Source organism: Myxocyprinus asiaticus, chromosome 33 (assembly GCF_019703515.2).
Source record: "Myxocyprinus asiaticus isolate MX2 ecotype Aquarium Trade chromosome 33, UBuf_Myxa_2, whole genome shotgun sequence".
NCBI lineage: Eukaryota > Metazoa > Chordata > Actinopteri > Cypriniformes > Catostomidae > Myxocyprinus > Myxocyprinus asiaticus.
Genome location: NC_059376.1, coordinates 12,042,009 through 12,330,366, shown reverse-complemented (window position 1 = coordinate 12,330,366; position 288,358 = coordinate 12,042,009). Strand labels below are relative to the sequence as shown.

General features: G+C 38.4%; 6 protein-coding genes across 15 annotated transcripts; 4 read left to right on the top strand and 2 right to left on the bottom strand.

The window, feature by feature from the left end:
- The first annotated feature begins 56,723 nt into the window (after positions 1–56,723).
- LOC127424309 (nuclear receptor subfamily 6 group A member 1-A) lies at positions 56,724–92,080 on the top strand. The gene is made up of 9 exons (XM_051669374.1): positions 56,724–56,859; positions 72,369–72,599; positions 75,932–75,987; positions 78,310–78,476; positions 78,838–79,047; positions 81,457–81,711; positions 85,049–85,170; positions 87,258–87,410; positions 87,497–92,080. The coding sequence occupies exons 1-9, from the start codon at positions 56,844–56,846 to the stop codon at positions 87,634–87,636; spliced, it is 1,350 nt and encodes a 449-aa protein (XP_051525334.1). The 5' UTR covers positions 56,724–56,843; the 3' UTR covers positions 87,637–92,080.
- A 17,431-nt stretch (positions 92,081–109,511) lies between these two features.
- Positions 109,512–130,964, top strand: LOC127424305 (steroidogenic factor 1-like). 3 transcript variants are annotated; one of them, XM_051669366.1, is made up of 8 exons: positions 109,512–109,706; positions 111,124–111,251; positions 111,770–111,911; positions 112,658–113,139; positions 113,395–113,553; positions 127,408–127,527; positions 128,032–128,179; positions 130,200–130,964. In XM_051669366.1, exons 1-8 carry the CDS (start codon positions 109,622–109,624, stop codon positions 130,454–130,456), a joined length of 1,521 nt encoding a protein of 506 aa, XP_051525326.1. In that variant the 5' UTR covers positions 109,512–109,621; the 3' UTR covers positions 130,457–130,964. The 3 variants fall into 3 exon arrangements, with proteins under 3 accessions (XP_051525326.1, XP_051525327.1, XP_051525328.1); XM_051669367.1 differs by lacking the exon at positions 109,512–109,706 and adding an exon at positions 110,655–110,721; XM_051669368.1 differs by lacking the exon at positions 109,512–109,706 and adding an exon at positions 110,663–110,772 and having other exon boundaries at positions 130,200–130,963.
- LOC127424302 (adhesion G-protein coupled receptor D2-like) lies at positions 130,725–174,006 on the bottom strand. Of its 7 annotated transcripts, none has more exons than XR_007894446.1 (25): positions 173,127–173,207; positions 172,914–172,974; positions 166,012–166,257; positions 165,264–165,911; positions 164,551–164,679; positions 164,332–164,417; positions 162,306–162,584; positions 159,651–159,762; positions 159,435–159,569; positions 158,849–158,957; positions 158,628–158,733; positions 158,273–158,325; positions 158,050–158,173; positions 157,033–157,136; positions 156,743–156,845; positions 155,270–155,423; positions 154,932–155,065; positions 153,565–153,680; positions 152,689–152,809; positions 137,095–137,136; positions 136,905–136,958; positions 136,648–136,798; positions 135,639–135,697; positions 134,507–134,682; positions 130,725–132,868 (listed from the first exon to the last, which is right to left on the bottom strand). XR_007894446.1 is itself a non-coding variant. In XM_051669350.1 (25 exons), exons 2-25 carry the CDS (start codon positions 173,166–173,168, stop codon positions 134,626–134,628), a joined length of 3,225 nt encoding a protein of 1,074 aa, XP_051525310.1. In that variant the 5' UTR covers positions 173,169–173,196; positions 173,666–174,006; the 3' UTR covers positions 132,880–134,625. The 7 variants fall into 7 exon arrangements, 5 of the variants coding, with proteins under 5 accessions (XP_051525310.1, XP_051525312.1, XP_051525311.1 ...); XR_007894447.1 differs by having other exon boundaries at positions 130,725–132,863; XM_051669350.1 differs by lacking the exon at positions 130,725–132,868 and adding an exon at positions 173,666–174,006 and having other exon boundaries at positions 132,880–134,682; positions 173,127–173,196.
- Positions 174,007–191,854: 17,848 nt separating this feature from the next.
- LOC127424319 (fibroblast growth factor 17-like) lies at positions 191,855–249,438 on the top strand. Of its 2 annotated transcripts, none has more exons than XM_051669389.1 (6): positions 191,855–192,052; positions 240,587–241,206; positions 241,359–241,395; positions 242,142–242,322; positions 243,021–243,127; positions 246,850–249,438. In XM_051669389.1, the coding sequence occupies exons 2-6, from the start codon at positions 241,175–241,177 to the stop codon at positions 247,138–247,140; spliced, it is 648 nt and encodes a 215-aa protein (XP_051525349.1). In that variant the 5' UTR covers positions 191,855–192,052; positions 240,587–241,174; the 3' UTR covers positions 247,141–249,438. The 2 variants fall into 2 exon arrangements, with proteins under 2 accessions (XP_051525349.1, XP_051525350.1); XM_051669390.1 differs by lacking the exon at positions 191,855–192,052 and adding an exon at positions 215,733–215,799.
- Positions 249,439–260,122: 10,684 nt separating this feature from the next.
- LOC127424289 (tubulin beta-1 chain) lies at positions 260,123–262,999 on the top strand. The gene is made up of 4 exons (XM_051669324.1): positions 260,123–260,279; positions 261,369–261,477; positions 261,575–261,685; positions 261,773–262,999. Exons 1-4 carry the CDS (start codon positions 260,223–260,225, stop codon positions 262,831–262,833), a joined length of 1,338 nt encoding a protein of 445 aa, XP_051525284.1. The 5' UTR covers positions 260,123–260,222; the 3' UTR covers positions 262,834–262,999.
- Positions 263,000–263,151: 152 nt separating this feature from the next.
- LOC127424290 (bcl-2-like protein 2) lies at positions 263,152–268,017 on the bottom strand. The gene is made up of 3 exons (XM_051669325.1): positions 267,879–268,017; positions 266,850–267,498; positions 263,152–264,397 (listed from the first exon to the last, which is right to left on the bottom strand). Exons 2-3 carry the CDS (start codon positions 267,315–267,317, stop codon positions 264,266–264,268), a joined length of 600 nt encoding a protein of 199 aa, XP_051525285.1. The 5' UTR covers positions 267,318–267,498; positions 267,879–268,017; the 3' UTR covers positions 263,152–264,265.
- Between the last annotated feature and the right edge of the window lie 20,341 nt (positions 268,018–288,358).

Sequence of the window (288,358 nt, the reverse complement as noted above, 5' to 3'; positions counted from 1 at the left end):
GGGATATGAAGCCCGAGGTTGAGACAGGTTATATTTTATAAACTGAACCCTTACCCAAACCAGACTTAACCATCAGTGGAGTAAAAATGTAATGTTATAAGGAAAAATGAAACCTCCGGATCATGCTCATCACCGATTATGCAAAGGAAATTACTTCCTGGTTTCAACACCCGAAAAGATCAAATATTTCCATGGCCTGTTTTCGCATGTTTGAGTTCTAAACTGAAATGGGTAGATCGCGTTGAAATAGTAAAAAAGAAAAAAGTTGGGAACACCTGGAATAGCCATTGTGTGTCAGCTGGAATGATATGCATTTTTATATTATAGATCTGATTTGGGTGTCTGTTGGCTTTAAATATTGTTTGCACAATCGTTTTGTTGTTGTTGTTCAATCGTAGAGTATATCAAACACATTTTATCCAAACGTGACTTCACCATTATGCATACTGAGTTATTAAATAATTTTCCAGATTATTAGATTAATCATCAGAATAAACGTTTGATTACCCAATTACAAACATATTTGATAGTGACAGCCCTAGTAAGATGCATAATTGTTGAAGCATGCATGTAATAGTTTGCATTTAATTGAAATTTTTTTCTCCCTCCTTTTGATCAATATATAGTAATTACCAGCTTAATTTTAAGATACTTTTAATTGGTATACCATACCATCTACATCTGTGTGTACTGTAAGCATATTGTGGTCATATACTGTACTATATTATGGTCTCGCTCTTTGATTATAACCGTATATTTGATGTGCCAGTTTCGTCTGATCTAGCCTCATATATGGGCTGCTGATTTAACCATAAATCCAGTGCAGTATTTACAATGCAGCATTTTTTGTATAGTAACTATGTAGATCATTGAGCTTGAAAATGCGGGCCAGAACAATAGGGTATATTTACAGTGCAACGGTATGCTAGTGCTCCTGTAAACATATGGATTTAGCACACATTCCCTTATTATTGTATTTTTTCAGTGCTTTCTCCTTCAATCCAATTCCTTGGTGACTCATTACCGACTTCTAAAAAGCAGGCCAATGAACAAAATGGCAGCCGTTTCCTTTTTTCTACATCTCTTTGATATGTTAATGAAGCAGTGGCTCCGTGATTAAGTCGAGATGGCTATCTGAGCTGGCGTACAGCACCTCGTGTTATGTGTGAAAGCGTGATAACATGGCCACAATGTTAAACGAGAAACTGGCTCCCTCTTTCTCCCCCTCTTCTTGTGGTGGCTAAATTATTTTTCTGGTTTGGGGAAGCCCAACTCGCTGAACAGGAAAAGAGTATTTTTAGCCTGAAGTCTGGGGTGTGGAGGTCTGAGAGAGAAAGACTTCCTCCCAGGACGCTTCCTCTCCTCTCCTCGTTCTTCTCTTCTGCCCCTTTCCTCACTCACTTTCTTACGTGAGAAAGATCTGAGTAATGATTGGAAACTGTGTTACTGGGTTACCCAGTTCTGTCACTTAGCGTGGGGATGCTGCTGCCTTGAGAACTTCTAAAATGTTGTGTCATTGGCTTTCGTTGGACATTTTGTCTACGACTGGACTTTCAGGGCCTCACTTTTAATGACCTTGTTTCATTCTCACATTTTAAAACAAAGTTGCGAGGCTTTAAGCAAGCTGGGCTAGTTAGCGTTTTTCTAAATCTCTGTTTTGAAATTCCATTCTCTTTGATTTCTGCTGTCATATGAACATTGCATTTTTTCATAGTTTAGTTGTTGGGTCTCTGAGACCCAAAACATCAGTAATGTAACTTTGTTTAGTGAAGGACAGTTGGTTATCAAATTTAGTTAATAATTAGATTAGGAAAAGTCATTGTGTCAACCCTACACTTAAATGTTAAGTATGTTTTTCAAGCTATTAAAAATAGCCATGGAGTCTCTAAAAATACAAACAGAACATAAGGGTTAAAGGAATAGTTCACCCAAAAATGAAGGTATGTCATTATTTGCTCAATCTCATGTTGTTCCAAACCCTTCACCACCCCTTTCACTGCAGTTGTAAGTGCCTCACTGTAACCTCAATTTCAGCGTTTTTTTTATTTTTATTTTTATTTTTTTTTATAATTATTTCTAAAAAGGAGGGATGAGTCAAAATAAATTTTTGTGGTAATCAATATTGACACAAATGCTGTCACTTGAGCCTGATTTGTATTGAACCCGGAATATTTCTTTAAGAAAGCTTTGTGTGATAAACAGACAGAATTTATGTTTTTCACTGAATTTATGTTTTTTACATTCAAACCTGCTGTGTTTGGTTACGACACTGGAGAATCAATGGCATTTGAAGCGACGTCAAACCTGGCACGGCCTGACACATTATTTGAATTGAATATGAGCATGAATAAGATGTGAGTTCTGGTGGAGGGGAATATATTCAGTGTTAAAACCACCATATATATATATATATATATATATATATATATATATACACACACACACACACACACACACACACACACACACACACACACAGTACTGTGCAAAAGTCTTATACATCATAAGATGTTTCACACAAGCGTTTGTTTTAAGATGGTTATTTATATCTTCAGCTTTAGTGTGTCAATAGGAAATATAAACGTTAGACTCCCAAACATTACTTTTGTAAGTAGAAAAGATTAGAATAGAAGAACAGGGAGCCCTGCAACAGATGTCATGGCCCCCACAAAACCCCCCACTGAACATTGTGTCAGTCTGAGATTACATAAAGAGACAGAAGCAATTGAGACAACCTAAATAGATTGAAGAACTGTGGCGAATTCTCCAAGAAGCTTGGAACATCCCATCTGCCAACAACCAAGAAAAACTGTGTCCAGATGTATCTAGGAGAATTGGTGCTGTTTTAAAGGCAAAGGTGGTCACACCGAATATTGATTTAGCTTTTTTATGTTTACTGGACTTTGTATGACTTTAAGTGATAAATGAAAACTATAAATGTCATTATATTTGAAGATATCCTCACTATGCAACATTTTTCACAAGTGCCTATAACTTTTGCACAGTGCTCAGTGTATGTGTGTGTGTGTGTGTGTGTGTGTGTGTGTGTGTGTGTGTGTGTGTGTGTTATATATATATATATATATATATATATATATATATATATATATATATATATATATATATATATATATATATAGAACTGGATTGCTCATGACATCATATAAGTGAAGCCTCTGCGTGGCTATATTGCTATGCACAAACATTCCTATGTCCCTATTGACTTAATAGGTAATCATCTCATTTCAGCGAGTAAACATTAGTCATTCAATCACCGATTTTATATCTGAAATCTGCATGTACATCCCTTGACCTGATAGGCTGAACACCAGGGCAGGTGAATGCTCTGACATGGCGTATTTGTTCTCCCTCATAACGAATATTATCTATAAGCTTGATTGTCACTAGAGGGCAAATGCAACTGCCGTATCTGCAGGTCGGAGACAGTGAAATGGGGGTGTTTTTACCTGTCAGTCATTGATGCTCTATGGCAGTTTGGGCATACTAAGATGGCCGCTCTAACACTTCCGGTGACTTCACCTCCTGCTGGCAGTTTAACGTTGCATCAGCGATCCAGTTCTATATATGTATCAGTGGATAAAACAAATTATTTCTGTTCCTGACAATGCTATCAGATGACCTGTTGTTGTATGGAAAATATGTGTGTACACATTCTTCATAAAGCATGACAGTGAGTAAATAGTGACAGAATGTTCATTTTTGGGTAAACTGTCCCTTTAAAAGCCACCAAAAGCAAATGGCCCCTTGAGCCCACAGAAACAAAAACTTTTTGCCGTGGTCATGTCACTTTGTATGATTAGCCATTAAGGTTATATATCACGATAGCTGCTGTAAGTCATCCTAACTGATGTTGACGTTATGTTTGAGCACTTGAGACATAGGAAAACATGCTCAGTGCAATAGAGTATATGGCGACTTACTTTAAAAGGGTATGTTGGCTTGGATGAAAAATTCAACTGCCTTTCGACAAAGATCTTTTTACTTTATTTTGAAGAAAATGAAAGTGCTTGCCTGTATAAAATTCATGATGGTGTTCTAGGTGGTTGATCTCTGGCCTAAGAGTTTGTTAGGGTTTTCAAATTCCTCAAATAAGATCAATAGTAATAGTGATTTTTGCCTTACCAAGCACCACTAAATAAGTATAAACCCTGACCCAGGTTCTGGCCAAAGGTGAATGCTTGTCACTATTAAAGCAACCACTCAATCGAAAAGATGTAATTTTGTAAAAAATAAAAATAATAAAATAATATATTATTATTATTGCAGTTCTAAGATATTGTTTGCCTGTTATGCTGAAGTATGTCTGTTTACAGCAAAGGACGAAAACATGATTATAATGCACATTGATTCCTCGATTACAATAAAACATCAAACACTCTCTCTTCTTCATATCAATAAGCCAGGCTAACGGAGCATGTTGTGTGCATGTGTTGGCATGCATTTTTAATCCCTCTTTTCCCATAACTCTGTCATTCCAACTCCAATCATATCTTTTCTTTCCAATTAGCATAAAAACAGAGGTGCACAGATTAAGGAAGAAAGAGGACATGCAAACAAACACAGAAAGGGCTGTGAGAGTGGCACTGCTGCGACCTACATGCATATCACCACAAAGTGGCCGGCCCTTTATTTGATGTAATATTCTTTGACATATTGAGACTAATTTTTTGCCTACAGACCTAAACAGATGTGGCCTAATTCTGTTTTATACAACCCCCCCCCCCCACTTAACATTTTGCCTTGTAAGGCTGAGTTATTCCTGGCATATGAGCTTTGACAGTGTGCTGCGTTGTCATAGGCTATGTGACCACACAGTGGACAAGACAGTAGCCCTGGGATTAATATATGGAAAGGGGTCAAGCCGTGCCCAGAGGCTGGGTTCTGATGACTGTGAGGGGAAGTGGAATGGAATGGGGGGTGTGGTGATCCAACTGTGTTTACATATCCCCTCTCTCCCATGCTGCCCCGCGTGCTAATCACTGTGCCAAGTTAAATGAGCATTCGCCTATAAAATCTGTGTATATTCATATTTCTCTGGGGAACGAATAATGGGGTCAGCGTTAGGGGTCAGAATGCAAACATGTTATGCACAACTAATGACTGTCGTAGCGATATTTTGAGTTTGTCGTACTTATAGTTGTTGACATTTGTGATCCGATTAAGTAGCTGTTACATGTGTTTGCTTATAATATCTCTCACTTGAGATGTGTGTGTATATATATATATGTGTGTGTGTGTGTGTATATATATATATGTGTATATATATGTGTGTGTGTGTCTATATATATATATATATATATATATATATATATATATATATATATATATATATATATATATATATATATATATATAGACACACACACACACACAACCGGTCAAAAGTTTTGAAACACTCATTCTTTATTATAATTTTTTTTTTTTTTTTTTTCACATTTTAGAATAATAGTAAAGTCATCAAAACTATGGAATAATATAAGTGGAACTATGGGAATTATGTTGTGACTAAACAAAATCCAAAATAAATCAAAACTGTGTTATATTTGAGCATTTTCAAAGTAGTCACCCTTTGCCTAGAATTTGCAGACATGTACTCTTGACATTTTCTCAACCAACTTCTTGAGGTATCACCCTGGGATGATTTTTAAACAGTATTGAAGGAGTTCCCATCTATATGTTGGGCACTTAGTGGCTGCTTTTCTTTATTATTTGGTCCAAGTCATCGATTTAAATTTTTTTTATTTTTTTATTTATTTTTATTTTTTATTAAATTTTAGTTTTATAATGAAATAAATTAATATGGTGGCACAATTACATTTTTGTCTACAAAACTAATTTCAAACATTTAAGCATACGGCTTCAGATCAAAAGGTTTTTAAGATCACGTATGGTGAGAAAAGCTCAAATAATATTTCAAAAACATTACATTATTTTAGAAGTCAGTATGTTTTATTTCCATACCATTACACTTAAGCCTATGACTGGCCTAGAGTATGCGGCATTCAATTTTGGCATGGAGTTCATCCATCTGTTTGAGGCGGAGTGATCAGCAGGGTCCCTGCGCGTCCTGGAAAACCTGGAATTTTGCAATGCAGTTTTCCAGTCATAGAAAGGTCATGGAAATTAAGAAAAATAACTAAATGTCCTGGGGAAAAAAAATTGGTCCTGGAAAATATTTTAGTGAATGAATCCCTGTCACATACATTCTCTGCTCATCTGCTGTCATCTCTGTTTCGCTCTGACAAAATAGTATTGATGTAGTACGAATGTTTTTCTTTTTTTTTTTTTTACATTGCTGCTAACCAAAAAAATATTTGAGTTATAAACATTAGACAACGATGACGGTCGGACCACTGATTCTTTAGAAATTGTGTTCACCTCCTGTGTTTGTAGTGTGGTTATTCAGCCTTAATACCACAGGATTTGAATTCATTTTCAATAATTCAATGATCGGAGTCAGCTTACACCACAGTTATCACATATATATTATGCAGAAAACACGGACAGAATCACGGAATCTAGTCATAAAAATGGCATTAGCTGTAAAAAGTCATGTCATGTAATATGGCGTATTTGGACAAAAATGAATGTTTGAATGCACAAATAATCAAAAAATGTTATATGTCCTTGAGTGATTAAACTGCAAAAGTATGTGATTGACTTAAATAAATATATGATCTGGCAGTGATGCAAGCTTCAAAATGAATGTGTGAAGTTGGGCACTCATACACTGAAAACGCCTCATAATGATCATCACACACGCTCTTGTGTGTATGAGATGACAGTGAGCAGAGCACTCTGAAGTGCACAGAACATACAGACTATGTATTTATTTAATTAAATCACAGCTTTACGGGCATTAATAATCACACTGGGCCATGTAGGGAACTGCTTATCTGGAGGTGAGAAACTAATGTCAAAAACACAAAATGCCAAAATATAAGCTAGATTTAAATGGACGCAAGTGTTTTTTTTTTCTTTTTTTTTTTTTTTTGCTTAAATATTTCATATGTTGGACACATAAAATGTCCTGGAAAATTGTGCCTTGAAAAGAGTGGAAACCCTGGATCAGGCTAGTTATTCCTAAAAATTCCCATCCCGACCAGCCAGTGCAGGTAGCATGGAATGAGTACAGGGCCGTTCACACAGAACACATTCTCTCATTCTATCTGTACTATTTTTTTATTGTTGCTTTATATACACATGCATCAGACTGCTGTATTTGGCTGTTGCATCACATTTCTTTACATTTACATGAACAGTTATAATCAAGCTGCAACGGGTTTTTGCATAGTCCAGCTACAGTCTTAATCTGTCTGTCCAAGTACACTGTACATGACACAATGCGTAATCGAATATTTGAAGGAAGGACATAAAACACCAGGTTAAATACACGTTGCAATTTTATTATTATTTTTTTATTTATTTTTTGCGTTCGCTTTATTAATGGGACATTTTAAAATGCTTAACATGAAAAATGCTTAACGTGACCGGGTGTACGAATACAACGACCTGGCAAAAACACATTTCTCTCAATCTCACTTTCCTTTTGCCAAAAGAATGAAACCCCAATTCATGGAGAAAGACAACATGTCTTGTTCAGTTAAGTATTTTCTTTCATATGATTTGCATATTAAGCCATTTCCAATTATAGATTTTTTTTTTAAATGCCCTTTTGTTGTTAAATGTTTTTTATTGTACTAAAAAAGACTAAAAACACATTGTGTTCCTAGGCCACTGTCACTGTACATTAAGCAAACGTGCCTTATAATGATTTTTTTAGGAGAGAAAATAACACTTAGCTTATTTATTATAGTGTTTTTCACCTTGGATTACAGTGTCATCATTTGAATAGAGCAGCGGTTCCCAGATGTTTTAAACTACAGCACCCCTTTATAGTGTTTTGAAAAAAAAAAAAAAAAAAAGTAAATAAACAAATATGCATTTGAAAAAATCCTCTATTTAAAAAGTTTAATATCGATGTGAATTTTAACAAATTAAATTAAAATAATGTAGCCTTCAAGTGTTTCTCCTAAACGATGCTTCAAGTTTAAGTAATTATTCAAGAGCCAGTAATAAAATAGAGAACAGAATACACCTTGCTTAACAGCAGCAATTAAATGTTGAAAACTTTTGATATCAAAACATTAAAAAGTAATTTAATAAAACATAGAACTTAAATTATTGACATACTCTTTACTGTGTGGTTGTTATATATACATTAATACAGATTCAATACAGTCAGAGTTTACCCTGAAAGGCTGTCTTTGAAATTAATTGGGCTTACAGCTACTAAAGTTATTCAGCTAAGGACGGTGAGGGCATTTCTCTTTATTGTCAATATTGTTGTTTGTTTGATATTATGCATAGGCTTATAACAGTTGCAGCAGGTCTGTTAGGCTGCATTTACACATCACACAGATCGGATATTTAGGGAAAGAAGTTTTTTGTCCTGTCTGCATCACGTAATACATCATCAACTGTATTTATTTTAATATCGCGTCAAGACGGTGTCCGTTTACACTCTCGTAACACATTACCGCCTATTTTTACATTCATATCGTTTCAAGAGGGACATTTTGACTATTAAACACATTTGACTGTTCACACAGCATTCACCACGAGACACGAACACTCTATAGAGCATGCATAGACAAATGCATTTGAGCTTTTGAAAGCTGCCGGTGTCATAGTCAAACAGCTCGCGGTTATGGATTTGAGTCAGTACTCTCTACTGCCTGTACTTTTAACAGGTGGCTATTACAAAATTAAACCCTAGTGCTTGACGCATGTGCAGAGTGCAAGATGTCGCTATAGTAAGTGTAATCGAGCTTGTAATTATGATCGCCAAGCTGACTGCTGTCAAGATGTACAGTGAAAAAGAGGTTACATTTTAGTCTGTTCTCACCCAAAACCGATTGGATCACCTCAGAGGACATGGATTTAACCACTGGAGTTTGATGGATTATGTTTATGCTGACTTGATCTGCTTTTTGGAGCTTTAAAGTTCTGGCCACCATTCATTTGCATTGTATGCACCTACACAGCTGAAGTGTTCTTCTAAAAATCTTTGTTTGTGTTCTGCAGAAGAAAGATATTACACAGATGGCATGAGGGTGAGTAAATGATGAGAGAATGTTCATTTTGGGTGAAATATCCCTTTAAGACAGCGTGTCAAGTTCGAAGTAGTTAAACGTTGAAAAATGTATCTTAAGACCCCTACATCCTGTTCCATTCTGTTGTAATCCATCTATATATACTATAAGAAAGAATGCGTCCCTTTGTGAACAGCACCTTACTCAATCCAAGCTGCCTACTATGCCTGGTAGGGATGGGAATCATAAGGAATTTAACAATCCTAGTTTAGTTTCCAATAAACCTAAACAATTCCTTCAGAATACCATTAAAAATTCGTTTGATACTTCTGAAGAAGAAATATTTGTAGCATTATCAAAAGTCATCCGCTTCCAGTGTATAAGTATACTTTTTTTAATTTATTTTTTTATTCTCAATTCCCAACCCTACTGGCTGAGCTGACTGTTGACACTTCAAGCTTGAATTGCTCCAATGGTAGGAAAATTCATATCATGCCCCCTGACCCGCACATAAATTCCAGAATGTGTTCATTTTGTGTGTGTGCATGTGTGTGTTTGTGTTTTATATAGGTACATTTTAATTTAATTGTACTAAACTAACATTTTAATTAGCTGCCCTAGTTATATCATATAAAAAAAAAAAATGGCAGATGCTATTTGCACCCTTGTGCAATTTACACCCCAGTGCAAATTGTGGCAGATATTATTTGCACCCCAACTCTGGTGCAAATAATGGTAGATACTAATTGCACCCTGGTGCAAATAGTTTCAGAGACTATTTGCACCCATATTTAAATACACATCTTAGATGGCATGAGTATATAGGCATCACTGCAGTGTGTTTATTGTGTTTATTTAGAGTCCGACAGACACACTACATCAGGGGTTTTCAATTAAAATTTCAAGAGGTCTGGTCTCTACATTTCCTTCCCAGCAAAGGTCCGGAAAATAATAACTTGCACGGTGTCAGTAGTCAGTATGGCTTTGAAATTGTTAGTGTATGGGGGTTCAGGGGTAACCCCTGAGAGAAAATTTAGAAAATGTAAAAGTTTGAATGGACCATTTTATATTTTCCTAAAGTAAGAATCTAATAACAATAAACTAACAATTTACATTTTAAAAATACTGTTTGCTTAAGTTAAGTATAAATGGGCTGACAATGAAGTAATGGGAACTTTCTCATCAGAAGCAGAGAACTCTAGCCAGGCTAACTAATAATTTCTGTTAATTATAACTAATAATCAGAGATGATGACAATTTTCACAAAATTGAAACAAAAAACTGTTTGTCATGAAAAGCACGTAACATGCCGATTAATAAATCTAAATTTAGACGGAAAAAGATGTTAGTCTAAAAAGGTGACACGTGAACTTGTCCTGTCACAAACCTGCTTTAGCTGAACCATCCTAATCATTTGTCAGACAGATGAAGATAGTTTCACTTTGCTTTATTCTCATTTTCAGCAGTGTGTTTTAGCAAAAGATGCCAGTCTCCATATACATTACTGCTCACCGTGTCTCCGCTGCTGTTGTTAAAATAACCGCGCCTGGAACGCTAAGTAGCCTAATCAGGTTTTATCCTTGTGTATCTCGCGAGGGAGAGAGGCAACACGCATGGAGCAGGAACGGAGCATGTTTGGCGCTTGAGAAAAAGATGATATAGCGATGATCGCCCCTGAGAGATCGTGGTGTGTAAAGCTCCATTGTTTTGACGCACTGCTCACTAAAACTGTAGAAACATTAAGGTAGGACAACCGTTGTCATTATCTCGTGGTCCATATGGAACTACTAATTCCACAACTAACGGTCCACTAGTTGGTGACTGCTGCACTACATCAACCTCTACCCCTTAACCTTACCTTAGAAAAACTAAAATTGGTTTTACTACACTAACCATGGTTTCACGTGGGAACGAGTGCGTTCGACACCACCGGATCAAAACCTTCTTTGCACTCTCCGACCTTAACAGTGAACAATCACTGTGGTGAAATCAACATTTATATTTTTATCTATTATTTTAAGTAGTATTAAATGAAGTATTAAGAGTGGAAATAGGAAATCAGATGGGAAAAAGAGTGGGACAAAACGCAGATTCGAAATGTGGTCGCTAGGACAATAGTACACATTCACACCGTCTTTACTCCTCACGCCACTGCAGCGAAACCTATTGTTTAGTTTGTCGTATATTTCTGTGGTTTCACCAGACTATTGGGGTGCAAATACCTCCACTGTGTGGTAGAAGCTATTTACACCAGGGTGCAAATAGACACTCTATTACAAAAATTGGGGCCAGAATGCCAAAACAATTATATATTTACTTAACATTTTCTTTTCCATGTTATTTTATGTCTTGGCCAAATATAAGTGTCCTTACGTTCACACTTTATTACAAAGTCATCACCTAGTGTTTGCTTACGTTGGTTCTGGCTCTGTCTGGTATCATTAGCGGATACAGTTATTTAGTTTTTTTATTCCAATGGTGCTCTCCCCTTGTCTCCAGAGGATCATGTATACCTGTTCAGTACAAAAACCTGTGTGGAGGGCTGCATACCAGCGCTATCACATCCAACAGGCTACAGCATGTCTGGTGAATCGCACCGAGGACAGCCGAGCATGTCATCAGTATATTGATCGAGAACACACTGAATAGAGCCTGAAAGATAGGGACTAGTTTGATACCCACATGAACAACAAAGTGCTATACTAGCTTGAATATGGTTCTTTAATTTACTGGGCTACAGTTCTGTTATAATACAGATGTATTTCAGCCTACTTTTTTAGGCAGCCATCCTAACCATTATGAAACCTAATAAGTGACTGATTTGAAACATCAAAGAAACTTGGAGATGGGCTCTTTTGACATGGGTCAGTAAGCAACCACCTAGCAATACTCTAGCAACTGCATAGCAACATACTAAAAACCACTCTGTGACGAGGAGGAGGGAATGGCGCTGAATTGTAGTAATCAGCTGGGAGGGGGATAAAGACGAGCCGAGAGAGAGAGAGAGCACACGCGGCTGCTGTGTGTCTGTGTTTATGTTCGTTTAAGTTCATTTATGTAATTAAAATTTTGTTGACTGTTCTGCCGGTTCCCGCCGCCTCCTTGCCCATCCTGTAGCCGTTACACACTCAAAACACTTTAGCAACTGCATAGAAATCCACAGTGTCACTGCAAGGAACATAGATGTTGATCTTTCAGGTGGGTCTTTCTGTTGCGTAGCTATTACCTCAGTTATGAAAAAAAAAAAAAACAGACATAAGAGAGACGCAGAATCCGTTCTGTTGCGTAAAATGGTTGTGGTAATTCTTTGGAAAGGAGAGGCTGATTTTAGCAAGCCCAAAAAATGACTTTAAATGCACAGGTAATACAGGATGTTACATCACACCAGGTGTGCCTCTCAATTAATGGTGGCATACACTCCTTGATCCAGACAGGCAAGAATAATGCAGTGAGCTGCATTATTAGCAACATGGTTTCATGCTCGAGCCGTTGAGAATGAAGGTTCAGCTGCATTCCTTGTAGTCTAAGTGCTATGCTGAGGAATGAGAGATTAAGCTTGCCAGACTTACACTGAGTGTGTCAGCATTGCTGCCATTCAACGCCCCAGTGACTATCACTCAACACAAAACTCTTCAAAATCAAATACACCTCAAATACAAATCTTGATCTGCCTCTTTTTAATCTCTATAGGTTAGACTGCACAGTGAGCATGAGCAGAAGTTTATTGTTTTTAAAGGAATCATTTACCCAAAAATGACAATTCTGTTTTTTACTCACTCCCACGTCATTCCGAACTCTGTGACTTACTTTCTTCTGCAGAAAACAAAAGAAGAATTTTTAAAGAGTGCAATTACTAGGGCTGCAAGGATCATTTTGACACCGGTGCTGATGTGCACGTAAATGTACCAACTTGTATAAGACCTTGCGAAAACCTGAAATAAACAGGACTGTCACGATTATGAAATTTGGCTGACGACTAATTGTCAAACAAATAATTGTTATTATGGTTATTTAATTGCCTGTTTTAGGGCTTTTGCGATTATGAAGATTATTTGTCATGCAAACTGTCATATTTTTGTCATAGGTGCATGCGTTTCATAAACCTTAAGAAGTAATTTATTCATAAGTACTATTTACATGATTTCTTTTAAGGCTTTAAATATATATGAATCACAATAAAATTGTATTTTTTTTAAATATCAAAATATTTCAAAATACAGAAAATATCTGTCTCTTTTTGTGGTCAGCTTTAGTCTTGGTCCATTTTGCATTTACACTGTTGTGGTTGAAACCTAGCCAACCTGATAATATATTATCAGAATCAGAATTGACTTTATTGCCAAGTAAGTTTTCACATACAAGGAATTTGCCTTGGTTTTTGATGCATATAATAACAATAAACATAGTAAGATGAATAATAAACTATATTTAAGATACAATATATATAGAAAAAGTAAACTGACTGGATTTAATAAAGGAGCAGTACAGTTGTGCAAAATATGTGCAGAATAGGAACCATAGAATGTGCAAATGTTCACTGTTCACAGTTGTTCACAGTTCACAGAAAAGGTCACAGTTTGAGTATAATAAAAAGTGCAATAGACCAGATAAATTTTCTTTAAGTTGACGCAAGACAGATGTGGAAACTATGTTAATGTAACTTGTAGTGTCTATGGAGGTGGGATAAGAGACAGTGTCAGGGGGGTCCTAGGCCTTGTTTATGAGGCCAGCTGCAGATGGGAAGAAACTGTTCCTGTGGCGTGAGGTTTATATTATGTTATATTATATTATATTATAGGCCTATTATATTAAAGTATGCATAATATTACTGTCCAAAATATTCACTTTCACACGTTACTTTAAGGCCCTCTGATTAAACCCACAAGCCCTTATTTCACATGAAGAAAAACCTTTGAGATTCTGTATTTCTTCATTTTATCATCTCCTAGAAGCGTGACACAGGGTTCCTCTGTGTCACTGCATGTCATTAACACTGCGAGTATAAACCCACAACAACAAATAACATTTGCAATTACAAAATTGTTAAATTAAAGTGAAAACTCCACAGAAGTCTGGTTCAGAAGCGGTTAATCTTCACGCGCTCTTCAGAAGCTGCACTCCGGTCCGTGGTGTGGCTCAGTGAGACGGTCGAAGTTCACGACACTCAAACGTGCCGTTCATTCCCTTATTTGGACATTAAAATGCGATTTGAAATTTAATGTGCACAATAAACGTGGTTATCTTAAATTACCACGGTTAGATCAAATAACCGCGATCAGACGATGATTTAATAATCGCGACAGGCCTACCAGTATTGTATTTAAGTGATCCTCAATTGGCAGCAGCCAATGAGCTTCAATCGTTAATCAATCATTCAATTAATCACAAAAGGGAGTATATTCACATCCACATAAGACAAAATACCACTCGAAAGAAGTAAACAATCACATCATACAGTATACATACAAAACACTCATCATATCGTAAAAGTTGTCCTTATTGTGCGCCATATTCCAAATTTTCCGAAGCTATGTAATAGTTTACGATAACAGACCAAAATTTAACTCATTGATAAACTTTATAATCTTGATCAGTGAGAACCAGATTAGTATGATTCATGAACAAATCATTAAGAAAATCAACGATTGATTGAAAGATCTGACTCCAAAGATTGATTCATTAACAAATCAGACATCGCTACTTCTTCCATGAACTCATCAAGGAAAGCTAAAGCAGAAGTTAATAATAACTTAAATTTTAGTCTGTTCCTCCCAAAAAGCTATTGTAAATACTAACGTGAAAATATTTTTTGCTTTTTTAATTCCACCTTCATTTACAAGCTTGTTAAAAAAAACATGATTAAATTGCGCAGTAGCTCAACTGATAGAGCGTTGCGACGCGAGAGACTGGGGAACAAGTACTGAAGGGTCATGTGAGCTAAAAGTGTCATAGAAGCACCACAAAATGACATGGTTGCTTCAGCAATTGCATTTTTCTTGTCACTTCTTGCTTTATATGACACTATCGGTTAGGTTTAGGTTTAGGGTACGGAGATAGGTTTTGTTGATTTAAAACTCAATAGAGCATTACACTTAAAAACCTCATCTGTTTGGGAGAAGATTTTACTTGATTTTAGCACCACACAATGGACATTTCACCTCGGAACTGCAGCGATTCATCCTATGAATAGGGCTGGGTATTGATACAGATTTCCCCATTCAATTCAATTCCGATTCACAAGCTCTCGATTTGATTCTGATTTCGATTAGATTCGATTCAGTATTGATTCATATGGATTTATTTCAGTTATAATGTCCCTTTTGCTTACATATAAAAGAAATTCTCTCCCAGCTAATGCTGTTAATTATACAGGGGACCTTTTAACTAGGTACATTATGATGATATTAATTTTACTAATTACATTTTATTACTTTTTCATCATCTTGGTCACATTTTGGCTTTGTAAATATGAACAAATAAATGTATTCAATCAATAAATAAGATATTGTATTTTATATATTGTTTTTGTTACATATTTATTGTTAAATTGCATACTTTTTACAAGTATTTACATTGATTTGCTGAACACGTGCTAAAACCGGTACTGTCTCTTTAATAAAATAAACGGCATTTCTGTAATCAACGCCTTTAAATGAGCGCATGTTAACTAGAAAGGACTCGAATGGCTTTACCTCATCTGTGCGATGCATAATTAGAATTAAATGTTTTTTTGTAGTTATTTTTGATCAACAACTTACTAGTGTTGGGTTCGAGTCCACCTTAGTCAAGTCTGAGTCTTTAAACAATCGAGTCGAGTCCGAGTCTGAATGAATCTCTTAATGAATCTGAATTCAAATTGTAACCGTAAACTCAACATCAATATTTTAAGCTTATTTTAACAACTAAGAAAACACAATTGACAATATAAATGTAACAAAAACAGCTCTATATTTTATGATTAGTTTCCTGCTGAACACGGGAGTGGTGGTGGTGTAGTGGACTAAAGCACTGAACTGGTAAGTAGAAGGTTGTTGGTCCAATCCCCACAGCCACCGCCATTGTGTCCTTGAGCAAGACACTTAACTCCAGGTTGCTCTGGGGGGATTGTCCCTGTAATCAGGGCACTGTAAGTTGCTTTGGATAAAAGTGTCTGCCAAATGCATAAATGTAAATGTAACTTCAAAGTGGTTTCAGAATGAAAGCATATGCTTTAGGTGTATGAAGACAAAACTGTCCTTCAACACAATTCTTATTGCATTCTGTTGACATTTCAGTTATTTGTTGCTTTTCCCCTCCACTCAAACATAGACTAAAGAAAGTGAAAGCTGCATTAGTTATTAAAACCAGAGTTATTATTGTTTTGAATTTTAATTGTGTTTAAATTATTAAATCATTTTCGATTTGTCCTTTCAATTTTGTTTAGTTTTATCTAAAATGATCCCTATCTAAAGAAATAATATATACTGAGATTGTTTTTTTTTTTTTTTTTGTCTCTATCTGCCGACTGGTTTGGGAAAATAATGAGCTAACACAGTAGTAATTAGCACACGCTGTGAAGTTACATCTCACGAGCAAATGCTACATCCGAAAACACTGGTAAAGCCCACTGCTAATTTTAGGGCCATTTAACACGGACGTGTTTGTCAATTCGCGGAAAATGTGGGGCAGTTCTACGCACTGCTTCTGCTGTGTGTCCGTGTTATAGTTTAAAAAATAAATTAGAGGTATCATAAAAATTTATTTAGTACTACCTTGAAGAAGCTATTTTACAACAGATACTCTCATATATTCCACAAGACAAAAATAGTAAATTAATTTAAACAAATAATCCAGTTCAAAAGATTACATTCCCTTGGTTCTAAAAGGATTAGTTCCCCCAAAAATGAAAATTCAGACATGGTTTACTCACCCCTGTGTTGTTATAACTCCATATGATTTGTATTCTATTTCTTAGCACAAAGGGAGAAATTGTGAAGAAAAAAAATAAATTGCTCAGTGATGTCACACAAAGGCAGTTTATGGTGACCACTTCTTCAAGCTTCAGAAGAGTGCAAAAGTATAATTCAGGAGTCTAACAAATTATTGTATGCAACTCATGTCTTGTTCTGAAGGAATACGATAAGGTTTAGTCGAAATCTGATTAAGTGAAACTCTTCACTGACCGTTGATCTCCTGTGCGCGTTCATGACAGACTGCACGCAAGCTTTAGAGCTACTGGCACGAGAGCAAACCCTTTAATATGGTGTGTTGCTATCTCTATGATTAATGACTGTTTGTGTAATAATTCTTAGCTGTGAAGCTGCCAACTTTTCTTAAGAAAAATACTGTACATTCTTTGGTTTCCCAGCATCTTCTGCACATTTGAGTTCTTCCCAACAGTGACTAAATGATATAGACATCCAGCTTTTGACACTTAGGACAATTGATGGACACATACACAACTATTACAAAAGGTCCAAACATTCACTGATGCTCAGAAAGGCAACTCAAGAACCAAGAGTATGCAAACTTTTGAACAGGATGATTTGTGTAAATTACAGTACATTTTGTGTAATGTAACTTTTGAAGGGAAGTACTACATAAAATATAGGTAATCTCTTATCTCTTATATTTGCATACACTCTGAAAGGGGTGTGAAAAAATATAGGCCTAAAACAAAAGGGGTATGCAAACTTCTGCAATATATAGTTTGCGAAAATGTTTTGTTTTTCACTATATAACCACATTTTAGCTTTTTTTTTTTTTTTTATTCCATGTATCCTATTCTATCCATATAATTTCATATGGTATGTGTAATTGTGAGTAGACTTGTCATGTCAGGTACACATTTTAACACACAATTCACAACATTGGAACCTAAAATTCAAAATACAGTCACCACATCTCAACATATAAAGGAATATTCTGGATTCAATACAAGTTAAGCTCAAATCAACAGCATTTGTTGTTCTCTCCTTTTGTTTAAAAAAGCAAAATCGAGGTTACAGTGAGGCACTTACAATGGAAGTGAATGTGGCCCATTTTTGGAGGGTTTAAACAAAGAAATGTGAAGCTTATAATTTTATAAAAGCACTTGCATTAATTATTCTGTTAGAACTCATGTATTATTTGAGCTGTAAAGATGTTTAAATAGTCATTTTTACAGTCATTTTAGGGTTTTAAGGTTTGTTGACATTATATCATAATGGCAAAGAAGTTGTAAAACTGGATATAACTTTACACAGAAAAGGTTAGTAAGTGATTTTATCACACCAAAATCGTGTTTACACGCATATCCTTTGTCTTGTGGCTATACTTTTGAATCATTCACTTCCATTTTAAGTGCCTCACTGTAACCCAGATTTTTTTTTTTTTAAGAAAAGGCGAGACAAGTCGAAATTAATTTTTGTGATAATCAACATTATGCCACAAATGCTATCGACTGAGCTTGACTTGTATTGAATCCGGAAAATTCCTTTAAGTGCTTGTACTATGTAAAAAGTGCAGTGTAGCTGTCTGAATGTAACACTTGTCTGATTTACCTCCATGCTCGTAGGGAAAATGAACATTCAGAAAACACCCCGCTTACATTTTCACGTGTTGCGCAAAGACATGGATCGGCTTCTTTCAGCTCATTGAAAATGCATTTTTGCATTATTTTGGCCATTTGCGCTGACTGACTGGATGATATGACGTCATTGCCATGGTAACCAGCCACATTTCAGCTGATTTGCTGAAGACTAGAATGAATGTATTGTCAAATCAACGTGCAACGCAACAAAATAGATTTTCTTCTCTGCAAACGATACCAGAGACAATAGCGAGAAGGACAATGAGGAGATTTAATTTAAGAAGAAAAAAAATCAGTGACCCTACCAAAAACCGGGACTGTCCTGTGTAATAAACCGGGACGTCTGGTCACCCAATCTATAATTAAATTATAAACAAAATATTTTGCTGCCCATTTTTATTGTGGAAAAATACTGTAAAGCAGCTCGTCAATGCTTTTTAAAATAGAAAAACAATACATAGGTGCTGTTTATCTGTTTTTCAGAGTTGAAGTCTGCTTTAGCAATAAAAAAAATTTCCCCGACTATTTAAAAAGTTAGTTAATTCATCAAGGACCAGTTTAATTTAACAACACTGCGTGGACCACAAGAGACTACAGATGCCTACATGTGTGGATACATTACGCCTAAAGACTTAATACCCCAATATTAAAAATATGTTTCTGACTTTATGCTGTTTTAGTAAATTGTGAGATATATGATGTGGGTGACTTGACTTAATGAAGTCCTTAACCATGACAAAACCACGATGCGAGCACCGTCTTGGCTGTACAAATGCTGCATGCAATTTTACCAGTTGTCAGGTCCTGTGCCGTGCGAAACTGCCTTGTAGTTTCTAGTTCATTGGCTACATATCCCGTCTTTATGTGTTCGTTGTGTCAGCCACCTCAGTAATCAATGTTCTACAGTAGTCTCTGTAGTAACATTCAAGCATATTGGTTGACTGAGTGTGCCGCTCTGCAGGTGTGTTTGCTCAACACGATGAAACATACTCTGGTTACATCTATGACATCAGGGGGTTTTACAACTGCTTGCAGACTGAGTGTCCATTTATTTCTGTTTCGTTATTTTTATTTATTTATTTTGTTCATTGCATCACAAATCAAATGCCAGGGTACTCGAATCCAAGTCTGAACTTGAGTACCCCGACTCTACAACTGACTGTAGAGAACAGAAGGGGTATTAAAAAAGACAGTATTCAATGACAAATGGGTTGTGTGGATCTCGTCCTTGAACACACATTACACGGAACAACTTTTACTCTCAACATGCTGTGAAAAGATCTCGCTGCTGAACACTACATGACTAAACTACACAATTTCTGGTGAGTGAAATGTAAACATTTACCAGCCAGTTGCCAAATATATTCACTTTAGACGCATAGCACAAAATTTGGTTGCAAACGCAAGTGAATTCCTCTCATTGTAGTAGAGGGATGCGCATTGAGTGAAAGATCGATCTTGAGATTTAAGAATCAAGATCGCGATTTAATTGGAAAAAAAATATTTTTACCCAAAGTGTCGCCAAAGTCAGTAATTTGTACAATATCAAAAAAGCAAGTCAAGCGGGTTTGCAACAGCGTGAAGGTTGATGACAAAATTTTAATCTTTGGGTGAACAATCCCTTGAACTAAGTGCTTGAGTCTTGATGACTCAAGAAAACTGATCTTGGTCATTTTCAGTTAACACGACTTTCATTTTTCTGGGTTGTTTAAGATAACAGCATCTGATCTGGGGTCTGCTGTAAAGTAGCACACCTAACAGACAACTCGGTGACCAACCCAGTTCTGATTACAGGACGTCCCAGAGCTAATAACAGGCTTGGCCTCCCCTCAGTTCCTGCAGTCGAAGAGTGCTAATGTTCACGTTAGATGCACACACAGTGTTATTACACTCCACCCTGAGCCTCACAGAGGCACCCAGCCTGTCATTTAAGAAGCCAGATTACAGGGAGGGGAGCGGGGGTCTTACACCACAACTCGTACCACTCCTCTGTCAACAACTGGATGAAAGCATGGAGTAGGAGGAGAGATGAAAAGAGAGAGATCGGCTGGGGCCATTTGTGTCAAGAAACAGTCATAAGCCCCAAATAAAATTAAAAAAATGGGAATTTGGTGTGGGAAAAATACGGTTCACGAATTTTAACAGAATAAGGTGACTAAATATGTTCAGAGAGGATTCTCTTTTTTTTGTTCTTTTTTTTTTTTTTTTGGTGTTTGAAAGGCATGCTTCGCAACTACTGTTGCTCATATTTAGGGTTAGGGATTTAACCAAACCTAAAAAAAACCTAGAAACCACCCATAAAACCTTAGCAACCGCATAGTAATGCTTTAAAATAGGGATGGACCTATATGAAATTATTGGCCGATTTAATACAGGTTAAATATATATATATATACATTGTATATATACACTGGCAGCCAAAAGTTTGGAATAATGAACAAATTTTGCTGTTTCGGAAGGAAATTGGTACTTTAATTCACAAAGTATAGTCAGGACATTACTGATGTAAAAAAAACATCACTATTTGAAAAAAAGTCATTTTTGATCAAATCTAGACAGGCCCCATTTCCAGCAGCCATCACTCCAACACTTTATTCTTGAGTAATCATGCTAAATTGTTAATTTAGTATTAGAAAATATCTTGCCATTATATCAAGCACTGCTCAAAGCAGTCTGGTTCATTAAAATGAAGCTTAACATTGTCTTTGTGTTTGTTTTTGAGTTGCCACAGTATGCAATAGACTGGTCAATATTAGGTCAAAAATGGCAAAAAAGAAACGGCTTTCTCTAGAAACTTGTTAGTCAATCATTGTTTTGAGGAATGAAGACTATACAATGAAGTTTTCATACAAAGGTTACACAAGTCTTCAAAGACAAAGGACAACTGGCTCTAACAAGGACAGAAAGAGATGTGGAAGGCCAGATGTACAACTAAACAAGAAGATAAGTACATCAGAGTCTCTAGTGTGAGAAATAAACGCCTTTTTGTCCTCAGCTGACAGCTTCATTGAATTCTACACGCTCAACACCAATTTCATGTACAGCAGTAAAGAGAAGAATCAGGGTTGCAGACCTTATGGGAAGAATTGCAAAGAAAAAGCCACTTTTGAAACAGAAAAACAAAAAGAAAAGGTTAGAGTAGGCAAAGAAACACAGACATTGGAAAAAGAGTGTTATGGATCTTAACCCCATTGAGATTTTGTGGGATCAGCTAGACTGTAAGGTGCTTGAGAAGTGCCCGACAAGACAGCCACATCTATGGCAAGTGCTACAGGAAGCATGGGGTGAAATGTCACCTGAGTATCAGGACAAACTGACAGCTAGAATGCCAAGGATCTGCAGAGCTGTCATTGCTGCACGTGGAGGATTTTTTGACGAGAACTCTTTGAAGTAGTTTAAGAAGTTCTGAAAAACAAATTTTTTTTTTCATTTTTTTTTTTTTTTTTCAAATTGTAATAGTAATTTTTCACGTTATTAATGTCCTGACTATACATTGTGATCAGTTGAATGCCACTTTGGTGAATAAAAGTGCAAATTTCTTTCCATAAGAGCAAAATCTGTACATTATTCCAAACTTTTGGCCACTAGTGTACATATATACAGTTGAAGTCAGAGGTTTACATACACTTAGGTTGAAGTCATTAAACTTCATTTTTTAACCACTCCACAGATTTAATATTAGCAACTGTAGTTTTGGCAAGTCGTTTAGGACATCTACTTTGTGCTTGACACGAGTAATTTTTCCAACAGTTGTTTACTGACAGGTTTTCACTTTTAATTGACTATTTCACAATTCCAGTGGGTCAGAAGTTTACATACACTAAGTTAACTGTGCCTTTAAGCACCCCAGAAAATGATGTCAAGCCTTTAGACAATTAGCCAATTAGCTTCTGATAGGAGGTGTACTGTATTGGAAGTGTACCTGTGGATGTATTTTAAGGCCTACCTTCAAACTCAGTGCCTCTTTGATTGACATCATGGGAAAATCAAAAGAAATTAGCCAAGACCTCAGAAAAAAAAAACAAAAATTGTGGACCACCACAAGTCTGGTTCATCCTTTGGAGCAATTTGCAAATGCCTGAAGGTACCACGTTCATCTGTACAAACAATAGTATGCACGTATAAACACCATGCGACCACGCAGCCATCATACCGCTCAGCTCAACATCTCAAGACATCAGCCAGGAAGTTAAAGCTCGGTCGCAAATGGGTCTTCCAAATGGACAATGACCCCAAGCATACCTCCAAAGTTGTGGCAAAATGGCTTAAGGACAACAAAATCAAGGTATTGGAGTGGACATCACAAAGCCCTGACCTCAATCCGATAGAAAATGTGTGGGCAGAACTGAAAAAGCGTGTGCGATCAAGGAGGACTAAAAACCTGATTCAGTTACACCAGTTCTGTCTGGAGGAATGGGCCAAAATTCCAGAAACTTATTGTGAGAAGCTTGTGGAAGCCTACCCAAAACATTTGACCCAAGTTAAACAATTTAAAGGCAATGCCACCAAATACTAACAAAGTGTATGTAAACTTCTGACCCACTGGGAATGTGATGAAAGAAATAAAAACTGAAATAAATCATTCTCTCTACTATTATTCTGACATTTCACATTCTTAAAATAAAATGGTGATCCTAACTGACCTACGACAGGGAATGTATTCTACGATAAATGTCAGGAAGTTTAAAGAGTTTAAATGTATTTGGCTAAGGTGTATGTAAATTTCTGACTTCAACTGTATATATATATATATATATATATATATATATATATATATATATATATATATATATATATATATATAGGCCAATACCAATTATTTTTTTTTCCACTTCCACATTTTTTCCACTCCTGGTCTAACAATAAATAGTTTACACTGAACATGGATTGGATCTGTTGAACATATGACATGCCAAAATTTTAAGAGAGTCACAATGAAAGCTGAACACATAAAAATAGTAAAAGAAAAAAAGATTTTAAAAATATGATAACATGACGATTGATGTGAGGAAATAACATTTTATTTATTTTTGTAGGTATCTTTATATTACACACAAGAAAAATTCTTATAAACTTTATACAATGAAGTAAATTTACATACAGCGCAATGATGGTTAATTAATTACAAATTAACCATCAGTTTTTCTTTTCTTTTTTTCATATCAACACTTTATTGGTTTTAATTTGGTCAGTAATTGGCCGGTGACCAATACATCGTTGCACCACATAAAAATGCACTAGCAACCACCCACAACACCCAAGCACTGGCAAGCACCACTCACATTTTATTAAAGAGCACATATTATGGTTTTTAAACGTGCCTAATTTTGTTTTAAAGGTCTCATACAATAGATTTACATGCATCCAAGGTCAAAAAACACTTTAATTTGCTCATAATTTAAATTGCAGCATTACCTTTTTTTCCCATTGTCAAAAACGACTCGTTCAATGATCCATTCTAAAGGATTCATTCTAAACTCCTTTCAGAGAGCCTACTCTGCTCTGATTGGTCAGATGTCCCAGTCTGTTGTGATTGGTCTACCGCTTAGTGTAGTGTTTGAGGGCGGGTCAAAGCTGTTAGCAAGCAGCCAATAAAGACCAGAAGCGGATTTTTTGTTACCAAATTTCATAGGTTAGTACAGGAAGTAAGTCTGGAATTACTAACGACTTCTTTAAGGTGCTCAGAATCGGTTCTTTTCAGAGTCATTAACTCCATTTGTCATGCATTTAGATTTTTGAAACTTTGCAGATTTTTTTTTACATTCACAAACAGCTATATAACACACTACATGAAAGGTAATATTTGAAAAACCATAATAGGTGCTCTTTAAGAAAGTAAAAATCAAGTTTCTACATATCAAATTGAACACACGGGAACTAGAGGTCGACCGATAGTGGATTTTGCCAATATGATAACTAAGGTGGTGGGAAAGGCTGATAACCAATTAATCGACCGATAGTTTTTAAAATCGATTTTTAGATTGTCAAAAAAATGAAAATCTTATTCTTTCCTTACTATGATGGGCACAGACAACGAGTCCTTAATTAATAAAATCTCAGATGCAGTTTATTGTTCAACCAAAATTCCAAAACCAGAAAAAATGGAGATTGGGTGCATAACTGAGGACTTTTAAGTAAAAACAAGGGGAATCTTATTATGAAATAAAGAAATGATGGAAAACTATCGGCACACATTTTTGCCAATAACGATAGTTCCAAAAAGCAACTATTGGCACCGATTAATCTGTAAAACTGATATATCGCTCTACCTCTAATATAATCAATGTTTTGTGATAATTACATCCTGATCCTACACATTATTATTTTGTCTTCCAGATGCTTGAGCGAATAAGTATGAATATAATGGATAGGGCTGCAGATAATAACTAATCGATAATTAAAATAGTCGACAATGATTGATTAGTCAGATTTTTGCATTGTGCATGGAAAAATCGGACAGAGAAAGGGAGTGCAGTCATTTTGATCAATCTGTATTTGTTGCCTACATCAGATATACTTCAGTCATTTGAAGGAGAGCACTGGGCTATTAGTGGAATATCCAATTAATCGATTAATCAAATAAATTATCAAAAGATTGATAGATTGTTATCAAAATAGTTATTAGCTGCAGCCTTGAATGAATGTAAGTTTTCATTCTTAAAATTTGACACATTACTTATTTTTTTCAGACAGATCATTCCACAAGCAAATTCACAGAACCAGGGAAAATTTGAAGACATCACTTTGAGTTGCTGATGTCGTGTTTCAGAAATAAAGATCATAGAGCAGCTTAGGGATGAGCAGAGGGTTCGACCAGATATAATTACATGCCTGCATCCTCAGCATCCTTCACATTAGTTTGTGTGCAGCACTGTGGCCTTTAGTGGGGCGATGTTAGCTTTGTGTGGGCCTCATCATGAATAAAATAATGTTGGTATTTTAGTGGCGTTGAGTGCAGGGAGGGAACTGGAGCAGGAGAATCGCGGCGAGGTTCACGGCTGTTTTTTCCGCAGGCGTGGAGCGTGAAATGCACTAATGTGATCTGACAGTTCTGGAGCAAGTAGAGGAGGGACAGACAGAAAAAGGAGGAGAGAAAGCGAGAGGGAATGAGGAGAAAAGAGAGGGGGAGGAAAGACAGAGAGATGGGGGATGTTGTGGATGAGTGTTATGGATTGAGGTCATGAATGCAGAAGTCCTGATCTTTTGTGACCTCAAGGAGTCCCGGTATTTTTCTTTAAATGATTAACTCTTTGTTTACACAGTGATGAGGTGACAGTGAAAACGAGTGTGTCCAAATATTACCATAGGACAATATGGCACTTGCATTCTTGCAAGATATATATCACTCATTCATTCTGGGCTCTTTGTTCTTTGTTGAAATGTCAATGGTGGCATCGAACCATGAATAAAAGTGCAACATCATCTGACATTTTAAACTTCATTTGACATAGTGATGGACACAGTTATCTGACAGAAGAAGACATCCTTGTCTCCTTGGTTTAATAACTTGAACGTTAAGGGGATAGTTCACTCAAAAATGAAAAGTTTGTCATAATTTACCATCATGTCATTACAAACCCCTGGCTTGATTGCTTTTGTGGAACACAAAAGGAGAATTAGGCAGCATTTCAGGGACTAGTAGCCTCAGTTACTGCAATGCATGTTTGTTTGTTTTTTCCAAAACAATAAAAGTGAATGGTGACTGAACATTTTGCCTAACATCTTATGTGAGAACATTTTGGCAGAATGCATTTTTTTGGGTGAACAGTCCCTTTAAGACCTGGTCAGAAAATGTGAGAGTAATGTAATAAATTAAAGTAATAAGCCATGAGAGGCCGTGTGTCATGAAATGCTGAAAACCCCCATTATTCGCAGTAAAATCACTGTAGTGCATGGCCTCTAGAGTGGCCTATTTCTCTTATAAATCTGCAGCAACAGCTCAATCATAAAAGACACCAATGTTAAATGGGTCAAATTTATTATTACTAATTATTGGAATAAGCATTTCTTCTGTTAAGTTGTTATCTTGATTGTAGTCGAGCAATATGGCAACTTAGCACATTAATATAGAATATGCGGTCACAGGTGTGTGTTTATCATCATGTTAGGTTGCTTGTTTTTTATTTTAGTCATAATTTTTGTATTTTGACAAAAATATCCTTAAAGTTTGTCAATATTTCATGATGTCATATTGAGTAACTTGGACTAAAATGGTATATTTTTAGTAAACAAAACAAAACAAACAGACATAACAGACCAAATTTGAACTAAATATTCAAACATGTATTTAAAATATATATAGTATAAACATTTAATTATTTAACAATGTATCAAACATGTGATTTATCAACATAACATAAGAAAATTATCCGTAAACCTTGTCCTAAATAGATTATAATGAAAATAGGATACTGAAGTACAGTATTGTGTTAGCTAATTTTAAAAGTTTCTGTGCTTTAGAGACTATTCAGTGTTTTAGACAATTTAGGATATTGGTACTTTTAGCATATTTTTATGGAAAAAAACATATTCTCAAGTGTGTAACTTAGTTTAAGTTTACCTATTTAATCACTTTGTTGTCTGTGCAGATGTACTGTAGGGTGCAATTATACATTTATGTTGTTGATGTATCTGATTACTTTCAAATAGGATGCATTTGAGTGAGGTAATTAACCAGTTTGTGAATCTGGGAAATGCCCAACATTTGAGTGGATTATTTTAATAATTTTTTTCAGCATTTTTCATCATAAAGAAAAAAGAAAGAGAGAGAAAGAAAGGCAAAACATTATTTGTTCCGAAAGATATCCTCACTGTTCAGGGCACTACTTTTATATCACGTACACTACGTGAGCTGTACGAATTATATACTGTATATATACAGTACATTCAGAAACTATTCAGACCCCTTCATTTTTTTCACATTGTTTTTTTTTTGCAGCCTTGTGCTAAAATGCTTTAAAAAAACATTTACATCAATACACTCCTTACACCATAATGACAAAGCAAAAATCAGATTTTTTGATAACTATGCAAATTTATAAAAAAGAAAAAACTGAAATATCACATTGACATAAGTGTTCAGATCCTTTGCAGTGACACTTGAAATTTAGCTCAAGTGCATCCCATTTCTCTGGATCATCTTTGATATATTTCTACACTTTGATTGGAGTCCACCTGTGGCAAATTCAGTTGACTGGACATTATTTGGTAAGGCACACACCTGTCTATATAAGGTATCACAGCTGAAAATGCATATCAGAGCAAAAACCAAACCATGAGGTCAAAGGAACTGCCTGCAGAGCTCAGAGACAGGATTGTGTTGAGGCACAGATCTGGGGAAGGCTACAAAAAAAATTCAGCTGCATTGAAGGTTCCCAAGAGCACAGTCACCTGCATAATTCTTAAATGGAAGAAGTTTGGAACTACCAGTACTCTTCCTAGAGCTGGCTTTCTGGCCAAACTGAGCAATTGGGGGAGAAGGGCCTTGGTAAGAGAGGTGACCAAGAACCCAATGTTCACTCTGGTTGAGCTCCAAAGATCATGTGTGGAGATGGGAGAAACTTGCAGAAGGACAACCATAACTGCAACACTCCACCGATCTCGGCTTTATGGCAGAGTTGCCAGACGGAAGCCTCTCCTCAGTATAAGACACAAAAAAGCACCTAAAGGACTCTCAGACTGTGAGAAACAAGATTCTCTGGTCTGATGAAACGAAGATTGAACTGTCTGGCCTCTGTTCCAAGTGTCATGTCTGGAGGAAACCAGGCACCGCTCATCACTAGCGCAATACCATCCCAAAGGTGAAGCATGGTGGTGGCATCATGCTGTGGGGGTGTTTTTCAGTGGCAGAGTCTGGGGGACTGGTTAGGGTTGAAGGAAAGCTGAACAGAGCAAAATACAGAGATATCCTTAATGAAAACCTGGTCCAGAGCGCTCAGGACCTCAGACTGGGCCAAAGGTTCACCTTCCAACAGGACAATGACCCTAAGCACACAGCCAAGACAACACAAGAGTGGCTTAGGGACAACTCTGTGAATGTCCTTGATTGGCCCAGCCAGAGTCCAGATTTGAACCCAGTCAGACATCTCTGGAGAGACCTGAAAATGGCTGTCCACCGATGGTCCCCATCCAACCTGACAGAGCTTGAGAGGTATGTTCGTAGTGAGAGACAGGGGAGATAAAAGGTGCCCAGTCCATAGAGTGCGGAAGAGAAAAACAGACGCCGCAAAGATTGTGTGCGCGCGTGTGAATGGGGGAGACACCTGAAGTTATTTGTTTGTTGGCCATTGCTGTTTTGAAGCTTCACCATTGTGCCTTACGTGAATATGTTTTTTTTTATGAGAATAAAGAGTGACATATCTGAGTTGGAATCACCGTCTCCTGCTTCCTCATTTACTGAACCTTGTGACCCTGGTGCTGAAACCCGGGAATCGAGGAAGAAGTATACGCTGTCATGGAGTCGTCGCCGCTGGAGTAAGTCTTTCGCTAGCATCCATCAGGGACAACACCAGGCCCTCATGGATATTCAGAGAGAGCAGCAACAGCGTTTCTAGGTGCTCCTTTGGGCCCAGGAGGATCGGCAGGTGCTGCGGAGCTTAGTACACCAGGAGGGGGCAGCCGCCGCGTCCCCGGCAGCAGCGCATCCCCACATGTTGCTCACTAAGATGGGGCCTCAAGATGATCTGGGGGAATACCTTGAGCTCTTCGAGCACACCGCCGAAGCTCTGAAGTGGCCTTCGGAACAGTGGCCGGTGCACCTTCTGCCGCTGCTGACCGGGGAAGCCCAGATCACGGCACAACAGCTTCCGGTCGCCAACCTCCTGGACTACTTGGTGCTGAAAAAGTTGATCTTGCAACGGGTCAGCCGCAGCCCAGAAGAACACCGCCAGCGCTTCCGCTCCTTGATGCTGAGCCACCCATTTGCCTTTGGCCAGCAGCTCCGTGACGCCTGTCATCAGTGGGTGCTGGCTAAGGAGGACAGTGAGGCCGATGACGTCATAAACCTGGTGGTGCTGGAGCAGTTCGTCTCCCGGTTTCTGAAGGGGACGGCCGAGTGGGTCCAGTGCCACCGAACGGTGTCGCTGGATGAAGCGATCCAGCTGGCAGAAGACCATCTGGCAGCGTATCCGGCACACCCCATGCCCTTTCTGACTAATGTCTCTTCCCCTGTTCTGTCTCCCCCCACCTCCTTATCGGGTGAGGTGTGTGCACAGGGATATTCATGATTATCATGTAGTGATGGTCACAGTAATGTTCCGGGGACAAAACCATAATATTGAGGTGATGGTTAGTCCTCGCCTCACCCATCCGCTAATTTTGGGAACTAATTAGGTGACTTTTCTATCATTATTGAAGAGGTTGTGTGTGGATGGGTCCTGTGAGAAAGTGAATCAGTGTGGGATGTGCGAAGCGCTGGCTGGGGAGGCGTGGCCTGGGTCATCTGCGGCTGCTCCATGTCAGGCTGATGCTGGGGAAGGAGAGATGTCATCCTCATCTGCCTTAGGGAATTCCGGTAATGGATTTCCCTCTAGAGCAGTCACGAGACGAAACCCTGAGGCACGCGTTTGACCAAGTGATAGTGATTGATGGTCAACATCTTCAGCCGGGCATCACACACACATATCCACATTTTTCAATTATAAAAGATCGGTTGTATAGAGTGGCACAGGACACTTTGACAAATGAAAATACAACCTAGTTGTTGATACCAAAGAGCCGTTGGGAAATGATATACCAGGCGGCTCATCATAATCCGATGGCAGGTCACTTGGGACAGGGGAAAACACTAAGCCATCTCATGGCCCGTTTCTATTGGCCGGGGTATTCAGGGGGATTTTTGCCAGTGGTGTGCGGCATGCCGTTAATGTCAGCTGGTGAGTCCGCCGGCCACACCAAAAGCCCCATTGCATCCCCTTCCGTTGATTGAGATTCCTTTCGAACGAATTGGCATGGTCCTCGTCGGGCCATTAGAACGGACAGCATGCGGGCATCGCTTTACGTTAGTCCTGGTGGATTACATTATTGGGTATTAAATTGATTTGGACCAGTGTTTACCACCCACAAACGGACCACTTGGTCGAACGATTTAATCAGACCTTAAAAAATATGATTCGTAAGTTCGTGCACGAAGATGCTTGGAATTGGGATAAGTGGCTCAAACCTCTGTTATTTGCAGTACGAGAGGTCCCGCAAGCCTCCACGGAATTTTCCCCACTTGAATTGTTGTATGGGCATAAGTCCTGTGGCGTTTTAGACGTCATGAAAGAAATTGGGAGGAGGGACCTTCACAGAGTAAAAACTAAATTCAATACGTTCTTGACCTGAGAGCAAAACTCCACACCTTGGGGTGTCTATCACAGGAGAATACAGGCACAAGAACGTCAGTCCCGGTTGTGTAACGGGAGCTCGGTTACGGGATTTTGCACCAGGAGATAAGTCCTTGTATTGCTGCCCACATCGAGCTCGAAATTACTCACGAAGTGGCAATGGACCTTTGAGGACACATAGAAATTGACTATGAGGTGGTCCGTACGGATAGGGGCAGGGCCCATCAGATTTACCACCTCAGCCTCCTAAAACCATGGAGAGAGGCAGTCTCTGTGACCCTGTTCTCGCCTCTCCCTGGCCGCACAGATCTCATAAAACACCACATCGAGACAACCCCCTGGGTAGTGGTACATAGTCGTCCCTACCGCTTACAGCACAAGAAGCAGTGGCTTCTGTTTGGCATGGCTCGCTTTTATTCGACACTGGATTTGACAAAGCGATATTGGCAGATCCCCTTAACGCCGATGTCCTGTGAAAAAAAAAACTGCTTTCTCCACACCGTTTGGTTTACACCAATTTGTGACCCTTCCGTTTGGTTTGTTTGGGGCCTCGGGTACGTTTCGGCATCTTATAGACAGGGTCCTCAGACCGCACGCTGCGTATGCCGCTGGCTATTTGGATGACATCATTATTTATAGTAATGATTGGCAGTGGCACATGCAGCATCTGGGGGCCATTCTGAGGTCGCTGCAACAAGCGGGGCTCACCGCAAACCCGAAGAAGTGCGCAACTGGGCGAGTGGAGGTACAGTATCTGGGGTTCCACTTAGGTCATGGTCAGGTGCGGCCCCAAATTGATAAAACCGCAGCGATTGTGACCTGCTTGAGACCCAAGACCAAAAAGGAGGTAAGACAGTTCCCGGGGCTGGCTGGCTATTATTGAAGATTTGTGCCTAATTATTCTAATAATGCCTAATAATAATATATGGTGGAGGGGGAGGAGCACCCTGTGCTGTACATTAGTCGGAAACTCTCTATGAGAATGACGAAGTACAGCACCATAGAGAAGGAGTGCTTGGCCATCAAGTGGGCAGTCCTCACTCTCTGCTACTATTTTTTGGGATGAGCATTCACTGTTCAGACCATGCCCCACTCTAATGGCTCCACAGCACGAAGGATGCAAATGCCCGGATCACCTGTTGGTATCTTGCACTTCAGCTGTTTAAGTTCGAGGTGGTCCACAGGCCGGGGGCGCAGATGGTTTTCGCGGGGGGGGTAGGCAGACAGGACGAAAGTCGGGTGGTGGGGGTATGTGAAGGAGAGGGCATGGTCGAGTGTTCGTCTGGGGAGAGAGGAAGTGGTAAGGGTTTTCACCTGAGATGAATTGCTGGTAATTCCTGTTTCTAGAGGGGGAGATAAGAGGTGCCCAGTCCATAGAGTGCGGAAGAGAGAAACAGATGCCGCATAGACTCTGTGTGTGCGTGTGCGTGTGCGTGTGCGTGTGTGTGTGTGTGTGTGTGTGTGTGTGTGTGTGTGTGTGTGTGTGTGTGTGTGACTATGGGAGACACCTGAAGCTTTTTGCGTGCTGGCCATTGCCGTTTTGATGCTTCACCGTTGCGACTTATGCGAACATGTTTTTGTTGATGAGAATAAAGAGTGACATACCCGAGTTGGAATCACCGTCTCCTGCTTCCTCGTTTATTGAACCTTGTGACTATATATATATATATATATATATATATATATATGTATACACAGTATAACATCTTACACATTAAATACTGAAATCATTTTTTTCACTGGTTTATCATAGTTTAAAAAAAATTATATTTTTATTGAAGGTTTGTATTTTTAAGATTTTAAGTCTAGGTCTATGACAAGGGTCAAACAATAAAATCTATATATAAAAGCATATGAAACATAGAATAAATTATAAAGGCAATAAAACATTTCCAAGACCTTCACATAACAAAAACTTAAAAGCTGGGGCATATAAGTGCATTTAGTTAAACACACCGCAATTGAACATAAGGCTTTCTGCCTTGCAAATCTCGGCACTAAATTATTTAAAATTAACCAAAAGGTTTTTTAAAAAAAATTGGTAGAATATGCCTAATACACGCATAACAAGATTTGAAGAGTTGAAATCAACATGCTCTGATATCCACAGTGCCAGCTGCAATATTTTCAATCATAATCATACCAGTATACTGTTTAATGTTCATTCAGAGAAGATGCTTTCACTATTAGAGAAAGAGAGGCTTATTAAATATATGATTCACTGTTTTAATTATTCATCAGAGTTGTCATCAAGGCATTAGCTGTCTGTATGAATCCGAGAAGTTGAAACGAATCCCAAAATCCTGCAGGCTTGGCAGCTACACAGCACTTCTGCTGGCCCGTGCCAGAAAGAGAAACACCTGCAAAATTCAAACCTCTCATTATCGTGTTTGTGTTATAAGAATAATTTAAACATAAGGCCTCAGGCTGCCACGCTAGAACAGGGAAAACTTTGCTTCATGTTCATGGACAAGATGAGGTATGTTTTTGGAACTTTGGGGGAGTATATAGTTGGCATCTTTATTCAGTGTCTGATTATACCTGGTGGTGAAGGTTGCTGGTTCGATTCCCACAAAGAGTGAACCATGATCCATTATCATTGTGCCTCTAAGCAAAACACTTAAAGGGATAGTTCACTCAATAAAAAGGCATTATTTACTCAACCTCTTGTCCTTCCAAAACCATATGCTGATTTATTTATTTTTCTTATCTGTGAAACACAAAAGGAAAAATTATGAAGAATCTTTACACAGCTCTTTTCCATACAAGAGTTTACATACACAGTTTATAGTGGCCACAGCTGTCAAGTTCCAACAAGAACAAAATGAACACCAAATAAGCACCTTAAAAATACTCCATACCACTCATGCTGTTTATTCCATGTCTTCTGGGGCTAACGATTCCGTTGTGTGATGAACAGACCAAAATTAGTCAGTAGTCACTGAGTGTGTTTACATGAACACGAAAATGCTGATAACTTCAAAAATTAATTTACATGTGTCTTGAAATCATCGAGTTATTCTCTGCTTTTGACAACAAAAAATAAATAAGCATGCTCATAACACTTGCGCACATTTGATAAACCGGTAAGGACGTGGGTAAAGGTGCTCTTAAATGCAAAGCTAAATTCGAGAAATTAGTAAAAATATACATGTCAATCGGTTTATGCTTAAACCATTTATGACCTTACCCTGATAAAGGAACATTTACATGACCTCACATGTTGCCAGTTTAAGCATTACTGGCATTCAGAATAAAAAATGGTGCCTTGGGGGCCTGGATAGCTCAGCAAGTAAAGACGCTGACTACCACCCCTGGAGTCGCGAGTTCGAATCCAGGGCGTGCTGAGTGACTCTAGCCAGGTCTTCTAAGCAACAAAAGTGGCCCGGTTGCTAGGGAGGGTAGAGTCACATGGGGCAACCTCCTCGTGGTCACTATAATGTGGTTCTCGCTCTCGGTGGGGCATGTGGTAAGTTGTGCATGGATGCCGCGGAGACATAGCACATGTGGAGGCAACTGAGATTTGTCCTCCACAACCTGCATTGAGGCGAGTCACTACGCCACCACAAGGACCTAGAGCGCATTGGGAATTGGGCATTCCAAATTGGGGAGAATAAAAGCAATATAATGTAAAAATAAAATGTAAAAAATAATAATAATAATAATTTATTTTTTTAAATGGTGCCTTAAAGTGCCACACCAAGTTTGACGTCACAAATACCTAAACACCATTGGTTTTCAGGTTTGCGAATGTGATACACTAGTTCAAAAAAGCAGAACAAATAATGAGATTTTAGAGCTGGAGTGAAAGGTATGATTTTCAATTAGTAACGACATAAATTTTGGTCTGTGCATCACACTAAAGCCTTATTTATACAATGGAAGAAGGCAAACTTTTTTCTCCTGAACAAATTAACACACTTAGGTCAATGAAGTCTGTGTTCAAGCTACATAGGCGTTGTTTTAAAAGTAGTTTGTTGTGGGTGACGTAACAAAGCGTCAAACGTCTTGGCAGGTGACACATTTGTAGGTAAGCTAATCATCAACTGAGTTTTCTTATGTCAAGAATTTCAGGGATGTGCGCAAACAGGAGAAATATCACCAAATGAACACTTTAGCAGAGCAAAAATTGTCAGTAGATTTCATAATAATTTTAGGCGAACTAAAAGAAGCCTATTTGGCCCGTAAGTATAGATTAGCGTTAAAGGAATAGTTCACCCAAAAATGAAATATCTCTCATTTAGTCACCCTCATGCCATCCCAGATTTGTATGACTTTCTTCTGCTGAACAAAATGATTTTAAGAAGAATGTCTCAGCTCTGTAGGTCCATACAATGCAAGTGAATGGTGACCAGAACTCTGAAGATCCAAAAAGCACATAAAAGAAACATAAAAGTAATCTATATGACTCCAGTGGTTAAATCCATATTCTCAGAAGCGATATGACAGGCGGAGGTGAGAAACAAATATGTAAGTCTTTTTTTTTTTCTTTTTCTTTTTTTTTTGCCAATTCCCATTCTTTGTGCATATCACTACCTACCGGGCAGGGAGGTGAATATATATTAAAAAAGGACTTAAATATTGATCTGTCATATCGCCACACCTATCATATCACTTTAGAAGACATGGATTAATCCGCTGGATTATTATGCTGCCTTATGTACTTTTTGGAGCTTTAAAGATTTGGTCATCATTCACTTGCATTGTGAGCACCTACAGAGATGGCATATTCTTTTAAAAATCTTAATTTGTTTTCTGCAGAAGAAAGAAAGTCATAAATATCTGGAATGGCATGAGGGTGAGTAAATGATGAGAATTTTCATTTTTGGGTGAACTAACCCTTTAATCTATTATATAACTCTTCAGAAGAGATGATATAGCGCACGAGTCGTATGGACCACTTTTATGGTTCTTTTCTTTTTTGGAGCTTGCCATGATCACTTTAAACTGTCTATAAAGACCTACATTAAGATTCTTCAAAATTCCCCTTTTGTGAGTAAGTCATGTCAGAATTTTTGTTTTTGAGTGATTCTTTTAAATCCAGGTTGTCCAGGGGCTTGTCTGCATTATAGGTGTACTGGTAGTTCCTTTGGAAATGGACAGACCAATTCACAGTGCAGTGCAAGTGGTTTTCCATTTGAGTCAGTCAGTTCAGCTGTGTGATGCGTTGTTAATGGATCTATGCTTCAGGAATTCTGACTGAGGTGATTTATTGGAATGCATCCTGGGGCTGTTCCTGTGCTTGGGTTGGAGAGGTTAACCGCGCACCACCTCAGTCAACAGCATTTCTGTCCGAAAATCAACCCTAGTGACTTTTCCCTTTATTTAAGCAATTACAAACCACTGCTCTAACACTCTCTGTACAGGCTAATTGTTGTTTTATATTTTTGTATATAGTTTTATTTTATTCTAATTTATTTTTATGTTGTCCTTTCATATTGCTTGAGTTTCACTTTATGACCGTTTTAGTTTTGTTTTCTAGTTTTATTTTTCAGGATATTTAGTTTTTATGACTGTGTTAACTGAAGAAACTGACATGAGAGAGATGTTAAAAAAAAGAAAAAAAAAAAAGTGCTGTTACAGACCCAGTTCTGTGCCAACAATCCAAATGCATGATTCATATAGTTGTTTCGGTGATTCAGTTGTGTTTTGTTCTGTTGTGTCGTCTTTATGGTGAGTCATGGTTTTGGTGGCTACATTGAGGTTTAATTTTCTTAATGTTCCCTCAGGCAAATCACCTGATTTCCTAACACCTGATTACAATATTAATGGTAATGTTTTCTTCCGTTGTGAATCCCAACCTAGCTAAAATTAAGCTGCATGTGTTATCTCTGAATTTAACTTATTTTTCCTCATGTTTTTGGCAAAAAAAACCCTTCAGCGAAACTCATACAGCATACAGTACTGTTTGGGTGGGTCACCTAGCAGGCACTCAGTGCTCAACACATCCCTATGCAATTTGGTGCTGCTCTCTGCTGGTTAAATTGTCACACTGCTGATTTTTTTATTTATTATTATTTTTATTTTTTCATTTTTTTTGCATGAAATGGTGAAGGATAGTCCTTATTCAGTGCCTTCCAAACTTATCAGACCGTGCACCTAAGGCATAATCATAATAATAATGAAATGCAACTTGGTGCATGAAAATGTTCACATTGTCTGTCAGGAAATAGATAATTTATTTATAAATGACAATTATTATTTTAATGAGATTGATGCTTGCTAAAAATGCTTCCAGGAATTTCATAGAAAGTTTAAGCACTCTGTGACACAAAGCCTCTCGTGGCATATTACTTTAACATGTTTCTCTCATTTTCTGATCAGCTCTTAAAAGAATAGTTCACCCATAAGTAATCAATTCTGTGATAATTAACTCTTCATCTTGCTCTAAACTCATACGGGGTATACTCTTAAATGTGTGTGTGTGGTGCTTTTATTGAAGATCTTCATCGATTCACTGGTTAAATCTAAAAGGGCTGACTGATTATGGTCTAGAATGTTTACTCCAAAGGGTCATGGTTTGACTGGTTTGTATGGTCTAAGCCATCTTTACACTGCAAAGGTGCCACAGATGCTGCATCTAAAGTGTAATTTAGGTGTATTCACACAGACTGTTTAATGCTGCTCAGAAGTGGCATGAATGCATTTCCACAACAATGACAACTGCAAAAATAATGTTATGAGATTAATGTTTTAAATATGCAATTATGAATATAAAAATATGAAATGAATGAATATATGAAAATATACTTTTAAATATGAAACTAAATTGCGAAATATATGCTCTATCATGACAACAACAAAGTTTAAGGTTGCTCGGAAACTGCATTTCATTTACGCAGAACAAAAGCAACATCAGAACTGCCTTTAATACTAGGAGCTGAGGTAGGTCAGAGCAGGCATAATTTTGTCTGGCTTTTATGCAGCATTGTATCTTTATGCAGTATTTTGAGCAGGCACAGAGCAGTCTTAACTCAGCTGTGTAAAGATGCCTCTAGTTAGCCCCTGCTGGTAGATTCCATAACTACACCATTCTGGGGGGGGGGGGTGGGGGGGGAACAAAGTCTTTCTAGTATGTTAGTCCATTGTCAGCCATCTTTGCAATGCTCTCAGGAGGCTATTTCCAGTCATGACTGTGCAGCTTCTATCTACTTGAATGGGGGAACACAGAAATCTCAAAAATGGTTGGTCAATATTACGATCAAAGAACATATTTTAAATCAGCAATAAAATCTGATAATATTGGAATCATAAATTATGATTCTCAGAATGAGCTTTGTGAGCTTTATTGCCAAGTATTTTTACACATACAAGGAATTTGTCTTGGTGACCAAAAGCTTCCAGTGAACAAACAATACAACAAGACAGAGATAATAATAAATAAATAGAATACAAATAAAAATTGAATAGAAAATATAAGTATATATAGAAATACACAATAAGACAAATATATATATATATATAAACTCAGCAAAAAGAAACGTCCTCTCACTTTCAAATGCTTTTATTTTCAGCAAACTTAACATGTGTAAATATTTGTATGACATAAAAAGATTCAACAACTAAGACATAAACTGACCAACTTTCACAGACATGTGACTAACAGAAATGGAATAATGTGTCCCTGAACAAAGAGGGGGTCAAAATCAAAAGTAACGGTCGGTATCTGGTGTGGCCATCAGCTGCATTAAGTACTGCAGTGCATCTCCTCCTCATGGACTGCACCAGATTTGCCAGTTCTTGCTGTGAGGTGTTACCCCACTCTTCCACCAAGGCACTTGCAAGTTCCTGGACATTTCTGGGGGGAATGGCCCTAGCCCTCACCCTCACCCTCCGATCCAATAGGTCCCAGACATGCTCAATTGGATTGAAATCCGGGCTTGTCGCTGGCCATGGCAGAACACTGACATTCCTGTCTTGCAGGAAATCATGCACAGAACGAGCAGTATGGCTGGTGGCATTGTCATGCTGGAGGGTCATGTCAGGATGAGACTGCTGGAAGAGTACCACATGAGGGAGGAGGATGTCTTCCCTGTAATGCACAGTGTTGAGATTGCCTGCAATGACAACAAGCTCAGTCCGTTGATGCTGTGACACACTGCCCCAGACCATGACGGACCCTCCACCTCCAAATCGATCCCGCTCCAGAGTACAGGTCTTGGTGTAACGCTAATTCCTTCGACGATAAACACGAGTCCGACCATCACCCCTGGTGAGACAAAACCGCAACTCGTCAGTGAAGAGCACTTTTTGCCAGTCCTGTCTGATCCAGCGAAGGTGGGTTTGTGCCCATAGGTGACATTGTTGCCAGTGATGTCTGTTACAATTGGCCTACAAGCCCTCAGTCCAGCCTCTCTCAGCCTATTGCGGACAGTCTGAGCACTGATGGAGGGATTGTGCGTTTCTGGTGTAACTCGGGCAGTTGTTGTTGCCATCCTGTACCTGTCCCGCAGGTGTGATATTTGGATGTACCACGTGTGATGATGTTACACGTGGTCTGCCACTGCGAGGACGATCAACCATCCTTCCTGTCTCCCTGTAGCGCTGTCTTAGGCGTCTCACAGTACGGACATTGCAATTTATTGCAATTTATCTGCAGTTCTCATGCCTCCATGCAGCTTGCCTAAGGCACGTTCACACAGATGAGCAAGGACCCTGGGCATCTTTCTTTTGGTGTATTTCAAAGTCAGTAGAAAGGTCTCTTTAGTGTCCTAAGTTTTTATAACTGTGACCTTAATTGCCTACCGTCTGTAAGCTGTTAGTATCTTAACGACTGTTCCACAGGTGCATGTTCATTAATTGTTTGTGGTTCATTGAACAAGCATGGAAAACATTGTTTAATCCCTTTACAATAAAGATCTGTAAAGTTATTTGTATTTTTACAAAATTATCTTTAAAATACAGTGTCCTGAAAAAGGGACGTTTCTTTTTTTGCTGAGTTTATATATATATATATATATATATATATATATATATATATATATATATATATATACACACACACACACACACACACACAACAGTTAGTTCTGGTCCTCGAATCTGATTGGATGAGAGACTCTTCATGAGTACTGATGGTCTTATACCATCAGCACTCGGATGCTTCACTGTGTGCATCACTCTGCTTGTGTTCGTGCTGTTCTAAAATAATGTGTAAGAGCAGTGCAGATGTGTTAAGAGCTATCTGTCTCTATACATTTAATTTTGTGACATTTACATATTTTAGCCAACAGGTGGAGGCAAAATAAAAGTTTTGTGTGTAATATGAGCCATTTGGTGAAATGAAGTGAGTCAGCGTCACTCAGTGTTTATATTCAACAGCACTCTGTGATCGCTCATATTACTACTACGCTACTAAAGCTAGGAAATAGCTTTAAACAGCTTTAAACTAACAACTTCAGCATTAAGGCTCATCACAGCTGAGAGACGCAACAGACTGATTACACAAACTCAAGGTGCTTACCTCTTTCCGGACTTTCCACATTGGAGAGGACAAAATGGCAGAGGAGATTGCTGTTTCTATAGTGAAAGACTCTTGCGCAGCAGCTACCGTGAAATAGGGAGGAATACCCCCGCTTGGATTTCACTAAAATTACATTATCTTCAGAAAGCTGATTAACAGACTACAGCATCATCAACAGGTGATCGCACATGCTCCATCTCTCTCTCTCTCTCACACACACACACACACACACACACACACACCCTTGTTTCTCCAATAACTTGTTACAAACAACCCAAGCCGTGATTTTAGTTCTAAAGTGAAATTTTGGAATTACTAACGAAGGCTTGGACGCATCATTTGGTTTGAACCAGCAATGGCAGATTCTGAAAGTAGTTCCATGCACAAATGCGTTTTTGTGACCGTACTCAGTTTTTTCTAATTTTTTTAAATGTACTTGTTCATTGAACTGTTGTATATAAGCAATATCACACACGCAATCGTCTATATGGCCCTAAATCAGCACTGCTGTGATTACCTACAGCCGAATCACAGCAGAGCTGATCTATGGCCACATCGCACTCTTGCACGTGTGATATTGCTTAAATTATATATATACTACTGTTCAAAAGTTTAGGGTCACTAACTCATTCTTTCTTTATTTATTTTTCCACATTTTAGAATAATACTAAAGTTATCACAACTATGGAATAATACAAATGGAAATATGGGAATTGTTTTGACTAAAAAAATCCAAAATAAATCAAATCTATATTATATTTTAGCATCTTCAAAGTGGCCACACTTTGCCTAGATTTTGCAGAATTGTACTCTTGGCATTTTCTCAACGAACTTCTTGAGGTATCACCTTGGGATGCTTTTTAAACAGTATTGAAGGAGTTCCCATCTATATGCTGGGCACTTAGTGACTGCTTTTCTTAATCATTCGGTCCAAGTCATCCATTTCAAAAACTTTTGTTTTTAAATACAATTTTAATTTTGTAATTAAATAAATTAATATGTTGGCACAATTATATTTTTGTCTACAAAACTAATTTCAAACATTTAAGCATACGCCTTCAGATCGAAAGGTTTTTAAGATCATGAGAAACATTTCAGGCAAGTGACCCCAAACTTTTGAACGGTAGTGTATACAGTTGTGCTCAAAAGTTTGCATACCCTTGGAGAATTGGTAATAAAGAAAACATGAGTGAGCAGGCAAAACACATTTCTTTTATTTCTTATGGGATTCATATTCAGCTGTAGGTTATAACAGAATGGCACAATCATAAAACAAAACATGGCAACAAAGAAAAAAATGAAATGACCCCTGTTCAAAAATTTGCATACCCTTAGTTCTTAATACTGTGTATTGCCCCCTTTAGCATCAATGACAGCGTGAAGTCTTTTGTAATAGTTGTCTATGAGGCCCCAAATTCTTGCTGGGGGTATAGCTGCCCATTCGTCTTGGCAAAAAGCCTCCAGGTCATGCAAAGTCTTTGGTCGTCTTGCATGAACCGCACGTTTGAGATCTCCCCAGAGTGGCTTGATGATATTAAGGTCAGGAGACTGTGATTGCCACTCCAGAACCTTCACCTTTTTCTGCTGTAACCACAGGAGGGTCAACTTGGCCTTGTGCTTAGGGTCATTGTCGTGCTGGAAAGTCCAAGAGCATCCCATGTGCAGCTTTCGTGCAGAAGAATGCAAATTGTCTGCCAGTATTTTCTGATAACATGCTGCATTCATCTTGCCATCAATTTTCACAAGATTCCCCATGACTTTAGAGCTCACACACCCCAAAAACATCAGTGAGCCACCACCATGCTTCACAGTGGGGATGGTATTCTTTTCACTATAAGCCTTATTGACCATTCTCCAAACATAGTGCTTATGGTTGTGAAGATAAAGCTCTGTTTTGGTCTCGTCACTCCAAATTACAGTGTGCCAGAAGCTGTGAGGCGTGTCAAGGTGTTGTCATTTGTGGCATTGGCACAGTAAAGGCTTCTTTCTGGCAACTCAAACATGCAGCTCATTTTTGTTCAAGTATCGTCGTATTGTGCTCCTTGAAACAACCACACCGTCTTTTTCCAGAGCAGCCTGTATTTCTCTTGAGGTTACCTTTAGGTTTTCCTTTGTATCCCAAACAATTCTTCTGGCAGTTGTGACTGAAATCTTTCTTGGTCTACCTGACCTTGGCTTGGTATCAACAGATCCCTGAATTTGCCACTTATTAATAAGTGATTGAACAGTACTGACTGGCATTTTCAAGGCTTTGGATATCTTTTTATATCCTTTTCCATCTTTATAAAGTTCCATTATCTTATTACGCAGGTCTTTTGACAGTTCTTTTCTGCTCCCCATGGCTCAGTATCTAGCCTGCTCAGTGCATCCACGTGAGAGCTAACAAACTCATTGACTATTTATACACAGACACTAATTGCAATTTAAAAAGCCACAGGTGTGGGAAATTAACCTTTAATTGCCATTTAAACCTGTGTGTGATACATTGTGTGTCTGTCACAAGGCCAAACATTCAAGGGTATGTAAACTTTTGATCAGGGCCATTTGGGTGATTTCTGTTATCATTATGATTTAAAAAGGAGCCAAACAACTATGTGATGATAAATGGCTTCATATGATCACTATCTTTAAATAAAAGACAGTTTTTTTTGCATGATCAGTCATATTTTCAAAATCAATGCCAAAATGTCACAACTTTGAGCACAACTGTAAGTATATATATATATATATATATATATATATATATGGGCAAGATATATATACGTATGTACAAATATGTTATATACAGATGCAAGGGAATGTATGGCAGAAGAGGTAAGATATGTTGGATAATTATAAATAGACTAAGCTGTGTATTGCACATAATTATTGCTCAATGGGGCAGTTTTAACTGTTCATGAGATGGATAGCCTGTGGGGAAAAACAGTTCTTATGCCTGACGGTTCTGGTGCTCAGTGCTCTGTAGCGCCGTCCAGAAGGCAACTGTTCAAAAAGGTAGTGGACTGGGTGAGTGGGGTCCAGAGTGATTTTTCCAGCCCTTTCCTCACTCTGGAAGTGTACAGATCTTGAAGGGAGGCCAGGGGGCAAACAATAATCCTCTCAGCAGTATAAGCTGTCCTTTGAAGTCTTCTGATGTCCGATTCCGGGTCCTTGGCGGTGCAGTCATTGGTACACAGAGAGAAGAGAAGTGGGGAGAGCACACATCCCAGGGGGGGCCCCAGTGCTGATTGTACATGTGCTGGAAGTGAATTTCCCCTGTCTCTCTGCTGCCTGTCCATCAGAAAGCTGGTGATCCACTGACAGATAGACGTGGGAACAGAGAGTTGGTGTAATGTAGTCCGGAGAATAGTTGGGATGATGGTGTTGATAGCCGAACTGAAGTCCACAAAAAGGGTCCTTGCATATGTCCCTGGTCTGTCCAGATGTTGCAGGATATGATGCAATCCCATGTTGACTGCATCATCCACAGACCTGTTTTCTCAATAAGCAAATTGAAGGGGATCTAGAAAGGGTCAAGTGATGTCCTTCAGTTGGGCCAACACCGGTCTCTCAAATTATTTCATGATCACAGACGTCAGAGCGATGGGTCTGTAGTCATTAAGTCCTTCTTTACAAAGTCCATTCTTTACCTCATATTACGCTAAAACACTCAGTTTTCCCGGCTTGTATAGCTAATGCACATGTGCATTAGCGAGATGATTGACAGACAATGTCTGTATCTAAAAGGTGATTGGCTCTTTTACCTGTAAGGCAGGACTTCCTTTCTACATCCGTTGACCATTGGGTGCTAGAGCTCATTGGCTGGGCTTTCCAATTTCTCCCATTCATTTAAATAGAAGTGACATGTGTCTGCTAAATAGTCTCTGGCAAAAAGCATCTTTCTCCAATGACAATCATTCAAAAGTAGTCATGTATTCTGACTAGGTCTGTCGATTTAACATGATTAATTATATAAAAAGAATGTGTTAAAAAATTTTTTTACACAGTCATGTCCCCTGGCGCGTACGGACATTCCATAATAATGTAAGGATGACTTAATGACAAATGATTTAAGCTTGAAGTACATCTGTTTCTACGAGCCGCGTCAATAGGTGGCAGCACGCCTTAAAGGGAAATTATCTTATTTACTCACCCTTATGATATTCCAGGTGTGCATGGCTTTCTTTCGTCACCAGAACACATTTGAAGTAAAATAGAAAAATATCTTAGCTCAGTAGGTCGGGTAAAATGCAAGTGAATGGCGATTTCTCTTTTGAAGCTCCAAAAATCACAGACAGTCAGCATAAACATCATCCATACAACACCAGCTGTTAAATTAATATCTTCTAAAGTGACACGATCACTTTTGGTGTGAAAAAGATAAATATTTAAGTACTTTTTTTTTTATTCTAAATCATGCTTCTAGTCAGCAGTGTTATGCGTGTGACTTAATCGCATTGGCATTTGAAACAGGCAAAAACTGATGCACGTGCGACACAGCCGGAAAAGCAGTGCTGTTTACAAGTGAGGAGGAACACTGTACAGTAGCTTGGTTGGTTTTGGTTTAGATCTGTATTTATTTACTCACAGTGGTGCATTTGTGTGTTTATCCTGCATGTCTCAACTGAGAGGAGAACGTGAGATTACATCTGTATCCATGGCAACGTGAATATGTCACACGAGAGACTGCTTGGACTTCTCCCTCTCCTGAAACATTGGATTATAGTTAAAAAGTACTTAATATTGATATTTTTTTGCACCTAAAGTGATCGTATTGCTTTAGAAGACATTAATTTAACAGCTAGTGTCATATGGATGACGTTTATGCTGACTGTCTGTGATTTTTGGAGCTTCAAAAGAGAAATCGCCATTCACTTGCATTTTAAGGACCTACTGAGCTAAGATATTTTTCTTCAAATGTGTTCTGGTGAAGAAAGAGAGAGAATTGTCATTTTTGGGTGAACTATCCCTTTAACAAACCTCACAAGCAGCGCAGCCACAGAATGAGAACTGCTTGCAGGAGAAAGCACAGAATACAAGAATCTTAAGACATGATTTTCAAAGTTTCCACTACATTTAACTTAACACAGCATCCTAAAAATGTGATGGAACGCAAGAACGCATACTGTGAGAACTGGACACATTGACGAACTCAGTTGAACTTGTTGTCTTGTTCAGTGATATGAACACCCTCTTGTTGTTCCAACCTGTATGACTTTCTTTCCTCTGTTGAAAATAAAAGGAGAAGTTTAGCAGAATTTCCGAGCTGCTCTTTTTAAAAAAAAATGACATGGGAATTTTCATTTTGGGTGAACCATATAAAACATTTTGTTTGACTCGGCGTGCGAATTCAATTTTTTTCCCCTTGATCTATTCTTCAAGTAATCCATCCACAAAAGATTATATCCAGAATGGATTCTTGTTATCATAAACCCCAGCAGCCAATAGAGAACAATAGTGTCTGTAGTGACCACCATTACAATGTAATGAGGCCCAGTGATCGATCAGTAACCAGCCTTGAAACAAGAAAAGAAAGGATCAGTCGTAATGTAATCTACTGCATCCTAAATCCAATCTAGACTAGAGTGGCCATGACCCCACATAACTCAAGTCATCTCATTCATCATGCGCATCACAGCTTATTGAATAATTAGCAGTATTTTGAAAACAGAAATTTCTGTTTGCTGTCCTTTGTTTTCACATTTGTTCTTTGGTGACTATTTTATATTTATTTGGTGGTTTAACAGTGCACGTCTTTTGCTGTCAAGTGGTTGTTTTTTCAAGCCACTTTTATTGATGAGTAGTATAGAGAGGAAATTATGGGGGAAGAGGGGCATTGTGTCAGTAAATGATACAAGCCAAACTCGAACCCACGGCTTGTCTAGAAACATGTGTTAGAGCATGTGCCCCTAGTGCTAGGGCAATATATCAGCCATGGCGGTTTTTTTATTTATTTTTTGTTCCTTTTTGAGATTATCAGCATTGACAAATTAACAGAAGTGTTAGCTCTCCCTTGGGTCAGTTTCACTTTCAGTTATTATTATTATCATTTTTATTATTGTTATAAGCAATTATACATAACACATGTTTGTGTACGTTTCATTTACCATCATTAAATTGTATTATATACAGTTGGGTCCAAAAGCTGGCTTGGACTCCACAAGTTTGTGCAAAAGCTGATGATCCATGTTATCCAGCAAGGTTTGAGAACGTTCCAAAGAGCATTTTGTGATGTTACTGAATGCTTTCCTTTGCTGACCTTTTATATAAAGAAGTTAACATGGTACATGGCTCCAGACTGTGACTAAAATGATCACAAATGCTACATAAAATAAATAATTGTGACAGTAATTGAAAATCTAGTCGCCATTGGCGACAATCAGGAGCCAGTGTTCATATGTGGTTTCGTCAGATATCGTCTTGTGAGTTATTGAATTACATCTTTAGACTGCACTGTTTGACAGCTCAGATTAGCTCCTATTAGCTGATTCAGATAAGTTTAAATCAGAGTCACTTTTTTTAGCAAATCAGCCGTCACAATCAGTGAGTTCACAACTGACTAACTGAAAAACAGACATTAATTTGAACATACGATCACCGATGATCTACTGTCTCTTTGTAGTGTTAAATATTTAAATTCATAATACATTTTAAATTATTGTAAAATGTTATATTTTTTACCTTATCTGTTTGTTTTTTTTCTGGTTATTATTGGTATTTTGTTAGTGCAATAAACTGCATCTTGGATTTCATTCAGTTTAGCCTCTGTGGCTGCCCCATCACAGTAAAGGCTGATTTATACTTCTGTGTCATACCTATGGCGTAGGCTCTGCGTAGTGGCCAACGCGTTGCTTTGCATTTATAGTTCTGTATTTATGTGTCTATGTCATTCTGTGTGTAAAAAATGTGAACTATATGTTTCATAAATAAACAAAAGCAACGCAAGCAATGTAATTTCTGGATTCAGTATGTATTCAGTTATTGTTTAACATCAAAAATGAGTTCAAAGAATGTGAACATGTTGAAACTTAGATGTATATTATTTATTATGCATGTTGCCAGCATTGCAGACAGAAAATAAATAAGGAAATTACTGTATGCTTGCTCTTGAGTCGCTTAAATAATAATACATAAATATTTTTGCATACTTTTGATGTTCCGTGCTGAAAAAGAAATCATCAAATTAATTAACTACTCACATGAATAACAAAAAATGGGTGTCATTTTAAAGACTTTACAATGAATATAGGCAATATAACCAACTCTAACCGGGTGCTTTTTAATTTGCTGACAGATTAGAAGTGCTCTGTTTCCATAACTTATGAAATGATTATTTACTCTACTGTCAAACATATGGCCAAATCATTGTGCTGATCGGACGTGATGTGACGCTACCTCAGACATCCTTGTTATCATCCTCGGGGGGGGGCGTCTCTGGTTAAAGTGGACCTACGCGTAAGATTTGACGCAGATGTATAAATCGGCCTTAAGGAAAGACAAAGAACATTCTTTTAGCACATTTTATATATGTGGAATATTGATTTTTAAAACTACCGACCAATTAATCTGTTATCAGTTGTCTTTTTTTTTTTTTTTTTTTTGGCTTTCTATGTGGCTTCTGAACAACCGTCTAAATCGAGCACCTCTGTAATTTGGCAATTTAAATCAGTCATTTGGCACCTAAATGTTTCAGTTTATGTGTTTAAATGTTTCATTTTTTAGTCTGGAGCCCTGTGGTTAAATGACACAAATTTACTTGCATTTGTTGAGTGATCTAGAAATAGTGCAAACAATTAAATATACTCTATTTAGTGTATGTAATCATTTTACTTTATTTATCCTACAACTTAGTTTATTTCCAGGTTTAAATGGAATTTTAAATCCCAGATTTTCAATTCTGCCATTTAAAAGAGCGGTCGACCACTAGCTCTAACTGCAGTGACAACCACTATCCTCCAACTGTCTTCAAGTATAACACAAAAGAATGCGCTTTGTTTTGACTCATGTTATAGCCTCATGGTTTACCATATATTAATGTGCTTTTGAAATAAATATACCCCTAGCTGAAACACATTTGGTCTCATTCACTAATAATTGTGCAAGTGTTCTTACTTAAGTGGACAGAAAAGGTATGTAAGGTTAGCGTACCAGAAAAAAAAAAAAAAAAAACATAAGTTTTGCTGGTGAACAACATAGCAATTCTGTCCCACCAGCTACACCATCACCAAACCAGCTCTAACCAGCATAAAGCTGCCAAGACCAGCATGAGAATTTAACTGGTTAAGCTGATCTTTTCAGCAGAGCTGACATACTGTTGAAGCATAAACATACTGCCAATAAACCTGTTTTAATTATTACTACCTGATGTGAGCTGCTGTTACAGTTGTTACCAGGTAAGAAACATAAGTTGGGTTATGCCAACAGCCCAATAGTGACCTTACCCTCAGGCCCACTCGTAGCCCATGCTAGTACTTCTTTCAGCACGCCACCTAACAGGAAATGCAACATACCTCTGTCAACTCTGACCTCAGGGTCAAACCAGCTGATTATGCCATTCATCCCGCGCCTACTAAGTAGAAGGGTCAGGAAGGATACGACAAGGTCAAGGGTGACATATGGTCTCTTCCCATTGGCTAATCTACTGTTCATCAAGTTTGATCACCTATTAAAAATGACAAGGCAAGGTCAAACCCTTGTATAGCTCAAAACAGCAGATCTGACGGGCTGAAGTGTGTGTGTGTGTGTGTGTGTGTGTGTGTGTGTGTGCGCTATATTAATCCTTGCTTTTATGATGGCTCACACAAACACAGACAGACAAAATGCCGTTTCTACCCCCTATTCCCTTGTTAACTGTGTGCACAGTCTCACAAGTTTAATATTTTAATAAGATTAATTACTCCAGCTAGGCTAATTAGATTTAAACTCAGGAGAGAAGAGAAATTCTCTATCGTTAAACACACGACTGAATATTTATAGCGTTTTATTACGTTCTGGGGTGGAAAGTGCTTTTGTTTTAGCAGTGCAGCTCATATGGGGAATTTAACGGTTTCAGTTTAACTTTACACACTAGGGAGTTTGGAAAAAATGCATCAAGGTCATATTGTAGAAACAATGTTTTGCTTTGATTGGTTCCATTACAATCACCATCAAATTTCAAAACATAAGCCCATAAAGGTATTGATGGGTTAAATCCACATTGATTCCCCCAGGTTTTTGAATCCCACAAATGCTTTGAGAATCAGCTGGCCTTGTGTGAAATAATGTGTTGGCATATTGGAAATTCAGGATATGTGTAGCCTTCATTAGATATCATTAGCACATCATTAACTAGTATTTTATCTCTCTACACTACCAGTTAAAATTTGGGCACAATTAACTGAATTTCTGTTTCATGATCTTATAAGACCTTTCGATGTAAAGACTTATTCTGCATTGCTTGAAATTCGTTTTGTAGACATATTACAGTTAATTGTGCCTAGATATGAATTCTTTACAAAAACTAAAACTGTATATTATTTTTAGTGCTCTCCGTCGATTAAAATAAATATTTTTTATAAAACAAGCACATGATTTTTCATAATCGTTATTAATCGCAATTTTTGAAAGTGCTTAAATTATTCTATATATATATATATTTTCCTGAAAAGAAAACAATATGTAACAATAATGTTTTATTAACATTTACCAAAAAATAATTTCACAATATAAAGTCAGAAATGTAATAAAATTGCATAAAAGTAACATTAAATGTTTCCAAATTCTAAGTGGGAGGTTGACTAATTGACAGAACTATTCCCCATACATTGAGTATATGTTGCAATGGGTATTAAATCTCTTCAACTCTCATCCTTCACTATATTAATCATGACTATTCACTTTTCTTTAGCAATTGTGGAGTCACAGTTGATTCACGTCAAAATTCCATATGAAAAGCTCTTGCGGAGAATGTCTTGTGTTGTTTTAGCCCTGGCACTGCGCACGTAAATGATACGTTATCCAAATTGTCCAGGAAGATTGAAGCGCATTCATGTGAATGCAGCTTTTCACAGGTCCCATGTGGGTTTGTTTTGTACAAAACAAAATATGGTTTAGAGCTCCTTTCTCCATCACTTGATCATTGACATGGAATCAGCATGTGTAATGACCCCGGACACAACGCAAAAGTTCCGTCATATTCCAACCAGTGTTTAGAACTCATACGGAGCTGAATGAAATGTCCGAATCTAACGGTAAATGCGTTAAACGCAATCAAGAAAAAATTATACATTAAACATTTAAATTTAATCGCATGTGTCAATTCGTTAATTTCAACAATTCTAATATTTTTTAAATGGGTGAGTTAGACAGTAAGAAGTGAAGAAAAAGCAGCCAACAAGCGCCCAGCATAGAGGTAACTCCTTCCATAGAAGACAGGGCAGTTCTAACACTAAGGTTATTCAATTCTAAATAAGCTGATGGCACTTAATTAGAATATTTTATAAGAGTGATTGCTTCACATAATGAGACATTTTTAGCAAAAAAAGTTTTGAGAGATAAAGAATATTTGACGTCTTTGAATTGTTTCATACGCTTGATGCCCAGAGTGTGCAGAAATACAGAGGTACTGTATATTATGTAAGATTTTATTTGTTTAACATTTTGGTCACTAAATAATTCCCATATTTCTGTTTATGGTATTTCATTGGCTAAATGTGGAAAATTTTAATTAAAGAGAATGAGTAGATGTGTTAAAATGTTTGACTGGTAGTATACTTTCAAAAAGTGCTGCAATTTAAGATCTGAGAATTGGTCACAGAAATATTCTGTTATTGGTTACTGTGTGCTTAATATGGATAGTTTTAGTTCAGTTAAATTCAGATAAGCCCCATGCTGAAAATAAACTGGCTTGAAACTCATGTGGGTGCCTAATGCTGTTATGTTGTAGTAATTACTGACTTCTTGATGGCGAAGGATGCTGGAGAGTGCTCCATTTTAGTGTTGCTTGAATTGAGATGGGTGGGAATATCTGGGGTGGCTTTAGACTGGTTTGTTTCCTACTAATCGGAGAGAAAATGTGTAGTGTCTGTTGGATATGAGATGTCCTCCTCTTCAAAAATCGTGGTGTTCCGCAAGGATCCATGTTAGGGCCAATATTGTTTTCACTAAACAGTATATGTTACTGCTTGGTTCTGTGATTTGAAAATGCAACATTAATTTTCATTGCTGTGCAGATGACCTGCAGTTGTATTTGTCGTTGAATTCCAACGATCTTACTAATTGAAATGTTCCTCAAGCATGTATATAAGATATAAAAAATTGGATGCCGTGTAATTTTCTTCAGTTAAATACTGATTAAAACAGAGGCTTTTGTAATCAGTCATGATTTTTATTTATTTTTTCAGTAAAAAGTCAGCACTTATTCAGGTGGCCCCAAATATTCAGCAGGTAGTGAAAAATTTGTGCATCTATTTCGATACAAATGTAAATTTTTTATATCACATCAGGAGGTTAGTTCAGTCTCGTTTTTATCAGTTGAGGAACATTTCCAAGGTTAGACATATCTTGAGTTTTAGGGATACAGAGAAGCTCATAAATGCTTTTATTTCTTCTCACCTTGATTATTGAAATGCCCTGTTTTCAACTTTAAATCAATGCACTTTAGCACGGCTACAGTCAGTGCAAAATGCTGCAGCTAGACTTTTGACACAAACTAGGTCTTTTAATGGTTACCAATTCATTTTAGGGTTGATTTTAAGATTTTATTAATTAAATATAAAACATTACATGGTTGGCGGCAGAATATTTAGCAGAACTTTTAAAACCCTATGAAACAATTAGACTTTTTAGATATTTTTGTTGTGAACTGTTGGCTGTTCCGAGATCCAGATACAAAACTAAAGGTGACAGAGCTGTTGTAGTGAAGGCCCCACAATTATAGAACAGCCTGCCCTGGGATTTTAGATCTTGTTTAAAAACCCATTTGTATAGACTTGCTTTTATTATTATAAAGGGACTAAATGTCTCAAATCTTTTACTTTAAATGTGTTTTTTGTAGGAATTATATTTATCCCTGCATAATCTTGATCAAGTAGTTTGATACAGATTTTTGTTTTTTAAATGATACTCCGTTGTAATCACACTTCAGACAGAATGTTTGCTTAGGAGTTTACTAAAGTTAGCAGTTTTATCCTCGCTAGATGATGAAATCAGTGCGGTCAAAGCCGATGAGAAAAGCTTATTGAGATATCTGAAATGTTCTGCAATTCCTCGACAGGGATTTTTTTTTTTTTTTTTTTTTTTTTAGGTCATGTAGTAGCTGAGAGCATATGGTGAAGACCCTCTTAGAGAGGTATTACTGCATGGTAATCTGTGAAATGACACTTTGTGGAATAGCAGTGTTTTGTGTGCTGAGAACATTTGTTGTGCTATAATATCACCTCCTTTATTCTTCCCTTCACACGAAACATGTTTTTCTTATCAATGTCAACAACAAAACGCCTGTTTATATCACATTGTATCTTCCTGTAGCGTAATTACCATGGCAAACATAGTTTACACCAAAAGAAAGTTATCACAGTCATTGTTGCTACTGTAAAACCTTAAACAGAAAAATAAAAGTTCATCATGACAAACTTTGAATAGTGGCTTGACAAAGCATTGCCTGAAAGTTTTTTTTTTTTTTTTTTTAAGCCTTAAAGCCTACTAAGTCAGAACAGCCTGAAGGACTATGCTGAGTTTTGTGGCTGTAGCTTAAAAGCTCTAGGTGGAGTTATAGTCAGAATGGTTGGTCTTGGTTTAGGGATTTTGGGGTGGGGGAACAACTTTGTATAATAAATAAGTTTGTCAAGCTATCATAATAAATCAATATGTTATCGCCTTCAAAAAATGAAAAGAATTACCAAAGTTTTATTGTAATTAATAAAAGGTCATGGAAAACCTGGAAATATCAGCGAATTTTAAAATTGTGTTTTTTAGGCTTGGAAATGTAATTGAAATTGATACAATCTCAAAATTATTTTAAAAGCCATGGAATTTTCTATAGAGAATATATATTTATACGTTTTTCTTGTCTTTAAAATATTTCATGAGCTATATATTTATTTTGTGTAGGATTAAACTTGCTTGCAAGCCTTAGTTATGTCCAATCTATGAGTGAATTGCTCTTTTGAGTCAGTTCTTTCCAGTGAATTGAAAATGTTTCACAAACTGTCTAAATTATCCATTATCAAATCGTTCTGAATCAAAATGATTTTTAAAAATATGTTGTCAGTAATCTTAAATGCTTGGAAAGATCATGGAAATGTCATTGAAATTTGTTGTGGGAACCTTGGTAATAGCAATAACCATATGTGTTGCATTTTGGCAGAAACTTTGGTTATCATGGACCATTTTTGTAAGAGTTGTCTCTTAGCATGTTTTTATCCATTTCCACAAAACATATATTTTTGTCAACTGCTTGACAACTGACAAAATGACTTAAAAGTTCACATTTATTCTCAGTCAGTCAATAAGTACACTCAAAAAAAATATTTTAAGATTTACACATTTCGTTTTCATAACAAAATTCAAAATTGAATTGAGTAATCTTCAGTAAAATACAAATAAAAACTGAATATATTATACATGCCGCATGATACATCAAAAACTAGTTTCTAAAACAGTTGTTTACTTGTTTGAGGCCAGTCCCTCAGTCAGTATTTAGTGTTTGGGTGTAACTGAAATTTTTGGAGTCAATGTTTGGATTTGGCGAAGATGCAAAGCCATTTTGAAACAAAAGACATTGTGTTATTTTGAGCTCGCCTGGAGCTAATGAAATGCATTTAGCTTATGTGTCAGCAGTAGCCTGAGGGTCAAACCCATCCGTGCGGCGACAGCTGCACCAGAAACTTGAACCTCCTCCGACTTCATACTCGACTACACACGCCCCTCCTCACCTCTACATGACAAAGTCCAGCACAGCTCCACTGTTCCTCCCTCTCGCCCCTTCCTGACTCTCCTGTTGCATTTGAATGTGAAAAGCCTCTTATGTGTGGTTCGAGGAGGGGGCGTCATTAGCCTTAGCAGAGGGCTAATGCTATCATATGGACTTGAAATGGATTGGGGTGAGCTGGGTACAGGTCTTGGGACCTGGAAACACACATATGTATGTTCCTTTAAAATCAGTAAGCATTGAATAAAAACATGACTCGGGCAAATTGGCTTTCTCTAGAGGAGGTGACTGTGGGAGTGGGATTTAAAATGGATTTTAGGATTTTTATTTTTATTTATTTTTTCCACAAATTTCAAAATTTTCTATAGTAATACAATTCAATTATATTGCACATTTCAAACAATAAAGCAGTCCCTTATATAACCATACTGTAACATTACCGTGGTTCAGTGGTGTTATTAATTGGTAATATGGTGTTTTGATATATACAGTGGGGTGCAAAAGTCTGAGACTAATGATAATGCTTTATTTATTTTAGAATATTTGGTATATCACCCTTTTTGGTTTAATAACAGAATGCACACGAGCTGGCATGAAATCCACAAGTTTGTATAAAACCCGATGATCTGCGTTATCCATCTTGATTTGGGAATGTTGCAAAGAGCATCTTGTGTGCTTCAGTGGAAGCAAGAAAATCTGACGTTTTGTACAAAGATTTAACATGGTCAGTGTCACATATTTGTTTGCATTTGATTAGCAACCCAGTAGTAGTGCCGAATCTTAAATATTTCTTATTCATGTTAAAATATAACTTTTCTTTGTTTTTATTTTTTTCCAATATCCTTTAAAAAAATATATATTTTCAGGCTTAAAGCGTTAATTCACCCAAAAATGAAAATTCTCTCATCATTTATTAACACTTATGCCATCCCAGAAGTGTATGACTTTCTTTCATCTGCTGAACACAAACGAAGATTTTTAGAAGAATATCTCAGCTCTGTTGGTCCTTGCAATGCAAGTGAATGGGTGGCAACATTTTTAAGCTCCAAAATCCACATAAAGGCAACATAAAAGTATTCTGGATGACTCTCGTGGGATAAATCCATGTGTTCTGAAGCAATATGATATTTGTGGGTGAGAAACCCAATATTTAAGTCATTTTTCCTTCACTTTCACATTTTCCTCCTCCTGTTTTTGGTGATTCACATTCTTTGTGCATATCACCCGCTACTGGGCAGGGAGGATAATTTATGATAAAATATTACTTAAATATTTATCTGTTTCTCACCCACATCTATTATATCGTGTCTGAACACATGGATTTAACCACTGGATTCGTATGGATTACTTTTATGCTCCCTTTGTGTGGATTTTGGAGCTTCAAAATTGTGGCACCCATTCACTTGCATTGTAAGGACCAACAGAGCTGAGATATTCTTCTAAAAATAATAATTTGTGTTCTGCAGAAGAAAGAAAGTCATACACATCTGGGTTGCCAGGAGGGTGAGTAAGTGATGAGAGAATTTTCAATTTTGGGTTAACTATACCTTTAAGTGAAAATACTGCATTTTCAATGTGGTCTCAGTCTTTTGCATCCCACTGTACTTTTTATAAACCATGTTGTTCTAATGGTAAATGTATTACCATCATGATAGTCCCCAAAAAAACATGGTAGTGCCATTTGGTTTTCCATGGTGTATTTTAATGTAAAAATGTTGCTTTAAAATTGTGTAAACTTTGTAAAGCAGATACAATAGTAAAAAAAAAAAAAAAAAATACATCAATTAAAAAATTATTTAACCAAAACTAGAGCATAAATTGCATGCTAAAACATTAAACAAGTCATTAGCAAAGCAGTATTTGTTTATTGCTAAAGGCAAGTTTTTAAACTGTACTGGCTTCTGTTCTTCAGTTTTTAAATGGACAAATATAGAGATGTATGCACATTACTAGTGTAACAGAATCTCAGTTAGGCATGTGGCTGTATATAATTTGAAAATAGAGAATGTATAATGCACACAAAAGAAGATTATCTGCTGTTTCTGTTCAAACTTAGCATTCTTTGACAACAAAACAGTTCAGTGTAATGTGTCCGTGCATTTGTGTTTGCAGCCTCAGTCTCTGACCGTGCATGCACTTCTGCTGACTTTGAAAGAAGCGAACGATAGAAAAGTAGAGCGAGAAAGAGAGTGGGAGGGGGCTTGCATTGTTCAGCAGGAGGCTAAAATAAGGCTATCAATTCCACTCAGATAACCCCCGCATTTGCCATTGGCCCTCCGGCCACACCGTGACCCCTGGGGCCTGAACTCAGCGGTCATGTGACCAGGCTGAAACTGACCAGCAGGGCTGAAGCTGTGAGGGTGATCAGTAAGAGACAGAACAGGGAGGAGGAAGGAGAGAGACAGAGAAGAGGAGGAAGAGAAAGAGTCATGAGGCCTACAATTTTCCTGAGAAGGATATGAGGATGAATGGATGACAGGGAGACCAGGAGAGACATGCAATGGATTCGTGGGAAGGTAAGGACAGACGGAAGGCTGGAATGGTGGTTTTACGAGCTGATCAGAGACCACATTTAATGCTGGTGTGTGATTGTAGGCAGGGCTGTTTAAATGAGAGACCCAGTATTCATGAGAAAAGCCCTTTTATAAAAGGTTAATTGTGTATCCAATGTGTAGCCAATGGAAATATAGGTCCTAACCTAATATTTTTGATAAATGAAGATCCTGCATTGGTTGTGTTGATTTCAGAGACCAGTTCTGAAAGGTAGATTGTATACCTGCTAAAGCTAACAGCTGTTGGGAAGGTTTGACCAGAGATTTTGTCTTCTATCATGGTATCTGGGATATTTTGCCTCTTGGAACCCTGAAATCCTCTATACCATTGTATACACAGTTTTTTAAAGCCAAAAGACTGAGGAGCATTGATGGTGCAACATCATAAATATTTCATTCAGCTATCAAAAGGCACAATATTTTTATTTTTTTTTTTATCATTCTCGAAATAGTTTACTCCGTTTTTTAATTCAATATTAGTCTTTTTCTTTGGAGAGGACACTGAATTTGTTGCACTCTTTAATAGGGTGCAGTTTGTATTACTGTAGATGCACCAATAATTTTATTAAATATCGCATTTAAGGTCCATTTATTTGTTTATGCTTTTAACCTCTTTGTAAACAATGTTTTCCTTATTGTCTATATGTGGTTTGTTAATGTAGTTTCTGTATATACTGAATTTTGTGGCCAGTGACTTGCTTTTTGACTGCGACTGCTCAATCATAAATAATTTATTTATGGATTACCTGTTTTTTTGTATTGCGCAAAGTGTTTATTTTAGTTTGCATCGCAACAAACTTAGATTGTGTCAGTTTAGTTTACATCACAAAAGATTTTGTTAAGACACCGGATTCAGTTTGTGTGTGTGTGTGTGTGTGTGTGTGTCACTGTTTAGTGAGTCATGAATGTGTTTAGTTAGTTTATGGTGATAGTGTGCATACTGTGGTATGCGGGCTGTGGCCCATCTGGAAAAGGTTTTCTGGGCTGAATGGGCAGCTGTCTTCATCTGATGCAGAGCGGTGATCTGCATGGCTCCATGCTCATCTGGTTAAACCCCCGATACACACACACACACACACACACACACACACACACACACACACAACCCCCACGCCCCTTACATGGTTTTATCACTGTAGCCCAAACTTCACCCCTCAGTGCACTAGATTTTATCAGTTTGGTCACATAATTGTATCTCAGGTGGCTTTGTATTAATGAGAGACCTTTTTTTGGTGCAATACCTATCCTTTTGATTTCACTCAATTAAGAAAACACTTGGAAATATAAAATAACTTTCTTTAAGACACATTTTTTATATATGCTTTTTATCGTAAGTGGTCATTAGGTGTCCTTGGACCTTAACACCAAACCCTTCAGCAAACTTCATAACAAAACTAGTATTTTTAAATCAATAGCTTATCTTTCAGCATTTGTCCTCACAAAATGGCAGTATGCATCTCTGCCAAGCAAGATGCATTCAGCTTTCTTTCTGATGTTGTTGACGTTTCATTTCTTGAACAAAAAAAAGAGTCGTGAAGTGTGGACTGGAGTGTGGCATTAAACACAGACGTGCTTTCTACTGTGTAAATGTGATATTAGCTCTGTCTGCTGCGTGTTATTTTTAAGCTGATTTTTAGCCAACCAATTAGCTTTCTCAAAAGCTGGTGTGAAAATGCGCTCGCTTGATGATGAACTTTCAGCCTCTGCCTCATTTACTTATTTCATCTGCTTTCACTGAATCACCTTTTGATAAGTGAATGCCATTCAGTAAGAACATGCATCAAATGTTTCAAATAGTTGAACACATAAAGGATTCCGACAGTTACTGTAAAATACCTCTTAGGCCACATGTCTCACATTTTAAATAAAATTTCAGCTTGATTATACAGCTTAGCTAAAAAAGAATCTTTACTCCTGTAGTCCAAATACACAAAATAACACACATTGGTATATAGAGAGATGTGCAGTGATGAGTTATAGACTTTTATTGGTCAGGCAGATTAATTAACAGGTATTGGTAAATTTTATGCTATGAATAGACCGATAATCATGTCAGCTTGGTAGATTACATTTCCAGATGTTAGTTCCTCCTTGTATCAGTTCCAAACTCTTCTGACAGCCTGGTCACTGGATAATGAACATTTTCTGTTTTCAATGTTTTAGTGTATTGTAAGTAAAAATTGTGTAAAATGTTTTTTTTTTATTCCAGTAGTTTTGTGCGACATCTTATGAATCTTTTCATAAGGTACTGCCATTATATCAGCCATTATAAGAGTGCACTTGCTAAATTGTCATGAAAATTATATTGCAAAAACAAATAAAAAATGTCTTGTGCATATTACGATAATGAGAATTTGGGGAGTAAACTTGCTAAATTATGAAAATAATGTCACAATGCAAAAAATAAATAGCTGCATATTACAGTAAAGAAAATTTGGGGATTACACTTGCTAAATTTTATGAAAATAATGTCATAATGCAAAAAAATAAATGTCTGTGCACATTACAGTAATGAGAATTTGGGGGGTACACTGGCTTAATTGTCATGAAAATATCGCAATTTAAAAAATAAATAACTGTGCGTGTTACAATAATGAAAATTAGGGGAGTACACTTGCTAAATTGTTATAAAAATATTGTCACAATGCAAACAATAAATGTCTGTGCGCATTACGGTAATGAGAATTTGGGGAGTGCACTTGCTAAATTGTTATGAAAATAATGTCACAATGCAAAAAATAAATAGCTGCACATTACAGTTAAGAAAATTTGGGGATTACACTTGCTAAGTTTTTATGAAAATAATGTCATAATGCAAAAAGTAAATGTATGTGTGCATTACGGTAATGAGAATTTGCATTTGCTAAATTGCTTTTTAAAATAATGTCTCGATGCAAGCAATAAATGTCTGTGAGCATTACGGTAGTGAGAATTTGGGCAATAAGCTTGCTAAATTGTCATCAGAATAATATCATAATGAAAAAAATTAATGTGTGTGCATATTACGGTAATGAGAATTTGGGAAGTGCACTTGATTAGATGTCTTCAAAATAATATCTATAAAAAAAAAATCTAGACCACTCTGTTATATAAAGAGAGATACAGTAAATCACTATTGTGATGTATTCTAAACAAGCGATTTTGACAAAAGGCTTTCGGTGCCTCTGGGCAGCACGTGGAGAGAACTGTAGCTTTGTGAATGAATTTGAATGTCACTTGATTGGAAAATGCCACAGTATTGTGCTCGAGGGTGAATATGTTCAAGGGTGGTATGTGAAAACACCATTGTGTATGTGAGTGTGTGTGGGGGTGCTGAAAAGCCAGTGTACATGACTCCACCTTCTCCTAATCCCATTCTCCTGCTGCCCATCTCCTCTGTTTTTGTTTCCGACCGAAGGGTGTAAGCTCTGAGGGTCTTCACTCATCCCTCTGTCTCTTTTCCTCATACCTTCTGTCTCTTCTTCCTCTTCCCTTTTCTCCTCTCTGCTGCTCTGTTTTTTCATGCATTTTTCTCTTCAGCTACATTAGTCACTCTTCCAGGCAGGAAGTCACCTCTATAGCGTGGTGAGGAGGGAGGGGGGTAGGGAAGGGTCAGTCAGAGCTTAGGAGTGTTTGTGTGTGTGTTTGTTTGCACATACACATAGGGGAGGGGACTTTAAGCTATGTGTAGATCAAAAGCAGTAGAGGACGTCAAGGAGCAGAGGTTCAGCAATTCTGGTCTAAATTTTGTCTCAACTTAAGCCTGTTTAAGAAGTGGTGTTTCCACCCACCAGCAAAATTGAAAATTGGGCTCTATTTTCATGGCCACGCTCAGCGCAGCTCAACCTGCAACGACCATGTGCAAGGCCGTATCTAATTTTTATAAGAGTGCTAATTCTAAGCGCAATTTTTTGCCAGCGCAAAGTGCGAGTGGGCGTGGGTGGGAGTGTTTGCGCTATCTGTGTGTGTGTGCACAAACTGTGGATGTATTGAATGTTAATGGAGTGGGATTTTTTTTGACCACTTCGTTATTTTAATTATATTTTTCTTTAGTTTGAAATGTAATTTGAATTTAGACATATTTTTTTATTGTAGTTTTTCATGTTTCAATAAATGATCAAAACATTTTGAAGTGAAATGTCCAGTATTCATCCAGTGAAGTGCGTGCAAAAATCCAAAACCTAACCTGAAAGGCAGATACAATAACTGTTAATACTAGCCATGACTTGTGTGTCACTTGATCGATATCATTAATAATACTTACATTCTCTATCATTGATTGGAGCCTACATCCAATTCCTGAACCACATTTTCCAAGCGTATAAAAGGAGTGTGTCATTGTCATAGAAATATGTCTGACGTTCAACAAGGACGCTGTTAATGCACAAAAGAACGCAAGTCCATATTTCTATTCTTCTAATTAATTGCATACTGTCCATTTACACTACCAACTTCTTATGAATGTGCCGTCTTTGGTTATATCACTGGTGCTTGACAGGGAATTGACTATATATTAGGATGCAGATGGTGCAATAACCAGAGAAAAACCTCAGAATTAAATTACACTTGACCCAGCCCATTAGTGCTTTGCATGCGCAATTTCACCAAACTCACTTGCGCCTAGACTTAGTGCATGCTTGCACGAAAATACAAAAACTTCTTGGCCATGCTCACTGACTTTGCGCATATGAATTATCGTATAGCGCTGCGCTAATCCTGTATCTATATGTACTTCTCTGAACCACCCTGTGCTAAGGTCAGCTAGGAGACCATGAAGCGGATTCAACATAAAAAAAAATATTATTTCATTGGTTTTTTTTGTAAACAATTACGAAACTTGTCATTGCTGATTTCTTCCTTGATTTATCATCTTATTCTCAAATGAGGGCTGTACAATAGCTGAAAACCTTCATTAAGGTCTTTTCTGGTATGAGAATTTCCCTGTTGAAAAAATATATATATATTATATTAGGGGATATCCCTAAAATGAAACCAGCTTTGCTTTTAATGATTTGTTGAAATCTCAGTTTAAAAACAAAACATGCCAAATTTCGGAGCCTTTGACAGTATCAGTTTGTTTTAATATAATGAGATGTTTGCAGAAATGGGGACTGTTTGGATCTCTGATCTGGTGAACTAAGAAAAACATCTGCCCATGAGAGATCAATAGGGCTCGGTGTCTTGTGTAATGTTTGCAAATATTTCAGTTTTTGATGTGCTTTATCTGCTGATGGCCTTTATTGATTTTGTTAAGCTAGCTATAGACGCTACTGAGAGGCCAACAATGCCGTGGATGTTGAAATCCAGTGATGTGGATGAACGAGTCAATATTCTGATGTAACTTCGTTCCTCTGCGCCTGTCTAATGCTGTTTTGCTGCAAGGTCCCAAGTTTCACTCTTTGTTTCATCAGCGTATCAGATAATTGGCCCTCTGGTGTTTTCAAGGAGCTTCATGTAGCCACAATTAGGTCAGTTATTTTTATTGGTTGTGCAATTAGTGCAATTTTGGTTGCACTAATAAAATCAGTAAAAAAAAAAAAAAAAAATGTCAAATTGTAAAAATTAAACGTTATGATGTTTAGGGAGACATATTTAACCTTGTGCACTATTTCTAGGTTGCTAATCAAAGAAGCAAATTTTCAAACTGTTATGCTGATCATATAATTTTTATTAGAACAAATATATTGCATCAGAAAAGGGGACTAAGACTTTTGAACCCCACTGTAATTAAATTAAAAATGCTATATAAAAGGGGCCTCTGACTTTTGGATCCCAATGTATAATGACTTTGCACATTTTGGTGGCAAGTGTTTGGTTAGACCAGGTTAAAAACTTTGAATGGGCAGTTGTTAAACATTTCGAGATGCATTTACATGAAGCACAAAGCTTTTTTTTTTTTTTTTTTTTTTTTTTTTTTTTTAGAGCTGTAGGATTAATTTGTTCCAAGTAAGCGGAATCATTTGCTTTACATTAAGACTGAGCCTCAGTGTAATTACTAAATGCTAATTCCTGGGCTCTTGTAATGGTTATAAGATTACTACAGTGTACAGGTCAAAGGGGGAGGGGAGAGTGTATTCTCATTCATTCGCTCTTTCATGTTTTGGCTTTGCGAAAAGCCGAGCTAGCCATGACTCTGAAAGCGTGGAGCTCAGAGTATTAGCATTACACTGTCCTTGCTACGGAGGTGGTCAGCGCAATGGAACCGATCAGAATAGTATCGGTGGGTACTTGAAATCAATCCGGATAAAGAACAACTTCCGGTTTAACTGGCATGTTTGTGATCTGCCCCAGAACATGAACATGCATCATAACTAGGCTTGTAAAGCGTTTCATTCACACTATTCGTAATTGAAGCAGCAGCCACATTCCACGAAGAGAGTGTGCACTTTTTGAAGTAATAAAAGCATAAAGGCCCTATTGCTTTTACTTTTTTGCAGTGATAACTATTAGATCTGTGGGTGAATTAAGGATTATAACATAAAATTATCATAGCATGACAAGTAGGTTGTTTTGACCACATCAAATGTCAGCATTGCAGCAATACAAGTAAATAATCACATTCCATTATCTAATTTTATACACAAATTGTGTTGACAGCATTAATCAAGCTCAACCATTCAACTCCGTTACCAAAGTTATTGTGAAAATAATCTTTCTTTGATTTATAGGAAGTAACCTACTACTTAATATAACTACAAACCTTACACCCCTGCTGAGTGGTAGTTTAATTTAGGCTGTAACCCTTGTAGTGCACCTTCTTGTTACTTATTTTCATGTAGTGTTTGCATTATATTTTATTCATTTTTTATTATAATTATTTGATGTTTATTTAATGTTTTTCTTTTAAAAAATGGCAAAAGCACACAAAACAGGCTTTAAAACTGTGCACATCCTTTCACTGACCATTTGCTTAAAAAATAGGAAAAAAAAAAATGTATGACCCTATTTTGTACAATATTCATGAAAAGTGGCAGGAATTTTCCAATACATTTGAATAATGACCTTGATTTAATGAGATTTGACTGGTGACAAGTTAAACACATGTAAACATGACAAAGAAAGGAATGCATACTGATATAATTTTTTAGAGAATATATGGAGAGAAAAGAGGAATCCAGTGAAAGCAAGTGCTAAAAGAGTGGAAAAGTACAACAGAGCCCCCACCTGCTCGGCTGCGATTGATTGTAATGGAAATGAAAGACAAAGCCCTCGAAGAGAGAAGTAGTCCTCTGTCTTTCTCTCTCTTACTCCCCATCCTCCGCCATCATCTGTCCTGTCCTCCCATCCTCCACTGCTTAACCACACACCTGCCCGGACAAATGGTGACTCTCATCCCAAACATGTTTTATATAAGAAATATATGCCCTTATAAAAATATACCATGATATTCAAAGTTTCTGGCCAAAAAAATAAAATTATATAAAAATAAATTAATAATATGTAATGAATTATATTTTATTTCTTTATTTTTTAACCCCGGTGGAGACTATGAGGATTCCAGTCTTGTAGTTACAGTAACTGTAGTAACCATGTTACATTTTCATTTTCATGTATATAATATTATTTACAATATTTTATATCTCACGTATATAAAATGTTGAAATGCAGAAATTAATAACATCAAATATGCAATATCACATACACATTCAGCACTTGAGCTGTTCTATTTGTTTGGCCGGTCCAATTTTTTTTTTTTTTTTTTTTTTTAAGTCTAATGATAGATAAATTGAGCATTCAGTTCAGTTTTTGACTTCTTTTATTTTTGTCTTCATTCACATTCAACTGTACTTTTCAGTTGCCTTTGAATAGTCATAAAAGTCTTGGTGCTGGTTTTCATGGTGGAGATTGGAAACATTTCATTAACATGCTGATATCAGTGGCAGTGTTCAAAACCACACGCTCTGCATTTCTTGCTTGTGGTAAAGTTTGGAATGAAACTAGGCCTGATCTCAGGGTAACAATGCAGGTTTTAATAGGTCCAGTGGGGAGTCTCAGCACATTATGTGTGTGTGTGTGTGTGTGTGAGTGAGGTTGGGGAACACATAGCCCAAGGCAAGAGGAAGGGCTCAAATCAAGGGTAAAATCAGTCTTCTTATTCCACTAAACACATCACAATTTCCTCTCAGATTTGCCCAGATATCTCTTGGGGAAAACAATTACGTAAGGGGGCTGAATTTCACAAAACTTTAAGAACATACCCGGGTCACATTTCCCAACAAAACCAAAAGAAAGATATAATAAACAGTAATACGAAGATATAGTATGTATATATATATTAAGGTATATTAATAGTTAAGTATTTATCATCGTGGTATTTGTTGTACTGTCTTTAATTTATGCTAATTTCAATAAAATTATTGGGTAACACTTAACAATAAGGTTCCATTTGTTAACATTAGTTAATGCACTATGAACTAACATGAACTAACAAGGAACAATCGTATTTTTATTAACTAACATTAACAAAGATGTATAAATGCTGTAAAAATATACTGTTAATTGTTTGTTCATGATACCTAATGTATTATTTAATGTTAACAAATGGAACCTTATTGTAGTGTTACCAATTATTGTATTACAGTGATTTTTTTATTGTAATACCATAAAAATGACAGTATTGCCATGAGGAGAATCACCATTGAGAATAACGGAAATTATAAACAAAAAATATAAATGTCTAGATGCATTATGAAAATTAAAATTGGCTGGAAATGTGCTCAATTGACATAAAAAAGTATCTGAATTTAATCTTAATGATCCTAAAACATGCTTCATTTTCGTGCAAAATCTAATTTCATGTGTGTGTGGGAGGGAGAGATTCACCCAAAGAGTAGCAACAAAGCAAACATATAAAGCTGTTTCTGAGAGCAATTTTAAAATAATTTCAAAACTTGACAGTGATCACTCTTACAGTTTTCCACGGTGAAAACGGGGCAGTTGGTCCTGCTAACTGATTGGCAGGGCAGAATGAGACAGAGGCGGGCCGGTGAGAAGTGACACTATGGGATCAAGTGTGTGAAGGTGTGAGAGAACTGCAGGTTTATAGGGTGGCCATGCACTTGAAAGAGAGGGTGACAAATTTAACTAATCAAAGAAGGCTGGGGTGTGAATAAAGGAAGCTAACTTTGGAAGCAGTGTTTTCTCATTAAAGGAAGTCAGTCATTTCACATACACTGGTCAATAATTTATGGTTTCAAATGCATCCTGCATAACACAACATTTGTCTGGAATTCCAGGCAAATGGCTTAAAGAGACAAGGAAAGGTCAGTGTTACAGTACTGCATATGGGTGTCCTCGCCATTTGAGAAATATGCCACCAGGGTATGAAGTCATAACCAAAGTGTATTGAGAATGCAAATACAAATGCATTTGATTTTTTATGATCAATATATCTCAGGTTTGTGTAGTCCATCACTGAAATCTGAGATTCCTTTCTAATCTAATTTAAATGAATGCCATTTTCATTAGCAAGCTTAAAGCTTTAATTAGCTTCTGCCATTAATAGATCCATTGCTATGAAGTGGACCATTGCAGACTGGGAGGCCTATTTGCTTAACGACTTGCTGCTAAATCTGAGCTTGGGTTAGTTGAACCAGCTTTGGGCTTAGTTAAATCAGGCTTAATGGATGTGAATTGGATGTGGATGGATGTGTCTCTCAATTGTCTGTACTCTGGGTTGAATGTAAGAGAAGGTTTCATGTAGAACATTAGCTTTGTGGAGTAAAATGTATTACAGAGCTACATTTTTTTTTATTGCTGACTACATGAATTTTGTTTTCGGATTTATTTCATGGTTACATTATTATATGTTGAATGATGAACATAAATCAACCAAGCTTATTAATTTGGGTCTGTGTTCATTGCATTCATTATTATTATTATTATTATTTTATTTATTATTTTAAACTAAAAAACAAAAAAACAATTATCATTTTAACATTGTTTTTTATTTCAACAATGGGGGGGGGTCACCCTTTGCCTAGAATTTGCAGACATGTACTCTTGACATTTTCTCAACCAACTTCTTGAGGTATCACCCTGGGATGCTTTTTAAACAGTATTGAAGGAGTTCCCATCTATGTTGGGCACTTATTGGCTGTTTTTCTTTATTATTTGGTCCAAGTCATCAATTTCAAAAACTTTTATTTTTTTTATTACATTTTTGTTTTATAATGAAATAAATTAATATGGTGGCACAATTATATTTTTGTCTACAAAACTAATTTCAAACATTTAAGCATATGCCTTCAGATCAAAAGATTTGACATTTCAGTCAAGTGTTTCAAAAGTTTGAAACTTTAGGTAGTGTATGTGTATGTGTGTGTGTGTGTGTGTGTGTGTGTGTGTGTGTGTGTGTGTGTGTGTATATATATATATATATATATATATATATATATATTCACTAAAGCTTAAAAAAAAACAAAAAACATAGTCTCGTGTAATGAATTCAGCCTAATCTCACAGTGAAATCGAAAAGAGTAGGTCGACTTTTCTTTAGCAAAATTCAGTATATGCTTACCGAAATATGAAACACTGCCCTCAGTGGCCAAAACAGTAAGTGTTGTAGAGCATATAGCCACATGGGAAGGTAAGCATACTGAAACCAATGCAAACGTGTGTGGTGGGAAATGTCGCATGTCAGTGAGTTGGTATACTGTCGCCGATTCTAGGTTATCGGAAATTTCAGAAAAAACATGCCAGCTTCCTTTGTGATCATGTTGATTGAATTTGTGTATGCACTCAATGGATCTGACTTTGCTTCTATGTATTACGCATGAGCAGTCTATATACTGGTAATGCATCTGTTATAGTGATGGTAAACCATAGAAATGTGACTATTAGCTAGTTTGCTGTGTAGACTAAGGCTTATCTGATGATAAGATGTTCTCTGTGTGACTCCTGCGGTACAGTATAGTAAAGCTCTCAGTATGTAGTTCTCTGCAGGTATCTCAATGCCAATGCCATTCAGATGGTAATACCCCAAAGCTTTTAGAAGTCTTGTGTTCTGTATTTAACAGATCATTAAGAGCCTGTCCGCATGTTCCCTCCCAGTGTCTCTGAAAGACAGAGAGAGAGAGAGAGACAGGGAGTGATGGACAGGAAGGGACTCAAGAGACCCACAGGGTTGAAACTGGTATTTTTAGTGCCGCTTGCTAAGGCAAGCATCATTACTACTATTGCTCATGCTTAGGATTAAGGATTTCAATAAACCCCTAACCCTAAGGCCTTGTGTCCACCAAGTGTTTTTGCCAGCTGAAAATACCAGGTGCTCTTCTGAAAACATCCAGCTGGGAGTGCTTGAGAGCACTTTGGAGGCACAGTGTTTTTTCAGCTGAGATGCTTTGGTTGCTATGATACGGAATATCCATGGAAGCAATGTGTTGCAAGTACCTAATTTCGAAGATAGTTTGTGTTATCAGCAAGTACTGAATGTAAAAATGTAGGCACAAGGAGGAGTACTTGCTCTGGCCCTTGCTCTGGATGAGGGGAAGGCTGAAGCATTATTTTTTCATATTATTCATATTATTCATATTAATATTGTGGTAGTCCGGGAATGTCATCTGGTACAGACATGAATACTCGGAGACCAGCAAACTTCTCCACCATTGTTGTTCAGTCGTTGTACAAGTAGGATGTGATGGTTAGTCAATGTGGTATTTGTCCCACCCTTCCTCCACTGTGATTGGACGGCTAGGTAAAAAGTGACAGTGACTACGCTGCGTTTTACCCAAAAACGCCAACCACGCAGCACTCAGCGCCTCATCACGCTGATGGCTTTTTTAAATACGCAGTGATCCCATTGCAAACAATTGAAAAAAATACGCTGGCCTCAGGAAAAAACACTTTGGTGGACACACGGCCTAAGTGTTACACTTCGGCACGTAACTTGTCTTACAACGTGCCCCGGACATGAATGTAGCATCGCAATGGTGACTTTTGCGCAAAACAAAAACTCCGTTTTTCCCAGCATTCATCTGTATGAAATCAGTCAAAACTTTTGTAAGCCATTTAAAATGTTTTAAGCACACCTTCTGCTTCAAGTTAAAATTTGAACCTTTCAGCTCCGTATCGGACTAAACATTGTCTGGAAAATTGTTGTTGAAAATCTTATAGACCTTATTCAGAGCAGCGCCATCTTTGATAACGAGGCTGTGAGGGACGGATATACAGTCTCTTTAATGGGCTGTACTGCAGTTTAAAGTGTATTTGGATCGTTCCATTGACAAAACATTGAAAAAATATCTTTCCAAGAAAATTCAGTTGACAAAAAAGTGTTGCGAAAAATCAGGTACGGTTTTGTTCCATGCGAGCCATTGAAGAGATGGTAAGTCGATCCCTCATAGCCTCGTTTTCATTCACGTCAAATATCAAAAATGGCGCTACTGTGAATAAGGTCTATTCTTAACACCCCTAAAACCCTCAACTGTATCCGTTAACTGTTGACCCCTTCTTAGTACAGAAGATCCATCTGCTCCACAGAAAATATTGAAGCATTAGTGCTTTGAAAGCTCTACAGAAAGGTGGCAGAAAAAAAAGGCAGCATTTGCACTGTAATCATACTGTCCTATAGAGGAGTATAAGGCATGTCAGATGGTATGAATGGCCTGTTCTTGACTCTGCTGTAATGATGGGCCTGTGGAACTCCCTCTCATATTGAGAATGAAAAGGTGCTGGGCCATGACCCTGCTTTTATGACTTGAACTCTCTGTTAATGTTCCACAGTCCCGGCAGTTGACCCCACCACATTCTCTGCTAGCAGCAGTTTGTTTGTTTTCACACAGCACACAGATCCTTGTTTATGTTTATCAGTTTGATTTTCGATGTACCGGCAGCCATATCCTGATATTTCTACATTTACAACCTGCTCATTTTATATGGATAGATCTTTTACCTGACTGTCTATCTTCTTTACACAAACTGGAAGATTTGACATCTTGATGGCACTGAGAAGTCAGAATAATTTTAGTGACTCGCTTTGTGTGGATGGTTCATTTCTATGAATTCAACGAATCACTGACTCATCACTCAAGCCGGAGTGGTGGTGGCGTAGTGGACTAAAGCACTGAACTGGTAAGCAAAAGGTTGTTGGTCAATCCCCACAGCCACCACCATTGTGTCCTTGAGCAAGGCACTTAACTCTAGGTTGCTCCAGGGGGATTGTCCCTGTAATAAGGGCACTATAAGTCACTTTGGATAAAAGCGTCTGCCAAATGCATAAATGTAAATGTAAATATATATAGAGAGAGAGAGAGAGAGCATTGTATTTATTGGGTTTTTCCATTTGCACATTTTGTCCTCAACTAGAATGTACGTTTGAATTTGTCTGTAACAAAAACACGAAACAATACCTAAATTAAAAAATAATAAAAATCCTTAAAAAAAATATTGCTGTTTTACTTTTTTATTTTTTATTTGGCCTATTCATTCAAATAAATTCACAGATTAGTTGAGTCATCACTAAAAATAAATAAATATTTTGCTAAATAATTGCTGTTTGTCATTCAGTTCCTTCAGTTTGTATAAATGAATTGACCAGCTCAATGAGTCTTCACTTAAGTGAAATAGACATTTAGTGACTTGGCATTTTATTGCTATAATTAAGGTCTATAGATTGTATGAAATATTGCGTTATGGTTGATCCTCATAGTTTTATTTCCAAGCAAACTTCTTGCAGTTTAGTTATTTACAAACTCACGGTGAATCAGGTCAACCGAATGATTATACAGAATTTTAAGCAAGGATGATTTGTTTGCGAATAGGACATCACAACATCTTGATGACCATGTTCTTTATGATTTCTCATCGTTATACTTTCAAACAAAGTTCTTAAAGTGAGTGAATTTCAGACTCTTCGTGAATCGGTTTTGCCGAATTGTTAATACTAATTGTTTAAAATATTGAAAAGATCCCTGAAGTTTGGTATGTTTTATGTTTTCTTGATAGCAATTTCACTAATGAAACACACACATTAAAATACTTTACTCAAATATTTTTTTCAGCATTTTGATTGAAATCAGACAAATTGTCAAATTCAAAATACGAACCTTTCAACTCTGGATTGGACTAAACATCATCTGGAAAAAAATGTGACAACCCTACTCTTAACACCCCTATATCCCTCAACTGTATCCAAACAAAAGTGTCCAAACTATAAGAACAAAGTTCTTATAGTTGAGTGATTTTTCAAATGTTTTAAGGTTTAACCTAATCATAAAAAAATAATTGTGTAAAAGATTGATTCTTTTGCGAAACAGAGATTGATCTCAACATCTTGATGACCGTGTTCTGTCACAGATTCTTCACCCTGAATTCATTCTTGGCCTCTTTTTTCAGTCCTCTCTGTGGGGTTTAGTTAGTCTTCTAAAAGCAGTAGTGTTGTCTGTATTGGTTCATTAGACAGCCAAGGGGGTGGGTGGCTGTGGGCGGTGGCTTCAATGTTAGCTGATATCATAATTCTGACAGCGGGCGAGCAGGACAGAGAGGTGAGGGTGGAGGTAGGGAGGGTTAGTGTTTCCGATGCTTTTGGTTTGAACGCTTTCTTCGCTAAGTCAGTCGTTCTCATGGCCACATCATTCACGGTTACCATGGTGCCCACCCATCTGGTCAAGGATTCTGGTTTGGGAATGGGGGAGGGTGTGTATATGGGTGTTACAGTGTTTGTTTCTCTTAGTGTTGTGGGAATTAGGTCCTTCATTCTTTTTTTTCTTTTTTTATTATTATACTTTTTCTGTCATTTAACATCAAGAATTAAACCCTAGAGTTTCTGTAAACCTTTGAATTTCCAAAGCACAAAATGGAACAACATTCGCAAGGCATTTAACTTGCGTAATTACATCAATTCGTATGTCATATTTCTGGCTGAAACTTAATATTCTGCAGGAAATAATGTAGGGTGGCTTAATTTTATCTATTGGAATTTGATTGTATCATGAAAAATAGTCTATTATTGTATTTTTGGTTAATAATTTCCCCGATCACATAGCCTTTGTAACATCAACAAAAAAGAGCTAGTTTGTTAAGAGAGAAAAAAAAATACATTTGAAAAAGTTGTGCACAATAAAACCAAGGACATTTATTAAGAAAGGAAACAGACAACATATAATGACATTTGCAGTGCACTTAACTTTACATAATATTCAGCGAGAAATAATTGAAGACTTATCCATCAAGTTTTGATTGGAAGGTGAATGATATTATGATGAATATTTTTCCTCGCCAATATGGCCTTAGTCACATCAGCTGGAAAGAAAACCAATATCCGAGGCGGAAGAAAAATGTATTACAATTGTAAAAGTTGTGCGTAATAAGACCAAGGACATTTATTAAGAAAGCCATGTTGTCTTTCTGGTTCCCTGAAGTGTGGCATTTTTATTATGTTTCCTCATAGCAATAAAATGAACATTCAGTAAATAGGTAACTAATTGTATAAATCGTACAAAATATTTTGTTTTATGGCATTATTTCCTTTCTTTATACCTGTCTGTTTCTCTCAGATGACCAGGCTGAGCAGCGCTCCTGTCTCATTTGTGGAGACCGCGCCACAGGACTGCACTATGGCATTATTTCCTGCGAGGGCTGCAAGGGCTTTTTCAAGCGCAGCATCTGCAACAAGCGCGTCTACCGATGCAGCCGCGACAAGAACTGCGAGATGTCGCGCAAGCAACGCAACCGCTGCCAGTACTGCAGGCTTCTCAAGTGCCTGCAAATGGGAATGAACCGCAAAGGTGAGAGAACGAACTGGGAAACCTGATTGAGAAGATACCAGCCGATACTTTCTAGAAGAGTATCCATTATGTGTAATAAATGTAAATTAATAAATAAATAAATAAAAATGAGCAGTTTCTTATTCTTCTTGTTTCCCAGTAAGAATATGTTTTTAAAAATCCTTAAAAGAAGATACAAAATATTAAGAAGCAGAATATTAAGACTTATTGTCAGAGAAATGGTCTTGAATTAAATGTAGATTTTTCATTCCATTGGCAAATAATTTGGGGTATAAAAAATGGGGTAAGAATACAATGTAATTTGGCTTCACAAGTAATTGCATCTTTTTTATAAGGAATTTTAGATATCTTTATTGGAAAACAACAATACTGATTAAGAAAATTATTCTTGCAGTGGGTTTTTATCCCAGCTGAAATATTCTGCCAAAATCATATCTAGAATATAGCAGGTTTTATACGATTCTAGTGGCTTCAATCGGTTTAGGTTGTTGATCAGCTTGACTACCAGCTGTTGGGGCCGAAGTCAACCTGGTAGGCCAATTTGTCGGAGACCTGGTTGAGCAGGTTAACCACGTTCCAAAAGACAGTTTGTCTAGCTTGACCACCTTAAACTGGTATGACCTGTTTTTTCCTGCAGGGAAAACATCAGCTTGACTAGTCACCAACATATGATGTGTTTTTTAATGCTGGTATGTGCTGGTTTGACCCCTTCAGCCTACTTAAACACGAACAACTGACCTGCTCAAAATTTGAATTAAGCAAGACCACATTAGCTGAACATTATTGCCAGCAAAACCGCATTGGTCAATCATCCACTGGTCCACTAGCAAGACCTGCACCAAACCAGCACTAACCAGTATAAAGAAATTCATAGAAATTAAAGCTGGTCTTTTCAGCAGGGTCTTTTGATTGGGTTGGGGTTGATCAGCCACTCGGTTTGCTTTTCATCGATTTGTTCAATTTAGGATTCTGAACAGTTATTTTTGATTCGAATACTTTAGTAACTGTTTTAGAATAGAGAAAAATCAGCTCTAATAAATAAAGTATAGCAAAATTTGATTGATAACACGGAGTAGTATCTAAAACCAAAATGTCTTTTTCCACAACCACTTTTCACTAATATCTTAGATAAGGAAATCAAGTAAAATAGGTACTTAGAGGAGCAGAGCAGAAATTGGGAGGAAAGTGTGGAACTACTTCAAAGACTGGTGGCCTTTAGGTGAATTGCCTTCCTAACTACAATACACCAATGACTCCTTAAAACTCTGATTATCAGCCCTGCCATTGTAATAGGTAAAACGCACTCAAGAATTGACATAAAACTCATGACAATAGGTTCAAATACAGCTGGTAGAAATATATTTTAAAATAATCACCACTGCCCTCTAGTGGCCATTGCATTCATTCACAATTGCAAATGGTTGAGGTAAAGCACTCTAGTATTGCAGTAATTTGAATATACAAATGAAAAATACTACTGGTAAGAACAAGTCTGGGATGGATGTAATTGTGCATTTGTTCCCCACTTGTACAGGGAACAAGCTACCATTTAAGCACAAGCTGCAATTTTCCTGTCTTCATTTCCCTGAGAAACATAAAAGATGCTATTAAGAGTTGGATGCTTATTTAGTCATTGATAAACTATAATCAATACAATGTCTAAAAGTCTTCATAGGAGAGAGAGGTTAGCACATCAGTATACAAAAATGTTCTTTAAACACTTCTATATAATTAGGTCTGGCTCTACAATCTGACTGGGTGATCCACATTCAAAGCCATTGTAAAATTACTGATACAGGCACACCTGTGACTACACATAAATTAAATTAAGTATTTATTATATATGTATGCTTGGCAATTTAAACCACTTAAAATTAGGTTAATAAACTGTATACTTTTGCAGAAGAATTGTTTATTTTGATTATTGATATTAGCAAACACATTTATTAATTAGTCTTTTAGCATATTACTGTTATACCTTGTAGTAGTAATAACCTCTACTGTTATTAATGTATACCTTGAATGCACAGTAAGTTGCTTTGGATAAAAGCATCTGCCAAATACATACTGTTGTCACTATTTTATTAAAGCAATAAGCCACTCAAAGCTGTGTCGTAGAGTGATTTTTACCATGGTTAAACGGGTTATAGACGCTTTGCTTCACAGTGTGCATAAAAACACCCCTATAGTGTGAACAAAAAAACAAAAAAACTGGTAAAGGAATAGTTCACCCAAAAATTTAAATTCTTTCATCATTTGCTCACCCTCATACCATGCCAGATGTGTATGACTTTCTTTATTCAGCTCTGTAGGTCCATACAATGCAAGTGAATGGTGATCAGACCTTTGTAGCTCTGAAAATCACATAAAGGAAGCAGAAGTAATCCATAAGACTCCATTGGTTAAATCCAGATTTTCAGAAGTGATATAATAGATCTGTGCGAAAAACGGATACAAATTTAAGTCATTTTTTACTCTAAATCTCCACTTTCACTTACACTTTTACATCTGAAAGTCACATGTGGTGCCTGTTTAGTTTCACTTTTACATCTGAAAATGAAAGTTAAAATAGAGATTTGGAGTAAAAAATGAATTCAATATTGATCTGTTTCTCACCCACACCTATCATATCACTTCTGAAGACATGGATTTACACACAGGGATCATATGGATTACTTTTATATTTCCTTTGTGATTTTTGAAGCTTCAAAGTTTTGGTCACCATTCACATGCATTGTATGGAACTACAGAGCTGAGATATTCTTCTAAAAATCTTCATTTGTGTTCTGCTGAAGAAAGATCAGTCATACACATCTGGGATGGCATGAGGGTGAGTAAATTATTTTTTCATTTTTGGATGAACTATACCTTTAAGGGTGATTTATTTCTTTAATGTAGCATATGAAGAATTTTAGACATGTCAGAATGTTAATGAAAACATTAATGTTTGAAAACTCATGTAATACTCTTGAATGCATACTAAACATTAATTTTGTGGTCACAGAAGTAGAAGTACCAAACCAAGTCCAGCTCTTTCCTTGTGCTTAGATTTTAACTACAATACACCAATGTGTATCTTTTGAAACACAAGTTGCCATGTCTGTCTTTCTCCCCCAAACCTTTATTTTTGTTGAAAACATGCTTGTATTGTTGTTCTGTGGTTAACATCTAAATCCTCTTGATGAGAAATACACAATCCTCTTTGTCTTTCATTTCCATTCGTATGTCGAAAAGAGGCAAAGCATTTCAGAGGCCAACAGAAATTCTCATTTTGAAGGTAAAATTATTTTTGAATTGACTCGCAGCTCATTATTTGGTTTTGTGTTTCACAGCAATCAGAGAGGATGGCATGCCAGGAGGACGAAACAAAAGCATCGGTCCCGTACAGGTTAGCATAACGCTTCCCTCATTCACAGTAATTACATCGACACGCTTCTTTCAGAACGAACTTTCGCATGTGCAGACATGCCATGCCCTGATCTTTCTGCTCTCTAAATCTTTTCCATACTTTGCTTTTGATCTTTGCTTCATTAAGACTTTTTAAAGTCATTAATTAATTACTCTGTCTCTGCCCTACCATTGATTGAGTGTTTTTCGTCTCTTTTAATTTTCTTGTGTTCACCTTCTTTTAAAGCATATGTAGCGTTTGCGTCCGTGCCCCCTTAAGGTGTGAATAAAGGAAATAGAGCTGATTAGTTTTGGTGCAAATTAAGACAAGTGGAATTGAGGTTTGGGATAAATAGACTGGCTTGCCGATAAAGGGCCTTGTGACCTCAGCACAATTTAAAGATGTTAATTTCATTAGTGGAGTCGCTGTTCTCAAGGCCAGTGTTCTAGTGAATAGATTGCCTTGTCATTCTTCTCATTCATCATCAGCCGACCTCATCAAGTCATTTTGTTTGGCTGCTTTTCTACATTTGTGTGAATATGGAGGTGAATGGCAGTGTTAGTGAAATGTATTTAATTCTCATTTTAGAAATCATGTCTAATAATCTGGCATTTGTTATGGTGGCTCTTGTTGTTTTAGATATGTGCATATGCTAGCACGTACTTCTGTACTTCGCAGTTTTCTGTATTTTATATTTCGTAATATATTTCTCTTGTTTTCAAGTTTCACAAAAAAAAAAAATAAATAAATAAATAAAAAAAAAATCTAAACATCCTTAAGGAATAGTTCACTCAAAAATGAAAATTCTGTCATCATTTACTCACCCTGCTGTTGTTCTGAACCTGTATGAGTTTTTGTTCTTCCATGAAACACAAAAGGATATGTTTGGAAGTATGTTCACATCAGTCACCATTCACTTTCAGTGTATGGAAAAAGATACAATGATAGTGAATGGTGACTGAGGCTAACTTTCTGCCTAACATCTCTTTTTGTGTTCAATGGGAGAACAAAAACTCATACAGGTTTGGAACAATGGCATAGCCAAGGATGGGCCTGGGTCCACCCAAATTAGACGCAAGGCCACCCAAAATATTATAAATTATTGTATGACTTCAAATATATATTTACAAAATAGTTTTTAAAAAATGCATAAATTCAGATATCTGAAAGTGTGAAAGAAACGTTTGAATGCGCAACCTCTCTGTTGTTAAGGTCAATTTGGTTCAAAACAATTTGGGTGAAGATTTGGCCTATCCATTTTTATTGAGGCCCACCCAAAAGTAATTTCCTGGCTAAGCATTTGGTTTGGAACAACATGTGGGTGAAGAAATGATGACAGAATGTTCATTATTAGGTTAATTATTTCTTTAAACAAGTTAAATTTCCCATGGAAGCAAAATTGTATAAGATATTAAGACTTGTTCTAAAAGAATTTATCTGGAATTATTTTAGGTTTATTTTTCTTACCCCAAGGGCAAATTGTTTTGCTTGTTTAAAAGCATTAATCTAACAACATTAATTGAGATGTATTCTTTAAACAAGAAAAAAATATTGCCATACAAATTTGCTTTTATACACTTATGTAATACAAACACTTATGTACAATTTTAATTATAAATAATAATGAATATTAATTAATAATTATTATAATTAAAAATAACAATAAAATTAATAATTAAAAATATTATCTAAAATAAAATAATAATAATAGTAAAATGTTGAAAATATTTTTTTGCAGTGTAGTGCACTGACAAATATGTAATATTAGTATCTGGAACCATTTTCCCTGGTAAGCCATGTTTACTATTTTTATTTGAAAAGGCAATACAGGTATAAAAGCTTAGCTTTGTTACTCCATATAGCGCTCTTGTTTGCACCTGATCCCAGCCTCTACGGGCACTAGAGACCGGTGTCTTATTGACACCCTAATTGCCTCTGGAACGCACAATAGCTGGTTGCTTCACCTTATGCCAAATAAAACACTTTTAGGAAGGTTAAAGATGGCTTGAAATCATCGATTGAATTTTAGTGCCTGGCCTTGACAAACTCTGGTTTGTTTATTTCTATCGTTTTTGTATTAAGAGCGAAAATGAGTCTCATGCAGTTGCTTTTTGTGTGCAGTCACTACTACAAAACTTCTCTCTTCATCTGCCTCTCCCCTCATTTAAATCGATTTGGAGATGATGGGCTTTGCAGACTCTTTTACATTTATAAATATTTTCTCTAGTGCCTCTGAATAACTTGTATTATAGTTTCACAGCTTTGAAATTTATATTTAAAAAATGTAAAAAGGAAATAATCTTTTCCTCTATCTCTGTTCAGATTTCCGATGAGGAGATCGAACGGATTATGTCCGGACAGGAGTTTAAAGATGAAGCTAGCATGCCAGAACACACATGGGGAAACAACGGCGACAGTGACCATAGTTCCCCTGGCAACGGTGTCTCCGATGGGAACCAGCCCTCACCTGTCTCCACACTTTCTTCCAAGTCAGTATTCCCTCCTTCACAGCAAAAACAACAGGAATCTGGAAGTCCATCTGGGAATAATTCACAAAACACAAAAGGACAAATTTACTCCGATTACAGTCCTTGGCTGCTATAGACTTGAATTGAGTGTATGAAATAAATAAGAAAATGTTTTCTTCTTCAACAAAGTATTCTGAGATATTTTATAAGAACATCAGGTCACAACAGCTGATTTTGAGAACATTGTAATAGACGTAAAATGGGATTGGCTAAGATTTAGCATTTAAAATCTTAGGCAAACTTGTCCAATCAATTCACAACCTCAACTTGAACATGCCAAAATGGCCAAAAATTATCTTTCCTTCCTTCTCTTTCGGTACAGTCGCTCCGTGGAGCTGAATGGCTACACAGCTGCTTTGAGGGAACAGTACATTGGCAACGCTATGGCCCAGCACTACCAGTTCTTGCCCCATCTGTTTGGATACGCTGCCCAGCCACGGAGTCTGTACCCTCAGAGTCATACCCTCATCAGCCAGCTGGTGGCAGCAGAGGAGCTGGCCCCTCTTGGCACGCCCATGCTTATAGAGGACGGGTAAAGAACACTTCATTCAGTCATCAGTCGAGTAGTCCATCTGTCATTTTGAAACAAGGTTAGAGACGAATGGGGGCTCATTTTTATTTTTTAACGAGGGGCCAGTCGAAATTATGTTTCGTGGTAATCAACATTATGCCACAAATGCTGTCGATTGATCTTAACTTGTTTTGAACCTGGAAAATTCCTTTAAATGATTTTACATAAAAGGATGACAGTATGTTTTAATTGATAAATATATGCCCTCGCAGAGGTAAAAATACACCTGAAGATCAAATATTGCTAAAAATTATCTAGTATAATCATTGTTTAATATAAAAAAAAATATAGTAATGACAACTTAAAGGGCGGTCACACTAGGCTTTGAGAACACAATTTTTTTTCGGACAACTACAAATCAGGATATGATGTCACGTGGGAGGGCTTCTGGTGTAAGTAAATAATGAATAAAACAAATAAACAAATAATATTTAATTAAATATGTTAAAATATATTGTCTTCTCACTTTCCTGCAACAATAAATCTCGCAGCTTTGAAATATGTATCCTTTGAATTGAGACAAGACAACCCGATCTCATGAAAAGTCATACATAATTTAGGAGTTTTGCTATTTCGTTTGGTCTCGCACGATGTTGTTCGCATAAACTCGTACGACTTCATCACATGCAAATTCCCGAATGTCTAATGTGGAAGTAAGTGCGAGTGCTGCACACGAGGCATTAAGGACATGCTTATTAATATTATGGCCTTACCCAAACCCCATTTAAACATGATAGGAAGCTGTTGTGTGTGACAGAAGCAAGTAATTGTCACGTATTAGATGGAAACAATGTCCAGCGATGTAACTGGCTGTAGGAATTGTCGTGAAAGTCGAATGAATTCAAACGAGTGCAGCTGCACTATATCATACGAATAAGCCAAATTTAGAAAAGTCATACGAATCCTGATGATTTCGTCGTGAGTGTGTTGGACAAGAGGTCAGCGTGTGATGTTTTAGTCTCCTATTGGCCACACGTCCTCTTGTCGAACGAATTCACTGTTCAGAGCTTACCAAGCTTGAACTTTGGTACACAAGCGTTGTACAAATTTTTTTCGCGTGAGCTTGCGTTTCCGCTCTGCTGCATTCAGATGCATTTGAATGGGAGTGAATGGAGCGTGAAGTGTAGTGTGACCGTCATTTTAGGGGCCATGGTGCTCTGAATACAAGGTATTTATTTATTTATTTATTTATGTGTAATATTGTGACTAGATTGTGCATTGTAAAGAATGTCCGAAATTTTAAGGGTAAAAAATGCAACAGTAAAAAAAACTTTAATTGGTTAACAGGTTAACAGTTACCTTAACATTTACGGTAAAAAATTATAATATATTTAACAAGACAATACATGTAATTTTATGGTAAAATATTGTACAGATTTAGTTTTTTAGATGTAAAAAGTATGATTTTACTGTATAATTAATGGTTAAAATGTATATTATATTGAACAAGAGAATACATGTACTATTTTTGGTAAACTGTTGTGAAAAACAATAATCGGGCGTTCCCAGAAGTCTCTGCGTTACCCTTCACACTTCATTATATTTTATGGTTAAAGTTATGTTTCTTTTTATTTTTAATATTGGTTATGTACATTGTGGTATTCTGCGATTTATGTTGTTTAGTTCATGTTATTGCATTATTTTAGTCTCACATGTGTGAGTGACACTGTACACTGTCTCTAAATGTGTATTAAAGGGTTTGTTCACCCAACAATTTAAATTCTCTCATCATTTACTCACCCTCCTGTCATCTAAGATGTGTATGACTTTCTTTCATCTGCTGAACACAAACAAAGATTTTTAGAAGAATATCTCAGCTCTGTTGGTCCATACAATGTAAGTGAATGGGTGCCAAAATTTTGAAGCTCCAAAATCCACACAAGGGCAACATAAAAGTACTACGGACTCTCGTGGTTAAATCCATATCTTCAGAAGTGATATGATAGGTGTGGATGAGAAACAGATCAATATTGATGTCCTTCTTCCCTCACTTTCACATTCTCCTTCTTCTGTTTTTAGTGATTAACATCCTTCATGCGTATCACCCCCTACTGGGCAGTGAGGAGAATTTATTATAAAAAAATGACATAAAAATGTATCTGTTTCTCACCCACACCTATTATATTGTGTCTGAATAAATAGATTTAACCACGAGTCATATGGATTACTTTTATGCTTCCTTTATTTGGATTATGGAGCTTCAAAATTTTGTACTTTATACTTGGACCAATAAGTAACCGCTAGCAGCAACTTAGAACACCTTAGCAACTGCATAGCAACCACCCAGCATCATGGAGCAAGTTTTGCATGGTCAAGCATCAGTAGTAAAAATCTAGTGACATGAATCATCTCTTTTTCTCTCTTGTGTAGGTATCGGGTCACTCAGGTGGAGCTCTTTGCCCTGTTGTGTCGGTTAGCAGACGAGCTGCTCTTCAGACAGATCTCCTGGATCAAGAAGCTTCCTTTTTTCTGTGAGCTGTCCATCGAGGACTATACTCGGCTCCTGAGCGCCACCTGGCAGGAGCTTATCCTGCTGGCCTGTCTGACAGTCTACAGCGCACAGGTGCTGGGCGACCTCGCCAACGTCACAGACAAATACACTCCGTCCGATGACGAGCTGCAGAGGTGAGGAATCGTGTGCTTTATGGACTAATATTTCTCCAACATCATGATGATAATATAATGACATATTTGTCATTAATTCAGTATTTGCTGTGGTTTAATGGGATAGTTCACCCAAAAATGACAATTCTGGCATCATTTACTCACCCTCATGTCATCCCAGATGTGTATGACTTTCTTTCATCTACTGAACACAAAGATTTTTTATAAGAATATTTCAGCTCTGTAGGTCCATACAATGCAAGTGTATGGTGACCAGAACTTTGTAGCTCCTAAAATCACATAAAGGAAACATAGAAGTAATCGTAAGACTCCATATCTTCAGAAGCAATATAATAGATTATTTAAGTCCTTTTTTAAAGCTGAATCTTCACTTTCACATCTGAAAGTGAAAGTTAAAGTGGAGATTTAGGGTAAAAAAAGGACTTAAAAATTGTCTGACCAAATCATTAATAAGAACCAGTTTGTTTATGAATATGACATTACTAATAAGAACTCACTTGTCCTAAACTCAGTAGTTGTGCTCAGTGTAGATGTGCCTGAAATAAAGAAATACCTGTCTGCATGAAAGGGTCTTTTTGCAGTATCTACTGCAGCAGTTTTAAATCATGACAGACTGTTCTCCATGCTTCAGGTATTCTTTGGCATCTCTGGATGGAGGTGGAGGGTGTGTGTGTGTGGGAGAAAGGCAACTAGAGAGACTGTTTGTCTCTCTGTCTCTCCTTGTTCTTTCTCCATCTTCTTGGAATGCTCAGGTTTTTGTGGCTTCTCTGGTGTGTATGAGTGTGTGATTTGTGTAGAGCCACCAAATCTAAGATTACTTTTTCCCATCTTTTTTCAATATAAGCGTAGTTAATAAACGTGGACTTTGAAGATTTTAGGTAAAAAAATAAATACAAAAAAAATACAAAAAAAAAATACAAATATATATATATATATATATATATATATATTTTATTATTTAATTTTTAAATCTGCTCTATGGAACTTTGGGCTCTATAGCGACATTTGTACTTTAAACCTAAAATTGCAAGCAACTTGCAGAGGAACATTTTACATCAGTTGTGTTTCAGGACTGCTCTCCTGCTCTGATGAATCTCATGGTTTAAGTTTACCTGGACTTTGCTCTGAGATATTCACCTGATTTTATGTTATTCGATTAAATATATTATATTCCATATATTAATCGTCTTGAGGAATACTCTTATTTACATATTTTGATACGATTATTTAAGTGTTTTATCCACCACACTGTAATGTTTGTATTATTTTACACATATCCCAAATTTTAGATCTTAAATTATTTTTATATTACAGTCTACAGCCTCGGTGTACAATACCAGTAAACCCTAATTCTACAATAGTAGGCCTGTGCACCGCACACAATAAAACTAAAAACATGAGGATTCAATAATGATGAATATGAAATATACTTTATTAAACATGAAAATAATATAGAATAATATTAAATTACAATAATAACAAACGGTTTCCCTAATCATTTCTTTGGCAGTAAAGTTAAAATAGAGAGATGATTACACACTAAACAAATTAATATGTATATTACTGTGCTGTGACATCACTAATATAAACGACTTGAGATGACATTGCTGCAGTTTTAATGTTCAGAAAGTGAAAAAAAAACAAAACAACTTGTGCATTTCTGCGACTGGGGTAAAAGAAAAGAAAACAGTGGCACGCACACACTTAAGGGAACTTCGAAACTGCAGCAATGTTATGAAATACTCATGAATATTAGAAAACATGTTACAGTAACTTCACCGAAAATACAACCTATTAAACACATGATCGGTGAACACAATATCCCCCATGTAATATTTGATTCATTAAAGCATGACCACCAATATAAGCTTAAACAACCCTACAAGAAAACATATCCAAGCATTATAGTAAGTAAACACTAAGTAAGCAATTTTTGTAGTGATTTCTTTAGTAAAATTGTGTAAAATGTGTGTTCATTTCATTTTTGTCTACTTCTGATTTGCCATCATTAAATTGCATTATGTATCGCCACCAGCAACCCTGCTGTCTAAATATTTGCATTAAACATTGAAAAGGTCAAATCGATTTACTATTTAAATACGGCTGGCACTGTTTGACATGTCATGTGAACTACTCACAACTCTTATATCTATATAGAGGTCAAAGCAAAACATCACTAATAGAAGCTTGGAGGAAATTTGTTATACATTTTGACCCTGGCTGTTGGTTTTGGCTTAATTCCAGCCACTCAATCACATTTTAAAGCCATGTTTCCTAGGTGTGTAGCATGTAACTGTGTGAAATACTAGTGCTTACGTGGAGGGGGGAGTGTGTGTAGTGTGTGTAAATTAGTCTGGAATTACCTGACCTCTGAACCGTCTCCTCTCGATCTCATGGCGAGATTTACTGCTGCATTTTGGGTACAAATGCAGGGCATCAGTTCTCAGGTTGTGAAACATCCTCTTTACTGGGCAGGTACACACTGTAGGTTGCGACCTACCTTTAGGGGTAGAGTTCAAAGAGACTGTTGTAATTAAAGGAGAGTGGCAGATATACAGGATGTAGAGAGCAAAAAAGTAAAAAAAAAAAAAAAACAAAAAAAAAAAGCATGAAGGCACAATAGCTGTGTAAAAATAAAACAAGGAAAACCAGCCTAAGGTGGCTTGATGGTCTTAGTTAGTTTAGTTGGTTGGCTAGCTGGTGTCCCAGCCTGACCAGCTAACAAGTGCCCAAAACCGCTCTAAAACCAGCAAAACAGACTAGCCTGACCTGCTTGGACAGGCTGGGAAACCAGCTAACCACCTTAGGCTGGTTTAAGCTGTTGTTTTTTTTTTTTTTTTTGCTTTTATTTTTTTGTGCAGGGATGGCTGGAGATTTAAAGGTTGTGGTACTGGGTATCTTTTGGCACTAGTTGGCTGTTTTTTGATGGCTTTATTAAGTAATTTAGCACCAAAGCATGTCTCATATGATTTGCTTCATCACTAAAACATTATTAAGACAGCTCATGAGTTCTCCCACTTGCCAATATTCTTATTAACTCATTAGTGCTTTACATAAATTAAGCTTGTCAGAATCTCTGCTTTACTGGCTTACAGGATGAACACATATGTAACTGCATAGTGCACATGCATGGTGGTGCATCACTAATGCTGGAGATGCATGTTCAAGTTCGCCTTCTACCTGTCACGTTCTGTCATCTCTCTGCTATTCATAAAAATGGCCAAAAATGACCAAAACAATTCTAAGACAACCTCCCCCTTTACCCTTCCTTGTGATGTAATTGCAAGTTCAACTTACTATTTGAAATCTGTAGTTGGTTGATGAATTGTGTGTGTAGTTTCAGTGAGGATGGCATGGAGTTGATGGAGAAGCTGATCTATCTGTTCCGTAAGTTCCATCAGTTGAAGGTCAGCAATGAAGAGTATGCCTGCATGAAGGCCATTAACTTCCTCAACCAAGGTAAAACAACACTCAACCACAAGCTAGACTTTAGTCATTTGTATTTCTATGACATCTATGACCTCTCGGCTCTGCTGATTATACATTTCTGATTTATCTTCTAGCTTTAGTATTTTGTATGAAAAAATTTCCATTGATTGCATGTTTGAGCACTCAAATAGCACAAAATCTTTACTTGCAGTTTTTATATCTTAGCTCTTAAAAAACATAGTATACTATTGTTGTGAATGGATTTGTTGAAGAAGGTTCAAAACAAGATAAAAATGTCATACTGTTTGTTTTAGATATTTTCAGATATTTCAGATATTGCCCTTCAGATATTATCCTTTAAAAAAAATGAAAATATTGCCCTTTTTAAAAAATAAATAAAAAGGGCAAATGCGACTGTATATCTTGCAGTTGCGACCAGTGTTGTCACGATACTAAAATTTAAAGTGTTTTTAAAGTGTTTTTAAGTAGGGCCCTACTGAAATCTGTTTTATTGTTCCCCAAATCATGTCTTTTCCAATTTTATTTATTTTTTATAAGTCCTTGTTTTAAAGTTTAATTTCATCATCAAAATAGTTTAATCAAATGAATTCCTAAAACTTTCAACAAATGAACATATAACAATTACTTTTCAACATACCATTGTATTTTTACCAAACTTTTATTCAGTACAGCAGCACTCTTGCTTGTGATATGTTGCTTACTTTTTATTATTATTATTTAAAAAATAATATTATTATGAATATTATTATTGTTTATTAATCATTATTATTTATTATTATTATTATTTCTACAGTGAATATTACATTTTACTATACAGTTATAGTATATTTCTGTCACAATTTCTTCAATTTCAGGTGTCTGGCTTTTATTTTGTCTGGGGCTTTTGACAGAAGCTTCACAAGTCTGGATAAAAAGTTCGCTACATGGCCCAGTGTGATAATGAAAGCGCTATTGCTGTGATTTAATTATATAAATATACTATATTGTTTGCATGTGCTGCATGCTTCACAGTGAATGAGTGCTCTGCTTTGTCACCTCATATAACACACAGCGCGCAAGAAACTGTGGCATTTGGAGTTATGAGAGTTCTGCTTCACATGTTCAATTTAAAGCACGCAGCTCATGCAGACTAAGATTGCAGTCTTTCTCGGTTTAATAATCACACTAGGACATGTCACTATTTTAATTTGATTAAGTGTGCATTTATTTTTTCCCCAGGTTTGTCAAATTTTTATGTGAGCATTTGGAAGCAGTCGTGTGTCAGTCAGACAGCGTGCGGTTATCGAATAAAGTCAGTGCTCGGTACTACCGGTACTGTTTTTATTTTAGTACCAACTTGGTATGGAAGTACCGGTACTTTTGATACCCTAATTGCGACTTTATTTCTCGCAATTACGGCTTTTTTTAACAATTGATATGAAATCGCAATTGCGATAAAAAGATAAGTCATAATTCAGAGATAAAAAGTTAGAATTAACTTTATTTTTTATTTCTAGGTGGGATCCGGCTTACATAGTATTGCATAGAGGCGGAACAAAATATAGGTTACCATATAGTGCATGTCAGAGAATAGTGCGTAATGTATAGCAATATAACACATCATCCCAACTAGGTGCAACACAACAAGTTTCTAGAAACAAGTTATTTTTTTATTATTGAAAGCAATAATACTGCTTGAAGTGGCAAAATGTCAGGCAATCAAAACAGTTTTGATGTTTAATATACAGTTATAGGGAGCAGGATTTTCAACCAATGAGATTCCACTTTAGGTGGAGCTAGTTAGTGCGACACAACAAAAATAGAAAAAAAGTGGCCGGTGTCTGCATCATGGCTGGTTAAGACACATAAGAGATTTTCTCACTTGCTTGGTTTCTGTTTTTGTTGCGTCGCTCTGGGTAGCTCCACCCATAGTTAAATCTCACTGGTCCAAAATCCTGCTCCAGTTCAAGGAGTGAATTTGTATGCAGACAAGTTGAGTGTATAATATATTTGTAATTTGTACTCTGCATGGCAACAGGATTGAAATTGCTCAATAATTGAGGGTTGAGGGGCACATGAAGGTTTTTTTAGGAAGATATTTCTTTCTGTTTGTCTAGATATTCGTGGTCTGACTAATGTGACACAGTTGGAGCAGCTGAACAAGCGTTATTGGTACGTTTGTCAAGACTACACCGAGTACAAGTACCCTCACCAACCCAAACGCTTTCCAGAGATCATGATGTGTCTGCCAGAAATCCGCTGCATTGCAGGTAAGCCTTTTACTGTATAATTCAGTTTCTTCAGGTTTGTAAAGGATCTATTCATTGGTCACACCTGTTCTCCCCTCATATTTCAGGGAAGCTGGTCAATATTCCTTTGGAGCAGCTCCCCCTGCTGTTTAAGGCAGTATTGCACTCCTGTAAGTCCAGTCTGAATAACTACAGGACAGGTTCTTCCCCCTGTGTGGCCGCAAAGGGTACCGCCCCTGCCAACTAGCCCCGCCCCTTGACAACACCCTCCCCATCTATTGCACGGGGGTGGGGTGTTTTATGGGGTGGGACACCTGGTGCCCGACTCCTCCTCTCATGAATGTGACAAGAAACTATTTTCTACATTTAGTTTAGTTTAGTTTCGTTTTTTTCTCTATTTATTACCAGACAGAGCTGAATGTATGTTGATCCACACTGTGCACATGCTTCTTTTTCAAATGGAAATACACAATAAGCACAGTGGATTTCACACACTTCAGTCCAACTGCGATATGTGACAAGTGTAACCACTGATCAGATGAGATCTACTACTAGCTTTTTAATTTTTTACGTTTATTCACTTCTCTTTTGGATGCTGATAGGAGACAGATATGTATGAAATGAATTCTGCTTTATTGAATGACTACCTCAGGAAGAAACTGTTACACGTAACTCGGTTCTCAGTGCTCTGGGCTGGTCGGGAAGTTAACATTGACACTACGCCTTTTGAGTGTTTTTTTTTTTTTTTTTTAGACCGTCTTGTCTTATGCATTTGTGTGTGCTGCACACAATATGCATTTGCATTGCACAGCAGTTCTCAAAGACAGTAGTCATGGAGAGCGTGATTTTTTTCATATAAGAGATGTGTACGGATAAGTTTCACAATCATAAACTGGGGACAAAATGAGGATTCTACTTAACGACAGAGTATGTCTGTTAATATTAATATTAAAAAATTAAATTTTTTGACCAAAGAGTTATGCAAAGTTGGAGGGAAGTGAGCAATGCTTTGCTCACAAAAATACCAGACAGTGGACTCAGTTCTGGGGAAAATAGCGGCTTCCAACATCAAACGCTACACTCTGCACAGTTTGCACTCAGTTCAGTGGTTTACATTTTAAGGTATCAGTTTTAAATAGTATTTTTCCTTGATTTCCAGTAAAAAAATAAATATCTAAGCATCTTTAAAACAAGACAAATCTACTGTAGCAATTTTGAAAGATAATATGCAACTTGTTTTCAGAAAATGTATCTTTGATTTGATTTATTTATGTATTTATTTTGCCTTTTGCCGTTTGTTTTTGTTTTTTTTGCCATTCAATACATTTTGTTAGATTTGTGCTTGAAACAAGAAATACCAATATGGTAAGAAAAATTTACTAAATTCAAGATATATTCTTTGAAAACAAGTCTTATTTATTTTGTTTTAAGGATGTTTTGATATGTTTACTGGAAAGACAAAAATACAGATTAAGTATTTTATTTTTGTGCAATTTACCTTAGGAAAATTTCCCACAGACACTCAGTATCCTCATTCGAAGCATTCATTCGGATGCGGTAGCATCTTGAGGTATTTTAGTAACTGTGAAGTTGTGATTTTGATATTTATTAGCTCATGTTTGGCCTTCAAGTGATGAAGTACAATCGCATCCTGAAAGGACCTAACTTTCAAATGGGAAATTTTCAAAAGCAAATACTGGACTGGCCTTTTACCGTAAGTTGTAAAATTATGATTCTTTTTTCGCCAAATGGTTTCAAACTGTCCCAAAGGCCATTTATTTGACTGAGTTCCGATGTTATGTGTGAAAAATTGGATTTCCTCAAAGTGTCGTCTGAGCAAGCAGCCAGTGTGCCTAGTTCAGGCCTAGTTTGTTGCTGGTTCCTTCCCTCACGTTTTAAACAGGGTAAAGTTACCATTTTTATAGTTCACTCCCATCTCTCTCCGTTTTCACAGTGCTGATGTACTTGTAGGTTTAGTAGTTTGTAGTATTCTGGACATTGTAGGTCCTTTTAGAAGTTATTGTTGTTGTTGGTTTTTTTTTCTTTTGTTTCTGAACCGGGAGGGGAAGTGTTGTTTTGAAGGGTATTTTGTTCGGTTTTGAGTATCAAATGCAATGAGTTTTACTTTAAACCCAATTCGAAAGAAAATATGACTGAGATGTTAGCTAGTCCGGCAACGAAAAGCTATCCGATGCCCTGGGGATTTCGTTAAGTTTTTTTTTTCTCTCCTTTTGTTTTTCATCTGTACCAAGGCATCGCTGGATGCGCTCTTTGTAACTCATTTCAAACATTCCAAAAATGTTAGATATGCGTCGAGTAATGTTTACATATTTGCACCAGACAATGACAAGGGGTCCATACCAAAGATGCATGCTCATCCTGGCAATTACCCCATCTCAAGCCTAAAAAGTGCAGCTAAACCTGAGTGGCAACACTTGACATCTCTGTCAGAGCCTTTGTAAATGCTACTAAAGGGGTCACGTTGTTTATCATCCGTTAACATTTCTAAGGCCAAATGTTACCACTCTGTCCACATGCCACTTTGCGTGTCCTTAATCTTTAAACACTGCCTGTTACATGGTTTCATTGTTTCATCCATCCCATAATATGTTCATTTGGATCTCTTCACATTTGTCGTGTTTGTACGTTGTTTACACTTGTAGATATCGTGAGTGTTTTCTTTTCTGGCGGGGGTTGTTTTGGAGTGTGAGTGAGCTAAATGTTGACTCTCCTCGCGAAACTTCAGACTAAACTCCCGATACGGTAGAAGTGTTTGTTACAGGTAAAAACTCCAAAACACACTGGCTTGGAGTGCGGTAGCACACGTTTAACATGCCATCACCCACGTAAGAAGAGACTCGTAGGTGCCTGGAACAACCGCAGAGAGCTTTTGTCGCATATGAAGCTGCTATATACACCAGTCTTCACGAATGTGGCCGCTGTGTACTGAGTTTCTCTTTGATTCTGTTTAAAAACGGAAGACAGATGTGCTGTATTTGATGTAACACTTCTTATATCTGGGCTTTCGGTGTCTTGAAGTGTTTTGGTTGTAAAAATTATGTCTGGCCTAGTTATCAGGCAGGAACATTAGTTTTCCTTACTTGCTTTTTTTATTTTTTAAATAGGTCCATGTGAAGTCATGCTGCGATATCTATAAACAGTTTCGTTTCTGGCATTTTGGTCTGAACCTTGAATGATATTTTTCTTGAGGGAAGCTTTTGGATCTTGTACTCTTGCATTTGGAAAAATCCACTCCACAGTATAGATGTGATAACTGATGGTGAAGGTCTGTTTGTTGTGTTTTTCCTTCATATTTTACAATGTGTCCTCATTTGTTCTTTTTATTCATTTTTCTTTTGAAATTTCTACATTGAAACTACCTCTTTTGTGTGTCATCATGTTGCGTGCTTTCATGGAAAAGTATTAATCGTTATTTATTGGTTTCATAGCACCAGTGACCCTGTTTCTTTGTACGTCCCATATGCCATTCTAGAAACTTCAGAGATTGTGATAAGAAAATAGTTTCCACCTGTTCATATTCAGTCATTGCCTCACAGAATACATTTACCTTAGGTCCAGCTGAAGCTTCCTATTATCCTTCATTCATAGACGTAGTATGTTATGTGTGATCGACTACTCCGCCATCAAATGCTGCATTGGACGTTTACCTCACTTTTCAATGAAGACCTTTTCTCAGTGCAATTATAACGTTGTTCTCTCAGTGTGAAATGAACAGTATTATATTCCTAGTTGTAAACACTGTTTGTGAATTGTTTTCATGAAGAATGTATTTTTGTCGATTTGACTTATTATTTCTCGACTGTTTACAATTTTTATTGTCAATCCTGTGTAATCATTTTAATGCTTTGACACTTTTCAGCCAATCAGATTTCTTTCACTTGAATGGTTACGGGTATGCTGATTGGTTATTGAAAGACTATCAAAGTGCTGTCAAATTTACATAAAGACTCCATAGTCAGGGAACTAATTTCAATCTTCTAAAAATTCCCTTTGGAATTCTTCATTAGCCAGTGGGAATTTTAAAGGGATGGTTCACCCCAAATAAAAAAAATAATAATAATTTTAGTTCTTCTGGAACATGAAAGGAGATGTTTGGCAGAATGTTAGAGATGGACAACCTTACCTACTGCCTAACATCTCCTTTTGTATACCAAGAATGAACAAAAGCCATACGGGTTTGGAACAACACGAGGGTGATCATTTACCCTGAATTTTCATTTTTGGGTGAACTATAGCCTTTTAAAAAAAGAAACAATGGCGAATGTTGGGACTTGAGCAAACCATACGGAGTCAGATGAGAGGTTTGGCGATATCTCAGGGAATAGACACGCTCCTAAAAACCCACAAATACTCACTATGTTAACAACACTGTTCCATTTTTTTTTACCAAGGTAAATCAGAGACGTTTGTAGGTCTTTGGACTGCCCCTAGTTTAGTTGAAGGAAATCTGGCACGACGTTCAGTGGCGATTAATCCAGCCATGTAACATGTTTGTGTGGTTTTGGGAGGGTTGTCTGGGGTGCTTTTCCTAACCCTTGTCACAAACCTCTTTCTCGGCTCCTCTGACTTTTACTACCTGTGAAGAATGTGACCCATACGTGTTATAAAAGCATGTTTAGAATGTTTAGGACTTGAAACCAAATAAATGTGAATCTTATGCAACTGTGAAAGCGGGTCTTGTCATTTGTACACATTTCGATGTTGACCACTGCATCTGTGAAGCGATATGAATATTGAGGAATGCTGCATGAACTATAAAGAACAAAAATGTATATAGAAACATACATGAAATATGCATTTTATGCCATTTTATTATAAAGCACCTTTCCATACAGTGCAACCCTGTTTTATATTATAAATCACAAGCGTTTGGGGATCACAGACATGCTGGCTGTGACATCACAAAATGGCGACGCTCATGAGTATTAAAGTAATTCTGTACAAACAAATTAAATAAAGCTTTTGCCGTTTTGATAAATAAATAGTCAATGTCGACTGGTTTTTTGCTTCTGCGTTCTAATCTGCCATGCTATAACTTCTTATTTTATTAAACCAAGATTGCAAATGTACTTTAGTGGATGTAAAATGTGAGCAGGGGCATATTTGTTTGCATTTTGTTTTGTGAGCAAAAGTAAGCAATGGAACAGTGGAGCAAGTAGAGCATGTGTATATGTGCATTAGTATGGCAAGCCGTTTTGACATGTAATCACATGCAGGATATGTATTATGGACATCAAGTCAGTTTTCACCTGTTTCGATGCTAATTATTGAATCACGAATGGTTGTTACTAGTGAAAGTGCTAATTTTTTATATCTGTAATTACATTTGCACTCGTAAAATGATAATTCTTGATGATAAAAAAAAAAAAAAAAATACATCATTACTCTTGGGAGTACCCAATCTTGACATCAAAAATTAAATTCAACTGGTAAAATTTTTTCCCTGGTATCTGTAAATGCATTTTCACTAGTAGAATTTCACAGTTATCCATCATTCACTATATTCCAAACAATCAAATATATTAAAATATAATATAATCAAATATAACAACCAAAATATATTTTTGATATCAACAATTAAATTATTAGTATAACTGCTAATTTTTATATCTGTTACATTTTTTTTAATTAATTAACTTTATTAATTTCAGATATCTGTAATTTAATTGTAACTAGTAAGAAAGCCTTTTAAGATATCTTTAATTACTTAATAATAATTTAATAAATTAATTTATTGTTATCTGAAACTTCCAGATATCTGAAATTTCCATTTCCAGTTACTCCCATTTACAGATTTCAGTAGTTCGTATGTTAATGTAATCTTGTGTTGAAGCAGTAAACGTATTTGGCTTGCTGTCTGTATACTGGAGGGCTCGGAGCTCAAGACTCAACTCGAGTCCTGATTACCCCACCCACCCGGACTTTACTTATTTAGATAATGAATCTAGAGAATATGTGTAGGTGGGATGTCAGGAGAGTTGTCACAGGAAGCAGTTAAGCAGTGGCTTATATACTCCTGCTCGTGGGCTGTGATTTGTCAGATTCAAATTAACATGCTCCTCCCGAACCTCTGTTAATTAACTCCATATCATAAATTTGCATATTCACTAGTTGTTATTCAATTGTTGATATCAGGAATGGATATTTGTACTAGTAACAATGTATTTATTGATATAAAAAATAATTGTTTTTACTAGTAAGAAGGATTTAACTGATGTTTGTATTTGAAATTTCAACTAGTAAGAACATTAATTATAGATGTCTGTAAATGCAATTACAGATAACAAAAACGATGGTTTTTACTACATGTAATTCCATTTTTTAATATCAGGAATGGGTATTTTTCCATGAGTGACTACATAATTTTTTTTATATCAAGAATGGACGTTTTTGATTGTTCAAACGAAATTACTGATATCAAGAATTAGCATTTTCACAAGTGAAAATTGAATTATAGATCTCTGTGACTCATATCCTACACATGATAAAAAGTCAATTTGGCTTGCCATATGTGGTGTATCTACATACTGTATACATTGAATTCTAACATTATCTTTTTTTGTGAAATGTTTGCTTGATAAGTGTGTGCCATATTTCTTTAAAATAATTGGATTGATGTATTTTTATATAATGCAAAAATATTCATACGGTAAGTGTGGCTAAAATGTCCAAATATTGAGAGCCATTAAATGCGAATCCCCTGTATTTTTCTAATCTCTTCCTTTTAAGATTGAACTGATATTATTTTGACCTGTCCTTTCAAGTCAGCAAATTCTGTGCTTACTAATAGAGGTGAGCTTGACCTCACCCAGTAACCAGTTTCCCAGTCTGATTTTGCCAAAAACACTGGAGTCTTATCAGATAAACATAAACACCAAATGGCAGCTCCACGAAAGGTTCTCATTAATCCAGCCCAAACTAAACCCTCAGTGTATTGCACAGAGAGTCCATCATTGCCGAATGAACAATATTTATTCACTGATAGTGCCGCTTCACTGAACTCAGGCCTGTCCAAGTCGTGTAAACACATATTTGACAGAGAGAGACGACTACGTGGGCCTCACTGCCTGACTCAGATGATTCTTAAGGCTGCGAATAATACAGATCTTTCAAACAGTAAACACACAGAACATACTTTTGTTGGTTATTATTGGGGAAATAATATGTAAGATTAATATATAAGATTTTTTTTTTTTTTTTTTTTGCCATTTTAAAGGGGAAAGTGAAGTGTATAAAGGAAAGTAGGTGTTAGAGAATGGGATATGACCCAGATCAGACTCCTATGAGCTAATGGCTCTTAAAAATCCTGAGCATGTTCACAATCCACTGCACCACAGCTCTAAACTGGAATGGGCCATGTTGCTGTTTTCTTTTATGGAGACAACACACTCAAATGAGTTTGTTTACAAGTCATACATGACCTGGCTTTGATATGAGTGTTTTTTAATTTTTTTTTTTTTTTCTTATCGTTTGAGTAGTGACGTGACACTACAGTCATCCTGCCCCAAAGACAAAACAAACTTAATGTCCCAACAGATCTTCATTCATACAGACTAGATGAAAACCACTTTCATTTTCTCAGTAGCTCTGACTTGTCTGGTGAACTCTTTATTAAAATGTATTTAAAGGAAAAGATGGATTCAGAACACAAGTGTCTCATGATGCTTTTTTAAAAGTCGAAGTTCTTTTAACGTGACACCGCATCTTTATGCGCAAAACTCATGCGCAAGACGCTGAAAAAAAACCCACTAAAAAAATATTACAATTGTCACAGGTGTCCATGTAGCACGTTTACATAGAAAACCCATTTTAAAAGTGCAGACAGATAAAAAAATAAAATAAAAAAACACAGGGTGTGTGAACGGACCCTAATCGTGACATTATTTACTTTCATTAACCTGGATGATTTTTTCCTTTTGTGTAACCAAAACTATATATTTTTCAGAAAGTACAGAGTGCTCTTTTTCATAATGGGCACTGGTTCCGTCAAGCTCCAAACAAATGACAAATTAAGCACCATGAAGTCCATTCAGCTAGTGCGCTATATTCTAAGTCTTCTGAAACCACACAACTTAAGTTGTTATTAGGTGAAAATTGTCCCCTTCGCCACAGCTTTCAAATCGTATTTGTTTAAATATGACAAGACAAGATGCGTTTTGCCAGGTTTGAAGTTTATGATGAGGCCAATTGTATATGAGAACCAATTGAGTTTAATATCATTGATATCAAACCAGGCCCAAATTTCTTGATATAACATATTTGAATTGAATGAGAGGTGAATGAGATTTGAGAGCTACAGCAGAGGGGAAGATTTTGAGTAAATAATTACTTAAATTTTGGTCAGTCCGTCACACAAGTTATCATTTGGCTTCAGAATATTCGGAATGAAGCACACAAGCCATATGGACTACTTTTATGGTACCTATGGGTACATTTATGAGGAAAATTTTTTTTTTATTTTTTTTTTTTTTTTTTTGGAGATCAACAGCCTCTGCCCATACATTTTCATTATATGGAAAGGAGCACTCCTATCATTTTGTAAAATATCTTCATTTCTGTTGCACGGAAAAAAAAAAATTATGTCGCATGAGTTTGGAACATCATGTGAGGAACTTATGACAGAAATGTCATGTTTGGGTGAAATATTCTTTTGAATATACAATGGAGAGCACTGAAAAAAAAATTTGTAAAAAATTAATTAATAATAAACCATTTAAAATGTATTACAAGCATAACAGTTAAAAACGTTTTTGAAAAATGTACATGAAAATATTTTTATTAGTGAACTAGAAGTAGTACAAAATCAAAAAATTTTTTTTTACATCATAATGTTTCTTTGTTGTACATTTTTCAAAATCCTAAAATCCTAATTCCAGGTTTAAATCAGACTTTGAATCCCTGATTTTCAATGTCTGTGACTTTTGTCATCACTGTAGTGTAATGGTATCAATCCATGTCTGCATCTGTTAACGTGCTGTTTCTATTCTTGACAAGGACAGTTGTGGCAATAACCAGAGGAATAAAGAGCATTTTCACTTCTGACCTCTTTGACCATGTTCAGTTTGGGTTATCATGGGCCTGGATGTTGGTTGTCAGTGTTTGCATCACTGTTCTTCTCGTGGTCGGGGGTGAAGGCATGTAACACACTTCTCAAGGCCAATTTACAAGCTGCGGCCAAACGACAGGCCCCTCCCCTCTTCCTCACTCCCCTCCTCCTCTCTTTTTTAAGTCTCCTGTGTAGATGAGCCCCTCTCATATCTGACCTTCACTCGTGCACCCCTTACTCAAGGCTGAGGATGTGCGGCCCGCTTTCAGATCCAGCTCCTACACAAAACAGAATACTCTATCACTGCCAGGTTTGTGTGTCCAGTTATCCACATGCAATTATAACCATAGTGTGTGTATGACTATGTGGAACACTGCAAAAATATATATATATATATATATATATATATATATATATATATATATATATATATATATATATATATATATATATATATATACAGTATAATATATACAGTGGTGCTTGAAAGTTTGTGAACTCTTTAGAATTTTCTATATTTCTGCATAAATATGACCTAAAACATCATCAGATTTTCACACAAGTCCTAAAAGTAGATAAAGAGAATCCAATTAAACAAATGAGACAAGTATTATACTTGGTCATTTATTTGAGGAAAATGATCCAATATTACATATCTGTGAGTGGCAAAAGTGTGTGAACCTTGACTTTGAGGCCCCCTTGTGCAGCAATAACTGCAACTAAACGTTCCTTGTAACTGCTGATCAAGTACTGCTCATCGGCTTGGAGGAATTTTAGCTCATTCCTCCATACAGAACAGCTTCAATTCTGGGATGATGGTGGGTTTCTTCACATGAACTGCTTGCTACAGGTCCTTTCACAACATTTCTATTGGATTAAGGTTTGACTTTGATTTGGCCATTCCCAAACATTAACTTTATTCTCCTTTAACCATTCATTGGTAGAACGACTTGTGTGCTTAGGATCGTTAACTTGCTGCATGACCCACTTTCTCTTGAGATTCAGTTCACGGACAGATGTCCTGACATTTTCCTTTAGAAAATGGTATAATTCAGAATTCAATGTTCCATCAATGATGGCAAGCTGTCCTTGCCCAGATGAAGCAAAACAGGCCCAAACCCTGATACTACAACCGCCATGTTTCACAAATGGAATGCTGGAATGCAGCATTTTCCTTTCTCAAAACATTACGCCAAAAAGTTTTTAAACCAAAAAGTTATATTTTGGTCTCATCTGTCCACAAAACATTTTTCCAATACCCTTCTGGCTTGTCCACGTGATCTTTAGCAAACTGCAGACGGGCAGCAATGTTGTTTTTGGAGAGCAGTGGCTTTCTCCTGGTAACCCTACCATGCACACCATTGTTGTTCAGTGTTTTCCTGATGGTGGACTCATGAACATTAACATTAGCCATGTGAGAGAGGCCTTTAGTTGCTTAAAAGTTACCCTGGGTTCCTTTGTGACCCTGCAGAGTATTATGCACCTTGCTCTTGGAGTGATCTTTGTTGGTCGACCACTCCTGGGGAGTGTAGCAGTGGTATTGAATTTCCTCCATTTGTACACAGTCTGTCTGACTGTGGATTGGTGAAGTCCAAACTCTTTAGAGGTGGTTTTGTAAACTTTTTCTTTTTCTGAGGTCCACAGAAATCTCCTTTGTTCGTGCAATGATACACTTCCACAAACAGGTGTTGTGAAGATCAGACTTTGAGAGATCCCTGTTCTTTAAATAAAACAGGGCACCCACTCACACCTGATTGTCATCCCATTGTTTGAAAACACCTGACTCTAATTCACCTTCAAATTAACTGCTAATCCTAGAGGTTCACATACTTTTGCCACTCACAGATATGTAATATTGGATCATTTTCTTCAATAAATAAATAACCAAGTATAATATTTTTTTCTCATTTGTTTAATTGGGTTCTCTTTATCTACTTTTAGGACTTGTGTGAAAATCTGAAGATGTTTTAGGTCATATTTATGCCGAAATATAGAAAATTCTAAAGGGTTCACAAACTTTCAAGCAGCACTGCATATATATATATATATATATATATATTTTTTTAATCAGTATTTTATTTTGTTTTCCAGTTAAAATATCAAACCATCCTTAAAACATATTAAATCTACTTGAGAAGAAAAAACTATTATACTGATAATAAGTTTTCAGAGAATATTAAAGGAAATATTTTTTCTAGATTATAAAATTTGCCCTTTCTCAAATTGTTTTTATTTTATTTTATTATTATTTTTAATATTAAAACGAGAAAGAACAATTTGCCAAAGGGGTAAAAAAAAAAAAAAAAAATCCTAAAATATTTTCTATTTTTTGAGCTTTAAAATAGTCTATAAAGCATATAAATCATCATTTTTCAATGAACTTCATAAAATTAAGGAAAACTTTTGCATACTATTAAATTGAATAAACAGTTTTCATTTGTTTGATTGAATTTAACCTTAACCTTGTTTTGCGAACTAACTGTAAATAACATCCAACACATAAACCACAATGACGGTGACACTCAAAAATCTAATTTTGGAAATATATGCACTCACATGGCACAAAACCCAAAAGGACAATAAACACAACACTACCAGTGCAAATACTGCAAAAAAAAAAAAAAAAAAAGAGCAAATATTAAGACATTCATTTGCAGTTTTTACTCATGCCACGGTGCATGCTGTGATCCTGACATCACATGTACATTTGGTTATGACCAACTAAAATGATTTAAGTTTTTCCAGTGGTAATGGATAAAGTAAACTTTCATTTGACAAATTTATATTAATTGCACAGAATAAAATTAAGTTGTGACAAAAAGTTCGAGAATTGTGTTACATTGACTTATTTTAACTTTAAATTAATAAGTAATTAAGTAAGGAGCAAAAATTCATTTTATGAGTGTAGGGTTTTAGGGTTTATAGCGTTACATCGTCATGGCAGCGAAGTTGTAAAATTGGATATAACATTACAAAAAAAAGGTTAGTAAGGGTTTTATCACACTAAAATCATGTTAAAACGCTGTAATATTTAAAGGATAGGCAAGGAGGAGGTAGAAACCGGCTAAACTGTCAACATAAAGTTTAATGATATAAATATAAATGAACCTAAAACAACATAAAACATAAACGAACAGACACACATGTAGCGCGGCCGCCTGTGTCTCTCTCTCTCTCGAACTGGCGCCTCCAGCTCCCCTTTATCTCGTTCTCCCGCTGATCAGCTGATTCAGCGCTGGCTGTGCATCATCACAGCCCAGCCACGCCCTCCTCCTTGTCACACTCCTCCCCCATCCGATGCTGGCCGGGGCACCACCGGTCTGACCAACTCCCCCCCCCCCATCTCTGGAGGGGAGACGCTACCCCTCCGGCCATTCTGTCAGCCGGTGGTCCACCCCACCTCCTGTGAACCTGGGGGAGAGATGAGGGGAGGCGTAGGGAGAGGGAAAGGGCAAGTGGAGACACACAGAGATAGGAGAGAGAGAGAAGAACTTGCTCGCCGGCTCCCAGACGCGCTGTCGCCCCATCCTCAACCGCTCCTCTGCCCTCTGGCAGACGCCAGCTTGCTCCTCCCCAGCGACCCCTCTGTTCCCAAGCAGGCGGCTGCTCCCCTGGTGGATGGCAGCGGTGAGGACTCCGCAACAGTGCATCCCTCCTCCCTCCTGGGTTTTGGCACCACTGTAACAGTTAAAGGATGGGCAAGGAGGAGGCTGGAAACGGCTGAACAGTCACTATAAATGTTTAATGATATAAATGAACTTAAAACAACATAGAGCATAAGGACACAGACACATGCAACGTGGCCGCATGCATCTCTCTCTCTCTCTCTCTCTCTATCTTGCGCCTCCGGTTCCCCTTTATCTCGCTTTCCCGCTGATCAGCTAATTCAGCGACAACCGTGCATCATCACGGCCCGGCCACACCTTCCTCATCGTCACAAACACAAACTGTTTAAATCTTGTGGCTATACTTTTTAAATGTTTAACTTTCACGGATTGGCCAAATTCACTTCCATTGTAAGTGCCTCACTGTGAGAGTTTTTTTGTGCCAGACTCTGATTGTGCCAGAGTTTAGATTATTTAAAGAAAAGTAGGGACAAGTCAAAATAAAAACTTTTTTTAGTTAACATTATGCCACAAATTCTGATTGAGCTTAACCTGTATTGAAAATTAAATTGGATATTCTTTAAATTCATGATACATTCTATGAAAAAGTCGTAATAACAAACAGTTTTGCTTCTCAAGTGAATGTATTTTGTTTAAAGAATGTTTACAATGTTTACTGAACAAACACACTGATTTAAAATGATGTTTTGCTATGAAAGCAGTAGATGTGAAGAAGCTTTAACATCCATAAGCTCCATCAGCTCCAGAAACCAAGGACGGTTGGGCCACTCTTGCACAACCAGCGGCACTGTTTCTTTGTCCTCCCGGAATATGCACTGCAGTGTTGCCCATTTGGAACCTGCGCAACTGTCCAAAAAGCTCTCAGAGCCATGAGGACTGCAAGCAGTTCTAGGCGATTTATGTGTCACATAGTTCGCGCACCTGTCCTGGTGCTGAAGACCAGACTACTGTCGCTTCAGGCTTCCCGGCATGTGCTGGACATGTCTGTCATGAAAACTGAGCATCTGGTTCCTCGGCTGAGTGCAACGCTCTCCCCAAATATAGATTCAGCACAACTGATAGCCAGACACACCGACATGGGCACTGAATCGGGTTTCATTACAAGACTTCTCCGACAGAGGGATATGTTGCTTCATTTTCATGTGAAAACATTTGCAAAACACCATCTTTGTAAAGACATCACTAAGCAAATAACTCTTTTAGTGCTTGTGTACACAGTAATACTCTTTATTATAACACAACACAAATATAGCGCAAAAAGGACACACCAATGTCCACCGAAGCACAACAGGGAAGTGGAAATAATCCGCTCACTGATGAAGTGCAGTATCAACGGCGAAGCGAAGGTTTGTCTTTCCTCTGATACACATGAAGCAGTAATAATCCACTTGCTGATTATTTTGCTCAATCCAAATAATCCACTCACTGTGGAGATTCGAAGATTTGGGCGTTCAGAGCAGGACAGATGAAATCGTGACCCTGAAGAAGAAATTTCTGACGATATGGTGACACGTTCCCGCTTTTATGCTCGCGATGGGCAGGACCCTGAGCACCATCTGCCAATGAAATTGGGGTGACTATAAATGGCTTCAGAGATCGCCGCTCCTGCGATGAGCCCCCCATAGCGTCAGCAAACTGATGCAGAGTTGAATTGATGGGCTTGAAAGGGAACTATAATTAAACCATTCACAGACAATTACAGATTCCTCCCAAAATTGTTTGTTTGAGCATCCCAACCAGCCCAACAAAGCAACACTGGCTCATCCAAAGGCATGAGTTTGTGACTGGACTATCTGCAGATAGGGGAGGTTTCTGGAAACCTGTTTGAAAACAGATAATTTCTGAATTTCAATTTGGTGCCACAAAAGTTGTATGCACCTCCATGCAACTGACACAAAATTCTTGAAACAGTATTTGAGCCACAGCTGTCCTTTCCACTTAATATTCCACAAATTTATAATATTTCCTGACAAAGTCCTGTTCCTCCAGTTTGATTTTCAGAGCTCCAGTGCCAATTGTTCTGTGACTGTGTACTGTGAACAATATATAGTTCACTTTATAGGACACTTTCTGGTTGTCAAACATTAGTTTCATTGTTCATTGTTAATGTGATGATCTACATCTGTGGTTACTCTGCTAGGACACATACAGTATGTGAACTTGAGGGGAACTGACTTAATATATACACTGAAAATCACCTTAAGACCAGTTCACTGATGACCAATATCATTGCAAAATAGCTAAAAAAAAATTGCTAAGCTCTAGCATTGTCTGTTTGCAGATGCCACTTGGTTTGATATTTTGTATCTAATGCAATGACATTAATACATTTTTAAGTGTGGCTTAAGTGTCCAAATACTTTTGGGGCCATTGAATAAGAACTATTAATCCATTAATGCATGTAAGTTAATAGGAGCTTTTTGTCATTTATGCAATGTGAGGGAAAAGAGTGAAAAATGGAGGGCGGTGTTCGTGGAATGCTGCTTACAAGGCTGCATCCATTGGAACGCATGTCAGCATGGTGAAGAGTGAGGTAGGGTGTGTGCATGTCTGGGTGCTCGCCTGGCGGATTGAGGTTGGGAATGATGTAGTTAGCTGCTATCAGTTAGGCAGTTTGGCGTGTGTCAGGGTCGAGGGGTAAGGACATGCATGTGTGTGCAGGTCTGGTTCAAGCTAGTTTGTGTGTGAACGCTGTGTGTGGTGCATTAGATGGAAGGCGTTTTGGCGTGTGTCAGGGTTGAAGGAAAGGAGATGAGAGGGGAAAGAGTAATTGGAGAGGACCACACCTGTAGCGAGAACACTTCAGAAGCGTGCATATAAGGACACCCAGCCAGATACGCACCCAGATAATACAGCAGGCCTTGACGATCGGCTTGTTAGATGCCAAAAAAAAAAAATGTAATTACTGTAGGCCAAGAAGGCCTTATCTTTCATTGTCTTAAAGAGCATTTGAACTGATGTGCGTGAGTGTTTGCAAGCACATTGCTGAACTCATCAAATGCACAAGTACACTTAAATTTTCTGTGTGCCAAGTTTGGTGGATGTAGTTTGAATGCTCTAGGACAAGTTACAGTTATACATTTTGGCCTTGGATTAGGGATTTATATAATAGTAAATGGATGCCCCGTTCTATTGCCAGTGCATTGTGGAGCCAAAATCTCTTTCTAGGCAAGTTAGTCCACTTGGCGGCCATCTTGGGAGTGCTTCCGAACAGCTATTTTCAATGGATACAAGCAGCATAAAAGTACAGCTCCTAACTACTTGAATGAGGAGAGACCGAGATCTCCAAAATGGTTGATCAAGATTACGATCAAAGAACATATTTAAAATCAGCAGTAAAATCTGACAACAATGGTATCATAAATTGCTTTAGCTCAGATCATGCTAAAACATGCTATTTTTCAACAATGTTGGATACAGATTATTTTCCCATTTAACCGTAGCTGAAGTCTACTCGAGCCGTCAGCTGATTGGTCCATGCTATCTACACGTCATTTAGAATTTTCACTTCGACGTGTCCAGTGTAGAATGCCTCATGCTGCAGCGGTGCGTCAGTGTGATAGACTATGTTTTTGTTTTTTTAAGGTTTCTGATATGAAGTCTGAGAGAAAATACATAGCAACATGAGTCAGAACATGCTGAAGGTCTGTGCCGAGTTTGGTAGATGTAGCTTGAATGTTCTAGGGTGAGTTACAGTCAGAAATTCTTGTCTTAATTTAGAGATTTTGAAAAATGGCAAAGATATTAAACTCCTCTGGATCATTAATTTTTCATTCTTTATTTGTGGTAATAGTAGTTAGTGGTTGGTTGCTAAGGTAAGCATCACAATGACTACTGCTCATATTTAGGCTTCAAACCTAATAATTCAAATCGTGCAGCTCATTGTGGAGAGCTGTGCTATTACCAGAGACAGTTTAGAGACAAACCACAGCTATAAAAATGAATTAGTGAAATTGGAAAGGCCAATGGATGTAGAAAAGGAAGTCACACCTTACAGGTAAAAGAGCCAATTAACTTTTAGATACAGACATCACCTGTCAGTGAACTGGAGAACGTACAAGCGCATTAGCTAAACCAGCCTGAAAAATAGCGTTTTTTTGTGTTCTGAGCTAAAAAAGCACAAATTATGATACCATTGTTGTCAGATTTAAGTGCTGATTTTAAATATGTTATTTCAGCGTAATCTTGACCAGCTGTTTTGGAGATTTCCATCTGTCCCCATTAAAGCAGATAGAAGCTTGTTTACATTGAAAATAGTTGTCCGAGAGCGTTTCCAAACATGGCCGCAGAGTGGACTGAATTGCTTTGAAAGGACTTTGCTATTACTTTTCTATGTGGTCTGACTTATGATTTTTTTTACTTGCCAGACAGCAAAACAGATGAAAAAAACAAAACAAAAAAAACAAAAACAAAAAAAAAATCCCAATGACTTGAATTGAAGGAGGGACCTGGGAAATATCTAGCTAGCAAACACCAAGAACAGCCACCCAGAAAACACTGGCAACATGGTAACAACAACCATGCAGAATGTCTTAGAAACCTCATAGCAATGACCCAGCAACCACCCACAACACCTAATCCTCCAGGGGGTGGGCTTTACATGGACAAGCACCACTCACATTTTCTTTAGAAAATGTACAAATCTACTTATTCTGTTATTGTTTGCTGTTTGATAGCATTAGCCAGACATCTTTGGGGTGGGAGTGTTGTGTGAAACATCTGTGATTGACAGTTGAGGATTTGCCAACACAAATATTGAATAAACAATCAATGTTACTCGATTGAATATATTATTTTAGTGTTGAACAGAAAAACCAGATGCAGCATAAATTAACTAAATGCAACCACAGACACTAAAAGAGATGTTTATTGTTTGACTGCACAAATTCTCTCATGTGCCATGTACAGTAGGGTCACTTTATTGAGATGAAAGAGAACATTTTAATCTGTGTGTGTGTGTGTGTGTGTGTGTGTGTGTGTGTGTGTGTGTGTCTGTGTGTGTGTGTGTATGTGTATGCTCGCTGTACCTACATGCTTTCTGCGGCCTTGAGAACATGGGGGATGAGGAGGCTTTTCTGGCAGTGGATCTTCACAGCTGCTGTTAAGTCCAGATATCTCATGGGCAGGACCACTGTCCACAGAGGGCCACAGGGGGATTGGTTTTTGGTCGGAGCTCCAAACTTTTGATTCACTTGTTCAAAATAATATTTGTTACCAAAGGTCGACAGGCATCACCTCATCTCATTGAGAGGAAATATGTTGCGTATTAACCTTGATCATACCAACAACTGAAGTAATGATTCACACAAAACTGAAAATGCTATCATTGTTTATTTACCATTAGGTTATGACTTTCTTTCTTCCATGGAACACAAAAGGAGAAATGTTGAACAATGTAATGGTTGCTCTTTACCATGCAATTGCAGTGAATGGGGACTGATGCTTTCAAGCTTCAAAATGATCACAGAAGCACAAATAAAAGTATTGTAAAAGTGGTCCATAAGACTTGTGCACTTTATTTCATGCATGTAGCCATACAAAAGTTTTCTGTGAGGAATAGAAAGAATTTAAAGGGATAGTTCACCCAAAAATTATCTCATAATTTACTCACCCTCATGCCATCCTAGATGTGTATGACTTTCTTTCTTCAGCAGAACACAAACAACAATTTTTAAAAGAATATCTCAGCTCTGTTTATCCATGCAGTGCAATTGAATGTTGATCAGACCTTTGTAGCTCCAAAAATCACATAAAGGAAACATAGAAGTAATCCATAAGACTCCAGTGGTTAAATCCATGTTTTCAGAAGCAATATAATAGGTGTGGGTGAGAAACAGATCAAAATGTAAGTCCTTTTTTACACTAAATCCCCACTTTCACTTTTATATCTGAAAGTCCCATGTGGTGCCTGTTTAGTTTCACTTTCACATCTGAAAGATATGCACTCTATATAGATTTAACCACTGGAGTCTTATGGATTACTTTTATGTTTGCTTTATGTGATTTTTGGAGCTATACAGGTCTATCACCATTCACTTGCATTGTATGGACCAACAGAGCTGAGATATTCCTCTAAAAAGTCTTCATTTGTGTTCTTCAGATGAAAGAATGTCATACACATCTGGGATGGCATAAGTGTGAGTAAATGATGAGAGAATTTTTATTTTTGGGTGAACTTTTCCTTTAAGTCATTATTCACTGAAAATTTTTACATTTGCCCTAGCTCTGAAAGAGCATTCACATGTGTTCATGAGAGAAAGTAGCAATGTGAACAAATCATTTCTTTGAGTCTGATCTTTTCAATAAATCTGTTGATTAAAAAAAATGATCCATTCACAAATTGGACTGATCTGGTTCTTGACTCACTGACTCGACTTAATAGTTCACTGGAGGGGGAAGATTTTTTTTAAATATAATTTCTTTACAGTTAATTTTGGTAAATGATGATTGAATTTTTGTTTTTGGGAGAACAGTTCTTTTTAGCAGTGTTATTGCCCATTTCTAAGCCCCACACATGTACAGTATGAGGTGTTCTTAGATGGTAGCAAAGTGTACAGATTTGAATTTCCTCATTCGTGCTCTCAAATTAGTATTGCGCATGAAGAGGATTGTTTCTATATTGAGACATACGCTGTGTGCCTTTTTGAAATGAACATCCTGTCAAGATAGAATCCCCTAACACTTCGGTAAATATATTTATACTGTATGTTTCCAAGGCTGCCTATGGAATTGGCCTTGTGACTGTCAAAACCTGCAGTCGGTATTGTTGTTTATGGACAAAGTAAATCTCTCAAATGAGCACCAACGGGAAAAGAGCATGTTATAGTTTTAGGAACCCTTCAAGGGCAAGAAATTACTCAAGAATACCCTGACTCCTTTCCAGAACATCTCAGCCTGTCCTGCATACGTGTTGTGAGCTATTGTTGAGACCATTTTAGTGTTTTTACCCCTTTAGAGAACAAAGAGTGACTTATATTGTATTTAAGATTGAAGTTGTAACAATTGGTTGCAGGAAGTTTGAAAATGCATTGCTAGTATCAAGCCTAAATGCAAAAGTGCACACTTTGGAGGAACTATATAATAATTTTCCAACATGATCACACTGGAAATCGACATGTTGCTTACGAATGTTCATGTTCCCTGAAATCAACCCCATTTTCTGATTTATTGACAAGTGTCATCCCCCACAGACATTTTTGCATCAATTCAAACATGTTCACCTTTTCCCTCTAACGCTTCTGCTAATGTGCTGCATTAGCAACCTTTGAGACACACCTTCTTGTCCCTTGGAAGGCAGGAAGTAATTGCATTCACAAACAATGGTGAGTGCAATTTAAAGGCTGCATTTTCACTCTAAAATTACATTTTTACACCACTGACAGTCAGTCTCATGTGCTCTAAAATTACATTTTCACTCCACTGACAGTGAGTTAACAAAATATGCACAGAAATCTATGGACTGCATTATATTATTTACTACTAAAAATACAACTTGCTTTTGGCGCCACACTGTGGACATTTTACATGGAAACTGGAGTTCACACACGCCCATATGTTCAGCAATACTTCCAGCTTTGGTCACTGGGGGCAGTAGGTCGAAATTCGTTAAGGCCAGACGGATTTCAGCAGTAGAACTTTCAACCAATTGTCGATAAATCAGTTTAGGCCTACAATGCTTCACAGCTCAGTAGATTATGCATTCAAATAGGCATATATGCCTAAGAAAATACATTAATGAAAGTTTAATGACATTTTATTTGAGCGATTATTAATTAAAACACTACATTAAGGTAATTAATTACTGTAAGGAGAGGCAACCCTTCAGCCATAACTGCATTCACAATATTTCATGACCTTGAGTGCCTTAATGCTTTTTAAAATGGTAACTACATAATTTAAATTAAAAACAAACCCATTTAATGTCATCCTTGCGCTAAAAAGATGTCCCTGACATGTAGGCTAAACTAAGATTAGTTGACCTCCGTGGGTGCTACACAGGTGAACAGATGTTTTGTGGCACAGCTGTTACTATACTGTGTATTTGATCATGGCTAGAAAGCTGTATTGATGAATTGGCTTCCATGGAACTATGCATTTCAGTGACATGCTGTGTTCTTGCTTACTATTGCTTGTTAAAGTGATGAATGGAGGTGATAACCTATTGCCCATTTCCAGTGTTGGGTAAGTTACTCAAAAAGTAATCCATTACAAATTACTGCAATTGCATTATTTTACTCTATCAGACACTGGAGGTTTAGTTGAAGACGGAGGAATTCTCACTAAGCAAACATAGTCCCGCTGGAGTCAAAGCATCGTGATGATGTCTTTGTGGCGTCTGTATTTTGCGCATCATATCAGGGACGAAGAACTCCAAACCCGTCCAGAGCGCACAAATGCAGTCACAGCACTCCGGCATAACAATACTAACCTTGGCTTGACTGATACATTATCACGTCTCTCACTGCCTCACTATCAAATGTATTTAATTACATGACTGAGGTGATGACTGAACGCGGCTCCCACTTCACTATTACATGCGGCAACACAAATTAACCTACAGATTTACATGAGAAAAGACTGAATACAATATACTTCATATAGCCTATTGTATTCCTTCAGTCATACTTGCACAACAGAAATTATAGGCTACATTGCATTTAATAGATGTAAACGTCATTAATTCAGTGTATGTCCATTATTTATTTTTTATTTTATTTTTTATTTTTTATAATATTATTATTTAGCCTACCAAAATGATGCCATTCGTAAAATATGTGCAAAAAGGCATTGCACTCTTTGCATTTACGGAATTGTTAGGGATAGTCAAAAAAATCTAAAATAGGCACGTCAGTACAATAACCTTGAAAATAAAAGGCCTTCTGTCAAGTTGTGCATATACAGGTACAGATACATCGCAACAGTGTAGGCTACACTGAAGAAAAAAAAAATTGCTTCATGCCGTAACATCTACATTAACTAGTTTTATTAAAGACTAAAATATAAGAAGAAGAAAAAATGTAACAGTAGGTCTACTGAATCCACCTGAATATATTAGGTTACGTCAACAAAACTACGTTTATGGGTTAGATCAGGTATAAATGATGCATAATGCATAGCACCAACAAAACATAAGAATCTCTCATATTGTTCTCGGGAAAGAGGACACCTAGGCTTTAATGAAATGTTTGGGGTTGTGTCCGATAGTGAAAATAATGATATACTGTGATAATAATAAAATAATGTTATTATAATTTAAGATATGTGGATGGTATCATTGATAAACATGAATACAACATTTCCAAACAATTATTTGTAATACGCTGTGAATTCTGCATCAATACAATTTTTTTATTTATTTATTTTTTTTTATTTTTTTTTACTGATCATATAATGCTGCTCGAGCGCATCATCTTGGTGCGGGTTGTCACATGAGCGCGTTATCCAATGAAGACCTCTCCAGTGTTCTGATTCAATGTTATGTGCAAAGAAGATCGTTCAGCCACTGCAAACCTGCTAGTATTGGCTCATGAAGTTTTTAAATGACTGGATCTGAAACTTTTAGATCCCTGGAGCTGAATGAAACAGACGCTAATTTCATTCAAATGCTGGACGCACATATTAAAGGTAAGCACAGTTCTTAGATTACATTTGTAAAGCATGAATTCAGAACGTGCGCTGTGTATTTATTTATTTATTTATTTTCGTCAAATGTTTTAAGTTTCAGTTCTCCCCCGGAGAGCAAATACTCCATGAAGAATAAAAAAAATTCCTTGTTGTAATTTATAAATACATAAATAAATAAAAATAGAAATAACCCTTAGAATAAATTCAAATTTCGCTAAAGGTAAAAGGTGTGTGAGTGTGCGGTTACAGACCTTCAAACAGCATGATCCACTTCAAAAATATATTTGTGCATCATTAAGATTTAAGTGCATACATGCCACTGAATTGTGAAAGCTAAAGGGCTAAGCTGACTTAACTTAATTGCTGACTTGCATTTTCATTTAAAGATAGGCTATGTGTGTAGAAATATAGGATGCACATATCCAAAAAACCTAATGCATTATGTAAGTGAAAATAATATCACTTTGATTTTGAATTGCAGAGAGCGTGGTGTCATAATAGAAAATTGACATAAACTGACACTGTCGTTAAAATAAGTTTCTTTTAATATCTGTGAAACATCTCTAAATATACTGCTTTCGGATGCAGCAATAATTATTTGTAATAACTATTTAAAATTGTACGCATATATTATTAACAAGGGCTTTTTCGGAAATAATCGATCAATTCAACAATTCAACAATTGTTATTTGGTTTGTAATGATCATGATTCTCTGTAAAAACTCAGTTATACGTCAGTACATTGTTAGATAATTTCAAGTATGTTTTGCAATGAATAACTGCCCTCTCAGCCTATAACAGGCCTTTTAGTAGGTTATGGTAACTTTATAAGTAAAGAGAGAATGTGTGTGTGTGTGTGTGTGTGTGTGTCTGTCTTTTGGAGTGGGCGTGGGTAAGAGGCATTACAAGATCCAATACAATCAAATATATCAGTTCCTCACTGTACAGACAGGCCTACAGGATATTAGTAGGTGCATGAACAGATGCATTGGTCTGCGCTCAAGATCTCTATACCGTAATTTTATCTTAAGTATCCTTTTGAAGTTGCACTTTTGGAAAAGCTAATGTATATTTCTTATGCATCATTTTTTATTAGCCTATGTGATTAAGTTATTTTGTCGAATTGTTACGATTTAAACATTTTACTACTAGCGCTATTTTTCAGAAATTAATGCACATGCACAAGCTAACTTGTAAAGGAGAACAGGCTAAATTATCTCAGTTGCAGATTACCACATACTTGACATTCTTTCTTTCTTTCTTTCTTTTAAATTAATCTAAAATGTTTTTCCTTATTATTATACAGTGATAGCTGAGTGTTGAGTTTATGTGTAACACGAGATATTTCAAGAGGAAACAAGTAATTAGGCTACTGTAATCGGTATGTATGGTATGTAAATAAATGGTATGTATTCAGTGCTTCCAGACGCATCAGTCAGTGTGATGGACTTCACATCAAATGAAGAGTTTGAAGAGCTTTGCCCTGTATGTGGAGATAAAGTGTCTGGATATCATTATGGACTTCTTACCTGTGAAAGTTGTAAGGTACACTATACAATTTCTATTTACACACGAATTTACATACGAATTGCATGCCTGTCGGGGTTTTAGCCTATATATATATATATATATATACATTTTTTCGTAATGTCATTAACAATGCTGAAGGGCTCAGTTTATGCATATATTAGTATGTTACATATATAGGCTAAATTAGTTTTATATGAAGAAGCTGTAGCTAATTATTTGATTGTACATAAACGAATGATCTCTAATGCATTATACTATAATAGGCTAATGTTTGTGTTTCCGATCATTTTTGGGTGTGTGGTTAAATAAAACAGGCTTTATTTTAGATTTCCACAATCCACGCGAACTGCTGCATGTGTCAATTAAAGCAGATTAATCGCAATGGGTGCATTGTAATAGAGACCAGTCCTATTTTTAAGATGTCCCATCATTTTAGAGCCACCGTGAAAGTCTTCATTTTGTTCTGTATTGTTGTTTGAACAGGATCCTGATAGAATAAAATCCTTATTATATTATATACTATTATTATACAGGGGTTTTTCAAGAGAACGGTTCAGAATAACAAGAGATACACGTGCACACAGAACCAAGACTGTGGCATTGATAAAACCCAGAGGAAGAGATGTCCTTACTGTCGCTTTCAGAAGTGCCTCAGTGTCGGCATGAGACTCGAGGGTAAGCATTGCTCTCCATCAGAAAAAAGCAACTTCGAAACGAAAGTTTTGTATTTTATGTTTGCGTCATATGGCCTATTTCATGATCCTATTTAAAATCATTTTTGAAAAGGTGACGTCAAATGTAATTACATTCACTTAGCCTATTGATATAAAGCCCGAAAGAAGAAAATTGTCATACACCAAAAATAATTTAAAATGATTACTAGTTAAATTATTCTTTCAAATTATTAAACAGCATGCGCTATCACTGTCTTTCATTTTGGGCAATACGTAGGCCTACGTCTCAGAAAACACGTTTTAAGGTTTCATGACCCTACAGTCTTGTGCTATGTCTTATTCGGTAGATATAGGCTAGTAGATGGCCAACTCCCTGTCATTCTGTCTCATTTTGCTCTCCATGCGCGCGATTCCCAGGCCGCGTGCAGAGAAGCACCTGTTTCCGCGCGCGCCTGTGACACATTCCTCACGCGCTGATAAGGCTCGCGGATTCACGTAGGCTCTAGTAGTTCACAAAAACCAGCGAGGAAAATGTCCATATGAAGAGAAATATCCGTTTGCCTTTTCCCCTCTGACTTACTCATTCCTTGCTTTATTTGGCTTTTTATTCACAGAGCTCTTAAAATAGGCTATCCTTTGGTAGCCTAAATTGCTAACTGTGCCACATTTGCATAAAGAAGCCTGCATTGTTTTGTCTTATTGAGGATAAGATGTACCCTAATACTTGGTTTCCCTGTTTCTCCCCAGCTGTCAGAGCAGATCGAATGAGGGGGGGAAGAAATAAGTTTGGCCCCATGTACAAGCGCGATCGTGCCCTTAAACAACAGAAAAGAGCTTTAATCAGAGCCAGCTTTAAAATAGAGCCCAATCCAACCCTGCCATCCACTGCCCAGACCAAATACCCTCATCCCGGGTCACTCCCCACTCCCCATCCCTCTTCACTATCCTCTCCAGAGTATGACTGCCCTCCTCTCTGCCCGCCGGCCCTGGGTGTGGCCCTGCAGAGCTATGGGTCATTTCCAGCTCAGTACCAGTACACTGCTCCGTCCCTGCCTACTAGATCCATTAAGGCAGAATATCCAGATGCATACTCCAGTTCCCCTGACTCTTCACTAGGGTACCCGTACCCTGACGGCTGCTTGCCCGCCTCTCCACACACTAGTCCTATGAACCCAGGTTTGCCCCCACTGGTGCTAGAGCTGGTCAGCTGCGATCCAGATGAGGAGCAGGTATGGGTCTAATGATCTGGAGATAGTAGTGAATGAAGTATGTCACTAAATATACAAGATTAGGGGGAACATATGTAAAAATGTTTTATTTGAGTCACACCAATGTAAGTCATTTTTAAGGGTCAGATCAGGTAGGTAAGAGCTTTCACTTTAAAGTGTAAAAACTCTAGAATGGGTCATTCTAGGATTTCAATATGTGCTATTCAAATTCAGTGTTAATATTACTGTGAAATTAACATTGTTTTGTATTTCCAGGTGAGAGGGAAAATCTGCGCTTTCCTTCACCAGGAGCAAAGTGGCAGGGGTAAACTGGATAAACCGCGGCCCTTCAGCCTGTTATGTGTCATGGCAGATCAGACACTATTCTCAATTGTCGAGTGGGCAAGAAGTTGTGTCTTCTTCAAGGAACTAAAGGTACAGCTTTACAGAGAAAAGACAAAATGAGTGCACTAATGCATTTTTAACAACCTTGTTACTTTAACTAAATTTTTGCAAACTGACTTTTACGTGCCAAATTCTACATTTCATCGCAGTTTCCTGTTGAAATTAACACTAGAGGCACTAAAACAACTGCGTTTTATTCACTTAAACACAAATCACAAGTACAACGGCTGATTATGACTTTATAAAGACTGTTTTTTGCACTATTACGCACACACTGCTTATGATATCCAAACTCTTTTACAATAACGCATCATTTGAAAAACGAAACATTGTAGGTGAGTATTATAGACTCAGTTGTAGGTGAGTATTATAGACTCACCTACAATTATGCACTTATCCTATGTGATTAGCTTCCACATATAGCTCACCTCATTGAGTGTTGGTCTTTGGACTCTGAAGTACGCTGTTCAACACCAGTCAAGCATGCAAGCTGACACGTGAGATTAAGTGTCATAGAAGTGACATGAGATGACGGGGTTGCTACAGAAAATGTGCTTTTCATTTCTCATTTTGTTTTTGAACATTATTAGTTAGGTGTAGATGTTGGTTATAGGTAAAGATGACTGTTTCTTCACCATTCATTTGATTTTAGACCACTATTGGTTAGTTTTAGGTTAAAGTTTTAGGTTAGGGAGATACGTTTTACTCATAACCTCCATCTAATATTCACCTGAAAAACCTTGTCTTATTATGACACCATTTCACTCGCTTTTGATGCCCCCAGCTGGACATTAGACTTGCCACGATATAATTTTCACACTGGTGCGGTGTTCACGTACATACCGACTAACACCGGTATTACGGCTGGTTGGATGCTAAGTGGTACTATGGGGTAATTTTCATTAAGCAATAGCCTACACAATAGGGTAGCATGGTGGCTCAGTTGTTAGCAATGTTGCCACACAGCAGGAAAGTCCCAGGTTCGAGTACCAGTTCAACTGGGTCTTTGTGTGTGGAGTTTTCATGTTCTCCCTGTGCTCATGTGGGTTTCCTCAAGGTGCTCCAGTTTCCCCCACAAGTCTAAAAACATGCAGGTTAAGTGAATTCAAGACTCTTAATTAAAACAGTTGTGAAGGGCAACATCTCTTTGGCAGCGAACCTACTTCATTCATGCATTCTCTCCATCATGGGCTACCAGTCAGGTATTTAGTTGTCCAGACAAATACATCACTTATTGTGGGTTGTTGCAGGTTTAATGTTGGTGTTTTATTACCTTTCATCCCAGGACCCAGTTTAGCTGCTTTGGAAGGGTAATGACATTGAATATGTGTGAATACATTTGTTTTGTTCCCTCCTACGGCTGGGTGATATGCAAGAAATTTGTTCACAATATTTTTATTAAAAATATATATTTCACAATATCCAATTACATCGGCAACCCCCTGGCTGAGGGATCGGTGAATATTCTTGCTTTAGTGATTTTGCATTGAAAATTAAATTACTTTATTTAAAAAATTAAACCTTAAACCAAAGACATTTCTAAATTAAAATTGCACTTCAAACGAAACAAAAAAGCAATTAAAATAATGAAGTGGTCAATAAAATCATATATAACCACCTTTCCATTTACCGTCATGCAAGTACCCATCTATGACAACAGGTGGAAAATTACTAATACAAATGAAGACATAAAAACAATTATAAATGTAAACATAATAATTCTAATGATGATAATAATCACTGAAATATGGTTTGAGATGAACGTGTTTTTGTATTATTTTATGATTTAATCATAGATGTATAGGCTACATATAAAGTGACCCTGCACAGTTGCGTTCACAACGAACTGCTCTGTGGAAATAAAGTGAACTGAACTCAGAGCACCTCCTGAGCTAAGATGGTCTGAGGTAATTTGCAGCATTCTCATAGATGAAACTATTCTTGCAAAAAGATTTCAGAAGACTGAAACAAAAAAGAGTGAGAACCCTTTACATAAGCGTGTTCCACGAGACTGCACGCCTCCAAACAAACAGCGCGTCAGACATGAACATAGACGGCTTTTCTGTTATCTGTTCTTAAAAATATAATAAAGTGTTTCTTCAAATGCATGTCTGTGTCTAACAGCATTTCTTGTGTCAATCTGAATCCGAGACGTCTTACAGTTACCCACCATGCATGTCCTGCAATTAAACGTCTTCTGTTAGTGTGCGTACTTTGCTGTCTGTGTAATTTGATACGTTGGTAAAAATCTGGCTTTCAATGCGTTATTTAGGTTAATTTATAATGGGTCGTAAACTCTTCATTAGTCAACTATTTTTATTTAAAAAAAATTTTTATTTCTATTCATTAGGCTATTTTATTGATATTGGAAGTTCCATTCATAATGTTTCCCCCTTTTACCCAGTATAAAATTTCACACCGGTGTTGTCCCATGTACCGAGTATAACCAGTAACACCATACACCGTGACAACCCTACTGGACATTTCACTGGGAAACTACAGCCAGACATGTAATGAAGCACGTAATTTCACTTTGCAAAAATGTTGCCACAGTCATGTAATGTTCATGAGGCCAGGCTGATTTTATTTTAATTAAAAGCTGTATATATGAACATTACATAATGCATTGTGTACTAACATGAACTAAACATAAACAATTATATTTTCATTCATTAACATTAACCAAGATAAATATATACTGTAAAAATGTATTGTTCATTATTAGTTTATGAAATACAACCTTATTGTAAAGTGTAACCCAGAAAAATGTTTTAAAAAAATATTTTAGGGGTAGGGTTAGTCTGTAGTAATTATAATTAGCTTTTTATAAAAATATTAGGAGTCTATGGTGTGTTCTCGTTTAAATAGCTCAGTAGACATGCGTGTGATTTACATGACTCTGTGATCATTAAAATGTTGCATGATCCTTTAGGTTATAAGGTTGAGTGTCTTGTCCCATAAGTGAATAACTACTTTGGAAAAAGTCTGCTGTTTTGTCACCCGATCGTGCATCTTACTGAATGATAACAGTTAGGTGCACCAAGACATCAAGATATTGTGTGGTTGTTGAATGTTTTGCTGTTGACAGCTTTTCAACTAAGATTACATTTGGATGTGTTTGTTTTTTATTTGTTGTGTTGCTGATGTCTGTGTCAAAGTCAAAATGGTTGCTCAATCAAACAGCTTAACTGTAAAGCCATATTCTGAAAACCTTATTGGTTGATCTAACTTTAGCATGGCTGTAATCTTCTGTGAGGTTCTACAAGGAATACTTGCAAATTGTGCATTCTTGCAGTGCTAAATGTGTGAGTAGAGATAAAAAAGAGGCATTAGACGTAATTTGGAATCTATAATTTGGACACTCAGTTGCTATTCAGGTTACAGAGTGGTGCAGATTACAACATATTAAGATACAGAGTTACTTTAAAGATAAATAGGTTGAAACAAGCAGAATGTGTCTCAAACTTCATTGTTAAAGGGGTAGTTCACTCAAAAATGAAGATTCTGTCATAATTTACTCATCCTTCCATCTTTCCAAACCCGTAAGACTTTCTTTGTTCTGTGGGAAACAAATGCAGATGTTAGGCAGAATGTTAAGGCCCCAGCATACTTACTGAGAAGTTCTTCTTCATTTTTCATTCAGAGGTAAAAAGAAGTTGGAATCAGCTGAGCCATGAAATACTGTTTTCGTACATTCAGACACTGGCCACACTGCTGGGGGAGGCATTTAGAGGGCCATTTAAATATGAGGACGCTAAAGACTACATATTAAATATTAACAAATATGACATTAAAATGTGTTAATAATGACTTCATGCCTTATTATATGCAAAGAATTCATACAAGATCAGTAAAACAAGCTGTTTTAACTATTTGATGATAATGTAAAGTATTAAATATGCAGTAGATAATGTGTAATTTGTCATGATTACTTTCTGCATTCATGACACTAATGCGCTAACATGCTATATGCGGCCATAATATGCGCTGAAAACACAATTATTGTAATTTATGATGAAACTGATACCACTGCAAAAATGGGTGTATAAAAGAGTGTTAATGGGTACAATACAGACAAAAAAATGATGATAGGCATGTCTTACTGTGGACAGATGAATGAATGGCTTTTGCTGCAGATGGCGGATGAGTGAATGGGCACTTAGGAGTATTTGAGTAGATTTGATTCCTTTAGTAGACTAAAAAAATTGCGCCACGTGAACAATCGTATAATTGATAATAACTCTGCACGACAGTGTGTTCATATTGGCTGATCTTAACTGACTGGAAGCGAATTAGCTGTTGGACTCAAAGTAGGTTGAGCTCCAGGTCACACCTACCGAAAACATGGATCAATGGCAGTAAGAAGGTGTTTAGCAGCCGGTACAAAGTTTTCCTAAAAGTTCGCCCTGGCGAGTTGTTATGAACCACTGAAACAAACTCAAAAACAGGCCAGGGGGCTTTAACCTCATTCACCTTTGCATTTCATTGTAGGGTAAAATGATGCAATTATAATGAATGATGACTGAGGTTAACATTCTGCATTACACCTCCTTTTGTGTTCCACAGAGGAAAGAAAGTCATACAGGTTTGGAACGACATGTGGGTGAGTAAATGATGACAGAATTTTCATTTTTGGATGAACATTAATAATCTGCCTTAACAGATAAACTGTAGGGTTGAGTATCAAACTTTGTTTTTGCCTATTCACACCTGCATGAGTTTTACATGTTTTCTGCACAATCGATTCCATTTTGTAGTTATGGCAACCAGTGTCAGTATCCACGAGTCAGGATGTACAATGTGTCAGAGTTTGAATATGCATGCCAGGGACTGACTCCTGCAGACTCAATGCTTTCAGAAGTGCTTAATTACATTCCATGCAGCAGATAGCTCTGGAATCCCAGCTCTCCATCTTGTCTGAGTTCTGCATTGTTTTCAGCTGCTGAAAGGTATTATGCAATGCAGAAAATGTGGATTGCATTCAGATTTAAGTTTTCTTGAACTCTGTTTAGAACCGTGCAATCCCCCACATGCTTGTCTACATCAATGTGAGGAATTAACTTTTTTGATTTAGAGCAATATTTTCTCCTTGGAATTGATCAACCTGACTTATAAATTAATGTTACAATACCTACAGTAAATTTTTTGCCAAATGATTTTTACATGGCTTATTGTATGTATAACGACAATTTTTGAGGCGAATCACTACACGACCACAAGGACTTAAAAGCACATTGGGAATTGGGCATTCCAAATTGGGAGAAAAAAAAAATGAATATAAATGTTGATTTCCTCACAGTGATTTGGTCTCAGTGAAGGTTGGAGAGTTTAGAGAAAGGTTTGATCCAGGTAATATTAACCATGATTTTACTATAGTAATATTGTAGTAACCATATTTTTTGGTGGAAGCCACAGTTTTAATGCAATTAACCATGGTGTTACTACAGTAATATGGTGTTAATGTGGTAACCATATTTAATTTTGTGGTTACTATGATTTTACTACAAAATATCACGGTGATACTATGGTTACTGTAGGAAAACGTCATGGTTACTTGTGTAACCTCCGTTCCCTGATGGAGGGAACGAGACGTTGTGTCGATGTAGTGACACTAGGGGTCACTCTTGGGAGCCCGAGACACCTCTGGTCTTTGATAAAAGGCCAATGAAAATTGGCGAGTGGTATTTGCATGCCACTCCCCCGGACATACGGGTATAAAAGGAGCTGGTATGCAACCACTCATTCAGGTTTTATGCTGAGGAGCCGATATAAGGTCCGGCCATTTCAGCAGGTAGTTCAGCGTTGTGGCAGGAGGGACACAACGTCTCGTTCCCTCCATCAGGGAACAGAGGTTACACAAGAAACCATGACATTCCCTATCTGTCACTCACTTGATGTTGTGTCGATGTAGTGACACTAGGGGTCCCTATACGAAATGCCACAATTGGCTGAACTGTGTTATGTGAACTGGCGGTGTGTGGTGGGCAGACTACTGTGTGCCTCATAGCCAGCACACCAGGTCTGGGGCTCTGCCCAAGGAAGACACAGGTTGCCAACAGGGAAACTAACTAGCGGAATATATATAATCGCATGGGGTTAGCCTTACAGGGAACCGCCACATGCGGAGCACCTACCCCAGAACAGGACTCTTAGTTAGCACGTGTACTGGGACGGCAGCGAGTCTCTCCGAAAACTCGACTGCCACAGGGCTCGGAGGAAGTCAACCAGGGAACAAACTTGTGAACACTACTGGGAATTAATGGCGCACGTCTTCAGCTCAGAAGGAGGTGGAAGGCGCTATGCAAGCGATACACCCGGCCAGCTATCCTGGGCTTATCCACTTGTGTTGCGTGCCACTACCTGGGACGGAACCTTGCAAAGGTGTTGGGTGTTGCCCAGCCTGCTGCTCTGCAAATGTCTGTTAGAGAGGCACCCCTGGCCAGGGCCCAGGAAGCTGCTACACCCCTGGTAGAATGGGCTCATAGCTCTACAGGGGGCAGCATGTCCTGGGCGTGATATGCCATAGTTATGGCGTCAATGAGAGCGGGCAGTGGGGAGGATTCTTTGGAGGCGAACAGGTGCACCTGTGCCTGTCGAATCGACTCCAAATCAGCTGGACCACCTGAGGGTGGAGTCTCCACTCTCCCCTGAGGGTAACCTGTCGTGACAGCACGTCCGCTGTAGTGTTGAAGTTGCCCGGGATGTGAGTGGCTTGCAGTGACTTGAAGTGCTGCTAACTCCAGAGGAGGAGACGGCGGGCGAGTTGTGACATAATACGAGAGCGCAGACCGCCTTGGCGGTTGACATATGCTACTGTTGCCGTGTTGTCTGTCTGAACTAACACGTGCTTGCCCTGGATCAAAGGCCGAAACCTCCGCAGGGCGAGCAGAATTGCCAACAACTCGAGGCAGTTGATGTGCCAATGCAGTCGCAGGCCTGTCCATAAGCCGGCAGCAGCGTGCCCATTGCAAACAGCGCCCCAACCCATTTTGGAGGCGTCCGTCGTGACCACGATGTGCCTGGAGACCAGTTCTAGGGGAACACCTGACCATAGAAATAAGATGTCGGTCCAAGGGCTGAAAAGACGCTGACAGACCGGCATGATGACCACACGATGTGTCCCACAGCGCCATGCCCATCTCAGGACTCGAGTCTGAAGCCAGTGCTGAAGTGGTCTCATATGCATCAACCTGAGCAGGGTGGCCACCGCTGAGGATGCCATATGCCCCAGGAGCCTTTGAAAAAGTTTCAGTGGAACCGCTGTTTTCTGTTTGAACGCCTTCAAACAGACCAACACCGACTGGGCATGCTCGTTCATGAGGCGCACTGTCAAAGAGACTGAGTCCAACTCCAAACCGAGAAAAGAGATGCTCTGAACCGGGAGGAGCTTGCTCTTTCCCGGTTGACCCGAAGCCCTAGTCGGCTGAGGTGTGAGAGCACCAAGTCCCTGTGTGCACACAACATGTCCAGAGAGTGAGCTAAGATTAGCCAGTCATCGAGTTAGTTGGGAATGCGAATGCCCACCTCCCTTAGCGGGGCAAGGGCTGCCTCTGCGACCTTCGTGAAGATGCGAGGAGACAGGGACAGGCCGAAAGGGAGGACCTTGTACCGAAATGCCTGACCCTCGAATGCAAACCGCAGGAAGGGTCTGTGTCGAGGAAGGATCGAGACGTGGAAGTACGCGTCCTTCAGGTCCACCACCACGAACCAGTCTTGATGCCGGACACTCGCCAGAATGCGTTTTTGCATCCGCATCTTGAACGGGAGTCTGTGTAAAGCCCAGTTCAGTACTCACAGGTCCAAGATTGGCCGCAACCCACCGCCTTTTTTTGGTACGATGAAGTAGGGGCTGTAAAACCTCTTCTTCATCTCGGCTGGAGGGACAGGTTCTATCGTGCCCTTCCGTAGGAGGGTAGCGATCTCCGTGCAAGGTAGCAGCGTTTTCGTCCTTCCCCAAGGTGAGGTGGACACCGCTGAACCTGGGGGAATGCCCGGTGAACTGAATCACGTAGCCAAGTCGGACGGTCCGGACCAGCCATCGCGACGGATTGGAAAGCGCAAGCCATGCGTCCAAGTTCCGCGCAAGGGGGACCAAAGGGACAACGTCGTCGGATGTACAGGCAGGTGGGGCCTCGCGGCGGGCCATGTCGTGGCTGTGCTGAGTCTAGGGATATCGAAGCACTTACCTGGCTCCTTGTGACCACCCCCAGAACAGCCTGGAAGAGGCCTGTTCTCGTGACCCCTGAAGACTGTCACATCGGGGGCGGATTTGTGACACAGCTGGGTGCTCAGGGGCGGGAGACCGCCGCTGGAGCGCCAAACCTGCCAAATAGAGTGGTGGACGGTGGTCGTGATGACAGCCGTGCACACCAGATACGTGACCCAGGGAACAAGGAAACCGCTCTTGCTGAACTCTTGAGTACTGCAGCCACAGGGGCATGCAGCGCAATTAAATGCAAAGGTAACAAAAAGATGGAGAGGTCTGCTTACCAGCTCCAGAGCAGCGGGTTTCATCATCCCTGGGTCGCCCGTCTCAAGGGCGCTTTGAAGCCTTTCACGGGTTCTGGGCGGCTGCGAGACAGGTGGCGTCTGCTTCCTGCGGTGGGCTCCACGCTGGGGCTGGGCCGAAGGGGCAGGCTGTGGCAGAGCCGGTGCAGTCACTGCAGGGGCATGCCCTTGGTGACGAGTAGATGGGGTGCGGGATCTTGAACCGTGCCGGGGCAGGATATGCCGGATAGCCTCCATCTACTGCTCCACCGTCGAGAACTGCTGGGCAAAGTCCTTGACAGTGTTGCCAAATAGGCCAGCCTGGGAGATGGGGGCAGCAAGGAATCATGTCCTGTCGGCCTCACCCATCTTGACCAGGTTGAGCCCAAGGTGGCACTCCTGGACCACTAATGTGGACATCGTCCGCCCGAGAGACTGCGCCGTGACCTCCGTTGCTCGGAAAGCGAGGTCGGTTGCCGAGCACAGTCCCTGCATCAATCCCGGGGTGGAACAACCCTCATGCAGTTCCTTTAGCGCCTTGGCGGACTTGCTGGAAAGCCATGGCGTGCAGGGCTGAGGCGGCTTGTCCAGCGGCACCGTAGGCTTTGGCCATCAGAGAAGACGTAAACCTACAGGCCTTGGACAGGTGCACCGCGAGCACCTTTATCCACCAGGGGATTGCAGAATAGCCCTTGGCCGCCCCACCATCGAGGGTAGTGAGGGCGGGGAAGCTGAAAAGATTGGGACCGGGCAGTAAAAAGTGCCTCCCACGACCTTGTCAGCTCTTCATGCACTTCCAGGAAGAAAGGAACGGGGGCGGGGCATAGCTTTGAGCAGTGCCATGAGCCCAGGAACCAATCATCGAGCCGCGAGGGTTCAGGGAAGAGCAGAGGGTTCCACTCTATGTTGTCATCTCCGCGTCAGCCTGTGACTGGGCAATTGTCCCCGAAGGGAGGAGCCCAGCTGAGGCTTCCACATCCGACTGGACGAGCCCGCTCTCCGATGCCGCGCTCGAGAGCTCATCACTTTCGCGGGCTCCGAATAAGAGGTCGAACTCGCCGTGAGACGAGCCGGCGGACTCATCCGGAAGCCCGATCGGGGCAGACGAGTGTGCTGGGGAATGGGAGGTCCGCAGGGGGATACCCGGCGGAGGCGGCCCCATTGGGGTCCCCAAATCGCCCCCAGTGCTAGCCGGGCTGGCCTCATACCTGTGGGTAAAAGGACCGAGGTGGGGAGCCTCTGGGGTGGCTTGCTTTCTTACGAAGGCGAGCCGCAACCGCATCGATGCCATGGACATGTCTTTGCAATGATAACATGACCATCCACGAACGCTGTCTCCGCGTGAGCAGTGCCCAGACACGAAAGACAGTGATCGTGACCGTCAGAAGGTGAGAGATAACGAGCGCAACCAGGAATAACACACAATCGGAAAGGCATCTTTAAAAATACGCGTCTTTAAAAAGACATTCCGTGTGTGCCGCTCTTTTAGAGAAATATACTCTTATTTCTGCCGAAGCGCCCAGGGGCATTCTCTGCATTGCACCAGTGCAGGGGAGAAGCCGCTGAAATGCTCTGTCAGATCCAGCAGAGGTGAATGAACAGTCGTGGGAATTCAGCTCAGTGAGCATGACCGTTTGGCTCCGAAGAGAAAATCTGAATGAGTGGTTGCATACCAGCTCCTTTTATACTCGTATGTCCCTGGGAGTGGCATGCAAATACATCAAAGACCAGACGTGTCTCGGGCTCCCAATAGTGACCCCTGGTGTCACTACATCGACACAACGTCAAGTGAGTGACAGATAGGGAACCATAGTTACATTTTTTTCAAGGTAAGGTTTGGGTGAGGTTTGGGGTTGGTGCATGGTATCTGTGGGACTCTAAATAAACACATGCTGTAGTGATACCTCTTTAGTGTACTGTATGTTAGTATTTAATTAGGGCTGCAAATATTGTCTGCCACTATTTGCACTGGGTTGTAAATAGCATCTAACACTATTTGCACTGATGTATTTTTATTTTTTTGCTATGTACACTTAGTGCAAAAAAGCCTCTGCCTAAATTTTTACATTTGCATTTTAACCAACTACATTTACAAGCTTGTTTTAACGCAATCAAATTGCGCGGTAGCCCATCTAAAAGAGAGTTGCACCTGCAACGCAAAGGACCGGAGAAGGAGTCCAAAAGAGCATGCGAGTTGACTCGTGAGTCAAAAGTGTAATAGAAGCAGCACAAAATGATGTGGCCGCTTCAGCAGTTGCTTTTTCATCTCACATTTGCTTTTATGACACTGTCAGTTAGGTTTAGGTTTAAGGATTAGGGAAGGGAGGTAAAATTTGTTGATTTTAAACTCAAAGTATTAAAAATCTCATCTGTTTTTTATTTCAAATTTGCTTTTTCTTACACCATTGGTAAGGTTTAGATTTAAGGTTTACTGGAGGGAGTTAGGCTTTGTTGATTTAAATCATAATAGAGCATTAACCTTAAAAACCTCATCTGTTTGGGTGGACATTTCACCTCAGAACTGCTGCTATACATGTAATGAACTACGTAATATCATATTGCAAAAATGTCGCGACAGTCACATAATTTTTATGACATCTGGCTGGAATTGATTTTTAATTAGTTTTTTTTTTGTTTTGTTTTTTAAACCTTATATATTCTTATATCTAGGGCATATTCTTTCTAGCATTTATTTATCTAATGTATTTTCCAACAGAAAACATGTTATAATAGTTACGTATTCAACAACACTTCCGAGACAGCGAATACAAATAGCTGAGAGCAACAGGTCTGCAGTGTCTGCAGAGGCACTTAACCTGTAGATTAGACTAGACCAGACTAGATTAGAATATTATGAAATGTATGACATGTTAGATAACTCATCTCATAAAATTTACCACAAAGGTATTTCCCCACATTTTAAATATCTGGGGCATTTGTGTCACATTCAATGGCATGTTTGCCTCAAGCCCTTGTAAAATGTTGACACTGGTGCACAAACTGGGTGTTTGTATTGGTGATCATTTGTATACAGCGACTATGCAATGAAAATCTAAATTGTGACTTACTTTGTATCCACAAACTCTGTGTCTAAACAAGTGAGGTCAAGCTGTTATGTTGCTGGGGCTTGAGGCAGTTTAGACTGGGCGTAGAGGGCAGATATATGGTTTGAGTAATTGTGTCTGTGCTGGGGTTGATATATTTGGCACTACAGTTCTATTAGAGCTTTACGGTGCATCAATATACTGATGCAACATGGCCTTCACAACCCACCAAAAGGACAGAGGATTAGAGGGGGAGGAAGAGGTGGAAAGACAAGAGGGATGGAGAGGCTGATGAAGGACAAACAGAAAGAGGTGAAAAGGTGTGAGAGGTCATCTGGCGTTCATAAATACAGCACATTCAATATGAGCACAGCGGCTGATTTTTTATGATCTTGATCCGTTTAGCTGTTCATCTGTGTGCAAGGGCTGTATTTCTTCACAGGTTTGAATTTTAGGGTCAGAGGCCACACGGTATTGCTTGTTGTGTAGTTGAAGACCATTTTGGACGATTTGAGTAGAACAGACAGGATCAGACCTATTTGATTTTTGTAGAAGAGAACAGGGGGGATTATGATGCCACTAGCCAGATTCAAACTCACATTACTCACTTAATCACCACAGTTTAATATATCGAACCCTGAAGTGGAGCTTTAATGGATGCAATGGGTGTCACTCACCCACGGTCAACTGAGCAGACAAGGCTTTGGTATATACTGTACAGTGATTTTATTTAGTTACTATGTCAGAAACATTGCTGTTTGAATAAATATAGGACTGTGATTAAATGTGTTTAATTGCAAGATACGGCAGTGTGCAGGATTTTTTCTTGTGTCCAGCGCATCTACAACCATTCAAATGTGCGAGTGGTGTTTATTTATGTTCACAATTATTTAGGAAAAATAGCTTTAGCTTTGTTCAGTCTCTGGAGCTAGCATCTAACTCAGGCTTTCTAACTTGCACTCATTTACCGAAAAGACAAGATCTGTTCCTGGTCAGAGCACGTGTACTAGCCTCTATGGCTCCGACCTCACAAATTTATTTCATCAGACTATTCACTTAACAATTAATCTCAGGTGTTCATATCTGTGTCTTTTGCATGTAAAGTACAGTTCAAATGTTTTAAATGGGACATATCCAGTAAGTACTGGTGTTTGGCATCATTTTTCACTACAGAGCTTGGGAAATAGCTAGTCATAGTCAAAATAAATAAAAATAAATAAATAATAATAATAATAATAACAATTCAAATGTATGTAAATGCAAATACAAAGGCTGGAATTGGTAAATTCGAATAAAAATTATTTAATCTTGTGTCGATACTTAATGAAGTTACAATTCTATTCTTATTAAAGGGATAGTTCACCAAAAAATGCAATTCCTCTCATCATTTACTCATCCCCATGCCATCCCAGGTGTGTATGACTTTATTCAGCATAACACATTTGAAGAAAATTATCTCAGCTCAGTAGGTCCTTAAAATACAAGTGGATGGTGATCAGACTTTTGAAGCTCCAAAAAGAACAGACAGTCAGCATAAACATCATCCAGGTGACTCCAGCTGTTAAATTAATGTCCTCTAAAGTGACACGATCACTTTTGGTGCAAAATGATAAATATAAATATTTAAGTACATTTTTATCTATAAACCATCACTTCTGGTCAGCAGCAGAACGTGCATTCACGAGAGCACTGAATTCACGTGGTTTCTCATGTGACAAATTTGCATTGGCATGTTACGTATGTAATCTCGCAATCTTCTTTCGGTTGAAACATCCAGGATAAATGCACGAACGCACCATAGTAGGAAGTGAGTAAATAAACAGATACAAATACAGATCTAAACCAGAACCAATGAAGCTTCTGTGCAGTGTTCCTCCTCCTCAGTTGTAAACAGTGCTGCTCTTCCGGGTATGTCGTGTGTGCGTCAGTTCACACGTGAACATACCAACAGGATTATGTCATACGCACATACTGCTGCTGACCGGAAGCGATGATTTCAAAGTAGTTTCAAAGTACTTAAACATTGATCTTTTTTGCACCAAAAGCAATCTTGTCACTATAGAAGACTTGAATTTAACCGCTGGAGTCATATGGATGACAATTACGCTGACTGTCTGTTCTTTTTGGAGTTTCAAAGGTCAAATCTCCATTCACTTGCATTTTAAGGACCTACTGAGCTGAGATATTTTTCTATTTTTCTTAAAACGTGTTCTGCTAATGAAAGAAAGGCATACACACCTGGGACGGCAAGAGGGTGAATAAATGATGAGAGAATTTTGGGTGAACTAACCCTTTATAACAAATAATAACAATGTCATAACCAAACAATAAGACTGTACTTCCCATGATTTAGGTGGGAGATCAGATGGGGCTGCTGCATAACTGCTGGAGTGAACTTCTGCTTTTTGATCATATCTGCAGACAGGTGCGTCATGGGAGAGAGAACAGTCTGCTCCTCATCACAGGACAGGAGGTGAGGTTTTCCAACTCCACTGAATTTATTGCATTTGTTACATTGTACTCACTTTTACTCACCATTTTACTCACATTCTTAATTAATTGCTGCTAGACTCTATCTACTCTATTTATTCTGCTCACTACAATTACACTAGTCACACACCCATACAATACATTTTGTACACATACAATAGGTACAATACATATTCTTTGAACACTATGTCAAATTCCTATAAGTGGTATTTGGCCAATAAATTTAAATTCTGATTATTATCATTACTGTGAATGATTCTGCATTGTTTTTATGTTTCCTGACAGCAAGGCAATTTTTTTTTATTTATTTATTTTTTGTCAAATGTGATATTGAGCTGTTAAATATATTATTGCTGGCTAGCAAAGTGCAGATCATTAAAGTATTCACCTTAAAGAAAATCTTCCAAAAGTGGAGAAAATCATGTATGTTTTAATGCCTAGCAACTGTGGCACGTGACCCTAATGAAGGTGTTGTTGTGTTGTGCAGATTGAGCTGTCAGCAGTGTTGTCTGAAGCGGGGCTGACTCTGAACAGTCTAGTGCAGAGAGGACAGGAGCTGGCCAGGAGACTGCAACATATGCAGGTGGACAGAAGGGAGGTGGCCTGCATGAAGTCCCTTATTCTCTTCAACCCCAGTGAGTATGGCTGCATCCCTGTTTGTTAGCATCTACAACAATCTACAATTATTAGCGGCCAAGCACCGAAAGGTGCTGTGACACCTATTGTATTCGTTAGTTTTGTATTCGGTAGTTTTCTTATTGTTTTTCCTCCCCAAAGGGTGTCTATGGCAGCCCTATGAACCATACATAGGAAATTTATTACATTTGGCACACTGATAGCTGTGGGTATGAAAAGCCCTCAGGTCAAATTTGGGATCTCTAGGCCAAACTCTATAGCGCCACCACCAGTTCAAATATCCATATTTCTTTTGCACGTGTATTTTGAATTCTTTTTGTGTCTAATTTCTCTCTTCATGATGATTGTAATGGACCCCTTACATTAAAACTCCACCCTTTAGAGTCCACATTTATTGGTTATCGATTTAATCTTCGTCCAAGGTGAAGTTAACAATGTTGCCATTAAAACAGAATTGAGGCTATATCTCTGAGACGCTTAAACGAATCTTAGTATGCTTCATTATGACCATGATCTGAGGAAACATGCCATGTTTGGTGACAGCTGCACCTGTGGGTCAAGACATTTCAAAAATGGCTATTTTTTCCATTATTTGTTTTTTAATAGAACAGTTTGGCCTAAAATCATGAGGTTGGTGTCTATGGATTCCTTGGGTCATGGGGGTTTTTCCTACATCAGGCATATTGCCTCTCCACCATTTTGAATTTTAATAAAAAGTTATGTATCTTTTGAATGCTTTGTCGGATAAAAAAAAAATTGGTATGCGTCTTCGACATAATGTCCTGAGGGTACCCGAGTAGTCTGGAGACAGCGACACCTATAGATCAAACGATTACTATACAACACTTTTGCGTGCTTACTTTAAACCTGGCATGTCTCTTTGCCATCATTGAGACAACTGCGTTAACTGAGTGGGGCAGTGTGTAAATTTCTGGACTACAACCTCAAAAGTTGGGCTTTCGAATTCCACAAAGATTAGTTTTTAAAATTGTACAATTGTCCATAGCATAAGGGAATGTGTGCAATATTAGCTCAAAACACATCCATGGATGCATACTTTGAAAATCTCCTTAAAGTAGTATATCATCCAGGCTCCTTTGATATACTATTTTCAATGTACTTTGAAACGGGCCACACTAAGCCTAATCTTGTATACTGTTTTGTACAGAATAGTGTGAAAATCAAGATACAGCTTTTGACTTTGCCTAAACTTAAACTATGGAGTGAGATCGAAGTGACAGAGTACAGTACATTTGTTTTTGTTTAGTTTTTTCAGTTTCACTGAAGAAAAGATATGGAATTTAAACAGTGTAGCATATGTAAATTTTTTTTTTTTTGTTTTTGTTTTTTTTTGGAATTTGGTCAGTTCATTGCGAATGTTCATAGGGGTATTATAGATGTTCATTTTTGTACACAATACAGTAAAAAATTGTGCATTTGATGAATATCATAAGCACTTTAATGTTTTTAAATGATCAAATACATCACCATCTGGAATAGAGTGCATAGCAGTGCTTAGCAGTAAATGTACTTGTTGTAACTATAACTTCTTGTACCCAACAAACCTTTTCTTAGAAATTTTCAATTACAGTTTCATTAGCCATAATAAACAAAACATCTGAAAACTGCATTTGAAAATGAAAGAATTTATAGTCTCCTCTCTCTGTCTCATTTATGTTTTTTTTTTAATTTTTTTTTAATTCTTCTTCAGAAGTAATATGTGTCCTTCAAGTGCATTGAAAAGATTATTCAACATTTTAATTAATGTGTGAATGGCACTTCTGATGAGAACTGCTAATGCTTTAAAGTGGTCCATTAATGGGTTATTGTCACCCTAACACACATACACCCACCCACACTCACAGAGACAGGTTGGGCCGTCACACACACACATACACACACACAAACACACACACACATACACACACACTTAAAAATGCACATACTCGAAACAGCTCATAAATACATTGAAATAAATGATATATGACCATACAGTATAATCGATTCTCTCCTTTCTAGATGTAAAGCTCTTGGAGAACCAGCAGTTTGTGGAGAATGTTCAGGAGCAGGTGAACAGTGCTCTGCTCGAGTACACACTCTACTCGTATCCCCAGTGTTTTGACAGGTTCAGCCAGCTCATACTGCGGCTACCTGAGGTCCGCTCGCTTAGTGCGCAAGCGGAGGATTACCTGTGCTACAAACACCTGTGCGGAGAGGTGCCGTGCAACAATCTTCTCATGGAGATGCTTCATGCCAAGAGATCTACTGCAGTGTGAAAGTGACATGTGTGTGTGTGTGTTTGTGAGAGTGTGTGTTGTATTGAGTTTAAGCCATACTGTATGTGCACACTGTGAACACTTTTCCAAAGGCAATTATTTCATACCTTACATGAATTTATATAATTTTTCATTTGTACCCTCTTTTTCAGCATTTAAACAAGGCATGACAATCATATTTGGTTCAGAGAGCAGTTTTTATATATAAAGACCATTTTACACTTTCCTTTTCTCATTTTGTATCGTGTGTCTTTCATTCTCCGGAGTGTAATCTTATATTCTAAAGAGGAATATTTATGTATCGTTGTATTTACCTTAATGCCCTTGTGCTTTTTTATGGATAATGGTCATTTGACTGTTTGTACTTTTTATTGTTTGTCAAATCCAGCTATTTAAAATGTTCAAAGGGGCCAGTCCAAAATGTAATCACTTTCAAAGTTTTCATAATCATCAATATGTAATATCTATGAAAAATTTAGATATTTAAAGCACATTTTTATTGCAAATTTATTGTCTTTCCATTGAGCTGAAAAAATTTGGTCACAATAAAATACTCAAAATAAAATGCATGCTGCAGTTCATGAAAAATCACTTGACTAGATTCTGAGAGCGAGAGATTGCATGTGTGTGGCAGTCTAAAAGCAATCTTACTTTGAATGAGAATGTTTCTTAAAAGTGCTGTGGACGGACATGCTGCTCCTCTCTGAGAGTCTCTTCTGTACGGCAATAATAAGGGGAAGGTCAGAAAACATTCACACATGTTGCCAATCTTGCGTGCTCACAAAGGCACAGTGCATCTTATAAAATCAATTTGAAACATGTAAGATCTTTATCACAATTATTTAATTCAAATTCAGTATATATTCCAGTGTATCATTTTATAAAAATACTTAAACCACAAAAAAAAAAAAAAAATAATTGTTTTTTACCTTAACACAATTTCATGTAGTTTGTCTTGTGAAATTGTATATTCACAAATGGCAACAAAGATACATACTTTTACATCAACATTAGTTTTAATTGTGAGAGTAAAAAAGTAGTACTGCAGTTCCCCTTCTGTCACTCACTCGACGTTGTGTCGATGAAGTGACACTAGGGGTCGCTCCTTGGAGAATTGGCGAGTGGAATTTGCATGCCACTCCCCCGGACATACGGGTATAAAAGGAGCTGGAGTGGTTGTGTTCATTCAAGCTGAACTACTACTGATCCATTCATCTCTTTTGCTCTCACGAGCTGTTGGTCTTACAGCGCATTACAGCGGTTCTCCCCCTCTTGCACCGGCGTTGTGCAGAGTACATCCCTGGGCGCTTCAACAGTGAGAAAAAAAAAAAAAGAGTATATTTTCTCTCTAAAAGAGAATAGTTCCAACTAAAAGAGTGGCACTCACGAAAGTGTCTTTTTCAAGATGCCTTTTCATTTGTGTATCTTTCCTGGTGGCGGTCGCTATCTCTCCGCTTCTGACGGCCACGATCGCTGTATCTCGTGTTTGGGTGCTTCCCACGCGGAGACATTGTGCATGGATGGTTCATATCCTTATTGCGAGAACATGACCATGGCTACGTTGTGGTCGTGTTGCAACCCAGCAGCTCCCCATCTCAGTCCTTCTACCTACGGGTATGAGGCTGAGTTGGTTAGCACTGGGGACGATTTGGGGACTTCAATGGAAGCTCCTCCGCCGGGTAACCCCCCATGGACCTCCCATTCCCCTGCACGCGTGTATGCCCCGGCCGGGTTCTAGGATGTGACCGCGGGCCCGTTCGGAACTCAAGAAGAGGATGAGATATCCATTGCAGCATCGGAGAGCGGGCTCGCCATGTCTGATGCGGAAGACTCGGTTGGACTCCCACCCTCGGGTACGGTGGTCCAGTCGCAGGAAAACGCGGAGCTGGCGGCCATGCTTGCCTGGGCAGCCGCGAGTGTCGGGCTGCAGTGGAAGCCTCCACTCCCCCCCAAACCCTCGCAGCTCGACGATTGGTTCCTGGGGCCGGAGTGCCGCTCACGGCCACGCTCCGCCCCCGTTCCTTTCTTCCCGGAAGTGCATGAGGAGCTTACGCGGTCGTGGCAGGCACCTTTTACTGCCCACACCTGATTTGCGAACTCCTCCGCTCTCACTACCCTCGACGGTGGGTCACTCTCTTTGAAGACTGCCCTCCTGACGGCGCTCACCTCCATCAAGAGGGTAGGGGACCAGCAGGCGTTCTCTGTCAGCAAACTGTGCCTGGAGTTCGGCCCGGGTGACTCTCACGTGATCCTGAGACCCCGACCGGGCTATGTGCCCAAGGTTCCCACGACCCCGTTCAGGGATCAGGTGGTTAACCTGCAAGCACTGCCCCAAGCACTGTCATCGACACAACGTCTCGTTCCCTTCATCAGGGAATGGAGGTTACGACAGTAACCTAGATGTTTTCTATGCTTAAAAAAAAAAAAAAAAATTATAACAATAGTGTATGCCCATTACAATAAAATAGTTTTAGGGCAATAGGATTATAGCACATGACAGACAAAATAAACATGTTGCTATCAATGCAAATTTCCAGAATTTATGTAAAAAATTATTTTTTTAAACTATGTAAATGTATTTGTATTTTACACTTTGTTTCACAAGCCCTTTCAACATTTAATCACATTCAGGATATGAATTATAGATATCGACAATTAAATTTTCACTAAATAAAATGCTATTTTTTGTATCAGCAATGGAATTGCTACAAGTGAATTTCAGTAATTATATTTGCACTAGTAAAATGGTCATTTTTCATATCCAAAAATTTACTTGCATAAATAATGATTCATAATATAAAAATTACATTTTAACAAGTAAAACAACATTAATTTCTGCAGCTGCATTTTTACTAGTAGAACATCACAATGATCTGTCATTCACTCCTGTTCAAAACACATTGACAGATATAATTAATTTTGTACTATCTGAAATTCCAAATACACAAATCAAGCATGTACTTCTTATTAATAAAACTGCAAACAACTGCAAAATTATTATTTTTTATATCAATAAATACATTGTTACTAGAACAAAAATCCATTCCTGATGTCAAAGATGTAATTACAACTAGCAAAAATGTTAATTTCTGATATCTGTAAATGTATTTCAACATGTTAGATTTGGTATTTCAAATATCTAGAAATGTATTTCAGATAACAATAAATTGCAGTGTAGTAAAAGATCATATAAAAGGCTTATTTACTAGTTACAATAACAGTAAAGATATCTGAAATTAACAAAATCCAAATATACGAGCCTTAGTTAAAAACATACTTAAAATACTAGTTGTAATTACATTGATGTTTTCAGCAATAGGCATTTGCACTAGTAAAAATGTAATTATTGATATCAAAAATACCTCATTGTTAAATTCTACTAATGAAAATGCCTCAGCAAAAGGTTACATATCAATAATTATGTTTTTCAATTTAAATTAAATTTTTGATTTCAAGAATCTGTATTTCCTAGAAATGATGTCAAATTTAATATCAAGAGTTTACATTTTTTCTAGTAAAAACTGAATTACTGATAACAAAAATGAGCATTTTTTCATTAGTATTTAATATTTTATTTGTAATTGCATTGCTAGTGAAAACTGAATTATAAACATCTATAATTCATATCCTTCACATGATTAAATGTAAAAAGGGCTTGCCATATAATGTGTTGTGATAACAGCAACCAGTGTCATACAGTACAGGTACACTGGACATTCAAGCACTTTTTATTTAAAAAACAAACATTTTAATAAGGTGTTTTTAACACTAATGTTGTATACAGTTTTACATGTAATATTTGGCACAGTGTTCCACTGACAATCACTAACAACACAATTCTGTTGTCTGGCCATGATTAACAATGTGAAAATGATGCTCAATTCTTAGTTCTAAGAGCTTCTGTGCTGTGCCACAACATTTATGCAACATTATCTAGACATCTAAAATGATCAAGCACATGATGCTGAGAGGTCTTTATGTTCTCTTCTGGGTGCAGTCTTATGAACAGTTGCTAAAGGACTTGTTTCATGTTTTAGAGAGTTCACTCACTCAACACTGATTCAGCCCTGGGAATGATAGGGGCCGGAGAACTCTGGGGGAGGCAGAGCTTTCTCAAGCTGCTCTGTGTGTGTATGTGTGTGTTTTGCAGCACATAATGAGTTGTGTCTTCATCCCAGGATATGGCTTGAGTGTGTGTGGCATAGTGTAGTCTTCTCCTTAACAGCCTGTGTTAAAGAGAGAAATAAGGTCAGAATTTTTTGGGGGGCTGAACAATTTGTTCACCATTGATCTAAAATACTGGTAACAATTTAATAAAATGTATTGGTAATATTGGTTATAATATGGTATTTAATGTTAGTTGACTGGATTAGTTACCATGAACTAACATTAAACAATATTTTTACAGCACTTATTAATCTATGTTTATGTTCATTTCAACACATAATATTTTTTGTTTTTTTTACATTAAAAGTTCTATACAGTATGTTAACATCAAGCAATACATCCTGAACTATGAACAAAAAATTTACAATATTTTTTCAGCACTTATTAATCTTTGTTAATGTTAATTTCAACATGTACTAATACATTTTAACATTAAAAGTTGAATACATTAAGATTACTCAATGCATTATAAAATGAACAAACATGAACCAACAATAAACAATATAGTATAATTATAAATTGACATTAACCAAGATTAATAAATGCTGTAAATTATACTGTTAATTATTAGTTAATGAAAGCTATTGCTAATGTTAACAAACAGAACCTTATTGTAAAGAGTGAGCAACATATCAATGCTTCATAATGCTATGCTATTTTACCGTAATTTAGGCTTACAGTTTTTCATGGTTTTAAATCTTATTTTAATGTGAGCATATTAGGTATGCTCTACTTTTATCTGTAGTCTTTTCGAATTAGTATTTCTTATCTCTTATCTCTCACTCATTCCTACAAAAGATTCTTTCTGTGTGAAGAACTACTGCGCCCCTTAGAGCTTCAGTGTGGACACTGCTGTCAGCACTGTATGCATCTAACAGGTTCATTTCAGACAGAGTTCTTTACCTGAGGGCTTAAAGGCTGTCAGCTGAACCACCTGAAATAAAAGAGGTGGCTATAGTATCACTTTAAACTAAAAGTGCCCTATTCTTTGGCTGTTACTAAGTATGCAGCTTACCTGACTTCCGTTGGCTTGTTTAATTGAGAAACACACAATGCTTTCATCTTTAAAACGCTCTAACAGATAAAGAGAGAAAGAGAGAAATGTTGCATTCTGTGCAATATATATATATATATATATATATATATATATATATATATATATATATATATATATATATATATATATACACACTGTTCACATTTTTCATTGTTTTAGGGTGAATCTTACGAAACCTGCAAAAACATGTTTGCATCATATTTTACCACAGATGTGGTTTTTTTTTTTTATAATGTTTTGCTTAAAGAAAATGTTGGATTTTTTACATTATTTTTATGATCATTTTTAAAATCTATTTGTATTACAGTCATTACAGTAATGAGAATCTAATGCATATTACCACAGAGAATAATGGCAATCACATAAATGTCAAATGTCTGGATGCATTTCTATAATGAGAATTTCAACTGTGCTTGGTTGTCATGCAAATAATGTCACAGTGCAAAATATCTTAATGGTATAATTTCCAAAAAAATTTGAAAGACCAATAAACTGTCAACCTTAAAGACCAGATGAAATGATAATCAAATGTATTAAAACTAATGAGAACAGATGCAATGAAAATGTTTAAATTAATAGTATATTTACATATACATACAGTATATATATATATATATATATATATATATATATATATATATATATATATATATATATATATATATATATAATCAAACTGAATATCTAATTTGAATCACCACTGAGAATAATAGGAATCACAAAAAAATTAAAATGTCTGGATGAATTTTGGTAAAGAGAATTTTGGAGCAACTGTCACAATGCAAATAAATCTTAATGGTCCTAAAAACAGGCTTCATTTTCTTGATGCAAAACAATTTCTTATTTTTGTCTTTTAAAATTTGAGGTGAAATAATAACACTAAAAATGAAAAATGAACATTACAACACTCAAATGTATTGGAAGATACTGTACACATGTGTTGCATGACATGTGTAGTGAAACACACCATTCTTAAAGACGAGTGAGTTGGATGTGGAGCTGGTGATGGGAGTGCCACTCTCACTGCTCTCTTGACTGGACTGAGTGGGCAGACTGTGAACCCATAAGCCACTGGCAGATTTTTGAGAGGGCAAGAAGCTGATAGGCTGAGAGCAGTTCTTTGAGAGGAAGTGACAGAAAAAATTAGACCAATAACTTGTGAATCAAGTCATTTAGGGGTAGCTTTTTAAATCAGCAGAAACAAAACATTAAAAAAGGTCTTACGGTAAATGACAAGGCTTTTCGCTTTTCCTGAATTCTTCTTATAGCGTTCCGCACCTACGTCATCAGACAACATTCAGGGTTATATTTTTCATTCACATTTATAAAGGAAAGCATGTAACATGTCTTACTAGTTAAATATATATTGGAAATATAAAGCTTAACCTGAGAGATGTTAATGTAGATGACGTACCTCACTGTTGTAAACCGCATACACCAAAAAAATGTAAAGGCCCTAGATAGAGAGAGATATTCAGTAGAATACCAAAGCTGACTTGTGCTTGTGATTAAAATGTTTGCTGTTTTTATTTCAATTTGAGAGAATTTCACATTTCCCTTTTATGGATCAATCAATAATAATAATAATAAATGCTGTATATATATAATGAATGCATGCTGTGAAGTTCAAAGAGTTACTTTTAGCTTTTCTTCAGCTGCTGGGATCAGTGCTTTACATTATGGTCAACAAAAGACGCTCAAACATTGTCTACAGTTAATTTATGCTCAGGTACACATTGGTTTGATGTAAGTGTTGCAAACTTTTCCAAGCACTATCAAATGAATACTAATTGGTTAAACATAACTAAAAAATATTTCACCCCAATACTACAACAACAACTACTACTACTACTACTATTAATAATAATAATAATAATAATAATAAAGTAACATTTTATAAATATAATTATATTTTCAATAAATTCTTGTTCTTTAAAATTTGTCAAATTCTCACTTCAGAAATATAATACTGAAATGTATCTATTAAATGTATTTATTTTAATTTAAATCAGCATAATTTAAATACAGCACAACAGATTTAGCTAAGATGTATAAATACTATATAAATAAATATATACTATACTATACTGTTACATCCCTGGATGTATTTATTTACATCTGTCTTTGTGGTGTGTGAATTGTCATGATTTGGGTGTATTCTATCCATCAGTTTCTCCTATTGGCTGTGTCTCGTTTCGAAGGCTGCGTGCTAGGTAGGACGTATCCTTTGAAGGCTGCAGTATACCGAGCGTCCTCCTTTAAACAAATCTCGTTTAAACGAGACGGCCTTCGTAGGACAAACGGAAACGTAACGTAACATGGTTGCTATGATAGCACGACACTCTTTAACAAGTGCGAGCGCTTTGAGTGAGAAGGGAACAAAGTCCCTCTGGAAGGGAATGCATGAGGTACATTTTAGGAGAGTTATAATGATGTAAAGAGAAAAGAAAATAGATTTTACAGGTGTACTTTTAGTCTAATACTTAATTTTAATTATATATTAATATAATTATACATATTATACACTCTGCACCCATCTACTGCGGTACTTCAACTTGGGAATTAACATTCCTTGCGTTTGAACATCATATTTACAGGCAAATTGGCATAATTTTTTTTAGACATTTCCGTTGAAGCAAAGAATTGTGGGTTGTGAGTGCCCACAAAGGATACACCTTACGCATCCTCCGAATTCCCGTGAAAGAAGGTTGCATTCGAAGGCTGCATTCGAAGTGTCCTACTCGCTTTTCTGAAACGAGACAGCCTCGATGACGTATGCGGCCGACAAATGCGACCTCCGGAGGACGCAGCCTTCCAAACGAGACACAGCCAGCATCTCTCCCACTTTCCTCTGAGCAGGTACTAATTACTGCAACCTGTTACCCATTACCATCACGGAGTCCTGCCTGCTGTGGTCAGGCGCTAAGAGGACTGTGGTTCACATAAAAAGGGGAGGCAGAAGGTGAGAAGGGAGGCGCATGTTGGCAGAATTGGTTGTGAGCTGCCTAGAGAGGTTACATTGAGAGTGACCGCAAGAATAAAGTTGAGCGTTTAGCCTCCACGGGAGAATTTCCTCTCTCCTGCCACAGACGGTGTCTCTTGCAGCTGTGCTGGTGTGAAGTCCTGAGTGTTTTTCTTTTGTGTTTCTTTTTAGGCAAGTTATTTTCCCTCTTAAGAGAAGATTCTTTATGTTTGTTGTTTTGGCTTATATCCCCTCCTGAAGTTTATGGCATTCCCATTATTGTTATACAAAATAAACAACTAAATATTTGAACTGACCATTCTTTATTCGTGTGTATGAAGTGCTGGGGCCGGAGACTAGAAATTAATTTCTTACTCCATTTATTGATTTATTTAAATGTATTTTTACCTTGTTACTCTCTCCCCAGCCCCAGACAGGGGAGAATTGTAACAATTGGGGGCTCACTCGTAGGTCGAACAGTAGTAATTGCAGCTTACCTTTCGATTATTTTTAAGCTCTCATTTTGTTGTACTGTTCGTGGTTTACAGTGGTAATTATGTTTTCTCTCTCAATGGAATTTGATTGAATATAATTTACCCTTTCGCCTACCACAGACGTTTTCAGCCATTGTGGAAAGAAAGATCTGATTTTAGTGGCAGACTTCTTCAACATCGAAATTCCTAAAGAGGCTACTAAACAGGTAATTAAGGAGGAATTGTTTGAGAAGTTGGTTAGATCAGGAAATTTGCACAGTCTGAAGGCGGTGCTGAGGGACCTGAAGCTGCATTGTTGGAAGAAGTAGCCAAGGAAGTTCCCTTTCGTGGAACTCGAGCTGCATATGATTGCTATGGGACACCGTCTGAATATCTCGTGGTCTGAAGCCCTTATACAATCACGGCAATTTATTGGCTGATGGCACTTAAGTAGTGGCCCCTAGAGAGTTAAGTTCTTGGCTCCATAAAGGTGCTCGCTTTTGCGCCATTGAGTCAAGATTCTTCAGTGCACGATCTCATCTGACCCGTGTTATACTAGCGACTCACGTCAAAGCAAGGATTATTATTTCTCCCTTTTGAGTGGCAACACAGGATGGATTTTAAGCAGTGCTTACTTCCATGTATGCGGTTCATCGTTGGTGAGGATTCCCACAACATGTGTGTTTCCTGTCTGGGGTTTCGCCACACGGAGGCTGCGTTGGAGGGTTCAGGGTTCGAGGGTTCGGATTGCCCACAGTGTGATTTGATGAATGTCAGGATGCTCCACAAAAGGCTTGCCACCTTTGGAAGGGAATCAGTCAAGCCACATGCTCGTTCTGGCCGCATGTCTGCCAGCAATGCCCAGCCGTGTGACTCGTGGGAGGCCGGCACGGACGCTGAGAAGATGGGAGCGTAGCAGCAGGCTGACCTTTGGTTACCTCTGTCACTCTCCCCAGATTCTGCTTGACATTCTCCCGTGGAGTTTACATGTAGGCATTTGCATCCTAGCCCTGAGGCCCGCACAGCAGTTTCCTTCGGCGCTAAGGATGAAGATGCCATGTCTATGGCGGTGGATTCCAAGGATTTCGCTGGTGGTCAGGATGAGGCCTTGCCTTCTAGCAGATGGATTTCCAGGCCCTCTGTAACTTATACGGAGTTGCTGGAGGTTATTACATGTTCTCCGGTTTTAATTACGGGAACGCGGAGGAGCATAAACAAGCCAGTTATGCTCTCCGCAAAACTATCAGAGCAGCCAAACGCCAGTACAGGGACAAGATTGAAGGACAGTTTAACACCATCAACTCTAGAAGCATGTGGCAGGGAATTAATATCATCACGGACTTTAAAGGGAATAAAAACTCTGCCGTGAACACAGCTGCCTCTCTCCCGCATGAGCTAAATACATTTTATGCTTGTTTCAAGGGAAATAACACCGCCCTTGTGGAGAGAGCTCTCACGGCCAAAGCTACAGAGGTTAGTTCACTCTCCGTCTCTGTAGCGGATGTAACCTGATCTTTCCAACGGGTGAATATCCGTAAAGCCGTGGGTCCAGACAGCATTCCAGGCAGCGTCATCAGAGCGTGCGCGAACCAACTGGCTGGTGTTTTTATGGACATTTTCAACTTTTCACTCTCCTTGTCTGTGGTCCCCACATGCTTCAAAACATCCACCATTGTGCCTATACCACAGCAATCCAAAATCACTTGCTTAAATGACTGCCATCCTGTTGCTCTGACCCCATCATCAGCAAATGCTTTGAGAGACTAATCAAAGATTACATCTGCTCTGTGCTGCCTCCCTCACTGGACCCATTGCAGTTTGCGTACTGCAACAACCGCTCCACTGATGATGCCATTGCATCTACACTACACACTGCTCTCTCCCACCTGGAAAAAAGGAACACTTATGTGAGAGTGCTGTTTGTAGACTACAGCTCAGCATTCAATACCATAGTGTCCTCCAAGCTTGATGTGAAACATCTCCTCATCACTGACCCTCAACACTGGCTCACTCCTGTATTCCCTGTACACACATGACTGTGTGGCAACACATAGCTCCAATGCCATCATTAAGTTTGCTGATGATAGGACGGTGGTAGGTCTGATCTCTGACAATGATGAAACAGCCTACAGAGAGGAGGTGCACACTCTGACATGCTGGCGTCAGGAGCACAACCTCTCCCTCAACATCAGCAAGACAAAGGAGCTTGTGGTGGACTTCAGGAGAAGAGACAGAGAACACAGTCCTATCACCATCAATGGAGCACCGGTGGAGAGAGTCAGCAGCTTCAAGTTCCTCGGTGTCCACATCACTGAGGAACTCATATGGTCCGTCCACACTGAGGCCGTTGTGAAGAAGGCTCATCAGCGCCTCTTCTACCTGAGGCGGCTGAGGAAGTTTGGAATGAACTGCCACATCCTCACATGGTTCTACATCAGCACTGTAGAGAGCATCCTGACTGGCTGCATAACTGCCTGGTATGGCAATAGCACCGCCCACAACCGCAAAGCCCTGCAAAGGGTGGTGCGAACTACCAGACACATCATCGGAGGTGAGCTTCCCTCCATCCAGGACATATATACCAGGTGGTGTGGAAAAAAGCTCAGAAGATCATCAGAGTCTCCAGCCAACCGAGCCATGGGCTGCTCTCACTGTTACCATCAGGCAGGCGGTATCGTAGCATCAGGACCCGCACCAGCCGACTTCATGTCAGCTTCTTCTCCCAAGCAATCAGACTTTTGAACTCTTGATCTCTCACAATCAATATACATCAGCACTGCACTTTATTAATCTTATTATTTCACACTGGACTGTCATAAATTATATTCTCTCTTATAACACACTGGCAACTTACTATCAACTGACAGCCTGAATGTCAATACAGTACAATACAACCTACTGTATATTTTATATACACTATATATACTATTTTTATTGTATAATGTGTATTCTATATTGTGTGTATTGTATACTGTACATTGTATATTATTATTTGTATATTGTGTTGTGTGTAATTATGTGTATATTATATATGTAAATTGTGTTGTGTAAATCTGATGTTTATTGTAAATTGGTATATGTCTCATCACTGTCATGACTGCTAGGTTGCTAGGTTGCTCGGAACTGCACCCAAGACTTTCACCCACTATTGCACTTGTGTATATGGTTGTGTGAAAATAAAAGTGATTTGATTTGATTTGCAGTGGAGAAGCTGCACCTGGACTGGCCAGATGAAACGCAGTCAAAGGATCATAAATCCGTCTTGGACGACGTAACGTAAATCCATCTTGTTTCTTAGCGGGCCAATGTGCAACTATGCCTCGTAGGCCGCTCCCTTTTTCCCTGCACCTCCATCTGGAGATTTTGAAGTCCTGGGATCAACCTTACTCAGCCAGGTCTATAAACCAATCAGCCTCAGAGTTTTCAAATGTATAACGAGCTTCTGACCACGGATATACTTCAGTCCCGGCGATGGAGGAGATGCTAGCAGCACACCTCTCTCCTTCTTCGGCAGACATGTTGAGGCCTACTCTTCCCTCGAAGCCATGTAGGATGACTTTGTCCTTGTTGAACAATGCCTACCAGGCTTCGGGTCAAGCAGTTTTGGCTTTGCACATGCTGGCAGGTTTGCAAGCCTAACAAGCCCATTTTATGAGGAATTTAGATGAGGGAGCTGGGCTGGATGCTGAGGGCGTCATGGAACTACGGCGGGCTTCTGATTTGGCACTGAGAGCTACCAAACACATTGCTTGTGCTGTTGGTTAGAATATGGCGGGCCTCATGGTAGCGGAACACCATCTGTGGCTTATGCTCACGGATATTCGTGACAAGGACAAGGCCTTCCTAATGAATGCCCGTGTGTCACAATCTGCACTCTTAGGTGATGCAGCCCAGTCGATGGTGGAAAAATTCAATGGTGTAAAACAGCAGACTGCCGCATTCCAGCAGATGCTTCCTCTCAGAGAGAGAGAAAAGCCCGCTGCAGCTCCGGTGTACTCACGTTCGGCATCTTCACAACATCCCACCAGAGAGCTGCATAAGGTGCCGGACACGAGTTTTGCACACCCTTTTAAATGGCCGGCAGGACTCCAGTAGCAAACCTGATGGACTTGTGATGAAACAAAGGGTGAGCCCCCATTCAGTGAACGAAACTGGACCATAGAAACGTATCTGTTTCTCTCCTGTTTGTCCTTCGGACAATATCGGGATGGTTTGCCATTGTACATGCCTCAAACTCCCGACAGCCAGAATATGGTTCAGTTTCCCCCTGCTGCTTGCTCTTGGGAGCGAACATTAAAAAAACTGCATCCCAAATTCAGCCTCTGTCTCCATGACCAAAGGTCTCGAGACATGCATAACAGAATTCAGTGTTCATCAAGCACAAGTGTACATAAGCACCACACGTTTTCCCCCCATAAAGAATGCTGGGGCCATTGTGGCGGACCAGTTTTCTCAAATAAACATTCCCCCCAATGTTCACACACTCTTCCCCGTTCAAAATACCAGGGAAAAGGTTTATTCTGTCAGCCTCCTTCCTGTAAATGCATTTCAGGGCTCTCATCATTTATGACTGAATACAATAAAGGTAGAAACATTATTAAATTCCATTCAATCAGCCACAGTAGTAGAGGTGGAGAGGACCCCCTTCGCTGTGCTGCTGGTTGTGGGGCAGTCGCCAAAAGTAAGCCAAATGCGCCATCAGTGGTTACATGTCGCGCTACAGGTGAGAGCCATGCATTAATTCCTCTGTCTGCCTATCTAGCAGTTTGGCAGCAGTTGCAGCAGGTTTCACACTGGGTACTTCAAACGATAGAGCATGGTTATGTAGTTTCATTCAGATGGGCTCCGCCAGTATTCAATGGGGTTGTTCTGACAGACATTTCTGTTTGGGAAATTTAATCTCTTAGAAAAAGGGGCAATAGAGGAGATTCCCCCTTCTCAGAGAGAATGCAGCACTTACAGCCATTATTTTCTGGTCCCGAGAAAAGACTGCGGCTTGCGTCCCATTCTGGATATGAGAATTTCACCCATATGAAATGTAAATTCAAAATGCTGATGCAGAAACAAATAATGTCACAAGTACAGCGGGGGGACTGGTTTGTGACAATAGATTTGAAGGACGCTTATTTCTATATTCAGATTGCACCAAGGCACAGACATTTTCTCAGATTCGCTTTCAGGGCCAAAGTGTACCAATTTTGCATCCTCCCGTTCGGACTTTCACTGGCACCATGCACTTTCACAAAATGCATGGATACAGCTCTGACACCCTTGAGGCTTCAAGGCATCCGAATTTTGAATTATCTCGACGAATGGTTGGTATTAGCTCACTCAAAGACTTTGACTGCCCAACATCGAGATGTAGTTCTCAGCCATTTGAGCAATCTAGGGCTGAATGTAAACCTAGACAAGAGCGTCCTGTTGCCAAGGCTTTTCTAGGAGTGGAGCTGGACTCGCAGGCGATGCAGGCGTGCCTGTCTCCAGCTCGTATTCTGTCATTACGCCAGTGTCTAGTGATGTTCAGAGTGGGACGTGTTCTCCCTGCAAAAATATTTCTGAGGCTTTTGGGGCTCATGATAATGGCATCCGCTGTCATTCCCCTGGGCATGTTGCATGTGAGATCTGTTCAGTGCTGGATGAACTCCACAAAGGGACTTCAACCACTGAAACACACGCTTCATCCCTTCAGAGTGACACGTGGGTGCTACCAAACACTACAGCCATGGAAACGGCCCCACCTTCTGATATCGGACGTACCGTTGGGACAGGTGTATTGCCGCAAGGTGATAACAACAGATGCCTCCTCCACGGGTTGGGGCACAGTACATTAAGGTCATCCAGCCTATGGAGTCTGGATGGGCCAGAGGCAATATTGGCACATAAACTTGCTGGAGATGCTCACGGTGCAGCTGGAGTTAAGCTTTTTCCTTCTGGAGATTCAGGACAGCCATGTCCTCATCCAGTTGGACAACAGGAAGGTGGTGTCCTACATCAATCGCCAGGGAGGGGTGTGCTCTCATGCCATGCTAAGGCTGGCAGATTTCATTCTTCTGTTAGCACAGGACAATGTACTGTATCTACGAGCCGTACATGTCCTGGCCTGTTTGAGCTTGGGGGCTGATATTCTGTCCAGACAGGGTCTGACACCCAGAGAATGGACATTACATCCTCAGATTATGGAACAAATCTGGAGGAGGTTCGGCAGAGCGAAAGTGGACCTGTTTGCTTCGAGCGAGATGTCGCACTGTCCCCTCTGGTTTTCTCTCCTGCCCCCAACACTACTGGGCATCAATGCGCTGGTGCATCAGTGCCTGAGAGCACATCTTTACGCATTTCAACCAATCAGTCTGCTGTATGCAGTTCTGCAGAGGGTTCGGGAGGATTGGGTTCAGCTTCTGTTAGTGGCACCATATTGGCCATCGCAAGTATGATTTTCGACTCTGGACTCTCTCCTGGAAAAGACGCCTTGGGAGATTCCAGTCAGAGCAAACATGTTATCTCAGGCCCAGGGCAGCAATTGGCACTCCTGGCCGGACTTGAGGAAGTGCCATGTGTGTGGCCGCTCAATGGGGCGCCCTTTTGAATGATGGGTTATCTCCCACTGTGGTTGATACCATTCTAAATGCTAGAGCTCCATCAACAAGAAGGCTATATATGTTTAAGTGGTGTATTTTTGCTTCTTGGTGTACAGTGTGAAGTGAAAATCCAGTTCACTGCCCTGTTGGTATAGTGCTGGAATTTTTGCAGGAGCGTTTTGGGGCCGTGGTTACCCCGGCAATGCTTAAAGTCTATGTTGCCACTATACATGCGCTTATTGATGGAGTCTCTGTTGGTAGACATTCTCTTGTCTCTCGCTTTATGCACGGGATATGCAGGCTTAGACTTTTTCATCCCATCCGTGTTCCTTTATGGGATTTATCTGTTGTTTTAGAGGTGCTCTCTGGTGCTCCTTTCGAGCCTTTGACAACAGTTACTGATACGTTTTTGACTCTCAAAATGGCACTGCTAGTGGCATTGGCATCGTTTAAGAGAGTCAGTGATTTGCATGCCCTGTCGGTCAATCCCTTGTGTATGGATTTTGCACTAGGGTATTCAAATTTTGTGTTAAGACCTCATTTGGGCTACTGTATTTGCCCCAGGTTATTTCTATGTTGTTTTGCTCGCAGACCATTCATTTTCAGGCTTTCTCTCCTCCCCCATTTAAGTCGGAGGAGCATGAAAGGTTACATATGCTTTGCTTGGTTCGGGCGCTGCGAGTTTATGTTGATCGTACTAACCAGTGGCGTAAGTCAGAACAGTTGTTTGTGTGATTTGGTGGCCACAACAGAGGTGTTTCTGTGTCCAAGCAAAGACTTATGCCTTATTGATGCAATTTAGAGTGCTTACGAAGCACGCGGTTTACCTTCACTTTCGAGTATTCAAGCCCATTTTACGAGGAGCATGGCATCCTCATGGGCTTTGGCTAGAGGTGTGTCCTTGGAGTATATTTGTAAGGAAGCAGGGTGGTCCTCTCTGCATTCATTTGTTAGATTTTATAATCTGGATGAGGGATTGACTCCTGCTTCCCAGGTTCTCTCTGTTGGAACAGGAGTGAATTCATAATTCCTTTTATTCAGATGCTTTAGTTCACTTGTGCACTGCTGTATGCTTGCCAAACAGGCTTAGACAGTTGGCAGCTACTGTTCGCATGGCGTGAATGTATTTATTCCCATAGTGATCATACACAGTTTGGGCTCCACAAAAGGGAACGTCTCGGTTATGTACGTAACCTTCGTTCCCGGAGGGGAACGAGATGCTGCGTAGCTGGCCATACACTCTAGCAGCTGCATAGGCTTGTGCCTTTTGCAGAAAATCTGACTCCATGGCACGAAAGCGAGTGCCTTTATGGAGTCCATGACGTAGCTCCCTAGGGGGCGTCGCTTAAGCGCCTTCAGCCAAAAAATTGCCATGATTGTATAAGGGCTTCAGACCACATGACACTCGAACGGTGTCCCATAGCGATCATACGCAGCATCTCGTTCCTCTCAGGGAACCAAGGTTACATATGTAACCGAGATATTTTCCACAGCACTGATTCAGATAAACCTCATCTTGATGATCCCATGTTAGCTCTTAAGCTTCATGAATTAGACTTCTTGATAAAAAAGTGGAGTGTGGGCTGAAATGATAAGACTGCATGTAATTGAAATGCAAGCAACACGAGACATTAAACTACGTGAATTAGATTTGCAGGCTCAGGTAAGTAAAAAAAAACCTGTTCCTAGGCCTCGTTCTAGACCTCCCTCTGCTTTGGGAGCGACAATATTTCCCATTCTGTTTATGTAGAATCTGACTTTGATGTGGGGAAGTATATTAAGCTTGTGCCCCCATTTAGGAAAGATGAGGTTGACTCATATTTCGTTATGTTTGAGCGTGTGGCTACAAAATTGAAATGACCTAGGGACATGTGGGCTTTGCTGTTACAGTTTAGTCTAGGTGGTAAAGCGCAGGAAGTTTGCTCTGCTTTACCATTAGAACAATCCCTTTACTATGAAACAGTGAAGTCTACTGTCCTTTGTGCATATGAGTTGGTCCCTGAGGCATATTGCCAAAATTTAGGTCATTCTCAAAAACCACCAAATAGACTTTTGTTGAATTCACGAGAGAGAAGAGAACACTTTTTGAGAAGTGGTGTCTTGCTGGCAAGATTACAACTTCTGAGCAACTTCAGGAGTTGATCTTGCTAGAGGATTTCAAGAGTTGTATACCAGAGAAGGTAATTGTCCATCTGAATGAACAGAAAACAGTTTCACTCACTGATGCGGCAGTATTGGCTGATGAATTTGTGCACACCGTAATGTTTTTCCAGTTCGTCAGTCCAATACTTCATCGCCAATGCCTGAGGATTTGGTGAGAGAAACTGCCCATATATTTTCACGCAGTTCTAAAAATGAGCCTAAAATAGGCTTGACTCGTAGATCTGTCTCGACGTGAAGGAGTGATTTGCAAGTTTGCTTTTACTGCCTCGATCCTGGTCACCTCATTTCAGACTGAAAGGCGTGAAAGCAGAAAAATCTGCATGCAAAGCCAAAAAGTGTTGCTTTTGTACAGTCTGTGACTCATTCAGTGGGTGCTGAAATAAAAAATTACCAGCCTTTTCTTCTAACAGGGTTAGGTAGATAACTCTGAAGAAAAGCCAGTGGTAATTTTGCGAGATACTGGAGCGGCTCAGTCATTCATCTTAGAGGGAGTGTTACCTTTCTCTGAGGAGTCGTACACTGGCAGGGATGTATGAGTGCATGGCATTGAAATGGGCTGTGTTAATGTACCTCTCCACTCTGTACACTTAAAGGTGTTCTTTTACAGTTACCTGTTGACGGAGTCAGTCTTGTTCTTGGAAATGATATCGCGGGAGGTAAAGTATTTTCTTGTCCGGTGGTGGTAAATGAACCTACCACTAAGGAATATCCTGATCTGCTGTCTCCATATTCATCTATATTCCTGGCATGTGTGGTAACTCATGCTCAGTCACGAAAGTTTGGAGATGTGATTGATCTCGCTGATACTTTTCTGATTTCCCATTCAGATCCTGTGGATTGTGAGTTTTCAGTTGGCCTTGAATTTGACACTGAATCAGAGGAGTTGTCGAGTGTTCAAGACATCCCCTTTAAAGTTGGCAAAACATTTTTTGGTATTTAAATTTTTTTTTGCCTAAAATGAGATCTGCTGTATCTAAGTTCTGCTGAACCTGTAGCGTGGAAATATCAAATCAGAAAGTCCCTACTGCACCTCTTCAGCCAATTGCAGTCATGAGTGAGCCATTTAAATGCCTAATAGTTGATTGTGTAGGACCGTTGCCTAGGTCCAAGTCTGGACATTTGTAAATATTGACTATAATAAGCGCTGCGACTCGATACCATGAACTGTCCCCTTGCGCTCACTTAAAGCCAAAGCAGTGATAAAAGAGCTGATAAAGTTTTGTACTATGTTTGGTTTACCTAAGGTAATCTAAATGGACCAAGGTTCGAACTTTACTTACAAAGTGTTTACGCAAATGTTCAAATGTACTCCACAATCCCTCAAATGCATACCAACCAGAATCCCAGGGTGCGCTAGAGCAGTTTCACCAGACGCTCAAATCAATGCTTTGCATATATTGTATTGAGATAGGAAAGACTGCGTAGATGAATCCCTTTGCTGCTGTTTGCCATAAGAGAGTCAGTGCAAGAGTCATTAGATTTTAGCCCTGCCATACTTGTGTTTGATCACACATTTCTGGCTAAAACTCCTTCCCCAGTAACAGTCATAGACTATGTTACTTCCTTTCGTGAGCGACTTCATAAGGCCTGGGAGATTGCTAAAAATCTTGGTTTGTGCAGCACCAAGATGAAGATTTGTTGCAACAAGACAAGTATAGAACGCAGTTTTCAGCCTGGCGACTCCATTTTTGTTCTTCTGCCAGTCCCGGGTATGACATTCCAAGCTAAATTTGCTGGACCATACCAGGTGGAGAAAAAACTGAGTGACACAGATTATGTTGTACTGTATGTACTCCTGACTGAAAATGAAAGAGTTGAGAATGTCACGTTAACATGCTAAAACAATATCTGGTAGGAAGGACAGTAAAAATACTGCCCCCGCTAAAAAGATACAAGCTGTTGTTGCTACCACAGCTGTCTTGTCTCCCATCTATGCTTTGGAAGATGATGGTTTGAATGTGAAGGAAAGCCAAATCGCTGCAGGTTGTTTGAAAAACTCTGAGATATTGAGTTATTTGCCAACTTATCTCTATCATTTATCTGAAAAACAGAGTGAGGATGTCATTGAGTTGTTGAGTACCCATTCTAATCTGTTCTCTGTTGTACCAAGTAGGACCACTGTAATTTCCCATGATATCGATATAGGTGAGTGTTTCCTATGCAAACAGCATCCATATAAGGTGAACCCCACAAAAAGGGCAATAATAAAGGCAGAAGTTGAGTACATGTTGTGAAACAAACTGGCCATACCCAGCTTGTGCGCTTGGAGCTATAGGGTTCTTTTTGGTAGCAAAACCTGACTCTTTGTTTCAGTTTAGTACTGATTAAATAAACAGCATAACGAAGCCAGATTCGTTTCCTCTGCCTCGCCTAGAAGACTGCATCGATAGAGTGGGACAATAGAGGTATGTCACCAAGCTTGACCTGCTTAAAGAATATTGGCAAGTACCCCTCATGCCTCGCATCTCTGAAATTTCTGCATTTGTCACCCCTGACAATTTTCTGCAGTGTACAGTCCTTGCCTTTGGAAAATGAGTTTTGTCAGGGGTGCCAAATTGTGAAGTATACCTGGATGATGTGGTAATTTATTCAGACAGTTGGGAAGACCACATGAAATTGCTAGCTCATGTACTTGACTGTCTGACTAACGCCTAATTAACTTTAAACCTGGCCAAGTGTGAGTTTGCGAGGGCGGTGGTAAACTATCTTGGTAAAAAAGTTGGTTAAGGTTGTATAAAACCAGTGGAAGCAAAAGTGATGGCGATATTGAAGTTCCCCACTCCTTGGAAATACAAGGAGCTCAGTCTTGGCTGGGTTAAGTTGCAGGTGGTGTTCCTTCATCCAGGCCGAGATGTCTGCCAAACATGACATATAATGATCATAACCCCTTGCTCTTTCTTTCTTGTATGTCAACCTCGAATCAGCGCTTGTTGCGTTGGTCACTTATTGTGCAGGAATATGTGCTTGACATACGACATGTAGGATCGGAGCAGCCAGGCAGAAGGAAATTAAGAAGAATTAAGACAGAATTACACCAAGATGGCCTATAATTCCGGGAAATTCCTCTAAGCATTAAGAAGCCAGGAATTCGGACTGGCGCCAAGGAGTCTGAGCTGACCTGCATCTTGCCAATGTAACTGTCACCAAACAAAAGAAACTTGTCCAACCATGAAGCATGGGGGTGGCAGCATCATGTTGTGGGGGTGTTTTGCTGCAGGAGGGACTGGTGCACTTCACAAAACTGATGGCAACATGGGGAAGGAAAATTATGTGGATATATTGAAGCAACATCTCAAGACATCAGCCAGGAAGTTAAACTTTGGTCACAAATGGTTCTTCCAAATGGACAATGACCCCAAGCATACCTCCAAAGTTGTGGCAAAATGGCTTAAGGACAACAAAATCAAGGTACTGGAGTGGCCATCACAAATCCCTGACCTCAATCCTATATAAAATTTGTGGGCAGAACTGAAAAAGCGTGTGCAAGCAAGGAGGCCTACAAACCTGACTCAGTTACACCAGTTCTGTCTGAAGGAATGGGCCAAAATTCCAGCAAGTTATTGTGAGAAGCTTATAGAAGGCTACCCAAAAAGTTTGACCCAAGTTAAACAATTTAAAGGCAATGATACCAAATACTAACAAAGTGTATGTAAACTTCTGACCCACTGGGAATGTGATGAAAGAAATAAAAACTGAAATAAATCATTCTCTCTACAATTATTCTGACATTTCACATACTTAAAATAAAGTAGTGATCCTAACTGACCTAAGACAGGGATTGTTTTCTACGATTAAATGTCTGGAATTGTGAAAAACTGAGTTTAAATGTATTTGGCTAAGGTGTATGTAAATTTCTGACTTCAACTATATATATATATATATATATATATATATATATATATATATATATATATATATATATATATATATATATATATTATTGTCATGAAAATAATGTCATGATGAAAATATCATAATGGTCCTAAAAATAGGCTTAATCAATTTTCTTTATGCAAAATATAATTTCTTAATTTTGTCTTTTGAGTTTGGTGTGAAACATAAGATTCATAAACAAATTGATAGTTTAAAAAAGCATTTTAATATAATAAAAATTTTAATGTCAGACGATCCTGAATGTCTGCAGCCAAACTTTTAGTGTGCATTAACAATTTATCCATAGAAACTTTAATTTAATATTTTTTAAATAAAATAACAGAAATACACTAATACATATTTGTACTCATCCTGAATATTTATAAACATGAATTTGTTATCAAATTATTTTAAAATCTGTCAGAAGATATGTGTTTTACACAGTCAATAGTTTCTTTGAAAAACTCAGGAAGATTAGAGGTTTTTAGATGTTTAATTCAAATCTCTTAATTCATTTCAACACTTTCTCTGAAATGTTGCAGTAGTGTAGAATACTACATACAGTCAAAAGACAATATTTCTGTATCATCCCTACATCCATCTTAGAGATTTCTGCTACATAAAACATTTATAATAGATTTGCAGTGGCTAATTATATCAGAACGGTTTCCTTTCAGTGACAGATCCACCTCATGATCTCCTCCTTTCTCTCTGTGTGTGTATCTCTCCCCCGTTTCCCTCTATCTGTTTCTGTCTCTCCTATCTCTTTCCCAGACACACACTGTAAATCTATATTTACAAGCTCTGGGAGGGAGCTCTACTCTCATTCAATGTAGACATGGGAGGAAGAACGAGACAAAACAGCTACAGAAAAAAGGAGAGAGGAAGCACTGACTGAGTTGTGAAACAAAAGAGACTTTCTCATTCTTTAATTTCATTCAGCCATGAGTGCTGTGTGTTACCTGAAAAGCATTGAGTGTGATGAACAGATAGGCCAGATAAACAGATAAGTGTACCAACACTCCACATATCCAGGTCAGACCTAACACTGGCAACAAGATCAGCACTGGCCGTGTTGCAACCCTGCACACACATACAAATGCAATTAAATGTTCATATGTATTAATAATATGTACAATTAATAATATGTACGATCAGATTTAAAGAGATCACTTAAAGGTGTACTTAGTAATTTTTTATTTATGTTGCACTGTTTAATATGGCAGTCATCTTGGGTTTATACTGACACCTTGTGGCATAACCAGCTGGTTTATTTACTGATATCCCGCTGCGTGCACCACTCAGCATTGCTTGCTTTCTAAAATTCAGGGTACAAATATTGACAACACTCTCACATCGCAAGCAATCAATGAAATGGTAATTATTACTGCGAAAATGACGATATTCAAAAGCTGAATTCACTGGCAAAGGCAGCTCAGTTTCATTGCATCCTGATCTATTCCCTGGGAACTAATAACAGACAGTGTATTAAAAAAACTCTCTTTTTTCAAGGACACCTCCAGGTCTCTGCTTAAATAGCTCATTTAACAGAGGCTTCAGCTTCATCCACTGTTTCATTGAAGGAAGTCTGCTATATACTACTAACAGGACCAACAAGTTTCTATGGAAAGTTAATCATAATTACATCCTATCTCCTCAAGTCCAGGTGGATGATAGAGAGACATGAGATGTGGAAAAGGCACATGTTGACAGGCATTTGTGTGATGAGTTGAACCAGATAAGAAGAAATAATGAGCTCTCGGACTAACTGACAGTCACCTCTTTATTCCAAACTGTTTTTATGTCAAAGGAAATTGCACAATAAAAAAAGTAATCACCACGTAAGATCCATTGTTTGAAGTTTTGAATCAGAACTGGGCGTCAGCATTTTTGCTCTGCGGCGAGCACTGGCCACTGTAACCATGACAACCCTAAAAAGCACCACAGAATTTACCTGAGAACAGAGAACAACATCTAACATGAGAAACTAGCACAATCACACACTTTATGGTGGTTTAAATACAAACAATTCAGTTTTTTTTTTAAACAAATCTTTAGTGGGAGAATCTCACAAAGAAACATCCAAGTCATATTTCACCCCCAAAATCAAAAGAAGAAAAAACAATAAGTGATATCTTGCATATAATGCCACCTTTTTCCTGAATCAGGAATGGTTCCATGATTCATATAGGATGCCTGCATTTAAAAAAAAAAAAAACTTTCACAATCAGTTTAACTGAATCCTCCCTTGTTCATCTTACTCAAAACAAGAGTTTTTTCAGTGCTTTCAAGCGTCACTTAATCTACTTGTGTTGGGACACCATGAAAATCTTATTTACTTTTTATTTTATTTACTTTTTAGTAACTGAAACTGGTGAGGGGATTTCTAATTCTCATAGCTTGAGGACAGGTACATGTTGAGAATGCTCTAAACTGCTTTACTTGTTGAGCAATTGCTTTGCTAATCAAAGCATTGCATTTCCTATTAGCATGCATTTAGCATGCTTGCATTCATTGTACAAGCTAGTTAATCATGGAAAGAGATTCATTTGAGTTAATTTAACATGTCTAATGTAGTTGGTTTTACTTAATTCAATTATAAGAATTACGTAAACCCAACCCTCATATAAAAAAGTAAAACCCTTCTACTTGAAATATTTAAGTTGAGATAACATAGTGGGTTTAATTTATGAAAACTAATTTTAAACACATGGAATTACTGTCTGTGATTGAATGATATTCAGCCAGACTTATTTGTGTGTGTGTGTGTGTGTGTGTGTGTGTGTGTGTGAAATAAGCATAACTAAATCCAGTGCAACAAACACTACTATAATTAAAAAGTTAAAATAAATGACTCAATATGATATAATAAAATATAATATAATATAATATAATATAATATAATATAATATAAAAAGTTTTTTAAAAGTTACTATTCATTTAATACATCAATTTATTTTCTTTACACACTTCTTTTTTTATCTCTTGACTTCAGGGTGAAATATGACCCGGACATGTTTTTGACTGTGTGTCCAATTCTGACAATTATTAATTTAGAAGATTATTCATTTTAGCATTTTTGCTGGTCAGACTACATAAAGACCATCAGAATTGAATTAGACATACTAAAAAAAAAAATATATCCAACTTTACAACTCATGAGACACACTCATTGAATGGAACTATACACTTGTTACATACTTACAGCCAAAACAAAGATAATGGGCCCTGCAAAAGCCCAAATGACATGTGACTGAATGTTCAACCAGCAATATTGCTGTGCTTTGTACCGGTTCAAAGAGGCCACCAAAGTTATAGCAACTATAACAACCAGCAGCCCTGAAAAACACAAAGCAAATAAAGGTTTATTTATTTGTTTTGTCATCTGTCAAGCAGACAAACCTTAGTGTAATTACTTTAAAAAAAATTGCACACCTCTCATAAACAAGCCACTCAATTTAAAGTACCAAGTAGGACAAATGGTGCATGATTATGCATTATGAGTTAAGTGCCTTAGCAAACACAAGTAATGATGGTTCTCACCCCAGCCCAGCACGTAGTAAAGCTTCATTCTCCTCTCCTCACTGATGTTAACAGACACAACTTTATTCCAGAGCAGTATTCCCTCCACCAGCATCCAGCAGAAGGATGACAGGTAAAATAGATGGAGGAGGGCCGTAACCAGCCAACAGGCTTCCTGAACAACACCAACATACATAAACAAGTAACTGCTGATATGCCTGTCACTAGGTTTGAGACATGGGATAAAACATTTCCCACAATTATACCTCCCATTAATTGAAAACAGCAACATTTCCAATTAATTTCATTTAATTTTATGTTAGCAAAATTATGATATTGCATATAGATTTAAAAAAAAAAACAGAAATATAAATATGTATCTTTAAAAGAATCATTACACCTACTGTCTTGACAGAAGGAAGAGGTTGATTTTAAAAATAAATATTTTTAAAAAAGGTTCCACAGCTTTGTGTCTACTTCTTCAACACCATTTCATATTTATGAAAGGTTAAAATTTATTTTCATATATAACATTTTAATCATGTAATATCAATGTCATCCTGATGGTCCTTCCCATATTTCACTTTCCCTGAACTCAGGGGTTCAAAGAGCTTTGGTGAGTTTGGTGAGTATATATATATATATATATATATATATATATATATATATATATATATATATATATATATAATCATTATTTTGATTTTTTTATGGTTTAGATAATTTTAAGTAGGTCTCATTAGTAGCAATAACACCAGAAAAACTCATGTTTTTTTTTCACTCTTCCATACAATTAGAATAAATGGGACTGAAGCTTTCAAGCTATACAAAAACAACGCAAAAGCACAATAAATGTATTGTAAAAATGGTCCATACAAAGCAAGCTCAATATTCCATGTCTTCTGAAGACATACGATAGCTTTGTGTGACAAACAGAGCAAAATTTAAGTCATTATTCACTGATAATATTTCCCACCAGTGAGCTGTTAACTTGATAACTGCTGCGGCCAGATAAATGATCCAATGAGTTATATGAATCAGTTTGATTTGTGAATGAATAATTTTGGCATCAAGGATCCAACAAGAACAAATCAGAAATTGCCGCAGACTACTTTATTTACACTTTTATGGTGCTTTTGTGTCCTTTTTGAAGTTTGACTTCTCCAGTACCCCTTCATTGTAATTGCTTGGAAAAGAGAAACCAGGACTGTCTTCAAAGTTTCTGTTTGTGCCCCACAGAAGAAAAAAGTAATACAGGTTTAGAACTACATGAGGGTGAGTAAACAATGACAGAATTTAAATTTTTGGGTGAACACATATTTTAACAGATTAAAGCAAAACAATTCCTTGATAAATAAACTTTTATTTTTACAGTTTAGTAGCCTGTTTTTTCTCAGTACAGTTAAGAAGCAGTGACAGGAACTAAACTAAACTGATTATACTAAAATACATTAATGTGGCAGAGAATATTCACAGATGTTATAAAAGTCACACCTGGTTTCCAGCAGCCCAGTCGCTGAAAATGAACAGTAACTGAGCTACAGACAGTGCCACGATCAGGTTTTTGTGAACTGTGGTGCGATCTGACTTTGGGACACTAGAGGGAGACAAAGAGACAGAAATAACACAATTCCCACACATGAACGTTAGCGGGTTGTTGGATGTGAGAGTAGCACCGTTATTTTTTGCATATTCTAAGTTTTGAAGACCCATATGAATTTGTTAACATACTCATACTCAAAGCATAAGTTTAAAATTACACACACTCACAGACATATACTCACCCAACAGCAACAAAGAGAATCAACGTGAGGATCAGTCCACATAGAGACACCCCAGAGCCAATCAAACCGAAGATCTGCAGACTTATCTCATGTTCATGACTCCACTACAACACACACAAACAGTGTCTACTGCAGTTCACATAACTACTGAAAAACTGGAAACAGTTCACCAGGGTTGTGTCAGTGCCATTCAGAATTCAATTCCTGAATTTGAATTGAGGTAGAAAAAAATGGATGCAGAACTGTAATATAAATTTGAAATTATGGAAGTGGAATTAAAATGGAATAAAACTCAAAGAAATTTATATAACTGCTGTAAGAAAAGTTTTAGCTACATAATACATTGGGCTATCTCTCTCTATTATTTTTGTTAATTGTTAATTATTATTATTATTTTATTAAATTAAATTATCCATAAACCATAAACATTTTATCATACACACAACATATGGGGTATTTTTATTGATGATATTCATAATCAACATTTGAAATGTCATTTAATTCTTCTGCTGAACACAAATGAAGATTTTTAGAAGAATATTTCAGCTCTGTAGGTCTGTACAATGCAAGTGAGTGGTGGCCAGAACTTTAAAACTCCAAAAAGCGCAAAGGCAGCATAAAAATAATGCATACGAATTCAGTGGTTAAATCCATGACTTCAGAAGTGATATGATAGGTGTGGGTGAGAAACAGATCAATATTTCAGTCCTTTTTACTATAAATTCTCCTCGTTGCCCAGTAAGTGGCAATATGCATGTAGAATGCGAATAGCCAAAAACAAAAGTAGCAGAATGTGAAAGTGAACGTGGAGATTTATAGTAAAATAAAATAATAATAATAATAATAATAAAAAAGACCATGTAGTCTTTTGTCACCATGTAGTTATTGTCAAGGCATGCTTGGACAGATCCCATCTAGTTGAATGGGGATAGACATACTGTAGATGTCCAAAACTGTCAACTCATATTATCATATTACATAAGCAGATTGTTTCACAAGCAGATGAAACATCATTACCTGGACATCATATAACTGCAACAGTACAGCAAAGTTTGTAGTGTGGTTACAGTAACAGGAAGTAGAGTTATCGTGAGTGGAAATGACAGCACAGCCTTTTGTTGACCACCCTCCCCGCTCTGGCCTGAGGAACCAGATTTAAACAGTTCAATGAAAGTAAATAGAAAAATAAAGAGTGAATGAATAAAATAGAAAATAAAAAAAATCAATAAAAGTCACTTACATCAGGTCAAAATCCCAAAAAGCACAGATGGGTTTTATTGTCACTGAAGTGTTCTAGAAAGCCAAAAAGAGAAACATTGAAGCTGAAGCCAGCTATGACAGTGATAATACCAGTTGTCCTAAAACCCACACATTCTGCAAAATCTCCTTTAGTGTTCCATTGAAAAAAAGATGAGAGAATTTTTCCTTTTTGGGTGAACTATAACCTTAATATTGCTAAAATTATTTCATAAAACTTTCACTGGTATTTAGAGCCCATTATATTGATGTCTGACTGACTATAGCCAAAGGTAGTTTCACATATAACGTTGGAAAATATGCTGAGAAACTGAAATTACACATGAAATGTCATTTACCTGACTCCTGTGCTGGAGTGTGAAGTGTATGGCCATGCTGATTGGCTGTCCATCTCCCAACACTGTACTGGAGATGATTGACGAACCCAAGACTGTTCCCCGATAACTAAAATATAATCACATAATCCCAGTACAAATATGACAATAAAGTATGACACTGAAAAAGAAGATTAACTCAACAGCAATTCTCCATATTATAGAGTGAACAGACCATGACTTACCTGTGATAACCATCCGTGACAATAGGCAAAAAGGTAATGTTCTCCTCTCTTTCTGAGAGGCATTTCACAGTGCTGTACCATGTATTCAGTAAAGTCACCTTTTTGAAGCCTGAACAAGCACAACAAATACACATTAAGAGAAGAAAATTGCAAAAGGTTATTGTGCATGTCCAGCTTCATCTAAAAACTCCTTGCTTATTGACTTTCTTTTTTCCGTTGAACGAAAAAGGAGAAATTCTGAAAAATTTTGTCATTTTTTCCCATGCAAATACAAAGCGACTGAGGCTTTCAAGCTTCACAAAAACACAGTAACAATTTCAAAAAAGTATGATCAAAGTAGTCCATACTCATTTCAACCCATGCACTATATTCCAAGCCCTCTGAAGTCATTTCTCACTCATCTCTATCACACATAGAGCATCATATGTCTTCAGAAGACTTGGAATATAGCACACAGGTCGGAACCACTTTTATTATACTTTGATTGGTGCTTTTGCATTCTACATTTTTCAAAATTTATCTTTTTTGTGTTCTATGGGATTGGGTCTACTTCATCTCTAATGAAATGTGTTGTAACATATCCTACCACTGTTATGAAGTTCCTTCATATTTTTAGCTGGTACAGAGATGCAGTCACGAATTCCCATGTCTGACCCGCAGAACTCAGAAGCAACAGAACCTTCAGAACCTTCAGAGAGAATCTTCTGTTGGACCTGCAACTCTGAAATACAGACATTGTTGTGCTTGGGCTGCATTTTTGTCTGTTTGTGTCTGTATACATTTCCTCATCTGTACGACTCACTGATATGCTGGCTGTGTATCTGCACACTGTTTGTGTCCTCCATGAGCAGAGAGTTGAGGTTGCTCATCATACGGTCTACAGTCTGTATCACAGCCATCGGCCCCTTTACTACCTACATCGCAGCACAAACAAACAAACAGATGCATAAAGGAATTCAATGAGGTAACATTGAACAGCTCAGATTTGATGTCTGTATTGTATTGATTTAGAATTCTGTTTGTTAATTGGTTGGTCTCTTTTAGAATAAAAGTTGTTCCTTTTCGTACAAGCCAAGTCTTATGAAATCTTAAAGGGATAGTTCACCCAAAAATGAAACTTCTCTCATGATTTACTCACCCTCATGCCATCCCAGATGTGCATGACTTTCTTTCTTCTGCAAAACGCACATGAAGATTTTTAGATTAATATTTAATCTCTGTCGGTACATACAATGCTGGTGAACGGGTACCAAAACGTTGGCGTTCCAAAAAGCACATAAAGTCAGAATTAAAGTAATCCATAATGCTCTAGTAGTTTAATCTATATCTTCAGAAGCAATATTATAGGTATGGGTGATAAACAGAGTACTTTTTAACTTTAAATTCTCTTCCCTGCTCAAGAATGCGAAGAATGTGAATTGCCAAAAAAAAAAAAAAAAAAAAGAAAAAGAGGGAGAATGTGGAAGCAAAAGTGGAGATTAATAGTAAAAAAGGACTTAAATATTGATCTGTTTCTCACCCTCACCTTATCCTATCACTTTGGAAGACATGGATTAAACCTCTGGAGTGGTATGAGTTACTTTTATGCTGCCTTTATGTGTATTTTAGTGCTTAAAAGTTCTGGCAACCATTTACTTGCATTGTGAGGACCTACAGAGATGAAATATTCTTCAAAAAATCTTCATTTGTGTTCAGCAGAAGAAAGAAAGTCATACACATCTGAGATGGCATGATGGTGAGTAAATAATGAGAGAATTTTCATTTTTGGGTGAACTATTGCTTTAAGATTTCATCATCCCGTACAAAATATTACGAGTTGTCATGAGACTGTGTCCAGAAAAATATCCAAACGAATTAACTTGAGAAGCAAAAATGCATCAGGTATTAAGAGTATCTTATTTATATACAGTATACTGTATATACTGTGTATATTTATAATATATATATATATATATATATATATTTAGAAATATATTTATATAATATTTGTATATACAGTATATATACAATCAAGTCATGAAATCAAATGTTATTCAAATTTTATTTATATATTTATATATTTTCATATTCATATTTGAATGTCAGTGAACCTCACATCTATTAAGTATTAAATGAAATAGGTTAATGACCTAATAATATTTGTTAATGAGTGCTACCGGATTACAAAAAATAAGCAAGTATCTATGCAACGTGACAAGATAATATACAGAGATAAAAAAATGTAGCGGTAAAAGTAATTATTTATTATCTCATAAATCACATCTCTTTGTGCAGCATAGTAATTCTTATATATATATATATATATATATATATATATATATATATACTGGCAGCCAAACATTTGGAATAATGTACAGATTTTGCTCTTATGGAAAGAAATTGGTACTTTTATTCACCAAAGTTGCATTCAACTAATCACAATGTATAGTCAGGACATTAATAATGTGACAAATTACTATTACAATTTGAAAAAAAAAAAAAATGTTCAGAACTTCTTAAACTACTTCAAAGAGTTCTCATCAAAAAATCCTCCATGTGCAGCAATGACAGCTTTGCAGATCCTTGTCAATCTAGCTGTCAGTTTGTCCAGATACTGAGGTGACATTTCACCCCACACTTCCTGTAGCACTTGCCATAGATGTGGCTGTCTTGTCGGGCACTTCTCACACACCTTACAGTCTAGCTGATCCCACAAAAGCTCAATGGGGTTAAGATCCATAACACTCTTTTCCAATTATCTGTTGTCCAATGTCTGTGTTTCTTTGCCCTCTCTAACCTTTTCTTTTTGTTTTTCTGTTTCAAAAGTGGCTTTTTCTTTGCAATTCTTCCCATAAGGCCTGCACCCCTGAGTCTTCTCTTTACTGTTGAACATGAAACTGGTGTTGAGCGGGTAGAATTCAATGAAGCTGTCAGCTGAGGACATGTGAGGTGGTTTTTATTTATTTTTTTTTTTTTTTGGCAATTTCAAGCATTGCACTGCCTTCATTCCTCAAAACAATGATTGACTGATGAGTTTCTAGAGAAAGCTGTTTCTTTTTTTGCCATTTTTGACCTAATATTGACCTTAAGACATGCCAGTCTATTGCATACTGTGGCAACTTACAAACAAAGACAATGTAAAGCTTCATTTAACAACTAGCTTTAAACTGTGTTTGATATAATGGCAAGTGATTTTCTAGAACCAAAATAGCAATTTAGCATGAATACTCAAGAATAAGGTGTTGAAGTGATGGCTGCTGGAAATGGGGCCTGTCTAGATTTGATCAAAAATAACTTTTTCAAATAGTGATGGTGCTGTTTTTTACATCAGTAATGTCCTGACTATACTGTGTGATCAGTTGAATGCCATTCCGAAACAGCAAAATCTGCATATTATTCCAAACTTTTGGCCACCCGTGTATATAAACAGGCTAAATATGTAGATCATTGTTTTCCATCAGAGATCAGTAATAAACACCTCTTTGATGCTGTCCCATTTGCTGGCATTGTCCTGGCTGAGGAGTGAATCTGCCAGTGTGATGAAGCTCTGGCCGAATTTTTCAGCATCACGGCGGCTCTGGTTGGCTGTACTGGGCAAATCAGCGGCCCGAGAGAGCACATGGATGAGAGAGATTATGTCCCTGCCCTCCAGATCTTTCTGTTCTTTCAAAACAGCCTGCTCAGACACGTTTAACAGATGGGAAACTGAGGTCCAACTCTGCTCATCTACAGTATCCGACAGCACATCCTCTGTGGTCTGAGACAGACAGGCCAGAATACAGGTTAGACGATAACAGACTGCAACAACTTTGTTTTTGTTTTTTCAGTTTCTGTGATCATTTGTAGATATTCATGCCTAAAGTTTACATTAAGGCTGTTGATTTAACGTGTTCATTCAGTGCAATTAATTATTTTTTTACATCACCACAATTAATCATGCCCCCGGATTGTACATAAATTCTGTAAAAAGGAATTTTCCTAGCAATGGAGCAATTCAGGCTTAAAGTAGCTACTTCCCTTATGTGTTTGCGAGTTGCAGTCAGCATGGGGTCATCAGCGCAGTTCCAGGTGTACAGCCAAAGTGCATTTGTGCAGGCAACAAACAGTGTTGCCATGTGTACTTATTTTAAGCCACTTTGGGCTTGTTTCTTGTTTCTTTTTTTCTTTTTTATGAAGTCACTTACAAATATGGGCAGTAGCGGGTTGTGGCTTGTTTTTTCAGACAAGGTCCAACAGCTGTCCAAAGACAGCTGGATGGACCACAACATCATACAGGGGTCTCAAGACTTAAGACTAAACTACATTTAACTTGAAAAAGCATTCTTAAAATGTAGCATTTATAACTAGATGCTAAAAACAAGGAAAAACATTGAACAAATTGACAAACTCAATTGCAAAATGCATTACAGTGGACTGTAAGCCAGTGATAGGCTTATGTTCAATGATATGGAAAAACAAACAAACCCTTTATTGAGTTCTAAATTAATTTTTGCATTGTCTAATCAATGCTTTACTCATCTGCCACAATAATGTCTTTGAATTATCTGAATTAACACATTTATTATATATAGCCTATATTATTATACGTATTGATTATTTTTAGGGCTGTCGATCGATTAAAATGTTACATTTAAAGGGATAGTTCACCCAAAAATAAAAATTCTCTCATCATTTACTCACCCTCACCCATCCCAGATGTGTATGACTTTTTTTCTTCTGCAGAACACAAAGAAAGATTTTCAGAAGAATATTTCAGCTCTGTAGGTCCATACAATACAAATGAATGGGTGCCAACATTTTGACACTCCAAAAAGCACATAAAGCACAAGATTGCACCCCCTGGTTTGACGAGGCATGCTGCCTGTACTGCTGGAGTGCTGACTGCCCCCTACAGCCAGAGATTCTCAAAAAACATCAAGGTGGTACATCAAGCTTGAATTGCTCTGATGGTAGGAACATTCCTACTTGACGGAATTTACGTACAGGTCGATGGCATGATTAATTGCAGTATTTTTTTTACCACATTATTTTTATAAATCAACAGCCCTAGTTATTTTACATTGAATTTGGGGGCCTATTTTAGCAAATATTGATATGTGATTTATTGCGATTAAATGGATTATTAATCGGCATATCATGTAATTAATTCAATTACAAATTACAAATGTTAATCAATTGACAGACCTAGTTAATTCATACATTTTTATATGTTTGGATAGTCCCTGAAATGTACAACATGAACATATTGACAGCATGTGTAACATAAACACTTTGATGTCTGGAGAGCTTTAGAAATGTACAAATATTTACAAATTCTATGACGACTGGTCAGAACAGAAACTTCTGAAACCTTTACAAGGATACCACTCCAGGTGAACAAGTTCAATACTCATTTATCTATCCCATAGTGGGACTCTCATTTATCAGTAAATGATGGAGAAACTTTGTAAGAGAAAGAACTGCTTAATGACATATTTATGTATAAATGACATCCAGGTGTATACCACGCCAAGCTGCATGAGACATTGCATGAAGGGGCTTGGGTTGGAACTCATTGATTCTCGCATTTCCTTCATCTTCAGATAGCGTTCTGTTGACCAGAGAGCACTGTCAGACTCCACAACTATGCAATAACTTCCTCAAATATTCATACAAAGCCAAAATAACATCAGTTATTATAACCCACTCATACTTATAAAGCTCACGCAGATCCACACACACACCTTTACTGACTGTGCAGATGAAAGGGAGTGAGTCTGTACAGGAGACAGTCCTGTACTGAGGCTGATCACTAGGCCAGCCAATAAAAACTTTACATTCCTCTTCCTGTACCTGTGTTGGCTTCAGGGGCCCTGCAGAAACACAGAAGTAAACATAACTTGAAGATACTGGGACGTTTTGTTCTACAACATATATTACACACAGTTATACCTTAAACATGAATTTTGAAGCTGCCATGTTTTTTTTTTTTAAACTGTATGTTGCTTGCTAACAAGTTGCTAAATAAGGACTACAACTACCACAAGCATATGAGCAGGGTAGGGGAGTAACGGAATACATGTAACGAGATTACGTATTTAAAATACTAAATATAAGTAACTGTGTTCCACTACAGTTACAATTTAAATCATTGGTAATTAGAATACAGTTACATTCAAAAAGTATTTTGATTACTGAAGAGATTACTTTGCATTTTATTGTCGTTTGTTTCATTTAATATTTAGTCCTTTCAGATGGAAAACATTTATACATATAATCCAACGATCCAAAGTGCATTTGAACAGCGGTGAAACACTTTCTTATGATGTGTTACATTCATACGAGCACACAGAGAAGTAAGTTTGAAGTAATTTCAAAACCAGCAAGCATCATTTGTTTGCAAAAGATGGATGGATGGATGGATGGATAAAATGACAAAGATAATTTTAAAGTTAACCTGGACAGTTCAGTGTTGCAGACACTTTCTTGACAGATGGATTGACAGTGAGGTTCCAGTCCTGCCATCTAAAGATCGCTCTGTGATTGGTCAGTGCTGAACATGCACCCAGCGCCTGCACCTGTTTTAGCTCCAAAGCTACATCCCAAATGTTCAGATCAGTCAAGTTTCCCACAAACGGCTCCGTAAAAGTCCCACCAAAGGTATCCTGGTCTTGCCCCACTATAAATATCCCTTTTCCGTGGATGTCCCTGGGATTAGCTTTCTCAACTTTCCCCGAATCGCCCTCTTTTCCATCCACATAAATAGCCCAAAATCCATCACTCGCGCGCCAGGTGGCGCAGACATGGTGCCAGTCTTTATCAAGAGGAAGCTCGGCTTTGTAAGGATTGTGTTGTCCTTTAATGAGAAGTGCTAGTCGGACCTTTTTAGGGGATTTCTTTCCTTTTGACTCGTCTATTTTTCCACGCAGCTGAAATTCATTGATGAAAACAGGCGCTGCGTAGGAGAACACAGTGGAGATGTTCTCGTGCTGAGGATCCCACTGCAGGCGCATGCACACACTCACTGTCGACAGCGTTGGGAAAGAAATATTCAAAAAAGCAAAGCTATCCTTAAACTGGAAAGATAAGCCTGAGAGGACTGTTGCTGTGAACAGAAAGATGACAATTCATCTCATGAAGAGACACATTACAGTAAACTTTCACTGCTTGAATTTGGACTTCGCACAAAACAGAACCTAACTTACTTTGTTTGGAAAGGTCCAGATGGGCGGTGGGGTTCTGTCTCTTGTTGGTTCCAAACCAAATGGGGCCCTTCAGGTCAGGATTAGAGAGCAACTGCTGGGCTCCCTCCTCATCCTCTTTGACCCCTGAGGTTGTGAGGGCACCAAACTTACCACGGCAGTAATTCAAAGCTTGTTCAAAACTGAAAGATGTGTTCACAAACTGGTACACTGCATCTTTGTGTAGTAGAATATTTGAGTTGGCAGAATCTGTACGAGATTGTGTGAAGAGAGATAAACTTATCAGACCTTAATGACGACTTACTGAGATTTTAGTTATCACTACATATTACTGTAAAAAGTTCTGGTTTATTTCCCAGATAATTCCAAGTTTGGTTAATCCAATTCAATACACTTAGGCTAAGTTCAAGTAATAGCTCTCCACAAATTGTTTTAATTTATAATCATTTACTCATCCTCATGTTTTTCCAAAACTAAATTACTTTCTTTTTCTCCATGGAACAAAAAGAAGAAAAAAAAAATTACTGGTTGTTGTTTACCATGTAATTTAAATGAATGGAGACTGGTACGTTCAAGCTTTAAATGAAATAAATGGAAAAGAAAAACACCTTTCTTTGCATTTTCTTTAAACGTTTATTTTTCATCATCGATTTCTTTTTTGTTGAATAAGATCTGAAGAAGATAATGAGCTGATACCACTTCTGTAACAAATGCAGTGATAATATATTTTACGTCTGTAGATTTGACCACATGTGTTGCATAAACATGTTGCATAAGCACATTTGATTGATTAAAAATTTTATCAAATGCTAACATAAATGTATCTGGTTCATGTTTTCAAAGCAGTGTAACTGAGCTATATACAGGTGCTGGTCATATAATTAGAATATCATCAAAAAGTTGATTTATTTCACTAATTCCATTCAAAAAGTGAAACTTGTATATTATATTCATTCTTTACACACAGACTGATATATTTCAAATGTTTATTTCTTTTAATTTTGATGATTATAACTGACAACTAAGGAAAATCCCAAATTCAGTATCTCAGAAAATTAGAATATTACTTAAGACCAATACAAAGAAAGGATTTTTAGAGATCTTGGCCAACTGAAAAGTATGAACATGAAAAGTATGAGCATGTACAGCACTCAATGCTTAGTTGGGGCTCCTTTTGCCTGAATTACTGCAGCAATGCGGCGTGGCATGGAGTCGATCAGTCTGTGGCACTGCTCAGGTGTTATGAGAGCCCAGGTTGCTCTGATAGTGGCCTTCAGCTCTTCTGCATTGTTGGGTCTGGCATATCGCATCTTCCTCTTCACAATACCCCATAGATTTTCTATGGGGTTAAGGTCAGGCGAGTTTGCTGGCCAATTAAGAACAGGGATACCATGGTCCTTAAACCAGATACTGGTTGCTTTGGCACTGTGTGCAGGTGCCAAGTCCTGTTGGAAAATGAAATCTGCATCTCCATAAAGTTGGTCAGCAGCAGGAAGCATGAAGTGCTCTAAAACTTCCTGGTATACGGCTGCATTGACCTTGGACCTCAGAAAACACAGTGGACCAACACCAGCAGATGACATGGCACCCCAAACCATCACTGACTGTGGAAACTTTACACTGGACCTCAAGCAACGTGGACTGTGTGCCTCTCCTCTCTTCCTCCAGACTCTGGGACCCTGATTTCCAAAGGAAATGCAAAATTTACTTTCATCAGAGAACATAACTTTGGACCACTCAGCAGCAGTCCAGTCCTTTTTGTCTTTAGCCCAGGCGAGACGCTTCAGACGCTGTCTGTTGTTCAAGAGTGGCTTGACACAAGGAATGCGACAGCTGAAACCCATGTCTTGCATACGTCTGTGCATAGTGGTTCTCCCCCACATTTTTGAATGGGTTTTGTTTCACAATCCTCTCCAGGGTGCGGTTATCCCTATTGCTTGTACACTTTTTTCTACCACATCTTTTCCTTCCCTTTGCCTCTCTATTAATGTGCTTGGACACAGAGCTCTGTGAACAGCCAGCCTCTTTTGCAATGACCTTTTGTGTCTTGCCCTCCTTGTGCAACATGTCAATGGTCGTCTTTTGGACAACTGTCAAGTCAGCAGTCTTCCCCATGATTGTGTAGCGTACAGAACTAGACTGAGAGACCATTTAAAGGCCTTTGCAGGTGTTTTGAGTTAATTAGCTGATTAGAGTGTGGCACCAGGTGTCTTCAATATTGAACCTTTTCACAATATTCTAATTTTCTGAGATACTGAATTTGGGATTTTCCTTAGTTGTCAGTTATAATCATCAAAATTAAAAGAAATAAACATTTGAAATATATCAGTCTGAGTGTAATGAATGAATATAATATACAAGTTTCACTTTTTGAATGGAATTAGTGAAATAAATCAACTTTTTGATGATATTCTAATTATATGACCAGCACCTGTATAGCAGGAAAAGCTTAAACATGCATGCCCTGGTCCAGATAACTGATGACTGTCGAATGCTGTTGCACACCGCTGAGTATTGATAAACTCAACGTTGAGTTTTGCGCTGAGAGGTGGTTTAGACTGCGGGAAGATTTGATCAACAGCCAGATAAAGATGATTGGTGTGCCAGATTTTGGTTGAAGGTTGCCAGTTGACTAGCCCTGAAGTAGACAATATGACTCGAATGCTACATTCATTATTCACTGATAATCTTTCCCACCATTGAGTGGACCTGATCTCTGATTCAGTGAGTTGAACTCGAGAATCAGATCTGACTCGTGAACGAATCATTCAGACCGGTTTGTGAAACGGATGAACCATATATATATATATATATATATATATATATATATATATATATATATATATATATATATATATATATTAGGGATGTGCCCGAAGCCGAATAACTTATATTTTCGGAAAGGCACAGATAATGCCACGGAAAATTACTTTAAAATGAATAACGGATTCATCCAAATAATATAAAAAAATATTAGTTTGACTGATTATCCAAGAGGCACAAGGATAAAGTGACATTTTACATAAACATACAGAATTACAACAAATTTATGAATCTGTGCAGCCAATATTTCTAAAGTGTAAACCTTATGAATGAAAATGTGCACGTTGTGATTTCAGATCGATTTGGTGCGGTCTTGATTCCATTTGCGTGATTTCACGTCGGAGCTCGTCTACATGTATCCATCTCTTAAAGTTGACAACATTTATATCCACATCAGTGATTAAGGTAATTATCTGGTTAAGACTTTATTCCGAAAAAAAGTTTAAATGCTCTATAAAGGTTTAAATGCTCCACAGAATATTAATCTATTAGGAATATTCCTCCTTATGTAAAACGAAGAAACTGAAACATGCTCCATCTTTTTTTCTTCTTCTTTAAACTGTGCTAAATTTGAAAATATGAAGTGTTCTTGAAATAAGCAAGTATCTATGCAACGTGACAAGATAATATACAGAGATAAAAAAATGTAGCGGTAAAAGTAATTATTTATTATCTCATAAATCACATCTCTTTGTGCAGCATAGTAATTCTTATATATATAAGGCACAATATACATTTGACATTATTATTATTATTAGCCTATAATTATTATTGTTATTTATCTAAATAATGGTGTCCTATCATAAAAATTCCTGACAGATTTATGGGACTTTCACCTGATTGTAGGCTATATTGATTTTATTTTAATTTCTTTTAATGTTTGAATTTGTATTTATTATTCACTGCAAAAATATCCTGCCTCCAGGATAATGTTGTTAAACATGAACAGACAAACGAAAATTCTGTTTCATGCAGATATTAATATCAGAAATACCAGGAGAAACCACAGCATATTATAAAGTAATATAGCTTACAAATTCAGCTTCATCTGGTAAGAACAAAATAATATTAAAATATTTTTTTTAAATAATAATTGTATAATATTATTATTATTATTGTTATTATTATTAGGCTATTATTATGAAAAGGTATATACAAGGCATATTTTATAAATAGAAACTATAAATATAAGAGTAATACTTAAAAATGGGTGTTTCATTTAGTTTTGACGCACTTCCGGTTTACGCTCTACCCACACCCGGATCTATCCGAATACAAAGACAGATACAGATCATTTTGTCATATGAACAGATACAGATAATGGCTTCGATGCACACCAATATATATACTAATATATATATATATATATATATATATATATATATATATATATATATATATATATATATATATACAGTGCATTCATAAATTATTCAGACCCCTTCAGTTCACATTTTGTTATGTTGCAGCCTTGTGCTAAAATGCTTTAAATTATTATATTTTTCACATCAATCTACACTCCATATCCCATAAAAACAAAGCAAAACACAGATTTTTGATAACTTTGCAAATTTATTAAAAAGAAAAAATTGAAATGTCACATTGACATAAGTATTCAGATCCTTTACAATGACACTTGAAATTTAGCTCAGGTGCATCTTATTTCTCTGGATCATCTTTGAGATATTTCTACACTTTGACTGGAGTCCACCTGTGGAAAATTCAATCGATTGGACATGATTTGGAAAGGCACACACCTGTCTATATAAGGTCTCACAGCTGAAAATGCATATCAAAGCAAAAACCAAGCCATGTGGTCAAAGGAACTGCCTGCAGAGCTCAGAGACAGGATTGTGTCGAGGCACAGATCTGGGGAAGGTTACAAAACATTTTCGGCTGCATTTAAGGTTTCCAAGAGCACAGTGGCCTCCATAATTCTTAAACGGAAGAAGTTTGGAAAAACCAGGACTCTTCCTAGAGCTGTCTGCCAATACAAACTGAGCAATCGGGGGAGAAGGGCCTTGGTAAGAGAGGTGAACAAGAACCCAATGTTCACTCTGGTTGAGCTCCAGAGATCATGTGTGGAGATGGGAGAAACTTGCAGAAGGACAACCATCACTGCAACACTCCACCGATCTGGGCTTTATGGCAGTGGCCAAACGGAAGCCTCCCGTCAGTGCAAGACATATGAAAGCCTGCTTAACATTTGCAAAAAAGCACCTAAAGGACTCTCAGACTGTGAGAAACAAGATTTTCTGGTCTGATGAAATGAAGATTGAACTGTTTGGACTCAATTCCAAGCATTGTATCTGGAGGAAATCAGGCACTGCCCATCACCTGTGCAATACCATCCCAACGGTGAAGCATGGTGGTGGTAGCATCATGCTGTGGGGGTGTTTTTCAGCGTCAGGGACTGGGGGACTGGTCAGGGTTGAAGGAAAGCTGAACGCAGCAAAATACAGTGATATCCTTCATGAAAACCTGGTCCAGAGTGCTCAGGACCTCAGACTGGGCTGAAGGTTCACCTTCCAACAGGACAATGACCCTAAGCACACAGCCAAGACAATGCAAGAGTGGCTTAGGGACAACTCTATGAATGTCCTTGAGTGGCCCAGCCAGAGCCCAGACTTGAACCCAATCGAATATCTCTGGAGAGACCTGAAAATGGCTGTCCACCGATTGTTCTCATCCAACCTGACAGAGCTCGAGAGGATTGGCAGAGAACAATGGCAGAAAATCCCCAAATCCAGGTGTGCGAAGCTTGTCGCATCATACCCAAAAAGACTTGAGGCTGTAATCGCTGCTAAAGGTTCTTCAATGAAGTACCGAGTACTTTTGAATACTTACATCAATATGATATTTCAGTTTTTTCTTTTAAATAGATTTTCTAGGTTACCAAAAATCTGGTTTTTGCTTTTTCATTATGGGGTATGGAGTGTAAATTGATGTGAATTTTATTTTATTTATTTTTTTTTTTTTTTATATAAAGCATTTTATCATAAGGCTGCAATATAACAAAATGTGAAAAAATTAAGGGGTCTGAATACTTTCTGAATGCACTGTTTATATATATATGCACTGTGTATACAGTATATATAACTGTATTAGGGTTGTCGATTTAACGCGTTAATTCAGAGTGATTAATTATAATAAAAAATTAGTCAGTTATAAAACAATTACACAATTAATTTTTTCTTAGTTTGATACTACATTTACCTTGACCCAAAAACACTGTATTTAAGACGTGATGCAACCAAAGTGAGATGCTCCAAATGCATCCGTCTGACACATGTATACCTTAGAAAAGGCCTTAGAATAAACATATTTCGGACAGATTAACGAAATATGGATTGCTGTGGACTGCAGGTCAACGATAGGCATATGTTCAATAATATGGAAACCTTCTAAAGGAAATAAATTGCCTTCTAAAGCCGTTTTTTTTTTTTTTTATTGTTTTATTAATGCTTTACTCATCTTCAACAATAATGTAATGCATTTTAATTATCTGAATAATTATATTTATTATAAAATTCAAATAAATAACTATTCATAATTATTTAATCATTACATATTGAATTATTGTTATTAGAGGGCCTTTCTCAGCACATATTTATTTATGCGATTAATTATATTAATCAATCGGCATATAATGTAATATAAATACTGAATGTATATGTATCAAAGGTACAATTGGACCACAAACAAAAAAAGGGTCATATGTCATATGGGTTTGGAACAACATAAAGGTGAGTCAATGATTTCAGAAATTTCATTTTTGGTCGACTTCACCTTTAAGGATCTAGGCCTACTGCATTTATTTTTATGGGTTGCCTCCTAAATTTTAAACTCTTTAAGAACTGAAGTAAGAGAACATAATCCTGTTTCTTTAACATTATGCCCTTTTATGAAATGTCTATTTATTAGGCATCTATCAAATGACAATCAACACTGATGACCATGCAGCGACAAAATCTATACATATCACAATTCATACACAATATACTGTACTTCAAAATTACTTTCCAGTTTCACCATTAACATCACAGCAATTATCTGAAAGGGAAAGTACGGCATTTACTCACTCAAAATATCCCTTTCGTCCCCGTCTGACCAGGACTGAGTTGGTTCACATGTACCAACAATCTTTATTGTAAAACATACAAAAAGTAAGATACAGAGGGCTGATTATTTAAAATAAACCTCACTTGAAAATAAGCCACAGAAATAAAGTGAGCAGTTATTCATTTTATAGACTTATCGACTTTTCAACAATGTAAGCCAGAGACAAACATTACCATTGCATTGGCCAAAATCACTCCAAAGAGCACTGAAGACATCTTCACATCTGGACAAAGCAGGACTGAACTGCTTTCAATAATAACATGAAGAATGCAAACAAAGAGAAGAGATAACTAGTTATCTCATATCATCAGGTGATTTCAGCACATTTTCCACTGTTACAGAAAAACATACCCTTTCTCAGTAAGTCTGTTGTTTCTTAATTTTAAGTTCCTTATTCTATTGTAGAAATATTAAATGTCATTGTTTAAGTGTATAAACAAGCATATGTCACAAAAAAATAAAATAAAATAAATACAACTGAAGTGGGGTCTAGTCTGAGGCTACCTTGTTTATTATTATTATTATTATTATTATTATTATTATTATTATTAAAACCTGGAAATACAATTTTAGGATTTTGAAGAAAAAAAGTTTTTAGGGGTTTAAAAAAATAAAATAAAATGCTTTTAGAAAATAATTCAAAATCAGTGCTTTCTCACTAGTGCTCTCAGACCTTTGGACCCTGTATTTAATAATAAGAAATTTTACTTACAGATGTATTTGTAGTTGCACCGTCTGCTACTTGCCATGTGATGATCCTCAGCGGTTTGAGTCCAAGTATCCATACATTTGTGTGAAGAGTGTCTTTGCTTGTTGAATATCACGTATGCAGGTGTATTTGCATCTGCATGTGTAAATTTGTTACTGTAACCCAGCATATTATCTATATGGACTTGTTTTGTGGTTTACATGGGCTTCATCCTTCAGTTTGCAAAGTGTAACATCATATCCAAATCTATCTCATGCAAACTGCTCTTCTTCTTTTCTCCAGTGTGTGTAACTCTGAGTCTGGGAAGGTAGTGAGCCCAGACCCCCTCGTAGATGTCCAGCCCACCAGCTCGGCCGTCATTTCAGCACTACGCTTTGTAATGCTAATGGATCTCATTTATTAAAGCAGACCTCTTGCGCAAGCAGTGTGAAAGTTGGCACACAGAGTTCATCAAGACCAGTGGGAGACCTAGCAGAGCAGAATGCCTCTTATTTACTGTATACCCATTAGTGGGCAAACCTGACACACACACTGACACCATAAAGTGCCACAACACTTCAAATGGCAAAATGATCCCACACGGTAATCTTAATCATGACAACATTAACTTTTAATCAACATTTAGATTGTATATTGATCAGTTGCATCATGCATAGACTGACACTAGTGAAAGTCATTTCCTACTTGATGTTGTTCAACATTTTTCTTGCATGTTGCATTGAAAGCCCCATTGTAAAGCTGGTATGTTTTCTATAGTCTAAGCTTTGGTGTCCCAGAGAGCTGTATCAGAGAGTGACATCACTAATGCGCAGTGTGTCAAAGGAAGCCTGTTATTAGTATTCACTATAGGCTGCATCTCACATAAGTCCAGTGCACAGATTTAACACCAGCAAGAACTTCTCAATAAATGAGACCACAATAAATGAACAATCTTTTTTTTTTTATTATTTCAGCAAGCCCCCAGACCGAATCTAAAACTAAAATTTTAAATTGTGATTTCAACTATGCATATTAGGCAGGGTCAGACATTAACACCAAAGTGACAAAAATGCCCCCAAAATTCAAAATTTGGTAGCAAAAATAAATAAATAAATAAATAAATAAGCTCCTTTAATGAATTCCTCCATGTTTTATTTTTTATCATCTGAAACATTTCTTAATATTCTATCCTAGACCTAGGTATACATAAAATACTATTAGAAAAAAAAAAAAAAAAAAGGTCTCTCCAGAGATATTCGATTGGGTTCAAGTCTGGGCTCTGGCTGGGCCACTCAAGGACATTCATAGAGTTGTCCCTAAGCCACTCTTGTGATGTCTTGGCTGTGTGCTTAGGGTCATTGTCCTGTTGGACCAGGTTTTCATGAAGGATATCTCTGTATTTTGCTGCATTCAGCTTTCCTTCAACCCTGACCAGTCCCCCTGTCCCAGCCTCTGAAATATACTCCCACAGCATGATGCCACCACCATGCTTCACCGCTGGGACGGTATTGTGCAGGTGATGAGTGGTGCCTGGTTTCCTCCAGACGTGACGCTTGGAATTGACTCCACACAGTTCAATATATATATATATATATATATATATATATATTAATATCTGCGATTAATATTCTTTGTTTAACATGTAAAAAAAACATTTACGCAATTAATGTATTAATATCAGTATTTTTTTTTTTACTTACTGAAACTTCATGCAATATGAGTAAAAAACTTATTTTAACATGTACATATTTAAATTATTAAAATAAATGATGACTAACAAATTTCTCGTAAGTTCTTTGAGACAAAGTGTAAAGTAAAAATATTTATGATGTTTTTTTAATGTTTGTTGTATTGTATCATGTACCATAATTTTATCTTGAAAAAATGTGCGATTAATTAGTTAAAAAATTTAATCGATTCACAGCCCTAATATATATATATATATATATATATATATATATATATATATATATATATATATATATATATATATATAGTATTGCACATAAGGTGTTTCACAAAAGCATTTGTTTTAAGATGGTTATTTATATCTTCAGCTTTAGTGTGTCAATAGGAAATATAAATGTTAGAATCCCAAACATTACCTTTGCAAATAGAAAAGATTAGAATAGAAGAACAGGGAGCCCTGCAACAGATGTCATGGCCCCCACAAGAACCCCCCACTGAACATCAAGTCAGTCTGAGATTACATAAAGAGACAGAAGCAATTGAGACAGCCTAAATAGATTGAAGAACTGTGGTGAATTCTCCAAGAAGCTTGGAACATCCCATCTGCCAACAACCAAGAAAAACTGTGTCCAGGTGTACCTAGGAGAATGTGGTGCTGTTTTAAAGGCAAAGGTGGTCACACGAATATTGATTTAGCTTTTTTATGTTTACTGGACTTTGTATGACATTAAGTGATAAATGAAAACTATATATGTCATTATATTTGAAGATATCCTCACTATGCAACATTTTTCACAAGTGCCTAAAACTTTTGCACATTACTATATATATATATATATATATATATATATATATATATATATATATATATATATATATAAAATTATTTAGGGAATTAAGACAAGAATAAACACATTCTCTGAAAGCAACTATTAATATCTTTTGCAATTTTACTTCTCAAGTAAATTTATCACAGCCCACTGTATGTTACTGGGAAAACAAGATTTTTTTTTGCAGTACATAGCTAGAAAAGGTCTTTGAGTTAGGTTTTAAAAAATATACCTAAAGGAATACACTTATAAATATATCCTTATAAAGGTAATGAAATGTTCCTGGGTGCAAATATAACCCCTTAATGGAGGTGCATTTCTGTTACTGATGTTACTACAGGGTGTGATCAGATAGGATTCTCTATTACGTTTTGTTTATTTTTGTCGAACATTCAATTGTCCGTTGCTATCATTATATTTTATGTTTGACATTTTTCAACATGTATGTGTCTTCAGGATCCCTTATCCCAGGCTTTCAGAAACCTGCCAGAATTCCCCTTTCCATATAACTTGTGACTCCCCTGGGCCTCAACAAAAGCTCACAGAATGCAGTGACCACACACTTGCGCCTGAATGCCGGCTCAGTGCCCCATACATGCTTTCTATATTGGCTCCCAAACAGCAGACTGTGATTTATGTGCCAAGCGGGGGGACTGGGACACCAGTCAACACAGTATCATCGAAAGACAATAGGAGTACAAACTGATGCAGCTAGCCAACAATACAAATGCAATACACCAAGGAAGATTTATTATTTGAAATAAAAATTGCTTATCGGTGTAGACAAATTTTCCTTTAAAAAGGCAGGATAGCAAATTTAAGATAAAGCTTAAGTACAAAATCTAAATGTGCTTAAAAAATGACCAATTACCTGACAAGCAGTTACTGAGGCTTGTTTTCAGATAATGTATCTTGAATGTACAGTGAGTATATTTTTCACTTGTTTGTGCTTGAAATGAGCTGGAAAACAAAAATCATTAAGACTATGATTTTTACAGTAATAAAAAAATCATTATTTCAATTATTTTTATTTAAAATAAATAAAAAAAGATATTAAGGATACATACACAGTTGTTTCCATGTTTGAATGTATTTATTTTCTGTAGTTCAACTTAATGTTTGACTTTTATGTCATATGGAACATATGGGCACAGTTTCATTGTTCAGTGTTGTATCACATCTACAGCTGGCAGCCATACTGAACAGAGTAACTTAAGTTACAGGTTTAAGACTGACTCACTTAATGCTCTCACATGTATAAGACAGAGTGATGAATCCTGAGTCGTAAAACCACAACACAGCTTTGGGCTTAAATAGAGTATTACTGCTAAAGTGGGAGGAGGAGAAGTTCAGGCATTTTCCAAAGGGAACCCAGAGCAACAGACAACCACAGTGTGAATAAAAGTGGAGAAGCACCTTTTAAACACTTGCTTTGGTCATGGCAGATGCTCAGTCACTCACTAGCTCATAAGAGCTTTTCTAAAATCACTCAGACATACAGGTGCATCTCAATAAATTAGAATGTCGTGGAAAAGTTCATTTATTTCAGTAATTCAACTCAAATTGTGAAACTCGTGTATTAAATAAATTCAATGCACATAGACTGAAGTAGTTTAAGTCTTTGGTTCTTTTAATTGTGATGATTTTGGCTCACATTTAACAAAAACCCACCAATTCACTATCTCAAAAAATTAGAATACATCATAAGACCAATAAAAAAAACATTTTTAGTGAATTGTTGGCCTTCTGGAAAGTATGTTCATTTACTGTATATGTACTCAATACTTGGTAGGGGCTCCTTTTGCTTTAATTACTGCCTCAATTCGGCGTGGCATGGAGGTGATCAGTTTGTGGCACTGCTGAGGTGGTATGGAAGCCCAGGTTTCTTTGACAGTGGCCTTCAGCTCATCTGCATTTTTTGGTCTCTTGTTTCTCATTTTCCTCTTGACAATACCCCATAGATTCTCTATGGGGTTCAGGTCTGGTGAGTTTGCTGGCCAGTCAAGCACACCAACACCATGGTCATTTAACCAACTTTTGGTGCTTTTGGCAGTGTGGGCAGGTGCCAAATCCTGCTGGAAAATGAAATCAGCATCTTTAAAAAGCTGGTCAGCAGAAGGAAGCCTGAAGTGCTCCAAAATTTCTTGGTAAACGGGTGCAGTGACTTTGGTTTTCAAAAAACACAATGGACCAACACCAGCAGATGACATTGCACCCCAAATCATCACAGACTGTGGAAACTTAACACTGGACTTCAAGCAACTTGGGCTATGAGCTTCTCCACCCTTCCTCCAGACTCTAGGACCTTGGTTTCCAAATGAAATACAAAACTTGCTCTCATCTGAAAAGAGGACTTTGGACCACTGGGCAACAGTCCAGTTCTTCTTCTCCTTAGCCCAGGTAAGACGCCTCTGACGTTGTCTGTGGTTCAGGAGTGGCTTAACAAGAGGAATACGACAACTGTAGCCAAATTCCTTGACATGTCTGTGTGTGGTGGCTCTTGATGCCTTGACCCCAGCCTCAGTCCATTCCTTGTGAAGTTCACCCAAATTCTTGAATCGATTTTGCTTGACAATCATAAGGCTGCGGTTCTCTCGGTTGGTTGTGCATCTTTTTCTTCCACACTTTTTCCTTCCACTCAACTTTCTGTTAACATGCTTGGATACAGCACTCTGTGAACAGCCAGCTTCTTTGGCAATGAATGTTTGTGGCTTACCCTCCTTGTGAAGGGTGTCAATGATTGTCTTCTGGACAACTGTCAGATCAGCAGTCTTCCCCATGATTGTGTAGCCTAGTGAACCAAACTGAGAGACCATCTTGAAGGCTCAGGAAACCTTTGCAGGTGTATTGAGTTGATTAGCTGATTGGCATGTCACCATATTCTAATTTTTTGAGATAGTGAATTGGTGGGTTTTTGTTAAATGTGAGCCAAAATCATCACAATTAAAAGAACCAAAGACTTAAACTACTTCAGTCTGTGTGCATTGAATTTATTTAATACACGAGTTTCACAATTTGAGTTGAATTACTGAAATAAAAGAACTTTTCCACGACATTCTAATTTATTGAGATGCACCTGTAGATCCATGCTATAGAGATTCAAATGAATGACTGGGGAGTTTACGGCACTATAGGCCAAATTTTGTGTTCACTTCACATATAACAGATTTATTTACTCAATGGATAATGATAAACAAATGGCAATTTAAACATCTAGAATCAAATCAATAAAAGCTTCGCCTGCGAAAATCATTTTCTGAATCATTATTGTGTTTGTGGCAGATCTCTGCCTTCCCTAAGCAGGAAGCAGGGGCCAGGTAAACGATTCACAAAAAACTTTAATTAAACACAGACACAACATAATAAATGCTTTTCAGGACAATAACATCAGCACGCACACACACACACACACACACACACACCTCCATGTGACACTCACACTGCTGACCTTCCCGGCCCAACGCAGAATGCACACATCTGCGAGCTCTGTGCAACTACTCTCTCTCTCTCTCTCTCTCTCTCTCTCTCTCTCTCTCTCTCTCTCTCTCAAACTGGCATCTCCAGCTCCTCTTTATCTCTTTATTTAGGGGAGATGTTGCCCTTCTGGACGTTCCTAGGAACACTCCCTCCACTGGTGGTAAGGTTTAGGTTGGGGTTTGGGTTGGGGGTACAGTTTAAAAAATATGCATTCCTCTTTACTTTATTACAGCCTGTAGAGCTGAAAACAACATAATTCGCAACAAGCTTTTGGCGTCCCACTGTGGATATTTTCTCTCACACATGTGGACATATGCCAAAAAATAGTTACTACTTTGGCCACTGGGGGCAGTGTTTCAAATTACAGTAAGCACAGACCAATTTTTGCTAAAGAAAAGTCAACCTACTGTTTCTGATTTTTCCAGTCTGTTTATTTTTGGGTGAAGTGGTCCTTTAAGCATAAACCTCACTAAGTTTCATTGGATGTATGCTTAAAACTAGACAAACTATTAGCCAACTTTATTCAAACTTTATTAAGATAATGTATATTGAGATAATTCTGACTTTTTCAGAAGATATAAACTCACAAATGTGAGAAATAAAGTTACAATTTTGCAAGTTTATATTACAAATGTAAAACCTCTCGCAATTGCAAGTTTATATCTCAGAATTGGGAGAAATAAAGTCATAATTGCAAGAAATAAGTCATTATTGTTCAACATAAAATCAGAATGACCTTTTCTATTTTTTATTCCATGGCGGAATCATGGCACCATAGTTTAGAGTGACACACATTTACATTTAAAGCATTTAGCAGACCTTCGCATTTAGAAGTTTTTATTAGAAGCTTGGAAGTTCATTTTGTACACATGAAACATCAAGGAGAGTTGAGTGGGAAACACCTAAAACAACAAATCAACAAATCACATCTCATTTTCCAGTAAGTCCCTCCCTTTCACTTTTCGCCGTACTTGCATCCACATGCCGAATACAGCCAGCTGCTGCTTTTCATCAGCCTTGACCCTTCCTGCATCCAGGCTGAACAAAAGCATACATACATTTATCTTACTTCCCTCAACATTACAGTTAAATTGACTGACCAGCTCTTTCTGTTCTTCTTCCCTCCTTCACATCCACTTTAGTGCCGCCACCATTGCTTCTTGCACATTTCCATGGCAACATTAGGTTTTTTTAAATGGCATGACAACGTCAAATAGTATCCTGGCCTAGAACAGGAGAGACAAAGGAATAATGCCCTACATGTGGAGAGAGGAAAGGGATCTTTCCAGAAAAACCCAATGTACCGATCCATATGCCACTGGATATATAAAACTTCATGACATTGCTTTGAATATTGTTTTTTCTTGATTTAAACTCTGCAGTGTGAACTGCGGTGAATGGAGAAAGCTTTTAGCTCTCATGGAGAGAAAGACAAGCGACACAACATGAAAGTTCACCTGGTTTTGAAGGCTGTAGAGAGATTTCCTTTTTTTTCAGTAATGCTTAATGCATTCTAAAACCAAAACTTGAAAAGGAATAATGGAGCTATTTTCTGTGTAACATGCATTTTTCTCTCAGAGAAAGAACTTAATTGGCTGCCTTTCCATCACTATCCAACTCTGAATTTTTTAACTAAAATTATAATTAATAAATGCATTAGGCACTATGTATATTTGTCTCCTGCATTTATTCACCAGCATTTATCCATAAGCTTTAAAATCAAAAGGGTTTAAGATCATGAGAAACCTAAATTCAGTCAACTGTGTCTAAAGTTTTAAGTGGTAGTGTTTATGTATATATATATATATATATATATATATACTATACAGGGTTGGGAGGGTTACTTTTGAAATGTATTCCACTACAGATTACAGAATACATGCTGTACAATGTAATTTGTAATGTATTCCGTTAGATTACTCAAGGTCAGTAATGTATTCTAAATACTTTGGATTACTTCTTCAGCACTGGTAGATTTTTTCACTTGTTTTGACTATAAAAACTCTGCCAGTACAGTAAAACAAAATACACATGTTAAAAATACATTCTCTGAAAAACTAAATATCTTATGCAGTGTTGTTTCTAAAACAAGATAAATCAAATTGATCTTGTTTTAAGGAATTCTAGATATTTTTACAGGAAAACAATAAAAAAATTATTATCAAGAATACGATTTTTGCCCTAATATCAAAGGTCTTACTAGAAAAAAATTAATTATGATCCAACGTGAATTTTCTTGATAAAAAAATATGATTGTGCCTGGTGACGTGCGTGTAAAATGGCTAGAAGTATTTTAATAAGCATTTTAGCTTAGCATAAAGCTGACAATTTACACAAGGTTTATTTCTATTTCTTCTGCTCCAAACTTACTTCCAACTTACTTCTCTGTCTGCTCATATGAATGTAACATATCATAAGAAAGTGTTTCACCACTGTTCAAATGCACTTTGGATCGCATCATTTATATGTATAAATGTTTTCCATCTGGAAGAACTAAATATTAAATGAAACAAATGACAATAAAATGCAAAGTAATCTCTTCATCAATCAAAATACTTTTTGAATGCAACTGTATTCTAATTGCCAATGATTTAAATTGTAACTGTAGTGGAATACAGTTACTTATATTTTGTATTTTAAATACGTTTTCCTGTTACATGTATTCCATTACTGCCCAACACTGTATACATATATATATATATATATATATATATATATATATATATATATATATACAGTGGTGTGAAAAAGTGTTTGCCCCCTTCCTGATTTCTTATTTTTTTGCATGTTTGTCACACTTAAATGTTTCAGATCATCAAACAAGTTTAAATATTAGTCAAAGATAACACAAGTAAACACAAAATGCAGTTTTTAAATGAAGGTTGTTATTATTAAGGGAAAACAAAATCCAAACCTACATGGCCCTGTGTGAAAAAGTGTTTGCCCCACCTGTTAAAACATAACTTAACTGTGGTTTATCACACCTGAGTTCAATTTCTCTAGCCACACCCAGGCCTGATTACTGCCACACCTGTTCTCAATCAAGAAATCACTTAAATAGGACCTGCCTGACAAAGTGAAGTAGACCAAAAGATCTTCAAAAGCTAGACATCATGCCGAGATCCAAAGAAATTCAGGAACAAATGAGAAAGAAAGTAATTGAGATCTATCAGTCTGGAAAAGGTTATAAAGCCATTTCTAAAGCTTTGGGACTCCAGAGAACCACAGTGAGAGCCATTATCCACAAATGGCGAAAACATGGAACAGTGGTGAACCTTCCCAGGAGTGGCCGGCCGACCAAAATTACCCCAAGAGCGCAGCGACGACTCATCCAAGAGGTCACAAAAGACCCCACAACAACATCCAAAGAACTGCAGGCCTCACTTGCCTTAGTTAAGGTCAGTGTTCATGACTCCACCATAAGAAAGAGACTGGGCAAAAATGGCCTGCATGGCAGAGTTCCAAGACGAAAACCACTGCTGAGCAAAAAGAACATTAATGCTCGTCTCATTTTTGCCAGAAAACATCTTGATGATCCCCAAGACTTTTGGGAAAATTCTCTGTGGATTGACGAGACAAAAGTTGAACTATTTGGAAGGTGTGTGCCCCATTACATCTGGCGTAAAAGTAACACTGCATTTCAGAAAAAGAACATCATACCAACAGTAAAATATGGTGGTGGTAGTGTGATGGTCTGGGGCTGTTTTGCTGCTTCAGGACCTGGAAGACTTGCTGTGATAAATGGAACCATGAATTCTGCTGTCTACCAAAAAATCCTGAAGGAGAATGTCCGGCCATCTGTTCGTGACCTCAAGCTGAAGCAAACCTGGGTTCTGCAGCAGGACAATGATCCAAAACACACCAGCAAGTCCACCTCTGAATGGCTGAAGAAAAACAAAATGAAGACTTTGGAGTGGCCTAGTCAAAGTCCTGACCTGAATCCTATTGAGATGCTGTGGCATGACCTTAAAAGGCAGTTCATGCTCGAAAACCCTCCAATGTGGCTGAATTACAACAATTCTGCAAAGATGAGTGGGTCAAAATTCCTCCACAGCGCTGTAAAAGACTCATTGCAAGTTATCGCAAACGCTTGATTGCAGTTGTTGCTGCTAAGGGTGGCCCAACCAGTTATTAGGTTTAGGGGGCAATCACTTTTTCACACAGGGCCATGTAGGTTTGGTTTTGTTTTCCCTTAATAATTACAACCTTCATTTAAAAACTGCATTTTGTGTTTACTTGTGTTATCTTTGACTAATATTTAAACTTGTTTGATGATCTGAAACATTTAAGTGTGACAAACATGCAAAAAAATAAGAAATCAGGAAGGGGGCAAACACTTTTTCACACCACTGTGTATATATATTTATATATATATATATATATATATATAATATGATATATTATGAGATAATCCTACTGTTCACAACCAATTAAACCTTCAGCCTTCTAAAAAAGCTTTCGAAATCATAAAACTGTACAGGCACCATAGAGCAAGCTGTTTCAATATTTAATCACATCTAGGATATAAATTATACATCAACAATTACATTTTCACTAGTTACATTTTTTTATATCAGGAAAGGAATTACTACTAGCGAAAGAGCTAACTGTTGATATCCTTAATCATATTTGCACTGGTAAATTCAAGTAAATGCACTTGTATGGCAAGCCGAATTGACTTTTAATAATGTGCAGGTCATGAACTGTTGATATCAACAATTCTATTTCCACTAGTTAAATTGCTATTTCTTGATTTCAGGAATGTGATTACTACTAGTAAAAGTGCATAATTTTTTATCAGTAATTACATTTGCACTAGAAAAGTTGTTCATTCTTGATATAAACAATTGCATTTTCACTTGTAAAATCTAGGATTCTTGATATCTGTCACTTCATTTCCACTAGCAGAAATTCACAGTGGTCTGTGATTAGGGCTGCAACTAACGATTATTTTGATAATCAACTAATCTGACGATTATTAGAACGATTATTCGACTATTCAGCAATTATTGCAATGATTAATCATTAGCTCTTAACCGACTATTCAGCTTGTGTCCGACTTACAAGGTTATATTAAACGTGCTTGCTAACAATAAAGAGAACAAAATCATCTTTTAAAAATACCTCTAAATGACATTCACTGAATTAAAGGAAAAAATAGTTTTTATAAAGCTTAATTCAGTAAAAAAATTCACTGCAAAAAATCCTATTGTTATCAAGTGTTTTTGTCTTGTTGTCCATTTAAAATAGACTATCCTCTCTCATATTTCTGTTTTCTTCAATCCATCTTTAACTCACAAAAAACAAACTCTCTTAATAATAAAGCTGCACATTGCCAATTTTCTTCATGATAAGAAATGCACAGTGAAACATATATTATGATTTAATAAGTCGCGAGCCATCACATTATAATCTAGCTGCATTAAGCGTGAGCACTCGAGGGATGAGCATCCCCATGACAGTTTGCCTCAGCCAGGTGCAGTTTCAATCTCTCTCCCCCTTAGAACTCATAGAAGAGGTGCTGACCGCACAGAGAAATGCCAGTTTCGGAGTTTGTAGTTATTTACATGACCCGCTTCCTAATTATTTGAACTTTAATAAAGGATGCATTAAAGATATAATGGCAAGGTGTTTCCTTTAAAGACACTCTGACATGCAAGTTTTGCTTCAGTGAAACGGCAACTCCAGATCCGCTGTATTTCACAACTAGAATGCTTCTGTATTTACTTATTTTGTATTTTTTTTTATTATTCCCTCATACTTTGCGATCTACATCACCTGAAGCTGTTTGGAAAGTTTAGAGTGCATCTGTGATCTGTGTTATTCTTCCTCTCCTCAGTCAGGCGTGAGCTGCAGTGCTGATCTCACACGTCATAATTCAAGTTTTGTATGATCTCATGTTACATTAAATGAGATCAAACGACTATTCGACAACTAAAAATTTTCAATAACGTCAACTAATCATTTCAGCCCTGTCTGTGGTAAAATCACAAGCCAAACTGATTTTAATCACGTGTAGGATATTAATTGTTGATATCATTAATTCAGTTTTTCACTAGTTAAAGGTGCAGTATGTAAGATTCAGAAACCCTTACCATTATTAATGACACCTGTGGCCGTTAAGTGAACTGCAGCCAGCTACCTGTTGCTCGTGCTCGCGCTCATGCACACACTCCATGGGGACGCGAGCGAGCATCGGCCAAAACAATGACGTAACGCACAAAGAGACTGAACATGATCCACTGGCATCATGCTGACAGATGAGGTAACATAATTAAAATGACACAGTTATGATTGTTTTACTACAAACTTTGAGACTAAACTAAAACTACTTATCAGCTAACATAGCATACTGATACACACATACAACAACATACTACCAAACTATACCAGACAGTTTATTGTTGCACTTCACTGTTATGTTGCACTATTGTATGTTTCAGTAGTTCGTATGTTAATATAATCTTGTGTTGAAGCAGTAAACGTATTTGGCTTGCAGTCCGTATACTGGAGGGCTCGGAGCTCGAGACTCGACTGGAGTCCTGATTACCCCCAAAAAGATGTTAAGATGAAAGAACAGTACCATGACTATGGTACAGGAAGTATTTAGGACAGCAAGCCAGCAACAATTCTATTTAGCAAATTGGCTTGGCGGATGCTTCTGAATTGTTTTTCTCCCCAAAAAATTTGTACAGAGGGAGTGCTTTAAGCATTTGTTTGAAGGTGCACTCTTGTACAATTGCTGGTCGAGAGGGCTACACTGCGATTCGAACGAGAGACCACCACTCGTCGAATAAGTGGGTGGGCTCATGGTATGCGAACAGGGAAGGTGAAAATGAGAGTTGGCTCGCGCTGCGTTCGAAAGGGAGGGCTCACACTGCGATTCGAATGGGAGACTTCTCTATAAAGAGAGAGCACTCACGGCATTCGAACGGGTAAGCCCAGCAAGCAGTCGAACGGGGAGAAGGCTCGCGCTGTGTTCGAAAGGGAGGGCTCACACTGCGATTCGAACAGGAGGGCACACACTGCGATTCGAATGGGAGACTGCTCTATAAAGAGAGAGCACTCATGGCATTTGAATGGGTAAGCCCAGCAAGAGTCGAATGGGAAGAATGAGAACGAGAGTTGGCTCGTGTTGTGTTCGAAAGGGAGGGCTCACACTGCGATTTGAATGGGAGGGCTCACACTGCGATTCAAATGGGAGACTGGTCTATAAAGAGAGAGCACTCACAGCATTCGAACGAGTAAGCCCAGCAAGCAGTCGAACAGGGAAAGTGGGCACTAGTTGGTCATGCTGTGTTCGAAAGGGAGGGCTCACACTGCAATTCGAACGGGTAAACCCAGCAAGCAATCGAATGGGGAAAGTGAGAATGAGAGGAACAGGGCTTGTTTGTGGGGGTAGCCTCACTCAATAGACTACCCATAGATAGGGAAATATGGTGTTTTGAGAAGAGGAGGTGGTGACCACTATCTCCTGTAATGCTAGCTGCAGCTGCTGAGAAGCGAAGAAAAAAAGGCTTCGGCAGAAGCATGGTAAAAAAGCTGCTGCGGCAGTAGAGAAAAGTGGGCCTTCTGTGGGAGCGGAGTTTAAAGCACTGCGGAAGGAGCTTCTGTGGGAGCGCTGCTGTGTTTCCATTGCTGTAGATGCACTTTAATGAAAGTATGGAACTTAGACATTGTAAGCGCCTGTGGAGAAAATATTAACAACTGTGTACGCACAATTGGTATGGGTGGGGCACTGTTGCTGTGGTATCGAGTAGGGCACAAAAGACTTCATTAGATTTATTAACACCTGTAATGGAATCAAAGGTTAGTTTGTACTTACCTGTAGGGGGAGCAAATGGTTAGTTAGGAATAAGTAAATGTATTACCTTTATATACATCTGTAAGGGAAGCAAAAGGTTTGTTATGGAAAACATGTCAATTACGTTCATATGCAGCTTTGAGGAAAGCAAAAATTTAGTTAAGAATACAACTTTATTACATTTGTCATGGCAATATATTGTCAATATACAGTGACATTTGTCATGTCACTGTTGCTGCGGTATTAAGTAGGGCACAAAATACTTCATTAGAATCATCAACACCTGTAAGGGAAGCAAAGGTTAGTTTGTACTTACCTGTAGGGGGAGCAAATATTAGTTAGGAATATGTACCTTTATATACGTCTGTAAGGGAAGCAGAAGGTTAGTTATGGAAAACGTGTCAATTACGTTTATATGCAGCTTTGAGGAAAGCAAAAGGTTAGTTAAAGGTGCAGTATGTAAGATTCATAAACCCTTGTTATTAATGACACCTGTGGCCATTAAGTGAACTGCAGCCTGTTGCTCGTGATTGCGCTCGTGCACACACTCCATAGGGATGCGAGACTGAACATGATTCACTGACATCATGATGACAGATGAGGTAGCATAATTAAAATTACACAGTTATGATTGTTTTACTACAAACTTTGAGACTGTAAATTATATTTGACTCTCCAGTGCTGGAACAGGGCTAAAACAAAGTGTGGATCTAGGTCTGACTATGCGAGACTGTAGTTTGAAGTAATCGCTTTTCTTTGCATGATACATTGACTGCATTTATATGATAGCCTATGTCGGCGTTAGCTAGCTAGCCAGCTTTATCAATAGCTGTTAGCTAAATTTGGTGGATTATGACAGTAGCTGTTTATAAAATAGACTGTACATTATAAATATGTTGACACAATTCAGTATTGATGTGATTCCATCACAACTGTCATTTTGATATATCGATGTCCTATTGTTTATTAAAAATAGGTTGTATATATTTTCTGTATAACCAAGTTACGTTACACTAATGAATGGAGCTTTTTGCATTATCTTGAACATTGTCTAGCATTCATTTCATGTGTTATTGTAGTTTACCTTGCTGAATAATTACAGATTAACATTATGTCAGTTACTGTGAATCACCATACCTGACTTTTAGTATAAAGAGAAGATCGTTGAAATTATTTGAAAGTTATGAAGCAAGGTAGCTTGCAATTCGTCAGCATTAGCAGGCAAGATCAAGTTAGCTAAAATTACACAGATCAATCCTTATGGCACTATATTTCACATGCTTTGCAGTTATGTAAGCTTACCTGTCCAATAAGAAGAATGCCAATTCAGGGTCAGTTTTGATCCCTAAAACCGAACGAAGGTCCCTCCAGTAATCAAATGTCCTGCCGACGTTCCCGCTTAGCCAGACGGGATTCAGTAAATGTTTTTTTGTTTTTTTGGCTTACTCAGAGTTTGTGTAGGAGTCGGTGTTGTGCTGGGAGCCGGATATTTGCTGGATTCCATCTCTAAGATAACATTACCTAGTGTTACAGTCTGTTGAATCTGTTGAATAGCGGAAGAGAAGCTAATGTCTGAGGTAAGGCTCTCGGGAGCGCGCATAAACATCACATCCTTTGGATTTTCCTGGCAAAAGCGACCTGCTCCCTTCGCATGAAAATCAGTCTACAGGCTATAATAGGCAACCTAGGAAGTCTGGGAAGGGCTCATTTTTTAAATTGCATTACAAGCCATTCACAGATTGGCAAAAGGTGAATATTACATGAAAAAATTTACATATTGCACCTTTAAGAATACAACTTTATTACGTCTGTCATGGCAGGGCACTGCTGCGGCAGTATCAAAATGCGAAAGGGGAGATGCTGTGGCATAATTGAGAGTATGCGGGCAATGCTGCGGCATTATCGAGCGTGGGTGGGTGGGTGTTGCAGCAGTACATTATCTGGTGGGGCACTCTGGCTGCAGTAACAAATAGGGCACACATAGTTTATCACATTTAGACCATGAGCAAAGGAAAGGCCAATGCCACGGTTAATGGGAAAAGCTAAAAGGCTCTTAAGATTACTACACCATCACTACACTCAAACAGGAGCGCTCATACTGCATTTCGGACGGGAGAGCCCACGGAATGAATGACGTGAAATCTCACACTGCATTCGAATGGGAGAGCCCACCCTGTGATTCAAATGGGAGAGCCTGCATTGCGGTCGAATGGGAGGGCCCACACTGCGATTCGGACGGGAGAGCCCACGGAATGAATGACGTGAAATCTCACACTGCATTCGAATGGGAGAGCCCACCCTGTGATTTGAATGGGAGAGCCTGTATTGCGGTCGAACGGGAGGGCCCACACTGCGGTTCGAACAGGAGAGCCTGCGACCAATGCGCTGAGGTTCAAACTGCATTTGAACGGGAGAGACCACACTGAAATTCGATGGGAAAGCCTGCATAGCGTTCAAACGGGAGGGCCCACACTGCATTCTAATGGTGGGTGGCACAGAGTAAAGAACCTTGTGGTTTGATGGGTGTACATTTGAGCTGTGCCCCTCGAGTCTTAATAAGAGGAAACATAAGAGGAAACAGGAAACATGATTGCGGTGTTGTGGGAGATTTAGTGGCAAGACCTGAAAGGTTCTGCAGTTGCGGCACCTAGAAAAAACACATTTGCGCTGCTTTACGGTGTGGTGGAAGTTTGTCGCATGGTCCAAAGGACACCGCAGTTGCAGCACCTGTACAGCACATTTGCGCTGCTTTGTGGTGTCGTGGGGGTTTGTTGCATGACCCAAAAGACGCCGCAGTTGTGGAACGTGGACAGCACATTTGTGCTGCTTAGGGATGTTTTGAGCCGAAGGCAGAAGCACCGCAGTTGTGCTTTCTTAACTAAAATGGTGCCATCTTTGGCTCCTCGGTAGGTAATGGTGAAGTATTGGAAAGACACCTAGATAGAGAAAGTGAGAGGTAAACCTGCATACAATCCAGTGACAGGAATTTGAATGGGCTCTCGCAGAGACCTGCTGGAAGTAATATTGGTGAGACCCTGCGGAAGGCACAATTTCAGGCATTGCTGTAGAAAAGAAAAAATTATCATATTTAGGTGAAACTTTAGAAAAAATGTGTTAGGGAATACAGTACATCTTCATAAACAATGTGAAAAAATAGCATAAAATGATCTGAGAAATAAGAGCTTTGTACTGCATACAGATATGCATGGAATTGCAATCATCACTGAAGGATTCACTATAGGCCATTCGCTCTTTAGGAGTATAACTGTCACCTGTAGTACAATATACTTCTTGCATAGGAAATGCATTGCATAGCAATAGGTGTGAATTATCTAGGAATGCATTGAGTTGCAGCTCTGCACGGCATACAGAAATGCTGGAGATATGTGCTGGGAAATACAGTACATCTTAATAAACAATGTGAAAAACAGCATAAAATGATCTGAGAAATAAGAGCTTTGGCTCTGTATTGCATGCAGATATGCAGGAGAAATGGACTTGCAATCATTACTGAAGGATACAGTTGTGGTCATCCGCTCCTTAGGAGTATGACTGCCCCCTGCTGTACAATATACGCCAATATATGTCAATAATGTTGAGAGGAAGCGAGACACGTTGCAGAATGATTATGAATGAGTTGGAACTCGGGCATGATCCGCCTCTTCCGGAGCCGAATTCGGCTTGTGTCTGTTCAGACAGAGGCCGTGTATAACTGCATAACTGTGTGCTGTGGAATGGTCAGAGCCAGTGCTGCGTGGCAGCGAGCTTTTGTTAAAATGTCTGCGTTGGTTTGAAAATAATTTGTCATTAGATTATCAGTCGATTGAAGGGAGTTCTGTGTTGCATGATGCCCCTGTGTTCAGAATGAAATAGATCACGCTCTGAAGGGCACTTTGGAGGGAGAAACAATCTTCATATTCATGTTAGAAGATGAGGAACAATCGCTGAATAAAGCACGCCCCCTAAAAAAGCTGTGGCGTGGTAATGAGGCTGACAGGCATCACCTGTGCGGCAGAACCTGATTAAAAATGCTGGGAGATGAAATGGAGGTTGGATTGAATAGTTAATCTTTGTTTCTTTCACTTTCAAATAAAAATGAATTCTAATGGCATGAAGCCAGAACGGCGCCCATTCGCGGATGCAGCTGGCACTGCTTTCCAGGTGGAAAGTTTAGATAAGAGAACATATGAGCAGTCGTAGAGAGCTGTTTCACATTTTTTTAAGTGCAGGAGCAGCCAGTTTGCGGCAGCAACTTCGCGCTATAAACTGCTTCATCGAATGGAACATAGAAAGACAGACAGAGTAAAAAAAAAATTATATATATATATATATATATATATATATATATATATATATATATATATATATATATATATAAACACTTAACGTGGTAGCCGTCAATACTTTTAAAAAACAAAGAAAAACAAAACAGCTTCTGTTGAATAACGAGACTGTTTGGATGGAAGAGCTGTTCTGGTGGAGCCCAATGCTTTGCAGGGAAGTTTCATCCGATGATCCGTCTGCCTGGGTCTGTTCGTGGGGAAATGGGGCTGAATGCGGGGCTGAATTCCGGTAAGACTCTCATGTCAGGAGAGTTGTCACAGGAAGCAGGTAAGCAGCGGCTTATATACTCCTGCTCATGGGCTGTGATTTGTCAGATTAAAATTAACATGCTCCTCCTGAACCTCTATTAATTAACTCCATTTTGTATGTCATATGTTGTACTACGATCAAGAAACCAGCATATTTGCTTAAATTTATCCTGTATACCTGACTTTTAGTATAAAGAGAAGATCGTTAAATTATTTGAAAGTTACGAAGCAAGGTAGCTTGCAATTCATCAGCGTTAGCAGGCAAGATCAAGTTAGCTAAAATTACACAGATCAATCCTTATGGTACTATATTTCACATGCTTTGCAGTTATGTAAGCTTACCTGTCCAATAAGAAGAACACTAATTTAGGGTCGGTTTTGATCAACAAAAACGAACGGAGGTCCCTCTAGGAATCAAATGCCCTGCCGATGTTCTCTCTAGTTTTCGCTTGACCACGATCACGTTCCCGCTTAGCCAGATGGGACTGAGTAGATAAATGTTTTTTTTTTTTTTTTTTTGGCTTACTCAGAGTTTGTGTAGGAGTCGGTGTTGTGCTGGGAGCCGGACATTTGCTGGATTCCATCTCTAAGATAATGTTTGTTGTCGCTGTTGAATACCGAAAGAGAAGCACTGAGGCAAGGCTTTCTGGAGCACACATAAACATCACATGCTTTGGATTTTCCTGGCAAAACCGACCCACTCCCTTAGTCTACAGGCTTTAATAGGCAACCTAGGAAGTCCAGGAAGGGCTCATTTTTTTAAGTTGCATTACAAGCCGTTCACACATTAGCAAAAAAATAAAGAAATTTAGAAATTGTAGAAATTAAAAATTCATCCTGTGAATGATTAAAAGACAATTCGGCTTGCCATACACAAGTAAATACACTAGTAATTTTTTAATATTGTAAATGTATTTCAGCATTTTAAATTTGATATTTCAGATATCTGGAAATGGATTACAGATATCAGTAAACTGGAGAGTTTCTTATTAGTTACAATCACAGTACAGATATCTGAAATTAACATTGTCAGTAGTTAAACTAAATTACAGATATAAACAATTCAAATTTTTATTAGTTGTAATACACTAGTAACAATGTAAGTATTGATATAAAAATGACCCTTTTACAAATAAGTGCATTGCTGAATGTGAAATTGGAATTTCAACTACTTAGAAATTAATTATAAATATCTGTAATTGCATTTTGAACAGGAGTGAATGGCAGATTATTGTGAAATAATCTCTCTCTCTCTCTCTCTCTCTCTCTCTCTCTCTCTCTCTCTCTATATATATATATATATAAAGATCACTCTCACTACAAGGAATAGCATTTTAACAAGTGAAAATTTTATTTTTTAATGAACTATAATTCATATCCTGTATGTGATTAAATGTCGAAACAGCATGTGATAGGCTTCCCCTTTAAAAGGAGAATAAATACAGTATGACCCACCAGTCTTCCTCTGGGGAAAACACAAATTATCCTTCTTTCTTTACAGACTATATTACCAAAAACAGCACTGTATGATTTTTATTAAATTAAATGTATTAGATGATATGTAGATTTTTATTTTACTAATGTAAAATTATTGGAATGTTCTCCCATGTCCAAACAGTCCTGTCAGACACTTTGTTTGTGGAACGTTTGTCAAACCCTATCTGTCCACAGCAGACACGCTTTATGACCGTTCTCACTCTCAACCATCAATGCGGCCAAAATATCACCATAGAGACGCTCTTTCAGAAGGTCTGCCATAAATGCTGAGGGTGTCAGTTGTGTGACAAAGGGGCAAGAGAAGAAATGGTCTGGGCCAATCAGAAAATGCTGAACAGCTTTAGGTGTGCAGGTTTTGGATTGGCTTCTTTAGTCACATGACTAATTTGTCCTAACTGACCCCAGATTTCAGAGCAACATAATGGACCAGTGTGAGGTCATATATTTGAATGGGACAGAGGGGAATGCACAATGGATTTGGCTCTCATTTTGTCATTTGCCAAACAGTCAGTCACCTCTGTGTTACCTGATATAAAGTGAATAAAAAGTGAATATGTTCAAAAACATTTTAGAAGCCTGAATGGCATGTAATCGAAGACCCCATGAAGTAAAAATTTGAGTCATGTGGTTTCTAATTTATGACTGTTACCTTTGAGGGCATCTATATGCTAGTGTACTCCTAAAATTTAAACATAAGAAAAAGCAGACAAAAGCATTCAACATTTTCAGCCTTTCTCTTCCGGGAAAACACACCAAAAAATACTGATGATTCATTCATTTTACACAGATTTTTGTCCAATCAAATGCTCTCTAAAATGAGACTGTCCCTCCCTCTAATAACACCTGTGACTAGCAAGAAGCAAAACATTCAATAACAACAACAACAACAACAACAACAAAAAGCCCACACAGGACAACACAGGAGAGAATGTTAGTGAATATTCCAGTTCAGTCTTTAAAGTAGAGATTAATTCTATGATGTTAATATTTTAGATGGAAACTTTGACAAATACACACTCTGCAAAGTTCTTCAAAAATTGTTTTGCATTTTTAAAACAGAACCAATATCACTCCTCTGTAACACACTGTCACCTTGTGGCAACTCAGTGTAGGGCAACAGTCCATACAGTCCATGCGTTGCCTTCAAATAAGAGGGAAAACTTAACATGTCAATACTTTTATTTATTTATTTATTTAAATTAAATAAATGTAATATTTGTTTTATCTTTTATCTTTGTATTTATTTATTTAAATTATTATTATTATTATTATTATTATTTTCCTTGGCAGACATATTCTTCCCAGCATAAAATACATAATTACAAAATCGAAAGCTGGGTAATAAATTTGCATTTAATGTTGAAAAGTAGCTCAGTTACTCCACCATGACCAGATTTAATCATAATTTAAGCCACAACACACTGTCCCTCCACAAGAGGACACTGCTACGCAAATCTCTTTACCATTTACAACATCCCTCACTTGACTTGAGTCAGAGCTTCAGTCATGTTTGTTTTATTTAGATTAATTATCTGTGAATAGTATTAGATTGAGCACTATAAAGAGGTTTGATATTGAGCACATCACAATGGCTAACTCCCATTTTGAAGATTGGGACTTTGTGACTTTACCCTTAAAAAATGGCAGACTCTTTAACCACTACCCCAATCCAAAATATGTGATTACAACCTTACCAAGAACCAATTGTCATTCAGTGTTACTAACCCTAAGCCTAAAGTCTAAGGGGCTGTTTACACGACAATGTTTTCAACTAAAAACGGAAAACTTTTTAAGCGTTTTGGCTGTTTGTCTACACGACGGGTTTCAAAGTGCAAATTTTTGAAAACGATGACGTCATGCGCACGCGTATTACGTGTTCAGTCTATAGGCATGCGTGCGAGTACTTCGAAACAACGCGCGAGACATTCAAAACTACAATGGCGGACTTCAGGACTGTGTTTGTGCTGCTCAAGATTTTGAGTTTATAGCCGCTTCTCCAGCAAAGTGTCGATTTACTGTATCACTACTACTATGACCAGCAATCGCCATCTTCTTTGTTTGTGTTCACCGCACTGTGGAAGAATGCTTATGTGCGCAGGCGCGTAGTGTTTCTTTACAAAGTGACATCGCCAACTACTGGCCTGGCATGCATAATACAGCATTTTTTATCGTTTTCGCGGATCCGTGTGAACGGGGATCGTTTTGACAATGTTGTCATCTGTACGCGAATCTTTTCAAAAACACAAAGGAAAAACTTTTCAGTTTTTAGTACATCATTGTCGTGTAAATGTACCCTTATGCACTACATTCTTTCAACCCTATTACTGGCAGTTTAGAATTCATACACTCATAATTTTAACTGATAACTGAGTATATTCTCATGGGATCACTCAGTTTCTGTGTGCCACATACAGACACATACAAAAAAATCACATACAGTATTTCTATATATTTATAGAGAGATTTCTTTTTCAAAGCATTTGTGTCAACCCTGTTACATTAGAAACTGAACATTACAGGGTTGAATATCATTGAAGAAATGGCTGAAGGCTAAACAGTTTCACAGTTGTTTTGCTCTTTGTGCTTTCATGTATTGATACATGGCATCTCTCTTCTGACGTGGGGTTACTGAGGGCTGAGTGTGATCCAGGTGAGTGTGTTTACACTCTCTGCAGGGGTCACTATGTGCCAATGGGGTGTGTGTTGTTGAGCAGGTCTAAGGTATTTTGGGACTCAGTAGGATAAGTTTTTGGGTGACAAGCTTTAATTTAAGGGAGCTCAGAGCATCAGTGCCTCATTGAAACTCCTCACAGAAACTGTAGACCACCAGAAAAAAAAACATAATATTTCTCTTGTTATTGCAACTTTGCATGTTGTCATTTCAATATTTCAATTATTTTTAATTTTATTTTCATATTTAAAAACTATGCCTAGATAGGAATTACAACTTTAGCTTCTTATATTTACAACTTTTTATTTAAAAAAAATTGAGTTGATGTGGGTCTGCTGTATCTTACAGTGATTTAAATGAAAGATGTAATGTCCAAATAATGAGAAATTGCATTGCAAATGCAAGAAAAAGCAACAATAATAAGCAGGGCCTTTTCTGAGCATGTGGGGGCCATAAGCGAAATCCAACAACCAGGCCCACCCAAAAACGACACCACAATATAGTCTTCAAAAGTTTTGAATCAAAACATTTAAATATATTAACTTAAAATTGGAATATTAACTACACAAAACTGTACACAAAATGTCTGTTGTGAAAATAGTATTGTCTACACCTTAGTTATAGCTCGCAGAAAGATCTGAAAACATGTACCTTTGATAAACAGGACACAACTACAAAACGTTAGCTAACTAATTGTTGCATTTTAATGCATGATAACGAATAAACACCATCTAGCCAGGTGGCTGGCTTACATTCATTTCTTATCAGTGGTCTGGCTGCATTTCTCCTTTTCTTCCTTTTTTCCGCTCCCGACTTGCAGGTGCGCTTCATGATGATGAAAATGTCTGTGAGCATACGCGTGCCTGTCACATCTTGCTACAGCTCTCTCCTTGCAGTTAAAGTCTCCCTTCCCACTCTGGCCACAAGGGAGCCTCATATATCGGTCTAATTGAGCCATTACAGCTGCATAAGTCTCACTCGCAGCTTTTAGTACATAAAAAAAAAACCTTGTTTCGTGGGGCCCTAAGCAGCTGCTTATACTGCTAATAGCTAGAAATGGCCCTGATTGTAAGAAAAGAAGAATGAACAAGACCAACAATGAATACACCACAACCGTGCGCTACGTCTTATCCAGAGTGCAAATTATAAGTACAATATTCGTGCCAGCATAAGTGGGCGTGGGTGGGAGTGTTTGCACTATCTGTGGGTGTATGCACGCAAACTGTGGGTGTATTGTATGTTAATGAAGTGGCACAAAGCAAAATTCGCTATTTTCCTGAGAAATAGGTAATTGCGCTTAGACGTTTTAGAGGCACGTCTAATCTCAGCACAAAGTCTAAACTCAGTTCCAGCATTTGCAGTTTGGCGATTCCACCAGCAGAATATATTAAAGAGCTATCAATCACTTTTAATACTAGCCATGATTTGTGTTTCAGTAGGTCAATTTGATTAATAATAATACTAATTATTACTATAAGTTTATTTTGTATAGTGCCATTCCAAAGCTCAAGGAAGCTGTACAGAAAATCAAAACAAAACATTAAACAGAGCAACATATAACAAGTATACATTACAAAACAATGAACAATAAGAGAGATGCAAAACATATTTCAAGCAGAGGTGAGACACGGGTGAGCAGGATGAAAGCCAATAGTCCCAGAGAGGCCGACAGAGAACATAATACATCAAGGTCCAGAGCCATGCAGGCGACAATACAGTCACAGAGCAGGTGATGCATTGCATACAGCCCATTTAGACAACCAAATTCATATAAATAGGCTCTCTTCATTTATATCGACAATGTTTGACAGAAAATGGAATATATACTGTAAGAGGATGCAGACGGTGTGTTAACCATGTTAACCTCCAAATTAAATTGCATGTGATTAAATTGCATTACTCAGCGAGTAAAAGCACAATGAGCAAAACAACTGTGAAAAACTGTTTAGCCTTCAGCCATTTCTGCAATGACATTCAACCCTGTATTGTTCAATTTCTAATGTAACAGTGTTGACACAAATTATTTGAAACAGAAATCTCTCTATAAATATATATAGAAATACTGTATGTGAATTTTGTATGTGACTGTATGTGGCACATGGAAACTGAGTTATCCTATGAGAATATACTCAGTTATCAATTCAAATTATGAGCGAATGTTTTTGGACTGCAACGTTATGGTTTTCACGGAAACTTGGCTCAATAGCACCATTCCAACCAGCACAATTGAGCTAGAGGGGCGCAATATCTACAGAGCTGGCAGAACGGCTGTGGACTTTGGTAAAAGCAAAGGTGGGGGGTGTTTGCATCTATGTAAACAGAACTTGGTGCACCGATGCTGTTATTACCCACTGTTATTACCCACTGTTCTGCTGATATTGAGTACCTCTTTATCAACTGCAGACCCTTTTACCTGCCCCGTGAACTTACATCTACAGTAATCGCTGCAGTATATGTACCCCCAGATGCTAATGCTAAGCTAGCCATGAAGGAACTCTCTTCTGTTGTTAGTAAACTGCAAACAACACATCCGGACGGAGCTTTTATCATTGCTGGGAATTTCAATCATGGCAATTTGAGGACAGCACTCCTCAAATTTTATCAAAACATTTCTTGCCTTACAAGAGGAGACAACACTCTTGATCATGTTTATACAAACTTTTCTGATGCCTACAAAGACACCCCCCTCCCCCATGTTGGACAATCTGATCACTTACCCCTGTTCCTACTCCCCAAATACACCCCCATCATCAAACATGTGAAACACACAGTGAGGACTGTAAAAGTGTGGCTGGAAGGAGCAGACTCTTCACTACAGCATGAGCTCCAGAACACAGACTGGAATGCGTTTGCTTCTCAGGCCAACCTGGACTCACACACGGACATTAATACCTACACAAATTCTGTTCTGCAACACATCAACAGGTGTGTCAACAAGGTAACCACCCATAAAACAATTAAAACAAACCCCAATCAGAAACCCTGGATGAACAAGGAAGTCCGACTCCTGCTGAAGGCACGTGATGCTGCTTTCAGGTCTGGCGACCGGGAAGCCTACAATTTATGCAGGGCCAATTTGAAGAGGGGAATTAAAGCAGCCAAATACAATTACAAACTGTGGATTGAGGACAAATTTAAGATCAACGACCCCTGACGTATGTGGACAGGCATCCATGCCCTCACAGATTACAAACCAGTGAACAGCACCCCCCAACCAGTAATGCCACCCTTCCAGATGAACTGAATATATTTTATGCTCGCTTTGATCATGGAAACACAGAACCACCCATAAAAGCTGAGCTCCCACCTGATGATCTGCTGCTCACAGTTTCCACCAGTGACATGTGCTCTACCCTGAGCAGAGTGAATGCACATAAAGCTGCTGGCCCTGATGGCATCCCTGGCGAGTGCTCAGGGCCTGCGCAGAACAGCTGGCTGATGTCTTCACCAACATTTTCAACCTCTCCTTGCCCCAGGCCATTGTCCCCACCTGCTTCAAAACAGCCGCCATTGTACTAGTACCAAAACATGCTGCTGCAGTGGCCCTCAATGACTTCTGCCCCGTTGCACTTACTCCCATCATCGCTAAGTGTTTTGAGAGGCTGGTCCTCTCCCACCTGAAAACAAGCATGCCCCCAACACTGGACCCATATCAGTTCGCCTACAAACCCAACAGGTCAACTGAGGATGCTATCGCCTCAGCTCTTCACTCCGCCCTGACTCACTTGGACAAAAACAACACATATGTCAGGATACTATTCATTGATTTCAGTTCTGCCTTCAATGCTGTGATTCCATCCAAGCTGATCTCCAAGCTCACTGATCTTGGCATCAGCCCCTCCCTCTGCAACTGGACCTTGGACTTTCTCACTAACAGACCACAGTCTGTTAGGATCACCAACCACAACTCCTCCACCCTCACTCTGAACAATGGTACACCACAGGGCTGTGTGCTGAGTCCAATCCTCTACTCCCTCTTCACCCATGACTGCATACCCAAGCATGTGTCAAACTCCATAATCAAGTTTGCAGATGACACCACGGTGGTAGGCCTGATCAGCGGCTATGATGAGACAGCCTACAGGGAAGAGGTACAGCACCTGGCAGTGTGGTGTGCCAACAACAATCTCACACTCAACACCCAGAAGACCAAGGAGCTGATTGTGGACCACTGGCGGACTAGGAAGGGCCACACATACACTCCCATCTACATTGATGGGGACAAAGTGGAGCGTGTGACTAACTTCAAGTTCCTGGGTGTCCATATCTCTGAGGAGCTTTCTTGGACCTTCAGCACCTCCACTCTGATTAAAAAGGCGCAACAGCGCCTTTACTTCCTTAGGAAGCTAAGGAAAGCTCACCTGTCCCTTCACATCCTGCTGAACTTTTACCGCTGCTCTATTGAAAGTATCCTAACAAACTGCATCACAGTGTGGTATGGCAACTGCACTGTCTCAGACCAGAAGGCCCTCCAGCGGGTGGTGAAAACTGCCCAATACATCACTGGTGTTCAGCTACCCTCCATCAAAGACATTCACCACAAACGCTGCCTAAGGAGGTTGAGAAGCATTACAACCCAAACAACCCCACACCATAATCCCCCCTCCACCAAACTTCACAGTTGGCACAATGCAGTCAAACAAGTACAGTTCTCCTGGCAACTGCCAAACCCAGACTCGTCCATCAGATTGCCAGATGGAGAAGCGTGATTCGTCACTCCAGAGAACGCGTCTCCACTGCTCTAGAGTCCAGTGGCGGCGTGCTTTACACCACTGCATCCGACGCTTTGCATTGCACTTGGTGATGTATGGCTTGGATGCAGCTGCTCGGCCATGGAAACCCATTCCATGAAGCTCTCTACACACTGTTCTTGAGCTAATCTGAAGGCCACATGAACTTTGGAGGTCTGTAGCGATTGACTCTGCAGAAAGTTGGCGACCTCTGTGCACTATGCGCCTCAGCATCCGCTGACCCCACTCTGTCATTTTACGTGGCCTACCACTTCGTGGCTGAGTTGCTGTCATTCCCAGTCGCTTCCACTTTGTTATAATACCACTGACAGTTGACTGTGGAATATTTAGTAGCGAGGAAATTTCACGACTGGACTTGTTGCACAGGTGGCATCCTATCACAGTACCACGCTGGAATTCACTGAGTTCCTGAGAGTGGCCCATTCTTTCACAAATGTTTGTAGAAGCAGTCTGCATGCCAAGGTGCTTCATTTTATACACCTGTGGCCATGGAAGTGATTGGAAAACATGAATTCAATTATTTGGATGGGTGAGCGTATACTTTTGGCAATATAGTGTATTTACATAAATTATACCTCATTCTGTACAATGCACTTTCAGTGTTTATACTTCTTCATTTGCACCTTGATTCATAGACATTTGCATTGAGCTGGTCTCTGTTTCCATACCTCATAACTTTGCACTCCATAAAAATCTTTATTGTATATACTCATATATATATATATATATATATGAATCTAATCTATTCTAAATGTGATCCAGCCCATTAGCGCTTTGCACACGCGATTTCGCCAACCCAATTGCGGCAGGACTTAGCGCTTGCCTGCACAAAAATATCATGGTCATGCCCACATGACGTATCACATAGCGCTACGCTTAAGGCATAGCGCTCTTAAAATAGGATCCCATTTGTTTACTGTTTTATATAATTCAAAATAATTTCTGAAAAGCACTTTGTAAACACTGTTTTAAAAGGGGTTACATTTACAACACTTCCAGCTTTGGCCACTGGGGGCAGTGATTCGAATTTCAGTAAGCACAGACCGATTTCAGTTGCAGAACTTCCAACCTAATGTTGCCGCATTCACAGTGTGACCAGTCTGGTTGTACTGAATATCAAAATGGCTGTGGTTCAGCTGTAGACACTGCTCACTGGTAATTACATCTCGATATTCAGTATGACAACACTCTTGGTCATTTGATATTGCTTATACAAATTTGCCATGAACTCTCCAGTTTTGTTGGTGAATACTGTCAGCTATTTTGTTTATTTTTCCTCTGCCAAGGAAAATAGATTCAAACTATGTAAAGGCACATCCGCAGCATGTCGCCAAACATTGCACAGTTGTTGGCTAGCAAACATGGACAAGCGGAGTGATACAAACAAAATGTTTCTTGAGGTCTTATACTAAATATCAGCACTCATGGTCTGCTTGTCCAATACAACTGGAAGACCAAAACTGTTGTAGGAGCCATTGGCACACATTTAAGCACCATTAATAAACAGATGTAAATTTTACATTTGCAGTGCATTATTTTCAGTTTTAAGGCCACTGCCAGCCTCAGTGGGCAGTCAGAGGCCCCAGGACACTGGCCTCATTGGCCTGGGCCATAATCCATACTTGGTGGTTGCATCAGGCAATAAAGACACCAATAGATCCAAACATCAAATATCCTGTGACATTAATGAAGTATATCTACTGTGATAAGTGATGCCGTTATCAGTCATTAAAAGTTCTTAGAACCCTCATTGATCAGCATAATGGCATAATAACCCCATTAACATTTCTCATTGTTGATTCATGCTTTCACAGCTTATCAATCTTGCCTGGCGTCCACTGCGTCCAGCCGTGCAGCTCACCAGCTCCTTTTGTGTGCACAGTTACACGTCTGTGTTGTGGCTTCCAGTTACAAAGTGTGTGTTGGGGATGGGAAAGAGGGGTTTTCTCTGTCTTGGAATGCACATTTCTGCTGAGCCCCACTCCAATCCCATCAGGTCGCTGACTGGCAAGGGAAAAAGGGCATTCGTCCTCGGACATTGAACTGTGGGTGACACCGGGGCAGGAGAAACGCTCTGGAGGTGGGCAGGGGGGCTGCAGATGCACGCTTGTTTTATTGCCTGAACAAAGTAGGGGGAAGCACACAAATGGCACTGAGGTGAAGAGGTCGGGAACATAATTCAGAAATGTGCAGATAAATTAGTGTGTGCAAGCACAGACAGAGCTGCTTCAAACACCTGATGTTTCCTTTACAAACAGATCGGACTGCTCCACCCCCACCCGAGCTGGCACCTACCGCCAGCTTTCTCTGTTTAACACACATTACTGAATATTATGTGCACAAACACATGCTCACATGTAACTCCAAAACACACAAATATAAGCATACACCTCGAAATATATGCATTTACAGTCAAAAAAATTGCTTATTCTACAAAATCAAGGAAGAGAACAGACCTCTGCTACATCACTTGGCCAGGGCAACATGAGGACATTCACACCTTGTTAAGTTTTACTACATGTACATTTGTTCAGCCCAGTTCTCTATTGCCCCCTTTGATGTAAACTGCGGCTGCTATAGCCACAGGCAAATGAACAGAAGATCAGTACTGCTGACTGAATTGCAACAAGACAAAGTGGAATGTATTGCAAAAGACTTAATTTGAACCGTACTATACTGTCCAATGTACGCCATTCAGACCTTAATAGAATATTCCTGAATTTGAACTAAATTTGGATTAAGGGAGCAAACATAATGCAGAACTGTAATTCAAATTTGAATTTAAAGGGGTCATGACATTTTTATAATTTTATTATCTTCCCTGAGGTCCACTGATAATGTCAGTAAAGTTTTTTGCACCAAAACTCTCATAGTTTAATAATAAAGGATCCTTTTCCACCCTGCTTCTGGCCCTCTGTCTGAAACACTTGAATGAAGTAGCCATTCATCATACTTAAGTAAAGTAAAGATACCTTCATGGAAACTGACTCAAGTAAAAGTAAAAGTAGCTCATGAGAAAAATACTTAAGTAAAAGTATTAAAGTAACTGATATAAAATTTACTTATCAAAAGTACAAGTAAATCCCATAAATTACAGGAAAGCTAATTATACCCATGGCAACATATTTGATTGCCGGTGCTGGAGTTTATATTAGGAGGAATTACCTCAAGAACTGCTCTGACCAATCAGTTAGCCAGTAAATGTTCTACTCATCTGGTGTAAAATAACAAAGTAAACAACATGAATTAAAGGGATGGTTCACCCAAAATGAACATTCTCTCATCAGTAACTCACCCTCAAGCCATCCCAGATGTGTATGACTTACTTTCTTCTGTAGAACACAAATGAAGATTTTTAGAAGAATATTTCAGATCTGTAGGTCCATACAATGGAAGTGATTGGTGGCCAGAACTTTGAAGGTCCAAAAAGCACATTAAGGCAGCATAAATGTAATCCATAATTGTAATACATAAGACTCCAGTGGTTAAATCAATGTCTTCTGAAGTGATCCAGTCAGTTTTGGGTGAGAACAAACTAAATTGTAACGAATTTTCACTGTACATCTTGCTTACATTTCACTTACATCTTCATTTGTGTTCTGCAGAAGAAAGAAAGTCATACACATCTGGATTAGCATAAGAGTGAGTAAATGATGAGAGAATTTTCATTTCATTTCACTATCCCTTTATAGGTGCGTTCAAGTCACATCAGAATGATCATATACTGTATGCAAGATTAGCACAAATGAACAACACCACTAAATTGTAAATCCAGTGAGATTTTCTTTGAATGCTGATTTTCTCAGATGAGGGCATGTCAATTTAAGAAGCATGGTAAGAATAAAGCAAATTGGTGAGATTGAATGCATTTTTGTGCTATTGATGAAGAATAAAGCTTGCCAGAAAATAAAACTTATTTAGCTAGTTTATAGGCTATGAGGTGACAGGCTCATGCAACAAAATAGCATTGCCCACCATATGTAGCCAAAACAAGAAAGATTAAAATAAGACACACCTAATGTACTTTAACAGTTCAAGGATGGGCAAGGAGGAGGTGGGACCTGGCTGAACAGTAAACATAAAGTTTTAATGTCAAACTTAACTTAAAACAAACATAAACAAACACAGACACACATGCAACATGGCCGTGTGCGTCTCTCTCTCTCTCTCTCTCTCTCTCTCTCTCTCTCGAACTGGCGCCTCCGGCTCCCTTTTATCTCACTCTCCTGCTGAAAAGCTGATTTAGTGCCATGCACCATGGTGCACGGCCCGGCCAAGCCCTTCTCCTCGTCACACTCCTCCCCCGCCCGATTCAGGCTGGGGCGCGACCAGCGGTCTTCTTGGTTAAATATAAAAAGTAACCTAAACAAATATTTGATCGACCTTCATATGGTGATAGCACACAACTTCATCATTATTTCACAGTTTTCATAACGTTTAAGCCAAAAAGTGTCAAATTAATTAGTCCAAAAAACAGATTTAAACTTACATGAGCAGTTTCTTGTCTTCTCCAGTGGAGACGACGGAACACACGTTATCTGGCACACTCTTCGCTTGTGATTTTGATACAGCTTTATGATTTGTGAAATAAATCATTCAGGCCACATTTTGAATCGCTTTGATCAGTTAAAATTAATCAAATGTAAAAGATTCGAAGACTCAAATGATTGTTTCACTAATCAGACATCACTATTGCCGATCTGCAAGCAGTTTACACATACAGCTATGTTATTTTTTGCAGTGTTCATTCGCAAGAGTAACGAAAGGGTCTGGAGAAATTTATCGAAGTAAAAGTATTAATTTTCTCTTTAAAATGTAATGAAGTAAAAGTAAAAATCCAAAGAAATGTTTATACTCAAGTAAATTACAAATATTACAAAACTGTACTTAAGTACAGTAATGAAGTATTTGTGTCATTACTATACACCTCTGCACATCAGCTCCATAAATATCAAACAGTCATGACATTAAATATTCATGAATGAAACTACTCTAAGTTACTCACGATTTTGCTGTCAAGTCCAAGTGTTTTTAATTGCCCCATTCTTCAACAGTTCCTTTGCAAAGCTAGAATGGTATTATGACTGGTTCACAAGCAGTCAACGCTGATATTCGCAAACACAGTCCATAGCATGGTAAAACATGATGCACACACATTGGTCTATTTTAAGACTGCTACATGTTAAGCACAGTGCTATGCAACACGTCATACATGCAAGGGGATAGCCATGAAGTGTTGGTATTTTCATGCAAACATTCGCTATGTCTTAAGCTCAGTAAACACATGCAGCAACTTTATCGCTTGATGTCGCTAGTCTCTGTACTGTAAAGTCGCTCATGGGCATTCCTACTGCTGTCGCTTTAACATTATTGGTGGACTGCACGTCCGGCCATATGTCTTGAAAATCTGATCACAGATGATCTAATTTGACAAGGGATCTGTTTTCTTGTCCCTAAAAATGCACATTCTGCAGGGGAGAGTGCTTTTATATGATCTGCAGCAGTGCTCAATGCATCATTACATTAATAAAATAAACAATCTATCAATGTTCGAATCAAACACTCAGACTGCCAGCATTTTTTTTTCCACACATCATTTTATTACATTAATTTCTGTGGTTACAGACAAATCATACAGAACAGTGAAATCGCACACAGAAATTTCAACTCTGCCTTGCCTGCACTCCACACTATTTCAGAGGAAATGGGTGACATGAGCTCCACTGACACTATCTTCACTCCTATTGGTTGTCACTCCCAAAAGTTGCTCCTCATTTACATAAAGTTAAACTTTTCTCAACTTTGATGTGTCACTTGCCACGCCCACATCTAGTCAACAGAGGTCACTGTTGCTCTTGTCCCCAGCTCTCATTGTAAATGAATGTCGCTGCATGTGTGTACAGGGATTTAGGCATTAGTGGGTTGGCGAATAGTGCGTACAAAGCGTGAAAAGATTTGGTCAAGTGTAATTTTATATTCCATTCCCTGTCAAGCAATGTCAATATAAATGAAGGCAGCACATTCATAAGATTTTAGTAGTGTAAATTGGCTGTATGCAATGCATTAGAAGAATAAAAATATGGACCACTTGTGTCTTATGTTCATTAACTAGATTCTTGTTGAATGTCAGGCATATTCCAATGATGATGACGCTCCATATATTTGCAAAGGAAAATGTGGTGCTTGTCAGCACTAATTGGCTGTAGACTGTGTTAAAATATGAAGAATGTAAGTATATTTAATCGTATTGATCTACTGACACCAGAGGTGTGGCCAGAAGCGTGGCACGGGGTGGCAGCTGCCACCCTAAAAATAAGCTTTGCCACACTAATTTTTTGGTCTAAGCACCTGACGCACACATAAATTCTCCTCCCCCTTCACATTTGACAACTTAACAGTTTTAAGTCATGTTTCACCTTTGTAGTTTAAATAAACCATAATTTTCACATACTTTAATAGTGCATCTTGAGCATTCCATTTTTCAAATCTGTCTTGCTTTGATTCCTCCATCATCCTTGTTTCCTTACCTTGCATCCTTTCCTCTGCTCAGCTAGGAAAGGAAAGGAAAGGAAACGAGGATGCACAATTTCAGAAATGAGAAGCACCCTGTGTGTGTTCTTGTGGTGCTATTAGCCCATTAGCGATATCACAACGTCATTATCCTGCAACTCCAAAATGATCAGTCATGGCATTAATGGCTCAGGTAATTGTAAAAAACAAAAAAACCTGAGTACTGAGCACTTAAATGAGCAAAAATGAGCCAAGAACTCTGGGGCTGCATGCACCAGCCAAGCAACTGCCATTGATATGAATGGGAATGCTTACAGATAGCTCTCTTCAGGTAGGAGACCTTTTTGATTCTAAACAATGATTTGAAAGTAAGCTCATTCAAAATTTTGCCCAACACTGAAATGCTACATTTTGACAAAAGAAACGACCCTCTAAAGTTTACTGAATGCATTTTTGGTTCTCATTTTATAGCAAGAATATCCAACTTCAGTGATGTTTTTACTCAATATTTACTCGAATATGCAGTAAATATTGTCATAAATATAGTGTTGCTAGCAAGTCCAGAGGCCATATATTGCTAAAATATCATGCTTTGTTGTTTTTTCACACTTGGGTTTTGGAGAGGATTCTGCTGAGGAGCTGATGTCAGTTGTGGCTTGCTTGGATTGCTTCACTTTTTTGTTTTGGAAATTCTTTCCTTTTACCTGTACACGAAAGGCTTTCCTAAATTGCATGAAGGAATGCAAAGTCAAGTGATTAAAGGAGCAGAGAGCAGGTGATATTTCAGTGTAAGGGGTACTTAGCATGTGAAGCCTGGCTGGAGGAAAAAAAAAGAGAGATAGAGAGAGAGAGCGAGAGCGAGAAAGAAAGAGAGAGAGAGAAATAACGAATTTGCTTCTGTGTCTATAGGCGAAGTTATAAGATCATGTTCTATGCATAAACACACAGACTGACATCTTTCTGCATTTGGGTTTGCATGAATGGATATTTATTTAGCTATCCAAAGAGTATGACCAAGTATGAAGAAGCCAGCTCAGGTTTCCACACAAACATTCTGGAATAAGGAGAGAATGCCTGGCGTGTACTAGAAAAAAAAAAAAAAAAAATTTATACAATACGATATTCCTCAAATACTCTGGTGATGTAAAAAGCACTGCACGTCTGATTGTCTTTCACTTCTTTGGATGTGACGAAACCCTAAACATACCAGTACTGAGACCAAAACAGATTTCTTTAACTTCTTTGCAAATCTGAGATGTGATGTCAAAAGGCACAGTGTGGCTGATATTTGGGGCATGAACATCCGCCACATGGTGATGCTTGTCCGGAATTCAGCACACTGAGTCTGAATTTGGGTGGCAAAACATTTGGAAGTAACGTGTTGATTTCCTCTGTTTTCAAGTTTGTTCTAAACCTAAATGTTAAACTGTAAACTGATGCAATTACATTTCTGAACCAACCACTTAAGTACAGACTTCAAGTTTGTTTTGTTGATTATTTCAGATTTAGGTGTATAATATATAGCTTCATATTTTTTTAAATACATTTAGGATTAAAGTTTAAAAGAAAAATGGATTTAAATACTTAAAATTTAGCCAACTGTGATGGAGTTGTTGTGAAATTTACATAATTTTGATACTTTCTTTCATCTATTTGCATATTGAATTGTGATTGATCTTGGCTTTCTTGCATACATTTAACCAGAGGGTCCAGGTTTGACTGGTTAGCATGGGCAGTTAGCCCCTGCTCAGAGGTGCAGTGGTGACAAAGGAAGTGAGGATGTGAATTTACCAATTTAAAATGACTAAGAAATGAACTAAACAAATACATAATAAACTGTTAAGCACTGTACAGCTACTATGAGTGTAGTAATGTTCATGTTAACTATCTTAAACAACTATATACATAAGAATTGATGGTTATTTGTTTTATTTCTGTTCCATAAATTTTTATATTTGTTAAGTAGTGAAATTGTTTTCCTAATAAGAAATCTACATTTCTTATATAAAAAAAAAAAAAAAAAAAGGTAATTATTGGAAAAATCAAGTTGTATTATTACTTGAAATGGCAAGTTTTGTGCTCATAACTTATTTATCTTGAAAAACTACAGACTTAAAATTGTTTAAGTGTTAATAGCCAGGGGTCTGGGTAGCTCAGCTAGTATTGACGCTGACTACCAACCCTGGAGTTGCGAGTTCGAATCCAAGGCATGCTGAGTGACTCCAGTCAGGTCTCCTAAGCAACCAAATTGGCCCAGTTGCTAGGGAGGGTAGAGTCACATGGGGTAACCTCTTCATGGTCACTATAATGTGTGGTTCTTGCTCTTGTGAGCCGCGGAGAATACACGGGCCTCCACACATGCTACATCTCTGCGATAACGCGCTCAACAAGCCACATGATAAGATGCACAGATTGACGGTCTCAGACACGGAGGCGACTGTGATTCGTCCTCCGCCACCCAGATTGTGGCGAGTCACTATGCCACCAAGAGGACTTAGAGCACACTGGGAACTGGGCATTCCAAATTGGGAAGAAAAGAGGAGAAAAAAAAAAGTGTTAATAGCTTAAACGACTGAGTACAAAATTGATGAAACGAGTAATACCCACAATTCCTTGCGCTTGAATTATTTAATTATGTTTCCTTGGTCAAAGGGAACATATGAGGGCATTTTTAAATGCATAAATATGTTCACATTTAGCAGCAAAGTGCAAATTATGACGACTCTTGTGCTTAAGCGCCGCTGGCGCATCAGAATTTCACTGTAAACACTAGAAATGTTATGCCCCTTCCTGAAAGGGAAAATATGATTGGTTAGCAAATATCTAGTCTAGGCTGAAACAAATGTTCTGATTGGTTGCTCAGCTAATTCGGACTGTCAGTCATGCTTGTGTATGCCCTGGACTACACTACTGCCCCTGCTGGCAGACACTTCTAATTACACCATTAAGTGGGCAAAAGGATTGTTTCACCATTGATGGCCATTCAAAAGTAGCTGTGAATTCTGATTAATTTTTATTTTTATTTTTATAAGCAACATATTAATCTTAAATACTTCATTATATTATACTAGATGTTTTACCATTGTCTGTTTTTTGGAGGGCTTTGGGCTCTGTCAGCTGCCTTTGACGTCACAGGTCAGAATAATCGCTAGTAAAGGGCTTGGGACTGTCTATGACCATGTGGTGCCATCAGCCAAACTGCATATCAGGACTTAATTTTCCTATAGCTCCGGAGTGATTAGTCACATGGCATTTATGGCTCAAGTGATTGGCTAAAAAAAAATCATGATGGCAGCATAAGGGTCGCATATGTCTGATGTGCCAAACAACAACTACACAACTACCACTGAGATGAATTGTAATGCTAACAGGTAGCTCTCTCCAGGTACTGTAGACCTTGTTTTTACACAGTGCCAACTGACAACATGACTTGTCATGACAACAGCGGCTGTAGTATTTTAATTAAAACCTAAGCTTATCTAAAACTTTAACACTATTCACTTGGTGCCTTGCAAGCACTGCTATTTCCTTCAGGAAATGTTCTTGAAGCTATGGTTTTTCTGTATTGTGACATGAGCGAGAGAGTTTAGGCTTAGGAAGCATGGACTATTCAGAGCAAGAGAGGGAGGAAAGGGCATACCTGAAACACAGCCACACCACCTTCCTGTGTGAAAGACCTTTATTGTACTGTCAGGGGTCTGAATGTGGGATTAAGCCTTTTGAGCATACCTGCTTTGTGGCACCTGAATGTGAAAGAAAGGCAGCCATTGTGAAGCCCTGAATCTATCACTTAGCTCTCTCCCATGCCTTGGCCTCCCTACCCACCTCCGCCTTCAGTCTCCACCTCCTACCAACAGTTAACCAACGAATTCAAACTTCCGCCTGATGAACTAATTGTTCCTAACTGTGCTTTTGTAAAGAAATGACATGCTTGTTCCCTTTTCCCATTCAGAACAGATTCTGTGGCTCAGCGTGTGTCAGATTTGGGAGGGCATGCCTCGTTCTCTTTGGTTAAGATGGAGATAAACCAAACCCCTGTAATGATGCCCCTCAGCCAAGGGCTCATTTCTGTCCTCCTTCCAGAGGCTAGGTAAATTTGTATTATTGGAAAATGGCCAAAGGATAGAAGGGTGTGCAGAAAGATAGAAGGGTGTCCAGATAATCGATATCTGGCCCTATTTGCATCATGGTTTTGATTTAAGTTGTGTATTTGAATAGTCAAGCAAAATGATTTTTTTGTACTCTTAGCCCTCTTCGGTTAAAGTCTTATTAATATTGGAAATACAAACTCTTTTACCTGGGCCAGATAGATGTTGGTTCAGGTAAAATCATATTCTGAGAGTTTACTGAAAAAGCATGAAAATTTTAAATAACAATCATTTTATCGTAGACTTTTTGGCTGACCGCTTTAACAGACAATGCTAATTAAACAAAGACGTAGAAACAACAATAACACGGTTTATTTAAACCCTAATGATATGCTGTATAGCAAGAATATGAGAGATATGTAGCTAGAATGTAGTGTACGATGAGAGGCCACAGACTTGACAGTGTTTGTCTCTGAGTATTTGAAACAGAGTGTGACAGAGCACACACACACACACACACACACACAAACTATACAGGACTCAAGACAAAACAATGTGAGAGGCAGATATTTTTTCTGGAATGTTCTTGTCATAGAGGACTGACACGTAACCATTGACCATTCAGAGATGTGTACATGCATGTTTTTGTAGTTCATGCTGTCTACCTTTCCACCTGTGTTTATGTTATCTGGCCAAGCACACTACACACTCAGGCAGCTTTATGGGCTTATGGTCTTAATGTAAAAAAATAATAATAATAAAACAAATTATATATATATGACATAATTTACCCTCCCTATTTCAAACCTGTAAGTGAAATTAATTATAAAAAATAATGTGTTAAACAAATGTATGCACTTAACCTTGTCTCCTGACCAATATGTAAATACTGTAATAAAAGCACATACTGTATTTTCCTTCAATCAGAGCAATTCAAGTTTAAAGGAACAGTTCACCCAAAAATGAAAATTTGCTGATAATTTACTCACCCTCAGGCCATCCAAGATGTATCTGAGTTTCTTTCTTCATCAAAACAGAAATTAAGATTTTTAGGATTTCATTTCAGGCTTCCTCCTTTAAACAATGCAAGTGAATGTCCTCCATTTTTTTGACGGTCCAAAATACATATTTAGGGTGCATCAAAATAATAGGAAGCGCGTCATTGTTTACAAGAGAAGGGGTGCTGTACAAAAGTTTAATTGTCTTTGCTGTAGATTTGTATTTGTATAAGTGTATTGTTCAAAATGGTCGTGTGGTGTGTGTATCCTGGATGCTTCAACCTTCAGAAACCCCAAAGAAAATGCACGCTAGGAAAAATATTAACTTTTCATCGATTGCCTATACATGATCATGAGCGACTGAAGCTCTGGCTTATAGCACTGAACCTGGATATCAGTACACCCCTACATTCTCTCAAATATTGGAGGGTGTGCAGTGAACATTTTACCCCTGAGGATTTCAGACCATCGAAAGAAACAAAGGGTCGATATCTGAATTCATCGGCTGTGCCCATGCTGGTTTCCAGCGAACTCAGGTGTGTGTGAAAACTTTGTCATATAGCCTATATATTTCTATATAGCAGCTATAGTAACAAACAAAACATGATACTTACTCTACTGATAGGGTGCCACTGGGTCCTTCTGGCCTCGGACGGTGCTTACAGTTTATTCGTGGCGAACTGAAAAACACCTCTAAAATGCTGGGGCTCAGTAACGGTGGAAAAATATTATGTTCGGTAATGCAGCTAGGACTAGGAGTGTTCTCACCAGCTGCCTCGCTAATTGTTTCCAACGGTGGGATTGCTATGGTCCAATCGTGGCAGCACAGGCTCTCTGCCTCTGTTGGCACTGGTTGGCATTTACTACATGTGCACCACCATGTCCCCATTGATCTCTGCCTCCCCGAGACTTGTGATTGTGCCGCTGCTGCAGCCTCCTCCGTCTCCCTCAGTTCCTCATCGGTGTATCTGGGCTCAAATAGGAAGGGTTGGGCGAAAAACTCCATCTCCTCTTCTCTTCTAAAATCAAAATCCTCCGACATCGTGTTTGAAATTGTTTTGGACTGTTTTGGTTTGTGAATGTCTGTGGTCTGTGCAAGTTTCTCTTGTAAACAATGACGCGCTTCCTGCCTCCTCCTCCACACGTGACCTTACCAACGAGCTTACATCATCCCTCTCATGACTGCGCGTCACAGAGATGTGCGGAAGTGAACATTTGTAGTTCAAAAGTATATAAGTATTGTCTAAAAATAATCAATTGTTTGGGTTCAGAAGAACTTTATTTGTCAACTGGAGTCGTGTGGATTATTTTGATGCACCCTAAATATGCATTTTGGACCGCATTTGGAGTACATTCTCTTGCTTTGTTTAAAGGACGAGGCCTGAAATGAAATCCTAAAAATCTTAAATTCAGTTTTGATGAAGAAAGAAACTCAGATACATCTTGGATGGCCTGAGGGTGAGTAAATTATCAGCAAATTTTCATTTTTGGATGAACTACTCCTTTAAACTTCATGTTTTTACAAGCCATGTAGCCTCAACAAACAAGCCTCAACAAACCTCACAAGCAGCACAGCTACAGAATGAGAACTGGCCACACAGGATGGAAGCGTTCTTGACAGCTGGGCAAAGCACAACAGAACGCAGGGATCTCGAGATGCGATTTTCAAACTACTTTTAATTTGACACAGGGTTCTAAAACGTGGCATTTATGACCCTGAAAACCATTGAGATGCTCCAAAAGCGCCTGTCTGACGCATATGCAGGACGTTAAAGCAACTGCAATTGTAAAACATTGGTTCTTTGTTGTGTCTTCACTTTATCTACTAGAGCACCCCAACTAAATTCAGAGGCACTGTCTTCTTCACTGAAATGGCGACAGTTCGCGAGCTGAGCTTGTGCTACACTGGTTCACAGCTGGGGAATCTGGAGCCTATCATAAACCGGCCATGCTTTTCCACTGACTTGAGAACCGAACAATGATGTAACGGGCTATGTGATAGTTTCACATGACTACCTCACCTGCCCACAAATAAACAGTGTTTGTATACAGCTTTTACTCTTGTTTTTGAAGAAATATTTATACATACAGAGTAATGCAATCCAATGTTATTACATAGCTCAACAAGACTGCCAGAGGCGACTTTTTTTATATAGAGTGAAGAATTATTCTTTGCTGCAGACGGTATCTACTGTTGTTGTTTGGGAAAATTTACCTGGGATATTATCCCGGCCTCCGCCCCCTGATGTATCGGCTCCTGTGTGGAGACCAACAAGCTTTTGGGGCCGGTGTGGAACCAGGTTTTCGGCCCCATAACGGCCATTTCTGCAATGGAAATGCGCGGCCATCTGAGATTTTGATCTGGAACCAGGCCTGCGCACGTGTAAATAAACCGACAATTAAAAATAGTGCAAAGGGAAAGCAAAAATGCTTCCTGTAAGAGCTGGACAGACTGACCTAATCAAATTGCAAAATGTATTGCTGTCGACTGTAAACTTATGTTTAATGATATGGGAATAAACAATATTTAGACTTATACTGCATACTGAAGTCACCTTTTGTATTGTCTAATCAATGCTTTACTCATCTGCCACAATAATGCACTGTATTTCAATTTGAATATACTTATTATATATTTTTATAATTGTTTTATTTATTATGTATTATTTACATTGAATTCTTGATTTTGAGGGACTTAGCTAATATTAATATGCGATTAATTTTTATTTATTTGAGCAATTAATCGGCATTCATATAATTAAATTTATAACAAAATGATCAATTGGCAGCCCTATTTTTTTGCCAATGTGTGCTATCGTTGTATGGAAAAAAACCAATCTGAACAATCTTCAAAATTTCTTCCTTTTGTGTTCCACAGAAAAAAAGAAAGTCATATGGGTTTGTAACAACATCAGAGTGAGTAAATTATGGGGGTGCAAATATCAGTTATTGTACAGCGGCTTTGAATGTGGCTCATCCAATCAGATCTAATAACATACAAGGTCATAATGACACAAAACAACATGGTGCTTAGGTTAGGTTCCACCCGTAGTTGCTTGGATTTCTTCGAGAAACCAGTAAGAACATCATAAGTGATGGCTGGTCTTTTTTTCCCTCTCGCTAACTCACTCACTGTTTTCTCCCTGTCTCTCTCTTTTCTCCTTGTTAAGAAGAGTGTAGTCCCTGTGCCGTCTCTGTTGGGGGTCCTGTAGTAACTTGCAGAGCTCTCTTGATCGCACATATCCACACAGGTGACTGGAAACAGGAGCTGAGAGAGTGTCTGTCGCTGAGTATTTAAGTGCTGTCTGCAGCGGTGTTCTGTTACCCTGCTCTCTGCCCGACCTCAAACACACACACACACATACACACAGAATCAAAGCCCTCTCTCCATCAATCCCTGTGTGCCAGTGTCAGTGCTAGAGAGAGTATTTGATTTGCTGTGTTTAAATAGTCCCACAACTGAATGCGTTTCAGAAGTCAAATGCTAAGTTTTCCTGTGCTCTCACATTTCAAAAAGAAAGTTTAAAGTCAACAAATCTAAATTGACCATTTACTTTCTTAATGTATGCTCCTGGTCTTATTGCAAATTAAATTAATCTTTCTACTCAAAATGTAATAACTTGCTCTTCCTCTGAATGATCTTGACATTTCTGTTGACATTACTTAGACCGTGCCGGCTATCGAATAATGTTCACCAATAGCCAAATAGCTACGCTAAACACATGGTACTAGCAAACTCACTTTCAGGTCTGGCTCCATTCTGGTTATGGAATATTGTCTTTTCACCATCCAATTAATGGATAAATCAAGTCCAATTAAAAAAAAAAAAAAAAAAAAATCTTGTTGAATTTAATTTAATGTGAAAACATCACATTGTAGAGGGAACTAGATAGAGAAATTTTGTCACGACAAACTTTTATGTTGACTTGACAAAGCCTTGTCTAAAAGTTTAAACTAGTCATAAATGTTGAAGTTTGATTGTTATACAGACATTACAGTAAGATAAATTGCTAGCAAGCAAGCTAGACAGATACTAAGACCATATATTGATCCGTCAGATAAACAAAAGCCTTTTTTGAGTTTGCTTGCATAAAAAATTTTTTAAGTTGGAATTTAAATTTACGAACATTCCGTTGGTCCATTTGAACATTCCGTCAATGTAAGTCTATGGGATTTGTGTGAATTTTGATCGTCTGCTGTGCGAAAGTAATGTCTGATCAGTTAGAAAAGACATAGCACACTATTCCAGAAGAGTCTGAAGGTCTGTACCAGGTTTGGTGGTTATAGCAATTGTTAGAAATTTTGGTTTCAGTTTTGGGATTTTCGAAAAACCCTAAACCAAGTTTGTAGAACAACAGTATGTTGACTCTGTCAAGCCAACATAAAAGGGATTTACAATGACTTTTGACAAAGTCTCTCTAGCAAGTCATGTCGGCCATCTTTGGAACGCTCTCGGGAGGCTATTTCCAGTCATGCCAGTGCAGCTCCAATCTACTTGAATGGAGAAAGACCAAAATCTCAAAAACGGTTAGTCAAGATTACGATCAAAGAAAATATTTCAAATCAGCAATAAAAACTGACAATACTGGAATCGTAACTTGTGATACTTTACCTCATATTACGCAAAAAAAACGCAATATTCCTGAGTTGTAAAGCTAATGCGCATGTGCGTTCTAGAGTTTATTGACAGGTGATGTCTGTATCTAAAAGGTGATTGGCTCTTTCTACATCTGTTGACTGTTGGGCACTCAGAGCTCCTTGGTTGAGCGTTCCAATTTCTCCCATTCATTTTAATAGAAGTGGCCCATCTCTGCTAAATACTCTCTGCTTATGCACCTCTATGTCTTTCTTTTGCATAAAGTTGCTTTCACGTTTTATTTAGTGAATCTTTCTGTCTTTTTGTAATCTTTGCACATGTACTGTTTATCCCATTTCAGCACTCTGGATTTTCCTTCCACAGCAGAGTACCATGCTTATCTTTGTCCTTAGCTCTGTGTACTAATGATGTGGCTTACTCATAATGCTTTAACATCCCATCCTCATGTTAAGCTCAGATTTAAACACGTTAGCTTGAAGCTTGTTTGCTTTAGCACTGTAACCAACCTCAGTCCAACACTTTTATCTTGAATAATGTACATATTGGTACAGCATGCATTATGGTAAAGCATTCAGCTCACATCTGCATGGTTTCTTCGCAGAGGTTTCGCTAGTTGCCACATTCACCATTGATTACAGTTGTTCTGTCAGGCGAGCATCGCAATTTCCGCTACGTAGGGCAAGCCGTGACCGTTGAGTGCATTAGTGTCCAACATTCCACACTCCATTATTTCGGTTGAAGAAGTACATCATATGGATAGTTGTGGTAGTCTTATTCTTGTGGAATTTTTCAGTGTGAACACACTTACTCGCGCTAAATAGTACAGAAGTACGCAAATTGGGATGCAGCAAAATAATAAGATAAGTAGTTACATGCAGTATAGATGGACTAACATATGTAAAGGTGTCTGCCAAGTTAAGGCAGCTCTGTGTTGCTTCCAAATTCTGTGCAATATAGCAAAAAGCTATATTAAATGTGCTAACTCTGGCCTGTCTTATCCCCCAAGCATCAGAGGTTATGTTCAGGATAGCATACTACCATACCACTCTTTCTATTTCTGTAGTATCATTTGTTTACTGTGAACAGTATGAGCATTTTTCTGCATGCCTGGAATGCCCTGATGACCTTATACATTTGCCAAAATGTGCAGTATACAACTAAGCACACAGCATGTAATTCTATTTTCCACAATAATATGCGCACAATTTCCAGTATGATGAATGAACTGGAAATAGTCATATGCAATTTTCAACATTTCTTTGTTGACTCTTTCTTATTTTATATGTAAAAAAAAAAAAAAAAAAAAAAAAAAAAAAAAAAAAGGATGATAAATAGTTTTAAAATGCAAAATAAATATTTTTATTTTCAAGATGACGACTGGACATCACTTGCTGAATTAAAAAAGCAACTTGATGAGGTCATATGACAACATTAAGATAGTATGTAGCATACTACTGATTGAAGCATTTATTGTTGCTTAATTCCTTCTGTCTCGCATGCTGTTTAAAAAAATAGTAGGTAGCATACAGTATATACTGAGTAGTATCCAGTAAGAAGTAAGTTAGTATTCCATTGCAAAAATGGCCACTATGGCTTGCAAGCACTGTAAAATTATTTCCCTAAAAGTGGAATTTGTGGAATATTAGAAGGAAAAATATACAAATCATTTTATTTTATTTTTTAGAATTATAGTTGATTCAGTAAGATTTTATTTGATTCTTAGTGGATTCGTATTTGATCCCATTAGAATCATGTAAGACTGATTAGTTGTAAAAAAATAAATAAAAAAAGATTAAAAAAAATTATTATTATCATTATTATTTTATTTATTTATTTATTGGACCAGGTAAGCCTGCCCACACACAAATAATAATAATTAAAATAATAATAATAATAATAAAATAAACCAGAATTTTGTGAAAGGTCTTTCTGCATTTCTTCTGTTGAGTGGGTGTGAGTGAGAGGTCATTGCAGCTCATTGCAGAGATGTGGGTTTAGATTGTGGAGGTGAGGAGATCGTTGAAGAGGAAGAAGGAATGAGAGAAAAGAAATGTGAGGAGAGACTGACTGAGAGTTCAGGGGTCAGGGACAGGTAAGAGGGTATGGCGGCTGACCCGAATAAAACCACACAATTTTTTTTGGTAAATTTTTAACCCATGGTAAATTATTTAAAAAAGGCCAAAGATACACACCTTATCCATACTGTCAAAAAACTAATTGAATAATGTACAAATATGGTAAAATACTGTAAACCTTTTCTTAAATACAGCAACATTAGAGTAAATGAGGACAGAAGTTTCATTTTTGGGTGAACTATCCCTTTAAGAGTGCTAATCACATTTGCATCAGGCTGCAGACATCCTCAGATACCCCCAGACATCATTTCATTCTCTTTGTCTGGAAGTCAGCAATATTATTTTAACATTTAGTATGTTTTCTCCACTTCATCTAGTAAAGCGTCCAGAACAGGTGAGAGAAAATGCCTGTAGCGCTTATCTCTCTACATCTGCAAATGTGAAAATTACACTCAGTATCCATGTTTTCTAAAAACCAGATGTTGTCGCCAGCCTCCTGTCTTCTGAAACCTTCACATCATAATCTCATGTTGTTATGTGGCGGGTACCGATTTGTGAGAGCCTAAATTTTAAAACTCTTCAAAATCGAGGCAACAACGAAAAGCAAAACTCTTTTTGAAAGATTTTTTGTGTGTTGTGGTGTGGCACTTTTTTCTAAAAAACAGGTGAGTATATAATAGTGGTGGGGATTTTGATTTATTCCAGTCAATGGTGGAAAAAGTACTCAGTTTCTTTATTAAGTAAAATTACAAATACCACACAAATTTATTACTGAAGTAAAAGTAATCATCCATTAAAATACTATTTAGGTAAAAGTATCTGGTTTTAAAAATACTTAAGTGTCAGCAAACATAAACAGAAATTTATTGAGTAATAAAATTGTTAATAGCATTTCTATCAGAAAGACTCGCAGACTTGGTAAGGTTGATGTGACATTTATTTGATGGCGTAAGCCCCATCTGGCAGTCCAATGAGATTGCTACTCGAACCGTCAGATCCTGCCGGAGATAGGAGGCAGGGGGCGAGGAGCCTAATCGCGTGCAGGAAGGGACTCGACTGGTGGCGGTGGGGAGGTGGAGGTTGCCGTGTTGGCACACTGAAACAGCAAAGAGGTAGATTGAAAGTAGGCTTTTAAAGCAATGGCTGACATATGATTGGCTAGGAGCTAACTAGATAATGGCATGATGATGTGCAGCTGCGAGTATCCCGCTAGAAATACGCTTATGCTTACGTATCTTGTGCAGTGCATTTGTCTTTGCGGTGGTGATTGTAGAGGCCATTGGGAGTGAAGGAGGGGGCTGAACTCGCTGCAAGAGAAAATAGAAAATTCCTATGTAAAGTGCACTGGTTTGTGATCAGGTGTGAATTGCAGAGAGATCAGAGAGAGAGAGAGAGAGAGAGAGAGAGAGAGAGAGAAAGAGACGGGCAGGGTGGGATAGAGGGGAAGGGGAGGGGTGGAGTTAAAGGCTAGACAGCTGCCCCAATCCACACTTAACACCCCATGCGACAGCACAGACCCAGCTGAAGTCTGTGGCTAAAAGTCAGAGTTTACAAAGTCAACCATTCGGCCACTTTTTGGTGTCCTATCAATTAGGGGATTAATCTATTAATTACTTGTGTCTTACATATGAAAAACAAAGAAGAAAATGCCTGTGTTGCCTGCCCGTGCAAAAAGTGCTTGGGTGTAACAATAATAATAATAATAATAATAATAATAATAATAACTTTTATTTGTAAAGCACCTTTCAGCCAATAGCACAAAGTGCTTTTAAAAAACATAGAATCAAAACACATTCAATTAAACACATTCACATTGTAAAAAAAAGCAAGTTTAAACAAATTAGTTTTTAAACAAGACATAAAAACAGACACAGATTCAGCAGATCTAATATCCCAATACAGGCTGTTCCATAATTGGTGGGTTGCACTACAAAAGCTTTTTCACCTTTAGTTTTGCATCTGGATCTTGGAACAGCCTTTTGTTTTTGTTGACTCGCATTATTCATGCATATCGCCACCTACTGGGAGGAGAATTTATAGAAACAAATGACTTAAATATTGATCTGTTTCTCACCTAAACTTATATTTCTTCAGAAGACAAGGATTAAACCAATGGAGTCGTATGGATTACTTTAATTCTGCATTTATGTCCTTTTTCATAAATAATTAAAATTTTTGGGTGAACCATCCTTTTAACTGATAAAAACAAGACTGGACTAACTGCTTGATGTGATACTCAAAATTTTAATTTTTATCGAAATACATTTTTCCTACATTTTGCACCACCTGCTGAATATTGGGGACCACCTGTGGTGACTCAATCTTACTTTTTTTTAGAACCATAACCCCTTATCAAAAAAAAAAGTGGCCGCATTCTTGCCGCAAATTTGCCACTTGATATTTTCACATGCAAATGAGCATGTGATTCGCCACAAATGTTTGGCCAAAGTTTGCAGCTCTTCACTGGTTGTGGTGAACTTCCGGCAAACCTTTGGTAACAATGGACAATTTGCCGCAAGTTTTCCGCAAAGCTCATTTACATGTGAAAATTATCTGTGGCAAATTTGCGGCAAGTTTGTGGCAAATTTGCAGTAAATATTGCCTAAATATGGCTTGGGTTACTTCTTCAAGGTAAGTCAGGGGATTTTATTGCTCAATTTATCAAAACAATTTTACAGTATGTCTGATCTCTTAGAAAAGAACACCCCTCCTTAACAAGCAGCACGATTTAAAGTACCACTCAGGTCCATAGCACAAATGTTGCAAAAGTGACTTATAAGGAACACAATAGCATCTTATCCTTCTTTTACAGTGCTCATGAATATGCAACAATGTTTAAGATTTTCACTGAACATTTGCTTCAATTTTGTTTTTGTTTTTCTCACAAAATCTTTTTAACGTCTTCAGAATGCTTGGAATATAATGCATAAGTAGCATTAACTACTTTTGGGTCCTTTTTAGCTTAAAAGTCAGTTCCCTATCAGTTGCCACTGCATTGAAAAGACAGACCAGAATATTCATTAAAATTTCTCCTTTGGTGTTCTGCAGAAGAAATAAAGTAATTCAGGTTTGGAATGACACGAGGGTTCCTTATAAATCAATTAAAACGAAATCTGCAAAGATAATGACATTCCTTGCAAATCATTACTGGAGGTCAACCCTTTCGATTTCAGTCTCTAATATCTCACTCTCTTAAAAAACAATGCTTATGTTCTATGTTGGTATGTTCTCTCCTGGTGGGGCGAGTCAAAGTGGTTTCAGAGATGCTAAAGCATTAATGTGTGAGCAATATGAAGAGATGTTTTACAGGCTAATTTTACCAGACAGAAGGAACAGCTATTGGTCCACTCACTGAAGAAAGAAATAGACTCCATTGGAGTACATGTACCAGTGCTCTTCAAAACAACACAATAAGGAACATTGCTCTATATGGGGAAATACACATTAAATGGCAAAATGAAACTCAAAAATGTTTGAATTAAATTTGAACTCAATAGAACTGTTACTGGAAACACATATGTATATCAGTTAGAAAATTGATCAGATAATTATATCACTTTATAGCATGGCAATGTTATGTTACTAAATATTAACTTACCTAACTGCTATACTGTAATCCCAATAAAACTTCATAACTGTATACACCATATATAATATATAAAATAATCTTTGTATTAATGTTCGTTTAATGATTTTTTTTATTTTTTTTTTTATTTATATGTATATATAAACATATATAAACTGTATATATATGGTCAATAATGACCATTTAAAATTCAGCAGAAATAAGCAAAACCACACAGCAACACTGCTTTGGTCATCTGCCTCTTTAAGTGTCCCAGTGTTGTTCACTTCAGTCCAGTTATAAGGCTTTGACCAGAGTCCTGGTTTTAGTCACACATGGTCCTTCTTTCCGTCTGTTCACCGCACGCTGACATTTTGCCTCTTAAAAATAACACAGATGTTTGAGTGCTGTTGGACAAAGCAGGTCAGGCATTGCTTGTCAAACCCCCTCCTAATGTCCAGCAGGTGTCTATTTTAACTGCTGGTACGAGAATGACTAGACACTGAGTAACAGCACTGGATTTGGGCTCTGAGATGTTGGCGGGGCAGGTGGGAAATGAAACAGTCAGTGGCTGTCTGCACCTACTGGGAGTTAATTGGAGAGCACAAAACTGATGTTTCTGCATGAGAGAGAATGTTCTCAGAGTCTCTCTGCCAAACAATCAAATTTAAACCTAGAATAGAACAGAAAGTTTTAGGATTTTGAACAATCTAAAAAAGAAAGGTATGTTATAAAATGAAGAAGAATATTTAATATATTTAAGATTCTGCACTACTCCAAGGTCACTCATGAAATGTAAGCAAATTTGTCACATTAACATCCTGGTTACTTTCGTAACCTCCGTTCCCTGATGGAGGGAACGAGACGTTGTGTCGATGTAGTGACACCATGGGTCACTCTTGGGAGCCCCAAACACCTCTGATTTTGAAAAAAGGCCAATGGGAATTGGCGAGTGGAATTTGCATGCCACGCCCCCGGACATACGGGTATAAAAGGAGCAGGCTCGCAACCACTCATTTAGGTTTTGTGCTGAGGAGCCGAGACAAGGTCCCTTCAAGGTGGAGGGGGACAGCCGCCCCTCGAACACCACTTAGCGAACAGACGCCACTTCAAGGCATACAGGCGCCTCATAGTGGGAGCCCTAGCCTGAGTGATGGTGTCTACCACTCCAGGTGGTAGGCCACTTAGGTCTTCCACATCCCATCCAAGGGCCAGACATGGAGATTCCAGAGGTCTGGTCACGGGTGCCAAATGGTGCCCCGTCCCTGAGAAAGAAGGTCCTTCCTCAGGGGAATTTGCTGGGGGGGGCTGTCGCGAGGAGCATGAGGTCCGAGAACCACATCTGGGTGGGCCAGTAGGGTGCTACTAGGATGACCTGCTCCTCATCCTCCCTGACCTTGCACAGGGTCTGTGCAAGTAGGCTCACTGGGGGAAATGCGTATTTGCGTAGTACCGGGGGCCAGCTGTGTGCCAGCGCATCTATACCGAGGGGTGCCTCGATCGGGACGTACCAAAGCAGGCAGTGGGAGGATTCCCGGGAAGCAAACAGGTCTACCTGTGCTCGACTGAATCGACTCCAAATCAGCTGGACCACCTGGGGGTGGATTCTCCACTCTCCTCTGAGCATAACCTGTTGTGACAGCGCGTCCGCTGTGGTGTTGAGGTTGCCCAGGATGTGAGTGGCTCGCAGGGACTTTAGGTGCTGCTGACTCCAGAGGAGGAGACAGCAGGCGAGTTGTGACATGCAACGGGAGCGTAGGCTGCCTTGGCAGTTTATGTATGCTACCATCGCCATGTTGTCCGTCCGGACCAACACGTGCTTGCCCTGGATCAATGGCCGGAGCCTCCGCAGGGCGAGCAGTACTGCCAACAACTTGAGGCAGTTGATATTCCAATGCAGCCACGGGCCAGTCCAAGAGCCGGCGACTGCGTGCCCATTGCATACGGCGCCCCAGCCCATCTTGGAGGCATCCGTCGTAACCACGTCTCACCTGGAGACCTGCTCTAGGGGAACCCCTGCCTGTAGAAATGCTAGGTCAGTCCAAGGGCTGAAGAGGTGGCGACAGATCGGCATGACAACCACACGATGTGTCCCGCGGCGCCATCCCCATCTCGGGACTCGAGTCTGAAGCCAGTACTGAAGCGGTCTCATATGCATCAACCCGAGAGGTGTAGCCACAGCTGAGGATGCCATATGCCCCAGGAGCCTCTGGAAAATTTGGACCCGCTGTCCTCCATCTGAATGCCTTCAGACAGTTCAGCACCGACTGTGCCGCTCATTCGTGAGGCGCGCCGTCATCGAGGCTGAGTCCAACTCCAAACCGAGAAAAGAGATGCTCTGAACAGGGGAGAGCTTGCTCTTTTCCCAGTTGTCCAGAAGCCCCAGCCAGCTGAGGTGCGTGAGCATCAGGTCCCTGTGTGCACACAACACATCCCGAGAGTGAGCTAGGATTAGCCAGTCGTCGAGATAGTTGAGGATGCGGATGCCCACTTCCCTTAGCGGGGCAAGGGCTGCCTCTGTGACCTTCGTGAAGATGCGAGGGGACAAGGACAGGCCGAAGGGGAGGACCTTGTACTGGTACACACTGGCCCTCGAAAGCAAATGGCAGGAAGGGTCTGTGTCGAGGTAAAACCGAGATGTGGAAGTACGTGTCCTTCAGGTCTACCGCCACAAACCAATCTTGATGCCGGATGCTCGCTAGAATGCGTTTTTGCATCAGCATCTTGAACGGGAGTCTGTGCAAAGCCCGGTGCAGTACTTGCAGGTCCAAGATGGGCTGAAACCCACCGCCTTTCTTCAGTACGATGAAGTAGGGCTGTAAAACCCCTTCTTCATCTCGGCTGGAGGGACAGGGTCTATCACACCCTTCCGTAGAAGGGTAGCGATCTCTGCACACAAGGTAGCGGTGTTCTCGCCCTTCATCAAAGTACAGCGGACACCGCTGAACCTGGGCGGGCGCCTGGCGAACTGAATTGCGTAGTCGAGTCGGACGTTCTGGGTCAGCCATCGCGACGGGTTGGAGAGCGCAAGCCACTCATCCACACTCCGGGCGAGGGGGACCAAAGGGATAACCACGTCAGACATACCTGCACGGGAGCACTGGCACGGGTGCAGAGGAGGTGAAGCTGCTGAAATGCGCCGTAGATCCAGCAATTTGAGGTGAGTATTGGAAGGATTGAATTCAGTGCACTGAATGCAACCGATCGGCTCCTAAGAGAAAATCTGAATGAGTGGTTGCGAGCCAGCTCCTTTTATACCCGTATGTCCAGGGGAGTGGCATGCAAATTCCACTCGCCAATTCCCATTGGCCTTTTTTCAAAATCAGAGGTGTTTGGGGCTCCCAAGAGTGATCCCTAGTGTCACTACATCAACACAACATCAAGTGAGTGACAGATAGGGAACCATGGTAACTCCTTCGTACAAAAGGTCAGATTTGCTTGCTTCCATTAAAGCACACAAGATGCTTTTGGAAACATGTTCAAACCAAGCTGGATAACATGATCTTCTGGTTTGGTACAAACTTGAAGAGTCCATACTAGCTCAAGTGCATGCTGTCATTATAGCAAAATGGCAACACCAAATACTAAGAAATCTCAATTCAAATTTTCACTCAAATATATTATTTACAGTATGCTGATAATATCATTTGTAATAAAAAAAAATGAGGAGTGTGATTCGTTGGTTGCATTTTCCCTCTAACATTATATGTTTACTCCACTGATTGTTAGGTTTAGGTTTGGGTTGTTGGATACAGTTTATGAAATATGCATTCATCTTCACTGTATTACTGCCTATACAGCTAAAAACAACTCACTTCAAAACTTGCTTTTGGCGCCCCCCTGTAAACATTACACCCGGAAACTGGAGCTCACACATGTCCATACGCCCAACAACACTTACCTCTTTGGCCACTGGGGGCAGTGTTTCACATTTCGGTAAGCACAGACCGATTTTAGCTAAAGTTAATGTACTGTTAATGCACTGTGAGTAGCACTACAGTGTTTAATCAATCTGAATACAGAGATCTCCTTATCCCATTGGATCAAGTTAAGATATGATATGATAGCATTATAGTATAATAGCATTCGTGAACTTCTTGTTTTCATGTTTTATTAATTCTTATAGGATCAGTTCTACCAAAAATTTAAATTTTGTTTATAATAGTGATACTGTCTTCATTTTATGCTGACCTACTCCTGACATTAAATTAAATGTAACAAATAAATTCATTACAATGTGCATATATTGTTATTTTAATTACTTTTTATGTTCACTGAATATGCAAGAGAACTATAACAGTAGTATTTTAATTATGCTTGTAGTAGTTATTACATATATGTGCTATATTTTTGTGAAATATGTTATTTTGATGGTTAATATTGTAAAGTACCCCCACTGAGTGAGACCAAATGGTCATGTGACTGTGCCCTCTGAGAGCAATCTCAAGCCTCTTTCATGTCGTGGTAACATGACCATCAACCTAGGAAAAATCTGATTACAATTTGATTCCACTTCAGTTGAATTTTCTAATTACCTATTATCTCCAATAGTATGTAAATGTGATATCAACTATTAAACATCTGGAAGAATATGCAAGGGATGGCTACTGAAGCAAAAAAGCTAAAAGTTGTGAAATTCTGATTTAATTCTAGTGTGGGTTTTTGTGTGAGGGTGAGGGGCTATAGCCTCATTACAGATCAAGGGGGAGGTGGAACTAGTTCAAATTTATTGCCTGTGTCAGCTGTCAAATTTGGCAAGCTCAAATGGTCAGCTTGCAAATGGCTGGTGTAAAACTAGAGGTCAGCGAACTGTGCAATAATTACCCATTAATTCACCTTGCACATTTCATTAGCAGGGAAATATTATGTCTGGGCTGTCTAAATGTTTTCATTTCTATTCACAAACATTTTACAGATTCTTGTTGTATTGCTTCATGACGGTGGGCAGCATTCTGTTTCCATGCTAAAGTACACTAATCAAAGCACATAATAAAGGTGCTATGAAGCACTCTACCTGACCCTTATGTACCCACACTGTTAATTTTTTTGTCATAGAGAGTGGACCACCCACTTTCTGAAGTGTTGTCTCTATTTTTGTGAGGTCAGAGAAGAGTAGCCAGTTGTTCTTTATGGTCCAGTTTTTTTACGATGTGGTTTAAGCTGTTAGGGAGACCACCAATCGACCTTTCACTTGCAGTACACTACACACAGCTAAAGGCGAATGTTGATGAAAAAACTGAGAGCAAGATAGGTAAAGAGTTGCCCAGGTAGATAGAATTTAGGGTTATAAACCCCTTCAGGTTGACACAAGATCCCTCAAACTTGTGTCAGAGTCCTGATCACCCTGTCGGGGTTGCGTTTGTGATAGTGACCAGATGATTGTACATTATCCCTTACGAATTTGCCGATTCAAAATCTGGCTTTCGCCAAATAAAAAGAAAGAGACTGTGGAATTCTACAAGAGACATGAAACCAGCACAGTATAGGAGAGATGGTTGCCAGGGACAATGGTCAAATACACAGTTTAGTGGTCAGAATGCTACAATTGACCAATCAGAACCAAGTAGAGAGCCTTAAAAGTAACACAGACTGCCATCTTATTGTCAGTGCTGCACAAATATGAACTCTCTTGCTATTATAAATCCAATGTTTTAGTTCTTGCTGGTGGTAGTGTAGTTGTGAAGGATCTGGCAGTCAAACTGAAGGTAACAGGTTCAAATCTACGTTGAGGTCATCAAGAATGTCAATGTTACAGAGGTCATCATTGTGCCGTAAAGCAAGGGAATTTAACTCCAAGAAATTATCTCTATTAATTGCTCCAGCACTACAGTACATCTATCTCTCTTTATATATATGCTGTGGCGGGTGAGCAAGAGACAGACACAGTGGGCGTGGCGTCAAGCCTCAGAGAGGCATTTATTAAAAATAATAATAAACATAAAATGTTCATAAAAAGGGGGAAATAGTGTCCAGGGGGAATAATGTTCAAAATAAAGGGGGAATCTGGAACCTCGCGGTGAGACTGGGCTCTGTGAAGGGCGGGGAAGTGCCCGTGGAATGGCCCAGGCATGAGTGGGGCCCGAAGGCCACACACGTGTCTTCCCAGGCCTGCGGCAGGTGTGAGGGGACTGCGGCCCGGCCTCTAGCCCCTCGGCCGCAACGCGTGCTGTTCTCCCCCGGTGACACATCTAACTCGCTCAGAGGTTCAGAGGAGCTGGTCCAGTGATGCATCTATCTCGGCCAAACCCTCACCGCTCTGATCCTGGTCCTGCGAGGTTGCCAGTGTGTGCACATATGGAAAATTGAAGCCATCTCCCTGAGAAGAGGCGTGCTCTATGTTTATTTGGCAGCGGTGACGAGGCCAAACACACATCAGGTGTTCCTCGTTCCACCTCGCAGCCCAAATGAGGCTTACTAACTATGCAACTCTTCTCTCTCCTGCCCACTCCCATCGTGAGCCTGGCTAAAGGACATCCTTCAGAGGTGGGGTGACGATGACGAGAGGGAGGGGCGGAACGTTCCACCACAATGCAGTACACTGTATACAGTGACCACTTTATTAGAAACACCCGAACACTTACTTTTTCATGCGATTAACTAATCAGCCAATCATGTGGCAGCAGTGCAAAGCATAAAAGCGTTCATGTACAGGACACGTGAAACAAATCTTGTCAATCGAGAGTGCGTAAGCACTGAACGCATGCAGCCCGATTTTTCTAACTGCACGTCTTTGAATGCACAGAATGCGCCTGGAATTATTTGCACTAATTCATGTGTCCACAAGGCGGAAACACTCACATTTTAGCCATTGTTGTCACCTCTAGAAAAAGATATAATCGTTGCTAAACAACAGGAGGCAAAGGTAAAAACAACAACACTGGATGTGCATGTCAAGAGCACGTGTGTGAGGAGGTCTGAAGATACCTGCATTTGTAAAACTCAAGTCTGAAGGACTATAAAGACACCTTTATAGGCTAAACTCCTGAAGAGAAATAGTCCGGTATCTCGTACAGTTGTAGCGCGCATGCGCCAACCACCTGTGTATGCGCGCACCATCAAATGGAGTATATTTTGATAGGCTCATGTTCGACTGTACGCAGACGCTGAGCGTTCACGTCAAAATCTAAGTATACTTTGGGCTTTAGGCTTATGATGCTTTTGGGAAACAAAGCCCATACTGGTTCGAGCTCACAGAAATGCTACGTTAACTTAGATAACCCCTCTGTACAATTGTAGTGAGCAGAATAGCATCTCAGAATGCAAGCTCAGATTCTATTCTGCTCACTACAATTGTACAGAGACTACAAATATACAGTATAATATGTATATATCACCATCAGTCTTTGAAAATCCCATATCAGTCAGTTACATACATCCATCTTAAATTTTCATCTATTAGCTTGTGTACTAAACAACATGCTTACACATGAAATTAACATGCTACTTCCAGATATTCATGTACCCTGAAATCAACCCCAATCTCTCAAATTACTGATAAATGGCATGTCTCATCAGAAATTTTTTTGGAGGTTGTGTTTTTGCTTTAAAATTATATTTTAAATCCACTGACGTTTAGGTTTAGAGTTGGGGTTTGGAAGTCGGGTTAATAAAATATGCATTTCTGTTGACTTTATTATATCACTTAACACAAAAAAATACAACTCGCTTTTTGGCACCACCCTGTGGACATTTCACCTCAACAACACTTCCAGCTCCGGCCACTGGGGGCAGTGGTTTGAATTTTGGTAAGTAGCAAACTTTCGACCTCCTGTCGCCAAATTCACAGTGAGCTAGTTTACATGGACACCAAAAAAGCAGTTTATTGAAAGCTGCTTAAGAACTAAAATCAGCATACGTATTTACATGTACTGTGTTATCGGCTTGCACTTTACCCCCATCTACATACAACTCTTGTGTAAATACATACAACGCTTGTGTAAATAACAAACATGGCATTCGAGCAAGACTTCACTATTTTATTTTCTGTTGCATTGCTTTATTTCCAGATATTGCAGAGTTGATGCTGTTCCTTATCTGTCACTCACTCGATATTGTGTCGATGTAGTGACACTAGGGGTCACTCTTGGGAGCCCCAAACACCTCTGCTTTTTTGAAAAAAGGCCAATGAGAATTGGCGAGTGGAATTTGCATGCCACTCACCCGGACATATGGGTATTAAAGGAGCTGGTATGCAACCACTCATTCAGATTTTCTCTTCGGAGCTGAGCGGTTCTATTTATTGAGCTGAATTCATCCGCCAAATTCATTCGCCTCTCTCTGCTGGATTTTACGGTGCGTTTCAGCTGCTTCTCCCCCTCTGCATCTGTGGTTTGCAGAGAACGCCCCTGGGAGCTTTGGCAGAAACAACTAAAAGAGTATATATATATAAAAAAAGAGTACATTTTCTTTCTAAAAGAGCAGCACACATGGAACATCTTTTTAAAGATGCCTTTCCGTCTGTGTGTTATTCCTGGTTGCGGTCGATATCTCTCCGCTTCTGATGGCCATGATCGCTGTCTTTCGTGTCTGGGCGCTGCCCACGTGGAGACATCGTACATGGATGAGTCTTGTCCTCACTACGAGAACATGACCATGGCAACGTTTTGGTCGCAGCTTGCATTCGTATGAAAGCAAGCCACCCCAGCAGCTCCCCGCCTCGGTCCTTCTACCTACGGGTATGAGGCCATGCCAGTTAGCACTGGGGGTGATTTGGGGACCTCAATGGGACCACCTCTGCCGGGTATCCCCCCACGGACCTCCCATTCCCCAGCACGCTCGCTTGCTCCAGTCGGGCGCTCGGACAAGATCGCCGGCTCGCCTCGACATCTCGTTCGGAGCACGGGAAGAAGACGAGTTATCGAGCGCAGCATCGGAGAGCGGGCTCGTCCAGTCGGACGCAGAGGCTTCGACTGGGCTTCCTCCCTGGCTTCAGACTTGAATCCCGAGATGGGCATGGTGCCGCGGGACACATAGCATGGTTGTCACGCCTATCTGTCGCCACCTCTTCAGCCCTTGGACCGACCTAGCATTTCAACAGGCAGGGGTTCCCCTAGAGCAGGTCTCCAGGCACGTCATGGTTACGACGGATGCCTCCAAGACAGGCTGGGGCACCGTATACAATGGGCACACAGCCGCCGGCTCCTGGACTGGCCCGCGGCTGCGTTGGCACATCAACTGCCTAGAGTTGTTGGCAGTACTGCTCGCCTTACAGAGGTTTTGGCCGTTGATCCAGGGCAAGCACGTGTTGGTCCGGACGGACAACTCAGCATCGGTAGCGTACATCAACCGCCAAGGTGGTCTACGCTCCAAACGCATGTCACAACTCTCCACGGTGTCCTCCTCTGGAGTCAGCAGTGCCTCAAGTCGCTACGAGCAACTCACATCCTGGGCGACCTCAACACTGCAGCGGACGCACTGTTACGTCAGATTACCCTCAAGGGAGAGTGGAGACTCCAACCTCAGGTGGTCCAGCTGATTTGGAGTCAATTCGGTCGAGCACAGGTAGACCTGTTTGCTTCCTGGGAATCCTCCCACTGCCCGCTCTGATACACCCTGACCGATGCACCCCTCAGTATAGATGCGCTGGCACACAGCTGGCCCCCTGGACTACGTAAATATGCATTTCCCCCAGTGAGCCTACTTGCACAGACTCTGTGCATGGTCAGGGAGGACGAGAAGCAGGTCATCCTAGTAGCACCATACTGGCCCACCCATACGTGGTTCTCGGATCTCATGCTCCTCGTGACAGCCACCCCCCGGCGAATCCCCCTGAGGATGGACCTTCTTCCCACGACCAGACCTCTGGAATCTCCGCGTCTGGCCCCTGGACAGGACACGGAAGACCTAAGTGGCCTACTACCCGTGGTGGTAGACACGATCACTCAGGCTAGGGCTCCCTCTACGAGGCGCCTGTATGTCTTGAAGTGCCATCTGTTCGCTAAGTGGTGTTCTTCCCGATGCGAAGACCCCCAGAGATGCGCAGTCGGATCAGTGCTTTCCTTCCTGCAGGAGAGACTGGAGGTTGAATCCCTCCAGACCGTGCCTCGTCCCCTCATGGGACCTCTCTGTAGTCCTTCGGGGTCTACGGGGAGCTCCCTTTGAGCCCTTGGAGTCAGCTGAACTTAAGGCACTCTCTTTGAAGACTTCCCTCCTGACTGCGCTCACTTCCTTCAAAAGGGTAGGGGACCTGCAGGCGTTCTCTGTCAGTGAATCGTGCCTGGGGTTCGGTCCGTGTTACTCTCACGTGATCCTGAGACCCCGACCGGGTTATGTGCACAAGGTTCCCATGACTCCTTTTAGGGATCAGGTGGTGAACCTGCAAGCGCTGCCCCAGGAAGAGGCAGACCCAGCCTTGGCATTGCTGTGTCCGGTGCGAGCTTTACGCATCTATTTGGATCGCACGCAGAGCCTTAGAAGCTCCAACCCGAGCAGCTCTTTGTTTGCTGTGGTGGACAGTGGAAAGGAAACGCTGTCTCCAAACAGAGGATCACCCACTGGGTCATCGACGCCATCATGATGGCATATCAGGCTCAGGACACGCCACCCCCTGCGGGGTTACGAGCCCACTCCACCAGGAGTGTGGCGGTCTCGTGGGCCCTGGCCAGTGGTGCCTGTTTGGCAGACATCTGCAGAGCAGCGGGCTGGGCAAAACCCAACACCTTTGCAAGGTTCTACAATCTCCAGGTTGAGCCGGTCTTGTCCCGTGTATTGGCAGGCACGAGCAGGTAAGTTCCGGGACAACTGGCCGGGTGTACCGCTTGCGCATAGCGCCTTTCCCCTCCCTTGAGGGAAGACGTGCGCTCTTGTCTCCCAGTCGTGTTTACAGACTACTTAGCCCTCTGGCAGCTGAGTTTGCAGATAAACTCGCTGATGACCCAGTACGTGTGCTAATGAGCCCCTGTACTGAGGTAGGTGCTCCACATGTGCTGTTTCCCTGAAGGCAACCTCATGTGATATCTTCCGCAAAATTGTTTCCCTGATGGCAAACTGCATCTTCCTTGGGCAGAGGCCCCTCTGCCCCCGGTTGCTATGCTTTGTAGAAACTCTTCCCCCTTTGGGTAGGACCTACCATGGGACCTCTCCACATGACATACTTCCAACAAGACTCGGTAAGACCATGTGATGTATTCCACTCAAAATACCCCCCCCCCCCTTTTGGGCGGGTTGTGGTCTCCGCAGTGTTTTCCCCTTGGGAGGGACACCCCCCAACGCAGACACTTACGGCTCCCAGTCAGTAAACAAATTCCACTCTTTTTGGGGAGAAACGAGAGGGAAAAGAGGCCTCGGCTAGGCTAGCCTGTCCCTATAGTTGGGCAGTTGACTTGTTCCTGATGGACCGTTCAAAGCTCATAAGAGCGTTGGGGGAGGTTACGTAATGGCCTGGTGCGCTGGCTACGAGGCACACAGCAGTCTGCCCGTCACACACCGCCAGTTCACGCAACACAGTTCAGTTAGTTGTGGCGTTTTGTATAGGGACCCCTAGTTTCACTACATCGACACAACATCGAGTGAGTGACAGATAGGGAATGTCCTGGTTACTTTCGTAACCTCTGTTCCCTGATGGAGGGAACGAGACGTTGTGTCCCCCTTGCCACAATGCTGAACTACCCGCTGAAATGGCCAGGACCTGGTCTCGGCTCCTCAGAACAAAACCTGAATGAGTGGTTGCATACCAGCTCCTTTTATACCCGTATGTCCGGGGGAGTGGCATGCAAATGCCACTCGCCAATTCTCATTGGCCTTTTTTCAAAAAAGCAGAGGTGTTTGGGGCTCCCAAGAGTGACCCCTAGTGTCACTACATCGATACAACATCTCGTTCCCTCCATCAGGGAACGGAGGTTACGAAAGTAACCAGGATGTTTTGTTTCTTTAACTTTCCATTGTGACCTGCAGCGAATTGCGCCTCAGTTATAAGGTTTCCCTCCTTAATGTACTTGACCACATATACACAGATGTAAGTGACAGTAGTCAATATTTTAAATTGTGTATATAATTTGGTATTGTTTATAGTGTGTGTTTGTGTGTGTGTGTGTGTGTGTGTATGTGCACATGTTCACTATATTTGTGAGTGCCACATTTTTAAAAATGTCCTCACTAATATAGAGAAACTTGTTGAATACCCACTAATGAGGACATTTTAGGTGGTCCTCACTAGTAAAAAAAAGGCCCATAAATCGGCCAAAACATGTTAAGCTTTAAATCTACTGATATGCACAGGTTTCTGTGAGGGTTAGGTTTAGGGGTATGGTTAGGGAATAGAAAATATCATTAGCCTATAATGAAATCAATGGAAGTCTATGAGATGTCCTTAATTTTATATTGAAACAAACCTGTGTGTGTGTGTGTGTGTGCCTGCATGTGTGATTTTCCCTTTTCCCACTATACTCCCAGAAATGTTGAATTATTTCAGCGGTGTTAACTCCATCCTATGACGTTAGTTATCCGGTCTGTTTCATGGGCACTCTTCAACTGTCCATCAGAACGCCGCTTATACGTTTACATGACCACATAAGCCAAGTTCTCCTGGAAAAACCCAGGTGTGTTAAACCACTTTATAGAACCGGGGTTCTAGTTGGGGTCTAGGTTCTAACTGGGGTTGATGTTTCAGAATGCCGCATTCTGCAAAAACCCTGGAATAAACCATTTTCTTAAGTGCAGTTAAACGAGGTCAGTATGATCAGTCTGTACTGAAAGAAGAGACTGTTCAACATGCTCTAACAATACAAGGATGACCAAACAACATGTGCTTCTCACACATGCCATATGAGTCGTCAATTAGTAATCACTCAGTAAATAGATTTATGCTGTGTTATGTTTTATAACCGGTTCAATTTAGAAGGTGCTTACGTTGGACTCGGGCCATTTGGGACATGACTGTGGTAGAAATTAATGGCTCAACACGTCTGTGCACTGTCATCACATGTCAGCACTTTGACATTGAAGCTCTGAACCTAAAAAAGAATCCATGTCCACTTGTCAACTGTGTTTTTTACAGCATCTCAAAGACTTTATTTAAAGGGATACCTGTGGGTATATTCTGGGCCGGGGCTCTGGTGGGGAGAACTGCTCCCTAAGTTGATGATGCTAGGTGCCCGAGTGAGACTCTTCATTGAGTTATTTCTATCGCTAAGTTAGCACCAGCAAAGCTACTCAAGACATGAATAAATAAGATCGGGTTTCAGGCTCTCAGATCTCACCGGCACTTTGTAAACTGAAGGAGGGTGTAGCAAGGGGGAGAAAAAAGAGGGAGGGGGTGGTTGACATGTGGTGTTTCATTAGAACACATCACATCGCTCTTGCTCTGAGCCGCCCGCTCCCAAAAAAACATGGCCGACACCCTTGGCATCCTGCTGGGGCTAACGGAATTCCGGTCTGGTGAGAAGATCCACAGCTTAAGCCCTCTGATGCTTTGCGTTCACTCACACATACACACAAAAACACACACACACACACACACACACACACACACACACATAGATTACCTCGATGGGTCTTCAGCTCTAAGGCATTTGCAAAAGCTGATTTGCCTATATGTGCCTTCCAGGGTGTGACTGCTTAAATGTACAGTGCATCTCAAAGAACAGCTGTGGGTGTTAGATCGCCGTTTAATAAACATCTGTCTTAATTCCCTACCACTGGGATTGTAGATTGTCTCTTAATAGGTGAGGAATTCACATAGGTCCTTATAACTGTAAGGGGCAGCACAAATTTGCACTGATCAGTGGACATTGCTATAATTATGATGAGATCCAGTGAGTAAGTCCATGGAATCTGCGCCAAAATATCCGCTGAAAGTTTAGCAGATTTACGAAAAATTGGAATGACAAGCCATTTCCACACTGATCCGTTTTCGCTTGAAAACTCAATTTTTACTTGCCTAACGTCATTGTTTTACAAAGTAATAAAGCAGTAATAGAGAGCTTTTTACGAAATCCAATCCACCCCAGGTCTCATGACAAGTCATATAATCAAAGAAAATTTTAAGAAATCGTACGAGTTGACTATAGGCTATATGATCTACTGCGTAGTAAAAACCATGGTTACTATATGGATAAAGTATACTGTATTAAAACCATGGTTTCCACAAAAAAAAAAAAAAAGAAAAAAAAAAAGCATGTTTACTACAATCACGGTTACTATTACTATAGTAAAACCATGGTTTCCACAAAACAAAAACAAACAAAAAAAACATGGATACTACATTCATGGTTACTATTACTATAGTAAAACCATGGTTTCTGCCAAAAAACATGGGTACTACATGGTTACTAGTTCCCTTGGAATAAATTGACCATGGTTTTATGTATTGTAGTAACCGTGACTGTAGTTTGTAGTTTGTTTGTTTTTTGGTGGATACCATGGTTTTACTATAGATTAACCATGGTTATTGGTATGGTTACTATGTTTTTCTACAAATAACTACAAAATTATGATTTTTTTTTAACCGTTGTTTTCATATTCCTGTATTATTACCATGGTTTCACTATGAATATCATGGTTTAAATATGGTTACTGTAGAAAAACCATGGTAAATTTAATTGTGAGGGAACACAAAACTTATTCTGAGGGAACGCAAACTAAATTGTAAGGGAACACAAAACTTATTGCAAGGGCATGCAAAAAATAAATAAATAAATAAATAAATCAGGAAATCAAATTCCCACCTGGCATCCCAAATTCCCATGTGGCTCCGTAACAAACAAACCAAAACCTAACCATGAAGTCTAACCCCTTACCCAAACCTAACCATGATTTTAATCAAGCTAAGTCGTATTATCCTTATGATTTCGCAATCTCGTACAAATTATTACAAGTTGTCAGGGGACTATGTTGGCGAAATCGATGCGTTTTAATTTATTTTAAGTTAAAATATTTTGGCTAATTTGATCATACATTCAGCTACCAATCAGAGTGTAGTTCTCTTCAGGGACTAAAAACAAAATGTTTTTCATTTGGTTTATTCTGAGCAAAAACTGTATTTTTTTATTTTGTTATTTATTTATTTTTTTTGTTTTACTCCATTTCAGAAGTTCTGCAGCCTGCTTTCCAAAAGGTTACCAGTTAGAACAAAATATAAGAATGACTAATAACATTCTTTTTAAAGTCACAGTACTCTGCACTGTTGGGTGGGTGAAATACCAATTGCAGTGTTGCCAGATCTTGCAAGTGAAACAAGCTAAATGGTCTGGAAAAACAAGCCCAAAATTAGCCACTTGCCTCATCAAAATAAGCAAAAATAAGCAATAAATTTTTTTTCCTGTGTGGTGGAATTATCGGCACAGAAATCATAACAAGTTGTTAATTAACTGTTCAGTATAATTTTATTTACAGATCTGCTTCTGAGTCAAAACCCGGCAGCATCAAATCTGTATTAACGCATCATATCTAACAGTAATTCAGTGAAGACTTAGAAACTTACTTCTTACCTCTAATAATGTTTTCCTTGTATCTGGATTAACCGTGCATGTATATGTAGTAATTATACATAGTTGTTAAAAAGGTCTTCATTCACAGAATGCTTCATCCACAACAGACAATTAGGCAAATAACTGTGATGCAGCGGTTTCCTTCAGGTTCAAAGCACATGTTTAATTTTTTCAGGCAACATAAAGTTGTGAAGTTCCTCAAATTTACTGTGATAAAACCTTTGGCCTTTGGTTCCATGAAAAAATTATCGGAACAAAATTCACCGGTTATAACTGGTTACCAGCATTTAAAAATAATGTTTTCACTCCGGAACATTTGAAAATCACTTTGTTCCGGTTTTCAGTTACATTCTGCTAAAATTTTGTTCGTTTTCGTTTTTCGTTTTCGTTCCTTGAACCGTTTTTAGTCCTTTGTTCTCTTAGCACACATTGTCTCTTCTTTAAATCTGTTTCATAGAATTCTGCATGATTTCCCCTCAAAATTAGTGCATTAAACACTAAACAAGTCCACATATTTCAACTAGGACCGCCCAAGAGCAACAAAAATAATCAACAGCAACAAAACCAAAAAGGGAATAATAAACAGACTAAACTTATAAACTCAATCCACAATCCTAAAATCCAATTTAAAATCATTACGATATCAGTTGAGAAACACGTACAGAGGTTAGGCTCAAAATTTCAATGCATGCTAAATAAATTATACTTATATATTTAGACTTATTCAGTCCTCAGTTTACATACCTGTCTCACTTGTCTTTATCACCAATAACTATTCACACCCTCCTGAATATCTGTCTATCGTTAGCAACATACAAACTGATGGGCAGAGAACACACTGCAATAAATGCCAATAGTCAAGTCTGTCACCATGCCCAGGCAGATAGACTGTCAAAAAATCACCTTTATACGAATTTAAAATAATTCCAAAAACTCCTCAGTATACAGATATTAAGATCGAATAGCCTAAATATGAAATGAAAGGAACAAATAACAAAGATCTAAATTTTATATAGAATAGCTCAAATGTGTATTCTGCCACCTGAAATCAGGGCTACAACACAAAGTATTACATCAATTTACAGCATTGGTTCTCAACTGGTGGGTTGTGACTCAAGAATGTGTTGCAGATCTGTTCAAACAGGGTCATGGAAAATGCTAAATGTAAATATTAAAATGCAACTAACCATATGCTTGTGCATTTAGGATAGCAAAATAAACAGACTTATCACAGGCTTCCCATATTGTTTGTTGTTGACATCATAGCCTGAGTCCAATCAAACTCTACTGTATTTTGCCGCAAATTCATCAAGCTTTGCAATTCATAACTTGGTAGCCCATTTTGGCTAATCAAATTAAGCAGATACCAAAATGGGCAGATCATGTACCATGGCCTCATCCTTAGAAAAACATCAGACTGATTCAGTCTACATTAAAGGAATAATTAGGTCAAAAATGAATGTCATAATTGTTGTAAATTACTCGTTCCCATGTTGTTTCAAACCCATATGAGTTTGTTCTGTGGAACACAAAATTAGATATTTTAATGAATATCTCGGTCCGTCCTTTTAGAACAATGGCAGTGGATAGTGCCTCACTTTAAAGCTTAAAAAAGTACCCAAAAGTACCATGAAAGAAATCCATGCGATTCATGCATCACTTTCTGAATCTTCTGAAGGCATACGATCAGTTTTGGTAAGAAACAACAGAGTTAAAATATTGACATCCATTGCGTGATCATAATTTGGTATTGTGTTGCCATTTGATATCCAATGTAAAAACTGCATCCTAAAGCAAACCCGGTGATTTACAGCATGTAATCCTTGAACAGTTCACTCTTCTTGGGGTGGAAAAGTTCACAAGAATTTTCAAAGTCAGCTGAGGAGGCCAAGTGGCTGCCCTGGTACAGTCACACTTGCATGATAGCAAGAAAAATGCATGTGATGCAACTTAACTATGTGTTGGAAAGGAAGCATCCTGTTGACGTTATATCGTTAGTGCTTGATGTTGATTCTGCAGGAGCTAACAAAAGCCCGCCGGAGTCCTATGATTAAAAGCCTCCATTGTTTTCTCATTAGGGCTTCCAGGTTAGCAAAAGGTGTGAGTCGCGGCCTCTTCATGGGCATAGACTAACAATGAGATGGGCCCTAACAAACATCAGGCAGCACCCCAATTTTCTGAAGGAGCCTCAAAGCTTTAAATACAGAGGATGATCTGAATACATCAGGGTTTAATTGGAAAGATTAATCATCTATCAAATGGGACTGAAATTGGGCTTTGGACGAAACTAGGAGCTTATGATGACATCATGGGCTTGACATCTTAACTGTATCTCTGCCTTAACTGTATATCTTATGTCTCCCGTGTTGTTCCTAGGTATGTGTGGAGTTACTCCTGTGGGTAGTTGTCACATGGCCTCATGGTGAAGTTGAGAAGTTGGAAACTACTTTTAACGCCACATATTCATCCAGCAGAGTCCGATTTAAAGCGTCTCTGGAGAGAAAAGGTGTCAGAGTCTCTGGAGAGAAAAGGTGAAAGACTCATGGGAGGGGTCTTGACGTCTATCATTTTGGCACAGTGAGGGATCCAGACGCGCAGAGCTCACTGCGCCTTTTAAGAAGTGACAGCGCCAACACAACATCAAGAGCGCACTGGACCGATAGCACCATTCAAATGCATCATCGCTTTTTAACAGACTCTATGATTTAGAGAGCAGCGTGCTTTTAAATAACACATATGATGGAACTCCATAATCTTCAGGGCTATCCGTGGACAAGATTTTTCCAAGTCGGATTTATCTGTGCATTTGTTAGCGGAGACGCACTTCTGAGGAGGTTTTAAAGATCTACCGGTTCTGCAGTTTTTATTAGCGTATGGATTTGACTCAGCTCAAATAATCAGGAGATCACAGCGAGCTGGATTACTATTTAGGAAAGCCTTGGAACATTACTTTCTGTTCCCACAATGTATGGAATAAATCAGAGCTGCTTGTACATGTGAGTAGCCTATATTCACATTTAGTTATAAGCCTATATTATGCGCATATATGATGCATTATTTGATCCAGTGCACTATATATAATGTCAAAATGTATTTATAGCCATTCGACTAACTTTGTTTTCTCTCTTTTTTTTTTTTTTTTTTGTAGCTCTTTCCATCTATTCGTGGTCTGGTGTCACGCACAGGTAAACTGTCTACATGTTATATATATATTTTTTTTTATTTGTATCATGTATATAAGAAGTGATCTTTTTCATTTTTAAGGATAGGCCCATTTAACGTGTCATGTAGCTATACAATGGGACTTTAATTTATTTTAAGATTATTTCTAAATTATCTTTCTGTAGCCTATTAGACACTTCCAAATATCGTTAAACAGGGTTGCTGCGGTTACAGAAAACCTGGAATTCTTCTGGGAATTTTAAAATTGTGATCTCCAGGGCTGAAAAGGTTGTGGATTGTATGGAATAAAAATGAATAATAATAAATCTATATAATTGATATTCGTTTTATCTAATAAATTATATTAATTTCTATATAGTTGATATACTTTTTTTCTAGCTTTAAAATATTTAATCGGCTAAAATTACTCTTTGTGAGTGTAATCTCTACATTAATATATATATATATATATATATATATATATATATATATATATATATATATATATATATATATATGTTTATGCTTCTATCACACACGACTGGAAATGTCATGTAAATTAATAGGTCAACAAGTGTGGGAACCCTTTTTGACCTAGCGCTGGGTTGCCAAAATAACCCAAATTGGGTTGTTTTTAATCCAGCATTTTTTTAGAGTGTAGGCGAGCGTTAAATCAGTGCTCTTGCTGGCATTTAAAAAACGTGAAGTTTTTCTATTCCAGCAACAGAGAGAAATATATGTGATCTTATTTTCCCTTTGCACCGAAAAGGGGGAGAAGAATCACCCTTCTCCTAATTTTAAGCAGTATGTGAGGGAACAGGGCTCACTGACGGACCAGCTGAGCCGGCGGCAGGTCCGAGTCTACCAGCTGTACAGCCGAACGAGCGGCCGACACGTGCAGATCCAGGGCAAGAGAGTGACCGCCACCGCAGAGGACGGAAACACTTTCGGTGAGTCGCTAATTCATTTAAAGTAATTCACTCATGGTAGGTTTCGGTGCAGATAGGGCTGTTGTCACATTATAAGCGTCTGATTGGTTTATTGGCTGGAACAGGACACACGCACTGTTTGTTGATGGTTCAAAAGACATTTCTTTGTTTAATCGTTCTCTTTTGTGTCAGTTAGGATGTGATTATTTGCTTCAAAAAGCAAGGGGAAATGGGACTGATTTGGCCAGCCAGGCTTTATGGGCAGCCAAATACACAAAGTCATCTTTGAAAAGCAGTGCGTTAACAGTTTCTCGTTTAGGCTGTAATATTTCACTGATTGAATTAATGATATGCCATGATACTATCACTATGCAACATGCTTTTAATCTATATTCTTAAAAAAACAGATACACACATGGGGATAAATGTAAAATATTACATGATGGTATTATAAATTGCTTCATGTGGTAATATCTATTTTAACTAACATATAGCTAGTTTTATTTGGGTCAAATGTATTATTTAATATGACAAACTCAACCTGGCTGCATTAGGATTTTAAGAGTCAGAACAGAGAGAATAGTGCTTAACAATGGCAGAGTTTTTAGTTACTGTACTCAAACTTGTTGTGTTTTTATTTCAGTTACATTAGAGCACCATTAGTACCTTTTTATTGTTATTCATGGCTATGAACCTTTTTCCTTTCTGTTGCATTACAGCCAGGCTATATGTGGAGACAGACACCTTTGGAAGTCGCGTTCGGATTAAAGGAGCAGAGAGTGGCAGATACTTGTGCATGAACCGCAGGGGGAAGCTAGTGGGCAAGGTATGTAACCTTTACTACACTCTCACTCAAGAGATTCCTAAGAAGAAGAAAAAAAGTATTTTAAAGGAATAGTGTCTTCCAAAACTGGTATGCTGTTGTTGTTTCCGTGGAAACACAAAAACAGAATTTTGAGGAATCTTTACCCAGCTCTTTTCCCAACCTAGAAAATCTCATTGAATGAACGTAACTATTACTATATTTTCGCAAACTGACTTTTACATGCCACAATCAACATTTCACTGCAGTTTCTTGGTGAAAATAACACGAGACGCATCTACAACTGTGCTTTTTAGTCACTTTCACACAAATCAAAACTACAACGGCTGATTATGACTTTATAAACACTTATTTTTCACATTGTTACTCACACACTTCCATGTTATGATATCGAAACACTTATATGGTACTATAATGCATCAACATCTATTACAGACCCACCTACATTAACACAATTATTTCAACGTGATTAGCTTCTGCAGTTTGACTTTAGACCCAAAGGTCCACGGTTTGAGCCAAGCAAAGCACATAAGCAGACACGTGAGACAAGAGTGTCATAGAAGCAACACTTCATTCGCTTTTACAACTCAATCGGTTAGGTTTAGGTGTTGGTTTAGGGTAAAGATGTCTGTTTTGTTCACCTCTCATTTGCTGGGATACAATTGGTTAGGTTTAGGCTACAGTTTTAGGTTAAGGAGGTACGCTTTACTCATTAAAACCACCATCTAAATAAAAACTGCTTGAAAACTTGTCAGATTATACACCATTTCACTCTCTTTTCACGCTGGACATTTCAGCAAAACGTGTAATGAAGCACGTAATATTGTTTTGCAAAAATGTTGCCACGGTCACATAATGTTCATGAGATCAGGCTGTCTTCTTTTATACAACAACAGTTGATTGTGACCATGCCTGTCGAGCTCCCAAAAGGACAAAAAACACCATCTAAGCTTAAGCAAGTAGTCCACACAACTTGTGTGCTTTATTTCAAGTCCTCTGAAGCTGTTGATTAAAATTTAAGTTGTTATTCACTGATAATCTTCCCCTCTGTCGAAATTCTGAAATTTGCGCTAAGATTCAAAAAGAGCATGCAGACACATTGCACCATGTTTAACGTCATTGATGGCAAGCAGCATTGGTTCTTTTACACAACATGCCAGTTTTAATATGAGGAATGAAGAATCAGATTTGAGAGCGGCAGCGAAGGGGAAGATTTCAAGTGAATAACTATTTAAATTAAGTCTGTACTGGATTTCAGGATAGAGAACCACTGCCTTAAACAAAGCTATTGTATGGATTCAGAAGACTTGGAATATTGCACATGAGTCGAATAAATGACTTTCATAATGTTTTTTTTTATTTTTTATGACAGTGCTCTATGAACTGTTGTTGGATTGAAAAGAGCTGCACAAATTTTCTTCAAAAATGTCTCCTTTTGTGTTCCACTGCAAAATAAAAAACATTGAGTGAACTATTCCTTTTAATATTACTGGTATAACTAAAAATAGCTAAAATCATAGGATATTGAGATAAAGCATGAAAAGTTGGCATGGGAACAATCAATCGTTTTCTCATGCTGATTATTAGCCAGAGGAGTGGACATTTAGCATTCAACATTTAAACTGACAAACTGTGTCAATCCTTTACAAGTTCACAATTATGTACAGTATTTTGAAAAAAGCTGTGTGCAAACGTTGAGAAGGGTTAAACAGCTACTCTGCCATGCAAAGACAAAATGCAGTAACTACACATGTTGTCAAAATTGAGTTATAATGAAAAACATGTGTCTTAGGCTATGCTCTGTCCAGTGACAGTCAGGTTTGGTTCAACTATGCTCAGATTCCGGGAAAACAGAGTGCGGCTATTTTACAATCCACATTTGTATTTGTATGTAGTATTATTGTAAAACTATAGTGAGACGGTGTGAATGAGAACTTCTCCAACAGAAGTGAAGATCAGTGTAAGCTTGGCTGAGAGTCAACTGCCATGCCTGTAGAGGAAACTGCATTCACACCCATTCTGTGCTTGGTCAGATGTCACGCCATTTCTTCCTTCACGGAAGTGGAAAAGATGTCTTCAGCACTGTGGATATGCCATGAGACACAGTGCTGGGAGAGTTAGATGGAGACATTCTGGCTGCCCCTAAACTGTGTTGAAAGATGAGGGCGCAGACAATAGTTAAGAATAAGCAATGACAGGCATCAGGCATTGCTGTGTAAATGATAACACTGTGTGAGTCTTTCTTTTTTTTAAAACCAAGCAATTTTCTAAGTGTTTTGGAAATGCTTAAATTCAGAGGTTGTAATTTAAAGTAAGTTCACCCAAAAATGAAAATTCTCTCATCATTTACTCACCCTCATGTCAGATGTGTATGACTTTATTTCTTCTGCAGAACACAAATTAAGATTTTTAGAAGAATATTTCAGCTCTGTAGGTCTATACAATGCAAGCGAATGGTAACCAAAACTTTGAAGCTCCAAAAAGCACATAAGGGCAGCATAAAGGTAATCCAGAAGACTCCAGTGGTTTAATACATGTCTTTTGAAGTGTATTTTTGTACATCTTGCCATTACAGTCTAGGCACGTTCATGATTTCAAGATTGATTACATTTCCTAGCAGTTGACGCATGTGCAGATCGCTAGGTGGCACTAGGAAGTGTAATCAAGCTTGAAATCATGATCGCCAAGGAGACTGCTGATGTCAAGATTTATAGTGAAAAGGAGTTACATTTAGGTCTGTTCCCAACTAAAACTGATTTGATAACTTCAGAATGAATTACTTTTATGCTGCCTTTATTTACTTTTTGGAGCTTCAAAGTTCTTGCCATTATTCACTTGCATTGTATGGGCCTACAGAGCTGAAATATTCTTCTGAAAATCTTCATTTGTGTTCTGCTGAAGAAAGACAGTGATACACATCTGGGATGGCATGAGGGTGAGTAAATGATGAGAGAATTTTAATGTTTGGATTTTTTAAAGTATTGCTTTTGACACATTTGTTTAAAATGATGTACACTCACACGAAATAAAGATTCCAGTCATATCAGTAGCCTAGAAAAGGTTGTTTTGAGATCACATGACCATCCATGTTTTGCAATTCGACCATTAGACAAAAACTTCATACATCCATGCTGATAGGTGTCAGTATAAAATTCATCAAGTCTGCCGATCGGTCTGTTGGTTTTGGAAGAGGACTAATAGTCAGTAAAATATAAACTACTACTTCCCTTCCCTTTAATTCCCTTATCACAGTACAAAAGCTGATTTTTAGGTATAATAGACTGGACTTTGAATTTTGGGGATGTGTTTGTCTTTAAAAATTCAAAGGGTTTCCTGTAGATGGACTGCAAATAATTTCTCAACTAATATATACATGGTCATTTTTCTCTGTGCAAAAATGATGCGTTTACAGACTTTATAATGCAGCACAATGGTGGCATAAATGTATTTAACCAGGAATCAAAATAGTGGAAATTAATCAGTCAGCTCCATTTATATGCCGCTTGTTGATTTTTGTGCACAGCCGACAGAAAATGTCAAGACAATGTCACATTGTAAAAACACAGTTAGGGTCAATGATTACTGTTTCACCAAAAACAAGTTCACTTACAACTCAGCCAATCAAGTAGTTTAGTCCTTTAAAAAAATATATGTGATTCATTGATATGTTGTTAAACATGTTCTGTGCAATATAACCTGACTGAAATCTCCTCTCTTTATCACAGCTCAATGGCAGAGGAAGGGATTGCATCTTCACAGAGATTGTGCTGGAGAACAACTACACTGCTTTCCAGAACGCTAAATACGAGGGTTGGTATGTGGCCTTCAGCAGGAAAGGTCGGCCCATCAAGGCTTCCAAAACCAGGGAGAACCAGCGAGAGGTTCACTTCATCAAGCGCCTCCACAAAGGTCACCTTCCCTTCCCAAACTCGGACCAACCCAAACACTTTGAGTTTATTAGCTTTCCACCGAACCGACGGGCTAAACGCAACAGAAAATCCCACGCTGCTTCCTAACACTGTGCCACACGGACTCATCAGACTTTTTCCTTTTAATAATAAAAAGAGGCAGCTTTATTTTTTATATATGTTCATACTTAATGGACTTGCAAAAAACCAACAACACTGAATGGATGCTCATTGTAAAGGGGTGACTTGTAAATATGGTATTATAGTAAAAGAGAATGTATATATATAATTAAGGTGGTATTTGTATGTGTGTTGCGTGAGCATTTTGTAAAGACACTAAAGACAACATGCTAAATAGGGCTATATATATGAAATAGAAATCAACATCAGTTTCAAAGATGATTGACCTTACCTCATGTGTCTTGAATAGAAATGGAAAAAATAAATAAAAGGAGTCTGCAAGTGATTCTTATTAATTGTTAGCTAACTGCGAAGAACTCCTGCACAGTGTGAAATATTATATATATACTGTGGGTGATGTGTGTGATTTAAATTATGTAAACTATCTACTCAAAGCTGAAGTGTGTAACTTTTTCTGTGTTAAAATACTTCTATCCCAGCTTAATATGCAGAGACAACTGTTAGTAAGCCATTCATAGGTTAATTTTATAAAAAACTGTAAGCACTGTCTTTCTGTGGTGCTATGAAAATTGCGTTGTTTGTTTTGAACTAGACACGTAGACCTGCCCCAACAATGTAACTCAACCAATGGCATGAGTCGGGGGCAGGACTGTCTCTTTGTCTGAGATAGTTTATTTTTGCAATTCTGTTTGGTGCGTTAGTGGCACATAAATTACATACTTCAGCTTTAAGAAGACATTTATCATGACTCTTTAAGCACACATCACTTAGATGAGTGGAAATTTACAATCAAAATTTTATCTAGAATGCCTAAAGTTTGTTTTCTACTCCAGACGTTTTTATTGACAATTCACCCGCCATTGCAGGTGTGGCAAAAAGTTCATTTCGGACCCTTGCTACAAGTTTCCATGTTCGATGTGAGGGCATTTCAGTTGGATTGTAAGAGACTGTTACCTTAAAAAGAGGCAAACATATTGTGGTTGGGTAAAATACATTTATGAATTCATTTTATGAAATCAACAAGCAACAGTGAAATATATTTGGCAGAATGTGTAAGGCAAAGTGAACTGAGTCACCTCCTAAAGTACCACTTGCTCTCTGCTGCCACCTGCTCTCATTCTACTGCCACTGCAAGGCTGATCTAGTGTAGGGGCCAAGAGGTCAAGGTTTGGCTGGTTAGCATGGTTCAGTGAGCCTTGCTGGTAGATGCTGTACCTACACCATTCTAGGGGCAAAAAGCATCTCTCTCTATTGACAGTCATTCAAAAGTAGCCATGTATTCTGACAGAATAAAATGTTTTGCAATCGACATAACTGTTTAGTAACCCATCTGTATTCTGCCTTTGTCGGGCATTTTCTGAGCAGACTAAGTGGTTTTATCCTTTAAATCACAATATGTAGGCACTGTTAAACGCTATGTTACTATATTAAGAAGTCTAGTTTTGATGGTATGTTGGGAATAAACCCATGACTCTCCACATGGTAACATTCATCAACAGTATGTTATTTATATCAACAATATATTTCCTAACCACTGCAATGTACTCCAGTGTAGCAATGGATTAGGTTTGATTATGTAGTTCTGCATTTGCCCATTTCAACAACACTATCATGTAAACTTTACATTAAGGAAAAACTTTTTGCAATTACAACTTCTATCTTCTTTACTCAGAATAAATTATGACAATAAATTGTGCTAATTTCATAGCACACTTAATTTTCTGCATCTGGAATCTACAGTATGTGCTCCCATCAGAGCACATAAATTAGCTCTGATTAATTTCGACAGGCTTGTCATATTCATAAGCTGTGATATTTGCAGGATAATCAGCACAGCAGCTGCAGAGAGCAGATGTCAGTCACTAAGCCTGCTGATCCACTTTAAAGAAGACCAAAGTGATTGTAAGATAATCACAAGTAATGGATTTGGCAAAAAAGGCAGACATGAATATTAAAATAAAACATTTATTTTGCAAGTAGTTCATATTCTCCTCAATACCAGGTGTGAATCTCAAACCTACAGTGTTACATTATTTAAGATGTAGTTATGTAGTAATAATATATTTATATGCTATAGCAATTAAATTAAATTGATCTTATATAAATATAAAAGTAGATTACCTTTATTTAACAAACTTTCTTTTTCATGAAAGATCATACTAAATCATTGCAGGATTTTTAAAATAAATGTAATTTACCAATTTTTACATGTTCTTTTGTCAGTGATCTTATGTGGTTTTACACTTAAATACAAGTATTTTCTCTGTATCACCAGTAACACAACTGACTAATTTCATGATTGAAAATTTCATGATGGAAACAGGTATTACAAATTCCCAAAAAAAAATAAAAATAAAATACAAAATCACACTGATCTTCAAAATTCTGATTTTTAAAAAAAAAATGTATTGACCGATTTCCAAAAAGAAAAGCGTAACATGTACAAACTTATTGTTAGTGTAAGATCAGTCACAGTCCTCTAACAAGCCCAAGGATGTGTATTCTACATTTGTTGTTTTTCCACTGTGGCAACACATTTGCCAATGAGTGCCGCAATATCACTTTTAAGCACTAGAGAGAGCCACCAGAATATTTGAGGTAAAGTTGGGCAAGGCTTTTGCAATTCATTGCTAAAGTTAGCATTTTAGCAAAACAAGTGCTTTGGAGGCCTTATAAGAAAGCCATACAGTTGAATTCATGCAACACAAGATGTTTGGTGACTCCAAATGGAAAAGCAGTAAATTACTGTATTACTGATTAAACAGAACTTACAGAGGTTATGAAATGCTCTTTGTTTTTATTTTCCCTGAGGTCCACTGATAATGTTAGTAACCTTTGTTTCACCAAAACAGTAATAAATTAGTAATATATTATAATTTTTCTGGCCCTCTGTCTGAACTCTCGGTTTTGGCCTGAGCTCTTCCTTTAAACGTCAGCGTAACACCCACTGTTCTGATTAGCTAACATTGTGCATCCCCTCAAATACAGCCATATTTGAAATTTAATCAGCAGAGAATGAACAATCCCACAATATTATGAAACTACATTTCAGGGTTTGCACATAAAAAACATCCAACATATTGCATTAAACTGTTCATCTCAAGCACAACTCTTAATACTTACACCCTGTTTACACCGGACACGAGAGGCGCATTGCGTCTAAAGCAATAGAACCCATTATATATTCAATATATTCAATGATGCTGTCTACCATGGAAGTGTCAGATGCAGCGCGTCATGCCAAGAGTAAACAGGTGTCCCGTTCCATCTTGCGCTGGTGCTACTACTGCCAACAACACAAATAAACAGTTTAGAGTGTCAATGCGCCCGGTGTAAACAGCCTCAAACCGTTGTGTCGTGTCAAAGGACATGCCCGGTGTAGACAAGGTGTCAGCACCATAAACTATCAAACAGTCATGACATTTGAAATATTCATAAATGTAACTGTTTACTTACGTTTTTGATTGAGACCAGTAGTGTTTTTAACTGCCCCATCCTTCAATGACAATTCCTTGGCAAAGCTTGAATCGTTTTATGACTGGTTCACAAGCAATCCACGCTGATATCAGTCGACCAAACATGCAATCCAAGCTGAAATACAGTGAGGACACATCCACATTATGCACATACTTAGTCCAAAGCACTCTGAAGACGCACACATCTAGTTTCCGCACTGAGGTGCACATCACCGGGAACACATCAAAACTGTCAAACACATCCATCTAGTGCGTGTTTACATACGCCAACAATTTAAAATAGCACAGATGCACAAAACAACAAGAGGCAGATCAGCAGGTCTATATCCTGCTCTCTCACTCTCTCTTTACAAACTGACCTCCCAGTGGGCGGGGCCAAGTGTGCGATGATGTAAAGTAGGCATTGATGTTTTTGCTGTAGAGGCGGTCATGAATTAATGAGTCCCCTTTGTGACATCACTAATACACAGATGTAGAGAAGGACGCGTTTTGGCAGCTTGGTTTCAATAAAAGCTTTTATTACATTGGGGATTAAGTTTTGAGTTCTGAAATTTACAGTATGTTTTTATAGTAGAAAGACCTCTTATATGTCAAAATATCAAGGAACGTTTGATTCTTCATGACATGACCCCTTTAAATCCAATGAAGAAAATCACCTTTAAAGTGTTGTTTATGCCAGTCATGGGTTTGGGTAAAAAAAAAAAAAAAAAAAGGAAATACAATTTTAACAGCTATGAATACAACAAAAAATTTTTACATCTTCTGAAGAAAATGTGGTGCTTTGTAATAAAAAGCTGCAGCCAGAAGTTTGCAGCACTTCACCAGTAGTGGTGAACCTGCAGCAAACCTTTGGCAACAATGGACAATTTTCCACTACTGGTAAACACTTCTAAGGCAAACTTTTGACAGCTATGAAGAGTTTGCTGCAAAGCTCATTTGCATGTGAAAATAATCAGTGGCAAGTTTGCCACAGGGGTTTGTCAGAAATCTTGATTCTTGTAAGGGGTAGTCCCACACTGCAAAAAAAAAAAAACAAAAAAAAAAAACTATGCTTAAAACAAGTTTTTATCATTAATAACATTTATTTTACTTACCCCGTGCATTGGCAGATGTTTTTAAAGCATAAAGTTCACAAAAGTTTGTTGGATTTTTCTGAAAACAAGAATTTGTGGGCTCTATTTGAAGAGTGCCAATGCATGATCTAATGGATGTCTGGAACTAAGGGAAATTAAAGTGTTTAGATCTCCAAAAAAACAAAACACAAATGGACACATGAACCACTGCAGTGAAGTGAGATGTCTGGATACGTGCAGTACTAACAACAGTAGCATACATATTATCCCTGGTAGATGAACAACATCTCGCGTAGATGCTCAGTATCAACAACACGTCTGAATAAGTAACTTCAATTAAACTTTTGATGTTCTTTGAGAAAATATGTTAACTCAGAGCCTTATTTAAAGGATCTGGTAATGATTACGGAAGTGCTCCCAGGCCAGTAGCCTTTTAATTCCTTTGTTATTGTTTACATGCTTGAAATGGTCTATAGAGAATGTCAGAAACACGAAAATTAAACCAAATATTTCCAAATTCAAATTACACTTCAAACTAAATGAAAATATAATACAAATAATAAAATGGTCAAATAAATCATACCAAATCCAAACATTTTACTCTCTCCAACTTCTTCCACTGGCCCCTTTTCCAGTGACTTAAAAATCACTCTACTACAACAGATGGAAAAAATAGCAATACAAATTAGATCATAAATACATATTGTACCTTTTCAGAGTTTGTACATGAACTTTAATACCGCTTCCTGGTGGAACCTCCAAACTTCAAATGTAGAAACTGAATTTAGACTTTGCATTAAAAACAGACATGGGTCTGAAACACCTTAGCGCAATTACTCTATTTCTTAGGAAAATAGCAAGTTGCGCCCACAGTTAGTGCAACATTCCCACTCACTTGTGCTATGCGCTGGCACGGAAATTGCACATGGCATTAGTGTTCTCACAAAAATTTGATACGATTTAGCACACGGTCATTGTGCATAGCGCTGCGCTTTGCGCACTCACGAAAATAGATTAACTGAAGCTCCTGACCCATATCTGCATGAGTTTATACATTACACTGCTGCCACACGATTGGCTGATTAGATAATCGCATGAATAAGTAGGTATACATGTGTTCCAGTGCTCAATAAATACGTAAATAATAGTACGAAAAAAAATTTGCGATGTAGTACACCTCTCCTCAAGCCATTTTATGCACACACACATTTAATAACTGGGGTTAGTTGGTTTGTTCAAATCCCTAACCCTGAGTGTTAGCAATAGAAATATTGATGTGTGCCGTAGCAAGCACCCCTAATAAACTCTGCTCTGACCACCATAGCTACACTGTGTAAAGCAGATTTTGAAATGTCAGCCTGTTGCAAATTACTTCCCTTGGCTACAGAGCAGCTTGCACACTAATGACCCTTGATCTATATCTAGGTCATGCTATTGATTGAGAAGATGCAAACCCCTCCCCTAAAACCAATATCTATCCTGTACAATGCTAAATAGCTAAGAACCTCACTGCAGAAAGGAACACTCTGGCAGCAAAGCTAAAATGTGCCTTGCCGATGCATTTACACATTTACATTTATTCATTTAGCAGACGCTTTTATCCAAAGCGACTTAAAAATGAGGAAAACAACAGAAGCTAATCATCCTAGGGAGGCAGTAGTAACGCAAGTGCTGTAATACAAGTTTCAAAATTGTTTAGAGAATTACTGCTAGCAAGGAGGACGAGATAATTTTTTTTTATTTTTTATTTTTATCTGTATTACGGTGAAACATTAATGTTGCTAAATGTAAATGGAATGTGCATATGCCATATGATTATGCTAAGTGACTAAGAGTAAATAGGCCCTATGACAGACCTGTTTGACAAGTGTGCTATCTACCTCTTATTGCTTGGATCATTCACTGCAACAATGAATGTTCTGCAAGGCTTCCCAAAAACTGACTTTCTGATCTTCTGTCCATGTCTCCAGAGGCTCATCAGGCATTGACTGCAGAGGAAAGCAGAGGGGGGTGGGACAATCCACTTGCATTACTATCAGAACTCATATCCTGCCAGCACTTCCCTGGAAAGACTGCAAGAACAGGACTCAATCAGATTTAGGCAGCTTTAAAGGAGTCTCAATCACCACAGGTGTATCTCTGCATAACTCAATGCTATAAAATGCACTCTGACCACTGCAAAAGGATGGAGAGCAGCCATTTTAAATGGCCTGGCGAGGAATCATTAGAAGTCCTTCTTTTGAACGTAATCATGAATGACAATATTAAGTCGTATTGACGAGTGGGAAACTCGGAATTAGTGAGACCAGCAGGGGTGATCAGTATAGTGACGGCGACAATAAATGAACTACAATCTCATGAAGCATTGCGAATGGCGTAATCAAATTAAAATAGATGGAAAAATATAAAACTATTGATATAAAAATGTTGATTATAAATATAAAAATACATTTGACTTTTACAGCAAAATATTCTTTTTATGCAAATATTAATGCATTTTGAGAGTGCGCATGATTCTTTGATTGGTGGATTGATAACCTTCAGGATAATCAGTAGTATAGCTCCACTATTAAACATAAAAGATGAAGATGAAATAACACATACTAATGGATTCAAGCATATACAATCAATTAACAACCAAGCTCACAGTAGGTCTGTGTTTAAAGATTAGTAAGTTGTCATTAATGTTCCTCCCATGGAGAAAATGAATGGGATTTTTACTTCTGGAACCAGACTGTTGCACACTATAAACATATTTTATTCAAAGCTGAAAATAATTAATTAAAGTCAATTACAAATGCACAATTTTACTATATGTTATACTCTTTCATATTTTAAATTTGTGTGTGCTGTGTATTTATTAGGCTTATTAGAGTAGGCTACCACATTGTTAGTTTAGCAACATGCTAATGACTATTGTGAGTCATTCAATCTACACTGCCTGGCCAAAAAAAAAAAAAAAAAAAAATTGCTGTTTGGATTTAAGGCAGTGTTATGATCTACGGTTGCTTCAGTTGGTCAGGTCTAGTCTCAGCAACGTTATGCGGCAATAAAATAAAGTCAGCTGACTACCTGAATGTACTGAATGACCAGGTTATCCCATCACTGGATTTTTGTCTTCCCTGACAGTATGGCCATATTCCAGGGTGACAATGCCAAGATTCAACAGGCTCAAATTGTAAAAGAGTGGTTCAGGGAGCATGAGGAATAATTTTCACACATGAATTGGCCACCACAGAGTCCTGACCTTAACCCCATTGAAAGTCTTTGGGATGTGCTGGAGAAGACACTGCGGATTGGTTCGACTCTCCCGTCGTCAATATAAGATCTCGGCCAAAAATCAATGCAACTCTGGACGGAAATAAATGTTGAGACGTTGAATAAGGTTGTCGAAAAATGCCATGCCGAATGCCCACCGTAATCAAAGCTAAAGGTGTTCCAACTAAATATTAGAGTATGTGACTTTTTTTTTTCTTTTAATATTTATTGGCTAGGCAGTGTATTTGCAAAGTGAATGAATTTGGTGCCTATGTAGAATGCTTTAAATAAGTTGATTGTGGGGTTCCATTTAGGTCAAGACATCAAAGCTCATTTGGTTTTGTAACAAAACTATTGACTCATTCATTGTGTTAATCTTGTTCATGTCATTCATACAGTACTGACTAATTCCCTTTAAATCTGAGAACATGTGCGATCCACAAACCAAACCTCTCCCAGAATTCAAATAGTAAAACAACAAATCGAGATGAGAATAACAGCTTCTCTGTCATTTACCTGCCACAGTGTCTCATGAGCACTTTAAACTGACTTACAGAGTTTGAATAACACTGTATAAAAAGACACAACATAATTTTTTTGTGCTTAGTTGCACATGTAAGACATTCAGTGTAAGAAGCCTCCAGCCTGTAAGCCGTCTGGAACAGCCGAGAGGGAATAAGGCTATCCCTATAACTCGTGAAGCTGAATAATGCAGGGGGATGGGCAGCTTTACTATACAAGAAACAGAGACCAAAGTTTAAAAGGGACAGTTCCTGAATAATACACAGTAAGTTTATCTGACATCTGACACAGCTGAATATAGTTATAATGCGTTATCTACAAGGTACATAGAATGGTAGATTACCATGACTTGTGTGTACAGGGCAACCTAATATCCTGTTGGATCTGGGTGAATTTCCCATCTACAGTAGATGCTCTTTGAAACAGCTGTTCATATACAGGATATTCCACACTGAGATTTCAGCCAAGAATAGTGATATATTCTAGATCCAAAATGACTGATTCATCCAATTCACATACAGTACATACACAGGCTTTAGAGTACATCAGGGGCATAGCCAGAAAATTACTTTTGGGTAGGCCTAAATATGGGCCACCTTTGACGCATCTATTTGGGTTTAGAGGAACTACATAATAAATGTAAGGCGTCAGAGATTGAATTTAATCACTGTCCAAGGAGTCAAGCAAGTTAGTATTGCAGAACTGAGAGATTTGTGAAGCAGTGCATTCAAGCAGTTTCTTCTGTATTTCAGGACTCAGTGGCATATTTAGTAATTGTCTTTAGTCGGTTTTTAATACAGGAGTCATATCTCGCAATGAGTTTGAATATTTGTATTAAATTATGTTTGTTCCTCATCAGTTTATCTGTGTCCTCGAAAGAAGATGTCCTGTTTTTGCTCACATTAAATATATTTTTGAAGTCAGAGAATAATTTCCAATATTCTGGGTGGGCCTGCATATAATTTGGGTGGGCACAGGCCCACTGTGGCCGATTCGTGGCCACAAAAAAAAAAAAAATAAATATGCCACTGGAGTACATACTAAGGTAGGCACATACACACGCTAATCTACTTACAATTTAGAACATTTTTGTAAGATTATTTCTGCATAATGTTAAAACATAGTTTTCAATGTGCCTTACTGACTCTAGTCAAAAGGACCCATTTCCAAGTCCAATGATATTTGGACTTGGGAGTGCCCCCCTAGATTTTCCTCATGCCTTAAAAATCCCCCCCCCCCAACCACTTGTCCACCCTGAAGATAAAAATGCCTTGGGTATCATTCCATTCATGTCCATGGCAGAAATGTGAGGCACGACTTATACGCAAAAGTATAATACTAAGGATTAGGGGTTTTGAAAAATCCTAACCTTAAATTTGAGCAATAGTAATAGTGATGGTTGCCTTAGCAAGCAGCATAAATAATGTTCAATAATTAAAGTAATATGGTGCACTGGCAGCACATATGCTCAGTCAGGGACAAGAGACAATCACTCTGTCACCTCAGGGGTTCTCTATTGAATCAGATATTCAGCCAACAGAAGGCAAAGACATTGCGGATATTTCAATGAAACCAAACCTATTCACTGTAATAAAGGTATCAAAGTCCTTATATGGCTCAGCATCTAGCAACAATTCACATTCGCAAAGCAAGAATCACTGTCCAAGTTCTTCTAAGTTCTGCTTACTCACTGAGTAAATAATTTTTTGAACAGCCAAGAATTACTGTTACATGTGGTGAGAAAGTGAAGCCCAAGTGAAGGCAAAACATTAGCTTTTTATGTATGACTTCCTGTTATTACACGAAATCACTGAGCACGGACACAAAAAGAAAAGGTTGGATAAATTAGTGTGCTTTAATGTTTTTGGATTTTGGAGATCATCACAGGTTGTGTGCAAGCTCAAGTGTGCCGACAGGGCGTGTTCAATAAAAGTCAACATGAAACGCTTTTTGCAGCCCATTTTACTTCCATAATTTGATGGATTCTCCAGAGAAACAACAGGAATAATGCTAGGACAGGAATTATTTTGTTCATCGGGGATCAAAGAAAAATGTGTTACATATAAAAAAGGAGCCAGTTGGCTGGAGGAAAGCGTTTGAAAAATAAGTGGGACTGATGATGTCACCTGAAACCTAAAGTCATTTTAGTAGCAGAGCAAGTTAGTGAGTTAGCAAGTTAGTAAATAAATAGGTAAATTGGGTCCATTTTGATTTCATGTTAACTTCATGTATTTTTTCGAGACCAACATTTTTTTTTTTTATATAAGTAGAAGGCAACAGTACAATAGAATTGCATCAGTAGAGAGGACAGTAAACATTTGTACATACACAAAAACAGGTCTGATATTTTAAACCGAATCCTAATGATTAACATCAAATTAAAATGTTACTGTTACCATTTTAGTATACTACTCTTGCAAACTAATCAGAATTTGTCTTTGTTTGACTCTCTCTTAAACAGTTAGTCTCTTCTCATAACCCTTACTGACTCTTTCCCTCTGATACAGTCCTACTTAGTCATATTGGTTATGCTTTCAAATTCAGAGTGAAGAGGCTAATCCATTATCCTTCTCTTGCAATGTGGCAAAAAGCTATAAGGAAAAAAGTGCAAACATGATTTTGTTATTATTAAAGCTTCAGACTAATCTAATGTCTGAAACTTGAATTTCTGTGACTTCTGTGATCAGCTGTAATTAATGTATTTCAAATGACACAGTTAAGTATAGAATTACTCAAGGGCCTGTGGATTGCTCTGATACAGTATGAGTAACTATTGTAAGTACTACTAGTCTCACTTCAAATAATCATCGGCTTCTGCAACAGTATTTTCCGCCTTGTCTGGTCATTACAGTAAAACCCCGTAGGACTTTGCCCATAACACAACAGGAGGACTGGGGCAAACCCTCATTTTATCAGTCTAAGTCACTCACAGCAACTGGGCCAGGGCAGATATTATATTACCATGCATATTTTGTCCTACAGTCGGATTAGTTTTAATAATCCAACTGCACCCATGTCAGAGCTGTTTGCCAGTGAATAAGAAACCATATTTCTCGTTCACTATCACACATATACACACAAACATATTCAAGAAGCTTTATTGGTATCATAAAAAAGGGTACTGTATATATCCTATTTCAATTATGCTTTGTACACCAGTGCCTATAAAGATTTTATGTGAGTGCAAAGTGTGCAGGTCACTTTCTGGTTGGTGTTTGGTATCCTTCACATGTAAAGGATGCTTCTCACAATGGAATCGTCCATTCTCTCTGCATTGTTTGTGAAGTGGGCAGCATTTATCTTATTTATTTATGATTACCGGTACATGCCATCGCCAGAAAATGGAGGAAAGATCTATGAAGGTCAGTACTTAAAGACAGAAATCCAATCAATCAATCAATCAATCAATCAAACTTTATTTATTTAGCACCTTTCAAACAAATTAAATGCTATTCAAAGTCCTTCACAAGCGACTGATGCAAAATACAAGCAGTAAAATAACAATAAAAATAAAATTATGAAATATTATACAAAATAAATTGATTATAACAATCACCCATGCAATTATCTAATCAGCCAATTGTGTGGTAGCAGTACATAAAATCATGCAGATACAGGTCATGAGCTTCAGTTAATGTTCGCATCAACCATCAGAATGGGGAAAAATGTGATTTAGACCGTGGCATGATTGTTGGTGCCAGATGGGCTGGTTTGAGTATTTCTGTAACTGCTGATCTCCTGGGATTTTCACACACAACAGTCTCTAGAATTTACTCCGAATGGTGCCAAAAACAAAACACATCCAGTGAGGGGCAGTTCTGTGGACAGAAACACCTTGTTGATGAGAGAGGTCAACAGAGAATGGCCAGACTGGTTCAAACTGGCAAAGTCTACGGTAACTCAGATAACCGCTCTGTACAATTGTGGTGAGAAGAATATAATCTCAGAATACTATTCTGTGATGTGGGTTGGCACTGTTTTGGCGGCACGAGGGGGACCTACACAATATTAGACAGGTGGTTTTAATGTTGTGGCTGATCAGTGTATAAAATGCAAGATAAATATATATATATAAATCTGGCATTTTGTGCAAAAGCGTTAATACAGTTAATGTCACAAATGTACTGTTTATACATAACCGTCTATAAACAATGCTTTCAGTTTTATACACACTGTTCACTAATATGTTTCAGGGCTGTATTTTGTATTTTATTATTTTTACTTGGCCTGTAAAGAGAGGAAGAAGAATAAACTCGACTCTACTTCCTTGAGCTGTAGCATGAACCTTGAGTAGAAAAGTCTGCAGTGGCACACCGAGTATTTTAGCGCCATAAAGAAACAAGAGTTTCCGTCTCTTGTGCGCAATTTACAGCATTTCATATGTGAGCTTCTTTACAGTATTTTGCTTCTGTGGTATGTCAACTATGTTCTTTTCTCACAGAACAAGCTGTTGCCGTAGAAAAGCATACGTTGACATCAAATTTGAGCGATTGGCGATGAGAGATGTCCAATCGGCGTTTTCTTTCTCTGTTGTGATTGGACGCACTGTTACTTTTGGGCGGGCTTTAAAAAAATACGTCCAATGAAATGCTGATACATATTAATGTATAGAGTCAGGGGCGGGAGATGTGGAGTCTATTAATAGTGAGTAGTGCCCATTCTCAACTCAGTTGAAGAAGAAATCTTCTGCTTCCTCAGATATTTGAACCGCCGAGCGAAAATGAGAGAAATCGTACATCTTCAGGCCGGACAATGCGGTAACCAGATTGGAGCCAAAGTATGTGCTTTTGACTCTTGCGTTTAATTTTAAATAATAAATGAATGAAGTCTTTATATTACAGTTTCAATATTTAGCTGATCGTTGTGGTGTTTATGAAATGAGTAACACGTTCTATTCTCCTCTTCCTTTTATACTTTCATTTATTGCTCGCAGTTATTGAAAGTAAATGACGCTGCAATAATCGAGCAGCCCAAACGCGAACCATCTGATCAAACTGGGTCAACCATGTGCTCCCACCTTTGATTTTATTATTTTAAATGTAAAACGTAAGCTGTTTGAAATGTTTTCAGAGCAAACGAATGTGATTTGTTATTTTCCATAGCGACTGTTTTCATGCCAGCTGTTAATGCGGCATCTGTCTGGAACTCCCCTTTGTGAACCGCACTGCAATGCGACAAAAGGAAATAAACGTTTCAGCGCAGTCTAAATACTGTCACAACCGCATGTTTTTGAAAATCCGTTAAATACGGTCATTAATATAATAATGTTAAATACAATCGTTTCGATATGTTTATTGGAAGATTTATTTTTAAGGCCCTAGAAAAATCATCAGTGACGCGTTAGCGCGCAGGAACTTTAGCCGGAAGTGATGCGTAAGTTTATGACGTAGAAAGAATTTTCAAAAAGCTCGCGGCTTATATGGATTTCAGCCAACCGGTGTGCTTGCCGCGCGCGCGTCTTTTCAGATGGGAGGAGTTAAAAAAAAAAAAAAGGGTTTTAAGCCGTTATGGGAAACTTTAGCGTATAAAAATAAACCAAGTGTATACAGTTTATTCATTCAATGTATAAGGCATATACTTTCACCAACAATATGCCGATTGTTCTAAACGTGTGGGAGTTTGCGAGAACAATTGGCGCCTTTTGTATGACCCCTCGGTTATGAAAGCACTATGCAGATTTGGATGAAAAATGTAGTCGACGTAATGAAAGACTGCATTGTTGCCTTGCAATTTACGAAAAGGTTTGAATCCAACATTAATTACCCCTTTAACAAATTATTGGAAACAATTTATATAAAAAAACATGTATATTGTTTTGACATCAAATCCCCAAATGCATTAATGTATTTACTATAAAATTCTGCAGTTCTGGGAGGTTATCAGTGACGAGCATGGAATTGATCCCACTGGCACATATCATGGAGACAGCGATCTTCAGCTCGACAGGATCAATGTCTATTACAACGAAGCATCAGGTTTGTTCACAGATTATACTTTAATTGAGTGCATTTGTGTTCTTGCAACATTTTATTTGTTTTCTTTCTAAACCTGTTTTATGTGACTTTATTGTAGGTGGCAAATATGTGCCCCGTGCCGTGTTGGTGGACTTGGAACCTGGTACCATGGACTCTGTGAGGTCTGGGCCGTTCGGTCAAGTCTTTAGACCAGACAACTTTGTTTTCGGTTGGTATTGTTTTCATTTATTTATTTATTTTTATATTTGTCAAAAGTGAAGAAAAGTGAGATTAAAATGTTTTGCCTAATCTACAGGTCAGAGTGGTGCTGGAAACAACTGGGCCAAAGGCCACTACACAGAGGGAGCAGAGTTGGTGGACTCCGTCCTAGATGTTGTTCGCAAAGAGGCAGAGAGCTGCGACTGCCTGCAGGGCTTCCAGCTCACCCACTCTCTTGGTGGGGGCACTGGGTCTGGCATGGGTACCCTCCTTATTAGCAAGATCCGTGAAGAGTACCCAGACCGTATCATGAACACCTTTAGCGTGGTGCCCTCCCCTAAGGTGTCCGACACTGTGGTAGAACCTTACAATGCCACACTGTCTGTCCACCAACTGGTTGAGAACACAGACGAGACCTACTGCATTGACAACGAAGCGTTGTATGATATCTGCTTCCGCACACTAAAACTTACTACACCTTCATACGGTGACCTCAATCATCTTGTCTCCGCCACCATGAGTGGTGTCACCACCTGCCTCAGGTTCCCTGGCCAGCTCAACGCTGATCTCCGGAAGCTGGCTGTGAACATGGTGCCCTTCCCCCGTCTCCATTTCTTCATGCCTGGCTTCGCTCCTCTGACCAGCAGAGGGAGCCAGCAATACCGCTCTCTAACTGTACCAGAACTCACACAGCAGATGTTCGATGCCAAGAACATGATGGCCGCCTGCGACCCGCGCCATGGCCGGTACCTCACAGTCGCCGCTATCTTCCGTGGCCGCATGTCCATGAAGGAGGTGGATGAGCAAATGCTCAACGTTCAGAACAAGAACAGCAGCTACTTTGTTGAATGGATCCCCAACAACGTAAAAACCGCCGTCTGCGACATCCCACCCAGGGGATTGAAGATGGCCGCCACCTTCATCGGCAACAGCACAGCCATCCAGGAGCTCTTCAAGCGCATTTCTGAGCAGTTCACTGCCATGTTCAGGCGAAAGGCTTTCCTCCATTGGTACACAGGAGAAGGTATGGATGAGATGGAATTCACTGAGGCCGAGAGCAACATGAATGACCTGGTGTCTGAGTACCAGCAGTACCAGGATGCCACAGCAGAGGAGGAGGGAGAGTTTGAGGAAGAGGGAGAGGAAGAGCTGGCTTAAATATCTTAATATATGTGTGTGGTGTTTTCCAGGCTGTATCATTTTGCTGACCTACAAGATAAACCTTTCCAAAGCTCAAATGTTTTTTCTTTTAAGTGGTTTACCTTCTGCTGTTTTTGCCTATTGTCTGTACAGATGTCATGTCATTAAAAGGCTTTTTCTTTTGTTACAGTCTCTTTTTTTTTTTTTTTTTTTTTTTCTTTGATTTGTACATATACAAAGACAAATGGACCAGTAATGAAAAAAAATATATTTTTAGAAAAATATTTCAGCTCTGTTGGTCCATAAAATGCAAGTGAATGGTGACCAGACCTTTGTAGCTCTAAAAATCAAATAAAGGAATCATTGAAGTAATCCGTAAGACTCCAGTGGTTAAATTCATATCTTCCTAAGCAGTATAATAGGTGTGGGTGAGAAACATCAAAACTGAAGATCTTTTTTAACTCAATCTCCACTTTTACATCTGATTGTCACATGTGCCTGTTTAGTTTCACTTTCACATCTGAAAGTTAAAGTGGATATTTAGAGTGTAAAAAAAAAAGACAAATATTGTTTCAGTTTCTAACCCACACCTATTATATCACTTCTGAAGATATGGATTTAAACACTGGAGTCATATGGATTACATTAATGTTTCCTTTATGTGATTTTTGGAGCTACAAAGGTCTGATCACTATTCACTTGTCTTGTAAGGATCAGCAGAGCTGAGATATTTTTCTAAAAATGTATGTGCTCTGCAGAAGATGGGATGGCTTGAGGGTGGGTAAATTAAAACTATGAATTAACAGGTATGAGGGATTATTTAGTCCCTAAGATGTTTAAACCATTTTATTGTTTTTAAAGTAGCCACTCTGCCTATAATGGATATAGTACACTGAGAATTATCTCAGCCAACTTCATGAAATGTCAACCTGAGACATTTTCCAAAAGGGTTGAAGGATTTCTCAACAATGCTGGCTGCTTGACTGCTTTTCAGTCAGTATCTGGGTCAACTCATTTTAAAATTCTAGTTTGGTAAATACATTAATTGCAATTATATTTGTTCAAAAATAATTGTAAGAATTAGTAAGAGAGCCTTAAGAGTGTTTAAGAATGCTAAACATGCTATTAGTGTCCCCGCGTTTGACACTTTTGTAAGGTTTTGAATATGAGCATTTGCGTGTAACTTGAAAATAAATTATAAATCATAACTGGATATCAGCCTTTGTGTAACTAGAGCTGTTCTAAATGGGAAGTGTTAAAACAACAAACACATAGTCATTATTTAAAATGAAATTTTAGTCTGTAATTTTTCGGCATTGTATAACAAGTTCAGTTTACAATTTTCAAAACAATCTACTTATCCTAAATATGTTTACTATTTTAACCCAACCAATCACTGAAGAGCTGACATTCAAAAGTGTGTCCTTGGCACAGCAGATGGCGCTGTGGTCTAAATTTTCCTTCTTGCCCATACAAAGTAGCTCAGGATCCCAACAGACAGCAACAGCAGAGACCAGCAGCACACCTTCATCACCTGGTCTTCAAGATTCTGCTTCTCTCCAAAACGACTGATGAAACCCGACTGAGAACAATGCACAGAGACAGCCAAAAAAAAAGTAGTGAACAGTTATTAAAAATACTCTGCACTAAAAATTATTTCCAGTAAATTATTTTAGTAATATTAATAAAACTCCTTAAGGCGGGCAAATAGGGTACAAAGTGGCCAAAGCCCCTCAGGATAAGAGGCACTTTTTCTCTTTCAAAACATTAAATAGCAACAAAAATGATCACACCACTTTCCTTAACACCTGTTTGTCACCATGCACTGCAAAATTGATCCATGAGGTTATCACATGCAATGTCTAAAGGATGGGATTCTAAGTAATTTTACTGAACATTTAATAACTTTTAAAATGTTGCAAATTTATGTAGCTAATGAGAATCCCTGAAATCATCACTTTTGTTTTAAGACAAAATACATATGTGATTAAAGGTTATTAAATCAAAAGTTTTTCAATAACTGTTCAATCAGTGAAAGGATAGTATTTGGGGTAAAATGCCTCCTTGTTGCAGGGGCTAAAGGCTCCCATAAAAAAAAAAAAAACAAACAAAAAAAAAAAAAACCCACTCTGAAGTGGGGGAAAATGTGGGCTCACATTGTCTGATAGTAACAATGTAGATTCAGGTTTATAGAATACTTGAAATGTTATGAAAAGCCAAATGTGATTGAAATTAACAGAAAATGTTGCACTCTTTTCTGAAGTGGTTATTCTGAAAAAGCCTCTTAATTTGTTACCTAAAAAGGCATCTTGCTCTTTCAAAACTATTTTCATAAGTTTCATAGTTTGCACTATAACTATTGCCCCTATATTTACTGTACAATATACAACAGTTAGTTCCGGTCCTCGAATCTGATTGGACGAGAGACATTCCATGAGTACTGATGGTCTGACACCATCAGCACTCGGATGCTTCACTGTGTGTGTATCACTCCGCTTGTGTACGTGCCGTTCTAAACTAAAGTGTAAGAGCAGTGTAGATGTGTTAAGAGCTACTGTTTGTCTTTTTTTTTTTTTTTGACATTACATATGTTAGCCAGCAGGTGGTGGCAAAAGATCATTTTTGTGTGTAATATGAGCCAGTTGGTGACGTGAAGTGAATCCGCGTCAGTCAGTGTTTACATACAACAGCGCTCTGTGATCGCTCGTATTACTACTACACTACTAAAGCTAGGAAACAGCTTTAAATGGCTTTAAACGAACAGCTTCAGCATTACGGCTCATCACAGCTGAGAGACACAACAGACTGATTGATTACAGAACTCAAGACGCTTACCTCTTACCGGAGTTTCCACACTGGATACACACTGTTTAAAATGGCGGAGGACACTGCGGTTTCTATCGACTCTTGTGTACTGGCTACCGCGAAATAGAGAGAAATACCCCCGCTTGAACGGCTATTTTACAACTGAGAGAGCTGATCTTCAGAAAGCTGACAGCATCTCTGCTTGAGAGTAGCAACAGGTGAACGCACACGCTCCGTGTCTCTCTCTCTCTTTCTCTCTCTCTCTCTCTCTCTCTCACACACACACACACACACACATCCATCCATCCTTGTTTATCCAATAACTTGTTAGAAACAGCACAAGCTGTGATACTATTTCTGAAGTGACATTTTTGAATTACTAACGAAGGCTTGGACGCATCATTTGGTTTGAATCAGCAATGGCAGATTCTGATCCATCTCATAAGAAAGTAGTTCTATGCACAAATGCTTTTTTATGACCATACTCAGTTTTTCCTAAGTTTTTGTAAATTTACTTGTTCATTGAACTGTTGTATATAAGCAATATCACACTTGCAATCATGCTATATGTCCCTAAATTAGGACTGCTGTGCTGATGTAGGGCCATATTGCACTCTTGCTCGTGTGATATTGCTTAACTATATCACTATGATCAAGTGTGGGGCAAAATGCCCCCTTGCCACCTTTTCAAAAAAAATAAATTTTAATCAAAACAACTTCTGTTATTATTTCTTCTCATACAAATAATTTTTGGTGGAGTGCGCACATGCAGTGGTGTATTGGCGCAGCAAACACGTGGCCCTCACCCAATAGACTCTTTTAACTTAAAGGCAGAACTTCCTTTCCCACAGCCTCCATATTGTGGTAACTCTTGCAAGATTTACATTTGCTGCTACCAAAGATAGTATTAGGGGCTAAGTTAGGGTTAGTGGCTGGGTTGCTGTGGGACTCCAAATTCACAGTGAATGAATAAGGCACGTGGGACTTTTTGCAAAAAAAATGTTACTGTCTAGACAAGATCAGTATTTTGAGCATGGCCAGTCTCCACCTCCTTATACTGACTCTGACAAGACTTAGCTGCAGCATATTTGAAATGCACCTGCTTAAGCTAGGCAAGTTAGTGAGGAGCATCTGGTCTAATGATTTTAGAATGGAACCATATCCTGAGACTCAACAAGAGTCTCTTGCCATTGGCTTTTAAGGAGACTGACTTTGACCTTAATACTCACCCATCCTCCTTTATTCCTAATCTCTGGGCAGATGACTCTCTCTACATAGCTGCCCACGCACTCCTGAATCTGAGGCAGGGCAGTTGTCATACCCCTCTCTTGACAGTGAAGAGCAAGTTGGCCAGCTAGAACAAACACGGACAGCACAGCACTCCATGCGAGGTCTCTACGCCGTGCAGGGGCAAAGTGCTCATCCAGGATGGAAACAAGGGTCGGGCAGGCCGTTTGTTCTGTCACGTCCTGGAAAACCCGTGGCCAGCGCCGAAAGAAGATGGGGAAGCGAACAAGCAGCTCATCTCCCGCGTAGCGCAGGGCAGCACTCGCAGGGGATGGTGCAGGACCTAACGGGATGCCTGGTTTGGCCGTCACATAGTTGATATAGTCGTAGGCCATCATATAGGCCTCACGCACCAGTGGGTCAGGGCTGTTCAGGCCCCGGCCAATCACCGTGTCATCTGACAGTCCCATGACCTCAAAGAACAACAATCTACCCTCAACAGGCAGTTAAAGCTACAATGTCAATGTCCAAACGGCGTCTCACTTTAGCACCCACTCATTTTAGACATTCAGGTCACCTTCCATGCCATGGATTGTTTACATAAACTGCCTGTCACTGATATTCAGTGCCCAGGACTGTTGATTCATGTCCCTGTAAATGAAAAGAAAATTCACAGATCAGATGTTTCCTACAGACATGCTCACAAAGACGGATTATTAGCAACTGTTTTGGAAGCTCGACACACAGTTTTTGCCAGGTTCTGAAACTTTACATTCTGCAGTTGCAGGGTTAACTAACCCTAACCCTAGGGTCCTAAAAAAGTCTTAATATTTCTTAAATTCAGTTTTCAAAATTTAAACTCAGAAAAACAGTTGAGCAGCAAAAGGAATTTGTGTTAGAGATGCCATTTATTTATGTCCACATTGTTTTGTTACTGGCACAGCATGTTCAGCAATCATTGGAAACATCAAATTGCACACTAAGAAGTACACTACACTCTACACACTACAGCGAAGGCTCTAGCAACTCACCTTTCTTGTGCACAGATGTGAATCATGCTAAAACCAAACATTCAGGACCAGTGAACAGCTGACAGAGGAACATTGTACAACTGGAGATTCTTTAAAGCGAGCCGAAGTGTGTGAGGTCACATGTGAGTGTGTGTGTTCCATGTACATGCTGTCATTTGGCTCAGAATATACTTAGTTCCCTTGTCTGTAACTGATACAGGGCTCAATCTTAATGCAAGCACAGTCATCTGGGATATGACACCAGGCTCTTTGCTGCATGGGTACAGCTATAAATACTCAACATGCAGGATTCTACATAGGCAAGAGGTGCAATGTCTATACTGTGCATTCGTACATAGCTTCAGGGGCCTAAGTAATATCAGGGATAACACTTTATAATAATGATCCTTCATTAATAGGTAATTATGCAGCAATTAATACAGGATTAATGAGTAGTACTACATTAACACTTTAGTTACTAAAGTTGAAACATGATTAACCAATCAGTAAGTAATAGTGAACTGATGACTGAGGTAGTTCACTGTAAGGTAATCACTAATTACTGAATTTGATTTTCCTCACTGAGAACTATGTACTAACTATGGCTAAATTAAAATAACTACTTTATTATTACTAATCAAAACATAAAAATTTCTAAAATGTGAATGTGTTTTTATTGTGAACATGATCATGAAATGTGCCTTCAGTGAAACATGCGCCTCACGTGTGTTCTTTGTGGGAATTAATTTATGAACATAACAGCTCTCTAAATCATGACTACAGTGTCTGCTATAGTATCATAGTCAGCTTACAGATGTATGTGCCCAACCTGTGTATTCCTTGGGATATCTCTGTTCATTACAAATTATTAACTTCAGCAGGTTTCATATTGCTGAAGGTCTTTTTAAAATAATTCTGGTAACCCACAAGTAATGAGTCAAGTGTTACCACATAAACACAAAGGAATGACTAATTATTTTAAAGCGAGGTCCATGGTAACGTATTATTAATTAATGAATACACACTTGAATATACAACTTTTTTATTCATAGATACTGTAGGTTAATCTTAGAAGGTGTTTAATTTTATGTAAAGTGTTTTTATTTTCTGAGTAACTTAATGGATCCAATAAAAAGAAAATGGACGTGAGTGTCACATCCATCAATCTTCTAATACAATCAGGGTTCACCATATTCAGTGCTCATGCTGAAACGGAAAGAAGAGCGAGTGCGATTGTGCTTCCGTCGATCCGCCTGCACGCGGTAAACTTTAACATAAGTTCTGTTCTGTTCAGACCGAACACAAGCAAAGGAGGAAACAAGTCTAATTTGATAAAAACTGTACGCATTTACAGAGTGGGCTGTCTAGGGCGGAAGTACACATGTGGAATGGGCCTCATGCTGCACGCCGGTTTTCTCTCCGTTTTCTGTTGAAGTCTTGAGAAGATCAACACACTTGTCCTTTAGACACATAATTTTATTATTTTACTTTATGTTAAGATATAAGACTTTTAAAACATGTAGTAACCGTGAGCACCAGCAATTAAAAGTATTATCCTGCTAAAGGTTTGTAGCCTATGCAATTTAGTTATTTCAATAATTCATGTTCATTGATTCATAATTCAATGCCAGAATTTTTTTTTTATTTTTTTTTTTTATTTTTTTTGGATTGTCTGTGAATGTTTGTTTGATCTGTTTGATTAAATGAATAAAATATAGGAACAAACACTTGAGTATTCATTACTAACTGACAAGTAGCACCTCAGTTACTATTAATGGTTTATAATGTGTTTTAACTTTAGAGAAACGGTCCAGATAACCTTTAACTCCCATGGAAGTAAACAGTAAGATCTCATTAATTAATAATGCGTTACTATGACCCTCACTTTAAAATTATGGTCAAGATCATTAGTTCTTTCATACTTATGTGGTAACACTTGACTCATTACTTATGGGTTACCAGAATCGTCTTTAGCAATATGAAACATGCAGAATTCATTTTTTAATGAACAGAAGAGATATCCCAAGGAATACATAGGTTGGGCACATACATCCCTGTATTTCTGTAAGGTGAGCTAACTATGATCATGGCCGTAACCACCATTGACATTGAGGGAGACATGCCCCCCTATCCTGAATATGTGGTTACATCCTTGACTTTGATACTCTACCAGACACTGTAGCCTTGATTTAGCGACCTGTTACATTCAAAAATTAATTCCAACAAAGAACCCATCTTGTTCACAATAAAAACATAATCATTAACATTTTACACACGTTAATGTTTTGATTAGTAATTAATTAGTAGTTATTTTAAATTAGCCATAGTTAGTAGATAGTTCTCAATGAGGCAGATCAAATTCAGTAATTAGTGATTATCTAACAGTGAAATACCTCAGTCATCAGTTCACTATTACTTACTGATTGGTTAATCATGTTTCCATATTAGTTAATGGTAGTAACTAAAGTGTTAACTTAGTATTACTCATTAATCCTGTATTAATTACTGCATAATTACCTATTAATGACTATTTTTCTAAAGTGTTACCATATCAGGCTAGTTTGCATTGTAATTGAGTTATATTTTATGGAGGGCTGAAAAATAGTTTTTATGGCTTTAATTTGGAGGTTTTCTTTTGAAAGCTGTTTTTGTAGAATAAAACCTAAATCTAAGAAACATTCTACAAATATAGACCATTTCAAGAATGTAAACAATAACAAAGGAATTAGTTCAATATCCTTTCAACAAAGTCTCTTTTTCAAGGTAAGTCAGTCCACTCGGCGGCCGTCTTTGGAACACTCTTGGGCAGTTTGGGCAGCTATTTTTCTATGTAAACATGCATCATGAAAGTGCAGCTCCTATCTACTTGAATGGGTAAAGACCAAAATCTCCAAAACGGTTTCTCAAGATTATGTTAAAAGAACATATTTCAAATAAGCAGTAAAATCTGACAACACTGTGTGGTGTGGTGAGCAAGAGATGGACACAGTGGGTGTGGCATCAGGCCTCGGAGAGGCATTTATTTAAAATGTCCAAAACAAAGGGGAATCTGGGGCATTTGCGGTGGAAAGAGCTATGTGAAGGAAGAGTATTGAAGACAGGGGAAGCTCCAGGTGATATTGGGCGGGGTCCTGTCGGCCGCAACACGCTCCCTTCCTTGGTCCGACGCTTGTGGGATGGCAGCTTCACTCGAGCAGCCCGCTTCCCTTGGCCTCGGCACTTGAGGGGAATAGCGGCCTGGCATCCTGGCCTGACGGTTGCGACACATGCTCCAATCCCCAGCGTCGCATCTAACTCGCACCGGACCCTCCTTGCTCCGTTCCGTTCCGTTCCTGGACCTGTGAAGACGGCAGCAGGTACCCTCCCTGCTCCTTTCCTGGACCTGCGAAGATGCCAGCAGGTAGAGACCGGTGTCCCGAGGAGAGGTGCGCTCGGTGTTTAAAGGCAGCGTTAATGAGGCTCTTCACTGGGTTCAGGTGAGCCCCCTCACACACCACCAAACAGGGAAAAGTCACTGCGGGCGACGATGATCTACGGGGGGGTGGGGTTGTGTTGTTCCATCACAACTGGTATAATAAACTGCGCGTCTTTAACTCAGATTACGCTAAAAAATGCAATTTTACCATCTTGTATAGCTAATGCGCATGCGTGTTGTCGTGTTGATTGACAGGCGATTTCTGTATCTAAAAGGCGATTGGCTATTTTACCTGTGGGGCGGGACTTCCTTTCTACATCTGTGGACCACTGGCTGCCATTGGGCGTTCCAATTTATCCAATTAATTTGAATAGAAGTGGCCCATCTCTGCTAAATAGTCACTGTTTTGACAAGCAGGAAATGTTCATGGAACAATGACGTCACTTGACGTCACCAACGAACAGTCCTTGAAATGGTCTATATTTTTAAGTCACATTTCCCTTATTGCTTAACATGTATAGCATAATTGGTTAGCCACTAGTGTCGATGGGGACCTACAAAAACTCAAAAACTATTTTAGGGCTGGATGATAGTCTCGCAAGGCCCCATGGGAACACAACTTCACTCAAAAAATATATTTTTTAAGATTTACACATTTCAATTTCATTTAAAAAAAATTAAAATGAATTGTGTAATTCTTTAAAAACATTTAAAATGTTAAGTTTTTTAATTGTTTAGGTTGTTTCGATTAAAATTCAGTTTAAAAAAAAAGGTGGTGAGGGAGCCTTTTAACCCACACTTGGGGTAAAAGGCCCTTAAGGGGTTTAAAGTGATATCGTGTAGATACCGGGGCAATAGTTATTGCAAAAAATTAGTCAACTAATGCAAATAACTGACACCTAGATGCTTTTCTGAGTAAAAAAATAAGATGATGCTTACTCAAAATAACTACTTCAGAAAAGTCAACCATTTCCTGTTAATTTTAAACACATTTGGCATTTTATTATAAACAAACTAATCTCTATTATGTTTGGATGAGTCAATGTGAGCCCACTTTGAATATTTTTCATAACAAATCTATTCTCCCCACTCCCCACATTGAAAAACAATGTATTTAATAGGGGCCTTTAGCCCCTGCAACAGGGGGGCTTTTAACCCCAAATGCTATCCTTTCACTTATTGGACAGTAATTGAAAGTTTGAACAAATTTGAAAATGACAAATTAGTATTTTGTCTCAAAATAAATGTGATAATTTCCAGGATATTCATTAGCCACATACATTTACAAAATTAAAAAAAAAAAAAAAAAAAAAAAAAAAAAACAATATATATATATATATATATATATATATATATATATATATATATATATATATATATATATATATATATATATCAAATTACCTCAAAATAGACCTTTAGACATTACATGCAATGATGTCATGGAAGAGGAAAATTCTTCTAGTGTATAGTGACAAACAGGTGTTTGGGAAAGTCCTGTGGTAGTTTTTGATGCTTTTTAGTGTTTTGGGAGAAAATAAAATCAAAAGAGCCTTTTACCCCACGGAGCCTTTAGCCCCATTGTACCCTATTCTACTGTATAAACAAATTAATCTTCATTGTGATTAGATCAGTCAATGTGAGCCCACTTTGAACATTCTTCATATCAAATCTATTCGCCCCACTTATGGGGACATTTAGCCCTGCAACAGGGGGGCTTTTTACCCCAGATACTATCCTTTCACTTCTTGGACAGTTATTAAAATCTTTTGATTTATTGGATTTTCATTAGCTACATAAATGTGCAACATTTAAAAAATGATAAAATATTAGATCAAAATACCTCAAAATGAAACTTTAGATATTACACACAATGATCTCATGGATCAGAAAAATGTAGCAGTGCAGAATGACAGGTGTTTGTTGCTATTTAGTGTTTTGGGAGAAAATAAAATCAAATGTGCCTTTTTCTAGAGTGACTTTAGCCCCGTTGTACCATGTACAGTATATATATATATATATATATATATATATATATATATATATATATATATATATATATATATATATATATATATATATATATATATATATATATATATGTATATAAATTATAATTATAAAAATTCCCATTATTACTGTCAGGGTTCAGCCACTTCTGCTGGTTTTGTTTAGATCTTTTTGTGGCTGAATTCTGACACTCATGTTTTGTGTCATGTTGTGTGAACACAGCTTTGTTTGGTTTTCTTTGCCATTTGTTCTTGTGTCTTGTCATTTGTTGTGTGTGTGCACTTGGCTTTGTGTTTTCTCATTGTCATGTGCACTTGTGTCAGTTCAGTCCTGAGTGATACCCCACCCCCCCTTGTTACCTTGTTATTAGTTTGTTTTCCTCACCTGCCTTCCCTCATTACCCTCCTCATTTCCTTCCCTATTTAACCTCACTATATTTCCTGTTCTGTGCCAGTCCATTGTGGTTGTTTGCCCTGTTTGTTTCATGTCGTCCACCCACCCACCTGTCCCATAAAATGCGAGATTGTCCTGTATTTAAAGATGAAATGATGCATCCCGTATTGAATCAATACGGGATGCGATTTGTCCCATATTTAAGCCTGGTCAGATGGTGAAATCGTGAGGATGGTGAAATTGTTCCAGACTGCTAATTTGACATTAATATAAATTGGAAATGTTTTATATGGTGGGTAAGGAACCATCTGAAAAGTCCACAAATTGTGCTACAACTGTGTTCAATAAGATGTACAAAATTACACAGATCAAACAATATATAAATACAATCAATGAGTTATAAAGACAAGAAGTACAGGTAAAGGAAAAAAAATAGAAAATATAAAAAGAATTATTACAAAAAAAAATACTTATAAACGTGTGTGTGTGAGAGCGAGAGAGAGAGAGAGAGAGAGATGGGTCATGAAAGTTCTAATTTAGAATATAAGAAAGGATATACCGTTTTTATTATAAACAACTTGCATTTAAAAAAATAAAATACAAGAGATTTGAGTGTCCTTTATATTATGACTTCAAAAGTGGCAACCCTAAGTCCAGTCCAGTCCAGTCCGGTCCAGCCAGTCTTTTGTCTCCCTGCCCTGGGACTGATTTTTTTTCCCTGCTTCAGGGTAGAGTTTTTTTTTTTGTTGTTGTTTTTTGTTGTTGTTTTTTTTTTATAAAGCCCATTCTACAGTGCTTTTGAGTCCTTGCCCTCTCTCTTTAAACATATTGACAAATTATCAAGAGATTCGAATAACTGGGTATTTAAAGCGACCTGAGGAGCCATTCTGTTAAATAAGTGTCAAGTGTCAAACTTTTACAGTGTCAAATGAGCTTCCTTTAGCCATTTTCTGAGCACTAGGTGGCAGTATTGTACTTATAAATCGACTGCAAATATGAATTTATAACAATTACCTCCAAACCCAATCCATAGTTTATCTATATGCTCTTTTCAGGCATAAAATCATTGGGGAAGAGAGTATTAAAACATCAGATGCTTTTCCATAATTTCTGAAAATGAAAGCATTATATTAATATATTAATTATAATTAATGAATCGTGGATATTCTGATTGCATACATCATGAAAAGAGCTTTTCACATATTTACAAGTTTCACACAATAACTAGATAAGTGTACCTACTACCTACTAGTTATTTATATATCATGATATAATTCAGAAGAAGACACAATGTGATACACTGTAGGACCCTTGTCCTTCAATACTGTGCTTAGATCAAAAGATCTAGCAAATTTATATGAGAGTTCCAAAATGTTTATTTCCTTATGCCAGGTTATAAATAATGTTGATGTGCTGTGAAGATTTCAAATGCAATGCTTTGTTCAATATTAAGTATTTTCTGAACTACTGTACATGGTCTCTCTTAATTATCTATGTTAATTAAAATGATACCCTCCATATTTGAATGGCTGACCTTGATTTGCAAAAGGGCTGACATTTATTTGAATAAAGTTACGGAAAGGGCTGTGGAGAGCTTGAAAGTGTGGCTGCATTGGAAAACGGAGTAATGGAAAGCCCTCATTGAATTCTTCAGCTGTCCACTTTAAAACCCTGTGAATAATCACTGATTATTTTCTCATTTCAGAGCCTCTGTGGTTTATTGGTAATTTTAAAAGGTTTTAATTTCCTGTCGAGTGCAGAGTGCTCAGATGTGTCCGTGTGTGTGAGAGAGGGAGAGAGGGATTTGTGTTTTTGTTTTTACAGCGTGCTGTGCTCAGCTCTGGGGTTGTGTGTCATGCAGGATTTTAATACGGAGCTCATTTCCTGGAGCAGCTAAGATAGAGATCAAAGCCTTGTGCTTGCCCTCATTGCTAAGTGTGGGGACACACACACGCACGCACGCACGCGCACACAGACACACACACACACACACACACACACACACACACACACACAGTCTGTGAGGTGTAGGTTAAACCTTGCTCCCTACAGCTTGTATCATAAGCTTTTTCTCATATTGGTCTCATATATCTCATTGTTTTACCTTATGTCATTGCTCCTTCTGCTCTAAATAGGTTAATTTAGTTTTCGGGACTATGACACAACCATACTGGCATGTCCGTCCTTTATTAGATTGAATCTGGCTCACTGAACTGACTAGAGAACACTTTTCCTCCTACACTTTGCATTAGTGTAAATGGATGTGGTTGAATTATACATAGCTAGACTGGGATGCTTTGGAAGTCTATAAAAGGTCTAATAAAGTAGATGTATTAAAATAGTGGAGCATGATGTCACACTATATAAGTTGTCATGATGGGAACTTGCCTTTTTTTAAACTTTCACTTTCAGCCAAATGTAAACAGTAAAGCAATTATGAAGAACAAAACAGTTCATAAAACAGCAAGTAAATTGTAACATGTAAAACATCAAACTATTGTTTTGAAAAGGTAATTAATAAATTGTCCCACACATAAATATGATGTATGGCAATACATGTAAAACATATAATATGTATGTTCATGTATGGTTTTCACTGATATAAAATATGTCACATACTTATATATGCATATATGCAACATATATTTTAAAATACTCCAAAATGTATAATTAGCAGAAAAAGGCACCTATACAATATATCTATCATTATAAACATATATTCAGAAATATACATTTCTATGAATTCCTAAATATCACATGTATGTATACTGAACATATTAGATTGTATAAGTGAAAAAAAATAAATAATAATTCTCCACTTCATTTTTGCACATGTACTTTAAACAATGGCACAAATAATGGAATTGGGAAAACTGAATATACATATTTGCCCACATATATTATGAACTATACTTTTATTTATTTGTTCATATATGTCCATATCTGATTTATGTATATAATCGGGGTATGTAATTGTATAAAACATGTGCAACAACTTGCCCCAATATAAATGTGACAACCTGACATTTACTTAAAAAAATACAATCTTGTCAGTAAACGCAGTTCAACCTTTGTTACAACCAACCTTCATATATTGTATACCACTAAGTGGTTTTATTGCACTTATTTGTTAACCCAATATTTTTAGGACAGAATTAATAAAAAACACAAATTTGTGCATTTGTGCCAGATTTACATTTGTGCAATTTGACTTTTAACTTAAAAGCTTAAAGTCACTCCGAAATAGTCCTTGTGACAACTCTTGTGGGTTCATCTCTTAGTAAACAACACAAAACCCTTTACTTTAACATTTCATATTGTCTGAAAAAGTGTGAACACCAAAATAACATGTTTCTCAATATTACTTTGATAAGCTGTTTTGTTTAGTTCCTTGAACATATATAATGCTTTTATTGTATATAACCTTTCCAATTTGCTGTGATTTTTTAAATTGGTTGGCAGACATCAAAAATCTTTCTGTCACACAGATGGAGGGAGGGAGGGAAAAGGAAAGTATAAAAAAATTAAAGAGTATACATAAATGGCTGAGCATGTCTGATTTGATAGAGAGAAGAGTAGGGAGTCACAGCAAATTACAGGATGCTTTTATTGTATTGCGCCAATGGCGCTTTCCAATTTACCATCCCCCCATACACCTATCACTTTTTTTAAACCCCTGCCTCTCACAGTGCACCCCTCTCTCCTCTGAATCACTTCTTTCGCAAAGTGGAGCTTCAAATGGAAGAAAAGAGGCAATATTTTCCCTGTGTTATTACTTTAAGAGTAGGGAAGTAAAAGAGAAAGCGGGTAATTTAGCTGTTTGGGACATGCTGCTAGGCTAATGGCTTCACTAGGTCTCCAGTGCTTAGCACAAACAATAGCTAAGTCTTACTATTGACACATTAAAAGGCATGATAGAGAGAATGAAAAGCGATTTAGTATTTGAAAGATGAGAAGCTTCATTTGGAGGTGGAGAAAGGGGCAGCCACCGGTTAAAAGGTGTAATTTCAATCGGAATATCTGTCAATAAAACAATATCACTTGACAAAAAAAGAGCGGGAAAGTTGGAGGACTTTGGCTTTGACCAAAACCTGAAAAATGCTGCCTTCGCAATGCATTGTAAAAAAAACAAAAAAAAAAAAACAGTTCAGTGTAATTAAAAATGGGTTATTTTACCCAGTATTTGTGTGTGCTATGTATTTTTATGCGCATTAATGTATCATGTGTTAGCTTAGCAATTTGCTAACATCAAACTATAAACTAATGTAAGATATGTAGGATATGTTGACATTACATCGTCATGGCAACGAAGGTTTAAAATTGGCTATAACTTTACACAGAAAAGATTAGTAAGGGATTTTATCACACTAAAATCATGTTAACACATTTTGTTGATGTTTTTTGGCTATACTTTTGAAACAGTGAGTATTTTAATGTTAAAAAAACTGGCCCTATTCTCTTCCATTGTAAGTGCTTCACTGTAACCCAGATTTTTGATTCTCCTAAAGAAAAGTACAGTTAAGTCAAAATACATTTTTGTGGTAATCAATATTGTCACAAATGTGGACTTCCATATTGAATGTCACCAGCATATTTTGCTTGGTTACCAACATAAGTTGTGTTTTGGATGCTGGTCCATAGCATAGGTTGTTGCTGGTGTCCCAACCAGGCTTCTTAACCAGCTGTTCAACCAGCTTGACCAGCTTGACCATGACTGACAGGCATTATTTTCTGATGAAATGCATGGCTTTACTAGTCTATAGTCCTAGTCCTATACTAGGGTATACTTACTAACATGGAAATTCATGCTGGTCTAAGCTGGTCTTTTCAGCAGGGTTATAACATCTGGCTACAACCTGTCAGCCGAATGTTTGTCCCAAATCCTTCACAAACAAAATTCCATCTTGATACACTGTGCAATTAGTAAAGGTGCATCAAAACTTTGGTAAAACAGAATCATACATTTTTTATTCGGGTGTTGACAGTGAGTTGAAGGTGACCGCGGGAGAGCTAACTGGGTATTGGTGTGTGAGATTACCCAGCATACACTCTCTTCTTTTCATTTCACCCTGCAGTAGCAGCAGGACGGTAGCGGTCATCCACACGCTCTTTCAGGCCTCCATTACTCTCGCAGTTTGACGCCAGGCCACTGAATGGAAGAAATGACACTGAATCTTCCAGTCATTTAAAACGCAGATCACACCTTATGGTCCGATCACCTCCAAGCATGAAAAGACATCACTCATTCTTGGTCTCTCTGTGCATTTCACTCACATACAACAGCCCAAACAAAGAACAAGCTTTTCTCTTTGATTATTCCAAAGCACATTGAATGGTCCCCTACTGCACAGAATTGATGCAAACTGTTGGCATCCCAATTATTGTCTGCTTGCAGGATAACACACACATTTGTCCAATGCCACACACATACATAAAGACCCCACCATGGTAGATTGCCAGTATTGACGCTGTACCTTTGTGTCTGTGGGCCCAGTAGGACAAACAGTTTGGGTAGTTAAGGGGAATCCTTAGGGGAAAAAGCTTTTATTGATCCTCAAACCCTTTATTTTATTATAGCACCAGGTTGTACAGAACCTAGAGACATTTTCAGAGCAATTGTCAGCTTATACAGACTGATAGCTATGGCCTTGATTATATAGAATTGCTACAGAATGTAAAACACAATAGATAGGCCTCAATTTAAAGAAAACAGCATGCTAACAGAAAAGGCTTGGTTAGAACCCATATAGCACTAAATAGTCCGAAAGAACTCATTAACCTACAGACTAATACAACGAAGTTGGGATTGTATAATTTTCTGAAAAACTTCTTGGTGGTTGCTTGGGCACTTCTATAGGTGGTTGCTTACTGGTCAAAAAAGCCCACCCACAAGTCTTGATGATATTCTGGTTCCTAGATATGGCTCGAGTCCCTCTGTTAATGTAAGTCTATGTAATTTCCTAGCCAATTTTAATGTCCACCAGGTTAGAATCTTGAGTGTGATCACTTTAAAGGGTGAAAGCAACACTCTCCTCGACACGCCACACATTTATCATTCATGTAGTGTTAACGGTGCAGGATGAGTTGCTCATAAGTATGAACAATAGTAACAGTGATGCTTGCCTAAAGTCCTATTCAGATGGGAGTAGGTTTGTATGTGGACTTGGGGTAATGTAATAATTACTAGAGCTTCACTGTCATTTTTAATCCCATGCGAATCAGTGAAATCATCATGGTTACTTGTGTAACCTCCGTTCCCTGATGGAGGGAATGAGACGTTGTGTCAATGTAGTGACACTAGGGGTCACTCTTGGGAGCCCGAGACACCTCTGGTCTTTGATAAAAGGCCACTGAAAAATGTGCATGTCACTCCCCCGGACATATAAAAGGAGTTGGTATGCAACCACTCATTCAGGTTTTATGCTGAGGAGCCGATATAAGGTCCGGCCATTTCAGCGGGTAGTTCAGCGTTGTGGCAGGAGGGACACACCATCTCATTCCCTCCATCAGGGAATGGAGATTACACAAGTAACCATGACGTTCCCTATCTGTCACTCACTCGACGTTGTGTCGATGTAGTGACACTAGGGGTCCCTATACGAAACGCCACAATTGGCTGAACTGTGTTACGTGAACTGGCGGTGTGTGGTGGGCAGACTACTGTGTGCCTCATAGCCAGCACACCAGGTCGACACGTAACCTCCCCCAACATATTTATGAGTGTTGAACAGCCCTTTGGGGACAAGTCGACTACACAAAAGATAGAGACAGGCTTAACCCAGTCGTGGCCTCTTTTCCCCTTCTTTTTTTCCACTCCCTAAAAAAGAAGGGGGATTATCCAACTGGGCCGCCAGGTCTAGTCGGGGGTGTCCCTTCCAAGGGGAAGACACCGCAGAGACCACACCTTGCCCAAAGAGAGGGGGGGATATTTAAGTGGAAAAATAAGTCACATGGTCTTTCCAACCATGTGGGGAGTCTTCAAGGTAGATCCTGCCCAATGTGGGAGGAGTTACTACAAACATGGAGACTGGGGCAGAGGAGCTCTGCCCAAGGAAGACGCAGTTTGCCAACAGGGAAATGAATTAGCGGAAGATATATAATCGCATGGGGTTAGCCTTACAGGGAACCGCCACATGCGTAGTACCTACCCTTGAACAGGGCTCTTAGTTAGCGCCAGGGAGGTCAACCAGGGAACAAAGTTTGTGAACACTACTAGGAATTAATGGCGCACGTCTTCAGCTCCAAGGGAGGTGGAAAGCGCTATGTGCAAGTGATACACCCGGCCAGCTATCCTGGGCTTATCCGCTTGTGTTGCGTGCCACTACCTGGGACGAAACCGTTTCCACCCGGAGGTTGTAGAACCTTGCACAGGTGTTGGGAGTTGCCAAGCCCGCTGCTCTGCAAATGTCTGTTAGAGAGGCACCCCTGGCCAGGGCCCAGGGAGGCACTACACCCCTGGTAGAATGGGCTTGTAGCCCTACCGGGGGCCTCACGGCAGGGCGGAACTTGAGGTGCCACACCACGTCGTGGCCGTGCTGAGTCTAAGGACATCGAAGCACTTACCTGGCTCCTTGTGACCACCCCCGGAACAGCCTGGGATGGGGGAGGAAGAGGCCTGTCCTCGTGACCCGTGGAGACTGTCACATCGGGGGCGGATTTGTGCCACAGCTGGGTGCTCAGGGGCGGGAGACCGCCGCTGGAGTGCCAAACCTGCCAAATAGAGTGGAGGACGGTGGTCGTGATGACGGCCGTGCATACCGGATACATGACCCAGGGACAAGGAACCGCTCTTGCTGAGCTCTTGAGTACAGCAGCCACTTGGGCATGCAGTGCAATTAAATGCAAAAGGTAACAAAAGATGGAGAGATCTGCTTACCAGCTCCAGAGCAGCGGGTTTCGTTGTCCCTAGGTCGCCCGTCTCAAGGGCACTTTGAAGCCTTTCACGGGTTCTGGGCGGCCACGAGACGGGTGGTATCTGCTTCATGCGGTAGGCTCCACGCTGGGGCTGGGCCAAAGGGGCGGGCTGCGGCAGAGCTGGTACATGTCACTGCAGGGGGACGCCCTTGGCGATGAGTAGACGGGGTGCGGGATCTTGAGCCGCGCCTGGGCAGGATATGCCGGCTAGCATCTGTCTACTGTTTATTGTACTGTACATTGTATATTATTATTTGTATATTGTGTTGTGAATAATTATGTGTATATTAATTTTGTAAATTGTATTGTGTAAATCTGATGTTTATTGTAAACTGGTATATGTCTCATCACTGTCATCACTGCTATGTTGCTTGGAACTGCACCCAAGACTTTCACCCACTGTTGCACTTGTGTATATGGATGAGTAACAATAAAGTGATTTGATTTTGATTTGATTTGAGTTTTGCACTGTTTACATTTATTCACCCTTGTCTGCACTTCAATAAACTTCAGCTTACACTTGGATTCATCCCTCCTGTGATTACTCCAGGCAATCGTTACAGAACAACCGACCCACAATATGGATTTAGCGGCTGAAGCTTTATTCGATCGAAGTGTACACCCTTATTGCCTTACTTGGGGTGACACGGTGTTCAAGGACTTTTATTGTTTTGGGCTAAACAAACTGTTAAAATCTTGTCTGCCAGGAGGTCAGTGCAAGCTCTCATTAGTGTAGTTTATCCACTATGCCCTGACACTCTCACTCTCCCCCTTCACAGTGGGTTATGAGGGAAACTCCACTGTGACCAACCACACCTCTCAATCGATGCCAGTGTTATCAACCAAGGAGGTCGATCCCCTGCGGTTGTCAGCACCCAAGCCAGTTCCAGTTCACAAGTCAGCACCCACCACGGTCCACGAGCTGGCACCCACGCCCCCCACGGTCCACGAGCCGGCATCCTCAGCCACGGATGCCGTTCCCACAGCAGTGCCATCCGGAACAGTAGGAGGGCTCATATTCCCCAGTCGCTGCCTGTGCTCACGACCACAGAGGTTGTTCCCCTGTCACTGCCAGTGCCCACGGCCATGGAGGCCACTCCCCTATCACTGCCTGTGCTCACATCCACAGAGGTCATTCCCCAGTCACTGCTAGTGTTCACGGTCACGGAGGCCGTTCCCCAGTCACTGCCAGCTCTCCCAGCCACGTATGCCATTTCTCAGTCGCTGCTAGCGCTCCTGTCCACGGTGGCCATCGGTGAGCCTGTCCAGTTCCCTGAGCCTGTCCAGTTCCCGGTAGTCATTAAGCCTGTTCAGTGTCCAGTAGCCACCCACGTCCAGTATGATCTATGTCCAGTGGCCATCATCTAGACTGTTGACCCCTGTCCAGTGGCTCTGCCCCTCGAGTCTTCCACACCTCTGCCTTCTGAGCCACCACCTCCTGAGGCTCTGCCTCCTGCTGTCCCGCCTGATTTGCTCTGGTCTCCCTGCCGTACACCTGATCTGCTCCGGTCTCCCGGCCATCCGCCTGATCTGCTCCAGTCTTCTGGCTCTCTGCCTGACCTGCTCTGGTCTCCTGGCCGTCCGCCTGATCTGCCCTGGTCTCCTGGCCATCTGCCTGATCTGATACATTTAATTCTGTCACGATGCATGATTGAACACTTCCCCAATTAATCACACTCAAACCACAGGGATATAACTCCACGTTTACAATGATTAAACCAGCTATTTTCTGTAATTGGACACTGGGATGGAAATGTTTTTTTATTTGAACTTTTTGGAAATGGATCTTATATCATACATTGAGATTATAAAAAGTAAGTACATGAAACCAATGTGATCATTATCATCGCAAATACTCTGTATAATCTTTACTCGGAATATACATTTTTTTGTTACATACTGTAAACTCCTGTCTTGTTCTAATTCTCTTTAATGTGTAAATGCACTCTTGTTTGTATTATATTCTTGCATTCCTCTAATATAAAAACACTTATACTCTGAGGTGTTCCCTGCTCACTTACATTCTGTTTAAAATCTTAAAACAACATGACACCGTTTTTCTTTACTTCATCATCCCCGAGTAATGATTGTAAAGTGAGGTAGGTCTGTTTAGATTAAGTATTTGAGATTAATTGCATATAAAATTGTCCAGAATGATTCTGTGCTGTGGACACTGTAATTGAAACAGACTGCAGCGGAAGTTGTTTTACGCGGGGTCGTTCCTATGTTCCCAGGGTCCTATGTTCCCCAGATTTATATGGCACATAATGAACACATGACTAAGGGTCCTATGTTCCTAGGGTCCTATGTTCCCCAGATTTATAGGGTTAGGGTTAATATTTATGAAATCAATATTATATGGATAATATACAGTATATGAAATATTTTAACTTGAAATGGGTCACATTTCACCAGAACATAATAGGATGGTTAATGTGTATTAACAGAATATTGAACTGGGGAACTTAGTACCCTGGGAACATAGGACCCTTGGAACATAGGACCCTGGGAACATAGATACGCTCCCGTTTTACACTACTAAGCAAAGCTTCCGCTCTGCGAACACGGAAGTGTGATAAGGGACTATTAGCCTTTAGTAACCATGGTTTCCACAAAATACAGTGGATATTACAGTTACCTCTTGCCATGAGTAATGGTGTCGTAACTAGATTACGGAGGATGCACTGATCTGATTTGACATGACAATACCATGTAAATATCAAAAACATGCCCATTTCATCAATTTCTACAGACATTGCTTATCCCGTGTGAATTGACAGTAAACATTACAGACGTCCACAGCAACAATTACTTTACAGATGCATGTCCAGAAAGCGAATCCCATTCAAATAGGGCTTTAGACAACACCACTAATGAATTAGTGTGTTTTCTACAAACAATAAAACCCACTAGTGTTAATGCATGCTGTTATAAGAGAAGAGGTTATCTAATGCTTCTGATAGAACAGTTAGCTCTTCAAACTCCTACAAACACACATTAATATGCGTCAGATTGGTTTATTTTCAATAGACAGCATTACACAAGAAGTGCCTCCTTATAATTAGCCCACACATCAGATACACACACTTCTGGGTGTCCTTGGTATCACTACCTTTCTATATCACCCTCTCTCTGTCTGTCTCTCTCTCTCTCTCTCTCTCTCTCTCTCTTTATCCCTATAAACTGTTGTTATATTACAATAATGTCATTAAGATAAGGTCTCTCTCTACTTCTCAACCAATGCTTTTTATACTTACAAATCAATGTTCTTCTCAGGTCTAAAAACAGAGGTGAGATCTTTAGATCTTTTGTGAACAGTGGGACTGAAGGTATGTAGAGAGATCATACCAAACTCTGGGCCTTTATCACATGGGAAAGAAGCAGCACTAGCTGTCTGTTAGCACGATGGAGTGATAAGAACTAGTGAAGCAGACAGGAAACTCATGCTGGTTGTTTGATGGTGATAAGATGAGAACAAACTGAATATCACTCCTACAGCTAGCCATGGAGACTCGACTGACTACTGACAATTCAGTACTAGAGCTCTTTCTACATGGACTTTAACCCCACTTTATCTCAGGTGATGCAAATGTATTCACCTATGTTCTGTTTAATGTACTCTTAAAGCAATAATCCACTTGAAGCTTTGCATTAGTTTTTTTTTTTTTACCACAGGTTAAGAGCAGGCCTGCATTAACTCACACACTTACCAGGGCTTAAGCCCTGGGCCTGTGGCTGCAAGGGGGTCTCATTCACAGCATCCGCCACTCTATTCTTCCCCGTCAATGTTTGCAGGAGGATTGCATGTAAACACGTTTAGCAGTAGATGGTGATATAAACACAGGACGGTGTACAATAGCAAAAGCTGTCCATGTAGCACATGGTCATAGAAGAACAGTCCGGTTCTGCTTGGCAGGAGCTGGGGCTGGGTGAAAAGATGAGCCTCAGGGCCCCACGTTACCATAATGCGCCCCAGGTTAAGAGGTGTTGTGGTTATGCATGACCTAAAGCGGAGTTCCTAAAACACCCTTAACTGTTGTAAAGTCACTAGTCATAGGGCCGTAACCATCCAATATTCAGATTTGTGGTCAGCCAATGTAGATTTTACAATGTCTAATTCTTTACCTTTTGCCTTTGGGCTCCAAAATTGAAAAGGTTAAACTTTCTCTGCAGCTCCAGAGTAATTAGTCACACGTCCTGTGTGAACGGCATATACAGTAACTCGTCACTTTTTTGCTGTTATACAGAGACATTTAATCCTGATATACTACAACAGGAATTTCATGTTACAGTAGGGTGTCATTGTGTAACCAGTGCATTGTTTGTTGTTCTTGCGTCATATGGTGGAGGCAGAGAATAGAAAATGGCAAGAATGAAGAGCATGAGAACTGCAGCCTCAGAAAACTCCAAATCAAACCAGATGGACTCATTTACAGCCAATTAGCTGCGGCGCTTTAACTACGGCCTCACCTACACAATTAAAGCCTTTACAGAAAACCTCCCCACAGCTTCAAACAAGCAACCCCACCCCCAAAGCCCAGATGGAGCTTGGAAAAAAGGCACTCAGAGTAGAACAACAATGGGAAAGAGGCCCACAGACACAACCAGACGGCTGGAGCACATAACATAGCTTGCAAAGAGAATAAGACATACAACCTGATCATAGACTATTATGTTGTGTTTCCAAAGTATTTTATTGGCTTGTCCTGATTCTTGTAGATCAAACTGTGAGTTATAGCAATTGCGGGAGGAATGTACATGTAACCACTTTCTGTTTATGAGACCATATTCCATATTAATTTTATATCAGGCTGACCTAAACGTCAATGCTTATACTACGAAATGCAGAAGTCTGAGTCTTGAGACTGGGTGTACTGTATATTACTTGTGTGGACTAGTTTGTTACTTCTTAAATTAACTAAAAGAATGTTACAAAGATGTTGAGAAAATTTTATTTCTAAGAGATGCAACTAATGTGTGCGCACTGTTATGTTTGTGTATGGTAGTTTGTGTGGGCGACGGATTGCCACAAAGAAAGAGGAGTTGAGAGAGAAAATGGAAAAATCATGCTGGAATGTTGCAGGAAATTTGGGATTATGTGTGAAGATTTGGAAACGCAAGCTGGGTGGTAGTGTGCAAGTGTGTGTGACCACACAAAGATCTGCCACACATTCAAGTGGTATGAATTTATTTCCACTTCTTGAAATGTCTGTTAATGTATCACACGTGATTCCCATGTATTTATTTATAGCCTAAACTTGAGAACGATGTTAAATTCATTGACCTGAAGTGATTTCATGTCGGAGCTCATCTAGCCGTCTCTTAAAGTTGACAACATTTATATCCACATCAGCAATTAAGGTAATTATCTAGTTAAGACTTTATTCCGAAAAAAGTTAAAATGCTCCATAAAGGTTTAAAGGTTCCATAGAGTATTCATCTATTAGGGATATTATACTAATGTAAAACTTATTTTTCTTCTTTAAACTGTGCTAAATTTGAAAATGTTAAGTGTTCTTGAACTCTGGTAAGGCGCTATATAAATGTAACATTATTATTATTATTATTATTATTATTATTATTATTATTATTAACTAAATAATGGTGTCCTATCGTAAAAATTCCTGACAGATTTATGGGACTTTCACCTGTTTGTAGGCTATATTGTTTTTATTTTAATTTCTTTTAATGTTTGAATTTGTATTTACTATTCACTGCAAAAATGTGTGCTTGACATTTCACATTTTGCTTGACACCTCCTGCCTCCAGAATAATGTTGTTATACATGAACAGACAAATGAAAATTCTGTTTCTTGCAGATATTAATATCAGAAATACCAGGAGAAACCACAGCATATTATACAGTAATGTAGCTTACAAATTCAGCTTCATCTGGTAAGAAAAAAATAAAAAATAATAATATTTTTAAAAGAATAATTGTATAATAATAATAATAATAATAATAATAATAATAATTATTATTATTATTATTATTACTATTATTATCATTATTATTATTATTATTAGGCTATTATTATGAAAAGGCATATACAAGGCATATTTTATTAATAGAAACTATAAATTTAAGTAATACTTAAAAATGGGCGTTTCATTTAGTTTTGACGCACTTCCGGTTTACGCTCTGCCCACACCCGGATCTATCCGAATACAAAGACAGATACAGATCATTTTGTCATATGAACAGATACAGATAATGGCTTCAATGCACACCCCTATAATTATGTATTTTCACAATTAAGTTGAAAAATGACACATAAATAATGATAGACAAATCATTAAAACAGAATCCCAGTCAAATCGATTCATCTGAAAGAAAAAATGAATTCTATGAATTACATACCAAACAGGCCTATTAATAAATCCATATTTAGACACTCATGCATTTTATTAAAACTTTATTAGTAATTTATTTTTTATTTTTTTTATTTTTTTTTATTACTACATTGTTCAAGTGTGTCGTTTAAACTAGATTTCTTTTCTTACAGTGAAAACTAAGAAAATGAATGTCAAATTAAATTTTCAGGAGGTTTTCATGTTTTTGGGAACATTATGCGCCTAAACAATGTTCTATTCACGTTAAGAAAAAATGTGAAAATTTTTTTAACAACATAAATCTGTTAGCCATGCGAAATATCTTGTAATTCCACCACTGTGAAATTCAGCCTCTGTCAGTTATGGTCTTTGCTGCTCCTTTATGGTAAAAGACACATTCATGTTACCTTTAATTTTGTGTCATTACCTTGCCAAC

What these genes read in the sequence shown, in the direction of transcription:
- LOC127424309 (XM_051669374.1), top strand. An exon ending in AAAGCATCGGTCCCGTACAG is followed by an intron (nt 75,988 to 78,309) that starts GTTAGCATAACG and finishes ATCTCTGTTCAG; the next exon opens with ATTTCCGATGAGGAGATCGA. An exon ending in CATTAACTTCCTCAACCAAG is followed by an intron (nt 85,171 to 87,257) that starts GTAAAACAACAC and finishes CTGTTTGTCTAG; the next exon opens with ATATTCGTGGTCTGACTAAT.
- LOC127424305 (XM_051669366.1), top strand. Translation starts at nt 109,622, where the DNA reads ATGACTGGATCTGAAACTTTTAGATCCCTGGAGCTGAATGAAACAGAC. An exon ending in TGTCGGCATGAGACTCGAGG is followed by an intron (nt 111,912 to 112,657) that starts GTAAGCATTGCT and finishes GTTTCTCCCCAG; the next exon opens with CTGTCAGAGCAGATCGAATG. An exon ending in CCTTATTCTCTTCAACCCCA is followed by an intron (nt 128,180 to 130,199) that starts GTGAGTATGGCT and finishes TCTCCTTTCTAG; the next exon opens with ATGTAAAGCTCTTGGAGAAC.
- LOC127424302 (XM_051669350.1), bottom strand. Translation starts at nt 173,168, where the DNA reads ATGTCTTCAGTGCTCTTTGGAGTGATTTTGGCCAATGCAATG. An exon ending in TCTGGACCTTTCCAAACAAA is followed by an intron (nt 165,912 to 166,011) that starts GTAAGTTAGGTT and finishes TTCTGTTCACAG; the next exon opens with CAACAGTCCTCTCAGGCTTA. An exon ending in ATTCTCTTTGTTGCTGTTGG is followed by an intron (nt 156,846 to 157,032) that starts GTGAGTATATGT and finishes GTCTCCCTCTAG; the next exon opens with TGTCCCAAAGTCAGATCGCA.
- LOC127424319 (XM_051669389.1), top strand. Translation starts at nt 241,175, where the DNA reads ATGTATGGAATAAATCAGAGCTGCTTGTACAT. An exon ending in AGAGGACGGAAACACTTTCG is followed by an intron (nt 242,323 to 243,020) that starts GTGAGTCGCTAA and finishes GTTGCATTACAG; the next exon opens with CCAGGCTATATGTGGAGACA. An exon ending in GGGGGAAGCTAGTGGGCAAG is followed by an intron (nt 243,128 to 246,849) that starts GTATGTAACCTT and finishes TCTTTATCACAG; the next exon opens with CTCAATGGCAGAGGAAGGGA.
- LOC127424289 (XM_051669324.1), top strand. Translation starts at nt 260,223, where the DNA reads ATGAGAGAAATCGTACATCTTCAGGCCGGACAATGCGGTAACCAGATT. An exon ending in GTAACCAGATTGGAGCCAAA is followed by an intron (nt 260,280 to 261,368) that starts GTATGTGCTTTT and finishes AAAATTCTGCAG; the next exon opens with TTCTGGGAGGTTATCAGTGA. An exon ending in CTATTACAACGAAGCATCAG is followed by an intron (nt 261,478 to 261,574) that starts GTTTGTTCACAG and finishes ACTTTATTGTAG; the next exon opens with GTGGCAAATATGTGCCCCGT.
- LOC127424290 (XM_051669325.1), bottom strand. Translation starts at nt 267,317, where the DNA reads ATGGGACTGTCAGATGACACGGTGATTGGCCGGGGCCTGAACAGCCCT. An exon ending in TTAGGAATAAAGGAGGATGG is followed by an intron (nt 264,398 to 266,849) that starts GTGAGTATTAAG and finishes CATTGTTCTCAG; the next exon opens with TCGGGTTTCATCAGTCGTTT.